This window comes from Pseudonaja textilis, chromosome 1, assembly GCF_049901715.1.
Source record: "Pseudonaja textilis isolate UNSWEBS1 chromosome 1, rPseTex1.2, whole genome shotgun sequence".
Taxonomy (NCBI): domain Eukaryota; kingdom Metazoa; phylum Chordata; class Lepidosauria; order Squamata; family Elapidae; genus Pseudonaja; species Pseudonaja textilis.
Genome location: NC_141990.1, coordinates 96,623,083 through 96,874,123, shown reverse-complemented (window position 1 = coordinate 96,874,123; position 251,041 = coordinate 96,623,083). Strand labels below are relative to the sequence as shown.

Here is a 251,041-nt window from a genome sequence, read left to right as displayed (position 1 = left end):
CCATCACACAGTCCACATCTCCCTCTTAATTCATTTTGCGGGGGTGGGGGAAAAGATACTGAAAAATAAGATCACTTATCTCTTGAATCTGTGTCGTGTTATCTCCACTCAACTCATCTTACATTTAAGCATTCTGGCAAGCTGAAGACTGCCAAATTAAATAACTATTTAGGATGATGTAATCAAACGAGGTTCCCCTTAATACATATATTTTCCTCCAAGACAGAAAACAGTTTGACAGCAAACATTCATAGTATATTTTCCTGGAACAATGAAACATTAGACCCAAATAAAATTGGAATTTGTAAGGGAAAACAAACAGGCAGTTCCTGGAATATTTTTCTGGTAAGGTGGCAGCACCCTAGAACACATCCAAATATAAGACAGGTTGAAACCTCATGGGAAATAGGCAAGATTGCACATGTATTTAATCTGTTCTTCCCTTTCAAAGCAACATGAAAAGGAGAGAAAAGTGAATTGAGCAAAAGAAAGATGAAGGATATTGAACTTTGCCTTGCATACACCTCAACATTATTCATTGCAGTATCTCCATATCTCTATCCTTGCAAACCATTCTTCGTTTTACCACATGTATACACTGATTCACCTATTGCCTTTTATATATTGGCTGTACTAGGAATTAAAAACTCTTGGAAGAAGGCAAAGGCAGATCACTACCATAATATTGTGAAATAAATTTCATGGACATGTTGAGCATTAAAGTAGAAGACAATGCTGATGTTGATTAAAAATATTCCCTTTTTTGAAATTAGGCTACACTGAAAATTCTGTTCTCTGGCAGATTTCTCTGCTATTGCTGGACAGCACAACATCAAACAATACTTTATTTTTCCAGGACAGAAAATCAGAACTATCAAATCATTTACAATGCACTTTTCTATTGTAAAATTTTTCTGATTTTCTAGTTTAGCTGGTACAAAAATAGTGTCTCTTGGGATGGTTTCTTCTATCATACCTACCAGGTAAACGTTAAACCCATTGGATTGCATACTGTGGTCAGTGACAAGATTATTCATCTGGGAAAAATTAAAATGTCTAAATTATATTTATGCAAAATGATGTAGTAAGTCTCTTTTTTCCATTTGTGGCTATCAGAATTTGCCTCTACTATTGGTCTGGTATGTGACTTACATGTATTCTTCAAGCCAGAATGAAAAACTAGAATCAAACTAGCTTTCAATATGGTTTGCACAGAAAAAACATTCTACAGATAGTCCTCAACTTATAGAGCCCAGTTTTTTGTTAAGTGAGACATGTTAAGAGAGTTTTGCATCACTTTATGACCTTCCTTGCCACAGTTCTTAAGTGAATCACCAAAGTTGATAAGTTAGTAACTTGGTTATTAAGTGAATTTGGCTTCCCCATTGACTGGGACAGAAAAATGGTCATAAGTATGAACCAGCTGCCAAGCATCTAAACTGATCACATGATCATGGGGATGCTACAAAGTTATAACTGAAAAGTGATCATAAGTCAGTTTTTTCAGTGCCATAACTTTGGTCACTAAATGAACTGTTGTAAGTCTATGACTACCTATATTATTGGAATGCAATGGCAAATTAATTAATTAGAAGCAAGGAAGTAATGAATTAAATGAAATAGAAATAAGAGTTGTATACAAATTCATGTTGAAATTATGCAGTGGCAAATCAGATTAACTTAGTTTGTTGAGATCAGGAACTGGATATATTAAAGTCAAACCTCCCTACAAAAGTCATAAAAGTGGGCAGAGTATGATTTGTGCAGGCCTGTAAAGTTAGAATAAAATAGAATAGAAAATTAGAATAGAATAGAATAGAATAGAATTCTTTATTGGCCAAGTGTGATTGGACATACAAGAAATTTATCTTGGTGCGAATGCTCTCAGTGTACATAAAAGAAATGATACATTCATCAAGAGTCATAAGGTACAACACTTAATGATAGTCATAGGGTACAATAAGCAATCAAATCATACTAGGAAACAGTCAGTATAAACCTTCGGATACAAGCAACAAAGTTACAGTCATACAGTCACAAGTGGGAGGGGATGGGTGATAAGGAGTGATGAGAGGAATGATGAGAAGATTATTAACAGTACAGACTTTGTAAATAGTTGGAGAGTGTTGAGGGAATTATTTGTTTAGCAGAATGATGGTGTTTGGGGGAAAAAACTGCCCTTGTGTTTAGTTGTTCTGGTGTGCAGTGCTCTACAACGTTGTTTTGAGGGTAGGAGTTGAAACAGTTAATGTTAGTTATGTTACTCTATGTTAGTTAACAGTTTATGTTAGTTATTATGGAATTCAAATTTAATAGCAACTTTACAATTCATTAATTATTTTGACTGAGAAAGTCCTTGTATACATTGTACATCTAAATCTATACAGTACCTGCACTGGAACAAAATTAAGAGTTCCTTTAAAGTATCCTATTTTTCAGCCTTGAGCTTGGTAAATGATTTTATTCTTATCCTTTGAGACTGCCAATTGATGTCTTAATGAATCTTTTTTTTCCATTAAAAATTAAGCTAAGACACCCTCTGAGTAAGGAACAGGAAAGTGAAAGCTTCTTTATAAAGCATCAAGTTTTTGAGGCTTATTTGCCAATGGAACACAAATGTTAGATTTAGCAATCAAAAGTAAAAAACACGTGGGACTCTAAATGCTTGGTTTGCATATATGTGACATTAAAAGGCGTTTCTTAATCATTAAAAAAGAGAACAGGAAGAGTGCAGTAAAAAAAATTGATGAGCTCCCAGAAAACGAAGCCTCTATCCTTGTGAAACAAATGTTTTGCAAATAACAATTTGAGTGTTTATTATTAATATTTACCAGCTTTTTTTTTTACAAGCAGTGCAAAAGATCCTGGTTCCAGCATGCCTAGAATAGATGGTGAAGTTATATGGACATCTACTTAGAATTATATGGATATTTCATTGGGTTAATTTGGTTTTTGACATATGCTTTAGTACAAACCACAGAGATTTTTTTTTTTTTTGAAGAACTGGTCAACAGATGTTATTCGTACAGACAAACTTCTGAAGTTTTTTCAGTGCTATAACAAAAGCATTTTCAATGGAATCGGGATAAATCCCTTCCTTTCCCTCATCTGAGTTCAAGCGTGGGTCTCCCAACCCAACAAGTGAATTTCACATATACTTGTCACTGGAAAGATGAAAACCAGACTAACCACTTCTAAACATTTTAATGTTTAAGTTGCTTGGCCAAATTAAAGACTAGAACACCCAAAATGGCCATTATGCAACAGGGATATAAAAGCCAGTGCCATTCATGATTCCAATCTGTGTTAAACCAGACAACCTTTGAGTTTGAATAGTCAATCCAAAGCACTTCTAACATTTAAACATTGTGATTTGGGAAAATAAGTCAAGATTGAATTTATCTATTTGGGCAGGGAAGTCATCTGTTTCAAAGACTTTTGCATTTGTATGCATATGTGTTTAATTAATCCATCTGTGCAGAGATAGACAAATAGAGGAACTTCATTTATAAAACAGATTTTAAAACTAATTTTAAGCAGGAAATTAAGTGATGTTACAGTTGGGTTGAAACATGTTAGTTTGATAGTTTTTGTTCCCTCACTTAATGTGAATGAACGTACCACTGGGACATCTCTATTAGAATGAAAATCAGAGTTTGACATAAAAAGCTTTTGTGAAGCCAAAATGGATTTGAAGAATTATTTTACAAAATTAACCTTGAATAACAAGCATATTAGAACCATGCTATTTTAATTAGTGCATAGTTTGAGTGCCATTAATATGCATACATCTGGTGTATAAACATGTTGACAATGTAAGTGTAGTATAATGGCTAAGATGCTGAACCAGGTTAAAGTCCACTCTTCGACAGGGAAACTATTTGAACTCAATGGGTAAATCACACACTCTCTCTGCTCTACCTAACTGACAAGGTCAGAGTTTTGGAGATAAAATAAAAGGTAGTCCCCATGCCTTGAGTTCTTAGATAGAGAGTGACAGGATAGAAGTCAAATAAATAGCTGGCATATAAGTGAATTATATTTGTCAGAAATTTACAAAGCCAAGAAGCCTCTTTGCATGACAGAGGTGCGTGCCTTCACTTTCTCCCATTATATATCTAAAGTGGCATGGGAGATGTATTATTTCCCCTTCAAAAAAGGACAAAAAAAACAAAAGTTTGCCAAAGTTACACAAATGCAGGAATGTATATAAATAGCAGTACAATAACAATAGCAGTATAGTAACATAGGCAGTAGTTCTTCTTTTGAGGAAATCGTAATTGACAAGCAAACAGTAAGTTAAAACGAGATGGCTTCCTTTCCACATATATAGATCTGGACTGAAGCCATGGTTGAAGTGAATAATTTTAATTAGTCTCTAAACAACAGGAAGCCTTTCAGTGCCAAATCTGACAGTATACTATTCTCAAATCTTTCAAGTTGAGTGGATCCTCACTCAGACTATCACAAATGCACAAGAGCAATAGCTATTTAGCAATTAGCCTCTAGAGTCTAGATAACCTTATGCAGAAGAAGAAAGGGGGGAAATGTGATACACTTAGACTACAACATATCCCTGTGTATTCAGCAGTCAGATCTGTAAAAGGTTTCTTAGAGTATTCAGATGGATATGCTAGCAGTGGAAATTCTAAGAAGACGTTAGCATAAAAAGTAATATTTCACGATAAATTCAGACTAACAAAACACATGCTATAAGGTGTTGTGTTAATATACACTGCTCAAAAACATAAAGGGAACACAAAAATAAGACATCCTAGATCTGAATGAATGAAATATTCTTATTAAATACTTTGTTCATTACATTGTTGAATGTGCTGACAACAAAATCACACAAAAATTATCAGTGGAAATCAAATTTAGCAACCCATGGAGGTCTGGATTTTGAGTTACACTCAAAATTAAAGTGGAAAAAAAACACTATAGGCTGATCCAACTTTGATGTAAAGTCCTTAAAGCAAGTCAAAATGAGGCTCAGTAGTGTGTGTAGCCTCCATGTGCCTGGATCTCCCTACAATGCCTGGGCATGCTCCTGATGAGGTGGCGGATGGTCTCCTGAGGGATCTCCTCCCACACCTGGACTAAAGCATCCCCCAACTCCTGGACAGCATCCCCCAACTCCTGTCTGTGGTGCAATGTGGCGTTGGTGGATGGAGCAAGACATGATGTCCCAGATATGCTCAATTGGATTCAGGTCTGGGGAATGGGCGGGCCGGCCCTAGCATCAATGCCTTCATGTTGCAGGAACTGCTGACACACTCCAGCCACATGAGGGCTAGCATTGTCGTGCATTAGGAGGGACCCAGGGCCAACCGCACCAGCACATGGTCTCACAAGGGGTCTGGGGATCTCATCTCGGTACCTAATGGCAGTCACGCTACCTCTAGCGAGCACATGGAAGGCTGTGCCTACAACAGCCTAAAGAAATGCCACCCCACACCATTACTGACCCACTGCCAAACCAGTCATGCTGGAGGATGTTGTAGGCAGCAGAACGTTCTCCATGGTGTCTCCAGACCCTGTCACATCTGCCATGTGCTCAGTGTGAACCTGCTTTCATCTGTGAAGAGCACAGGGTGCCAGTGGCGAATTTGCCAATCTTGGTGTTCTCTCGCAAATGCCAAATGTCCTGCACGGTGTTGGGCTGTAAGCACAATCCCCACCTGTGGATGTCAGGCCCTCACCACCCTCATGGAGTCTGTTTCTGACCGTTTGAGCAGCCACATGCACATTTGTGGCCCGCTGGAGGTCATTTTGCAGGACTCTGGCAGTGCTCCTCCTGTCCCTCCTTGCACAAAGGTGGAGGTAGCGGTCCTGATGCTGGGTTGTTGCCCTCCTACGGCCTCCTCCATGTCTTCTGATGTACTGGCCTGTCTCCTGGTAGCGCCTCCATGCTCTGGACACTACGCTGACAGACACAGCAAGCCTTCTTGCCACAGCTCACATTGATGTGCCATCCTGGATGAGCTGCACTACCTGACCACTTGTGTGGGTTGTAGACTCTGTCTCATGCTACCACTAGAGCGAAAGCACCACCAGCATTCAAAAGTGACCAAACCATCAGCCAGAAAGCATAGGAACTGAGAAGTGGTCTGTGGTCACCAACTGCAGAACCACTCCTTTATTGGGGATGTCTTGCTAACTGCCTATGCTTTCCACCTGTTGTCTATTCCATTTGCACAACAGCATGTGAAATTGATTGTCAATCAGTGTTGCTACCTAAGTGGACAGTTTGATTTCACAGAAGTATGAATGATTTGGAGTTATATTGTGTTGTTTAAGTGTTCCCTTTATTTTTTTGAGCAGTGTATCAAATGTAATATGCAATTTAATATAATACAATATAATATAGATTCTGAGCTTGTCAGCTACAAAGTTGACAGCCAGGGTTTGAGACCAAGCACTGTGCAATGGTGTAAGCTCCTATTACCCCAGCTCCTGCCCATCTAGCAATTTGAAAGCATGCAAATGAGAGTAGATAAATAGACACTTCAGCAAGAAGGTTACTGCATTCCACATTTTCATGCTGGCCACAGGATGATGGAAGCATCTCTCAGACAATGCGGGCTCCCCCAGCTGAAATTTAGAAAAGAGCACACACCCTTGAATCAGTCAAGACCAGATAGGGGAAAATCTTTAAACCTTTAGTAACATTTTATGTCCAGACCAATAAACCATACTGTGATTTAACATGATAGTAAGGGAGTGGATGGGTTCCTACACATATCAAATAACAGCCACTCATAAGGAGATAGCCAGGAGCTACTTACATTGCAACTGTGCACAACAAGAAAATATTGCATGCATAAAAATTCATCTGCCTACTTCAAAGACTTCTAGCAATTGTAGCAAAAGCACAATCTTCCTCCATTTCTCCATAAAAAAGGGGGAGAGATTGTTTCAAGTGTCGGTAATATGGGAAAAATGTGTGAAAACCCAACAACATTCTAGAGCATTCCTTTATCAAAGGCAATACAAAAGAACATATAAACAATTTATCAGTTTCAAAAATGTCCATGGGTAAGCTAAAGACTCATGTTTAATGTACTATATTCCATGGTAATAGTAACAGAAAAAACTGATTTAAAAATATTTAACATTTAATATTTATTTTAACTATATTATCTCTTTAATTCTGAAATCAAATGCTTTAAAACACTAAATAAACTTATTAGAGCTATGAAAAAATAAAGAACTATACTTTCAATAAATGCAACTTCAAAGGTTGAATGGTGAACAACAACTCTACCATCAACCTGAAAGTTTACAGCTCCAGATACATCAAAATTACAATCAGAAAATATTGTTGACAGAGGATGATACTGTTTAAAAGGTTCAAGCCAAATGTTTACTTACAGTCATGACTCATTCTTATATCACAAAGAGTTTGTTTTTAGTAGAGAACAAAATTCACTTCTATACACTCAATAAATGTACACTGCAATTTCCAAAAGCATTCATACATTGAGATTAAATAAGAAACCATAATTACACAGGGAATCTTTTCTTTCAGCATCTTTCCATCTTTTGGTCACCTAAAATTAAGAGACCAAAGTGGGTTATTTCAGAAAATTAAGTTTTCAAAATTTAAATTGATTACTGAATTTTATACTGACCATTTTGATGGTAAATTATTGCAAACTGTATTCTAGCCAGTTGCAGTAATAAACGTAGCTGTCTTATCAGCAGCTAAATACTGTTAGAGATAATTGGTGATTTTCCCTAAAGCCATGCAGCCTCTTTATCAGCAAAACCAAAAGTACTTTTAAAAGTTGCTTTAAAACTTCTAAACTTTGCCAAAGCTACAATTCTCAGAGCAAAAATGCCAAAAATGCAAGAATCCAGCTTGATTTTATTTCCCAACCTTTTAACTCTTTTAATCTCATTCTCTATTTCCTTGTTTAAAATGTTCTTCCTGTAGAATAATTAGTTTCTTCCCTGACCAAAGATTTGGGGAAATAAAATCCTGTTGGATCCCATTTATTTGTATAATTTGCCCCTGACAATTCCAAAACAGCAGCAGTAATAGCAGCTCTCCAGAGGCTACTTCTAATTCAAATACTTTTTAAGTAATATAATTAATGAATCTCCGGGAAATTTGCAAACTGTGGCCTGAATCACTTCAGATTGCAGGTGGGAATTCATTGGATAAATGAGATTCATTGCACTTCCATTTTAAAAAGGTTGGACACCACTATATTTACATTAAAGAAAAGTAAAGTTTTTTCCCCCAGTAATAACTTTAGAATTGGACATCACATGAAAACGTTTATATTCACTGGCAAAACTGAAGATAGGATTGAATGATATCCAATATGAATTTTATGATAACTAACCTTATAACAACAATTGAAATGTGAAATCTTTAAAACCAGGTTGGATATTGTTTTCCAGAGATAATTTTATCTTCCTTCCATTGTATTGATCTTGCTGATGTGGCACTGTATTCCTGCCTGCAAAAATGAGCTGAGATATTTTCCTTCATCTGACTGATTATTGGCCTCAAGCTTAACATTTGCTAAGGAAGCGGGGAAGTAGGAAAGAAAGAAAAGGGAAATGAAATCAGTTAAATTTCACAAGATGAAGCATTTTCTTTGCATTTTCCACTATTTCAGTTTTTTATCAGGAAAAAAATGAAGCCAGAGGCAATGATAAAAATATGAAGGATATCTGTGAAGATGTATGCAGGATTTTGGAATGCATTCATGGCACAGCTACAGGAATGTATAAGCACATAAACAGAAGCATAAAAGACTGATTTAATTCCATTTATAGTTCTATAAACCGAGATGGTGATTTTATGGACAAATAAATCAAAGGAAAATAGTTGGATATCAGACTGTGATAATTTCCAGGTGAAATTACAATGAGAAACTATAAAGCCTTTGTAAGATATAAAAGAGTTCAGAACATGGCATTGATATACAGTATCTGTGACAACCATCACGTATATCATGAACACTTTATATAAGTAATGGAAATATTACATTGGCCAACTCTTTGGCAATGGGTTGAATTCGAGATGCCAATCTGAGGTCCCATTCACACATATGTTTTATCATGTTCCTTTACAATTTCATCTGGAAATGTTACCTTCACAGCAGACCTTTTTTGCAACCCAAAATGTTTTCATGCTGTATTGCTGTCCATACTGTTTTAATGTATGACATTCTGAGGGTTGTGATCGGTAGTCAATATTCAAGCCTCAGCTAGTGTTGCCCATTGTTAATGGGTCTTCTCCAACTGGACAATAAACTAGTTACTTGTGAAATGCATTTTTTTAAATTTCCCACTATACTATCAAGGGATCTCCCTTTATTCTTTGTAACTATGGGCACAACTGTTCAATCCTAGATTTAATCACTAGATGGGATTTGTAACTCTTGACTGCCATCTAGAAGACATCTGGTTTTCTGCAGCCTTAATATAGCCGGTGAATAAATGCTCCTAAAGAGCTGGATTTAGCTATGAGAATCAGTGTGGGAGCTGTAAAATTACTCTTAGAAATTACTCTTCATTAGGAAGAGTAATCTTTCCTGAGAACTATAGCCATCAACATGCAAGCTGCAGATCAAGTTATTTCAAATACACTTTCTATTACATGTCTTAAGCCCCAGATGGGCTAGTCAATTTCAAGGCTTTGCATTCTCTCAATTGACAGCAGTGGTGATATTTGACCGGTTTGGCCCGGTTCTGCAGAGCCGGTAGGAGCGATGAGCAGCAGAGACCAAACCAGTTCTTCCCACTGCTCTGCTGTTGGGCCCACCACCTGCCAGGGCTCCCATACTCACCTTTATCTGCTGAATTTGAAGCGCAGCTGCTTTGCGCAGCACAGAATAGTGCAGCGCGGCAGCTGCTGAAGTCACCAGGATTGTGCAGGCTTGCAGGAGGCAAGTTAGAACGCCTCTGCACTTGCGCAAGTGCCTCTGCATCTGCGCAAAGTGTGCATTTGGCATGTGTGCACGCAAAGTGTGTGCACGCGCGTAAAGTGCACCCACTAAGCCATGCCCACCGAACCGGTGGCAACAATATTTGAATCCCACCACTGATTGACAGGTGAATTTTCAAGTACTTCACAACTACAAATTTATATTTATATATCTCTTCACTACTTGTTCAATCATCTATTAGGTTTACAGGCTGACTACATGAAGACAAAGTGGGGGAAAAACAAACCAAAAATCATGGTTTTTGTTACCCTTTCTGTAGTGTTTGAAACTGGGCCCTGCATAATAAGGGCATGTGCTCTCCATATGGACCAGATAACTTTTCAATCAAGCACTTTACAAAGAAAAAACATGTGTCAGGAATCTAGTGTCTATCAGAACCAAAGAAGGAGGAGAATAATGGCATGACAACTTGCTAGCTCTAGCTTGGGGAGGAACTGCAACAAAATGTTGATTTGTCTTTAGTCTTTAAAATCCCTAAAATAAGAGAGAATTAGAATACCTCCTTATATATAAATAAGTGTGCCAGTTAATAATTTGAATATAATATGATCTTTACATGCTTTCTAAAAGGAAGCAGGTTGCTCTGAATAGGGGGCCATTTCATGATCATTCCCAAATGTTTCTCTTCCTTCCTTTTGTAATATAGCCAGTGACTGCCTATATTACAAAAGGTATGTGGAGTGCTTGGTGATTTTCTTGCAAACATTTCTTCATCAAGCTAGGTAACATTGTTAGTGCTAGAAGGGAATGGGGTTCACTCTTTTTTTTTATATACTAGTGGTTTGTCCTGTCAGTGTTTGTGGGAGTGTTTTTGGTGGTTCCTTGATTAGACTATTGTTTACTGCTAGCTTATTTGTCTGCACTAGTTGTTCCTTCTTGATTGTTGTTGCTTGTTGATTGTTGGTCTAATGCATGGGTGTCAATTTCACAGCATCACATTGCCATCACGTGATGTTTTGTGATGTGTTTTCCCTTCATGGAGTTGAGGTGGGCATGGCCTATGCATGATACATCCGGACGGGCTGACAGTTTCACACCCCTGGTCTAGTGTTTTGACATTAATCTCATAGAGTGTTGATGCTGGTGAGGAGATGTTTTGATCAAATAATCACTAAGAACAGTCCCACCAACAATGACAGGGCAAGCCACTAATACATAAAAATAAGAGCAAACCTCACTCATTTCTAGCACTGATGATGTTATCTATTTGGTAATGAAACATCTGCAAGAAAATCACCATACTCAGAATGCACCAAAGGCTCCACAGTTCAGTCATGAGCTACAAATATTTCTTCTATCAGTACAAAAGGTATGTATGTACTTATGCACTTGATAGCACAGTTCTTTCTTAAATCCTTTTTACATTAAAGGGTTTTTAAAGTCTGTATTTAAATATTAAATGTTTCCTTCCTTCCTTCGTTCCTTCGTTCCTTCCTTCCTTCCTTCCTTCCTTCCTTCCTTCCTTCCTCCTTCCTTCCTCCTCCCTCCCTCCCTCCCTTCCTTCCTTCCTTCCTGACACTTTACTGCCTGTGATCATTTTTGTACATACTTTATTACTGTACTTTGAAATTTCTCAGAATGAGGCAGGATTTAGACCATTAATTTAAACAATGCATGCATATATAAGATATAAAGCAGCCAATCAGAAGTACACTCTAAATGTAAGCCCAGAGTGTATTATTCATTTATTTTACTGTACTCAACTCCCCTGCTTCCTCCATCAAAATTATTCCAAAATCATGCAGAGAATTGTCTGTCTGATCACATTACAATACTTATCCCTGCACTCCAGTTCAGTCTTTAGACTATTACATTACATTGGCATTAGAATACCTTTGCAGGCAAAGATCATTATGACTAAAAGCTAGACTTAGAATGGAGAACATACAGATAGGCATGCTGTGGAAAATATGGCTTCAATAGCTCCCCTTAAAAGCATTCCAAGGTTTTTATAAATAATTAACATTGGGTTTCTACAGTAATGCAAAACAAAAAGATGAGGCAGGAAATAGCAGCAGCTTGCCAAGTGGCAGTGGAGATTGGTTCTTGCAACCTGGCAAAAGACTGTTTCCTGCCCCATCTTTTGTTTTGCATTATAAATCCTGTTATTTATTAAAAGAATGTTGGTGTATATGCTTAATTACTACAAGATTTGGCAAACAGATCAAAACAAGTAGTGTGCAGTGACAATAATGAAGAGCAATCACATGAGCTCCCAACTTTAAAACAGCATAGAAAAAAAGAAATAACACATATAATAATACATATGTTTTCAAATGCAAAATATTCTACATTCTCAAAAAGTAGAAGCATTTTATCCATTCCAGTACAAACACATTTGCCCGTCTTCATTTTAAGTATAACTTTCATATGCTTCTCATCTATTTGATGATCTAAATCATCAAAAAGCATTGTTTATAAAGTCAAATTATAGTTAATATCCTTTTCTTATAAGAACTCATAGTAAATAAGAATTACAGAATTTCCATGCTTTTTAACATTTCCTAAAATTTTAGGAATATAATAATGGTAATGATGATTTTACCCACCACCACCAATATACATATATATGAAATATTCATGATATTCGGCAATATTTCTCCTTGAAAGCAGATGTTCTTGTATGAGTTCTAGCTATGTTGGTCAAAGCTATTGTGCAGTTATTTTCTCAATTAATTTTCTTTGTAATAAAAAATAACAAGTAATTCTTGGGGGGAAATGACAGTCATGATGACGATATGCAATCAAATTAGTGTGAACTCTTAGTGACCATGTAGATATATTTTCTCCAGATTATCTATCCCCCAAGCCTGGCCTTGCAGATCTTTCAACATGAAGATACTCTTGGCATAAATTCCTAGTGTTCACCCATTCCTCCCACAGCCAACTCCTCACCCACCCTGATGAGGCAGCATAGCAGAGCTTGGGAGAATGTGGAAAGATAGGAGGTTTATTTATTGAGTTATTTGGTTTATATCTCATGAAGGTGATTCTGGAAGACATATAAGGTTAAAACAACACTTAACCCTCTAACCATTATAAATTAAAGTGAAGTCTTAATTGGATGATAAAATGGATAATCAAAATGATCTAATGTGGATTAGAAAAGGGATAAGAAAGAGTTATAAATGGTCAGTAAAGTTCAACATATAGATCATATTGCAGTTCTTTGTGCTAATTGGATCTGCTGTTGTTCTTGGAGAGTTAAGCAGGAGTTGAAACATATTACCACTTATATCAGATGTGCTATTTTGATCACTTATAAATGAGAATGACGGAACTATCTCTGCTGAACTACTGTAGGCAGTGGTGGATGAAGGCTCACTGATGCCCTAAGCACTGACAATCTTGGTGCCCACCCTCCTTTGTACATACTGTACAAATGAAGCCAAGCTTAGGCTACATAAAAGTTTTTGTGTGCCCCCTTTGCGCCTGGTGCCCTAAGCACATGCTTAGTCTGCTTAATGGTTAATACACCACTAATTGTAGAGACCTACTTAGAGTGATATTCACTTATTTGTATCCCACCTTTATTATTGTTTTATAAACCCAAGATAAACCCAAGGCAATAAACATACCTAATACTCCTTTTTTTTTCCTCCTATTTTCCCCACAACAACCACCTTGAGAGGTGGTTTGGGATGAGAGAGAGTGAATGGCCAGCTGGCATTCATGGCTAAGGCAGAACTTGAACTCACAGTCTCATGTTTCCTTGTCTGGTGCCTTAACCCCTAGACCAAACTCGGTCTCATATACTAACAATCTGATTAATTTAAATAAAGTAAAAATATAGGATAAAATATTAGGAATAGATTTTTAAGAAAAGAAGCAGAGTTGCAAACAGCCGAGGTAAACCTCTTCCTCCTTCTGACAGACATCATCAAGGGACCAAGACATGGGGGAAACTGCTGATGGGACTTCACCACAGACTATGTGAATCTGATATTTTTATTTGCTGTTGCTCCAATTTGAACTCAATGTCCCCTTCCTCCGATCAGTCATTTATTCTGAAATGTAGAATCATCTGCTGAGGGAGGATATCTAAATAGGACATATCATTTCAGCTTCCGTGAAAAGCTCAGGATGTATCAAAGCTGGCCAATGTTAAAAGGAATCACCAATACTAAGAATATGTGACTTTTCTCATTTTGCTGCGTTGGTCCTTTTACTGTGTTTGCTCTTGGCCCATAAGTAAATGTTGAATGACTTGTTTCTCTATTCTCTTTCCAACCCCTTGTAAATGTATATCATATTATATTTAAACAGTAAACTAGAGACGATTTTTCTGCATTATCATCTGGGAGCCTTTCAGGCTGAGAGAAACCTGTACACTTTAAATAAAAAGAATCATTGTTTTGATGGGCTACTGAGCTTATAATGCCTCAATATAACCAGATTTATTTTCTAAGGGATGGAATTGGCTCAGTTATGGAATCTCTGCTAGTCTGGAGAACGCAGGGGTAGAAATGGGAAAATAAAGTGGCCATCCCCTCCGTCCTACAGCAGCCAAAGTTTGAGTGTCAACGAGCAAAATTCCCTCTCAGTGTAGTACCGGTAGTCCTCGACTTATGACTACAATTGAGGCCCAAATTTCTGTTGTTAAGTGAGACAGTTGCTAAGTGAGTTTTACCCCATTTTACAACCTTTGTCAGTTGTTAATTGAATCACTGCAGTTGTTAGTAACATGGTTATTAAGTGAATCTGGCTTCCCCATTGATTTTGTTTGTCAGAAGGTTGCAAAAGGGGATCATATGACCCCAGGACACAGCAATTGTCATACATGAGTTGGTTGCCAGGCATCTGAATCTTGATCAGGTGACCATGGGGATGTTGCAATGGTCATCAGTGTGAAAAATGGCTGTCACTTTTTTCAGTGCTATTGTAACTTTGAAAGGCCACTGTTGCAAATTTGACAACTACCTGTACTACTGACTTAAGTGTTGTACGTTATGATTCTTGATTCTTAATGAATGTATCTTTTCTTTATGTATACTGAGAGTATTTACACCAAGACAAATTCCTTGTGTGTCCAATCACACTTGGCCAATAAAGTATTCTGTTCTATTCTATTCCATTAACTCACTCTTGTAATACTGATTAACAACTCAGTGTACTGGTGGGAGAGAAAAAAAAAAGCATAGTGACCCAATTTTTTATTTCTCCTTTATCTGAAAGGCCAGGAAGTGTGATGGCTCACCTGATTTCCACCCGGGTTGGAGGAAAAATGGGATGTAGTTAAGCAGGGAAGTAAACCAGAAAAAAAAAAAACCTTTAAAACTTAAAAGACCCAGACAACATCTATTTTCACTTCTTGGTGGACTACTTACTGAAGGGGCTATTGGCGGTCACTAACATCGTTTGCCATTGGAAGGGCTCCAGGGAGCGAAAAGATGAGCAGCTGCGCCCTGAAGACACAGGGAATAAACTAGTGGAGGTTTGTTTCAACGCTTTAGGTAACTTCGCTTCTTTCGTCTCCACCCCCTCTCCTTTGGTAGCCAAAAGGGCGAGCAAATAAAGAAAAGTTAAGCGCAGCTCCGGCATTTTCATGCGAGATCTTCACTGACCAAGATCCAAAGAGACCGAGAGCTAAGGAAAATGAGACCGGGAAAGGAGGGGAGAAGGAGGAGACTCGGCTGAGGCCGGATAGAGTAGGGCCAGGAGAAAAAAGGGTTGCTTTCCACAGATGCGTCGCTTCTTCTTAGCCCCGCCACTGCTCCGGGAGCCTGGGAGGGGCGGCCAGCCTTGTTACAAGAGAAGCGAAATTATTGTAAAAGTCAAGTCTTTTTTCTCTGGAAAAAAAGTTGCGGGCGGGGGTTGGCCCTCTCCCATTGCCACTTTGGCGGGAAAAGAACTTCGCAGGCGTCTGAGATTTCGGCCAGCCTAAAGCGATATCCGCCAGAGGGGCCTTCGGATGAGAGGTGGGACTATAAGGGGCTCCTTCGCCCTCTTCTCGCCCCTTCTCCGGTGACGTTGCGGTCTCCTCCCTCTGGCGGAGTTCAGGCGCCTTCGAACGCTGCCCTGTGATCGGCGCGGCCCGAGCTTCTTCCATCCATCCGTCCGGGCTGCGCGTCCGGCCAAACTAGCCGGTCGAGCATCCGTCGCGGACCGGCCGCGACTTCGCCCGGCCGAGAAGTTTGCCCGCGCGAGGGGTAGCGTCGTCGTCGTCGTCTTTTACTCCGGTGGCTCCGCATTCCTGTTGCCGTGGATTGAGGAAAAGCTGCGCCAACAGCAGGCTGAGAAAGAGAGAGGTGAGAGGACGCGGCCGTGCCTTCCCCCGTCCAGTTACCAGAAGTCTTTTTCTCGGCCCACACTTCGAGGTCAGCAATGGGGAGGGGGGCAGGAGAGGTTGGCGGGAGAGAAAACTCTTGAGTTCTCAAAAAAAAAAAAAAAAAACACCCCAAAAGATGATAGGGACGGGGGAAAGAGGGTCTTGCAATTGCCTCGGACATTCCATCCATTACCAACTAGTGAGTAAGATTGAATCTCTTCGAAGTTAGAAATGGGTTATTATATCAGACCTCCAGAAACTGGAGTTGCAATCCTGTGCAGTCCAATTAGTAAAGTGTTCCAGAGACAGCCATCCTCGGGCTGATTCCTATCATGTGAGTTGGACTACAGTTCCCCTAATGCCCAAACTGGTATGGCCAAAAGCCAGTCTTGGTAAACATGCTTGAGACCTTCCAAGAAGCTTCCCTATATGACTGGTATGCATCTTTTTTTTCCCAAGGTAATAGAATTTAATCAACTCTTTGAGCCTTCTGGGTTTAGAAAGAATGTGTGGGGTTAGGCCAGCTGTGTGTGTATGTATACCCTCCACACACATACCCACACACAGCTGTCCCAACTCCACACATTACACACACACACACACACACACACACACACACACACACACACTGTACTTCGCTGGGGATCTGAATGAATAATCAAGTAAGCCATCAGAGGCATATAGGTACCTCTCATATATATAATACCTATACATATATATGAGATGCCTTTGATAGCTTTCTTGATTCTTCACTCAGATGCCCAGCAAAGTACAAAGCCAAAAGCAAGGCTAGTAATTTAGGGCAAAGTTTGGAAAAGTTGAAGTGGAAAGGTTAATGTTTTTAGAAGTGAAATTGTCCCAACTACTGTGTAAGTTTTGCAGACTTTCTGCCCTGCTGCAGACATTTAGGAACATTATTCTTTGAACACTGACTCAAGAAATAAATGTCACTGAGCAGCTATGACTCAGCCCTAGTAAATATATTTTAGATGGAAGCTAAACATATGTATAACCTTGCTTTATTTTTATTATGTGTAAAGGTTATTAAAATGGGATTGACCATAAAAATAGGCTGAAATTGTATAGAACCAGGACAGTGAAAAAAACTCCACTTAACTCACTTTTGATTAAGTACAGGTAAATGTGCCCTCTAAATTGTTTTATAAATTGTTCTGAATGTACTATAGTTTTAGACTGAATTCACACAGTCAGTTCCTACACATGGGTCCTTGCAAATGGCTATTGATAGGACAGTAATATTGAGTTACAGTATACCTGAACAGAGAACAGATTTGTTTAATCTGATATCAATATGATTATTGTAGTAAGCTGGTATGGAAATAGCCAACATATACAATGTATGTAGGACTTGTCCCCTTGTCCTGAATGGTATGCTATCCTGTTTTTGGAATTATCACATGCAAAATTAGAAATACTATAGCTTAAATAAAAAATGTAGCAATCCATTGCTATCATCCTTTATGAAACCTGATTTACCCACCAAAAGCAGATACATCTCCCTGGGTTAAACTGAAAAGAAAGTTAAGACTACAAACTATATAAATTTATTGGGGAATAAAGTACATTAAAATAAGGAGTTTCGCTGTTTCATTTTTTTAAAGAGGGGTGAGTGGGCAATATGTTGATGTCTAAACTCTGCTATTAATATTTTGTTCAATATGGTACCTAATTACCACAGTGATGTGTAAAGCTTCATAGAATATAAAGTTTGGAAATCATTTGGTCCAACCCCCTGTCCAATACTGGAATCTCATACTACAGCATCCTAAGAGGTGGCCTTCTAGCCTGTATTTAAACTCTAGTGAATAGATTCTATCACTGTGATGGTGAACCTTTTTGTCATTGCGTGCTGACTGCACGCATGAGCGTGCCTGCACCCATAATGCAATCTGCGCACGACCCCCTCCTGCTTGCCCCACCCCCTGTATATGGGCATGTGACCCCCTCTGTTCTCCCCCGCATACACATGTGACCTCTGCGCCCTCCTGCCCTCCCGCGCATACACACGCGACTCCCAATGCCCCATTTTGGGCCTAGTAGGCCTCCCTGCAGCCTCCTGGGAGCAAAGATGGGAAGCTTGTGGGGGGTGCTCCCTTCACCGCCACGCATGTGTGGCAGAAACCCAAAAATCAACTGGCTGGCGGGAGGCGCACGCACATGCACGGTGGAGCTTAGTTGGGGCAACAGCTTGCGTGCCCACAGAGAGGGCTTTATGTGCTGCCTGTGGCATGCGTGCCATAGGTTCGCCATCACGGGTCTATCACATCCAAGGCAGTCTCTTCCACTCTTGAATAGCTTTTACTGTTAGGGATCTTTTCATAATGTCCAACCAAAGTCAGTTTCCTTGTAATTTAATTTGATCAATTGTTGTCTTCTGGATCAATTTTGCCCTGACTTTCATATAACCAGCTAGTTTATTGAAGACAGCTATCATTTCCTTCCAAAGGCTTTTCTTCTATACGCCTTAACCTACACTGCTATTCCTAGTGCCTCTAACTATCATCTTAGCTAGTAAAGGAGGGTAGGGTTTTGAGGGTTAATGTTTTGGAAGGAGCTTTTTTTTAAAAAAAATGTTTTAATGTACTTTATTAAATATTGTAGTAATATTTCCTGTCTTAAAGCAGAGCAAGAAGGAACTGAGATGCACAAAGGAGCTTCCTACTGTGGAACAAAGTAATCAAGCTAGAGAGACAGAGATAGTCAGCCTCAAAATTTGCATCCAAAGTCTTTCCTCCCACTTTTTTCAAGTTAACAAACTCAAGTTTGTAATTTGACATAAGGAAAGCATTACATTTCTTTATTATCTCATAGTTTGTTTTAATCTATCTTTGTCAATGTCTCTTTCAATGTGAGAATGGGCCTATTTTATGTTTTAAAACTTAGAAACATGAGGTAGTTACTCTTTCAATGAATTTTGTCACAATAATTCAGGTTTGCAAAGCTTGTGGTAAGATGAAGAGAGAGAAAAATAGGAGAGAGACAAAGGAAAAAAAACTATAGTAGCAGGAGTTATAAGATTTGTCCAATGGGATTTGTAGAATTGTATTATATGAGAATTGTAGAATTGTATATTGAGAAGCATGTGTCATTGTACTCAATGAGACATACCCTCTAGCACTGTCCCATTTGGTTCTCTAGATGGTGTGTGGCTAAATGTCTATGGAGATTCTCAGTCATCCAAGTCATGGTTGTCCCAAAGGTGCTTTTTTTAAGAGGCAACTGGACTTTCTGGGTTTTCTTTGAAGACATTTTGCTTCTCATCCAAAAAGCTTCTTCAGCTTCTTGGATGAGAAGTTAAACTTCTTAAAAGAAAACACAGAAAGTCTAGTTGCCTCTTGAAAAAACACCTTTGGGACTATATGGTGTGGTTCTGCAGTTTCCAGAATTTTCTGTTATGCTTGGGCTTAGAATTTGGGGAAATAGGAGTCCCAGCTCTGAAGGGCACCGGTTTGGGGAAGACTAGAAGGTAAGATAGTATCCTGAAGTGCTCTTAAGTTGTACTGACTGCTGTTAGTATCTTCCAAAAACTGTGTGCTTGGGACAAAGGTAGTTATAAAATAAAGTACTGAAGCAGAAACATAAGAGTAGATAGTTCACTTTTATGTTCCATTCTTTATAAAAGAGAAGTTTATAACATAATGTTCTCCTTTTAGTGGCAACTCTATATAAAAGCAGAGGAAGTAAGATTCCTAGTTTAAGTAAAGAGTTCCCTAACAGCAAACTATTTTCCACAGTGATTTATATGCAAAAATATGGTCATTGGGTAGTACTGTGTTATGTTTGGAAAACACTTGTATGGCAAAACCTCTTTAGACGTCATTAACATGTATCCAACCAACCAATTTAGATCCTAATATCTGGAACTGCTTGCTCCAGGATGATACTGTATACTATAGAATTGTAGGACACAAAGAAGGAATCCAGTAAGAAATCTTCTAACAAATCCAGTAAGAAATCTTCTATTCCTTATTTGAAACTTATTCCTAACAATCTTGAGCCCTTGAGCTTGTATTTGATGGGTCTTTGCAGTTTGATTACTAAACACCTTTGCTTCACAGGAAGGTAAGTAGAATTCTTTTAAGACCCAAGTACCACTAGAAACCGGGATGGGATACAACCGGTTCTGTGGCCATGGCCTAATTTGTGGGTGTGACTCGGTAGTCATGTGACTGGGTGAGTGTGGCTTGCTGACTGAGGGGGGTGACTTGATGGTTGTATGACTGGCTGGGCGTGGCTTATATGTAAATATTGTAAATATTTATGTAAATATTGATATATATATATATATATATATATATATATATATATATATATTTATATATATATATATATATATATATATATATATATATATATGGATCTTTGGTTGTTCGGGTTTTCTCCGCGTAAGATTCAAGTATCTAGGCAACGTTTCGATGAAGTCTCATTCATCATCTTCAGGCTTCTGTCTCCGGCTCTGTGCTTTCAGAGTAATGTGAGATTGCAGCTGCTTCCTCCTTTTAACTGCCAGTGGGGGTGGGACTTGATTGGGTGGGGGCTTGGCTGTGTTCTGATTGGGTGGGGTGTGTTCTCATTGGTAGGGGTTTGGCTGTGTTCTGATTGGTTGGGGGTTAGCCGTGTTCTGATTGGTTGGAGGCGTGTTCTGTTCAGGTGGGGGCTTGGCTGTGCTCAGGTTAGTCTTAGTTGCTGGGGATTTGAGCTGGTGAGTTGTGATCTTGCTGTTTGGCTTCTAGTTCGTGGTCCTGTCTGCATCTTCATAGTGGGTGTCGGTTTGCTTCATGTATGGCTCGGAGGGTTTGAAGTGGGTAGTGATGCAGCTGTAGTGCAGCTTCTGGTCCATGGTCGTGTCTCATCTTCTGAGTGGGTGAGAGTCTGTTTTCTACATGGAAGTGTGGTGGTGGCATCTTGTGTGGCTCTCATGGGTGTGGGTCTGGTGTCCTTCTTCATGTTAGGTACTCGTCTGTTCATGAGGGCGGGTTTCAAATGGCTGGAAGGCGGGAGGTGTCATCTCGTTTGTTCATGCTGTGTGGGCGTTTTTCTATCTCTATGGCTTCTCTGATTATTCTGCTGTTGAAGTGTTCGGTTTTGGCGATAGTTCTGGTATTTTTAAAATCAATTTCATGTCCTGTGGCTTTGAGGTGTTGGACCAGGGAAGAGGTCGTTTCTTCTTTTTGATTGAGTTCTTATGTTCTTCATGCGTGCATTTATTCTTCTGTTAGTTTGTCCAATGTATGTGGTAGGCAGGCAGTGCAGGGATTCTATACTCCTTGGTTTTCTAATTGTTTTGTCTTTGGGGTTTCTTAGGATGGTGGATATTTTCTGTTTGTGCAGAGTTTCAAGAAACCCCACAGGACATGATAAATCCTGCACTCCTCTTGACAACTAGAAAAATGAACATAAGAACTCAATAAAAAGGACCAAAACCGAACACTTCAACAGCATGAATGTTCAGAGAAGCCCAGAGATAGAAAACGCTCCACACAGCATGAACAAACCACAGATGAACACGAGACACCTCCCGCCTTCCAGCCATTTGGAAACCCGCCCTCATGAACAGACGAGTACCTAACATGAAGAAGGACACCAGACCCACACCCATGAGAGCCACACAAGATGCCACCACCACACTTCCATGTAGAAAACAGACTCCCACCCACTCAGAAGATGAGACACGACCATGGACCAGAAGCTGCATGGCAGCTGCATCACTACCCACTTCAAACCCTCCGAGCCATACATGAAGCAAACCGACACCCACTATGAAGATGCAGACAGGACCACGAACTAGAAGCCAAACAGCAAGATCACAACTCACCAGCTCAAATCCCCAGCAACTAAGACTAACCTGAGCACAGCCAAGCCCCCACCTGAACAGAACACGCTCCAACCAATCAGAACACGGCTAACCCCCAACCAATCAGAACACAGCCAAACCCCTACCAATGAGAACACACCCCACCCAATCAGAACACAGCCAAGCCCCCACCCAATCAAGTCCCACCCCCACTGGCAGTTAAAAGGAGGAAGCAGCTGCAATCTCACATTACTCTGAGAAGCACAGAGCCGGAGACAGAAGCCTGAAGATGATGAATGAGACTTCATCGAAACGTTGCCTAGATACTTCGAATCTTCCACGCGAGAAAACCCGAAAACAAGATCCACATATAAAAAGACCTCAGAAAACAAATATATATATATATATATATATATATATATATATATATATATATATATATATATATATATATATATATATATATATTTGTTTTCTTAAGCTTTGTGGTACTACATGTATGGTATTCAGCTTTGTTCGGGTATTTTCCCACGTCATAGTTGTGCTTTTAAAGTTGTAGCAACGTTTCAGCAGAATCTCATCTGCCATCATCAGGCTTCTGTATTGTGTTCGTCTGTGAGTCAGACTTTCACAGCCGTTTCAGTTTTAAATTTGGGGCTAGCCTACTGCTGTGCCAGAATGGGTTTTTTCTTCATCCTGATTGGTTGAAAGTCTTGGTCTGTGTTTATTGGTCTTGGAATTTGCTGTGTTCTGCTTGATTGGTGTTTCTAATATCTTCTGTCTGTTTTGTGGCTGCAATCTGCTGCCTGAGTCTGCACTGAAAAATAGAAGCTTCAGTCCTAGGGAAGGTGCTGCTCTGCTCTCAGGCCACTTCTCCCCCAACTCCCTGAATACCACCCCTGACTGGGCCTCAGGGAAGCCTCCTGGGTTAAGGCAAAGCAGTACAACAGTGATTTAGATTAGCTAGAAAGCAGAAATCCAACAGGAGTGGAGGGGAGAGGCCAGCCAGTGGCACTATTTGCCGGTTCTCCGAACTGCACAGAATCATAACAATTGGTTCTATAGAACTGGTCCGAACTGGTAGAATCCCACCCCTGACATGAAGGGGTGAGCTCCCATTCCTGCCCCAGCTCCTCTCTACCTAGCAGTTCAAAAGCATGCAAATGCAAGTAGATAAATAGGTATCATTTCAGTGGGAAGGTAACGGAGTTCCATGCACCTTGGCATATAGTCATGCCGGCCTTATAACCATGAAAATGTCTTCAGACAACACTGACTCCCTCAGCTAAGCACCACCCCCTAAAACCAGACATGACCAGGCGAGAAATCTACTCTTTATATAGAGTTATAAATCTAAGTATATTATCTAAAAGAAATATATAGTGGATTTATTGGGAATTATTCTGGGTATATTACATAGACATGGGTTATAAATTACATTTAGAAGACATATACATTTTCTCTGAAAGAGGAAGGGTATTATATATGCTTTTGTGACCAACATGTAAATAATGCTCCATCCATTGACCTCAAACTAATATATGTGTGATAGTTCCATATGTATAGGTAGAAGTGTTGCCTTTTCAGAAAAAGTAATTAAAATGCAATAAAAAGAAGAGTTTTCTTTTATTTTTTTTAAACTGAGCCACTGTATAGAATGGGAAAAGCATGAAAGTTAAATAAAACTATTACAGTCTCATTGTAATTTTTATATTTCATTTATATTACATAAATATGAATGAAATATAAATATCTCAAAGATAAAGAAAAATAAACATCTTAACTGAAATAAATCCCCCTTGCCTCAGTGGAAATGTCTCTTGGATACATACATAGAATTGCATTATAAGGGCAACAGAATTGACAGAAGTCAGCTCCAACTAAGAATCACTTTTGCTATATTATATTTAATTCAGGGGAAACATGTCTTAAACATCTGCTTTGCCAGTAAAGGAGTATTTACATTCCAGAACCTTATCTTCACATACTGTAGTATTCCCACATTATCAGCTAAATCAAATTTCTCAGACTCTTAATACTTTTTTTACTTTTCCCAAGCTTATCTACTATAAAGGGGAACCCAATAATATTGTTGCTACTTTCACATTTTTTCTGCCTTTTCTCCCCCTCAATGGCAATGATGCAATTAATCCTGCTTAGAGTTCAAGACGTACTATCTTTAGTTCAAGCCCCTATCTTTATCTTAAACTTTTGTTCTCCCTTGTAATTTACAGTATGATACAAAAGAATTCCATGGTATTTTAAGTTCTGCATATAAAACTTGGCACCCTTTTACCTACTCCACTTTTTCCTCTGCCCATCAGTTAGTTGGTATCTAAATCCTTTGTGGTCTTGTGTGCATTTTTCTCCTTTTTAGCATTACTACCCTCCCAAAAGACCTTGACTTTGTATCAGAATGGTCAATCAAATGGCAACTTCAAATCTCAACAAATAAATGCTCTGTCTTACATATTGGCAAAAAAAATCAGAAAATAAAATACAAGCTTGTTGATGATCCAAACTCTGTCAAGGACCATCATCTCTAATGATCTAAGTGCTAGAGCCCACTGTAACTACATAACCAAAAAGGCATTAAGAGTTGTTAATCTAATCCTATGTAGCTTCTTCTCTGGTAATATCACACTACTAACTAGAGCATACAAAACATTTGCTAGACTTATACTTGAATACAGCTCATTAGTCTGGAACCCATATCATGTATCTGATATAAACACAATTGAAAAAGTCCAGAAATATTTTACAAGAAGAGTTCTCCACTCCTCTACTCATTGCAGAATACCTTATGCCACCAGACTTGAAACTCTAGACCTAGAAAACCTAGAACTATGCCGCCTCCGGTCCGATCTAAATATAATATATAAAATCATACATTGTAATGTCCTACCTGCAAATGTCCTACCTTCAGCTTCAATCATAACAATACAAGAGCACACAATAGATACAAACTCAAGGTTAACTGCACCAAACTTGACTGCAGAAAATACGACTTCAGCAACAGAGTGGTCAATGTTTGGAATACTCTATCTGATTCTGTGGTTTCTTCCCCAAACCACAAAAACTTTAACCTTAGACTGTCTACTATTGACCTCACCCCCTTCCTAAGAGGCCTGTAGGGGGCGTGCATAAGTGCGCCAATCGTGCCTACTGTCCCTGTCCTATTGTTTCTTTTTATTTTTCTTATAAGTATCTATCTCATGTATTCAAAATTATGTTTATTCTTATACCTGTATCTTGTAAGTGATTGACAAATCAAATCAAATCAAATCAATCAATAAATAAATAGTGAAATCTGCAGTGGATAGTGAAAGTAACCAAGTGTTTGAATGCTGAAATCTTGCACAGAAAATGCAGTGGGTAGTGAAAGTAACCAAATGCTTGCTTGCTGAGATTTGCACAGGAAATCACTGATTTGTATAAACATGAAATCCACCCTGTTCTCCTTTCTGCATTGGTGAAAGAAACCTATGGTTGCATCATGATAGCAGTCATTTTTGTAGCAAAAGCTATTCTGCTATAGTATTAGGCAATTTTGACAGTCATTATCTGGATGTAACAGCAATACAACACTCAACTTTTCAGAAAGTCCTCACTTATGGTCACTAATGTTGCTAAAATGTGTGGAATGAAGAGATGGTAGTTTGCCAAATATTAGATGAGATGCAGCCACTTAAAAAGATAATCATGGAAAAAAAAGTTTGCTTGTCGGTTTGAATGCTACCTCAATAACCAAATGGAATTGAGTCTAAATTCCTTCAATTCTAAATTGAAGGAATCATTTTAATGAATAAAATTGTCAGCATAACTTTTTAAGGCAGTACTAATTTATGAACTTCATAAATTAAAAGCCATAGCCATATATTCTAACACTGGCAAATCTTTTCCTGATTTTCATGTAGAAACACGAAAAGTTGTATAAACATTTGCTCTTATCTAAGCAACAGTCCAAAATTTTTATTTAAATTTATTGGTAACTGGACTGTGGAGATGACACTTTAGAATTATTTCTACAAGTATGCATGTATGTTTTGTTTTGTATTCCTAAATGAATGTAAAATATTCATTTATGATGCGAGTTATATTATGCAGCATTTCTCATAATTTAAAAAAATATAAATTTTACACCCAAATGTTTGTAAAAGAATATAAAGTATAAGGAGTAATAAATATGTAGCAAGTGTCAGCATAGCTATTGGTGCTGCTATGTCAATGGGCAGGATGTAAAGATTAAAGTCCGTGAAACAACTGTAATCATACTCATAACTAGTGATAGTAGGGCCAGCCCCATAAATGTTGTAGGAAAGAAAAAGTAACACAGGTAGTCCTCAATTTACAACCATTCAAAGTTAGCAACTCTGTGATTTACTTAACAACTGCAGTTATTCACTTAGCAATTGTGGCAAATGGTCATAAAATCAGGTTCAACTCATTTAACCGCCTTGCTTAGTAATGGAAATTCTGATTCCACTTACTGTTATAAGTTGACTACCTGTATAGCAATATTGCAGACATTCCTGTCTCATGGATCATAATATTTCCCTTAGTCATCTCTAACAGTATGGTATATCAATAATGCTTTAACGGTATTACCAGTCAGTAAAATGCAGTCGCTAATATCACTCAAATTATCACATTAATTCTCTTTGCACAAGTTGCCTCCATAGTGCCTTGAGTATAAGGCTTTTATTTGAAAGCCAGAGTGGTCTGGAAAATGGATGACAATCCTGTTCTGGAGATTATTCTTCCATGAAAAAAAAAGTCCATAAATCTGCAGACTGAAAGACTGAAGCTAAACAGCAATATTAAACTATCTAGTAGCTCAGTGAAAATGGAAACTCAAGAGGAAACAGGAAATGACTGTTCTAAGCCATCTGGGGGAAAAAGATGTGTGGCTTCCAGAAGGCAAAGCACAATTTGGGGAATGTTGATGCTAGTCAAGTTAAACAAAACAAAATATCCGATGGCTAATATGATTCACCACATACAAATAGGAGTTGGGATTCTACAAATATTCCAGGAATTGGGCCCATTACATGTCCTCTTTACCTCCTACCTTGCTTGCTACCATCCTATCTGCTCTCTCATAGGTAACATAGGTACTGAATAGAGAATTAGTTTACTAGTGAGATCTATAATCTGTTCTTTTCCCAAGAATTCAAAATGGCATTGATTAATTATATACCATAAAGTCATTTTTGACTCCTAGAGAATACATAGAATTTCTCCTTGACAATCTATCCCTAAACTGTCTCCCAATTGGCACTGTTACTGATCCCTCCACCTTATTGCTAATCTTTCTTTCTTTCTTTCTTTCTTTCTTTCTTTCTTTCTTTCTTTCTTTCTTTCTTTCTTTCTTTCTTTTTTTCTTTCCTTCCTTCCTTCCTTCCTTCCTTTCTTTCCTTCTTACTTTCTTTCCTTCTTCCTCCTTCCTTCCTTCCTTCCTTTCTTTTTTCTACCATTCCCAATCATTAGAGCTTTTACCAAACACCTGAGTCTTCTTATACCATATCCAAAATAGGAAAATTTGAGCCTGGTCAATTGTGCTTCAAGTGAGAACTCTGGGTTGATTTGTTGGATGGGCCATCAGTATGTTTTCTTCAAGATGGTATAGAGAGCAGTTTTTCTCCTTGACATTTACTATGTAAGGTAGGTTAGAGTTGGGGGAGGGAGGGAAGAGAGAGAGAGAGAGAGAGAGAGACTAAAGGTAGACAGCTCAGCAAAATGACATAGATCTGGGTTTTTATTTCTGGCTACAAAACTCTAAAAAGAAGCAGCTGACAAGATATATTGCCAAATTGGAAAACTACAATTTCCTGCTCCTTTTCACTGAAAAAAACATATGAATTTTAGACTGGTTTATAGGTCTAAACAAGTTGAATAAATCTGTCCCCTCTCCACACACACCAGATTGCACCTATTTTTGTTATTTCATAATACTATTATCCTGCCCTATCTCTACTCATTGTTTAAAAATGTGTTCTTTTTCAGTAAGAATAGCTGCATAAAAAGATGGTATGGAGTCAATGCAGTTATTCTGCTTTTCTTAAGTATATTTTATGATAGAAAAAGAAAGAAGAAAACCGGTATAAGAATTTAAGAAAGCAACATATAGGAGATAAAGATGTCTAGATTTCACAGTAGAATTAAAAAGTGTTTAAAACAGTGTGGACTTCAATTTTTTTTACTACCAGTTCTGTGGGCAAGGCAGGGGAAGGATACTGTAAAATCTCCAGTCAGAGGTGGTACTTGCCAGTTCTCCGAACTACTCAAAATTTCCGCTACCAGAACTCGTCAGAATTGGCTGCATACCACTTCTGGTTTAAAGCCTTCATTCCCTCCATTAAACATTACCACTTGTGGGACCTAAGAAGGGTGCCTTTTCTATCACAGCCCCCCACGTTCTGGAACAACATCCCTTCCCAAGATAAGGATGACACACTCTTTTCTAAGCTAACAGAAAACTTTGAAAATCTGGCTTTGGTCCCAGGCGAGGGTTAATGTTCATGATTTGTTCAATGGCCTCTATGATGTTGATTTTGTTGTTTATTATATCATGTTTATTTAGATTGCCTATTAGATTTAATGTTTCTAGCTGTTTATATGTTTTTATGTAGTTATTATGCCACCCAGAATCCAGTGGAGTTGGGCGGACAATAAATTTAAATACAATAAATAAGTCATAGCTGAGCAACAGTGACCAGAACAGCAATGTTCAAAATGACCTGAATCGTTTTTAGGGAAGTTAACTGGGATAAAATGGGAGGCAGGAGACAAAATTCACTATGGAGAGGCAAATGAAATTGTGTTCCATCTTGCTTGACTAAGCTCTCCATTACCTCCTGATAGTTTCCCCACAACCATGCGTGGGTACTAACTGTTGCCACTATAACTCTATTGCAGGGGTGTCATACTGGATTTCTTCAAGGGCAGGATCAGCATTGTAGTTTTTCTTCCATGGGCCGGCTTGTGGGGTGGGGAAATGAGACACACACCTCCTGCAGCACCCTCCTGTGCCTCTTTTTCAGCCTAGACAGTCTCCTGTAGCACTTTGCCAGCCAAAATGGGGCACGTGTGTGTGTGTGTGTGTGTGTGTGTGTGTGCAGTCCCTGTGCCCCATTCTCGCTAGTAGAGCACCACGGGCTAGTCCTTTGCTATTTCCAGGCTGGCCCTATGGGCCAGATCTGGCCGCGGGCCTTGAGTTTGACACTCTGCCCTGCTCTATTGCATCTAAAGAGAAGAGACTACATTGCAGTTTTATTGGTGGTACTTAGTTGTTCAGTTCCAAACAGTTGGAGCCTTTTATACAAACAAAAAAAGATATCATTTTTCTGATTGTCTTACTGATATGTGAAGGCATATTATCTGAATATGAGGATATTGTGTGGCAATATTACCCAGAGTCCCTCTCTGAGGGAAATTCATGATTCAAAAAATATGAAATATAAATAAATCACCACCACCTCTTGCAAAACATTTTCTAATCTTATTTCTGGAATGTACATAGATAATGCAACATGGGACAGTCAGATAATCATAGGATAATTGGAAATCATCTAGTCCAACCCTCTGCTCAAGCAGGAGACCCTCTCCCTTTCCAGACAAATGGCTCTCCAATCTCTGTTAAAAATCTCCAATGATAGACTGATACTATCCTCTATTGATGTAACCTAGGACTCCATTGTGCTTTTTTTTTTTTTTTGGCAGCTGCGGCACATTACTGGCTTATACTTAAGTAGTTGCCCACTTAATTATAGCGATAGCATTAGCACTGAGATTTATATACCGTCCATTGTCTCCAGAGCACTGAGTGGTTTACAGTGTCAGCATATTGCCCCCCCCAACAATCTGGGTCCTCATTTTACCAACCTTGGAATGATGGAAGGCTAGTCAACCATGAGGCCTGTCAGGCTCAAACTCCAGGCTGTAGTAGGCAGAGTTTACCTGCAGTACAGCCTTCTAACCACTGAGCCATTATTATATATCTCTGACATGCTTTTTTTGCATTTACATACTTATTACTATGGGAAGTGGAGCTGAGGAAGAACAAGTATCATAGGGCATCTGCCTCTAAATGAGTATTATATTCTTTCAATTTGGGCTCCAGCAGTAAAATTGAAGCTGCCAGAAAATATTAATGCCTGAAGGACTGATGCAAAGTAACTCTGAGATATTAGGGGAAGTATTATGAGCCATTTGTAATTGGTGAAGACAAAAAGCGGGAGAGAATAATTATCTGCCTTCTTTCATTGATTTTTTTCTGATTGGAATACAATTAACCCATAAGCCAGTATAGCATCCTAGCTAATTTAAGTTTGTTCCTGTTATGTCCCCAGTTCTGTGCTATTTCAACAACATATTGATTAAGAAAATGACAGATTTTGATAATATAAAAGATCTTGCTTGATCCCTTTATGGCTGTCAAAACTCTATTTGAGCAAGATAATTGGTTCTGGTGATTTTTATTCAATATTGGACTCTGGTAAGTTCTTTTAAAAAGCAGTAGAGTGTAATCTTTCTCACCTTGTGAACTAATAACATTTAGAGAATTTACACCTACTATAATTATTATAAATAGAGCATCTGCGAATTATGTGGCTAAAAGTGTCTGTTCAGTTGTTGAAAACAGTAAGCAAGTATCAAAGATGAATACTGAGGGAATATTAATGTATTCTTGATTGTTGTTTTCATATACCGATGTCAAAAGTATTGGTACTCCTGTTTCTCAAAGAATCCCAATTTGTTGTGAGATAAGTTGAAACTGAGACAATCAAATGGCATCCAGAGTTCTTTATTCCACAATCCACAGAGTGCATATCTTGCTTTTAATGCATGACTTAATATATCCTTGTGTCAACTGCAACTGACTTTATGGCAAATTAACATTCTTTTGGGGAAAAAAGTGATGTGGTACTAATATCTTTTGGCCTTCTGTATGGTCTGCTTGGACTGCAAGGTGATCAAACCGGTCGGTCCTAGAGGAGATCAAGCCTGACTGCCCTTTAGAAGGCCAGATCCTGAAGATGAAACCCAAATACTTTGGCCATCTAATGAGAAGGAAGGACTCACTGGAGAAGAGTCTGATTGAGGGCAAAAGAAGAGGATGCCAGAGAATGAAGTGGCTGGATGGAGTCACTGAAGCAGTTGGCGTGAGCTTAAATGGACTCCGGGGGATGGTGGAGGACAGGAAGGCCTGGATGAACGTTGTCTATGGGGTTGCGATAGGTCGGACACGACTTCGTGACTAACAACAACAATGGTTTGCTGAATAATCGACCTTTTATGGGAGGAAGTGGTTTTTTTTTCAAGTTGACATCAGCACTACAAAAAGCTGCTGACACGGTTTTTAATAATCATATTTCACATGTGAACACTATGCCGGTTGACATAATCTAACTGGGCAGACTACTTGGCTCCTGTCTGTCTCTCAGAACTAAAGTAACTGGAGATCCAGATACTTTTCCTACCAAAGTGCTAAGTACAGAAAATGCTTCTGTTTTTCTTTACAGAGATTCTTTAATTCATTTTTTCAGTCTAATACATGTAAAAATTGCTTCTGAAAAAGTAGAAATATCAAGAAACTATGTATATGTTTGAGAATATATGCATGCAAAGGAGGAGGATTATCTTTGCCTCTTACCTGCTTTTGATTTCCTGATTTTCCTTAGGGGAAATATTATAAGCCATTCATAAATTTTTCTTTATAAAATATACCATTATGAAGAAAGTGTTTTTACCTGATTCTAAAAACAATGTTTATTTTTAGTGCTCTTTTCAAGACTGTGGCAAACGTTCCGGCAGGATCTTATGTTCTGCCCTGTGAATGTATTATTCAGCAGGCTAATTCTTAGACTTCTTTTTTTAGACTGTTTCTCATTTCGTTGTAGTTCACTGGTCATTAATGTAATTGGTTCATGCTGTAAAAGAAGAGACTCAATAATTGCTGGAGTGATTTAAGGTTAAAAAGACTCATAAACAGTTTTTCTATTCGTTAAATACTGTAGATGGAAACTGACAGATATAATGCAATTAGCATTATACAGCAAAAGGAACATGTAGCAGAGAAACTCTAAAATTAAGAGTTTAAAAGATAAGCTTTATTCAGGAAATAACATGGTGATACCGAAGCCTAAGTTACTACTATCTACAGTAATGATGATCCTAAGATAGGGGTGGAAGAGGGAAGAGGGAAGTTCCTAAACTGCACAGATCAGAATCAAAATGAAAACTGAATTGAGGGAGGAAAGAAATGATGAAAGACTCAGAATAACAGAAATGCTGCTTAACAGACATGCAAAAGTAAGTCTTTTAAATAAGGAAAGGAGATAAAAATACAGAGTCCCTCTGCCTACTTTCTCTACAACCACTGCTCCTATTGCCAGTGCATGTAAAATGAATTGCAAGAGTGGCTAGTCAACATTGACTGAGGTGAAAAGTTAATCGGTGTCAAAACCTCTTAGTACTTGTTTGGGAAATCAGGATGTACCAAGTCAGTAATTTTGAATAATAAATTTTAAAAAAGGTCCCAGAAGACAGAGTGACAAATTATTTCTGTATTGCTGACAACCAAACTACATAGGCACTCCCATATAGCCACCAGGAATCAAGTAAAAGTACAGATAATCACCAAGAATCAAGCGTTCTAATTTAATTATTTGATATTAGACTGTTGAATATTCCCCCAAATGGCCTGGAATAGGGAAGAACATGCATTTCATAAAACCAAATCAAAATCAAATATAATTAAAATTATATTGTTGTTAATGTGATTGTTTCCTATGTATTAAATATTCCTCTCCCATTGTCACATAAGCTTTAATACAGTCCAGTGCCCTTCTTGGGAGAGTTGTGGTAGAGCCACATGGAAGTCTTTGGTGGAATTTACATAAGAACTTCAGGTTGTACCACCCACCACTGCCTGAAAAGCTTTAGCAGTGAGACTTTAAGGCGCCAGCCAGGCTCAGGGGTTGGTATGTGTCACCTCAAGTGACAAAATGACAAATTAAGAAGGGAATTCCCTTTGACAAGTAATTTAAAAAAATGAAGAAAATAATTAGACCTGATCCATCTCTGTTCACCCAGATCATTAATTTTCATGGGGGCTATGTACAACAATAATACCACCATAGTTTCACCAGGATCAAAATTCTTAAATTCTCTTCAGCGCTGTTTTCAGGCATGACTATCATATGAACAGTCATCAGTGTGTGATTCTGTATGCAAGGTTCCTATTTGCATCTTTATTTCTGCCCTCAAAACAATAATTTATTAGCCTAATATTGGCCCCTAGTTTGGAAAACTTGATCACTGTGTGTGGCTTCTGTTTGTTTTAGCTTTACGTAATTTTATGAAACAGCTTTTCCTCAGGAAAAATAAAATTGTGCAGTAAGTTTTCAATGTCACCCTTTCTCCCTTGGCCTATTTCTGGTTTTAATAATTGAAAACTACTGTTCATTATTTACGTAAATCTATCTTTCTTGGTTCTGTTTTCTCTAACCTTTTCCCTTTGGAGAATTTCAGGAATTCTCTGGCTTTCCTCTGGGAAATCCTAGATTGTTTCATCTAAGACCAAAGTTGAAATGATTCGTAATTTTGAAAAGGGAAGGCTGCATGGCTATGTTTAAAACACTCTTTTGTTTTACTTCCATGCAGAGTTTGCCATTTTCAAGCCTTTTAAAATGGGCACTTATTTGAGGAAATACATGCTTCTATTTAATGTTCAGTTTTTTTAGTAGCAAGCTATAAATCTCAGCAAATGGAGATTGGAATCTTTTTGTCTGAATGGGAAAAAACATGCATGCCCTAAAGGCCAGATAATTCAAATATACTTCCAGGATTCTATTCTGCTGTGTGTGTATGTTTTTCCTCCAATGTTTCTCTTAATGAAGACGTGTCACAACCAGAGTCTTTAAAAATGACCCTTGCTGACACCTCCCACATTCCAGATCCTTTACTCTGCAGCTGTGAACCTCAACCAATTGAACATTCACAGTCTTGGCAGAGGTTCACATAATCCCTGACTCTCTTCCTTTCTTCCTGCTTTCCTGCAAGCACAGTAAGAAACGTTTTACATTAGACATTCTTAATTATTTTTCATGGCTGAAATTTTTTTTTACAGCCTAGAATTTAGTTATGCCTAATTAGACTGTCACATATATTAGAACGTTCTTTGTTGTAAGTCCAAAAGTGCATCAGAGATTCTAAAGATCACAGGGCTATTCCTGCATTAAAACAAAAAAGCCCCAGATTATATTAATGCAAGAAGCTACCAGCCCTGTAATCATTCAGCAGGATTACACTGGTACAATTTGAAGAAATTAAACATAATCACTAGATTTAAAAAAGCAGATACAATTGATAATATTATAACATCAAGTTTGCAAATATTATGTATAACTTTTAAACAATCCAATAAGAAAGAAAGAAAGAAAGAAAGAAAGAAAGAAAGAAAGAAAGAAAGAAAGAAAGAAAGAAAGAAAGAAAGAAAGAAATACTCACTTTTTGACTCATAGTTTTATTTCCACTTATTGATAAACCAATCATTGGATGCCATTTAGGCCACTGAATTTACTCAGAAATAGTATTTGAAGACAAAGAGCGGCATAGGATTTTACTTAATTATACTGTGCACTCTATGTGTTGTAATACATCTGCTCCTAATTTTTGTGGAAGGAACTTGTATAGAGGTATTGTTTGTATTTAAAACCTAAACTTCCCCATATACCTTCCAGCGTCTTAGACAAAAATGTCAGCCATTATTCCATTGACCTCACTTTTCATTCTTCTTTTGCCATCTAGGCTCCTTCAAAAATGATTTGGCTGCCTTCAAGACCTGGAGCTCTAATGCCACAATGAGGACTCACACACGGGGAGCTCCCAGTGTGTTTTTCATACATGTGGTTTGCTTTGCACTAATCTGCAGCACTGACAACAACCCAAGTACCGCTGTTCCATTTGTCAGTGCCAACTACGACAACTACCCAATGCTCTACTTCTCTAGACGAGAGATACAGGATCTCCGATATAAGGCAGGCACTACACATCAACACATTGCAGCTCGGTTGGTTGAAGCTGTGCAAATCATGCTGTCAAACTCTTTGGAGTATCTTCCTCCCTGGAATCCCAAAGACTTCAGTGCTCGGTGGAATGAAATCTATGGCAACAATTTGGGTGCCCTGGCAATGTACTGCATACTTTATCCTGACAACGTGGAAGCCATCGACATGGCCAAAGATTACATGGAAAGAATGGCGGCTCAGCCTAGTTGGTAGATTTTTGTCTTGTTTTTATTGCAAAACATAGCTATACAGTGCGTATTTGATATATAAAGAGTATAGAATGCTTTGGTTTCTTTTCATAACTGTGTTTTTAGGAATACCTATTTTAAAGCTTATATCTAAAACAAGCATTATCATTTTTAGTGTATTCCAGTATACATGTCATATAAGCTAGCATTTGAATGTCCATTCTGAACCTAGAAACTTCAGTTTGGAGGTCCAAAACAGAATATCGGCTTTTCTCCAGTTTGGGAATATGCTTGTAAGTCCAGGTCAGCCCCCTACCCCAGTACCAGTTTTCTATTAAAAGTCAACACATTGGCCACTGTCTGATTGCTGGTAGATTATTTTCAGCCACAAATAGCAGCCAGATAGGCTGTTAAACTAATGCATATATAATTCAATATAGTTCTCAGCTTTATCTTAGAGAAGGGACACAACTGAGTTGAATGAATTTAGAAACTTGCTTGCATTTTAGAATATTATTTGGAAATCTGCATTTAAATTAAATAAACATGATCATTTCTTCATATTTTTAAAGGAAACTTTGTTTAATTGTAATGTAGGATATACTTCTTAAAAAAAGTTTAAATTCTGGCTTTAGTATGTGATTTGAACTTCAAACATAATCTTTGGCATTCATAAATCCCTCTAGGAATGTAATGAACATTGTTAATGCATAATGAAAAGGCCAGAAAATATGACCACCATTTATTTCAATTGTCAAAAATAGCATGGGGAAGCAACCACAATAATTACAGAACACAGAATAACAGAATTGGAAGGAATCTTGGAGGTCTTCTAGTCCAATCCCCTGCCCGGGAGACCTTATACCATTTGGGGCAGATGGCTGTGTCCAGTTGCCTTTTAAAAACCTCCAGTGATTTGAGCACCTGCAACTTTTGGAAGCAAGCTATTCCACTGGTTAATGTTTCTCACTGACAGGAAATTTATCCTTATTCTAGGTTGCATCTCTCTTTGTTAAGCTTCCATCCATTACTTCTTTTCTTGCCCTCAGATGCTTTGGAAAATGGGTTGACTCCTCCTCTCTGTGACAACCCTTCAAATATTGGAGTGCTACCATGTCACCCATGGCTCTTCCCTTTGTTAGATTAGTAGACATTCCCAATTCCTGCAAACGTTCATAATACAGTTTAGCCTCCAGTCCCCAGATATCTTTGTTGCTCTTCTCTGCATGATTTCTAGAGTCTCAACATCTTTTTTTTATGTTATTGCTATTCTGTATTCTGTAATTACTGTGGTTGCTCCCACACACACTATTTTTGACAATTGAAATGAAATGGTGGTCATTTTCTCTGACATTTCATTATGTAGCAATAATACTCATTATATTCATGCAAGTATTTATAAATGTTTAAGATTATGTTTGAAGTTTAAATCAAACACTTAAGTGTTTTTATCACGTCAGTGTTAGAATAGCGAAAGCTGCATAGTTTAGAAGCACTTATTGTTAAAATGGCAATAAAAGATGTGGAGTTCAAAAGAAAAAGGGTAATATATTAGAATGCTGAGTATTTAATCCAGAGTTTGCTCATTTTTAAAAATGATTGGCAGAAATAATATGCAATTTAAATTTGTCAATGAAGTTTGAGATTCCTTAAGGCATTTGTATATAAAAGCAATAATTCCCTAAGAGTAGTTTTGCAACAAATGAAAGAGTAGAGAGAAAGAAATTAGATCACTGTCTTTTTCAAGTGTAAAATTTACTGTGAGATTGAGATTTGTGGATATAAACTAAATAGTTGTCATTATGTGGGATTTCTACTTTTCCTCAAAAACATTCCTGTGATAGAATAATGACCTGTTTTATATTCAACCTTTAGGCAACTTGAACACTGCTACTGTATGGTTTGAAGGGCATTTGTGTTTTCCCTTACTTTATCAAAACTGAATAATCTTGATAAAGCATCTAAGTACTTTAAATGATGCTGCTTCTGGCTCTTGGAATACAGCTTGAAATCTTAGTTTGTGCTTAGATAACTTGTGTCTGAAATTTATCTTTTTTCCAGTTAACTGTATGGTCTATTTTTCCTCTAAATGCTTATCTGTAATCTCTTTTGAAACAGAGATACCACTATTAATTTAATTTTCACTGTAACTTTTATTGTTCTATATTGTCAGTTAAATTTATTTTTTCAGAGGTTTTTATTCCACCTTTATTAGCTTTATAAATAACCCTGATACTCCTTCCCCATCCTGTTTTCCCCACAACAACAAAGGGGAAGACGTGGGTTGAGAGTGACTGGTCCAAAGTCTCCCATTTGGCTTTCATACTGAAGGCAGTTATTTATCTACTCACATTTTCATACTTTTTGAACTGCTAGGTGACCAGGAGCTGGGGTGAGAATGGGAACTCACCTTATTGTGCAGTGCTTGGGTCTTGAATCTGAGATGTCGATTTTACAGCTGACAAGTCCAGCATCTTAACCACTGAGCCATTACGTCCTTCTCAAAATCAAAATATACCGCTGTAAATTTGATTGGTTCACTGTGTGGTGAAGATGAGGCTAAGTGGATCATTCAAAAGTGGATCATTCAAAAGCTACCAGTCCTTGCAGTGTTTGCTCTGCATCTCCATACAAGTTCAGTCCATGGGAGAAGCTCTCTAAGCAGCTTAAGCTTTGATAGGATTGTGTGCTGCAACATTACAACCATCAGTTTTGAAGAGGTGCTCCAGTTGCTTGGTAAAAATGCCTGTCCAAATAATTGCTGAACCCTATTTGAAGTCATCAGGAAATATTTTATTCCAAATATGAAGAGATCTATTATTTTTAATGTGCAAAAGATAATGTGATCCTACTTTGGGGCCATCAGTATTTCAATACTTTTTATTAAAATGCAAACTAGTTCATAATAATATTATCTACCACTTTTGAGATACTTTGTAGAGAAAAATCACATGACACAAATATCTGGAGGCTATGTGACAGCCAAATACAAATGTTGGATTATTTATTATAGCTTCTCCTTTTGCCAAAATTCCTCAGTAGAATAGTTAATAATGAAATACAGCTCATAATACCCCATTCCATTTCCAGTTAGCTTCCTTGAGAAGAGAATAAAAGAGCAAAATCATTTTCATATATTTGTATAGGTGGCTTCTCAGAGCAGCCTTCCACAATCTCAGTTTCAATGAGTAGAATTCAACTGCTATAATTTCTCCAGGCAAGTAACTATTACTTGGAATTGTAGGAGATGCCATTTTAAAACAATTTTTAAAAATAATTATTTTACATGTTTGAATTTATAAGGCACCCAACTCCTATAAACTCCAATTATGTCCATGCAGTTTAATTGTAATTATTATAGCTCCAGTAGTTTTTTTAGAGAGCACAACTGTAGTGACTGAGGAACAAAACATTCATTCATTCATTCATTCACTCACTCATTCATTCATTCATTCATTGGCAATAGCCACCCATATCAGTCAATGATATGTCTAGTGTCTTACAGTTAAGATAGTAAAACATTTTTAAAAGAATCTAGAACCAAACCTAGAAATCAATAATATTTTTATTACTTTTATGTAAGATTGATGGTGTGGAAACAAAGTAAGACCATAGGTCATAATATAAACTGAATAAAAAAGCAGAACTACAAAGATAATATTAGACACTAGAATATTAACTGAAATCTTGTTCTGCAAATAAGAAAGTGACCATGTAATCACTGTTTCAGTTGACATCATATTTAAACTCTGCAAAGATTGATGGCTAAACTTCCTTGGTTGCTTGGCCTCACATAATGGAGGAAATGTGATGTTGAATACCATCTCATGTGTTAAAGAAAGAACACATTGATTTTTAATACAAGCAAATCAAGAAATTTGTTTTCTTGAGTCTGGACTGAAAATAATAACAAGAACAACAATTTGATTCAAGTTGTTTTAGAGCAAATACGACTGATGAATTTTCAAACTGTAGTCTTTCATGAATTGAAAAGCATAATGAACTGCTATATGTTGTTTGAAATTTTTAATAAAGATTGAATTGAATAGACAAAGTGAATTGTTTGAAATTGCAACGTTGATCTCAAAGAAGAAACTAGGTTTATGAACTCCAGAATTCTTGGATTAAACCTAAATTCCAGGTTCTGTACAGACAGAAGAAACCCACAATTTTAATGATGTAGTTTGTTTATCTCAAATAATAACAATAACAATAATGTATTAGTATTAGTATTATTTAGGAATACTGAAAAAAGAAACTGAAGGCTTTATTTTGGCTGCTCAAGAACAAACCTTAGCCTCAAATTGCACGAAGGCAAAGATTCAACATGTCACCACCAACAGCAAATGCCACCTCTCTAATGAGAAAGATGAAACAGTTGACCATTTAATCAGTGGATGCAGCAAAATTTCACAAACTGACCACTTAGAATGCCATAACCGAGTTGCTAAAATCATCCACTGGAAACTATGCCAAAAGTTTGGATTTGAGTATAGTAACAACTACTGGGGACATCAAGTTGAGAAGGTTCTGAAGAATGAAAAAGTCAAGATCTTGTGGGACTTCAGAATTCAGACTGACGGACACTTGGCCCACAACACACCTGACATAATAATAGTTGAAAAGAAAAAGGTTTGGTTCATTGATATTGCAATACCCGATGATGCACGAATTGTAGACATGCAACAAGAAAAAAATATCAAAAAGTATTGGGACTTACAAATTGAAGTTGAGCGACTTTGGAAAAAGAAATTGTGTATCCCATTTGTAATTGGATCCCTTGGAGTAATAACTAAAGGGATATCTTGCTATTTGGAAATTCAGAATTTATCAGACTTGAATACCCTGATTCTACAAAAAACCACCCTACTTGGAACAGCTTATATACAACACTATCTTAACAGTTCCTAGGTCCTTGGTTAGGACTCGAGCTGTTGAACTATAACCAGCCCCAAACATCATCATCATCATCATCATCAACAACAACAACAATAATAATTTGTGTGATATCTGGGCATCTGGGAGGCTTACAAATGATACCCATCTCTTGGATAATGAACAGAGGACCATTAATATTAGCTTGAATATGAGCCAAGCATCTTTTCCATTGTGGGAGGCAGGGTTCAATTTATTTCCTGCACATTTCTAAATTATATTAATCTGTGTGTAATTTTTATATGCCATGGGTCTTCAGCCTCGAACAATGAAAAAGCTGAAGGTAGGGAAAGATTAATGTATAAGTGGAGATCTGCATGCTCAGTATCAGCTGTTTGATGCAATTTTCCAATTTCTGTTTTAAAGTCTATAAAGTTTATATAGTAATGTTTCTCTATTGTGCATCCATAAGATGTGTAGAAGTGACCCCTTTCTTCTTTTACAGGTTAGTGAAGGATGCTCCATGGGATGAGGTTCCCCTTGCTCACTCTTTGGTTGGATTTGCCACTGCTTATGACTTTTTATATAACTACCTTAGCAAGTCCCAGCAGGAAAAATTCCTGGAAGTAATTGCCAATGCCTCAGGATATATGTATGAAGCCTCATATAGGCGTGGATGGGGTTTCCAATACCTACATAACCATCAGCCTACCAACTGTTTGGCCTTGCTGGTAGGAAGCCTGGTTCTAATGAATCAAGGTAGGTCTTGATCAATGAGCAACTCTTTTTTTAAAGCTGTGAGTTCCTAAGACCAAAGGAAAGCTCTAGGTATGACCCCAGAATCCTTGCAAAAATTGCACATGAAATGTGATTTTTAGTGTATTAGAAGTGGAAAAATATGTTTAAAATATGGGATAGGCACATGTCTACTGTTTTAAATTTTAAAATAAAATTAATTTTAAAATCATATAAATTCAATTCAGGTTTTTATTGTGATCTTGCTCTTGTAGTAGTAGCCTTATTTAATATTTATAATGCGGCATCTTATATTCTTCTTAAAGATCTGATATGGCCCCTGGACTAAAAAAAAGGGTGTGATTAGATAAACATACACTTTTAATTCTCAAAATCATTAATTTCTGATTCTCAGAGTGTGTTTGCATTCCATCCATTTATAGTAGAGGTACTTATGTACATATATTCTGTCTTCTTTATACAGCGCCTTAAGAGAATGGGAATGATAGCACAAAGGATCCATCTAGCACAATACCTAGTCTCACAACCAGTCAGTTGCTTCTATAAAAGACACAGAAAGATCATGAAGACCCCAACCCTTCTCAGTTTGTCCCAAGGAATTGATACTCATTGAGCTACTGCGTCAAACATGGAGATTTCTTGTAGCCTACCATACAAATAAATATTGAGTAACTTATTCTCTAGTAGTTAAGATTATTTTCTCTTAAGGATATTCACCCAGTGACCATTATGTTATGAAGAGAGAAAATTTTATGAAAATGTTATGAAGAGAGAAAGGCTTTATTCATTCAGGAATTTACTGCCAAGATAGATGGATGGATGACAGAGTGTTAGAGTGCCCTAGAGGTGGAGCTCCCATCTCATGATCAGGAGGCTATGAGTTTGATCCTAGGTAGCGGCAGATATTTCTCTCTCTGGGTACAATGAGTAATTATCTCCTATGAACTCTGCATTGGCAACAGGAAGGACATCCAGCCAATAAACACTCAGTTCCATTCAGTTGTCCTGATTTCATCCCGATGTAAGGGATTACGGGGGCATTAAAAGACAAATAATAATGATAGATTAGATTAGATTAGATTAGATTAGATTAGATAGATAGATAGATAGATAGATAGATAGATAGATAGATAGATAGACAGATAGATAGACAGACAGACAGACAGACAGACAGACAGATAGACAGGCAGATATTTCACTCTGTCTCCAGATTTCAGGTATTTAAATGAAAGAGAATGGTTTTTTATGCCCTTTTCTACATGCTGTGCATAATTTTATAAATTTATATCATGTTTTCTTATTTTTTCTTTTTCTAAATAAATACTCAACTCCTTTAAGTTTGATTTCTTATCTACATGTGTCCTAGACTTTTTTAAATGAAATATTTAGAAATCAAACTTAGACATGGTCAATATTTTTATATTTTTTATATACTATAGATTTTAATTTCCTTCTCGAATATTTCCAAGCATTATTAAATCTGCTGTTTTCACTGCAACCCTCTTGATGTTTTTAATAAACTCTTCAACATGAGTAAAATATTGATAATTGATAAGACATAAATCCTTGATAACAGCAACACAAGTCTAGAATAGATCCAGTTTAATAGTGCCATACAAAAAACCATGTAGACAAGCTAACCCAAGTAACTTACAAATATTTCACACTTTAAAAGGTCATATTACAAATATAACATTGTTCGTCTTTTTCTTACAGGTTATCTTCAGGAATCATACCTTTGGACTAAGCAAGTCCTAACAATCATGGAGAAATCTATAGTTCTACTGCATGAAGTGACAGATGGGTCCTTGTATGAAGGTGTAGCTTATGGCAGCTATACCACCAGATCTCTTTTCCAGTACATATTCCTTGTCCAAAGACACTTTGACATTAACCACTTTAAACATCCCTGGCTTAAGCAACATTTTGCTTTTATGTATAGAACAGTTCTGCCAGGCAAGTAACCCAACTTAAACTAGATAGTATAATCAATTGTTATGATCAATTGTTAATTATTAGGTAAAAAGCCCAATGACAAGCAGTTATATATCACAACAGACTGTTTTACATATAGCAATAGCACTTAGACTTACATACTGCTTCACAGTACTTTACAGCTCTCTCTAAGCAGTTTACAGAGTCAGCATATAGCCCCCAACAATCTGGGTCCTCATTTTACCAACCTTGGAAGGATGGAAGGTCAACCTTGAGCCAATAAGGATTGAACTGCTGGCAGCCTGCAGAATTAGCCTGCAATAATGCATTCTAACCACTGTGCCACCATAGTTCTTATATTGGCATTAAACTTTAGTATTCTCCACACATGGAAATTGTAGCTAGATCAGACTCAAACTAATAACCTTTGGTTAACATACACCATGCCAACCTATGAAAAATGTGTTTATTCTCTAATCATAATGATATAGACACTAGATTGAATAAACAATGCATTTTTCTCATACAGAAGATGCTGCTATTCAGGGAATAGCTGCTTACTTCCACACATAGATTTGTGAAAGAGTTTGTACAGTTGTGAGATCCTATAGAACCCTTCTGTTGAAATTCGTTTTTGTATAAATTCTTGTACAATTCTTGAACTATAGAGACAGACTGTCAGATACACACTCTTATACAAAGTTACCTTACATTTATAAAGCAAGTCATGTAAAGAATATTCTGAGATGTGTATATGGGGCCCAGATATACACTGAGCCAAAGTGATCCCAGTGGTGGTAGAAGCATTTGAAGCTCTGACTCCTAAGCTGGGAGATTGGCTCCAAGAGATCCCAGGAACAATACCAGAGCTCTCTGTCTTGAAAGGTGCAGTGCTAGGAACCTCAAATTCCCAGGCCTCTTGTATAGGACCCAAGATTATATTCCCTGTTCACTCCAATGGATGGTATGGGTCATTCTCAATCTTAGGTCCTATATAAGAGGCCTGGAAATTTGAATGAATGAATTTATCTTTGTATAAAAAGATTCATTGATTTGATGTCTTAGTCATCACATCTGTCAAACCGGAAGTCTGAGTTGTTAAATTCACTAGCAGAATCCCAATCTTATCTATATAAACTAATAGGTGGTTGAATTTGATGCCGATTCCTTAAAATTTCAGCATAATACAGTAGTTTACTCTACTTATCATATGGAAGATATGAAACCTGATGCATTTCCTCAAAGTCATACATTGTTATTGAGTGCTCTAAGTAATGCATTCTCCAGTCCACAAAAGTTCTCAAACACAAAAGCCTTGCTATTTTCAAGTTTAGATTACCTCATAATGTTAATTTAGGATGGTTATAAGAATCAAACTAGAATTGACAGCTGTTGAATTCTAACCCACTCTCAGTGCCTAATACTAGGGAAAAATTCATATTTTTGAAGACAGATGAACTGTAAAACCTTCCAAATTATATATAAGGCATATCAAATATGTCAATTTCAAATTGCCTTATGACTATTTTTGAGTAGACAAAACATGTCATTCATTATCATGGGGGAAAAGATAATGTACCTTTTAAATTAAAGCATCATTAATTAATAAATGAAACTATTCTAAACTGAAAAATGAGGTACATAATTTTTCCAGAATGAATTTAGAGAAATGTAGAGAAAATATTTAATATGATATAACTTGGCTGTATTCAATATTGATTTTAAATAATACCATTTAAATAAGATAATCAATTTAAATGAGGCATTAGATAGATTTTAATATGCTACAAAGAATTCTCTGTAGACATTCTGTATGTCAATCTGAGCACATTAATGTTTCATAGTCTGACAATCTGATATTTTAGAGGAAAAATGCTATTAAAACTTTTATTACAACTATATAAATAGATATTATATTGCCAACATTATACGTAATATTGTAACTCATTGGGAGCTCTTTCTACTTTCTATCACTTATATATGCAGTATTAAGTAAGGTCTTTACTTTCAAATATATTTGTTTTCATTTTTCCTCCTAGGATTCCAAAGAACTGTTGCTATTGCAGATTCCAATTACAATTGGTTTTATGGTCCAGAAAGCCAGTTGGTTTTTCTAGATAAATTTGTTATGCGCAATGGCAGTGGCAACTGGTTGGCTGATCAGATTCGAAGGAACAGAGTACTTGAAGGCCCAGGGACACCTTCCAAAGGACAGCGTTGGTGCACACTTCACACAGAGTTTCTCTGGTATGAAATAAGTAAATCTTTAATCAACATAGAGGTTACATAAAGGGTGGACAAGAGAAAATAGCAGTAGCACTTACATTTATATATATTACTTTACAGTGCTTTACAGCCCTCTCTAAGCGGTTTACAGAGTCAGCATATGACCCCCCAATAAACTGGGTCCTCATTTTAGGGTCCTCGGAAGGATGGAAGGCTGAGTCAACCTTGAGCTTGGTGAGATTTGATCTGCCAAATTGCAGTCAGCTAACAATGTGCCACCATGGCTCAGCTAATACTAGAAAAGGCAGGCAGAGAAGTGAGTTTAGATATGCTTGTCAGGAATTTATAGAATTTGTATCATTGTTTCTCAGCTGCACATTCCCAAGAAAATACCAGGTTAAATAAGTATTTTTACTGAAGAAAAACAGTACATGTTCTGTGCATGTATTCTGTGCATGAGTCTGGAAGAATTACCAACAGCATGGGTGATAAGTGCGTATAACTGAAATAGTTTTATCTGAGTAGAAAAGGAACTGAATTGGCCTTAGTGAACTAAGCTGTCTTGCTAGAAGTTAGCCCAACAGCTCTAGTGTGGCATAATCATTTGATTATGGAAAGTAGGCAAAGGTCAAATGGACTTTTTTATGCAGTAGATGAGATAGAGCTTTCCAAATATGTGCCATGAATATTCTCTATCAGAAATGAGAAGATTTGTCTAACTATAGTTCCAGAAAATTTGTCAAAAACAGATAAGTCATCTTGGAGGTGGATGAGCAGGGAATGAAATGAGCAGTCTTATAGAATTACATGTGTCTTATAGAAACAGTCAGAGGCAACTTTCAGAGGCATACAGCCTCTTGAAACAAAATGGGCTAGTAATAACATTCAAATGTTATTACCAATGTCCCTAAGAGGAGAGTATGTAATAGTCCAGCTAACCTGTTGAAGATATGCTTGGTGTGGGAACAAGTTAGATAAAGCAATAAAACAGTTGACATTTGTTTTAACATGGTGTTACCAAACATTGTGGAGAAACACATAGATAGTTTCAAATATGTTTTATAGTTAGAGTTATCTAAACTTACTTTTAGGCTTGTTGACTTTTTATATTCCACTATGAAAGATCAGCAGTGTTGGAGTTTTGGAGAACCAAGGGTTATTGGTTAGCATAGGTTATGTATTCTTCAATTTTGCTTGCTTTGCATGTGTTGGATGGGATGATGTTTCCGAATGATTAATGCCTTGTTGGTAGATTGTTTATTTGGCCAATAACATGTTAGCTCTATTTTATGTCTGTGTTGGTTGCTTTTTGTTTGGTGGTGTTGATCACTGCTTGATGGCATTCCTTGGTGGTGATTGTTTCTCTTGTAATTGTTGAAATATAGTTTGACTTTTGTTATTTGGTTGGAAAGCAGATGGCTGTAGTGTTTCTAGGTCTGGGTTGATTTCTGTGTGATTTGTGGCATGTTGTTGTAGGTTGGGCTGATGTGCTCATGATTTTAATAGAATTAACTCAAAAATTCTCTTGATCACTATCTAGTCAGAGTACTAGGCTTCTAAGAACTCCCTCTTTTGTGAGAATATTTCACTATTTTCTTATTGAGATTAGGAAGCCATATTGAATCTTTTTACAGCTAGCTGATACTCAAGGAAATATCTGGCTAATCTTTTGTCTGTTTTGGTCTATGCGGCAACACTTGCATTTTATTTTGTAGTTTACTCCTGTTTTGTCTTCCTTTGGTACGGCGGCCTTGAATATGCTTAGAATTTGCTTTGTAGGGACTTTGTTTATTTCAGAAGTTTTCAAATAGCTGGAACAACCTTTTAACATATTCCAAAGTGCCTTTGATGTAGGGAGCATTATTCTTTTTATGATGCTTGGGCTTTTATCTAGCAGTGTAGCGAATTACAGAAAGTAGAAATCGTAACATTTTTTTAATACAATGGAGACACATGCAGTTTGAAATATCCATTCTGTTCTTTCAAGATGTCCTTCAATGAAGGCTGGTACATATCCTTTACGTAGCCACCAGGCAAGTCCCTGTGACTAAAAATTGTCCAATTGAGATTGAAAAGCACTCTGAGCAATTGAGGATCACAGATAATATTTCAATATTTTGCATAAAGTAAGAAACATAACTATTCCTGCTTTGCTATTAAATAGATAAAACTGCAAAATCCCTTTCAGTCAATATGGATTGTTTTAATAGTTTTTTAATTATTATTCGGAGTATGACAATTAAAAAGTAAATCCAATTGTATTCAATAGGATTTACGGCTTGGCAGGAGGTTTAGAGTAGCAGCTTTAGTGTGCAATCCTCTTGCAAATATACTTAGAAGTAAGTCCAACTAAGCTCAGATGAAGCTTATTTGAAAGCAAATATGCATATGACTGAAGTGTTGGCTATTTTAATAGGGGGGTTGCCATGTGTCCACTTAAGCCCTGATTTAAGCAAGCCCTGATTAGTTCAGAGGATTGGTGTCAGGTTTAAAGGACTCATTATGTTCTATTTGCATGCCACCTGGACAACTTTTGGGCCCAACATTCTGCACAGTCAGCAGGGTTTTTTTTCCACAGCATAGATTCAGGCTGAAGGTTTGGTGGATGTGTGCGTGTATGTGTCTATCTCTATCTATCTATCTATCTATCTATCTATCTATCTATCTATCTTTCTATCTATCTATCTATCTATCTATCTTCTGCTTTTGGCTGCATGCAAGGAAAGTAGCAAGTCTTTCTTTCTCTCCTCCTAACTCTGCCAGAAATGAGTTTTGGGGACCCTGCAAGGCATCCTGCTCCAAGAGGCTGCACCGTTGTGACAAGTTTCACAAAGGCTCATTTCTGGCAGAGTTTGGGGGAGAGAATGAAAGACTTTTGCTGCTTTCCTTGCATGAAGACAAAAGTCTCTCTCTCTCTCTTCCCCCCCCCCCCCGAGAATGGAGCTGGAGATGTATCCTGTGATCCCAAATAAAGAACAATTGATCGGTAGGAAAAAGGGTGGGGAAATTTTCCTGCAGATTTGGGGGGGGGATTTTCCCAGGGTCTCTGGGCCCCAGGATTTAAAATTATGAGTTTGGTGGTCCCTGAGGTCCAAAAGGTTGGTGACCTCTGCTCTAAGTATATGGGATTCCCATTATTTTCATCCCGGATCAGGTAAAGGAAAGCTGCTTGATACAATATACAAATCCTGGAAATGTGCATATTTTTTTCTTGCCAAACAAGAAAATGATTTTTTTTAATACAAAACTCACAACTTCTTAAACCTACTTGCTATTCTACTTAACTTTTCCTTTATCTGCAGAGCCTTCTTCACTTTGGATGATCTCTTTCCATTTCAGATATAAAGATTTTATACTTGGGAAGGCAGAAGGATTGCTAATGGACAAGTTGCAAACCTCATTTAAACCAGACAGATATTTGAAAGCCTGGAATGGAGCATATTTTTTCTAAATAAGTTTTCATTCTGAATTCTCCAAATTCATCTTACTCTTTTTCAGATGTGCTTTTTCCAGAAATTCTGAACCGTGTTAAAGCCCAAATTCCTAAAACGCAAGCTATTATACTGTTTATACAAATCAAAAAAAAAAAAAAATTACCATAATCATCTTCATTAAAGACTATTGCAGAGTGGAATATTATTCCATGTTAAGAATTGCCAAATGTTTTTACATAGTAAAGAAATTTGATAGTAGTAATGTGGCTTCTTTTAATGTTTCTATTATTTCTATCCTGTCTTGAAATTCACTGATCAACAACTCCTTCTCTTTATGTTTTTGAAAGGTATGATTCAAGCCTGGGATTTGTCCCTCCACCAGATTATGGTATTCCCAAACTTCATTATTTCGAGGACTGGGGAGTTGTAACATATGGAAGTGCTCTGCCTGCTGAAATCAACAGCCCCTTTCTCTCCTTCAAGTCAGGAAAGCTGGGAGGACGTGCAATCTATGACATTGTTCACCAGAACAAGTACAAAGAATGGATCAAAGGTTGGAGGAACTTCAATGCTGGACATGAGCATCCAGATCAAAACTCATTTACGTTTGCCCCCAATGGTGTACCTTTCATAACAGAAGCTCTGTATGGACCAAAATATACATTTTTAAATAACGTGCTTATGTTTTCTCCAGCTGTATCAAAGAGTTGTTTTTATCCATGGGAAGGACAGATTACTGAAGATTGCTCATCAAAGTGGTTGAAATACAAACACGATCTGGCTGCCGATTGCCAAGGGAAAGTAATTGCTGCTATAGAAAAAAATGAGATCATCTTTATCAGAGGAGAAGGAGTAGGTGCATATCATCCTAAACTAAAGTTGAAAAGTGTACAAAGAAACCTATTACTTCTTCATCCCCAGCTTCTCTTGCTAGTGGACCAAATATATCTTCAAGAGGATAGTCCTGCCAAAGTAGCAACTAGCTTCTTCCACAATGTTGATGTGCCTTTTGAAGACACAGTTATTGATAATGTCCATGGAGCCTTCATTCGGCAACAAGATGGGAACTATAAGATGTACTGGATGGATGATACTGGACATAGTCAAAAAGCTATCATTGCCTCAAGAATGTATCCCAGAGGCTACCCTTACAATGGGACCAACTACGTGAATGTTACTACTCATCTGCGAAGTCCAGTCACTAGGGCTGTATACCTCTTCATTGGACCTTCTATAGACGTCCAGAGTTTCAGCGTCCATGGGAATTCTCAGCAGCTGGATATTTTTGTCACCACCAGTGAGCATGCTTATGCCATCTATCTGTGGACCGATGAGAATAAAAGCCACTCTGTCTTTGCACAAGTTATTGCAGACCATCAAAAAATTGTGTTTGAGCGAGCTTCTGCAGTTAGGAACCCCGCAGTTTCAGGAGTAAAAGGCAATATTGAGATAGTAGAGAAAAACCTTCAGCATTTCAAGCCTGTGTTCCAGCAGTTAGAGAAGCAGATCCTTTCACATGTGCGGAACACCGATAGCTTCAGAAAGACAGCTGAACGCCTACTCCGGTTTTCAGATAAAAGACAGACAGAAGAAGTCATTGACAGAATATTTGCAATTTCTCAGCAGCAGCAAGGAAGGGCAAAAAAGAACAAAAAGGTGGCTAAGGGCTACAAATTTGTGGATGCTGGCCCGGATATATTTGCACAAATCGAAGTCAATGAAAGAAAAATTCGGCAAAAAGCACAAAGCTTGGCCCAAAAAGAAATGCCTGTGGATGAAGAAGAAGAAATGAAAGATCTTCTGGATTTTGCAGATATTGCCTATGTGAAAGAGAGAAACAGTGTGCCAATCAAAGTTCAACCTGGTCTGTCCCAAATATTTTCCACTGCTCGAAGCAGTGCTCCTTTGGTGTCAGCATCTTACACGCGTCTTTTCCTCATTCTGAATATTGTCATTTTCTTTGTTATGCTAGCAATGCAACTCACCTGGTTCCAGAAAGCCAAGAGCTTACATGGGCAAAGATGCCTTTATGCAGTCTTGCTAATCGATAGTTGTATATTACTGTGGCTATATTCTTCTTGCTCCCAATCACAATGCTAGCCAAAGACCGTGGATGCTATTTGACCATTCTATGGTTCGGTTTGTTTATGCAAAGGTACAGAATATATTTTCTTTTCTGAACAGGAAATATCTCTGGCATAATTGTTCTCTTTTAATCAAAGAAGATGAAATTAATGGGCATTGAGACATTTGACACATTTCTCAGATTACCACCTACATACGGGTCAAGTCTGTTCTATAAATGAATGTCATGTGCTTTTATTCTGAATTTAATATGTGCATTTAATTTTCTTCTCCAAAAGCAATTTTCCTTTCACTGAGTTGATTTATTATTTTTTGAACATATGCAACTGGAATGGTTTAATCAAAATCTACTGGTTGTTATCATATGGATAATCCTCAGATAGTAGTCTTTGGTGGTATATATTCCTTTTCACTGTTTTGCCTGTTTTAAAGTACCAATGCTATTACAACTGGCATTTTCTTTTAAGTGTGGATACCATTTCTTCCCAGTTAGCCAATTTGTTTTGTTTCCACCCTAGTTAATTGTGAGGGTCCTCTTTCGAATGTGAGCTGTCATGAGATAGAAAAACCATCTGGTTAAGAGGTGTATCTAACTTTAAATTAATCCTTGTAAGCTTCCATAGATATTCTCCTTGTATTCAGCCTCTTTTCCAATTAATCTAAGGAAACAATTATGACTAAAGCATAACATATTATCATTTTTTGAATCCAGAAACCAAATGGTATGGGTATACATGTTATACAGTTACAAAGTATAAATAATCTAATGTCACAGACAGAAATTGTATTTTTATGAAACATTCAAACAAATCAGGTCCTCATAATTTTCTATAACTCATCAAATGCTCAGTGATCAATGTATGTTAATGTGTCATTAATAGAAACTATGCAGAATATAAAGTTGTTAAGGTTCTAGAAAGTAGAAGACTACTGAGAATGGAAGAACTTGCATCTGGTAGTCATTGATATTCATATATTAGAAGGTTGCATTTAATGTGTAAGATGATATTTGTTGCAATGTTTCTCTATAAAAATCGCAGCCTTTCCTTGGGAAGCATATTGGAAGTAATTGATAAATGAAGCCTTTGACCCTGCTAGGTTTGAGTATCAGGCCCATTGGTACTAGACATTGTCCAAACAAGGAATGCTTTTGACAACCAAGAACTTCATTTTAAAAGAAAATAATATTTGTCTCAAATGTCTTTTGCTAAATAAATAATGTCAGTTATGCATATACTTGGTTATTGATTATTATTTTTCAGTAAATTATATACAAATTCCTCTTTATTTATATATGAACCTCCCAGAATTTGTTGCTCAGGAGTAACTTTGCAGTCTTAACGTTTCTTAAATGTCTCATGTAAAAGTATGTAAAAGTATTCTGGCCTATTCCCAATCACAAAAAGCAAATGAAATATCAAGCCCCAAGAACCAAGAATGAGACATGCAGTTATTTCTTTTTAGTTGTTCATCTATAGACAGAATCTTGCCTGACTAAAGTAACTACCTACATAACTGTAGATCTACTCCGTGAACTATCTATCCTCTTCCTTGATATTATTCTATCAACACACTTCAATCTCTGCCTTCCATAACCTAGCAGTTGTAACATAATAGTTCTAGAAAGTATGTTTCAGTGGCTGATTTCAGATGATACATAACATATAACTATAAATATGCAAGTTAGAGAAAGTAGCTCATAAATGAGTACATATGGGGGTCATTTCCTGCAGAAATTGATATAGTATGTGAAATTGCACCCAAAATAAAAATTAGAAATGCAGTTTAAATACAAATTTTCATGCACATTAAAAAAATCCAAACTTATATGAAAATAAGACAAAAGAAACTTGATTTTTTAAAAGAGAAAACCATAGCACAATAGATACCATGGTCTTCATCTCTATTTTAATGAAATGCCTAGTTCACACAGTACAAGTAATAGTGGTTGGGGGTGGGACATGTGGCATTTAGTGGGCTCACACACTGCATTGCAGGTTTTGCATTTACAATTAGGCATGAGGAAATAAATACATCAACATTCCCACCGTTGGTCCTATAAAATGCAAGTGCCAAACAGTATCCTCATCCCTTCTCTGGACTTAGAATATCTTGCCGGATAAAATTAAATTCAAAATAGAATAGATTCTCTAGATCCTTAATTAAGCAAAGAAAAAAAAATCCTGTTCCATTTGCCTAAAAGAGATTTATTCTTTAAAAAAGCAATGAAGGTCAGTCAAAGTTTAAGGATTTCAGTGTAGTATACTCTCTGAATATTAGATGTTCCACTGTTTTTTAAAGAACAAATTAATTTGCTGGGCTACAGACTTCAAAACTGCAGCTGTGTTTGGGTAACATTTATCTACAGTGCATATTGGCTCAGAAGTTTTATTCCAAGTTGGGCTAATTGTCTTCCTTTTTTTAAAATGACTGAAGTCTTTACAAATTTTTAAACTGGTTCTTCTATTTGAACAGAAGCTGACTTATATTTCTTTCTGAAAATTGCATGGATTATGTAGGAGCCTGTAACATAAGTTGAGTAACCCACATCTTGCTTGACATTTAATATTTACAACAAAAATATCACCTGTATTTTCTATTCCTTTCCAAATTTTTAAAATTCCATTGTTGTCTATCACATTTTCTCCCCACGGCTATTATAATTATAAAACTTTACTGATTAACCATTAAGATATATTAGAATATAAGATGTATTTTTTCTTCCGTTCAATCGTGTCTGATTCTTGGAGATTGCCTGGACAAGTCCCTGAAGTGTTCTTGGCAAGGTTTTTCAGAAGTGGTTTGCTATTGTCTCCTTCCTAGAGCTGAAAGAAAGAAATCTGTCCAAAGCCACCCAGCTGACTTTGCAGCTCTGGCAGGATGAGAACTCATCATCTCCTGGTTTCTAGCTTGATGCTTTAAACTACCTCACTAATACAAAGGATTTTGAAGATTAAAATATCATTGAGACCAGATGTCTTTCTTTTGGTATTGATACATTAAAAATATTCAAAGTCATGGAACTTTGTATGTGATAACTGCAGCAAGATCGTACGTACTATAGTACATACGAAGATGGAAAGATTCTGTATTATTTACAATGAAGGAAGGGTTGGTGAAATTGACAGAACTTACTTAGATGGTCCACTTGACAGGAAAAAAAAATCAGGATCTATGTTTACTGCTGATTGGAAAACCTTTATGGTCTTTCTAACAAAACAGAAAAAGATAAAACATGATTTATGGATTTATGGTTTATGATTATTTTGTAACCATACAGTGTTTGGTAAATTTATAATTGTACTTACTGCTCTAAAGAAGATCAGAAATGTATTTGTATCTTCTTTCTTTTCTCTTTTCTTTCTTTCTTGTACTTTAACCCTCTCTTTAATTCCTTTTTTTTCTTTCTTATATTAGTTTGTATTATTGTGCATGAGTGCTTGTGTGTATATATAAAATGCAGACTGGCATTAATAAAATAAAAATGGAGAAATCCAGAACTTTATGGCACAAAAGAGCCATCTAGTGGATATAATTGTAAAAGTAATTTGCTTTTTTAAAAATAACTTTTATATGCAGAAAATACGGATACAGATTAACAGAGTTGGAAGGGACCTTGTCGATCATCTAGTCCAACCCCGCTGCCCAAGAAGACCCTACAACTTTTTTGACAGATGGCAATCCAATCTCTTCTTGAAAGCTTCCAGTGATGAAGCTGCCATAACTTCTGAAAGAAAGCTGTTCCATTGGTTGCTCGTTCTCACAGTCAGAAAATTTATCGTTATTTCTAAGTTGAATCTCTCCTTGTTCAGTTTCCATCCATTCTTCCTTGTCTGGCCTTCAGGTGCTTTGGAAAATAGCTTAACCCCCTCCTCTCTTTGGCAGCATCTCTTCTTCCAATCAAGTTAATGAAGAATAATGTTAATTTAGCTTTTTTCTTAACAACTATCACACATATTAGAACAGGACGGGGTTCTCAATTTTAAGACCTGGTGACATATATGTGTGTGTGTGTGTTTTCTTAAGTTTTCGTGGGTACTTACATGTATGGCATTCAGTTTTGTTCGAGTATTTTCCCACGTCATTGTAGTTGTGCTTTTAAAGTTGTAGCAACGTTTCAGCAGAATCTCATCTGCCATCATCAGGCTTCTGTATTGTGTTTGTCTGTGAGTCAGACTTTTACAGTTGTTTTAGTTTTAAATTTGGGGCTAGCTTACTGCTATGCCAGAATGGTTTTTTCTTCATCCTGATTGGTTGGGAGTCTTGGTCTGTGTTTATTGGGAGTTTGCTGTATTCTGCTTGATTGGTGTTTCTAATATCTTCTGTCTGTTTTGTGGCTTTTTTGTGTGTCTTGATTGGCTGGCAACATTGTGTTCCTGTATTGGAGGCTTTTAGTGCAGCTTGGCTCCGACGGCTATCATTTGTTAGGAAGCTAGGTTTCATCTGGGTGCCTGGTTGGGGTGTGTTTGAGCTGGAGGTATCGGGGGGGAATCTGTTTGTGCCCAGGTGTTTGCCTGGCTAGTGGTGTGGAGATTTTTTTGTTTGTGAGTGCAGGCTTCCAAATAATTGACAGTCTGGTGGAATCATCTCTTCTATTCATGCGTTCAGATCTTTTTTCAATCTCTATGGCTTCTCTGATAATTCTGATAACACAGATGAACACAATACAGAAGCCTGATGATGGTAGATGAGATTCTGCCGAAATGTTGCTGCAACTTTAAAAGTACAACTATAATGACGTGGAAAAATACCCGAACAAAGCTGAATACCATACATGTAAGTACCCGCGAAAACTTAAGAATGAATGAAAATAAACACACACACACACACACACACACACACACACACACACATAATATACATATACATCAGTGGTGGGATTCAAACAATTTTACTACCGGTTCTGTGGGTGTGGCGTGGCTTGGTGGGCATGGCAGGGGAAGGATACTGTAAAATCTCTATTCCCACCGCAGTCCAGAGGAAGGTTACTGCAAAATCTCCATTCCCTCCACACCCCACTAACCTGCTTTCCAGCTCCGTTCTCTTGTGCAGGGCAACAAAAGAAGACCTAGCCAATGAGTTGGGACTTGGGAGGCAGAGAATAGATGGGGGCAGGGCTAGTCAGAGGTGGTATTTGCCAGTCCTCCGAACTACTCAAAATTTCCACTGCTGGTTGTTCAGAACTGGTCAGAACCTGCTGAATACCACCTCTGATATACATATACATATACATATACGTTGCTGTATCAGTGAGATCAGTTGCATAGAAATTTAATAAATAAATAATAAAATATATAAATTATGAGAATCAATCAATCAATCCATGTTTTGTCACTTATCTTCCTCCTACAGATGCCCATTACTGCTTGCAAATGATAATTTGCACGTCAAAGAGCCTTTAAAACAAACTCTGGTCCCTAAATTGCTATGCTGCAAACCAGGATAGTGTCAGCTGAGTAAAACATAATCAAACCTTGATGCTTTCAGTCTTTTAGTGCCTCCTATTCAGTTTTGTCTGGTGTTTTACTAATATGACTCAGCTCTTACTAATTCTCATTCTAGCACATGCCCAAGTGTTAAGGAGCCTTACTGAACCTTGCTATCTCTTCTCCCACTGTAATGTGATGAATCTTTGGCAGTAAACACATAAAAGAGAAATGTAAGCAGTTTATTTAAAACATTCTGCAAGCAGTTAAACACTAGCTGCATAGCCTGAAACTACAATACATGATCAGAAACATGACAAAAGGCAACCCTAAAGAAAGTACAATGAAGATACAGGAGGTGTTTAGGTCTGAAGACTATATTCAGGTGATATGCCCAATAATTGGTAGGGTGTTGCCTATCAAGAGTTGATGTAGCTGGGAGGGAAAGAAGCAAAAAAGCTTGGAGGATTGAATGTGGGATGGATCACACAGGAATAATGTAAACCTGGTTCCTCTCAAAGTCTGAGTTGCGGCTCCTATTTTCTCCTGGCTCATAAACTTATTCATTCATTCATTCATTCATTCATTCATTCATTCATTTAATGTATTTTAGTTTGTCAAACATGTATGAGAAAACAAGTATAAGTATGAACATAACATTTAAACATGTAAGTATAGACTGGTGTAAGTATATACATAATAAATGAGTACGAATACATGGGAACAGTAGGACAGGGACGGTAGGCACGCTGGTGCACTTATGCACGCCCCCTTACAGACCTCTTAGGAATGGAGTGAGGTCTGCGAAAGACAGTTTACGGTTAAAGTTTTGGGGGTTGATGATGTACAACAGAGTCAGGTAGTGAGTCTGAGGCATTGACCATTCTGATCAAACTTGGTTGATCTTTCCTTGCTTGCCTTTTTATATTTGTGATTATTATCCACAGTAGCATCTAACTGCTTTATGTCAGGATTGGTAGAACTGATTCAACACATGTTGTCCACCTTTACATAGTTGGGGTTTCAGAAACTGAGTGGGAGGTCAAACCAGTCTCCTTCCAACTTCTGTCTCAATCTGCACAGCCCATCTCTTCCGCTGTTTAGCTCTTCCTGCAAATGAATGCTTACGTTCTACATTTCACTTCCCATTTTTTTTGAAACAGTTTACAGTTTCAGAAATAGGACAGAGGAAGTTCATGCAGAAAAAACCGAAACAACTCTTCTTGTTTTGCAGAGGGAGACTGAAACTCAAATCTCCCATTGCTAAATCATGATTTTAGGTCACTCACACACTTTTGGAACCCAATCTACCTCACGGGGATATTGTAGGGAAATATTTAAAGTATCTCATAATGTTAGCAGCCTTGAGTTTTGGGAGGAAAAGAAGGATAAAAACTTTCAAGCAAAGAAACAAAATACGGCAAAAAACCTGTAAAATTATCAAGATGAATCAAGAGAAAACTGATAAGTGGTGGAATTTCTGGTGAGTATTTCAAATAGATGAAAATAATATTACAGCACTGTGATGCAAGATCCATTTTTCTACAAGTGGTACAATGTCACACGTATACCCAGGTGTGGGCTGCTAGGGGTTCGCAGGGGTTCGGGAGAGCCCTTAGCTAAGATTCTGTGCAGTTTGGAGAACCCTCAAATCCCACTCCTGGCTGACTGACTACACCCATCCCACCCAGTGGTGGGATTCAATTTTTTTTACTACTGGTTCTGTGGGCGTGGCTTGGTGGGTATGGCAAGGGAAAGATACTGTAAAATCTCCAGTCAGAGGTGGGATTTGCTGGTCCTCCTAACTACTCAAAATTTCTGCTACCAGTTCTCCAGAACTGGTCAGAACCTGCTGAATGCCACCTCTGACCCCACCCCTCCTCACCCAGGAGTTCCCACATGGCCCGTTTTGGATGCAGATATATGCAGGATGTGCATGGAATCTCAGGGAGGGTGAAAAATAGGCCTCCTGGAAGTTTGGGGAAGCCAGAAATGGGCCTGTTTTCAGCTTCCAGAGAGCCTTCGGAGCCTGGGGAGGCCATTTTCAAAGAAACCCTCCGGAGCCCAGGGAGGACAAAATCACATATACCCTGCTGTTGTGGCTCCGATTCCCGAGCCTGTGCTGTTAGAGGAAGAGGACTTGGAAGATGAGGAGGAGGAACTGGGAATTCCTTCCTCCCCAGGACCTTCCTCTCTGGCAATACCTTCCTCCCTGATAATGCCTCAGGTTTCATCAGACAACTGAGAGGAAGAGCCTGAGATTAATCAGGAGGAAAGCATATTGGAGCAGCCCCTGACAGGGATTCAAGAAGAAAATTGTTGGCTTGATCCTAAGCAGCATCGTAGGAAGAAACGTGAGCAGCAACGTAGGAGGCATGGGAGGGTCAGAGAGTGAGCTGAGTCACTGAGCCACACCCCACAGGGGATAAAAGTGGGTGTGTTGTTGGCTGGAAATTTGTAGTTTAATCTTGCTTCAGGTTTTCTTTGTGAATGATTTTATGGTCTGCCTTGTAATTTTCTGGAAGTAGCTTTTTACTTGTTATCAGTTCGGACTTTGCAGGCAGAGCGCCAAGGACATTATCAATTCCAAAGAATTAACTCTGTGAAGTCCGAGCCAGCTTGCCTGCCTGTGTTTGTGTGAGTTTGTACTCTTTCAATTTTTGGAAAGAAGAAAGGTGAGACAGAACACCCTGCCGTGGTGCAGAAGGCCACCAACCATGGCCACGCCCATCCAGCAACTGGGCAGAAAACTCTTTGGTGAAAATTTTGAAGCCCACCCCAAAGCGGTAGAGCTTGCAGCAAGACACTGTTTTTAGCATTTTGACTGCAACAATGGGATAATGCAGATGCACCACTTACAATCATTCATTCAGCAACTTTTGTAAGTTACAATGGCCTTATTAAAAAAGTAACTTAGATGGAACCTTGCACTTGCTGCTATCACATCATCCCCAGATTACATGATCAAAAACCAGCTGCTTGGCAATTGACATTTATTTACAACCATTGCAGGGTTTCAGGGTCATATGCTCACCATTTGTGATCTTTCCTGCCTTCCACCAAACAATGGCTGAATGATTCACTTAACAGCTACAATCATTCGTTTAACAACCATGGCAAAAGGGATCATAAAATTTGAGACAATTCACTTAACAACTACCTTGTTTACAATGGAGATTCTGGTTCTAATTGTGGTTGTCAGTTGCCAACCAGCTATAGCTCTGTGTCTAACTTAAGATGAGTAATGGAAACAACAAGAAACCTTAAGAAGGAAGTTTACTTTATACTAAATAAAGATCATGCTGCAGTTTCAAGAACACCTGTTTGCTCATTTGAGGAAAACTTACAGTGAAGGAGAAGTTGCTATAAGAATAAAGTTTGAAAAAAACAGAATGGTTCAGGAATAGAAAGGGGTGAGACAAGGATTATTCTGTCCTGCTTAACTTTTATTAAAATATTTAAGAAAATAAATGATAATAGCAGGACTGGAACAGGTAGTAGGTGGAATCAAAAGTGGAGAATGAAATCCAAAAATATAAATATATAAAATGTACTACCATCAATAATAGCAGAAGGGGGTCAAGAGAAGCAAATTTTATCTAATAAAATGAAATTCAATGTAGAGAAAAGTAAAGTCCTACACTTAGGCAAGAAAAACCAAAAGTACACATATAGATTGGGTAAAACCAGACTCAATAGCAGTAACTGTGAGAGGGATCTTGAAGTCTTAGGGGACAACACGCTAAATATGAGCCAGCAGTGTGCAGCAGCCGCCAAATAAGCTAATGCAACCCTAAATTGTATTAACAGAGGGATACAGTCAAGATCAAGGGAAGTACTAATACCACTCTATAAAGCCTTAGTAAGACCACACCCAGAGTACTGCATCCAGTTTTGTTCACCACATAATAATAAAGATGTTGAGACTCTAGAAAAAGTACAGAGAAGAGCAACCCGGATGATTAGGGGACTGGAGACTAAAACATACAACAAACGGTTGTAGGAACTGGGCTTGGCTAGTCTAGTAAAAAGAAGGACCTAACTGAGAAGGATTTTCAGAGGGTGGGAAAATGGGCAGAAATCAGCAAGATGAATTTTAACAGGGACAAAATCCCATATTTGGGTAAGAAAAAAAAAAAATCAAAGTCACAAGTATAGGAAGGAGGTGGAAATTCTATTGGAAGCAATATATATGAAAAGGATTTGCATTTCTTGGCAGATCACAAGCTGAACGGGGCCAAAAGAGATATAGTCACGCATACAGTTCTAACCCAGACAGGGTAGAATTGTTCAGCATTATTTCAGAACAAGAAGCAATGGTTTTTGTTTTTTGCAAAGAAGCAGGTCTAGCTGGACATAAGAAAAAAAAAAGATTCCTAATGGTAAGAAATGGAATTTCTTGGGAGATGGTGGACTCTCCCTTGCTTGAGGTGATTGAATAGAGGTGAGGTTGGATGGCGTCTGTCATGGATGTGAAAATGGATTTCTGCACTGGGAAGGTTTTGAATTAGATGAATTCTTTAAGAGCTCTCCAACCCAACATTCCATGATCCTATAATTCTTATTTAGTTGGAAAGAAACTAAGCGGCCTACAGCTTTAACAGATTAATGCTGTATCTCCCTTTTGTACTTGATAGATATTTGCTTAACCTAAAACAGCATGAACTTTTTTTCCCCTTGCCCCAGAAAATGAAAATGAAACTGTGTTCTCCTGAGCAGATATTTTAAAGCTACAAATCTCTTCCTTTTTTCTTAACAGGCTTTTAGAAGTTTCTGATTCTTGAATCGTGAACACAAACCACAGAGCTGAACTGGACCATTACAGCATCGAATCAGAGGATGGAAAAGTTTCGCCCAGTACTGGATTTCATTGTCAATCACCAGAAGGTCTTGAGCTATGGGGTAGTGTCTCTGCTGACTGCAGGTAGTGAGCGTATCTTTTCTGTGGTGGTGTTCAAATGCCCGTGCAACTCCTGGAATACGCTTTATGGTGGTATATTTCTGCTGATGCCAGCCTTTATTCTGTTTCTGCTGGGCTTGCTCCTGAGTGTACGTTCTTGGAAGGTGCTCACTGGATGTTGCTCCAAAGGCAGGCCATGTAGATGTCCTCGTGGGAATCGCCTCCAGCGCCACTTACAAGTGATGGGACTTGCAGTACTCAGTGCTGCCGTGGCTCCTCTCACATGGATTTCTGTAGCCTTACTGGGAGGAAGTTTCTATGAATGTACTGCTACTGGGAGCCCCATCCTACAGAAATATGTGTGCAAAGGCAGAAGGGAAGAAGAATGCTTGAAAATTCTGGTTACAGTGCCTTGTCTCAGCCCTATCTCTCCTTCTTCTGAACTGGAGATACTCGCAACCCTTCGAGCCCAATCACAGGTTAGTATATGGCTTTTTCCAAGTTGTATAACAGCCGGATTTCTCAACTTAGAATTCCAGGGGTGCTAACTGGAGTATTGAAACAGCACCAGGAACTTTTCTACCAGTTGTTCTGGTAATAGTGGTCAAGTATCTCCATTCTTAAAGACATAGCATTGCCTTCCTAGCAGCCTGTTTCATGGGTTTTAGGTACCAGTTTAGGAGCTTTATGTTTGTTTCAGTTCAAATGTTTGTTTTGTCCCGTCAGCCAACTAATTAATAGTAAACTAAAGATAACATGATTTTGTCAGTTGCTTCCAGCTAGGGAAGCTTTTTATGTGAGAAAATGAGAAAAGTTGTATCTTTTCCTACCTGCAGAGAAATTGATTGCAATTAGGAGGGGAATTCCTCATTACCATCAGAGGGAATTTCCCCCCATTGTGAATTAGAGGGATTTTCCTCTGGCATGCAACTATTAGGGCTATGTGGCAATTTGGATTTGAAGGAGAAAAGGTGATTTGGAGTTCATTCAGGCACATAGGTACCCTCTGTCCTTATACTAAACATCTACTTTCTTGGGGTCTTCTGGTAGATCCAGATGGTGGCTGTGTAAGCTTTGGAAAGAATGCAGCTGTTTTAAGGATATGCTAATAGCTGCTGTTGAGAATTCCCTGATTCATTCTGAAATCATTTTTCCCCTTCAAATCCAGATCACCCTATAAAGCCTTAACAATACATGAAAAGCTATATTATATTTCCATACCTGCTCAGATCCCCTAATAATTCATCTTATCCCTCGAGTTGTATTGAGAGGCCTCATCTTTACTTTACACCTTTACTTTAAATACCAACTGGGGTTTTGCTATAGCTATCATATAACTAGGGCTCAAAAATCTAGAGAAATGAGTGTTGATGTTTTGCTTCAGCAGCTCCTGGGTTGAACAGGAAGAGATAAGTATCAGCAGTGAAGAAAAAATGCTTTAATCTTTCTCCCTACATGTGAGGGCTTTGAATTCTAGATTGCAAATACCAATGCAGATCAGCTACAATATACACCCAGAATGTAAGATGGCATTTAATCTTGAGGTGCCTTGGTTGCAAGCAAGGTTATTATTTTTAATGCTTCTTCTAAAGGTGTTCGGATGGATTTTGATTGCCAGCGTCTTCACAGTGGCCCTTCTTACCACCTGCATTGCTCGCTGCCGTTCTCCAGTCAGCGTTCTTCAGCTTGCATTCTGGAAAATCTACCTGCAGAAGGAGCAAGAACTTTTTGAAACCATGGCCAAAGAACACGCGTCAAAGTTAGCAGAGAGGAATCTTAAAAGTTTCTTTGATTCCACGGAGCTGGGACCATTTCATACCCCAAGTGCCAAAGCCTGGGATAACATTTCCTCCTTGTTTGCCTTTAATCCTAAAGACAATTGCTACAGTATGATACATAAATATGTCAGTCAAAAATCTCAAAGTGGCAGCATTAAGTCTGCTGAAGGAGATATATACCCCACTTGTTTGCAATTTGTAGATGGTGCAAATGTTGAAGTCCAAGTTTTGTAACCTGAGAAAATGCCTCAAACAAGAGCCTTCCTAGCCTCATGAAGGGGGAAGGGGGAAATCTATTTGCTTGTAAGATTTTGTTATTCGAACCTTCTAATAAAAGTAGCATTAGCTTCTAACAAAAGTAGTATTTAGCTTTCATAATTTTGGTTTCCCAGTCTGGTCTACCTTGAAGGGCTGACAAGTATCAAGGCTTGTTAATAGCTACATTATGCATTATTTCATTACTTTGTTATATGGAGCGTTCATGATTCTTGTGCCCCCACCCCCCCATGTGCTGTTCATGATTCCTGTTGTCAAGTTTTCATTTAATAAGTAAAATGTCTGCTCTCTCCTGAATTTTGTCCCATGTCTTTTCTTCTCCAAATATAATTTTTATTAAGAATATTAATTACAATAGTAAAAAGTGAATACAAAGTAAACTTAGAGAAAGAGAAGACAATGGAAAGAAGAAAAACATGCAGGAAAAAGAGAAGAAAGGAAAAAGAAGTATACAATATTGAAAAAGAAAAGAAGTGTATGAAGTGACTTTCAGCCTTCATTGCAAGTGTAAACAAATACAATGAATTTTTACCCTCCATGAAAGAGAGACGGAGGGGGGAAGGAGGAAGGGAGGGAGGGAGAGGGAGAGGGAGAGAGAGAGGGAGAGAGAGAGAGAGAGAGAGAGAGAGAGACTTATTTACTTCTTAATCTTTAATCCAATCAAATACTGTGATAGGATTTGATTTCTCTTCAATTCTTCTATACTCAATGGCATAGATTTCTTCAAGCCTCTTTTGTGTATTCAATAAGAAAACATTTTCCAAGTCATAGGTCAAGAGGAAAGGAAATCCCCAAGTGCATTAGGCAGGGATCAAGATCTCAGCCAGTGCCATGCTTCAGGTTTTCCAAAATCTTGCTGGTCAGGCAGAATAGGAAAAAAATTGAGTTGGCATCTTAATGTGGATTATGTAGAAAATATTAGGAGTTAAGTATCTAATAAAGCAAATGATTTTACTGATTTTTAATTGAACTTGATGTGCATAATTGTGGTTTAAGAAGAATATTTCTCCCACATTTTTATAGTAGGATTCTCGACATGAAGTATGTATCAAGCCAGTTAAAAGAGTAGTGTAGCAAATGAGTTTAGAATTGCAGTTGATACTTCTTAACAAGTAAGGCCTTTAAAATTGCTGTGTAACTTATCAGTAATATTAAAAGTGGGGATAGTTAAATACAGTAGGGGAAAAAAATTCTCTCTTTTACTTTCACTTATACTTTCATCACCATGCTCAAGAGAATATTGAATGAGTTCTCTTAATGTCTTAATTCTCTAAGTAAAGCAAGGATTTTCTCATCTTTTCTTATTAAAACATGCCATCTAGCTCAAAAGGAATTCTTTATTTCAGATATTTTTGTTCCTAGGATACTTCCACTCCCGAACCACTGCATTTCTCAAGGATGATGATTTAGCTTTATTAATGTTTAGTGCAGATTCCTGAATTTGTGGAAATGAAATGATGAAAAAGGTGAATCTGATCTGAAGTTCTGGGTTCATCGCACCATAAAGCTTGAGAGCTTCCCTGTCTTATTAGTGTTACTGCAATTTCTTGTGGTTTTTTTTTCTAATCTTTGTTGAAATATGCCAGCTTTTTGAAGAGATGTTCAGATGTTCTGATTATTAATGACATTGATGTTTATAATTTCAAAGGGCTGACATCATGTTTGTTACAGCCATTTGTTGCTTGATTTAGCCAACACAACGGGAACTTGATGCCATTGTATATTCCCTGATTTCCCAAGTCTGAAGACTTCCAGAATCAAAACATATACAAACATTAAAGTTTTAGGAAAGGTCTGAATCAGTGGTGGGATCCAAATTGTTTTACTTCTGGTTCTGTGGATATGGCTTGGTGGGCGTGGTGTGGCTTGGTGGGCGTGGCAGGGGAAGGATACTGTAAGAGTGGGAAGAGTCTTTTATTCACATGGATAAAGAAAAACAAAAACAAATGGTTGTCTGTGACAACTGGCCACTCCCAAGCCCCTACTATTTATTTCCCAGCCAGGGAGGTGCTGGCTAGCATGCATGCTTGCTTTTCCTTGAGAGCCGGGTTATTGCTTTTCTTTGCTCTCCTCTCCTTTCCTCTCTGCGCATACACACATCTGGGATGGGCCACATCTCTTCCCCCCCCTCACTCAGCTCAGGCCCTGAAGACAGCTGCCTCTCCACCTGGGGGAGGACAGAAGGCCCCAGCCCTGCCTCTGCTGCTGTTTCCTTACCAGAGCTTTCCAAAGGCTCTGAAGCTGGCCCAGGATCTCCCTCCACCTCCTCGTCTGACTCTGCAGCTAGCTCTGTTGGCAACTGATGGGCTACAACAATTCTTTGCTTCAGACAAAAGCCCAGATACCTGTAGAATTGCAGAAAACCAGGCTGTTTTATTATCCCATCCACTTCATTGTTATAGGGGTATAGGTTAATTGAAAGGTCACTTTGCTTCCTTTTTATTATAATGGAATCAAAACAACCCAAACCATCAGGGGATAATTTTGGTAGTTGCATTTTATAAATCTGCTTGTGCTGCTGCTGTTGAAATAAGGCAACAAGGAGAGTACCAGCCTAACTAAAATCTCTCAGCCACCCTTTCTTTCCCACCTTTTCTATTTTCCAGTCTAAAATAACCCCCCCCCCCCAGTTATCAATGTGTGCATATTTCACTTATCAGTATTCTTTTAAATAAACCTTTGGTTCAAGAGGCATTTTGGTATGACAACTTGCATATTTAAATATACCTTTCAGTAAACTATGCATTTAGAACTTAGACAACATTAACAATTAACAATTTAGACAATAAATATTAATAAAAATTATTAAGAAGCTGCAAATTGGACTGGTTTGCACTAAAATGTAAATTAAATGCCTTTTTCCCAACCCTACTTTTATCTGATGAATATCTCAAGAATATAGAAAGCATAGATGCAAGAATTGAAATTTTTCTTAAGCATATTTTAGGTGTCAAGCTAAAAATGCTAGAAAAAGGTCCACACTACTTGTGAAATTCATAGGTGGACCAGCAACAGAACTTCTAAGGAACAGTCCCCATTTTGTGCAATATTTTACCTGTGGAAATTTAGGTAGGTCCAACTATGTTCCAGCAACTCTTTTGCCTGTAGTGCTATTTAAGTGACCATAATATCTTGAATATCATCAATTGTTGCATTTATTTTGTTGTACTTTTACATTTGTAAACTGCTCAGAACTCATATGGATTAAAAAGGCTTTATAAATTTTGTTAAATAAATGAATAAAGAAGGCAATTGTATCCATCCATCCATATATTGCAAATCAGGATTCTTGGAAATTGAACTTTCCAAGGTTTTTTTTAAAAAAATAATACCTAGTTTTCAAAAACCTAGAATTTTTGCTCTGGAAGTCTTTTGATGGATTACTTCTCAGAAGCCATGTTTCTGTTAAAGTTGCAAAATGAAAGCTACATTTCTTAGCCAAGTCTTGATCCTCCTTTTGCTCACTAAATGCTATGCCAGAAGACGACTTTGGTAAACCTCTATCATAAATGAAGGCAAAAATATATTTTACATTCTGATATAATTTCATGCACAATTTGGTTCAGATAATATATTTATATATCTCATTCACCCTTTTCATTGCAGGGAGCTGTAACAAACATGGAAAGGTTTGGTGGTTGCATTACTATATTTCATGGAATTATCTGGCCTGAGAAAGTTCCCTCAGGCAATTCCTCAGGAGAATTATCACTCTTAAGAGTCCTAAGAAAACCTTGTTCTTCACAGCACTGAAATTTACCTCACTGAAACAGATGTAGCACAGCTCCAATATGAAGCAGCATGCAAGGATATTTTTCAGGGAGCAGAGATTTTACGGATATTCACCATCTAGTTCCTGGCAATAAATACATTTTGGAGCATTACACATTTCCTTGCGGGGATTGTATGCTAATTTCTTGTTCCTCCAACAAGCTTGTGGGCATGCATGGCCTGGACTAGAAAAACTGTTTATTTTTAGTCATGTTCTGGGTGTATTGGAAGGTTACCCTTTGTAGGCAGCTACAAAGGCTTGGTTGACCCTATAATTATTTCACACAACAGTTTCATTTATTTCTCTTGCATTTTTTGGTTTCAGTCTTCTTCAAGAATGTGATTTGGATTTCTGTCACATCATCTCCTTTCAGTGTGTCTTGTAGGAAAATCACTTCAGCTGCTAGGTGTATCTGAAAATAAGAAGTTAAATGGATGTTACAGGGACAAAGGTCGCCAATGGTAGGAAAACCATACAATAATGGGGTGTTTTATTCATTTCTTAAATATACATTCTGAGAATCCATCAAATAAGGCTTGGAAAAATAATAAAGACTTTACCTGGTCCTAAAAACATGGCAGCAGGTCAAAATGTGAGATACACACACAGACACACACACACACACACCCATATACTATACTTACTGGTTTTACCTTCACCTTCCCATTTTTTAGGGCACCATTTCTACACCACCTATATGAGATCCAGTTGCAGATAAGGTACATATATAGAAATCGAAGGTCAATGACACTATGAGATAGATTCATTCATTCATTCATTCATTCATTCATTCATCATATTTATATAGCCACCTATCCAGTGGTGGGCTGCAACCAGTTTAACAACCGGTTCGGTGAGCTTTGTGCAGGTGCGCAGCATTAAAAAACCACCTTATTTTAGCCTCTAAAGCTTACCTTCTCAGGCACCGACGGTGAGTAAAACAGCTGAGGTGTGGCAATCCACTGTGCCGCACGAATCAGCTGAGATGAAAAACATGGAAATATAGGACAGGATAGGGCGGAGGCGAGTGGGCAGGGTCAGCTGATAGCTGGAACCACCAGTTTGCTAGAACCAGTCCTAACTGACAGCAGTCCACTATTGCACCTGTCTCACAATCAAGTGACTCTGAGAACACAAATATAGTGGCTGGGGTAAATCAAAAGGTGTTTTTTGTTCGTTTGTTTTGTGCCTTCAAGTCAGTGTTGACTCCAGGCAATTGCCTAGACAAGTCCCTGCAGTTTTCTTGGCAAGATTTCAGAAGAAGTTTGTTGCTGCCTTCTTCATAAGATAGAAAGAGTAACTGGCTGTTGAGAGTAAAACTCCCCTAACACTAAACTGACTCTCCAAAGGTAGAATACCAGACACAAAGCCCACACGCAGAAAAGATTTGTATAGAAGGTCTTTGAAAAGCATGATATAAGCCTAGAAGGACAATCAGCCTCATCTCGTCTGTTTCCTCAATGTCAAATTTACAAAAGGCTAATAGCATCTGTAGGAAAATTTGATTGGATTTGCACAGGACACCATGACACTTATGCATTTTATTTGTTTGAGTTTTATGGTTTCAGTGAACCTTGACAAGTTTTGATTTATCTAATAAATCATGAATAACAACTCATGGCTAAAGACATTTAAGTACCACAGTGGTTAAGGCATAAGGTCAGAAGCTGGAAGACTCTGAGTCTTAGAAGCAAAATCAGACAGTCACTCACGCTCAGCTCTAGGAGGAAAGCGATGACAAACCACTTCTGAAAATCTTGCCAAGAAAACTATAAGGTCTAATCCAAATCAACAGTGACTTAAAAGCACACACACACACACACACACACACACACAAATGTGCACCGGCTAAGGATTATGTGGCCAGGTTTGTACTATATACTAAACAACAAGCCATGGTTACAAACCATAAGAAGTGAATTTATACAATAGCATGATCCAAAATTACTGTTCAGTATAATCACACAATCAAGGCAGATCACGTGCCCTCAGAAGGAACGGGGGAGGGGGCGTGACAACAAAAGCCTTGCAATGTCACAATGCACACTACACCCTTTTATATAGCTGTTACAATGCAAGTACCAAATACTGGAGGTTGTGTCATGATGTCATGCATATTATATTGTCACTAGGGCAGCATCATGGTTAGGAACAAACAAGTATGAGGCTGTTCTGTATATTGGGGGAGGGGGCAGAAAAGGGCAGAGTGGGAAGAGCCAGTATCCATTTTCTTACCATTTCCAGAGCACCTCGGATGGTCCCAGACAACAGGCTGCAATAGCAAAGAGATGATCGACTTGCGGGTAGCTCCTCCACAAAGTCCACTAAGGGATTTTTGGCCAGAATGAGAGAAAACTCATTTCCCATTGCATTGTTGCAAGTCACCGTAGGGGTGACACCCAGATACATCTTAAAAGCAACCTGACAATGGAATGAAACATGTCATCACTGGGTTAAACCATAAATTATCTTAAATAAATTTGGACATTTCGTCTATTTATTACAGGTATGAGCCATGATTTTCAATCAAATACTGGGATTGGGAACTACTGAATGCCAAGAGGGTTAATGTTTGCAGCCTCCTCGGCATGAAGTTGACAACACTTTGCAATAATTTTAGGGATGAGGCTGAGGAGTGAGAATTCACACTGATGCCAATGGGGGCTCTTCTTCTCCGAAGCTCACTGTAGAGTAGCATGTGTATGTGATTATGAGGATTTCCGCTGGAAAGAAACTAATTCACAATCTGAATGAAAACAACTCCCCTGGTTATTGCGTAAAAAGAAAGAAAGAAACCCAGGCACACTTATTGGCTAAGTCTGTTTAAAGTCATGCTTCTTTCCGGAGTTCTGCAGAAAATAGAAAATATGTTTTGTTTTAGTTCTCAAACCCAAACATCCCATTTGGACAGTTCCTTGGAAACAGTTTGAGTTTGTTGCACTTTGACACGAAAAAACCTAAACCAGTTTAAACCTCCTGGAGATCTTAATTGTATTAGATGGTCTCAAAGTATTAATTTCTAAAACAATGATCTCTCTTAAGACAGCAGAAGATTGTGCAAGAAAATAAATTCTTGTCAGTTCATTAGCACAAAGGGAGTTTCTTTCATAAATGTTTTAATGTAATGTCTTGAGTGCCCAAGAAAGTGTAACAGGAGTGATGCATTAAGTTTTATATGATTATTATATGACCTATCCTTTTTCAGGTTGATTAAAAATGGTCAGCAGTATAGATTAATCTTAATCTCAAATTCCTATTTAACCAATACTTGATCATGGAAAGTACCATTCTTTTTTCAATCCTTATTAACCATCTTTTCAGCCAAAAATTAGATGCCTATCTTAATACATTGGTCAGGACCTCACTGAATTCTACTAAGAAATGGACCTTATTTTGACTGTGAATACCCTAAAGATCATTGAAAGAATCTTGCTTCCTCTCTCATTGAAAAATCTTAGGACAACAGTTTTAGTTCTCTGGGCAATCAAGTTTGCTTGTGAGTCAGCCACTTTTTCCTCCAAAGTATGAAAAGCCTTACTTAGATACTTCAAAATCACTTAACCATCAATTGTCCATGCGTATCTTTTAGTCCTTTAGTAAAGACCATAATCTTGGTTGTAAGGTAAGATTACAAACTAAACTCATCATTTATGAGCCATGGTGGCACAGCGGTTAGAATGCAGTATTGCAGGCTAATTCTGCAGTTTGGCAGTTCGAGACTCACCAGTTCAAGGCTGACTCAGCCTTCCATCCTTCCGAGATTGGATAAAATGAAGATCCACATTGTTGGGGGCAATGTACTGACTCTGTAAACTGCTTAGAGAAGGATGTAAAGTACTATGAAGCAGTATATAAGTCCAAGTACTATTGCTATCAAGGCAATACTTTAGGGACTTTCCATTGTTGAGAAGGATTTTAAAGCAGGGGTCCCCAACCCCAGTCCGTGGCATGTCGTAACCAGATGTGCAAACACCAAATTAAACCCCCTCCAGCTCATGGAAAAAAATTTCTTCATGGAAATGGTCCCTGGTGCCTGAAAGGTTGGGAGCCACTGCTTTAAATTATCCAGCCTTGCAATTTCCCTTCGCTCTAATTGAAGCAATTTTTTATAATAATTGGTCAAATTAGATTCTACATTTGGTCCTTATTGAAGGAGGCCCTTCTATTGATTCTTTTGTTCTTTAATGTAGTGTTACCTACATTACCTTTCCCCCCCAAAAAAAAAGATTCAGGGGCATTAATCTCAACTTATCAGAGTACAGGTAGTCCTCAGATTCATTTAGTGACCATTCAAAGTTACAGTGGCACTGAAAAAAAGTGACATATAACTGTCTTTCACACTTATGACGGTTGCAGCATCCTCATGATCATGGGATTCATATTGAGGTGCTTGACAACTGGTTTGTAGTTATGACAGTTGCGTAACTATGATCCCCTTTTGCAATCTTCTGACAAGCAGTCAATGGGGAATCCAGATTCACTTAACAACCATGTTACTAACTAAACAAGTCCAGTGACTCTCCTGACAAATGAAGCAAGAAAAGCCATAAAGGGACAAAACTCATGTTATCACTTAGCAACATAAATTTTGGGCTCAATTGTGGTCATATGCTGAGGACTACCTAAGTCCTGAGGTCAACTTTTGCAGTTAGCATATTGGGGGTTATGGAGCTTACCTTCTATACTGGAAATCTCTACTGAATGTTTGGTTAAAGAGGGAGTGAATTTTATAATATTGGAATTATATAATATGCTGAAGTCTCTACAATAGTTAGATCAGTTCTTTGTTCCTTAACATCATCTAATTCTAGATCTTACTTAGGATGCTCAACACCTAAAAAACCAAAAGTTGAGATGCATCACTTTAATTAGGTCCTTGATTGTTTCTAGAGTTAAAAATTCTTTCCAGTTATGTTAATGCAATCATTCAGTATTATTCCTGCCACACGCTTGGTTGAAATAATAGAGTTGTTTATACAGCTGCACTTGTGTAATATTCTATTCCTTCTTAAGGTCTGAGAAGTGATTTGTCTTCTTTATTAATGTTACTTCCCCATGCTCCACACAGCCCCAGAGAAGGCAATGGAGCTGTATGTAGTTATTAATCAGCTCTGTGACATGGCTTAGTTATCTTCAGGAACAGTGGTTTGGACTTCAGTGGAATATAATTAAACCACCCTGGATCAATGGACATAGCCACAGATCTCTAAATACAACAATATTCACAGGTTAAGACAGATCAGGTTTATTCTGTACAATGTCCGGAGATTTAGTTGCTGTTGAAAACTCCGTAGGATCCTGTGCTATTAAAAGGCACCAAAAAACCATTCTACTGATTTTAAGTCATGGGAGGTGGCACTAACTAGACAATCTACAATAATGTTCAGGGCATGAATTATGCATGAGCTACTTGGGTTGATAGACTTTATGTCTGTATTGTTGAATAATTTCTAGGTTTCAACTGAGGCTATTATACTCTTTGAAGATTTTCTTGCTGTCTGCCAAGTTTCTTCAAAATATTTAGGCTCCTCTAAGAATAGAAAACATAGTATGTTGTTTTTATTAATGGCTCAATGATGTTGATGTTAATGGCACTTTGATGTTCTATCCTAGAAGACAATTTTACTTGCTGCTTCTTAGTCTTCTCTTTTGTTTTATTGGAATTGGAATGCAGTGGCTTCTTCTGGTTCATTATTTCGGCCACTGTCAAGTTTTCAACATCCATTGAACTCCAATCACCACAACAGGGAAAATTACAACCCCACCCCCAATAAATCAAAATAAATAACTAAGCTTTGTTTAATGCTGGAAAGAACAAAGCTTAGAAGAATCATAATAGATTTTCTCATCATGAGCTTAGACATTCTTCTCTTGCTCAACAAAACCCCTTTTATTAAAAGGTATGTGCTAAAAAGAAGGAAAAACTCCAGCAAACACAGTGAATTAAAAAAAAATTGCAGCAAAATATACCATTTGCTATATCAGCAAGTGTATATACAGATTGCATGCATACCCAAGGTAAGAAAGCCAACCAGAATACAGTGGTTTGCATTTTATAATACTCTCCAAGGTGTCCGCAAATAAACAAACAAAAAATAAGAGAATGTGGACTCCAAAATATTCAGTGTATGACAAAACCAACACATCAACATAGAACGTTTGAGGAAAGTTTGGTTATTTTTATGTACTCTGTGCATGTTGTTCATACACACCAACAAAGCTCAACAGGCCACTCAAACTAATACTGGACTAAGCAACAACTACAGGAGGATTTAAAAAAAAAAACAAGTATGTCTATATAAATTCATGTAGTTTTTTTGAACCACAAAAAGTGCTGAATATGATTGCATGTTTTGCTTTTACACCCCACCTATGAGTCTTTTGAATGCCATGCACACAGGCTTAAACTCACCCACACAATGTTCACCTTGCCCATAGTTATCGCTACAAAAATCTGGCTTTCCCATTGACTTTGCTTTTCAGAAGGTCGCAAAAGCTGATCACATGACTTCAGGACACTGCAGCCGTCATAAACACAAACCAGTTGCAAAGCATCCAAATTATGGTCATGTGACCAATGGGATGTTGCAACAGTTGTAAGTGTGAAAAATGGTCATAAGTCACTTTTTAAAGTGACATTGTAACTTTGAATGTTCACTAAATGAACTGTTGTAAGTTGAAGACTACCTGTACACCATGTTTCTTGAAATGTCTACACCAGCCCAGTTTGCTGAAACTCTGTACCCATTTTCAGTTATGCAGAAGTTGAGGATTGAGAAAAATAATTACAGGGTAGTTTTAGGCTTCTATGACTTGGGATGAATGTTGAAAGAATCCAAAAGAAGCATTAACTCAGGAAGGAAGAGAAACGTTAACACTCAAGGTTGAATACTGGGGCCTCAACTTCATTTTTAAAAAAAATGCAAATAACATTAATAATATTAAAAGAAGAAAAAGAAATTGGGGAAAAAGAATTTCAATATTTCAAGCTATCCAGCTGCCGAGCACCAAACCCTTAAAAAGCTAAATCAAGAAGTGAATCTTGAGGTATATTACAAGGTGTGTGAATTACAGTGTGTCGGTGATGATATAACTACATTTATTTTCCTTCCAGCTTTCTGCTTAGGACTCAGAAAAGGGCTATATTAAAAAATAAAAGTTTCTTTCACAAAGAAAAGGACAAGCCCACATTTAAAGAGAAAAAGCATCAAGTGAGTAGAAATAAGTTTATTAGGTTGGCGTTGATTTATTTATTTATTTTTTTGGATGTGCTGTTCTAAGTGTTCTTTAGAACATGCTTTTGTCTCAACTACGCACTAGGTCTCTTTTTTTAAAAAAAAGTTTCTGATATATTTGTGCCATAACAGTTTAAAAATTGGAATACAAATACTCCAAAATCAGCTCAAGGCAAATACATAAAGCTGTAAAAACTCTACTAATGTGATTCTTAGGCGTGTATTTGGAAACTGGGCTTGGAAATTGCCTGAAGGCAAATAGTGCAATCCCAAGGCTAAGATAGCTCTTCCCAATTAAAGCTCTTTCAGATACCTTGGATTATAACTTCCAAATTTCCAACCACTGGTTCTATTAGCTGGGAATCACACAATTTGGAGTCTAACATATATAAGAATGGGAGCGTAAGAGAGATCTCTGGGTCTGAGAAAGAAATAGGGATATCTGAAAATATTACTAAAGATGAGCAGATGGATGTTTTAATGTCAATCTTATTTGGGAAAAGGGTGGATAGCCTATTCTGGAAAAAGAAGTGCAAACAGTTCTCGGAGATCTTTGATTCACTAATGAGTACTGAAGTTTTGGGCTTATTCAGTTTCTCTGATTCTCTACAGCAGGACTATCTAATGAACCAGTTGCGTCACACGCTGGCCACGCCCAGGCCTGGTTTAGAGAAGGGGGGGGGAAATTGTGATATGTCATGTGACACTGCCATTATGCCACAACTTTGACACCCCTGCTTTATAGTAACCTTTACCTTCTTCACATTAAAGCTAACCTTGTGAATCTTTCTTTCTGGGTTATAGTCTGCTGTTAGGGGGGCAGACTGGAGATAAAGTGGTAAGAATTTGGCTCAGCCTTGCCAAACGAAGGCGAATCAGCATCCTTGGGTACCTGTGCAATTATGTCTGCAGTTTCGGAATAACTGCGGCATTTCTTCACAGCAGAGCGAGCCAAGAAATCCTCAACCAATCTGATGCCGATGCTGTATCCCCTGACCAAGGAAAAAAGAGAGAAAAAAGGTGAAGAGGTGTCAGCAGGGATGGGATTCTACCAGATGTTAAGTTTCCATCTGGTTCGCCGAACCAGTATTTCAACCGGAAGTTGCAAAATGGGCCTGGTTCCAGCTTCCAGTTGGCCTCCAGAGCCCGGGGAGGCTGTTTTCGACCTCCCAGAGACCCAGGGGAGGCCTCCGGACCCTTGGGAAGGCGAAAAATGGCCTCCCTTGGGCTCTGGAGGCCCACCAGAAGCCAGAAACAGATCCGTTTCCATACTTCTGGGAATTCCGGTAGGCCACGCCCATCATGGCCACGCCCACCCAGCAACTGGGAAGTGAACCAGTTGCTGGGATTTTCGAATCCCAGCCCGGGTGTCAGGTGAACTTGAATGTGAATATAAATGGACACGTGACACACACTGTTTCAAGCATAAAGGTAGGATAAAATTCATAGATAAGATGCCATGGCAAATTTTCTACAAGAGGATTATAACAACAATTTGTTAACAGAGCATTTTGAAACTTTAACCTCGGCTTTATTATTATTATAATATTGTTCTTCCTGCTAACCATTTTGTCATGAATATAGTATAGTCATAGAAGACAAGTCAATAATTTGCAAATAGATTTAGTTGTTTAAACATTTTGGAGGGAGGCTGTTTTGCAAGGGATGGGGACCAAGATTGTAGTAATGTATTAATCAGTATTCAGTTAGGGGGATAACGTGTGTGTATGTGTTGAAGTTTTTTTTCTTTTTAATGCACTCTAGTTTTTAGTCTATTTTTGTTTTTTTTTTGAATTTTGTATTTTAACATTCTTTTGAATAACATTTAAAAAATAGTAAAAAAAAGGGCAGGATAAAATTCATAATGTAAATAAAACAATGGATGCCATACTCTGGAGAAGAGGTGCATTTCGAAACAAAGAAAGAGTATGGTTCCAATTTGAAGAAAGCAGTATTTTCTGGGAGTTGGGGCATTTACTGTTCTTTAAAGGGAAGAAGAAAGAGAAATTCTTATATCTAAAAACAAATATTCATTTCCTTTACTCTACCCACAAAAACCACGATTGAAGGTACTGAGAGAAACATCAGGCAAAGCAAGTTCATTATTGCTTTTCGTTTTATTTTTGCAAAACAAGTCCCTTTCTATAACTTTCCAACCACAACATTATGGAGGCAGAGAAAGAACATTAGCACTTTAAATGTTTACTTGTTTGAAGGGCAGAGAAATTTTAATTAGTCAGATCCTTCACTACTTTAGGGGGCACAGCCTGAAGATTATTGCATACTTCTATTGGCCAGCTGAAAGTAACACCGATTGGCTTATAGTGATTTCTGAATTGTTGCAGCATTCCAAGCTCAGTAAAATAGAAAGGATTGGATGGTCAGCTTCAAAACAGCTTGGAGAGTAGAAATAGAATCCTACCGCCATTTCCCAAGCTGATATCTACACCCAAATAAACAGACTGAAGAACAGGGACAAGAAAACCAGCCATTTTCTCTCAAATTTGCCGTGCTGCTTCTTGCCATCTTATACTTACATGCTGTCCAAATATTTGTTTACATCTTCATCCTTTTCATAATCCTTACACAGCTGGGCGACCAAAGCACCGTAGGTGAGCACAAAAAGCTCTCTACTCTGTCAATAACAGGAAATACTGAATGAGAATTGAAGAAAAACATACAATCTTCTACTCCAAGAGCAAGAAGGCTATATAAATATCTTTGAAAAAAAACAAGAGAACCCAGACAGAAGCTAGGTTCACATATAATGCAAATCCAAAAAGTGGTTTTGCTTTATCGCACTGAATGACCCCCATGATTGTGGCTTGTTAATCAGGGTTTATTATCACTCAGTCTAAATGTGACTCCAGCCACAGCGGCCTTATTAATGCAATATGTCGATCCAGGGAGTGTCCATTGCACAACTGCATTTGTGCTGAAAAATAATACAACCATGTCTGCCAGTATGAATCCCCCAAATATCCCAGGATCCACTGACAAAAATTAGGATAGATGAATTAGTCAGTCTACATACCATGTGATGAGCTGATGCAGAGGATGAAATGGTAGGCAAATGCCAGTCCTATAAACATAAAAAGAAGTAAAAGAAGAGGGAGAACAAAAGATCTTGATTTTTTTAAAAAAAATATTTTACTTTTTAAAGAACAATTTATGATGAATTGGAAAGACAATTCACTAATCAAAAGAAAAAAATAGCAATAAACGACTTAATGAGAAATAATACCAAAAAGAAACACAATAGAATTTAGCTCTTAACTGGAGTTAGGAACTAGGCATGCACCAGAATCAATTGTGTGTTAAGGCACTAGGCTAGAAACCAGGTGACAGTGAGTTCTAGTCCCACCTTAGGCATGAAAGTTGGCCTGGTAACTTGGGCCAGTCACTCTCTATCAATCCAACTCATCTCACAGACTTGTTGTTATGGGGAAAATAGGAGGAGAATGGAGTGTTAGCTATGTTAGTCTCTTTGAGTTATTTATTAAAATGATAAAAATGGGATGTGTAAATTAATACATAAAATGTTTCTGTATACAATATTGCTTCAAATGCATATTTTCTTTTGGGCAATACAATATAGTGCCATGTTTTTCAATCTTAGCAACTTTAAGATGGATGGACTTTAAGACCGAGAATTCCCTTAAGATTATGAAATAGTGTTATAATATGAGTTTGCATGGGTGATATTTGCTTCTTTTTGAGAGAAAAATATGACTAAAAATGTAAAAATACTGCCACTCCTGGTGCTGCCACCTGGTGGCCTAGAAGAAGAAAAATATGAAGGCCTGTCCAAAATATCAGGAGATGAAATTATTGGAGAGGCAAAATGACAGTATCTTCAATAAAATTTCTGCTTGGACCATTCAAATATACATGCAGAACATCTATATTGGGGTGGGGCAGTTGCTTCATTGAAAATTGCCTCAGCTGAAAACCAGCTCCTTACAAAACATCTTACCATCTTAAAGACAATTCAGTGTCAAACTGATTCAAAGAACTAGAAAAGTTTAAACATAAAAACAGGTACAAGTCAGAAAAGTCAAAACAAAATGTAGACCAACAACATCTCTTTCTTTCCCAGATTCTACTTGCACTGGGTATGGCTGAGAGATTAAATCTTACTGTTTGCACTGTTAAATACATTTTAATGAAATCATATAACTTGTCATGCATTCATCAAAATATACTGTACTTCTAAGATCTGGATTCATAGCCTTATGTAACCAGAAGGAAAATTTCCTGGGGATCCTTGGAAAAAGGAAGGAAGGGATGATAAGTAGAGAAGAGGACAAATTATTTCAGGCATCTATGACCATCTATTGCCTCAGACTTTACTAAAAGAGTAGCATGCCATCAAAATCCATGAATGCCAGTTATTGTTACCATTAGCATCTGATGAGAACATGATGGAAGTGAAGTAAACATATACACACAACTCACATAATTTTATACAAAACTTCTACGGGGCACGGCAGTGGCCTCATAACTGATGAATGCCAGTGTTTTGTGGGTTTCCTATAGATTCAATTTTGTGGAAAATCATCCTTGCCATAACCGCAAGCACTGAAACTGGAAGTATGGTAAAAAGAGTTCTTTCTTCCCACTCACCTCATTTAAAAAGTAAACAGTGAAGACTTCACTAGTATACTGAATTCACAAAATACATTCAATAGGGATAATGAAGAATACCCCTTAAAGTAGCAAACATAATAAAGTTTGGTAGGTGCTAGTAGATATACAAACAAGTCTTACGATTTTGGAGTTCTCTGGTCTTCTATTTGTTGGGTGTGCCATTCTTCTTGGACATTAGGAAGATACCAGCAGTTATTATATTCCTTCTGACTTAGATAGCATTTTTCCTCTGCTCCTTTGGTTGCTTGTTACTCTGTTTCTTCCTCAACCCTGGTCCTATTGCCCTTGCTACACCCTGGTTGTAATGAACTCCGATGCTACAGATCCTGCTTTTTCCGATGCTCCTCCTCTTCTCGGTAAGCCTGAAGTCTTCCAACAGAAATGTGTTTGGCAAGGAATCCGGCTTACTTCAGTAAACAATCTGACTCAGATCGTTAACTGATCCATTAAACAAAACAGCCTGCAAATTACATGTAAAATGGCTATCTCTCTGCTTGAAGCTGCCACTGAGGAGATACTTTCAGAGAAGCTTTTAACAAGGCCCTGCCTTGTTCGTAATATTTTATGGTGGGGGCAAAGGACATTTTCCACTCTCCATCTTTCTTTGCCATTTTCTGAGGTGCTTTTAGGGCAAGCTTTTATAGCACATTTGCCCTAACTTAGTACGCAATTTAATAAGAATGTCAGATGAAAGCGCCTTCCATTTGTAAAACTTTGCTTCTTATTGTATCGCTTTTTCCATAATCTCTTTCTTTCCTAGGTGTCCATCAGAGACAAAAGGGCTCAGTAGAGCTTTAGACCAAAAGAGCAAACACTCTTCCCTTTCAATTTCCACTAGACAATTCATGACACCCCCCCCCTTCAGTTATTTCAGAGATATTTCCTTATCAGATTTCTCAATGCCTTCAACAATGGCAGAACTTCAACAATGGCAAACGTTCTTTTAAATTCAGGAAGATATTCAAAGGTACATCTGAATGTAGCCCACGTTGAACTGTATAGCACAATCAACTCCATCAGTTGACCACAGGGAAAAAAAATATATTTTATGTTATGTCACAAAATGCTTTACGATCATTTTTATGTCATAAAGTATTGTATGAACGTTGCCAAACTTCAACTGCATAGGAATCCAGAGTCCTGGATTTTGGAAGCATTCTGTATGTTTGTTCATTTGACATATTTTGGTTCAAAATGTTTTGCTCCACGGTGCACCGTTTTGCCCAGTTAAAGATTATAGGAAAGAAAGTTTTAGTAGGATATGGATAAAGAAAAGCCAGTAAGGAGGGAAAGAGAGGATGGTTTTTGACCGGTAACATCAAGGAATTCTCCCTTTGGAATTGCCCTAAGATATGGGAGCATAAACTGAGACATTAGAACACTGACGGTTTAGCCTGAAGGTTCAGTCTAGAGAGCCAACTCACAGATTCCTCTAAATATTCTGCCAAAATATAATTTTTAACATGGCAGAGCATGATTCAATACATAGCAAGTGATTAGTTATTTAAACAATACACTAAACAACTGATTAGCTACTTAACTCGTGGACTGCAAAATTTACAACACCCCCTAAAATATTAAATTTATTCAGCCCCCTGGTAATGAAGAAACCCAGTTAGGTTTCTTCATTACACAAGGTGACACAAGGTAAGAAATTGGGAGGTTGTGAGTTCAGTCCCCTAGCCCCGTCCCCAATAAAAGAAAGGTGCCCTCTTCCAGGATGGCACAAGATGACCTCTGTAGGTGCATCAGCTGGGCTTTCTTTTGGAAAGGGAATCTTTGGAAGCCATAAGTGGAACAATGTGTGATGAAGCGAGGAGGAAGCCCAGGGCTATGGGACCTGGCAGGGCAGGAAGCAGGCCAGTGGTGGGATTCTAAATTTTTTTACTACTGGTTCTGAGGGTGTAGTGTGGCTTGGTGGCCATGACAGGGAAAGGATACTGCAAAATCTCCATTCCCTCCCCACCCTACTAACCTGCTTTCCAGCTCCGTTCTCCAATGCAGGGCAACAAAAGAAAACCCAGCCAATCTGCTTGGACTCGGGAGGAAGAGAATACATGGGGGTGGGGCCAGTCAGAGGTGGTATTTTCTGGTTGTCTGAAGTACTCAAAATTTCCACTACCGGTTCTCTAAAACTGGTCAGAACCTGCTGAATACCACCTCTGAAACAGGCTCAAGGCTTTGGGCCCAAAGCTGTGGGCCACATGGGAGGGTTGCTATGCAAGGTATGCCTCAGGGTAGGGGAGGCCCTGGGGGACCCAGCACAAGTGACATGTGAGTTGGGGGAGCAGTGCAGTGTGCACGGTTGCTGCAGTGTGCACAGTGAGCCTGAAATAAGAGTGTGGGTTTCCCACATCCCGAAGCACCCCATGCTCCTTTTGGATCCACATGTGGTTGCTTAACATTTGCAATGGGGAGACCTGGGATTGCAGTCATGTTAGTATCTCTATTAAAGATAGCAATGACTTGTGATCATAATTCCCAGCTCAACTGTGGTTATAAGTCAAGGCCCTACTTGTAACTCAACCCTGAGCTAGAGACATTCTCGTCTAATAACAATAATATGAAGGCTGGGCAGAGAACCAATAGTAGGACCCCAAAGACATCATATTGCTTGTTCTTGTTCATTGAACTAGGGTGGACAAAATGTATGGCAAAGCAAGCAGAGTTTCAACAGAAGTCTGCAAAATAAAGATGGTTATTGTTGGGTATATGGATACTCCAACTGGTTTGGGTTGAATAAATATGTAAACCTAGGATTAAGTGCTATGTAGCTTTAAGCACAAGAAACTGCAATGTCATTGTGGGTGCGGTTGCAGGCAGCCATAAAGGTAGGAGGGGAAACTAATAGCCCCGGCTTCTGGATGCAACTGTCTGAGTCCGGCTTCTGGATGCAACTGTATGAGTCCGGCTTCTGGATGCACCTGGTTACTGTTCCTAGTCTGCTGCCTACTGTGTTGGTCTATCTGCTTACCTTGGAGGCTACTGTGCCAGATACCATTTCACCTGAACACAAGGACTGTTTGCCTAGTGAGCTGAGGATTCAGCATTGTCTTGGTGAGAAAGGTATCATAGAGAGAAGATTACAAGCAGATAAGGACATTGTATTTACTGTAAATGGACTTGATAACTGGATTGATAATACTGGATAATGATATATGGACTGAATGACTATTCTTAATCTCTGTATGAATTAAATACCTATTTAAACCACAAACAGTGTATTTGTCTCAAGTGTGTGTATACTCTAGGGCCCAGCCTCACTCTCATTTGGCTGCCTGGCTTGACTGCTGCTGTGCACTCAGCTAAGGGGTTCATCCCCAAACACTAACAGTTATGCCACATTGTACCTTTGGAGAACCACTTTTAGAGGGAGTGAAAATTCATGAGGTTGCTGTCACCTATTTTGACTTTATCTCCTCTGTGCATGCCCCTTTTCCCTTATGATCAAGATCAACCAATGGAACACCTTGCCCTCGGAAGCTGTGGGAGCACCATCACTTGAGACTTTTCAAGAAGAGATTGGACTGCCATCTGTCAGAAATGGTGTAGGGTCTCCCGCTTGGGCGGGGGGTTGGCCTAGATGACCTATAAGGTCCTTACCAACTCTGATTATCTGTTATCCCAGCAGAACAGTGAGGGGTGGTTCAACATTGGCTTCTTAGCCACAATCCTGCAAATAATTGCCCTGTTTAATCTAAGGCCAATGGCTACAAAGGCAGGATTTTTGAAAAGCTTTCATTAAAAACACCTTTCTATTCTATGAATCCCTACCTCTGTGCTTTAAAAAAATGATAATTTTCTTCATGAGTTTTCATGAAGTCATATCCAATTTTTACTCAATGAATGTTTACTGATTTTTAGAAGTATACTGAATCTGCTTTTAAGGGGGTAGTACAATGTTAGAAAACAATGGACCACATCGAGACTACCCTCTCGTCAGCTGAATCATACCTTTTAACGTTATCCAATATTGTCATCTGGCTGCTTTGAAGTACTGCTGTGATTTATTCCTCTTCAATCTGAAAAAGATCTGAAAGACAGAGAATTGGATACATGTCATATAGAGTTTTAAATGGATTATGCCTGATTGTAGAATCTTCTGAATGTTTTCATTACTGAGGGAATAAGGTAGTGTGCCTATGGGAAAAGTTAAGTCTGTCTGTCATTTAAATCTCATTGATTTCAACAAAATTGAGACATGACTTAGTTCAGATTCAATACATTAGCTTCCACTAACTAACACGCCATGATGTTCCCGGGTGTCTGCAGATTTTCTCAGATATTTTATCTCCCAACTAGCTGAAACACACTATTAGAGTTGGGAGGAGAGAATACATTGGTGATTAGAAGAATATCTATACCATTACTATCTATTATTTAATTTCATTGTTATTATAATGTTCCTTGTATTGATTTTTAATTTCTATACCATCCCGATTTTCTGGCGTGTCAGAGTTTATAAATCTTACCAATAAATAATAAGTGCACTGAATTGCTTACTTTTCTTTTTGTTGACAGCTAATTGTGACAATTTCAGTGAACAATAGAGCCTTAACCTATTGTTCTTTCATCCTGTATTCATGAATTATTGTATTTTTAAGCAAAATTGCAAATCAATGCTTCCATAAGCATAACCTAAAACTATTACTTTGGCTTTGGAGCTAGCCCAAATTGTGATCAGATGCATAAATCAGTTCTTCCAAGTGGAGTCCTGAGGACAAAACAGCATTGGCTATGCATAACAGGAGAAATATCAGCAGATTCAGGGAAGTTTGCAGAAGTTTGCAAATAGTATCAAAATGCTTAGAAACAAGATGCAAGAGAAAAAAGACACAAAATAAGCACAGATAGAATTGAAATGCTGAATTGCATGTGATGTTGTGATTTTCTGGAAACTGTTGAACTAATTTGTATAAAGTAATGTGCCTCAGAAAGAAAGCTACATTTTCTTGTTCATTTGGGTTGTATTTATTGAAACTGACCAGTGAATTCCTTGTAGCAATATAAAAGGCAATTGATCTGCATCATTTGTTCAAAAAAACAAACAAACTAGGGTGCACTTAAGTGAGGTTCAGGCAATGTTATTTTATGCTAAAAATGTTATTGTTATTTAAAGACAATAACAACATGCTTACCATTAAATAAAAAACAAAACAAAAAGTACTAAAATCTGATATAATAATAAACTCTAGGAACCCAACCATACACGTTGGAAAATATTACAAAGAAAAAGGAAGTCCTAGACAAATATTGTGAAAAGAAATTTTTTTCCATATTACTGTTGATGCTGCATGTTGATTTGATGGAGGGAAGGAAAATCAACTGAAATGGAAATTATAATGAAGTTTTGTGAAAGAGAGTGTGGTTGACTGAGAGTGAACAAAATCACACTGCAAGAGGGAACTTAATTTATAAACTCAGGAACAACATCTTCCACCACTGTTACCACATGTCTTTGATCACACATTCATGCAGATACTTATGTCTATGACTAGCCCATGGTTTTTATTTGTTTAAACTTAGAAGGCTGCCCAACTCCCAAATGACTCTGGGCATCTGTAAATTTAAAAGCAAGGCAAATAATTACAAAAAATATGCATCCAGACAAAACACATATTCATTTATTTCATTAAATGAGTGATCATAGGATTGAATGCATGTCTATTAAAAAATAACTTGGTTGAGATAAAATGTGTATAGAATTACAATGTTAGTTTCTTCGTCACACATAATTGCTCCAATGATCTCTGCATAATATTTTGCATAGATTTTACTTTTGTCCTTTTCTCTGCAAAATTGTATTTGATAATGCATTACATCACAATTGTGAATGGCCAATGTGGACTATTAAGTCATATATTACAGTAAACAAACAAATAAACAAGTCTACTACAACATAATGGCTATGCTAATATGGTGAGACATGATGGAGTTTGTTTTCATGTGTGTGTCTGAGGGTGCTTAACAGGGGTGGGATCCGACAGGGTTAATTACTGGTTCGGTGATTTACAAGGTTTGGTGATTTACGATGTGCTTCCCTGCACTCGCAAGCCTATAAATTGTCATCAGCACACTGAATGCAGAGAAGCAGCCTTTGAAAAAATACTTTTTTCCTGCTTTTTAAACTGCAGCTGTGCCTCACATGGCAGCTGAAGTTGAAAAATCAGGAAATAAAGGTCAGGTAAGAGCCCGGACAGGCGGGTGGGAAAAACATCACCGGTTCTATGTCTGCTGCTCTTCAGAGCTACCGGTTCTACAGAGGTGGACAGAACCGGTAGAAACCCACCCCTGGTACTTAATACAATGGGCAACCCAGAAATTATAGCTTAGTCCTATATATGCAAACCAGAGTATAGTGACTTTTTCATACATTAAGTGTATACATTTGTGGTTACATCTGCTTAACCAAAATCCTACACAGGTGGTCCTCAACTTACAACAGTTTCAACAGTTACAACAGTTTTTTAGTGACTGTTCGAAGTTACAAGGGCACTGAAAAAAAGTGATTTCACAGGACCATTGCAACATCCTCATGGTCATAATATAGAACAGAATAGAACAGCACAGAATAGTCACTTTGAATGTACACTAATCGGCATACATTAAAATGAAATTTTGCACACAGCTCTCAAAGGGTCACTACCTCCAATAAACACTACATTAACATGACAAATACATACATACATACATACAAAATTATGCAATACCCACATACATTATATGACACAGAAAACACAATGTAGTTCAGGTACATGGCAAAAAAACAAATCTTGCAAGTTTACCAGACGGATGGCATAGGGGTGTGATGGCGAACCTATGGCACGCATGCCAGAAGTGGCATGCAGAGCCATTTCTGCTGGCATGCAAGCTGTCACCCGGAACAGACCTGCGCATGTATGCGCGCTTCCCGCCAACCAGCTGATTGTTGGGTATATGCTGCCCATGCACAGGGGAGATGAGCGGGGAGATGCGAGCACATGCGTAGGACTGCAGGGTGCATGGGGGGTGCCGCACTCACATGCGCAGGGGCATGGGGGGGGGTCAAGCACATTGCATTATGGGTATTGCATTGCATTTTTGGCATGCTAAGACAAAAAGGTTAGCTGTCACCGGCAAAGGAAACAAAGCTGTTACAGAATCTGTTAATCCTGCTAGAAATGTTTCAAACCCTCATCCAGAGGGGAGCAATAGAAACAGACTGGAAAGTGTGTGTGTGTGTGTGTGTGTGGTCTCTAACAATGTTTCGATCTCTAAGCACATAGTGCTTATAAGCAATACCCTGAATAAGGGGAAGTGAACTTCCTATAATCTTCTCAGCTGTCCTTACCACTCTCTGTATGGATTTTCTATCTGAGGCACTGCTGCCACTAAACCAAACAGTTATGTAGTTAAATGTAGTTTACATTCTGATGCTTGATGCTTAACAAAACTGGTTCATATTTATGACAGTTGCAGTGGTTCCCAGGGTCATGAAATCACCTTTTATGACCTTCTGACAAGCAAAGTCAATGGGAAAGCCAGATTCACTTAACAACGGTGCTACTAATTTAACAACTGCAGTGATTCACTTAACAAAATGTGGCAAGTAAAGTTATAAAATGGGGCAAAACTCACTTAACAAATTTCTCACTTAGCCACATAAATTTGGTCATAATTTGAGGGCTACTTCTATACAATGCTACAGAGTTAAAGATATTTCAGAAATATAACAAGACTTTAACACTTGCCTTTTAAAGAAGTAGCTTAAGGTTTGCACAACACCTGGTTTAGAAGTTACACATGACTTGGCACTATTAGTTTTGTGGCCCAGAGTTTCTTCCTTCCTTTTTTTTCTTTTTGAATTTGGGGTAAGTTAAATTAGCATCCATTTCATCCCTTAAAATCCCCAAAACGTTTTGCCTCCCCATGTTGCTCAAAACCAGGATTGCTGTCAAGCAGCAAAAAAAAATCTGCCTCTCTGGCATTTACCAAGGAATCCATTTTTAGACATGGGACAAGGTCTCACTGCTCGCCTACTGACATTATATATTCAAGCTTCCCAGCAAAGGTGGCCCAACAAAGACTTAGTATCTGTCAGGATGAGAAAGTTGCAATTAGAAGTTGCTGAGCTGTAAATGCTAAGACTTGCAGAAGGACAAACTCAGAACAGTGAATGGATGGGTGGATGGGCAGCTGGGACTGTTTCGTGTGAATTCGGCTATTCCAGTACTTATTCTCAAGGCGAAGATCCTCGAAGCAGGATTTGCTTACGGAGTTCTTGTTGCATACAAGTTAGAGATCGTCTTCTGGGGGCTAAAGGGGGAACTGAGGGCGGCAGAAAGTTAGAAGAGGTTCGAAACTGAGTTGCATAACGAGCGGCACCGGCACAGCATCCAAACTGCTCCTTCGCCTTAGGGTTGCAAGAACTTTCTATCGCTATAACGACCAAGAAAATCAAAACCGCGCATAGATAATAACGATTCCGAAACAACACTGGGAAGTGTGATCGGGCAGCCAACGGAACCCCTCGGCCGCGGTTTAAAAGCCCCCGGCTACACAAACCGGACGAGGATCTCTCTCTCTCTCTCTCTCTGGGAGCAGATCAGCACTTGTCCCCGGGAACGCAGCCCTAATCAATCGACAGAAGAGCAACGGATCGCCTTCCAGGCCAAGGAGTTGCGACGGGTAGGGCAGGCGGTGTATTGCGCTTGCGTAGAGTGGCCTGGCTCTCGCTCGCTCTCGCTCTCTCGCTCTCTCTCTCTTTTCCAGCCCCCGCCCCACCGGCTTCGCATCTTCTGCGCGGGCTCCCCCTGCCGGCGGAGGCAATTAGCGGGGTCGGCGCGTTCCATGGCCGGCGGCGGGGGATCATGACCGACTACGGGGAGGAACAGCGCAATGAGTTGGAGGCCTTGGAGGCCATCTATCCGGACTCCTTCACAGGTAGGGCAGCAAGTGGAAGCCGGCGCTGGGCGGCGCGTGGGTTCGCGGGATGACGGTGGCAGCGGCGGCTTGCAAGTTTCCAGCATGCGGTGAGGATTCTTTTGCCTCGCTTCTTCCTGTTACAAAGACTTTTCCCCCCTTTCTTTCTGGACTAATCCGTCCAGAACTCGATCCAAGCAACCACTGGCCGCGTCGCAAACCTGGTGTGCTGTGAGAAGCCCGAGCGGGTTTCACTGGATCGTGTGACTCCAGAAAATCGGATAAAGAATCCAGCTATTTGAAGCTCACTTTGGGTTTCCAGCTTTCCAAAGGATACGCGAGGCGGGCTCTGGTTCTCCTTTGGTACTGCAAGGAGAGGTTTTCTTTTTGTCTAATCTCACTTCTTTCTTCGGCAATTTATTGGGGAGCGGGGGTTTGCAAGAATAGGTTTAAGCTTCTCCGATGACTTGGCTTAGAGGAGCCTGCAACTCCTGTCCTCGGAAGTAGCCGCCTTAAAAAGTCATTCCTGCTTAGGTCCCGATGCCGTCATTCATTCATACTTGATTTGCTACACGCTTTGAATGTAAAAGCTGTTTATTAAAACATTTGTGATATAACCATCCTTTGGAATGTTAAAAAAAGAGTTTGGAATGAAGTTTACAGGAAAGGCATAGCCCAAAGTGCTTTAAAACCCGTAGAATGTAAGTTATCAGGTAGTGTTTTCTACCCAAGTCATGGTGGCTATGTAAGTGGTTAAGGCACTGGCCAAACTTTGATCCACTCAGCCACAGAAACTCCCTGGATGATTTTGAACCAGTTTCTTTTTTTCTCAGTCCAGCCTAATGTCCCAGGATGGTGTTGTGGGGACTCTATGGGCCACCTTGAATTCCTAAAGGAAAAGCAGTAGTGTATGTAAGATTCCTATCCTTTCACTCATCAGAAGCCTTCACCATTTTAATGGTCCTCCAATATTACTCCAATGTTACTCCAATTTGCCACTGTCCATTTTGAATGGTGGTATCCAGGACTGGATGCAACACTCTAAATTATTTTTGAGCAGAGTAAAATAGAGAGGAAGAGTAATTTCTTATTTGAACTCTGTGCTTAATGAATCCTGAGGTGGCATTTGCTGTTTTAGCAGCTGCATCACCCCCATGGCTTGTGTTGAACTTGTGGTTGACAAGAATCTCCACATTCTTTTCATATGCACCAAATCAGCTGTCTTCAATCTTAGGCTTGTGTTATATATACATTTTTTTCCTATCCAGACATAGCACTGTATATTTTATACCTTGTTTCTTTCTATCCTGTTCATTTCAGCCCATTATCTGGCTAGACCTTTAAAAAATCTTTTTCTCTTCTAAAATATAAGCTACCCCCCCTCCAGCGCTATGTCATCTGCAGATTTGATGAAGTGTCTCTTCAACTCCCTCATTCAATTAATTGATAAATATGAAGAACAGCACAGGACCCAGGACAGAATCCTATGGCACTCCCATTTGACACTCCCCTCTAAGCTAAAATGGCACCCTTAATGCTTTATGATGTCATTTAACCAATTCTGATCCCATCTAACAGTATTATCTAGCTCATATTTTCTCATTTTATTTGGAACGTATTGGGAGAGACATTGGCAGAGGTTTTGCTTAGCTCCAGGTGCATTATGACTACAGGTAGTTCTCATCTTACAACCATTCGTTCAGCAACAATTTGAAGTTCCAGTAGCACTGAAAACAAAGTGACTTACAACCTGTCCTCACATGTACAATCATCACCGCATCCCCATGGCCACATGATCAACATTTGATTCCTTAACACCCAGCATATATTTATAATGGTTGCAACATCCCCGAGTCATGTAATTGCCATTTGCAACTTTCCCAGGGAACTTCCGACAAGCAAAGTCAATGCGCGAAGTTCAGTATGTTTTATTTATTTATTTTAGAAAATTTATATTGCCGCCTGCTTGCACCTGGTGACTCAAGGCAGCTTACATGGATATAAACATTTTGCTTAACAACTGCAATGATTTGCTTAACAATTGTGGCAAAAAAAGGTTGTAAAGTCAGGTGCCTCTCACTTAGCCATACCTTGCTTAGCGGTGGAGATTCTGGTTCCAATTGTCATTGATTAAGTTGATGTCTACCTGTATTGGATTTGCCTTATCTACTAAGTTAGTAATAGTAACTCTGTCAAAGAAGGAAATAAGTTTGGCATGAACTCTGCCATAAACCCCTGGTTGTTCTTGCTGATTGTAGAATGCCAATCCAATATTTATAAAAACACTGTTTAATCATCTGTTTACAGTATAGATGTGACGTTGACAGGTCCATACGTTTTGTATCCTTCTCATCCACTTAATATTGGAACAATATTTGCTCTCCTCCAATCTTCTGAGACCACACCTTCCTCTGAGAGTTTTCAAACATGACTAAAGAACAACCCTAGATATAATGGATTCATCTATTTCATGCTCTGTGTTCCAATAGCTTCCTGCTTGACCAAACTAATTAAAAGGAGTTCTGTGGTGCGATCATGACACAAAACAAATCCAGCAGACTCTGGATTCAGAATTCAGCCTCTGTGGAGAATGAATCTAATATCCATTTTTCTCTATGGCTTACCGATCCAGTGGCATCAAACTATACACATGCCCTCCCATCTAGAAGGTCCGGGGTTCTTCATAATCCAATGTGGATTTCTCAGACTCTTAGTTCATTCAGTGAGTGCTAATAGCTCAGTGGTTTTTTTGCTTCTAAAGCATTTGGTCTAGCACTTTATTCCTCAGAGGGTACAGACTGTATAGATTTGACTTCAGGCTGCACTGATTGAAGGCATAAATTATCTTTTTTAAAAAATCATGTAAAAACAATCAGATTTACATATTAAATTGTTTTAAAGTGAAAAACAGAATTTCAGCAGTTTTTTTAACTGTTAGGATTAAACAATTTTACATGCCAAATTTGCAGCAGTATTGTTTAAAAAAAGCCATATAAAAAATAATTTTTCTTGTCGGTTCTTTTCTTCCACAGTGTTATCAGAAAACCCTACAAGTTTCACTATCACTGTGACATCTGAAGCGGGAGAAAATGATGAAAGTAAGTTGAATGCTTCTCAATGTTTATGTGGGAGGAGAAAAAAATCTCTCAGAGATAACAGTTTTGTACAAATAATTGAAAGTAAGAGCAGATTATTTCAGTATGGAGTAGTAACTGGCTTGGAAATCTGCAATGCTAATATTGGAGTATGTCCGCAGAAAATCCAAGTTTAAATCCTTATTTGGAAATAAGCCACAGGATTGCTTTGGGCAAGTTGCTGCCCTGAAGAGGTTTCATTGGAGTTTTCCAATAAAGTGAAGGTGATGGTTTGACCAGGTTCCATGTTGCCTTCACCCTTTAGTCAATTGATCAAGGAACCTGAGATTCATGGTACAAGACAAGAAAAATGTTACTTGAATATAGTGAAGATAATTTCATTGTATTTTCAAATCCCAGATTATAAAGTTCAAAGCATACTTATAAGTAGAAAACAAACCACTTGTTTGAATGTAAATGAGTTGTTTATAAATTGAAGCGTATGCATATATTTGGATACCAAAGGATATGTTAGATCTTGTCCTTCTAGCATAGAAAGAAAAATGGCCTCCAAAGGAGAGATCCAGTGTGAAACTCCTCTAATAGGTGGCACCAGGAAATCAGAGTTGGGGAAAGAGGAGGCATTCCTAGGAGTAGATTGAGAATTTCTTCCTCTTCTGTTTTATCACACATTTCTATGAATGTTAAAAGTTCAATAAATTAATTTTAAAAACCTTGAAAGGTGATTTAAAAAAGAAGTTAGAAACTGCTACTTCCTCTCATCTGCTGTCTGGCAGCAGAAATCCAACAGTGTTTTGAATGAAATGGATTGTTTTTCTTCTGATCTTCTCACAAGCAATAATGATATTCCTAACTAAAAGGTTAATATTAATAATTTCAGTTGGGCTGCTTTTTTTCTGTTCCACTACAGCTGTTCAGACGACTCTCAAATTCACCTATTCAGAAAAGTATCCAGATGAAGTTCCATTATATGAATTGCTTGCACATGAAAATCTTGAAAATAATGACATTGCAGACTTATTAAAACTATTGCAGGAACAGGTAAGAAATATTCAGAGCAAATTGTTTTTTCTTGATATCAGTAGTTCTTTAGCTTTTATTCAGTGAGTAAAAATACATGTGGCTTGAAAACCACAAGGTTATGACAAAACTATCAGGATTAGATTTTTCAAGTTAAAGATTAATAGGCATTGCAGCTAACACAAATGAATGTAAGTACTTCATAATTTATTTTATAAAACTTGAACTCACTGGGTATTAGGTGGGAGAGAAGTTAGAATACCTTCTTATAGAAGATATAAGTGTTTATGTAATTTTGTAATAGCTACCAATTGTTGATGTTCATAAACTTTGAAGTGCATTCGTAGGGCTGAAAAAAAAATTCAGTGGCAATCCACCACATTTTTAAAAATTCCTTTTGCAAAATTTTTTGCTGCTATGAAAAGCATATGAATTAAAACTGAAAAGTTTTGTTGGTGATATGGTTTGTTATATATTTCTCCCTACTTTGTATTGTGTTTTAAAGCCATTCTTACCACACTTCCTACATTTTTGTGTAACAGAAATTATGATTTTAACTCCAAGTTCTTTGCAAGTAAAGTTATTTTCTTTTTGTATTTCAGGCAGAAGAGAATCTAGGCATGGTAATGATCTTCACACTGGTATCAGCTGTGCAAGAAAGACTGAATGAAATAGTAGATTTAATAAAAACAAGAAGAGAAGCAGAAAAAAAACAGAAGGAGAAAGAAGCAGAGGAGGCAGAAAAGGTGATAAAATTCATCAACACATTGGTTATAAGAAAGAAAAAGTAGCATTTGCAGTGTCTGAGTCTGTAACCTGATTTTTTTTACAGTGTTTCTAATCTGATACAGGGGTCACTGAAGAACAAGGGTGATATTGATGGATGGATAGAGATAGATAGATAAATGGATGGATAGGCCCACTCATCCAAAATCATGCAAGATTATACAATATAAACCCATGGATTGTGTTTCTTGTTCCATTCTAAGAATCCAGTAACTTAATTGGTCTTTTTATGAACCAATATTCTGTTTAATGGAAGTATATATTTACATACATGTATGGGTGTGTGTACTGTGTGTGTACTGTGTGTTTGAACACACACACACACACAGACTTGATGGTCTCTTTGCAGAAAGCAGGTGGGAAACATGAAGTAATTCAGTATGACTATAAATGTTGACATCATAAACTAAATCACCTGAACTCAAGTTGGGTAATATTATGGTGGTTAGAGAAATGTTGGGATGTTGTTTTAGCCTGACCTATAATTAGGTAGGTCCAGTTTTAGGATACTTGCCAGCTATATAAATTTAGTATTTGCTAAAGTGTAGTGATTTAAGGTAGTACGCTACGATCCTGGATACCATACATTCTAGTCCTGCCTTAAGCATGAAGTCATCTGGGTGACCTTAGCCAGTCACTTTCTGTCAATCCTAAGAGGAAACCAATGGAAAACCACTCCCTGAAAATCTTGCCAAAAAAACCCTGCAAACAATATGTCAGAGTGTTTGCAGTGTGACTGCTATTGTGAAATAACCAAGGAGCAAAACACAGCACACAGAGGCTTAGACATTAGCTGTGGTTTATATACAAGACATATACAGAAATATACATGGTAGGCAAATACCTGACAAGCAATCAATCTTCTTAACTCTATACAGAAAACTCTGCAATGAAGAGAGAGGAGAGAGAAATACACACTCTAATGGCTGCCTTATATAAACACCTCTTAAAGTGGTAAAACTTCTGTGGATCCATACATAGAGTTAAAACAATATCTTTGCTGATTCATCCTTCTTGAATCAGTCTTACATTTCATCAGCCTTACATTGATTGCATCATTGCAGCAGCTGGTCAGCTCTTAAATCTCAATACCTTAACACAATACCCAGCAGTCAAAATGAATTCCAAGGTGTACATGCACACATATATATGTAAATGAAAGGCCACAATCAATTAGTTGCCCTTAGCAGAGGACAGGGAGTATTTGTTATTCTGTTGGTTTATGGTTGCTGAATGACAGTCTTTTTAAATAAGTGTGACAAATAAGGCTAATACAATCCCATGATCTGTATGTGAAATCTTGGTTAGATAGGTAAACTACTTACAAAACCACCAAAATGTTTATATGTGTATCTAATGACTATGAATATATTTTCATAGGATTACGTAATTACATACAGATTATTCTCAATTTAGGACTGTTATTTAGCCTAGAATTATGGTTGTAAGGTGTGCCAATTGTTAAGTGGACCATCATGTGACTGAGTTGATTTTACAACTTTTTTTTGCAGCTGTTGCAAATAACCAGGGTTGATAAGCAAATCCCTGGTTGTTAAATGAACATCACACTCGTTAAATAAACCTATTGTTTGCAATGAGCATTTTTTGCCAAAAATGGAAAGTAAACACCAGTTTCCAAGCAACCCCCCCCTTCATTGTAAATCGCTATTATCTGACAACTGCAAATGGCCATAAATGTTGCTGAACGCCCAAAATATGGTCACATGACTCTAGAGTGCATCTACAGTTACATTTGGCTGTGGATTTTCTTTAGTTGTGTTTGTTTGCTCCTTTGTTGTGCTATTTATTTATTTTATTTTTATTTATATAGCCATGATGGTAGTGATGATTACAACAACAACAATGGCTTTAAATCTGTGTATGCCACTTCTCACTTCCCAATGAAGAATCTCACAGTAATTGTTGTCAGTACTGTCCACAGAACTGTTTCAGGACAGTTCCGGCTGGGATTGTAGTTGCTTCTGTTTCCTAGCTGTTTATGTGAAAGTAGCTTTCCTTTGTTATGTTTTTTGGAACTTTATCTTATTCTTCTCCATTTGCCTAGCAATGCTTTCATGGCACCCCTGTCACTATTGAAAACTTTCTACGCTGGAAGGCAACATTTGATTTGGAACTTTTAGAAATTAAGAGAAAAAAAATGAAAGAAGAAGAACAGTGCGGCAAAAATAAATTAACAGGTGGGATATAATTGTCTTATATAAGCCATGTGCCTGATCTTGGATTGCTGGAGGATTTTTTTTTTTTTTTCATTTGATATATGAAATCCACACAAGCCATATCAAATTGGTTAGTCAGGAAACACAGAGCGGTGAAAAATATCAGTGTTCAAGAAAGCTGTCCAAATTATCCACAGAAATACAGAAGTTAAAAGTTGACACTGATAAATGTTTGAATAGATATTTTTACTGTACATGTGAAGAAATACAATGGTACCTCAGTACGCATGGTTAATTGATTCTGGGAGCACAATGAGTTATGAAAAGTGATGAGTCCCAAACAATTTTTTCCTGTAAGGAATAATGTAGTGAGTCACAATGTAGCTGACCGATAAGTTCTATCTTGTACATTGAGTATCAAACAAATGAGGATGGAGACAAAATTTTAATGTCAAAATGTGTTTACCAAATTCTTTGAGTTTCAGAGTAGTTGAGTATCAAAGTACCACAATATACAAAACTCCATACTTGAGTTGTACATGTTGCTAATACCATATACCCTAGATCTATAAGAGATAAAGGTTATCAAACTCAGTAGGGGTCTTCTGTAGGTGCAATTCTTCCAAATTATAACTTTCAAGTAAGCTTGGATTTTTGTCTTAGTTAACCATTGTATTAAACACAGAAAACCTAATTTTCTCTCATATAGTATACAGTAAAATATATTAGGGGTAAGGAAGTGGAGAAAGCCTATGCACATAACCGTTTTATTTGCATGTACACATCTAGACCAGACCCAAATTGTATCTAAGGGTCAGCCCCTAGGTGTAATGTATTACGTTTGTTTTAAGATAATTCAATTTAATGGCACCCCATATTATCTGATAGTGGAAATTATCTGGTCATCACTCTTCAGATTTCAAAGTCAAAAGTATTTTAGTTCCTGATTTTTGAACTGCATTTTCATTCTTCTGCGCCATCATAGCTTTATTTCCAGAGTTGCAATCTGAAGTGTGTGTGTGTGTGTGTATTCGTTATACCACTATCCAAATCAATTTACTTCTTTTATTCCTTAATAGGAAAGCAGCTGTTTGAAACAGATCATAATCTTGATACGTCTGATATTCAGTTCTTAGAAGATGGTAACCTTCTATTATTTTTACTTTAATTATTATAATAGTAGCTAACCTTTTTGGGCTCCCATGCCGAATGCACGTGCCCCCCCCCCCAGTGCGGTGCGCGTCTCTACACATGCACGCGAGCCCCCCCATGCATGCACGCACATCTCCCCCCGCTCCCTGCATGCATGCCAGATACCTGACAATCAGCTGGTGAGCAAGCGGCGCGCATGCATGTGCAGTGGGGCTCTTCCGGGCGACCTCTTGTGTTCCAGCAGAAATGGCTCTGCATGCCACTTCCAGTACGCATGCCATAGGCTTGCCCTCACGGCTATAGGATATAATTTTAATGGTAAAAGCTATTTACTATTAAATATACTGGCATTTACCACTAACTGTACTGGTATTTTCATATCAATTGGCTAAATTTTGCCTCCAATGCTACAGTAATAAAGTGGAATAAGCTACTTATATGCTTTTGGAAACAGACAGTTACTTCTGGTTCAGGGTAATGTGAAATCTGAGAGATATCCCTTTAACCAAAATATATTCTTACATCTGTATCTGCCCTTTTGTGATAATGAGCCTCTAGCACAGGGGTGTCAAACTCACATCACAGTGGCGTCACGTGACATATTGAGACCTTTCCCCCTTTGCTAAACCGCGAGTGGGGGTGGCTAGCACTGATATATCTGACCCACAGGTTGGGACTTTTAACAGCCTTGCCAGAAAAGAAAAAGCTAACTGAGCAAGCATGTCTGCTTATGTGGATGTAATATGCTAAGTTTTAGCTGAAATCAAATAACATTGGATCTGGCTTAAACTTAGAATATGTCTGAAAAACTCCAATTTTAATACCTGAAATATCTTTACTTAAAATTAATTGTGTCCAGACAACACGCTGTTCAGATAGACATGGAATTGTTTTATGTTCTTTAAAAGGAAAATGTACCAATAAAACATATATTCAAAAAAAGCTCCCAAACACCTGAAATATTCCCGATCCTTTATAGGATTCCATTTTGCTGATATCACATACAATTTTTATTTTTTTTAAAAATGTTTTGCTTCAACCATGAAGGCAAATAACTTACAAAAATCTGCCCAAGAAAACTGCAGGAACTAGTTCAAGCAGTTGCCAGGAGTTAAGACTGACTCAAAGGCATACACACACAAACACCTTTGGCATTATGCCAATATCGCCTACATGCCTAGCTGTAGATATTTTTCTTCCAACATAGCCTTTAAGCTTGATAATATAAGGGACAAAATTAACTCAGCAGATATCATAGGAGACAGAAGGTGTCACTATTGCTCCACTGTTATCTTTTTCTTCATTGTACAGAGATGTATATCATTGATTCTGCATGGTTAACTCAAATTCAAACTATACCCTGGAAATATATCCACTCCTTTACCCCAAATGCTTTTTTTTAGCTGCAGGCGACTTCTCAGAGGATCCCTAGCATAAGCAGTTGGAAAAGCAATTTGAGGAAAGCAGTGGAATTTTTCTCTTCCTCTGCTGCTTTAACTATTTTTGGCTTGCAGAAAATTATACTCCTTTTAAAAAAAGAAAAGTAACAACTTTTAATTTTTATGTTACTAATTCAAAATGATGAAATGGCAAGTATCAAGATATTTCCTGAACTTCAGAGCCATGCTATATGATCCCTGTATAGCAGGGATGTCAAACTTGATTTCATTAAGAGCTGCATCAGAGTTGTGTTTGACCTCCGGAGGCCACAGGGCTGTGGCTATGAAGGGCCTGGCCGGAGGGTTTGGCCAACTCAGCGTCACTCAAGCTCTGTTTTTGGCTGGCAACACTCTGCCAGCGAAAATGGAACTCAGGGAGGCCATATGTGACCCTCCCAGGCTCTGCTTTTGTTCCAAGGGCTCCTGAACCCCTCTGCCAGTGAAAATGGAACTCAGGGAGGCCGTTGCGGCCAAACACAGACCCTGGGAGGACCTCTCATGGCCCTCCCAAGCTCTGTTTTCACTGGCAGAGGCATGGCAGTCAGTCCTTTGCTGTTTCCAGGGCGGCCCTGTGGGCCAGATGTAAACCCCCCATGGGCCAGATCTGGATCCCGATCCTTGAGTTTGACACCCTTGCTGTATATGCCTTCTAAATTTATTACATGTCACATGAAAGAACACAATGTAAGCTCAACCCATTTGCTTGAGTTGATTATGTAGGTACAGACCGCCCACTGTGCAGTTTCTGTCTTCTTTGGAAATTATGGGTCCTTTGCATGCTGGGTCAGGTTTTTTTAACTGAGACTGCTAAATGGTCATTACAAGCATCACTTTTGTCTCTATAAAATGTCAACTTTATTTTCCTTTTCTCTCCCCCCCCCCCCCCAAGCTGGAAACAATGTGGAAGTAGATGAATCGTTGTTCCAGGAAATGGATGACTTGGAGTTGGAAGATGATGAGGACGATCCAGACTATAACCCTGTTCATCTAGATAGTGACTAGATCTGAAATTCCTCTATTAGCTATTTTGATCCGTAGGTCTGGTTGGACACTTATAGCCCGAAAGATGCACATGTGATTTGGATATCTTTTTCTTCAAAGAGAAGGACGAAGTATTTTAAGATCAAGTGACTTCTTTTCTGGTGGCTTTCATCCCTGGTAATAAACAGACTTTAACATTTGAGATTTGTGTCTCTTGTGTATTCCTGCAGAAAATGGCCTTTCTGGAAAAGCAGAAAATGCTCTCCTGAAATTAACTGCATTGTTGTACTAAAGGTTTGGATAAAGATAGTTGTTTTGAAGGTGATGCTTCCCCCCCCTCCCCCCTTCAATTATAAAACACAGTAGTTGATTATAGGAGGAGACTTCTGAAGAGAAATTGGCTTTCTTTTGTTTTGTTTGGAGCACAGGCCCCGCACACCCCACAGGCCACCAGGTTGAAGATAAGCGCCCTGCCTGTACCAGTGTTTCCGGCCTTTCAGGTGTGGGTGGGTGGGTGTGCGCATGCGCGGGGGAGGTGTCCAGCAGCAGGGGTTCTGTAGCTGGCCCTCCAAAAAGCAGGTGTGGCCGTGACACCAGCAGCAGGCAGAGACAGGTGGAGGCACGTGATGCGGACCAGAAACACCTGCTCGATCCCATGTGGCTGGGACTGGGTAGACGGTTGCCTGGCTCATCCAGTATGCCAATCTGCATGCCTCTCCCCTATGCCTCTGCCTCTGGCTACTGCCGCCACCACAGGCCAAGACAAGGTGAGGCAGGGGGTGAGGCAGGGGGTGAGGCAGCTGCTCCCAGACACCATTGGCCCGCCTACCCCATCCCTTCCCATCTGTTTTTGCTTCTGGTTGGAGAGCAGATTGTTGCTCGTCATCTTGGCTCTTGCCCTTGGCCTGTGCAACCAACGCAGCTCGGCACTGCTGTGGATTGCTGCCATCTACACCAGGCCCACCCAGCATGAAGTGGTAGAGCATGCCCAGGCCCAGCAGGGAAAAGGCCACCGTGAGCAGGAAAAGCTAGATCCCTATCAGTGCCAGCCACCTAGGCCCAGCCAGGAGCTTGTGCCTCCCCCACAACTTTGATGGGCCTGGGCAGCCATGGCATTGATGGGGATCTGGCTTTCCCTGCTCGCGGTGGCCTTTTGCCTGCAGGGCCTGAATGTGCTCCACCACCTTTCTAGCTGGCTGCTTTGCCTCCTTTGGGCTGGGCAGGTTAGTTGAGTGGTGGCGGCAGCCTACAATGGGGCTGACGTGCATCGTCAGCTGAGGGGCTGGCAGGCTATGGCTACAGCAGGAAAACATCCCCCTCCCCTGCATACAAAGGGCGGTGAGAGCACGCTGGCTGATGGTATTCAACTGTAGCTTTGCCACCCTCATCCTGCGGATCTGAAGACATGATTTTGTCAGTGAGCCTAGGGACTCCCTAACTGAGAAGGAGCCAATCACAGGGTAACTGTGGTCTCTCTTGCTGGGGTGGGTGGAAGAAGTTTTTTTACACTGTTTTAATGTTGGAAGCCATCTGGAGGCAACATATATGAACTTTTAAAAATGATAAATAATATATAATCTAATGAGACCTAGGTTATATGCCTTTTTTGTTTCAATCTCTTCCCCACCTCATCCACGGGGTACCAAGATTAGTAGTACCTTGAGTATGTTAGCCATCCAAAAAAAAAAAATCTTTCCCTCCAGGAGTTGGGCTAAGATGATATAGCAAGCAATATAAACCTTCAGGGAGGCAGAAAATATAAGTGCTATGTTGTCTTTGTAAGGCTCTATTTCATTTATAACACCCAGGGTCAGGCAGCTATGGAAATCTAACTCAATAAATGTCGTACAATATTTAATTACATGCCGTACAATATTTAATTACACAGAATTTAATGTTGATCTGTTCTATGATCTCTGTAGAGTTGAGAATTAGACTTTACAATGTGATATGACTCTTGAAAGGACATTTCTGATTCAAACCATTTGAAGGTGTGTATCACACATTGTTTTCCTCCGCTGAGCTGGAAATAGGCTGAGGATCCTCCTGAATATCCCAGCAGAATTTTAAGGGCAGCTTTTCCATCCTCTCCTTAAAGACACGGTCAAACCTTTCATTCTGGGCAACAGTCATGAAGTTCTTCCAGTCCCCAATAGTGCCTGGGAAACAATGGTTAAAAATATGTGAACCTTTTTTGTATTCACTTAAACTAGAGGCTCTTTATGTCATCCTGTCACCAAAATGTTCATTCCTACACATTTTTCTGTGACTAGGTTTGTGTGTTTATACAGTCATGTAAATAGGAAGAATACCCTGTTTGAGTTCTTCAGTTTTATGTATGAGAACATAGTAAAAATCTAGTCTTAGCAGTTCTTAAAAGTATGTAAATACAACCTCAAATGAACAACATGACATTACACCATGTCATGATTTATTTTATAAAAAGAACGCCAAAATGGAGGAGCTGTGTGTGTAAAACTTACAATTCAATAGTTTTGAAAGAATTTTGATTCCATTTTGGAAGAATTTTGGCCCACTGTTCTTCACAACATTGTTTCCGTTAATTGAAATTTGTGAGCATTTGTTTATGTACAGTTCACTTGAGGTCCCACCACAGCGTTTCAATCGGGTTGAGGTGTGGACTTTGGGCCATTGCAACACCTTGGTTTTTTTCCCTTTTCAGCGATTCTGTTGTAGTTCTGCTGGTGTGCTTGGGGTCATTGTCCTGTTGCATGACCCAATGTTGCTCAATCCTTAACTGTCCAACAGGTGGCTTCACATGTAATTCTACAATACTTTGGTATACAGAGGAGTTAATGGTCAACTCAGTGACTGCAAGGTGTCCAGATCCTGTGACTGCAAAGCAAGTCCAAATCATCCCCCCCCTCCACCACCATGCTTAATGGTTGGTATGAGATGTTTGTGCTGATATCCAGTATTTGATGTTCATCAAACATGGCACTGTGTATTGTGGCCAAACATCTCCAACATCTGTCCAAAGGACAGTGATTCCAAAAGTCTTTTGTTTTGTTCAGATACAACTTTAGAAACCAAAGCTGTGCTGCAATGCTCTTTTTAGAGAGAAGAGACTTTCTCCTGGCAACTTTTTCCAAACAAACCATACTTGTTCAGTCTTTTTCCAACTGTAGTGTCATAAACTTTGACATTTAACATGCTAACTGAGGTCTGTAGGGTGTGAGATGTAACTCTGGGATTTTTTTTGCAATTTCTCTGAGGATTGCATGTCTGACCTTGGGGTGAATTTGCTGGAATGTCCACTCAGGAAGATTGGCAACTGACTTGAAAGTTTTCCACTTGTGAATAATCTTCCTCACTGTAGAGGATGTACTTTAAATTGTTTGGAAATGACCTTAAAATCCATCCCAGACTGATAGTCAGCAACAATTGGTTCTCTAAGATTATTACTGATGTCCTTCCTCTTTGGCATTGTGTTAAGACACATTCAATGATGGAGACAATCAAACTCCTAAAACTTTGGGGTTTATAGAGGTAGTTACACTTGCTGGTGATCAATTGATTAAGGGCACTTGATTAGCAGCAATTGGCAGTTACTGAGCCTCTTCACACCTCTGGAAGAATTAAGAAGGTTCTTAATTTTTCACACATGGTTTCCCCATTTTGGCTTTCTTTTTATAAATAAATGATGGCATGGTGTGATACATAATGTGTTGTTCATCTGAGGATGCATTTACCTGCTTTTAAGAACTGCTAAGGATCAGACGATTTTTACTATGTCTTGATACGTAAACGATAGAACTCAGAGTGTACTTTCTTTTTAACGTTACTGTATATAAAATATTTCAGGGCGTCAGGCGGGGACCATAGAGATGAAGAACCAAATTCTTCAGTTTTGGATTTTACTCTCCAATTACCTTGCCTACTACAGGCTTCTCTGAGACTGAGAAAGAGGGTAATAGTTTGCAAAAGCTGACTAATTTGGAACATTGCACATTCCTCAGTTATCACAGGGATGCTTAGCCCCTTCCCTGCCCATCAAACAGTTCTTAGAAATCTGTGTTGATAGTTTTTGTGTGGGAAACTCTTTCTTACTATTTTAAGTTGATCTGGATTACAGAAGGAAGACTTGGTAGAAGGCAAAGATCTTTCTATCTAGGAGGTGTTGTGTGATTCCCCTGCCAGAAGTATCTCTTACTGGAAAGTCATGGAACCAATGGAACCCCAATGAGGTTCTAAACAATCTTGAGTTCACCCAGTTGGGCCAATGCTTAAGAGAAATGATTGATGGCTTTTTGATCATTGTATATGTCTCTGCAGGTTTAGAGGAGATAGTTGTAAGGCTGGAGGACAATGCCATCCTATGTCGGAGACACCTGTTTTTTTTTCAGTTTGAAAAAGGTTGATTAACCTTTCCAAGTTGAAAGGATTAGCTAGTGACATCATTGTTTCCGAGGAGATGTCCCAGGAGTTGTGCTCCTTTCATGTTCCAGACAAGGTGCTACAGAGAATGAAAGGAACTCAACCCACCCTGCAGCACCACTCAGATTTCAAACATGGGCTTGCTAGCTTTCAACCCAGCATCCTAACCATATGACCTACCCCATCCTGGTGGAGGAGAATACCCAAGGTAGAGAAAAGAAGTTGTGTCTCCACCATCCTAAAGTGGTCAGTAGGGGCTAAAACAATCCCACACCCAAAGGATCATTAGACTGTGCACCAAAAGAATGATAATTGAAACAGGTCAGATTATATCCATGCCTGAAATTTGTTGTGAAAAAGAGAACACTACTTTAAGATTGGCACAACTAAGGAAGGCTTAGTTACGGCAGCCTCAAACATAGGCTGCTGATGAGGCAAACACAACATCATGGAGAGACAGCAGAAAGAGAGCCTGTTGGGATAGGTCCATATCACTTTAGAAGGTGCCTTTCAGATGAAGGTGGGAATGTGGTTTCAGATGAAGCTGGCACATTCCAAAAGCATAACTCCAGAGTATGAATTATTCCTGATCTACCTTTGCGAAGAAAGTTTCCTTTGCTGAAATCTAGCATATTGGGAGGCATGAATGTGTAGTTTGCTCTAGAATCCACTTTCATGTTATCAAATGTAGCTTTATCCACCACATCATCCACCTCCTTTTCAGTTAGTTTTTTCCCTAGGTAGTTGCATATTTTCAGTACAGAACTTCTCAGATCCTGCAATTTGATAAAGCTTTATATTAGTTCATCCATAACAATGGAGAAAAGATGGAACATATTGTTGATATATTTCAGGAATCCTCAAGTTTTCTTTGTAATACGCACCTTGCATATTAAACTTTAATTCTTTTCCTACTGAAAAAAATTACTTTGAGATAAACATTTTTACTTCACAATATATTTATGTGCAACAGATTCAGACTCATATTCTTAGCAATCTTGGCTGCATCAGAGGCTGGTCAGTTCCCAAGCTCGGCTAAAAGAATGCCTTGCCAAGATTGGCTCTGTGGTCACCTCTGCTACTCCCTATTGGAATAGGTGATTTAGATATCCCATCATTTCTAAAGCTTTCTGTGTTGATGGTTGTATGTATCGCACTACACAACAGAAACACATCTTACCTTTTTCATTTCTTCATAAGACAGGAAGAGAATATTGAAATCACTCTTATGAGAGTACCAGCCTTCTACATGGTCTAGCCACGAACTATAAGGCACTGATGGGAGAGAAATGAGTTTAGCTTAAACATGAGGATTAATGCTTGAATTTCCTCCACTTATCTGTATGATTCTGGTGGGCCTAAAGATCAAAGGATGATAGCTCAACTGGTGGTTTCCCAAATATCTGTACAGTCTAGCAATGAACTACAAAACATGAAGTACAAAACATTGATAGGAGAGAAATCTTAGTATTTCTCATCTCTCTCCCTTAATAAGCTGCCTTCTCTTTCCTCCCACTCACTTTTACATCATAGTTTTCCTGGGAGGCCTGCATTCCTTTCCACCCATCCATATATAATATTTGTGTAGACTTTGCACACATCACTGCAGGAGTATAGAGAATCATTATTCATTTCTTATGTTAGGAGAGAAGGTGGATTGTTTTCTCTTTGTGGGAAGCGGATTGAAATATATCCATAATCTCTTATCCATAAGAAAAACTGACAAAAAAATTGTCATGAACAAATTCTTCTTACCTTTGCCAGCCAAAAACATCTCCAAGAATGTATCAAAGTCTTTTGCAGTCTTTATTCTGGTTGACATTTTGCGAAAATGGTAACTAGCAACCAAGACATCCTTTGGATTTCTAAGCACATAAATAATCTGAAAGAGAAAGATGATAACACCTAGTCAAAAAAAACTAAAGCATACAGAGAGGGCACCAAGTTACTCCCACACCTTCATCTAATGGGCTCTATTATATCATGGGATCTCAAAGCTCATTAGCAAAACCATGTTTGAGAACCTTCCAGCAGACCAACAGGATTGGGGCCAACCTCTAGTTGGGAGAATGATTTTCCATCTGTCAGAGACCACAGAAGAAAAGGCTTTCTTCCTAAATCCTGCCTGACAAATCTCCCTAGCTGATGGGACCCCAACATTACTTTCCGGAGGGATTTGATGTGATGCATGGTTGCAACTGGGGAGGAGAGGTCCTTCAAATAACATGTTCTCTATTTATGAAGGGGTTTAAAGGCCAAAACCAGCACCATGAACTGGATCTAGAACAGAGGTGATATTCAGCAGGTTCTGACAAATTCTGGAGAACCGGTAACAGAAATTTTGAGTAATCAGAAGAACCGGCAAACACCACCTCTGACTGGAGATTTTACAGTATCCTTCCTCTACCATGCCCACCAAGCCACACCCACAGAACTGATAGTAAAAAAAAAAAAATGAATCCCACCACTGATCTAGAAGCAAACTAGTAGTCAATGCAGTTTCCAAAGCAAAGGTGTAATGTATGCTGTTCTAGAGAAACACAAATGCCCATTGCTGCTGCGTTTTGCACCAGTGAAGCTTCCAGTGACTAGGGCATGAGTAACTGAGAGTAGAAATCGTGGGAAGGGATTTTGAGGGCTAAAGATAGCATCCCTCAATTTGATATTCTCCAGAAATGTTAACATAGCAACTGACAATGGAATACAAAGTGTTCCGATCCACCTAGAAGTGTCACCTAGAGAAAAATAAGCTTAAGGGGTTTGATATTCAGTTTGGTTCTTAGCTATTTCTGATGGGCCTGACCTTCTGATTTTAACACTGTTTTTTTACCCTCACACTTCAATACTTGCTATTGTCTACCAAACATATTGGAACAATGTAATATTTATTTGTGTACCCTTGCCTATTAGTTAATACAAAATTCAGATACAGAGTTAAAAGGGAAAAAAAGGCAGACAGTACCCCACTCCACCTAACAAGTTAAAAAAAGATGTCCTACTTTTGCTCTTTTATTTTGTAATCCTTTGGGTACCATATAGTAGGGCAGATGGGAAGAAATGACACGAGGTGATGGGCGACTGGGTAAGTCTACATGGAAAACATTATACTCCAGCCATGGTGCCCTGTCAATGAGGGCAATATTTTCAGTTCCATTTCGATGGCCTTCATAAAGAATCAAGCTGATGATATTCTGAGTCCATATTGTTCCTGCAATTAAGGAAAAATTAAATCGATTCACCCATTATTATTTGGAGAACGTTGAACTTATGCAAAGCCAACCTTCCTATCCGGGAGAATAGCAAATATTTCAGAGATGCATAAAGATAATTAACTCTACTAAACTTGATAGATTAAGCTGATAGGTGGATGAGAAAAGAATAGCTATTTGTTTCTATCCTGCCTTTATTAGTTTTAGAATGAACTCAAGGTGGCAAACATACCTGATACTTCTTCCTCCTCCTATTTTCCTCACAACAACCCTGTGAGGTAGATTGGGCTGAGGGAGAGTAACTAGCCAAGGTCACCCATCCAGCAATGTTGAGTAAAATATAAATAACGAAAGTAGAGATTTAGCAGCTTAATTTTTCCTACATTTCCAGCTTCTTATAAAATGCTAAATGTTAATATTTGTCGATAGCACAACAGACTCACAGCAACCAAAATACTGAGGAACTGTATAACAGCATTAGACACAAGATTAACTCTTTCTTGAAAGGTATCTTTGAACTTACCAGATTTAGGGTATGTGATTATGAATGTATCATCATCTCGGATTTCAAAATTCTCCAGTGAATCTAAATTTTCAGGTGAGGAGATTCCAGTTATGAAATAGAGACCTTTGTATTTATACAGGGATTCATCCTCTGGTTCCATTTCTTCAACTGTTGATGTATTAATAGAGCAATTATCAATACTTCCTCCATGTATGGTCAATATTGTATTAATTCAGTTCTTTAAAATAAATGAATCCTGCTAACATAAAGAAAAACAATGTACATGTTATTATTTCCCTAATTAATTCATTAGTTCAATGAACTCTATTTTCATCCACAAAAGTTTCCATTGCAAAGAGTAAATTTGCTGTTCTTTTTGGAATCTAAAAATTCTGGGTAAAGGAAAAAGTTTTAATTGCAATGTTATGAACATACTCATTGCAATTCTTTTCTTACCTTATCGTATCTATATAGTCTTGGACAGTCATTCATGTCATGTCCTTAAATCAGCTTATTTACTATGGTTTGTCAATGTACTTATACTCCTGTAGAGGGCTCAAATATTTAAGAAGGCTGATCTTTAGTCAATCATTGTGTCAGTAGTACTTCTGTATTCCAAAAATAAGTAAGAGAGGAGCAATAACCTAACTTGGAAATGTAAAATGGTTCAAGGGGAACTTTCTTAGCTGACATAGACTTTTATTGCACTTGTCTTACTGTATCCATACATTTATTGAAGAAGAAACATAAGACCAGGTCTTATTTGGGGGGAAACATGGTATATAAAACTTAATTTTCAGTGATTTGTGTGGTTGATGGGTAAAACCTCTAAAAACCTGAATCGACAATAGATTAATCCATTGTCGTTGAAAAATATTTAGGGGGTGAACTGTCTCACAACCAAAATGCTGATCTAGCCCTCAGTGAAATAGAGTTTGATACCCCTGTTTTAGAAAATGTCTGAGATGTATAACTTCTGACATGTATAACATAAGAATGCTAGCTTTTGTCTTGTGTTCTACTCTTTAATTTTATCAAGATGTCTCTGATAGTCACTGTTGATACCATTAAACCCAGTTTTCTATATCTCTGAAACCTTCTAGGTTTACTGTCAAGAATGTAAAAAGGTAACCTATATAGTGGATTTTATATTTCCAGGAGCTGGAAGTAACTTCTCATCTTTTGTTTTGGATTATATTCTATCTCAGAACAAATGGGGAGGCCACACCAGAGCATCTCAATAACACACTTTATTCAGGGGAATAAAGGGGGCTGTCGCGTCTGTAAGCTAACAACAGACCTTCCAGCGAACAGCGGCTGGCCCGACCTAGCAGCCGGCTTTTATAGCCGGCTGTTGAAGGGAGCCAGCCAATGGGGGCTACAAATGCCCCCGCAGTATGAACAGACCTGAGGGGGAACTTGTGTCCGTCCCGAGGACATAACACCCCTTCCCCCTAGATACGAACATGAATAGTCTTTTAAGTAAGCTGGTGGTTTGTGTGAGCGCCCCGACCGGCGCAGTTCTGGCGATGCACAAGGTGGCATAGAGTTCTGGAAGTCAGGAACTGGCCTTGCCGGGCAACAGGGTCACTCTGGAGTCCGGACTGGAGTCTGGGAGTGGTCACAGTCCTCGGGTTGGATTGTTAAATTGTCATTGTCACACAACCCGGTGGTGTCGTCGTCTGGTATGGCTGATGACTCCGTAGGACGGTCCCGGTCTACCGTCTGCTCCCTTGATTCGGCTGGTGGCGACTGGTCACTCTGAAGGTCCCAGCTAGGATTCGGGTGCGGCGATTGGAGGGTCACTGAAGTCCCTGGGTCAGCGTTGGCATGTTCGCCCTGGCGACTTCTTATCTGGTCCAGATGCCTCCGCCAGATACGCCCGTCCTCCAGCTGGATACGGTATGACCTTAGCCCGGTGATGGCCACGATCTTCCCAGGTACCCACAGGGGATCGCCTGCGTAGTTCCTGATGAAAACTTGGTCCTGTAATACAAAACTCCTAACCCTAGTGTTAGAACCCAATGGGGTGTCTGGGCAATAGTGGGGATGCAGTCTATCTAGCACTGTCCTTAGACGCCTGCCCATCAGTAATTCGGCTGGAGACTTGTTTGTGACAGTACATGGGGTCGAATGTTGGCTTAAGAGAAAACGAGAGAGTCTGGAGTGCCAGTCGTCTTGAGTGAATCTTGCCAACGCCTCTTTTGCTGATCTAACGGCTCTTTCCGCCAACCCATTGCTGGCGGGATGAAAAGGGGCCGTTAGGATATGCCGGATGCCCAGGTTGGTGGCATACCGGCTGAATTCTGTACACGTAAATTGGGGCCCATTGTCTGAGACTATGGTGTCAGGTAGACTGTGTGTAACAAATAAACGGGTCAGGGCCTGGGCAATTGCTCGGGTGGTGGTTGTGGGTAGGAGAGCCACATCGATCCATTTGGAGAACGAATCCACGACCACCAGGAAGGTCTTGCCGTGGAAGGGCCCGGCCAAGTCAATGTGCAACCGTGACCACGGTGCGTTGGTATTTTCCCATTTGGTTGGGGTGGTGATCGGTGGCGCTGGCCTGGATTCCTGACAGGGGCGGTAGGAGCTTACCCATTTCGTGATCTCGTCGTCCATGCCCGGCCACCAGATGTAACTCCGAGCCAACGCTTTCATCTGGACGATGCCAGGGTGCCCCTCGTGTAACGCCCTCAGGACGGGTGTGCGCAGCGGTTTTGGGATGACAACTCTGGTCCCCCATAGTAGGCAGCCCTGTAAACTGGAAAGTTCTTGCTGGCGGGTTTTGAACGGTGAGAATTCAGTTGAGAGGTTACCGCCCGGTCACCCCCTCCGTACCCAGTCCAGAACCTGGGCGATAAGTTTATCTTTTTTGGAGTGGAGGGCGATGTCGCCAGCGGTGACTGGGATGTCGAACTCATTGGCATCGAAAATGGCATGGACCGGGGCCGGATCCTCCACGGGTGCTGGCAACGGGCAACGGCTGAGGGCATCGGCGTGGCTGAGGTTTTTTCCTGGGCGGTGAACCAGTTTGTACGAGTAGGCCGCCAGGAATAGGGTCCACCTAGTCATTCTGGGGGATAAGACTTGCGGAGTTTGTTTTTCTCCAGAGAGGAGCCCCAAGAGTGGTTTGTGATCTGTGACAAGTTCGAAGTTGTGGCCAAAAAGAAATTCATGGAATTTTTTGACGCTGCAACGGCGGCTAGGGCCTCTTTGTCAATTTGGCTATAATTACGCTCGGTTGTGGACAAGGTTCTAGAAAAGAATGCGATTGGCGCTTCGGAGCCATTGGGAAGTCTGTGGCTTAATACAGCCCCAATCCCGAAAGGTGAGGCATCTGCAGCTAAGACTAGAGGAAGGTGCTGGTCAAATTGTATTAGGACAGCGTCCGAAGTGAGAAGCGATTTGACTGCCTTAAAGGCGTATTCCTCTTTGGGACCCCAATGCCACGGAGTGTTTTTGTCTAGAAGTCTATGCAACGGTTCAGCTACTGACGCTTTGTGGGGTAGGAATGACGCATAGAAGTTTAGCAAACCCAGGAAAGCTTGTAATTCTGACTTGGAAGACGGAGTGGGTGCCTCGTGAATGGCTTTGACTTTAGACTCCACGGGGTGGATGCCAGAGGCATCTATTTTATACCCAAGAAAGTCCACCTGCCTAGTGGCGATGGCACACTTCTCCCTTTTTAGTTTGAGGCCATGCTGCCTGAACCTATCCAGTACTGCTCTGACTCTGAGAAAAAGTTGGGGCCTGTCCCTGGCTGAAATCAATATGTCATCAAAGTACGGAACTACGCCAGGGAGGCCTTGCAGTATCCGTTCCATTAATGACTGGAAGATTCCTGGGGCGATGCTAACGCCAAATTGGAGGCGCTTGCATCAAAATGCCCCTCTGTGGGTGACAATAGTCTGCAATTCGGCCGTTTGGTTATCCACAGGAAATTGCTGATAGGCCTGTGACATATCCAATTTGGCGAATATCGTCCCCGGTTCAAATGTGTGTAGTAAGTGTTGGATTACTGGGACTGGGTATGCGCTAGTCTGTAGATAGCGGTTTATTGTGGTCTTATAGTCAGAACACATTCTTATAGAACCATCTTTTTTTAGGGGTGTGACAATTGGAGTCTCCCATTTAGCAAAATCCGTGGGCTCAATCACCCCTTGTTTTAGCAATTTGTCCAGTTCCGCGTCCAGCTTAGCGCGCAGGGCAAATGGTACTCTGCGCGGTTTTAAATGGATGGGAACTGCTTGGGGGTCCACCGAAAAGGAGATGGGCGTACCATTATAGCAACCTAATTCATTGCTGAACACATCAGCATAGTCTGAAAATAGTGAGTTGATATCGGAAGGCGAGACAGCATGTACTCCCGTTAAGCTAAGGCCGAGATAGGGGAACCAATCCAACCCCAAAAGGCTAGGGAGGTTACCATCTACCACCACCAAAGGCAGATGGCCTTTAAAGGATTTGAACCTAACAAGGAACTTGCCTGTTCCGAGTACTGGGATATTCTTCCCCTGGTAATCCCTCAAGGTGAGACGACTCATCTGGAGTTGCTTCCTGGACAGGCTGGGTCGAATTTTCTTAAGTGTGCTCCACGAGATGATCGATAGTGCCGATCCGGTATCGACTTCCATAAGACAGGGTTTACCTTCTAAATGAATAGAGAGGGTAATTTTATTAGGTGTCAAAAAAGTGTGGTTAGCTTGGTAGCACGTATAACAATTTTCTACTTGCCTGGGTGGCCCCGGAGGAGAGTAAGGGGATGATGCCTTTTGTGGAGCCGCGTGTGTTGCCTGGCAGGCCCTGGCGATGTGGCCTTTCTTGCCGCAATTGTTGCAGGTGGCGATCCTGAACCTGCAAGTCGTTCTGGCATGGGACCCCCCCGCAGGAGAGGCACATCAGGATGTGTTTGGACACGTTGCCGTCTTTTGGCCTAGCTCCTACCTGTGACTGTTTGAAAGGTTTGAGGCGATGTACCTGTAAGTGTTCGGTGGGGTCTTCTTCACTCACTGCTTCCTCGGAATGAACAGTGACCGGACTGGGTTTGGTTGCGCTTCCTTGTATTTCAGCGGCCGACTGTGTCGCTAGTTCAGCGGCCAGAGCTTCCTCAATTGCCTGGGTGAGGTTGAGATCTTTTCTGGCCAGCAACCGCCTCTGTAACCTTACATCTCTGACTCCACAGACGAGCTGATCCAGAAGCATGTCGTCTAGGTAATTTTTAAACTCGCAGTGGAGAGCTGCAGTTCTCAGGGCGGCCATATACTGATTGATAGATTCTCCATCTGTTTGTTTCCTCATACGAAAGGCAAAACGTCTCCTTATCTGCGATGGCTTTGGGGAATAATGGTTAGAGAGTGTCTCCAACAACTCGGACCACGGAACGTTCTTTAATTCCCTTGGGGCGAGTAGCGCTGTGGCGGTATCGAATACTGTGGCCCCGCAGTAACTCAGGAAATACGATTTCTTCCTGTTTTCTGTAGCGTCGGCCAGACCGATGGCATCAAGGTAGTGATTGAAGCGGTTTCTGTAAGAGTCCCACTTATCTTCATCTGGCTTAAATGGCGGAAACGCCGGATTTGAATTCATATTGGGTGTTCAGTCTGTTGGTAGACTGACCAATCTCTCTCTGGGAATACAAAAGACCCTGATAAGAGTGGCAGCTGCGGCTCGCAGCGCTGCTTCAGCTCTAGAGGATCTCTCTGGGTTACACGCTCTATGTGACTATGGCGGCTATTGCTGTAGCACCGTAACTGACTTCCGTTTGAATTTCGCGCCCTTACAAGGGCGTAGGCGGCTATAGCTGTAGCGTCGTGCTGACAGCTATTCGAATCGCGCGCCTATGTGTTCTGGCGGCTGTGAGCGCGCGCCGAAAACTTCGCTAACAAGCAGAATCCAAACAGCAGCGGTTGGATTCTGTGCTCAATGCTGGGCGGCTGAGGTTCTCAGTGCCCCACTTTTCTCACGTAGCTTTTTTTTGACTTGAGCGGCTACACGATCCACTTTCACTTCCGCAATCAACGGCTGACCGAGCTCTCAACGTCGCGGCTACGGTTCAGCGTTTAGGTGTGTACTTCAGCTCTTTCGTATTGCTGCTGGTTGGCCAGATCCCATCCTCGTCGCCAATATTCTATCTCAGAACAAATGGGGAGGCCACACCAGAGCATCTCAATAACACACTTTATTCAGGGGAATAAAGGGGGCTGTCGCGTCTGTAAGCTAACAACAGACCTTCCAGCGAACAGCGGCTGGCCCGACCTAGCAGCCGGCTTTTATAGCCGGCTGTCGAAGGGAGCCAGCCAATGGGGGCTACAAACGCCCCCCGCAGTATGAACGGACCTGAGGGGGAACTTGTGTCCGTCCCGAGGACATAACAGATTATATTTCATCTTCCCAAAGTTTCAGCAACCAAATTCTGTTGTGCTCTATAATTGAAACATTAAAGTTCAAATTCAATCAGAGATTCAAAAAAACCCCCAGCTGTCCATGTTCTATATAAAAATTAATTTTGGGTGATTTGTAGGGCTGATTAGTAAAACCTCTAAAACCTGATCTGACAATAGATTAATGCATTGTCACTGAAAAATATTTTGGGGTTTACTATCTCACTTGCTAAAATGCAATTCACGGGAAGCATTCTCAGAATCACCACATCCCAGTTTACCTTTCCGTTCCTTTTTCCAAATTTATGACCAATATGTGTTGATAGGAAATTAATATATGGACTTGAAAAATAAGAGTTACTGATGTAGCTTCAGAATTGCTGACTCTAAGAATATCCATAAGGCTTTTTCCAATGAGCTTCTTAAGTGCATCCCAGTAAGCCAGCTACTGTGAAATAATGATGCTCAGGGCACCCAAATCAGAGGTAAAAAATGAATAAACATGTCCACCATTTGGCAGTCAATGCTCCTCCCCATGACACACCTAAAAAAGGAGTGGCAGCTTCAAACATAACAGTATGTCAAAAAAGGGGAGGATGGAGATGTCAGGTGAGAGAGGCAAGAAATTTAGTCTACGTTAGCAGATTGCTTCTGGAGGCAGTTCAAGATGTTGATTATCATCTTTTATTTTTCTGGAAGGTTCTGAAGACATGATTTTGTCAGTGAGCCTTGGGACTCCCTAACTGATAAGGAGTGGATCATAGTGTAACTGTGTTGTCACTGTTGCTGGGGTGGGTGGAGGAAATAAGGGCTTTTTTAGACTGTTTTAATGTTGGAAGCCACCTGGAGGCAACATATATCAGCTGGGGGGCTATATGAACTTTTAAAAATAATAAATAATATAATCTGATGAGACCTCGGTTATATGCCTTTCTTTTATTTCAATCTCTTCCCCACCCCACCCATGAGGTGCGAAGATTAGTAGTACCCTGAGTATGTTAGTCTTCCCCCCATTTTTTAAAAAAAAACTTGATTTCCCGTCAAGAGTTGGGCTAATATGATACAGCAAGCAATATATATATCTTCAAGGAGTCAGAAAATATAAGTGTAATTTTGTCTTTGTGGGTCTCTATTTCATTTAGAGTCAGGCAGCTATGGAAATCTAACTCAATAAACAATATTTAATAATAACAGAATTTAATGTTGCTCTCTTCTATGATATTTGTGAGTTGCGATTAAACTTAACAACATGATATGACTCGTGGAAAGATATATTTGATTCTTGCCATTTGAAGGTGTATATCACACATTATTTTCCTCTGCTGAGCTGGAAATACGCTGAGGATCCTCCTGAATATCCCAGCAAAATTTGAAGGGCAGCTTTTCCATCCTCTCCTTAAAGACACGGTCAAAACTTTCACTCTGGGCAACAGTTATGAAGTTCTTCCAGTCCCCAATAGTGCCTGGGGAAAAAATGGTTAAAAATATGTCAACCTTTTTTGTATTCAATTAAACTAGAGACTCTTTATGTCATCCTGTCACCAAAATGTTCATTCTTACACATTTTTCTGTGACTAGGTTTGTGTGTTTATACAGTCATGCAAATAGGAAGAATACCCTGTTTGAGTTCTTCAGTTTTATGTATGAGAACATAATAAAAATCTAGTCTTAGCAGGTCTTAAAACTTTGTAAATACAACTTCAGATGAACAACGTGACATTACACCATGTCATGATTTATTTTATAAAAAGAAAGCCAAAATGGAGGAGCTGTGTGTGTAAAACTTACGATTCAATAGTTTTGAAAGAATTTTGATTTCAATTTGGAAGAATTTTGGCCCACTGTTCTTCACAATATTGTTTCCCTTAATTGAAATTGGTGAGCATTTTTTTTATGTACAGTTCACTTGTGGTTCCACCACAGCATTTCAATCGGGTTGAGGTCTGGACTTTGGGCCATTGCAACACCTTGGTTTTTTCCCTTTTCAGCCATTCTGTTGTAGTTCTGCTGGTGTGCTTGGGGTCATTGTCCTGTTCCATGACCCAATGTTGCTCAATACTTAGCTGTCAGACAGGAGGCTTCAGATGTGATTCTACGATACTTTGGTATACAGAGGAGTTAATGGTCAACTCAGTGACTGAGGTGTCCAGATCCTGTGACTGCAAAGTAAGTACAAATGAGCCCCTCCCTCCACCACCTTGCTTAATGATTGGTATGAAATATTTGTGCTGATATCCAGTATTTGATGTTCATCAAACATGGCACTGTGTATTGTGGCCAAACATCTCCACTGTGGTCTCATCTGTCCAAAGGACAGTGATTCCAAAAGTCTTTTGTTTTGTTCAGATGCAACTTTGGAAACCAAAGCTGTGCTGCAATGCTCTTTTTAGAGAGAAGAGACTTTCTCCTGGTAACTTTTTCAAAAAAAACCACACTTGTTCAGCACTTTTCCAAATGTAGTATCATGAACTTTGACATTTAACATGCTAACTGAGGCCTGTAGGGTCTGAGATGTAACTGGGATTTTTTTTTGCAATTTCTCTGAGCACTGCATGTCTGACCTTGGGGTATATTTGCTGGAATGTCCACTCAGGAAAATTGGCAACTGACTTGAAAGTTTTTCACTTGTGAATAATCTTCCTCACTGTAGAGGATGTACTTTAAATTGTTTGGAAATGACCTTAAAATCCTTCCCAGACTGATAGTCAGCAACACTTGGTTCTCTAAGATTATTACTGATGTCCTTCCTCTTTGGCATTGTGTTAAAACACACTCAATGATGGAGACAAGCAAACTCCTAAAACTTTGGGGTTTATAGAGGTAGTTACACTTGCTGGTGATCAATTGATTAAGGACACTTGATTAGCAGCAATTGGCAGTTACTGAGCCTCTTCATAAATATGGAAGAATTAAGAAGGTTCTTAATTTTTCACACATGGCTTCTTCATTTTGGCTTTCTTTTTATAAATAAATGATGGCATGGTGTGATATGTCATGTGTTGTTCATCTGAGGATACATTTACCTGCTTTTAAGAACTGCTAAGGATCAGATGATTTTTACTATGTCTTGATACGTAAACGATAGAACTCAGAGTGTACTTTCTTTTTCACATTACTGTATATAAAATATTTCAGGGCATCAGGTGGGGACCATAGAGATGAAGAACCAAATTCTTCAGTTTTGGATTTTACTCCCCAATTACCTTGCCTACTATAGGCTTCTCTGAGACTGAGAAAGAGGGTAATAGTTTGCAAAAGCTGACTAACTTGGAACATTGCACGTTCCTCAGTTATCAAAGGAATGCTTAGTCACTTCCCTGCCCATCAAACAGTTCTTAGAAATCTGTGTTGATAGTTTTTGTGTGGGAAACTCTTTCTTACTATTTTAACTTGATCTGGATTACAGAAGGAAGACTTGGTAGAAGGCAAAGATCTCTCTATCTAGGAGGTGTTGAGTGAGTCCCCTGCCAGAAGTATCTCTTAGTGGGAAGTCATGGAACCAATGGTCTCCCAGTGACGTTCTAAACGATCTTGAGTTCACCCAGTTGGGCCAATGCTTAAGAGAAATGATTGATGGCTTTTTGATCATTGTATATGTCCCTGCAGGTTTAGAGGAGATAGTTGTAAGGCTGGAGGACAATGCCCTCCTATGTCGGAGACACCTTTTTTTTTCAGTTTGAAAAAAGTTGACTAACTTTTCCAAGTTGAAAGGATTAGCTAGTGACATCATTTTTTCCAGGGAGATGTCCTGGGAGTTGTGGTCCTTTCATGTTCCCAACAAGGTGCTATAGAGAATGACAGGACCTCAACCCACCATACAGCAGCACTCGGATTTCAAACATGGGCTTGCTAGCTTTCAACCCAGCATCCTAACCATATGACCTACCCCATCCTGGTGGAGCAGAGTACCCAAGATAGAGAAAGAAGAAGTTGTGTCTCCACCATCTTAAAGTGGTCACTATGAGCTAAAACAATCCCGCACCCAAAGGATCATTAGACTGTACAACCAACAGAATGATAATTGAAACAGGTCAGATTATATCCGTGCCTGAGATTTGTTGTGAAAAAGAGAACACCACTTTAAGATTGGCACAACTAAGGAAGGCTTAGTTACGGCGGCCTCAAACGTTGGCTGCTGATGAGGCAAACACAACATCATGGAGAGACAGCAGAAAGAGAGCCTGTTGGGACAGGTCCATATCACTTTAGAAGGTGCCTTCCAGATGAAGGTGGGAACCTGGTTTCAGATGAAGCCTGGCACATTCCAAAAGCATAACTCCAGAGTATGAATTATTCCTGATCTACCTTTGCGAAGAAAATTTCCTTTGCTGAAATCTAGTATATCGGGAGACATAAATGTGTAGTTTGCTCTAGAATCCGCTTTCATGTTATCAAATGTAGCTTTATCCACCACATCATCCACCTCCTTTTCAGTTAGTTTTTTCCCTAGGAAGTTGCATATTTTCAGTACAGAACTTCTCAGATCCTGCAATTTGAGAAAGCTTTATATTAGTTAATCCATAACAATGGAGAAAAGATGGAAAATATTATTGATATATTTCAGGAATTCTCAAGATTATTTCTTTGTAATACATATCTTGCATATTAAACTTTAATTCTTTTCCTACTGAAAAATTACCTTGAGATAAAAAAAATTTTAAAATGAAAACTGTACATAGAAGCAATATCAATGAATTAAATAAATAAATGCTGCTTCAGGACTTCTTGTAAAAGTTTCCATGAGGCAAATTGCTGAGAAACATTTTTAGTTTATAATATATTTATGTGCCACAGAGTCATATTCCTAGCAATCTTGGCTGCATCAGAGGCTGGCCAGTTCCCAAGCCAGGCTAAAAAATATACTTTCCCAAGATTGCCTCTACGGTGATCTCTGCTACTCCCTATTGGAATAAGTTATTTACATATCCCATCATTTCTAAAGTTTTCTGTGCTTGATGGTTGTACATATTGCACTACACAACACAACATATCTTACCTTTTTCATTTCTTCATAAGACAGAAAGAGTATATTGAAATCACTCTTATGAGAGTACCAGCCTTCTACGTGGTCTAGCCACGAATTACAAAACACTGATAGAAGAGAAATGAGTTTAGCATGAACGTGAGGATTAATGCATGAATTTCCTCCACTTAACTTTATGATTCTGGTTGGACTAAAGATCAAAGCATGATAGCTCACCTGGTGGTTACCCAAATATCTATATGGTCTAGCCACAAACTACAATGGGTTTAGCATAAAAATGAGAGCAGTCTTATCTACATGGTCTTTACAGCCCTCTCCAAGCAGTTTACAGCCTATTTCCCCCAACAATCTGTGTTCTCATATTACCAATCTCAGAAAGGTGGAAGGCTTGAGCCTGGTGAGATTTGAACTGCCAAATTGCAGGCAGCCATCAGTCAACAGAAGTGGCCTGCAGTACTGCATTCTAATCACTGCGCCACCACGGCACTTTCTACATTGTTAATGCTTGAGTTTTCTCCATTATGATCCTGATGAGTTTCCTCCATTATGGGCCTGGTGGGCCTAAAGTTCAAAGCATGAAAACACAACTGAGGAGCTGGCCTAACATCACTGAATGTGTAGAGAAGGAATGAGCATAGCAACTAATGTGGTTGTATACTCCAACTTGTTAAGAGGGGTGGGCGGGTTCTCAAGATGCTGCTATATAACTTCATTTCTTTGCTTTATCTTATTTGGGACTTTGGGGGAATCTGATTTAATTTTTTTATACTTCTTTAAATATCAGACTGACTCTGGTTAGCTCTTTCCTCTTTCCAACCTTTAAAACACTTCCCTTGTGATTTCATTTGAGTATTTGGTTCATTAACTAATATTGATTTTTTAAAAATATTTGATTCTAGCCATCCACTCCAACTCATTCACATCCCGATTTTGAATTGCTAAACAATTTCTCTCCATTTTCTCCTCCATATTAAATATATCTTAGTATTTCTCATCTCCCTCCCTTAATAAGCTGCCTTCTCTTTCCTCCCACTCACTTTTACATCATAGTTGTCCTAGGAGGCCTGCATTCCTTTCCACCCATCCATATATAATATTTGTGTAGACTTTGAACACATTACTGCACGAGTATAGAGACTCATTATTCGTTTCTTATGTTAGGGGAGAAGGTGGATTGTTTGCTCTTTGTGGGAAGCGGATCGAAATATATTCATAATCTCTTATCCATAATTGTCATGATCAAATTCTTCTTACCTTTGCCAGCCAAAAACCTCTCCAAGAATGTATCAAAGTCTTTTGGAGTCTTTATTTTGACTGACATTATGTGAAAATGGTAACTAGAAACCAAGACATCCTTTGGATTTCTAAGCACATAAATAATCTGTAAGAGAAAGATGATAACACCTAGTCAAAAAAACCTAAAGCATACAGAGAGGGCACCAAGTTACTCTCACACCTTCATCTAATGGGCTCTATTATATCATGGGATCTCAAAGCTCATTAGCAAAACCATGTTTGAGAACCTTCCAGCAGACCAAGAGGATTGGAGCCAACCTCTGGTTGGGAGAATGATTTTCCATCTGGCAGAGACCACAGAAGAAAAGGCTTTCCTCCTAAGTCCAGCCTGACAAATCTCCCTAGCTGATGGGACCCCAACATTACTTTCCTGAGGGACTTGATGTGATGCATGGTTGCAACTGGGAAGGAGAGGTCTTTCAAATAACATGTTCCCTAATTATGAAGAGGTTTAAAGGTCAAAACCAGCACCATGAATTGGATCTAGAAGGAAACTTTGCTGGGCCCGACCTTCTGATTTTAACACTGTTTATTTACCCTCACACTTCAAAACTTGCTATTGTCTACCAAACATATTGGAACAATGTAATATTTATTTGTGTAGTCTTGCCTATTAGTTAATAAAAAAATCAGATACAGAGTTAAAAGGAAAAAAAAGGCAGACAGTACCCCACTCCACCTAACAAGTTAAAAAAAGATGTCCTACTTTTGCTCTTTTATTTTGTAATCCTTTGGGTACCATATAGTAGGGCAGATGGGAAGAAATGACACGAGGTGATGGGCGACTGGGTAAGTCTACATGGAAAATATTATACTCCAGCCATGGTGCCCGGTCAATGAGGGTAATATTTTCAGTTCCATTTCGATGGCCTTCATAAAGAATCAAGCTGACAATATTCTGAGTCCATATTGTTCCTGCAATTAAGGAAAGATTAAATTGATTCACCCATTATTATTTGGAGAACGTTGAACTTATGCAAAGCCAACCTTCCTATCAGAGAGAATAGCAAACATTTCAGAGATGCATAAAGATAATTAACTCTACTAAATTTGATAGATTAAGCTGATGGGTGGATGAGAAAAGAATAGCTATTTGTTTCTATCCTGCCTTTATTAGTTTTAGAACTAACTCAAGGTGGCAAACATACCTGATACTTCTTCCTCCTCCTATTTCCCTCACAACAACCCTGTGAGGTAGATTGGGCTGAGGGAGAGTAACTAGCCAAGGTCACCCATCCAGCAATGTTGAGTAAAATATAAATAATGAAAGTAGAGATTTAGCAGCTTAATTTTTCCTACATTTCCAGCTTCTTATAAAATGCTAAATGTTAATATTTGTTGATAGCACAACATACTCACAGCAACCAAAATACTGAGGAACTGTATAACAGCATTAGACACAAGATTAACTCTTTCTTGAAAGGTATCTTTGAACTTACCAGATTTAGGATATGTGATTATGAATGTATCATCATCTCGGATTTCAAAACTCTCCAGTGAATCTAAATTTTCAGGTGAGGAGATTCCAGTTATGAAATAGAGACCTTTGTATTTAAACAGGGATTCATCCTCTGGTTCCATTTCTTCAACTGTTGATGTAAAAATAGAGCAATTATCAATACTTCCTCCATGTATGGTCAATATTGTATTAATTCGGTTCTTTAAAATAAATGAATCCTGCTAACATAAAGAAAAACAATGTACATGTTATTATTTCCCTAATTAATTCATTAGTTCAATGAACTCTATTTTCATCCATAAATTTTTCCATTGCAAAGAGTAAATTTGCTGTTCTTTTTGGAATCTAAAAATTCTGGGTAAAGGAGAAAGTTTTAATTACAATGTTATGAACATACTCATTGCAATTCTTTTTTTACCTTACCTTATCTATATAGTCTCTGACAGTCACTCATGTCATGTCCTTAAATCAGCTTATTTGCTATGGCTTGTCAATGTACTTATACTCCTGTAGAGTGCTCAAATATTTAAGAAGGCTGATCTTTAGTCAATCATTGTGTCAGTAGTACTTCTGTATTCCAAAAATAAGCAGGAGAGGAGCAATAACCTAACTTGGAAATGTAAAATGGTTCATGGGGAATTTTCCTAGCTGACATAGACTTTTATTGCACTTGTCTTACTGTATTACATTTATTAAAGTGTGGCTATAAAAATCAGTATGTTTTAAAAATACAAAGGCACTTTTGATTTACATGCCAAGTATTTGGAATCTATCATTATATGAAGAATTATGGATTTACCAATAGGAGATGCGGCCAGAACAATGTTATTGTATTTTCAAACCTGAATCCCAATCCCAATTTCTCTATATAATTTTATATAAGAGTTGTTATATTATTGTCCCCCTCCAAAGGCAACAGTACTTCATTGGGGTTGGGGGTGGGGGTGGGGAACGCCCTATCTAAGAGCCATGCTGAATAGGTGCAATCATACCAGAAAAGTCTTAGCTGAAAGTCACCTAAATCTGTTCCATGAAAATCCATTCAATATGGTGAGAATACAAAATTAGAATTTCATACTGGAATGACTGTCGGCCGTATTAACAAGAGTTGCATTGGGTGCTGTGGCTTCTGAGCATTCACTGAAAAATGTGCTATAGAGCTCAGCTCCCATGGAGCTACTGGAAGGCAAGTGAAGTGAAAGAATTTGGCCAGAGGAGTAAAGGAGAATTTGATATATGCATAGAAAATGAAAGCTGTAGAGTGTCAAGGGGCCTAGTATGTGTATCTGTTTAAAATTTCTGTGTTTACCTAGTGCAATCTGTACAGAAAAATATGTGTTAGTCTATGCAAGGAATAAGTTCATTGCATCATGAAATGTAATTGCACAGTTACATTATGCAATTATGTAATGAAAATGTAATTGCATAATTACATTGTATTGCAGACTTTAATTGAATTACATGGTCTTAGTTTGTGTGGACACTGATGACAGCATGTTTTCTCCAAATGCAGCCAAGTTCAATACATTGGGTTAATATTTGTAAGAATGTTGTGCATCCTAATTTTTTGCCCATTTATTCAGATAGATGCTGGCAAACATTTTGCTGACACTTTAAATGTTATCAGTTCAGATAAAATAAAATAAAATCAGTTCAGATAAAATCAGTTCAGATAAAAGAATCTGACTAACATAAGGGATGTTGTATAAGGGACCAGAAGGTCATGACAAATCACTTCTACATTATTGTCTGCTTCATGGATGGAAAAACTTCCATGGAGAAACTTGATAGGGGTGTGTAGGGTGTGAGTGGTTTGCTATATGTGTTTTCAGTATTAGAGGTTTTATCAATAGCTCTCATATAATCTAGGGAATGTCTTATGCTTTTCCAAAAGCATTTTACAGCATTAAGAGTAAGGTTGGCACAGTGATTAGAATGCAGTATTGCAGGCTAATTCTGCCAACTGCCAAAGATTGTCACTAGCTCAAAGTTGACTCAGACTTCCATTCTTCCAAGGTCCATAAAATGAGAACCACTCTCCTCTCTCATAGCATACTGATATGCTTGAAGCCCCCGCCTTTTTAGGTGTGTCATGGGGAGGAGCATTGACTACCAAATGGTGGACATATAGTTATGGATGCTGGTTCAGTTTTTTAGCTAAGACTACTAAGTGGTCATTACGAACACTCAACTTGGAATTCATCTCTTTTGTCTCTATAAAATGTCACCTTTATTTTCCTTTTCTTCCCCCCTCCCAGCTGGAAACAATGTGGAAGTAGATGAATTGTTGTTTCAGGAAATGGATGACCTGGAGTTGAAAGAGGATGAGGACAATCCAGACTATAACCCTGTTCATCTAGATACTGACTAGATCTGAAATTCCAATACAAGCTACAAGCAGTGACAAGCGGCTGCAGAAGAAGTTGGCAGAAGAAGTTGGCCGGAAGTGGGCTCCTGCTAGGTTGAGCTATTAATGTTGTCCCTTCGAGGTGAGTCAGTGGCAGACATCCCCCTAGGATAAGTCCTGGTTCCTTTTTTGGTGGCCGAAGAAACATAAGACCAGGTCTTATTTTGGGGAAACGTGGTATATAAAACTTAATTTTCAGTGATTTGTGTGGTTGATAGGTAAAACCACCAAAAACCTGAATCGACGATAGATTAATCCATTGTCGCTGAAAAATATTTAGGGGTCTACTGTCTCACAACCAAAATGCTGATCTAGCCCTCAATGAAATAGAGTTTGATACCCCTGTTTTAGAAGATGTCTGAAGTGTATAGCTTCCCCAAAGAATGCTAGCTTTTGTCTTGTGTTCTACTCTTAAATTTTATCAAGATGTCTCTGATAGTCACTGTTGATACCATTAAACCCAGTTTTCTATATCTCTGAAACCTTCTAGGTTTACTGTCAAGAATGTAAAAAGGTGACCTATATAGTGGATTTTATATTTCCAGGAACTGGAAGTAATTTCTCATCTTTTGTTTTGGATTATATTTCATCTTCCCAAAGTTTCAGCAACCAAATTCTGTTGTGCTCTATAATTGAAACATTAAAGTTCAAATTCAATCAGAGATTAAAAAAAAATCAGCTGTCCGTATGCTATGTAAAAATTAATTTTGGGTGATTTATAGGGCTGATTCTAAAAGCTGATCTGACAATAGATTAATGCATTGTCACTGAAAAATATTTTGGGGTCTACTATCTCACTTGCTAAAATGCAATTCACGGGAAGCATTCTCAGAATCACCACATCCCAGTTTACCTTTCCATTCCTTTTTCCAAATTTATGACCAATATGTGTTGATAGCAAATTAAAATATGGATTTGAAAAATAAGAGTTACTGATGTAGCTTCAGAATTGCTGACTCTCAGAATATCCATAAGGCTTTTTCCAATGAGCTTCTTAAGTGCATCCCAGTAAGCCAGCTACTGTGATATAATGATGCTCAGGGCACCCAAATCAGAGGTAAAAAATAAATAAACATGTCCACCATTTGGCAGTCAAAGCTCCTCCCCATGACACACCTAAAAAAAAGGACTGGGGGCTTCAAACATATCAGTATGTTAAGAGGGGGGAGGATGGAGATGTCAGGTGAGAGAGGCAAGAAATTTAGTCTACGTTAGCAGATTTCAGTAAGCTCCAATATTTTTTTTGGCATCAGTCAAGGACAGGAGTTTGCCAACTCTATTTAATATGATGACATTCCCAAATTAAAGAACCTTAATAGCATAATGCCACGACACCATTAACTTTTTGGGATTTTTATACTATCTTTACAGAGTTTCAACATCATATATTAAAATAGAAATTAATATAAAGGAGAAAAGGAAGGATTTTCAAACCATGAAATCATCACAAAGAACATGTAGCATGTTCTGGCAATTTCTTTATTCTTCAGTGTTCCTTCATCTTAATCCTTTGCTTTCCAATCTTAACATTTTCCTTTAACATGGGTTTGGGATTCCTTGATTCTCAGAGAATTGCCATTTTTGGTCATGGATGGCTTGCACTATGCCAGACAGACTCAGTGTGTGATCTGTGAGTTCTTTGGGATTAGCAACTCCTGTTCAAGGATATGACTCGTGGAAAGATATATTTGATTCTTGCCATTTCAAGGTGTGTATCACACATTATTTTCCTCCGCTGAGCTGGAAATACACTGAGGATCCTCCTGAATATCCCAGCAGAATTTGAAGGGCAGCGTTTCCATCCTCTTCTTAAAGACACAGTCAAACCTTTCACTCTGGGCAACGGTCATGAGGTTCTTCCAATCCCCAATAGTGCCTGGGAAACAATGGTTAAAAATATGTCAACCGTTTTTGTATTCAATTAAACTAGAGGCTTTTTATGTCATCCTGTCACCAAAATGTTCATTCTTACACATTTTTCTGTGACTAGGTTTGTGTGTTTATACAGTTATGTAAATAGGAAGAATACACTGTTTGAGTTCTTCAGTTTTATGTATGAGAACATAGTAAAAATCTAGTCTTAGCAGGTCTTAAAAGTATGTAAATACAACCTCAGATGAACAATGTGACATTACACCATGTCATGATTTATTTTATAAAAAGAAAGCCAAAATGGAGGAGCTGTGTGTGCAAAACTTACGATTCAATAGTTTTGAAAGAATTTTGATTCCATTTTGGAAGAATTTTGGCCCACTGTTCCTCACAACATTGTTTCCGTTAATTGAAATTTGTGAGCATTTGTTTATGTACAGTTCACTTGAGGTCTCACCACAGCATTTCAATCGGGTTGAGGTGTGGACTTTGGGCCATTGCAACACCTTGGTTTTTTCCCTTTTCAGCCATTCTGTTGTAGTTCTGCTGGTGTGTTTGGGGTCATTGTCCTGTTGCATGACCCAATATTGGACAATACTTACCTGTCAGATGGGTGTCTTAACATGTGATTCTACAATACTTTGGTATACAGAGGAGTTCATGCTCAACTCAGTGACTGCAAAGTGTCCAGATCCTGTGACTGCAAAGCAAGTCCAAATCATCCCCCACACCTCCACCACCATGCTTAATGGTTGGTATGAGATGTTTGTGCTGATATCCAGTATTTGATGTTCATCAAACATGGCACTGTGTATTGTGGCCAAACATCTCCACTGTGGTCTCATCTGTCCAAAGGACAGTGTTCCAAATGTCTTATGATTTGTTCAGATGCAACTTTGGAAACCAAAGCTGTGCTGCAATGCTCTTTTTAGAGAGAAGAGACTTTCTCCTGGCAACTTTTCCAAAGAAACCATACTTGTTCAGCCTTTTTCCAACTGTAGTGTTACGAAGTTTAACATTTAACATGCTAACTGAGGTCTGTAGGGTGTGAGATGTAACTCTGGGATTTTTTTTGCAATTTCTCTGAGGATTGCATGTCTGACCTTGGGTGAATTTGCTGGAATGTCCACTCAGGAAGATTGGCAACTGACTTGAAAGTTTTCCACTTGTGAATAATCTTCAGTCAGCAACAATTGGTTCTCTAAGATTATTACTGATGTCCTTCCTCTTTGGCATTGTGTTAAGACACACTCAATGACGGAGACAAGCAAACTCATAAAACTTTGGGGTTTATAGAGGTAGTTACACTTGCTGATGATCAATTGATTAAGGGCATTTGATTAGCAGCAATTGGCAGTTACTGAGCCTCTTCACACCTATGGAAGAATTAAGAAGGTTCTTAATTTTTCACACATGGCTTCCCCGTTTTGGCTTTCTTTTTATAAATAAATGATGGCATGGTGTGATACGTCATGTGTTGTTCATCTGAGGATGCATTTACCTGCTTTTAAGAACTGCTAAGGATCAGACGATTTTTACTATGTCTTGATACGTAAACGATAGAACTCAGAGTGTACTTTCTTTTTCACATTACTGTATATAAAATATTTCAGGGCGTCAGGTGGGGACCATAGAGATGCAGAACCAAATTCTTCAGTTTTAGTTTTTACTCTCCAATTACCTTGCCTACTACAGGCTTCTCTGAGACTGAAAAAGAGGGTAATAGTTTGCAAAAGCTGACTAACTTGGAACATTGCACATTCCTCAGTTATCACAGGAATGCTTAGCCCCTTCCCTGCCCATCAAACAGTTCTTAGAAATCTGTGTTGATAGTTTTTGTGTGGGAAACTCTTTCTTACTATTTTAACTTGAGCTGGATTACAGAAGGAAGACTTGGTAGAAGGCAAAGATCTCTCTATCTAGGAGGTGTTGAGTGAGTCCCCTGCCACAAGTATCTCTTAGTGGGAAGTCATGGAACCAATGGTCTCCCAGTGAGGTTCTAAACGATCTTGAGTTCACCCAGTTGGGCCAATGCTTAAGAGAAATGATAGATGGCTTTTTGATCATTGTATATCTCCCTGCAGGTTTAGAGGAGATAGTTGTAAGGCTTGAGGACAATGCCCTCCTATGTCGGAGACACCATTTTTCAAGGTTGAAAAAATGTTGACTAGCCTTTCCAGGTTGAAAGGATTACCTAGTGACATTATTTTTTCCACGGAGATGTCCCGGGAGTGGTGCTCCTTTCATGTTCCCAACAAGGTGCTACAGAGAATGACAGGAGCTCAACCCACCATGCAGCAGCACTCGGATTTCAAACATGGGCTTGCTAGCTTTCAACCCAGCATCCTAACCATATGACCTACCCCATCCTGGTGGAGGAGAGTACCCAAGGTAGAGAAAGAAGAAGTTGTGTCTCCACCATCCTAAAGTGGTCACTATGAGCTAAAACAATCCCGCACCCAAAGGATCATTAAACTGTACAACCAACAAAATGATAATTGAAACAGGTCAGATTATATCCGTGCCTGAGATTTGTTGTGAAAAAGAGAACACCACTTTAAGATTGGCACAACTAAGAAAGGCTTAGTTACGGCGGCCTCAAACGTTGGCTGCTGATGAGGCAAACACAACATCATGGAGAGACAGTAGAAAGAGAGCCTGTTGGGACAGGTCCATATCACTTTAGAAGGTGCCTTTCAGATGAAGGTGGGAACCTGGTTTCAGATGAAGCCTGGCACATTCCAAAAGCATAACTCCAGAGCAGGGGTCAGGGAACTTTTTTACCTCTTATCCCCCAAAAAATTTATAAACGCAGACGTTACCCCCTTGATTTGAAAGTAAGGAAATCATACATCCAATAACATTTTGAATTCAAATACACCAGTCCCTCACCCCTTTCCTAAGAAGTCTGTAGGGGGTGTGCATAAGTGCACCAACGCCTACCTTCCCTGTCCTATTGTTTCCTTTTATTTTCTTATATGTATCCATTTCATGTATTCATAATTATGTTTATACTTATACCTATTATCTTGTAAGCAATTGACAAATCAAATAAATAAATAAATTTGTTGTGGCTATTGCCAATTTCTATTCAAAACAAAGGCAGTAGAGACTGTCTTCAAATTGGCAATAGGCACAACAAACTTCCATGTCAAAACACTTCAGCTCAGCAATTCAGAAAGTTTCATAAAAATATTGACAGTAAAAAAAAAAAAGCGATTTAGGCCACAGAAGTCAACTTTTATGTTCTGTCAGGAATGCAAAGGAATGCAAGTGACTGCCTCCAGCCTGTGCTTGAACCCAGCCAGTAAAGGGGATCCCACCGCTTCTCTGGCTAATTGATCGTTCAGCGGAGGAAACTTAGCATTAGGAATCGTCTCCTAACGTGCAGCTCGAGGGGCTTCTGTAATGCGAATCTCTTTGGATGACAGAGCAGGCTTCTTCTGTACTGCACTCTCTGTGGCTGCACCTGCTGACTTCGCGCCACCTTCCAACTTTTATAGACGCGTCTGCGGAGAGAGCGCGGAAAATTGGCAATCCGAGTAAGGCAAACTACTCCAGGTGGCTCCAGAGATGGGTGGGGAGCGGGAAGAAAACAACCTTTTATCTCAGCCGCCTTAATTGCGCAAATGGCCATCGCCTCGGACACTTGAGCTGCTGCCAGCCAAACCGACCTTTTCCCGTTTGGCACAAAAAGCCGCCAGGGAGGGAAGAGGGAGGGAGGGAACCTGCTCGCTCGGCCTCTCAGCGCCCCCGACTTGTTTTCGCGGGCTCCAGAGACACGAACCGCGACAGCGCCAGAAGCCCTCCCCTGTCCTCCCCGTCTCCCCCCCCCCCCCGCGCCCTCCCGGTTTCAGTCCAGCTCGCGAGTTTTGGCTGGCTGAAGCAAACGCGACCTCCGGCGTGCAGCGGCAGGAGCTGCGAGCTCGCGGCAGGCAGCGCTGGGGCTACGTCAGTCGGGGCGCGCGGTTTAGACTTCGGCTCTTTAAAAACGGCGTGTAAACTGAGATGCTCCCATAAGTGAGCCGAGCGCGGCAGCAGTCGTTTGGGTTAACGGCAGCAGGCGGCCTTCCAGCGCCCTCGCCCACAGCTGCGCTGGCACGTGCGCGCTCCGCCACCCCTCGCCTTCAAGTTAGGCTTGTCCCGGAAAGCTTCAGACCGACCTCCTTCGCCCCCTGCCCCCACCCTTCCCTCTCCGGCACGCGCTCCGTCTGGTTAGAGTAGTCAGTAGCCAGATGACCCCCCAGTACCCGCTCTCTCTACAGTGCTTGCGCCATACACGTAAACGCTGGAGCAGTCCACTGAGAGAGCGGGGGGGGGAGCAGAGCAGAGAAGGAGGATGCGGTGACACTGACACACACTGACACTGGCCGTCCGTGCTATAATGGACCGTAATAACTGCTGCTATGCCGATAGTTCCGCCATTGGCCAGCGCAACCTCCTCATTACCCCCAGATTTTCACTTTTACCCCATTTGGGGTAATTTACCCCTGTTCCCCGACCACTGCTCCAGAGTATGAATTATTCCTGATCTACCTTTGCGAAGAAAATTTCCTTTGCTGAAATCTAGTATATCGGGAGGTATGAATGTGTAGTTTGCTCTAGAATCCACTTTCATGTTATCAAATGTAGCTTTATCCACCACATCATCCACCTCCTTTTCAGTTAGTTTTTTCCCTAGGAAGTTGCATATTTTCAGTACAGAACTTTTCAGATCCTGCAATTTGATAAAGCTTTATATTAGTTCATCCATAACAATGGAGAAAAGATGGAAAATATAGTTGATATACTTTGGGAATCCTCAAGTTTTCTTTGTAATACGTATCTTGTATATTAAACTTTAATTCTTTTCCTACTGAAAAAATTACTTTGAGATAAACATTTTTACTTCACAATATATTTATATGCAACAGATTCAGACTCATATTCTTAGCAATCTTGGCTGCATCAGAGGCTGGTCAATTCCCAAGCTCGGCTAAAATAATGCCTTGACAAGATTGGCTCTGTGGTCACCTCTGCTACTCCCTATTGGAATAGGTGATTTAGATATCCCATCATTTCTAAAGCTTTCTGTGTTGATGGTTGTACGTATCGCACTACACAACAGAAACACATCTTACCTTTTTCATTTCTTCATAAGACAGGAAGAGAATATTGAAATCACTCTTATGAGAGTACCAGCCTTCTACATGTTCTAGCCATGAATTATAAGGCACTGATAGGAGAGAAATGAGTTTAGCTTAAACATGAGGGTTAATGCTTGAATTTCCTTATCTGTATGATTCTGGTGGGCCTAAAGATCAAAGGCCCACTTATCTGTATGATTCTGGTGGGCCTAAAGATCAAAGGATGATAGCTCAACTGGTGGTTTCCCAAATATCTGCACAGTCTAGCCATGAACTACAAAACATGAACTACAAAACACTGATAGGAGAGAAATCTTAGTATTTCTCATCTCTCTCCCTTAATCAGCTGCCTTCTCTTTTCTCCCCACTCACTTTTACATCATAGTTTTCCTAGGAGGCCTGCATTCCTTTCCACCCATCCATATATAATATTTGTGTAGAGTTTACACACATTACTGCACGAGTATAGAGAATCATTATTTGTTTCTTATGTTAGGAGAGAAGGTGGATTGTCTGCTCTTTGTGGGAAGTGGATCAAAATATATTCATAATCTCTTATCCATAATTGTCAGGATCAAATTCTTCTTACCTTTGCCAGCCAAAAACATCTCCAAGAATGTATCAAAGTCTTTTGGAGTCTTTATTTTGACTGACATTTTGCGAAAATGGTAACTAGCAACCAAGACATCCTTTGGATTTCTAAGCACATAAATAATCTGTAAGAGAAAGATGATAACACCTAGTCAAAAAAACCTAAAGCATACAGAGAGGGCACCAAGTAACTCTCACACCTTCATCTAATGGGCTCTATTATATCATGGGATCTCAAAGCTCATTAGCAAAACCATGTTTGAGAACCTTCCAGCAGACCAAGAGGATTGGGGCCAACCTCTGGTTGGGAGAATGATTTTCCATCTGGCAGAGACCACAGAAGAAAAGGCTTTCCTCCTAAGTCCTGCCTGACAAATCTCCCTAGCTGATGGGACCCCAACATGACTTTGCTGAGGGACTTGATGTGATGCATGGTTGCAACTGGGGAGGAGAGGTCCTTCAAATAACATGCTCTCTATTTATGAAGGGGTTTAAAGGCCAAAACCAGCACCATGAATTGGATCTAGAACAGTGGTGATATTCAGCAGGTTCTGACAAGTTCTGGAGAACCGGTAGCGGAAATTTTGAGTAGTCAGAAGAACCGGCAAACACCACCTCTGACTGGAGATTTTACAGTATCCTTCCTCTGCCATGCCTGTTAGATCTGGGAGGATGGTTCAGGAATGGAGGCAAGACTCAGATAGCAACAACAGCTCTTTATTAGTGACTTCAGATCTGAGCAACTAATCCCAACCGCAGCAGCCCCTTATATAGGGTTGGCTGCGGCTAGGCAGCCAATGAAGGCGATTTGAGTTTGCTGCTCTTGGCAGAGCCAATCGCGGCAGCCCGTTTACTGGCCAATCGCATCAGTCTATGGCGACCAATCACGATCGGCTATCAGCGGGCCAATCAGATTTTCAGGCTTCAAGCCTGCTAATCCGGAACACCCCTCCCCTCTCGGTTCCGTTTAAGGGGTGGAGTAATATAGTCTCACAGGTAGGCAGGTCTTTGCACCTGTCTACCTGACTTATGCAATTCCAATTGTCCCTGTTCAAATCCGGGTTCAGATGGACTGCTTGCTGGATCAAACAGGAACGGTGAACCGGTGCCATGGTCAGGGCTCTCCTCTGGTGCCCCCGGGGTGATAGGGTCCTCAGCTTCATTGTTACTGCCATGGCTCCCCGGGCTCGCTGAACCTGCCTGGCTGCTGCTACTTGGCGAAGCGTTCGTCTGTCCAGGCTCAGCTGCAGCTGGTGAGTGTTGCAAACTATGGTGCGGTGATCTCGGTGTTAGTTCAGGATAAACAGGTGTTGGTTCTAATTCTGAGTTCACGGCTTCCCCTCCCCCCCCTGGTGTCAAAGTTAGGGTCAGGGTTGGAAGACGTGGTTAGTCTGGAGCGCAGCTAGTCAATATGGCGTTTCCATGCTCTGCCATCAGTGGTGAGTAGACGGTAGGAGCGGGGACCCGTAACTTGAGTTACTTGGGCAGGAATCCAGAGGGGATCCCCAGAAAATTTTTTTGCAAATACAAGGTCTCCTACCTTGAAGGCACGGTGCTTGCTGCTGGAACCCAGGGGCTTCTCCGGGGTGTAGGCAGGGTGCAAATGGTCTAGAGGCGATCTGAGTTTCCTGCTCATTAGGAGTTCAGCTGGGCTCTTGTTGGTCATGCTGTTTGGTGTGATGTGTGATGCTGCAGGAGCAGCATTCTAGTAACTTTGTCATGGATGTTACCTTGTTCCATTTTCTGCAGGGTTTTCTTTGTAAACTGAACTATTCATTCAGCCCTACCATTCGCTGCAGGATGAGCCGGCGATGTGAGTGTGTGTTGGATGCCCCATTCCGCTAAATACTGTTCAAAGGCTAAGGCAGTAAATTGGGGACCATTGTCAGAGACCAGGACATCTGGTAACCCGTGTGTGGCGAAGAGTCTGTTCAGTTTTTTGATGACTGCCTCAGTAGTGGTTGCTTTCATTTTATTGACCTCAAGCCAGTTAGAATACGCATCTATGGTTATTAAGAAAGTGTGGCCTCTCGTAGGTCCCGCAAAGTCAATATGAATGCGAGACCAGGGACCCCTGGGTGTTTTCCATTCTGCTGGTGGAGCTTTTGGTGGGGCTGAGTGGTTTTCCTGGCATCTGTTACAAGAGGCGACTCAGGTTTCGATTTGTTTGTCCATACCTGGCCACCAGGCGTAACTTCTTGCCAGCGCTTTCATATGCACGATGCCCGGGTGTCCATCGTGTAGCATTTGCAAGACCCTTTTTTGTAACTTAGTTGGTACAACAACTCGGTCTCCCCACAAGATGCAACCTCTTTGTGAAAAAAGTTCTGTTTGTCTGTTTTTAAATGGCTTAAATATTTCCTTAGGGTCATAATCTGTCCATCCCCTCTCCACCCAGCCAAGAACTTGTGCTGAACAAGAGTCTCTTTTGGTTTCAAAGGCGATGTCTTGGGCCGTTAGTGGAGGTGAGGGCATTGTCTCTATTTGCAGTACCGGGAGCATGGGAGCTGGTTCTTTCTGTGGCTCGGGTAGTGGTGAGCGGCTCAAGGCATCTGCGTGAGGAATAGATTTCTAATTGATAGTCGTAGGCAGCAAGAAATTCCAACCATCGCATCATTCTGGGGGAGAGAATGTGTGGAGTAGGTTTGTCGCCCGCCAGAATTCCAAGTAGTGGCTTATGATCCGTTATAATAGAAAATGGTCTCCCATAAACATATTCATGAAATCTTTTAATTGCAGAGACAATAGCAAGGGCTTCCTTATCTAAATGGCCATAGTTTTTTCTGTTTTTGATAGAGTTCTTGAAAAAAATGCAATTGGTGCCTCTGAGCCGTTTGGTAGGACGTGGCTCAGGATGGCCCCCACCCCAAATGGTGAGGCATCACAAGTGACAGTCAAAGGTAGTCTCTCGTTATACTGAATTAGTACTGCATTGGAGGTAAGGAGGTCTTTTACTTGCTGGAAGGCGTGTTCCTCCCGATATCCCCAAGTCCAGGATGCCCTTTTATTGAGTAGTCTATGAAGGGGCTCAGCAACAGTTGCCTTCTGGGGTAGGAAGATGTTATAAAAGTTAATAAGTCCCAGGAAGGCTTGGATGTCAGTTTTGTTTTTGGGTCTTGGGGCATTTTTGATAGCTGCCAATTTCTTTTCTGTGGGGTGGATTCCTTGCTTGTCAAGGAGGTAGCCAAGAAACTCCACCCTTTCTGTGCAAAGCTGCCACTTTTCCTTCTTAACCTTGAGGCCAGCATCTTTGAACCTCTGTAGGACTGTTCTGAGGCATTTATCTAATTGGTTTTTTGTGGGTGCTGCTATTAATACATCATCAAAATAGGGCACGACCCCTTTTATACCTTGTAATAGTCTCTCCATCAGGCTTTGAAAGATGCCTGGGGCTACGCTTACACCAAACTGGAGCCTGTTGCATTTGAATGCACCACGATGTGTGACTATAGTTTGGGCTTCTGCAGTCTCAGGATCAACTGGCAGCTGTTGATACGCTTGGGCCAGATCTAATTTAGTGAATATTTTGCCACCCCCAAGTGAATGCAGGAGATGTTGAACAACTGGTACTGGGTAGGCGCTCTGCTGTAGCGCGTGATTGAGGGTGGCCTTGTAGTCACTGCAGATTCTTATGGACCCGTCAGGCTTTATGGGGGTGACAATTGGTGTCTCCCATCAGGCGTGGTCAATAGGTTCTAACATGCCTTGTGCAATTAATTTGTCCAGTTGCTCGTCAATTTTGGATTTGAGAGCAAAGGGAACTCGGCGTGGCTTTAGGCGAATGGGTGCAATTTCGGGGCAAAGATTAAATGAAATAGGGGGCCCCTTGTACTTGCCTAGGCTTTCGTTGAACACTTCTCGGAAGTCATGGATGAGAGCTGCCTCCCAGTCATCGTCTTCAGTATGATGGATGCCAGCCACTCCGATTCCTAATGACATGAACCACTGAAGGCCCAATAGACTTGGCCGGTCTCTGTCTACGATGGTGAGTGGTAGAATTGCACCATGTCCCTTGAAAGAGACCTGGACATGGCGGGTACCTGTGACTGGAATCCGGTTGCCTTGATAGTCTTTCAGTATGAGTCTGTGACTGCTGAGGTCTTGGCGTCAGATGTTGGGAATTAGCTGCTTGAGTGTTCTCCAGGATACCATGGATAGTGATGACCCAGAGTCGACTTCCATGATGCACGGTTTGTTTTCAATGGTGACCTTTACTCGGATTTTTTTAGCATCAAGTGATGAAGCGTGGCCGATGGTGATGGTTTGATGAGCCTCCTCACGTCTGGGTGTGTCTTTAAACCTTCGGGGTCTTCTGTACTGGTTCCACTGGTTGCTAGGGCAGTCCCTCTGTGTGGTGGAGTTGCCATCTTGGGCTGCTCCCTCTCCGTCTGGGGCTGGAATTTCTCTTGTTTCTGCATTTCTTCGTGATGTGCCCTCGTTTCTCGCAAAAACGACACATGGCGTCTAAGAATCTGCATTCGGATCGGGGATGGTTTCCCCCGCATCCAGCGCATTGGTAGTTGGGTTTACGACCCCACTGGTCCCGTTGCTCACGTTCCGACCGGAGCCTGTGGACTTCTTCCTCGCTGTCTGAGGATGACTCGACATCTTCATGATGGGTGGTCGATGTGTACTTGTCTGAAGGTTTCCCAGCATCATTGGTGGGTTGGCGCTTGGTTCCGCTGGTTCGATGCATTTGTGCTGCTGATTTATGAGTGGCTTCAGCTGCGGTGGCGTCTGCTATGGCATCTGCAAGCGAGATGTCTCCCTTGGCCATGATCTTGCTCTGGACGGTTGGGTCTCTGAGGCCAAGGACGATGCGGTCTCTCATGGCTTCTTCGAGGTTGGCGAAGCCACATAAACCATCCAGGTTCCTCAGGTCTGCCACAAAATCCCCAACGTTCTCACCTTCATGCTGGTCCCTCTGGTAGAACTCATGTCTGCGAATGAGAGTTGGCACGGCTGGGGTGTAATGGTTGCGCAGGATGGGAGCAAGGGTATCCCAATCCATGGTTTTAACCTCAGCTGGCTTCGCTAAGGCCTTAGCCATCTTAAAAATGGCTGGCCCACAATGGGTTAGAAAAACGGCTCGTTTCTTGCTAGGCGTGGCATCTTTGAGGTTGTTGGACTCCAGGAACATTTGAAATCTGTCCATATATGAGTCCCAGTCTTCGCTAGCTGGATCGAATGGTGCGGGTAGTATAGCGCTGCTGGGCATTGTCGCCGTCGTTGTGCTCTGTCAGCCACATGCTCCTTCAGCTAGCTCAAATCAATAGACTTTGTTGCCTCCACATCTCATCCTCGTCGCCAGTGTTAGATCTGGGAGGATGGTTCAAGAACGGAGGCAAGACTCAGATAGCAACAACAGCTCTTTATTAGTGACTTCAGATCTGAGCAACTAATCCCAGCCGCAGCAGCCACTTATATAGGGCTGGCTGCGGCTAGGCAGCCAATGAAGGTGATTTGAGTTTGCCGCTCTTGGCAGGGCCAATCGCGGCAGCCCGTTTACTGGCCAATCGCATCAGTCTATGGCAACCAATCACGATCGGCTATCAGCGGGCCAATCAGGTTTTCAGGCTTCGAGCCTGCTAGTCCGGAACAATGCCCACCAAGCCACACCCACAGAACTGATAGTAAAAAAAAATGAATCCCACCACTGATCTAGAAGCAAACTAGTAGTCAATGCAGTTTCCAAAGCAGAGGTGTAATGTATGCTGTTCTAGAGAAACACAAATTCCCATTGCTGCTGCGTTTTGCACCAGTGAAGCTTCCAGTGACTAGGGCATGAGTAAGTGAGAGTAGAAATCGTGGGAAGGGATTTTGAGGGCTAAAGATAGCATCCCTCAATTTGACATTCTCCAGAAATGTTAACATAAGAACTGACAATGGAATACAAAGTGTTCCGATCCACCTAGAAGTGTCACCTAGGGAAAAATAAGCTTAAGGGGTTTGATATTCAGTTTGATTCTTAGCTATTCCTGATGGGCCTGACCTCCTGATTTTAACACTGCTTTTATATCCTCACACTTCAATACTTGCTATTGTCTACCAAACTTATTGGAACAATGTAATATTTATTTGTGTACCCTTGCTTATTAGTTAATAAAAAATTCAGATACAGAGTTAAAAGGGAAAAAAAGGCAGCCAGTACCCCACTCCACCTAACAAGTTAAAAAAAGATGTCCTACTTTTGCTCTTTTATTTTGTAATCCTTTGGGTACCATATAGTAGGGCAGATGGGAAGAAATGACACGAGGTGACGGGCGATTGGGTAAATCTACGTGGAAAACATTATACTCCAGCCATGGTGCCCGGTCAATGAGGGTAATATTTTCAGTTCCATTTCGATGGCCTTCATAAAGAATCAAGCTGACAATATTCTGAGTCCATATTGTTCCTGCAATTAAGGAAAAATTAAATCGATTCACCCAGTATTATTTGGAGAACGTTGAACTTATGCAAAGCCAACCTTCCTATCCGGGAGAATAGCAAATATTTCAGAGATGCATAAAGATAATTAACTCTACTAAGCTTGATAGATTAAGCTGATGGGTGGATGAGAAAAGAATAGCTATTTGTTTCTATCCTGCCTTTATTAGTTTTAGAACTAACTCAAGGTGGCAAACATACCTGATACTTCTTCCTCCGCCTATTTTCCTCACAACAACCCTGTGAGGTAGATTGGGCTGAGGGAGAGTAACTAGCCAAGGTCACCCATCCAGCAATGTTGAGTAAAATATAAATAACGAAAGTAGAGATTTAGCAGCTTAATTTTTCCTACATTTCCAGCTTCTTATAAAATGCTAAATGTTAATATTTGTTGATAACACAACAGACTCACAGCAACCAAAATACTGAGGAACTGTATAACAGCATTAGACACAAGATTAACTCTTTCTTGAAAGGTATCTTTGAACTTACCAGATTTAGGGTATGTGATTATGAATGTATCATCATCTCGGATTTCAAAACTCTCCAGTGAATCTAAATTTTCAGGTGAGGAGATTCCAGTTATGAAATAGAGACCTTTGTATTTATACAGGGATTCATCCTCTGGTTCCATTTCTTCAACTGTTGATGTAATAATAGAGCAATTATCAATACTTCCTCCATGTATGGTCAATATTGTATTAATTCGGTTCTTTAAAATCAATGAATCCTGCTAACATAAAGAAAAACAATGTACATGTTATTTGTGGTGGTCTCTCATGGAAAAGATGAGACACAAGCGAGTGTTCTCAGAATGAGAGCCCAGAGCAAATTCCAGTGCTCCCTTTTATTGAGATTTTAGTACATGGTAAGCATAGCAAGTATAGTCACATTGTGGATTACAATAATTAGATATAGTACAGACTTGTTTACAGTTGTCTGAGCTGCTTGATGGTTTCTAGTGTTTGTTTTTAATTTCCTTGCACTATCTCAGTGACCTTTAAGCAAGCATGTATGTGTAAGGTCTTAGATTAATCATTACCCAATACCCAAGTCAAAGTTTTATTCCCACATCTCCCCTGTTTAAGTTTTTATATGAAGGAGTGCTTGTTTGAGTGTCTGATTAGCTCGATCCACAATGGCCTGACCAGGGGAATTATAGGGAATGCCAAATGTATGTATAATTGACCATCGATGACAAAATTCCGCAAAGGCGGTGCTGACGTAAGCAGGGTCATTATCGGTCTTTATGTCCATTGGTGGCCCCACATGTGTGAAGGTACGGAGACAATGGTTGACTACATGTTTTGTAGCCTCTCCTCGTTGAGGTGTTGCCATAATGAATCCTGAATAGGTATCAACGGTGACATGCAGATGGTGCCATAGTTTGAAAGGAGGGTGTTGTGTGACATCCAACTGCCATAGTTGACAAGTAGCTGTTCCCCGAGGATTTACTCGTTGAGGAAGAGCACTGGATTGTGCAGTGCAACTAGGACATTGCTGAATAATAGCTGCAGCTTCTGCAGCAATGAGACCAAATTGTTTACAAAGAACTTTGGCATTCTGATGAAAATAGCTATGTGAGTCCCACGGAGTAACAGGGGAAAGCGAGAGGCAGAACATGGCAGAGGCAGCCACGTTGGCCACGTCATTCCCTTCCTGCAGCTCCCCGGGAAGTGGCTGGTGGCTGCGAATATGTGCGATATGCAAAGAATGTGTGTGAGAATGAAGACAGCTTTGCAGGGCTAAAAACAAACTCATAAGATTAGCATCAACAGATGGGGAGAAATAAGAAAATTCAGTGTTAAGTATCAATTGATAAACGTAAAGAGAATCCGCAATTAGATTTAGCGGTTCTTGCACAAATTCCTGTAAGGCCAAAATAGCAGCAGCTAATTCAGTCCTTTGTGCTGATTGCTGAGGAGGGGTAATCTTTGTTTTCCATACCCCTTCCTGTCTCCATGCACAAGCGCCGTAGGTCTTACCACCGTCCACATAAACGGTCACACCCTCAAAAGGCTGCTTAGCAATAACTGAATTAAAATTTACAGATACGTTTTGAAGCAAAACGGGGGTCACTGGGGTAAGGTAAGAAATCTTCCCTGGCCAATTTTCAAGAGCAATCTGCAATTCAATGGATTGACTATACCAAGTTTCCCACAAAGTGAGGGAGATAGGTAAAAATAACTGAACTAGATCTATGCCATATAAATGCATACTGCGATTCCGGCCTTTGATGATTAATTCACTATAAAGCATAGCCATAGTAGAAACTGTTCTTCTGGGAGTGTTCTGCAAATGCAACCCTTCAATGATATAAACCTGTGTTTTATGTAATTGAAATAAATGCCTTTGTAACAGTCTTGGGAGCGGGGCTAGCTGCACGTCCCAAATTTAGTTTCCCAAATTTTGGTTCTGATCAGAGCGATATTGATTTGCCCAATGAAACCCTTTTTTTGCATTTCGGACAGACCGACTTCAGGCAGACGTCCTTATTTTTGTTTTTGTTAAACGCCATTCCCCCCCCAGGGACTCGGCACTGGGCTTTAAAATGGCCAGGCTTCCCACGATTAAAACAGTTCCCCATAGGTTTCATCCCTCTTTGTAATGCCATAGCCAAAGTCTCCATGTTGTAAGCCTGAGAACCCACCACTGCACATGCCTTTAACAGATCAGCCAGAGTAACCTCACCTCTAGCCACCAAAGGCTGTAAGATACACTTGCAGTCAGCGTTTGCATTTTCGACTGCCAATCTCAGCAAAAGTTCCTTTGCCACTTCCTCATTGGAGATTTGCTGGGAAATAGCCAATTGTAATCTTTCCACAAAATCGTTATAAGACTCAGATGCTGTTTGCTTAATTTGAGAAAAAGACCGTGCCGGGGTTCCCACATCCTGGATGCGGGACAACACCCCAAGGACAGCCGCCATAACCATGGGAAATACATGATCAGGCAAATTAGTAGCTTGATCAGCAGTGGATTCAAACAAGCCTGCCCCATAGATTTAGTCTGGTGTATACACCCCCCCGAATTCCGTCCCCTAGTGATAGCTTCCCTTTGGTACTCTGAATCAAAAACCACATACTGAGTAGAGCTCAATATCATTCTCATTAAATCTTTCCAGTCATTAGGAATCATGCGTGAGGTAGCCAAACTTGTCAGGAGACCCCTTGTAAAAGGACTTTGAATACCGTAATCTTTAACGGCTTTCTTGATTTCCCTAAGTACTGCCAACGGAATCGGAACCCATTCCGCCTGCATGTTGCCTTGAGCATCCACTTGCCTATTAACTGGAAACAAATTCATCTGATTTCCCCTCATTCAAAGCTTGATGCATCATTGCTTGAACTTTTCCCATTTGTGGCTGGGGTTTCTCCTCCACAGGTGTAGGCGCTGTTGGGGGTGAGAAAACATACTCCAGTTTTGGAGTCGGAGGGTACAACACAACTCCTTTATAAGGAGGACATTCAACTAAAGGTTTTAAAAGAGGTTGTTGCTGGGTCTCTAAAGCAGTCATAACAACCTTCCAATATGTCAAAATTTCAGCTGTTGCCCGTGGTTCCTCATGAAGGATAGTTCCAATTCTCCTCCACATATTTAACTTTAAAGAGCCTCTCTCTGAGTACCAGGGGCATTGCCACCAGATCTCTTGCAGCAGCTTTTTCACATTACCTTTTGAAAGAACTATATGCTCCCCTCCGGATGATTTAAAGATAAAGAAATTTGTCCTGACTAACTTCAGCAGCTCACTAACATGACATTCCTGTGGCTGAGAAAGTTTCCCCCCCATGTTTCCTGAAAAATCCTATTTTCCAGCAATAATTAAGTACGTACTTTACCTATTCCAGGCGAGGAAACACGGAGGTCCGGACACGTACCACCTGCAGTGGATCACGTCGGGGTTACCACTCTTGGTGGTCTCTCATGGAAAAGATGAGACACAAGCGAGTGTTCTCGGGATGAGAGCCCAGAGCAAATTCCAGTGCTCCCTTTTATTGAGATTTTAGCACATGGTAAGCATAGCAAGTATAGTCACATTGTGGATTACAATAATTAGATATAGTACAGACTTGTTTACAGTTGTCTGAGCTGCTTGATTGTTTCTAGTGTTTGTTTTTAATTTCTTTGCACTATCTCAGTGACCATTAAGCAAGCATGTATGTATAAGGTCTTAGATTAATCATTACCCAATCATTACCCAATACCCAAGTCAAAGTTTTATTCCCACAGTTATTATTTCCCTAATTAATTCATTAGTTCAATGAACTCTATTTTCATCCATAAAAGTTTCCATTGCAAAGAGTAAATTTGCTGTTCTTTTTGGAATCTAAAAATTCTGGGTAAAGGAGAAAGTTTTAATTACAATGTTATGAACATACTCATTGCAATTCTTTTCTTACCTTACCTTAAAAATACAAAGGCATTTTTGATTTACATGCCAAGTATTTGGAATGTATCATTATATGAAGAATTATGGATTTACCAATAGGAGATGCTGCCAGAACAATGTTATTGTATTTTCAAACCTGAACCCCAATCCCAATTTCTATATATAATTTTATATAAGAGTTGTTATATTATTGTCCCCCTCCAAAGGCAACAGTACTTCATTGGGGGTGGGGGTGGGAGGAACGCCTGCATGCTCTATCTAAGAGCCATGCTGAATAGGTGCAATCATACCAGAAAAGTCTTAGCTGTGTTGAAAGGCTTTTAAAATGCCTTTCTTCTGAGGATTCGATTTTCCTGCTGGGAGAGCTCCGGTGCAAGGATACAGACAACTGCTTGAAAGCTGGATCTTTTTATTTTCAGGAAGGCAAGAGATAGCAAGAAGTCTGCATTCCCAGGCCTAGGTAGCTTTGTATGATAAGCCCCTGATTTTTATACTTTTTTTCTCCTTTTGTGTGTGAGTGCTTGTGTTTCTTAATATTTTAAATCCTGTCAGGGGTTGTCTTCGTTTCCACTGGAGTATAAACTCCACGGGGTGGTTTGATTGGATTATCAGTTTCGTCCTAATGTTTTCTTATATTTGTTTTGTGGCAATCTCCTGTCTTTCTCCTTTGCAATATATTTTGTGTCTTTTGTCTGTTTGTTTTGCTGATTTGGCATGTCTTGTGTTTGTAAGGGTTTTCTTTTCTTGTTTCCCTAGTTTTCTTAATTATTTGGGCTTTTGTCTAAGGGGCTTCTTTAATACCTTTTATTTGATTTCTTTTCCTATGCAAGTTTGTTTTATGGCTGGCTTGATGTTCCCTTTGGGCTTTTCCTGCTTGGCTGATGCCACTGTCCTAGTGAAGTTTCCTTTCCACATCTGAAAGTCACCTAAATTTGTTCCATGAAAATCGATTCAATATGGTGAGAATACATAATTAGAATTTCACACTGGAATGACTGTCAGCCGTATTAACAAGAGTTGCATTGGGTGCTGTGGCTTCTGAGCATTCACTGAAAAATGTGCTATAGAGCTCAGCTCCCATGGAGCTACTGGAAGGCAAGTGAAGTGAAAGAATTTGGCCAGAGGAATAAAGGAGAATTTGATATATGCATAGAAAATGAAAGCTGTAGAGTTTCAAGGGGCCTAGTATGTGTATCTGTTTAAAATTTCTGTGTTTACCTAGTGCAATCTGTACAGAAAAATATGTGTTAGTCTATGCAAGGAATAAGTTCATTGCATCATGAAATGTAATTGCACAGTTACATTATGCAATTATGTAATGAAAATGTAATTGCATAATTACATTGTATTGCAGACTTTAATTGAATTACATGGTCTTAGTTTGTGTGGACACTGATGACAGCATGTTTTCTCCAAATGCAGCCAAGTTCAATACATTGGGTTAATATTTGTAAGAATGTTGTGCATCCTAATTTTTTGCTCATTTATTCAGATAGATGCTGGCAAACATTTTGCTGACACTTTAAATGCTATCAGTTCAGATAAAATAAAATAAAATCAGTTCAGATAAAAGAATCTGACTAACATAAGGGATGTTGTATAAGGGACCAGAAGGTCATGACAAATCACTTCTACATTATTGTCTGCTTCATGGATGGAAAAACTTCCATGGAGAAACTTGATAGGGGTGTGTAGGGTGTGAGTGGTTTGCTATATGTGTTTTCAGTATTAGAGGTTTTATCAATAGCTCTCATATAATCTAGGGAATGTCTTATGCTTTTCCAAAAGCATTTTACAGCATTAAGAGTAAGGTTGGCACAGTGATTAGAATGCAGTATTGCAGGCTAATTCTGCCAACTGCCAAAGATTGTCACTAGCTCAAAGTTGACTCAGACTTCCATTCTTCCAAGGTCCATAAAATGAGAACCACTCTCCTCTCTCATAGCATACTGATATGCTTGAAGCCCCCGCCTTTTAGGTGTGTCATGGGGAGGAGCATTGACTACCAAATGGTGGACATATAGTTATGGATGCTGGTTCAGTTTTTTAGCTAAGACTACTAAGTGGTCATTACGAACACTCAACTTGGAATTCATCTCTTTTGTCTCTATAAAATGTCACCTTTATTTTCCTTTTCTTTCCCCCTCCCAGCTGGAAACAGTGTGGAAGTAGGTGAATTGTTGTTTCAGGAAATGGATGACCTGGAGTTGAAAGAGGATGAGGACAATCCAGACTATAACCCTGTTCATCTAGATACTGACTAGATCTGAAATTCCAATACAAGCTACAAGCAGTGACAAGCGGCTGCAGAAGAAGTTGGCAGAAGAAGTTGGCCGGAAGTGGGCTCCTGCTAGGTTGAGCTATCAATGTTGTCCCTTCAAGGTGAGTCAGTGGCAGACATCCCCCTAGGATAAGTCCTGGTTCCTTTTTTGGTGGCCGAAGAAACATAAGACCAGGTCTTATTTTGGGGAAACGTGGTATATAAAACTTAATTTTCAGTGATTTGTGTGGTTGATAGGTAAAACCACCAAAAACCTGAATCGACGATAGATTAATCCATTGTCGCTGAAAAATATTTAGGGGTCTACTGTCTTACAACCAAAATGCTGATCTAGCCCTCAATGAAATAGAGTTTGATACCCCTGTTTTAGAAGATGTCTGAGGTGTATAGCTTCCCCAAAGAATGCTAGCTTTTGTCTTGTGTTCTACTCTTAAATTTTATCAAGATGTCTCTGATAGTCACTGTTGATACCATTAAACCCAGTTTTCTATATCTCTGAAACCTTCTAGGTTTACTGTCAAGAATGTAAAAAGGTGACCTATATAGTGGATTTTATATTTCCAGGAACTGGAAGTAATTTCTCATCTTTTGTTTTGGATTATATTTCATCTTCCCAAAGTTTCAGCAACCAAATTCTGTTGTGCTCTATAATTGAAACATTAAAGTTCAAATTCAATCAGAGATTCAAAAAAAATCAGCTGTCCGTATGCTATGTAAAAATTAATTTTGGGTGATTTATAGGGCTGATTGGTAAAACCTCTAAAAGCTGATCTGACAATAGATTAATGCATTGTCACTGAAAAATATTTTGGGGTCTACTATCTCACTTGCTAAAATGCAGTTCACGGGAAGCATTCTCAGAATCACCACATCCCAGTTTACCTTTCGATTCCTTTTTCCAAATTTATGACCAATATGTGTTGATAGGAAATTAAAATATGGATTTGAAAAATAAGAGTTACTGGTGTAGCTTCAGAATTGCTGACTCTCAGAATATCCATAAGGCTTTTTCCAATGAGCTTCTTAAGTGCATCCCAGTAAGCCAGCTACTGTGATATAATGATGCTCAGGGCACCCAAATCAGAGGTAAAAAATAAATAAACATGTCCACCATTTGGCAGTCAAAGCTCCTCCCCATGACACACCTAAAAAAAAGGACTGGGGGCTTCAAACATATCAGTATGTTAAGAGAGGGGAGGATGGAGATGTCAGGTGAGAGAGGCAAGAAATTTAGTCTACGTTAGCAGATTTCAGTAAGCTCCAATATTTTTTTTGGCATCAGTCAAGGACAGGAGTTTGCCAACTCTATTTAATATGATGACATTCCCAAATTAAAGAACCTTAATAGCATAATGCCACGACACCATTAACTTTTTGGGATTTTTATACTATCTTTACAGAGTTTCAACATCATATATTAAAATAGAAATTAATATAAAGGAGAAAAGGAAGGATTTTCAAACCATGAAATCATCACAAAGAACATGTAGCATGTTCTGGCAATTTCTTTATTCTTCAGTGTTCCTTCATCTTAATCCTTTGCTTTCCAATCTTAACATTTTCCTTTAACATGGGTTTGGGATTCCTTGATTCTCAGAGAATTGCCATTTTTGGTCATGGATGGGCTTGCACTGTGCCAGACAGACTCAGTGTGTGATCTGTGAGTTCTTTGGGATTAGCAACTCCTGTTCAAGGATATGACTCGTGGAAAGATATATTTGATTCTTGCCATTTCAAGGTGTGTATCACACATTATTTTCCTCCGCTGAGCTGGAAATACACTGAGGATCCTCCTGAATATCCCAGCAGAATTTGAAGGGCAGCGTTTCCATCCTCTCCTTAAAGACACGGTCAAACCTTTCACTCTGGGCAACGGTCATGAGGTTCTTCCAATCCCCAATAGTGCCTGGGAAACAATGGTTAAAAATATGTCAACCGTTTTTGTATTCAATTAAACTAGAGGCTCTTTATGTCATCCAGTCACCAAAATGTTCATTCTTACACATTTTTCTGTGACTAGGTTTGTGTGTTTATACAGTTATGTAAATAGGAAGAATACCCTGTTTGAGTTCTTCAGTTTTATGTATGAGAACATAGTAAAAATCTAGTCTTAGCAGGTCTTAAAAGTATGTAAATACAACCTCAGATGAACAACGTGACATTACACCATGTCATGATTTATTTTATAAAAAGAAAGCCAAAATGAAGGATCTGTGTGTGCAAAACTTACGATTCAATAGTTTTGAAAGAATTTTGATTCCATTTTGGAAGAATTTTGGCCCACTGTTCCTCACAACATTGTTTCCGTTAATTGAAATTTGTGAGCATTTGTTTATGTACAGTTCACTTGAGGTCTCACCACAGCATTTCAATCGGGTTGAGGTGTGGACTTTGGGCCATTGCAACACCTTGGTTTTTTCCCTTTTCAGCCATTCTGTTGTAGTTCTGCTGGTGTGTTTGGGGTCATTGTCCTGTTGCATGACCCAATATTGAACAATACTTAGCTGTCAGATGGGTGTCTTAACATGTGATTCTACAATACTTTGGTATACAGAGGAGTTAATGGTCAACACAGTGACTGAGGTGTCCAGATCCTGTGACTGCAAAGCAAGTCCAAATGAGCCCCTCCCTCCACCACCATGCTTAATGGTTGGTATGAGATATTTGTGCTGATATCCAGTATTTGATGTTCATCAAACATGGCACTGTATATTGTGGCCAAACATCTCCACTGTGGTCTCATCTGTCCAAAGGACAGTGTTCCAAAAGTATTTTGTTTTGTTCAGATGCAACTTTGGAAACCAAAGCTGTGCTGCAATGTTCTTTTTAGAGAGAAGAGACTTTCTCCTGGCAACTTTTCCAAACAAACCATACTTGTTCAGTCTTTTTCCAACTGTAATGTTGCGAACTTTAACATTTAACATGCTAACTGTAGGCTCTGAGATGTAATTCTGGGATTTTTTTTGCAATTTCTCTGTGGATTGCATGTCTGACCTTGGGTGAATTTGCTGGAATGTCCACTCAGGAAGATTGGCAACTGACTTGAAAGTTTTCCACTTGTGAATTAACTTCCTCACTGTAGAGGATGTTGTTGGGTATAACATTGATACACCAACTAAGTTTGGGTGAATAAATATATAAACCAAGGTTTGGGAGTTTGTAACTTGTAGCTTTAAGCACAAAACTGCTTGTAATTAACTAATTAAGGGTGCGGTTACAAACGGCAATAAAAGGCAGTAAGAGAAACGTAACCTCTCTCTGCTTGTTTTTTCTGCTTGCTACTGTTTGTTTGCTACTGTTTGCTACAACTGTTTGAATACCTGAACGAAAGGACTATTTCATTGATGTGCTGATCTCCTGTGAATACTCAGCGTTGTCTTCAAAAGGAAAGGTATCAGAGGAGAAGATATCTTTACAAGCAGATAAGGATATAGAACTGACTACTAAATGGACTAAGTTACTGAATGGATATATTTGTGAATGACATATGGACTGATTGACAATGTTTAAACTCTAATTGGATTAAACAACTATTTAAACTATAAACAGTGTTTGTCATCAGTGTGTGTAAACTCTAGGGCCCTTCCTCTCTCATTTGGCTGCCTGGCTTGACTGCTGCTGCACATTCTGTTTGGGGGTTTGTCCCCAAACACTAACATTGGTTATGGGCCCAGTGAGCACAGTCTAACTAACCAGGATATAGCAGTGAGAGTTGGTGTGAGTTGCACATTACTGTAAAAACAAACTGTTTTTTCATTAGTTTTTAAATAGTTACATATCTGAAGAGCAATGGCACAAGTAAATTTGCCAAATCTGTCCATAATATCCAGACTAGATGGAACAAACTATGTTTCATGGTCAATGAAATGTAGTTTACTTCTACGAAGAGAAGGTTTGTGGGACATAATAACAAACCCACCAGATGTGACTAACTTAGATCCTAATGTTGAAGAGGATGACAAAAAGATACAAGACTATAAACGAAAGAATGAGCAGGCTTTATGCATCATAGGACTGACTCTCTCTGACCAGCAACTTATCCATATCCGTGGAGAGGAAAATGCTGCAAACTGCTGGGAGAACCTCAGGAAGATATATGTTCGGGACAGTGTAGGAGCTCATATATATCTAACACGCAAACTATTTCGAACACATCTTCAGAAGAATGGAGACATGTTAACTCATTTAAATTGTATGAAGAGCATTTTTCAGGAATTACAAGAAAAAGAGCTTATATTTAATGAGTTGCAACAAGTATACATCATACTGTCTTCATTAGATCAAAGCTATGATGATTATGTGACTGCTTTAGAAGTATTGCCAAAAGATAGTTTATCATTAACCGAGATTACCGGCAGGCTATTAGAAGAAGCCAGAAGAAGGTGTGAATGTGACCAGCTGAGAGAAGATAAACCTAATAAAGAAGAGAAATTATCTTCAAAGCTTGAAAGAAACCAACTAAGTAAATTAAAGCACCCGGAAGAAGAGAATTTATCTTCGACGGCATACACAATTAAAAAGTGTTTTAATTGTGGAGGCAGAGGACATTTGGCAATATTCTGCAGAAAAGAAAAAAGCCAGAATGTAAAAAAGCCAAAGAAATCCTTTTGAACTAGCCACGTTTAGCAACTGTGATGTGAAGAATGATTTATGGGTGGTGGACAGTGGTGCATCCCACTGCATCACGAGAGATAAGACAAAATTTATAAAAATGTCTACAAGCTCTCAACATATATCACTTGCTAATGGCTGGAACCTCAAGGCCAAGGGAGAAGGTATTGCATACTGTCCATGCTTAAACCAGGATATAAAAATGTTGTATGTACCACAGTTAAAAGTGAACTTGCTTTCTGTAAGGGTATTAGACAAACTAGGTTATGTAATTACATTTAAGGATAATAATTGCATAATTGAAAAGGATAACAAAAGGGTAACTGCAACTTTAAATGGAACATTGTATGTATTACATGATAGTAAGAAAGGGGAGGCACAGACTGTATTTAACAATATAAAGCCTCATAATGAATGTATCCATTTATTGCATAGGCGTTTGGGGCATGTAAATTTTAAAATGCTAAAACGTGACAGTAGAGTTATCTGATGGAATAAGGTTAAAACCTTGTGATAAATATTTGCGTTGTAATGTCTGCTGTGAAGATAAGAGTAAAATATTGCCTGCAAATAGGCTAAATGGTTTCAAAACTAAAGAACCTTTAGAAGTAGTATTTGCAGACATTATAGGTCCAAAGAAACCCAGTATGGGGGTGCTCGATATATATTGAGCATTATGGACCATTATTCTAGATATGGGTTTTGCTACCTAATGAAAAGAAAAACTGAAACATATCAACATTTTTCAACTGGTTAAAATTTGCAGAAAGAAAGACTAAATGGCAACTGATAACCCTGGTGACAGATAATGGTACGGAATTTGTTAACAGCAAATTCCAGAATAGATTAAAGGTAGCTGGAATAGAGCACAAGAAATCTGCACCATACAGACCACAACACAACGCATTTATTGAGAGAAGAGGCCAAACACTACAGGCAATGGTTAGAACTATGTTAACTGATTCTGGATTACCTGATTCTTTGTGGGGGAGGCCACAATGTGTGCTAATAACATATTGAACAACGTTGTTAACACAACTACTGGTGAAATACCATTCACCATGTGGCATGGCAGGAAGCCTGATCTGAGTTACCTGCACACATTTGGTGCACCAGTATGGGTGCATATCCCTACACAACTCAGGCGAAAAGGGCAACACAGAGCTAAACAATTATTCTTCGTTGGTTACCAAGCAAACCATAGGGCATATAGATTTTGGGAGAAAGGCACATCTAAGGTGTTATGTAGTGCCAATGCCCAATTTCTAGAGCACGTAGGATGGGATAAGTTAGAACAGGATAACAATAAAGAAGTAATTATTGAATCCTATAGAAATCCCATTAATTATCCCTGTAACTTTAAGAATAAAGTAAAGAGAGAAATACAGGCAGAGATAGAGCCCATAAAGGAAGAAATAGTACCAATAGCTGAGCAAGCTGAGGAACATGAACAGGTAGTAATTCAAAAAGTCCTCATACTAGCCCTGCAATTCCCAGAAGAACTACACGAATATCTAGACCGCCTGATAGATACCAGGCTAACACAGTGTGCCAGATTAATAAAGTTCCATATACTGTAGATGAAATAAAAATGTATCCTACTAAAGATAAGGAAAGTTGGTATGCAGCAATGAATAAGGAATTGAAATCCTTAAAGGATATGAAAGTATATGAAAATGCGAGATTACCTGTTGATATAAAACCCATTGGCTGCAAATGGATTTTTAAGATAAAAACTGGAAAAGATGGTAATATAATCTATAAGGCACGATTAGTAGCCCAAGGTTTTAGACAAAATGCCAATGACTATGATGAGGTATTTGCACCTAGCCTTAAAGCAGCAACATTAAGGGCAGCTTTAGTGTGGGCAGCAAGCAAGAAAATATATAGTCAACCATCTAGATATAGAAACTGCTTACTTGCACGCTCCACTAAGACATACTGTATACATGAAAAACCTATTGGATTTAAAGGTGAAAATAATAATGATTATTGGTTGTTAAAAAGAGCCTCTATGGTCTTAAACAATCAGGCTATGAATGGAACCAGTATATTGTAAAGGAACTAAACAATATAGGGTTTAAAGCTGGTTTAGCCGATCCATGTCTATTTAAAAGGGAGACAAATGGGAAAATATCATTATTACTATTATTTACAGATGATATTGCTTTGATTACAGAAACTAATGATGAAGCTAATAAAATAATAGCATCATTAGCTAAGAAAATAAAAATCAAGCAATTAGGGGAGATAAAGAAATATCTAGGTTTGAATATACTGAAAACACAGAAAGGTTTTAAGATATCTCAGGAGGATAAGATATCTAAATTGCTAATAGATTATAAGATGGAACTTTGTAAGACTGCAAAGACTCCAATGAGTCAGGATATTTGCAAAATGGATGCTCAAAGTCCCAAATTTGATAAGGTAATATATCAATCTTTGATTGGTAGCTTATCATACATTAGCAATTGGTCAAGGCCAGATATAGCTTATTGTGTTAATCAACTGGCACGACATAATAATGATCCACTACAATGTCATTGGAAAGCATTAAAGAGAATTTTGAGATATCTTAAAGGAACATTACACCATGCACTGTATCTAGAACCAAAAGGTGATCTAATACTGAGTGCTTATGCAGATGCTAGTTTTGCATCAGAAAGAGACACAAGAAAGTCGACTTCGGGAACAGCCATAATGCTGGGTAAGACATTAATAGGTTGGAAGTCAATAAGACAACAGCATATAAGTTTGTCCACTATGGAAGCAGAATTCTCGTTATTATGTACTGAATTAATCATGTATAAGCAGATGATGAGTGACATGGGATTAACTGTAAATTATCCTATAATTGTACATGAAGATAATCAGGCAGCAATTCAAATGGCCACAAATATTGCAGTAAAAACTAGGAGCAAGCATACAGATTTAAGGTACTTAAACGTTAGACAATCTGTAAAGAGTAAAATGATACAGCTGGAGTACTGCATGTCGGAGGACAATATAGCTGATAACTTTACTAAAGCCCAAGGTGCCATTAAGCACCAAGAGAGTTGTGTAAAGTATGGTTTTAGATTGTAAGGGTATTGTATATTTATATCACCCAAAAGGGGAGAATGTTGGGTATCACATTGATACACCAACTAAGTTTGGGTGAATAAATATATAAAACCAAGGTTTGGGTGTTTGTAACTTGTAGCTTTAAGCACCAAACTGCTTGTAATTAACTAATTAAGGGTGCGGTTACAAACGGCAATAAAAGGCAGTAAGAGAAACGTAATCTCTCTCTGCTTGTTATCTGCTTGCTACTGTTTTGTTTGCTACTGTTTGCTACAACTGTTTGAATACCTGAACGAAAGGACTATTTCATTGATGTGCTGATATCCTGTGAATACTCAGCGTTGTCTTCAAAAGGAAAGGTATCAGAGGAGAAGATATCTTTACAAGCAGATAAGGATATAGAACTGACTAGTAAATGGACTAAGTTACTGAATGGATATATTTGTGAATGACATATGGACTGATTGACAATGTTTAAACTCTAATTGGATTAAACAACTATTTAAACTACAAAAACAGTGTTTGTCATCAGTGTGTGTAAACTCTAGGGCCCTTCCTCTCTCATTTGGCTGCCTGGCTTGACTGCTGCTGCACATTCTGTTTGGGGGTTTGTCCCCAATCACTAACATTTAGGATTTAGGATATGTGATTATGAATGTATCATCATCTTGAATTTCAAAACTCTCCAGTGAATCTAAATTTTCAGGTGAGGAGATTCCAGTTATGAAATAGAGACCTTTGTATTTATACAGGGTTTCATCCTCTGGTTCCATTTCTTCAACTGTTGATGTTGAGCAATTATCAATACTTCCTCCATGTATGGTCAATATTGTATTAATTCGGTTCTTTAAAATAAATGAATCCTGCTAACATAAAGAAAAACAATGTACATGTTATTATTTCCCTAATTAATTCATTAGTTCAACGAACTCTATTTTCATCCATAAAAGTTTCCATTGCAAGAGTAAATTTGCTGTTCTTTTTGGAATCTAAAAATTCTGGGTAAAGGAGAAAGTTTTAATTACAATGTTATGAACATACTCATTGCAATTCTTTTCTTACCTTACCTTACCTGTATAGTCTCTGACAGTCACTCATGTCATGTCCTTAAATCAGCTTATTTGCTTTGGCTTGTCAATGTACTTATACCCCTATAGAGTGCTCAAATATTTAAGAAGGCTGATCTTTAGTAAATCATTGCGTCAGTACTACTTCTGTATTCCAAAAATGAACAAGAGAGGACATCGAACATGACTGAGCAATAACTTAATTTAGAAATGTGAAATGGGTCAAGGGAAACTTTTTCAGCTGACAGAGACTTTTATCACAGTTGTCTTACTGTATCCATACATTTATTGAAGTATAACTATAAAAATCAGTATGTTTTAAAAATACAAAGGCACTTTTGATTTACATGCCAAGTATTTAAAATGTATCTGTCAGCTTTAAAATTCAGCTGCCACATTTTGTTAAGAGAATTGGTGGAGTTGAAAGATTAAGGTTATTCTGTATGTCGTATTAAGAAATTCCAGTGGCAGTTAATTGGTTCTCATGATTTATGAAGTGTATAAGTGGGAGGAGAGAAGGTAGGAGAGAAGGTGCATTCTGTGTAACGCATGAAAATAATTTCACTTGGGAAATTGCCTTTGACATGCCAGCTCTGTTTCTAAATAAATCTATTGGAGAGAAATTTCTCAGAGTGGTTGCTATCATGGATGCCTTACATTTATTTATTTTATTTTTTGAAGGGGCTTGGCTGATACCCTGGACTTCTTTTTCCTGAGATGGAGAATTATCAACAATCAGCCGAAGTTGGAAATATGCAAATGGGAGAGTAAGGGGGCCCTCCCTCCGGAACATTAATTGAATCTGCAAGCCTTTGTTTGGAGGAGATGATGGATGCTTTCAGAATGACAGTAGAGGAAAGAAGTTTGGGAGCTATACCAAAGCATATCAACTCAAGAAGTTGTTATAACCCAGAGGTAACCCAGCTGGTTGAAGAGAAATCTTTCTCAAGCCCCAGGCAGATTGCTATTCTGTCTGATTGGAGGGAGGAGACTATACAGATGCCAGCGGAGGAAGCCAGAAAGATGCATCAACTGACAGAGGTATGTTTCAGCTTCTGAGGCAATCCCCTCATTTTCCAGAGGGAATTTTGCCTCCTGCAGAGAGTATCCCTCCAGGGTGTCGATTTTATCCAGGCCAGGGGTAGATTCAATGCCAATGGCAGCCAGCACTAACCCAGCCCTGATCTGAAGGTGGGTTTCCCAGACAACAGACAGCAGCCACTTCCCCTCCACCCAACCAGGGAACCAGGCCACACCTATCTTCCTCCTGGCCAACACAAATGCAGCCCCAACCAGTAGCGAGGCCACAGGGACCCCTATTCCAGAGAGGCACTACCCAGCCAGGACACAGGGGGCCTACCCAGCCTATGTACACCACCAGGCTGGTTCCTTTCATTACAGTACAGCCTGAAGGGGCCTGGCCTGTGCCACTTCTGCAACCACAACCCAGGCTGGACCCTTTAAGGCCATATTCGATGGCTGCCATGAACAGTTCAATTACTTCCTTACTTGAATCTGATCCCATATAGAACAATTTGGAGATGAATATGCCACAGAGCATGATTTAGTTACAGCCATAACAAATGGGATGAATGAAGGGGATGCTTCAGACTGGGTGGCTCAACTACACAATGAACAAGCCCCCAAATTACACAATGTAAATTGATTTATTCAATTATTAAGACTCAGATTTGAAAATCCAGACAGGATAGCAGAGAATGAAGAGAAGTTAATGGAAATGAGGCAAGGCAAGTGACCCTTGTCAGACATTAGAAGGGTCACAAGCCACCTCATGGATTGGCCTGAAAAAATGACTTTACACTATTTTAAAAATGCCATTGATCCAGAACTAAAGAAGGCCTGTGAACTTAGGGGAATCCCAGAGACCTTACAATCGTGGTATGTTGCATCCCTCAGCTTAGATCGCAGTGTCAACCCACACAGGAAACCCCTTCCAGCAGCCCTGCCTAAGAGAATTGTGCGTAGGAGACCACCAACCAGATCAGCCAAACCTTCTGGTACCCAACCTACCAGGGTGCTGAAATATTACCGATGTGGCCAAGCTGGCCATAGAGCAGCAGACTGTCTGGTCCCTGTTCCTGTACCACAAGCTCCGCAGTCAAAGTCTAATCCAACTGTTAGAGGTCGGAAGAATCAAGAAAGGCCCCCAGCCAGGGGAGGGTTCACCAAACACAGCTGGGAAAGCCCTCTCTACGCAGATGGGAGCAATGGACCACCAGACCTCCACCATGTCCCCGTGAACCCGACCTGTGAAGACAACCCAATAGTGAGTGATCCCATCATACTTTTACAGTCAAGATCAAGTTAGTGGTACCAAACAGGGGGGAGGCCAGGGAGTTAGAAGCTGTCATTGATACTGGGTATTCTAGATGTTTTATTGGACTCCCCATCATTGAACAATTGGGCATAAAGACTAACTTGCTAAAACGCCCAATCAGATTTCAGCAAGTGGATGGAACCTTATTTGAGGGGGGCAGCCACTCAGATGACTGAATTGATCAAGGTGGAATTAGGGCCACATTGTGAACTCATACGCTTCATAGTGGCCCCCAAGATGTCAGAATCAATCATACTGGGACTTGCTTGGCTAGATAAATGGGCCCCGACAATCAAATGGGAGGATGGATTCAGAAAAATCCTCATTGGACCAAGCCCATTGCCCCCTCTTCCACCCACTACAAAGCCAATCTAACTATTGATTGGATTAAAGTATACAAGAACCTGAAGAAATTTTGTCCTCCCTTTTTTTTCTTTTTATTATTATTATTATTATTATTATTATTATTATTGGGCTTCTTTTTTCTACTATTTTTATTTTGAACTATAATTGGTTACTTCACAATTGGATTAAGGTTTAGAAGAACCTGAAGATTTTGAATTGCTTAAAATGAGTAGGAAATTTATAGCTCCTGGTTCTTCAACTTCTACTTCTTCCTCTCCACCATCTGGGGGACAACGTTCAATACAGACAATGTTAAAGCAAGAAAAAGAACAAGAAAAAGTGACTCTGCAGATGATTATGCAAGGAATTCAAAATATTCAAGCAAGATCAGAGAATATTGAAAAGAGAATAGAGAACATTGAACAAAGAACAGAGAACATTGAAAAAAGAACAGAGAACATTGAACAAAGAACAGGGAAAACCAATGAAAAAGTGGAGAACATCCAACAAATGATGTTGAAGTATGATGAGAGATTCCAAAAAATTGAAGAAGAAGATAAACAAAGAGACAAGAAGATTGGAGATATTGATAATAGATTAATGGTGGTTGAACAAGATAAAAGTGGTATGTTGAGATGGGAGATGGATAGATCAGAATTCTATCTTAGATTCCAAAATGAAGAGGAAGAAAAAGGACAAAACCTACCTGAGAAAATGATAGAAATACTGGCTGAAGCTTTGGAAATAACTCAAGAGAAGATGATGAATAGATGAGGTTTATCGAGTTTTCACAAGATACGCGATGAGAAATAGTTTACCAAGAGAAGTTCACATTAGATTTACAAAGAAAGCCATTAAAACACAAATATTGCAAGTGGCAAAAGAGAAAATATTGAAATACAAAGACAAGGAGATTGTGGTCTTGAAACAAATACCCAGAAGAGTGAGAGAGATGAGAAGAGAATACCGATTCCTGACTAAAATGCTACTTTAAAAAGAGGTGAATTATAGATGGCTGATTCCAGAAGGTTTAATTTTCACATGGCAAGAACAGAGACATAGAATTGACTCAATTGAGAAAGCGGTATTATTTTATACAGAATTTTTTGGAAGGAAAGAGGAAGAGGCAGAAAAAGAGATCTCACTAATTGAATTCCAAGAGGACTGCCAAATGGCAACTGAAAAAGAAGAAGGCACAGTAGGTGGAAAGGTGGAAGCCAAAGAACAACGTGAACTATGAGAGCTGCTAAATTTAACTATAAAATATAACCATGGAAGAGAAAAAATTGATTACAATTAATATAAATGGACTTAACTCAGCCAATAAAAGAAGGAAAACCTTCCATAAATTAGAGAAATTAAAATTTGATATAATTTGTTTACAAGAAGTACATATTAAAAAACAATATGAACAATTGTTGGTACAGCCAAAATTAGGGAAAATATTTACTTCCCCGACCCAATGTAAGAAAAGAGGAGTGGTTTTATATATTAAAGAGACCACCCCAGCAAAATTGATCTGTACCAATGATGATGGAAGAATACTAATGGTGGAAATAATGGACATTAATATGAAAACACTCCTGATTGCAATTTATGCTCCAAATGACAAACAAGAAGAATTCTACAAAAAATTACATATGAAAATAATTGAACTGGACTATGCTAATATAGTTATGATGGGAGATTTTAACGGAATTGTAGACAATAAATTGGACTATACAGCACAGAAAACAATAAAGCAAAACAGAAAGACTCTCCCTAAATCTTTTTTTAAAATGGTTGGCGAAATGGGAAAACTTACAACTGTCACTAATAGGGAGAATTTCAACAATCAAGATGAATATATTACCCAGAATTTTATATTTGTTTCAAACAATTTCAATTAGGCTTGGAAAAGACTACTTTGAAGATTTAAATAAAATTGTGTTGAAATATATATGGAAAGGTAAGAAAGGGAGAATAAAGTTGAAACATTTGCAAGATGCTAGAATTAGAGAAGGATTTGGTTTGCCTAATTGGGAGTTGTAGTACCAAGCTACAAATTTGATGTGGGTTAAGGAATGGATAACACAAAAAATACTAGATTGTTGACATTAGAAGGACATGATTTGTTATTGGGGTGGCATGCTTTTTTATGGTACAAAGGAACTAAAACACAGTGGTATTTTAGAAGACATTACATACGGGAGTCTCTGTGGTTAAACTGGGAGAAGATTAAAAGACAATGTTATTTGAAAATTTCAGTCTGGTTATCGACTATTGAAGCATTTTCGTATCCTATAATGTACAAAAAGGAACAAACAGTTAGATATGGTGAAATATTGAATGAAAAGGGTGAACTTAAATCTATGCAAAAACTAGAGGAACAAGGTATAAAGATGAATTTGTTCTCATATGCACAAATACATTCAAGGTATGATAAAGATTCTAAAACAGAAGGTTTCTTTGATAAACTGACTGACTTAGATAAGATTTTGACAGGTACTGATGAAAAGGTGATTAAAAAATTGTATGATATTTATTAGAAATTAAACTAGAAGAAGAACAAGTTAAAGAAACTATGATTGCTTGGGGGAAGAATTTTGGATATGGGATTGATCTAGAGAAATGGCAAAAATTGTGGTCTCAAAATTATAAAATGACAATGTCAACAGCATATAAAGAAATTTTGTATAAGACGTTTTACAGGTGGCATTTCCCCCGACAAGAATAGCAAGAATGTTCAAGAATAAATCTGAAAAATGTTGGAAATGTCATCAGACACCTGGCTCATATTACCATATGTGGTGGACTTGTGTGGATGCTAAAAAATACTGGACTAAAATCCACATGTGGTTGGAAAAAATGACAAAAAAGCATATAGACTTGAAACCAGAGATATTTTTATTGGGAATTTTACCTGAAATATATAGTAAAGACTTGAAATACCTGATTGTAAATGTACTAACAGCGGCTAGGATTGCATTTGCTAAAAACTGGAAAAATGAGAAAATACCATCACAGGAGGAAATCATTAAGAAAATATTGGAATGTGCTGAAATGAGTAGATTGACATTTGAAATTAGAGAACAAAATGATAAACAATTTTATAAAATTTGGGATCTTTTCTATCAATGGTTAGACAATAAAGTACAGTAATGAAATATGTAGACTTTTAGAAAATAATAAATATATAAAGATGTACTTCTTTCTTATTATATCTACAAAATGATTTTAGGATAGATTTGGGATGGTAATATGAACTGTTATGAAATAAACTAAGTAAATTATGGTTATCTTGTAAAACATGAATGAATAAAAGTATAGTCAAATGATTGATTAATAGTGATACTAAAGTATTTAATTTTTGATTGACAATATGAAATTATATGTAATATAATTGAAGACTACGAAATGGAAGCACAAAACAATTTGTAAACCAACCGGCACACTCTGTGTACATCTATGGAAGATAGCTTGATGTTTTTATGTTTTGTTTCTTTATGTTTGTTTTTAAAAACCAATAAAATATATATATAAAAAAGAAGAGTGTAATGTTTTACCTCCCCATCAAGCCAATGATTGCACCATAGAATTAGAACCCGGGCAAAATTACCAGAACCAAAGATGCATTCCATGACGCCTGCTGAAATGACTGAATTAAGGAAATACATCGACATTAATTTGGAACAAGGTTTTATTGAGCCTGCCAAATCAAGACTAGCTGCCCCCATGTTGTTCAAGGAGAAGAAAGATGGCGGGTTGTGTTGTGTGTTGACTTTAGAGGCATGAACGCCGTATACATCAAAAACATGTACCCTCTCCTCCTTATGAAGGACTTATTGAACCACCTGTCGAAGGGCAAGATATTCACCAAGCTAGATGTCAGGGAAGCTTACTACCGGGTCCACATCAAAGAAGGAGATGAGTGGAAAACTGCTTTTAACTGCCCTCTGGGTGGCTTTCAATTCAAAGTCATGCCTTTCGGACTTCAGGGGGCTCCTGCAGTATTTAGGCAGCTCATTTATCGGGGGGTCCTTGTGTACGTGGGTGACATCCTTATCTTCAGCGAAACCATGGAAGAACATGTTCAATTGGTCCAACAAGATCTAGAAAAACTTCTAGCTGCCAAATTATATGTGAAACTCTCAAAATACGAATTCCACAAAGAGTCATTGGACTACTTAGGCTACCAAATATCCAACCTGGGGATTGAAATGGACCCCAGAAAGGTGAAAGCGGTGCTGGACTGGCAACCCCCCAAAACCTGAAAACAACTTCAAAGTTTCTTGGGGTTTGCTGACTTCTATAGACAATTCATTCCGTACTTTGCTGAAGTTGCCCTCCCGTTGACAGAGTTATTAAAGACGGGCCCATCGCCCACCAAACCAAAGCCAAGTCAAACCCTGGCTTGGACTATGGATTGTCAGAAAACTTCCGAGGCTTTAAAATGCCTCTTTGCAGCTGAGCCCATCCTCCAGCACCCAGACGCTACCAATCCTTTTATTGTCCAAATGGATGCAAGTGATGTAGCAGTGGCAGCTGTTTTGCTGCAAAAGGACTCTCAAGGCCAACTGATGCCTTGCTCTTATGTGTCTAAAAAGCTGACAGACACAGAGCGAAAGTGGGCGGTCTGGGAGAAAGAAGCATTCACTGTACAATGGGCTTTGGTGACTTGGAGGCATTTTCTAGAAGGGGCGCCAACGGCCTTTGAGGTATGGACTGATCATAAGAACCTCAAGGCTCTAAAGACCCCTAGGGGAATGTGCTGAAATGAGTAGATTGACATTTGAAATCAGAGAACAAGAAGGTAGTCCTCAACTTACAACCCACAATTGAGCCCAAATTTTCTATTGTTAAGTGAGACATTTGTTAAGAGTTTTTGCCCCATTTATGACCTTTTCTACTACAGTTGTTATGTGAATCATTTCGATTGATAATTTAGTAATATGGTTTAGTGAATCTGGCTCCTCCATTGACTTTGCTTGTCTGCTTCTGTTTGTGTTTTCCTGTAACCTTTCCACATTGGAATAAATTAGTGGTATTGTACATTTACTTATTTTATTTAAAAGAAAGTTAATGAATCCTGCTAAGTCAATCATCTGTGTATTTTCTGGACTTGAATTTATGCTGCAAACGAAGTCAAAAGAGATAAATGGAGCAACGTCTACAGCATCACTTTCAGACCATATAACATTGAGGCATGTGACAGGAGTAAGCAACCTTTCATTTCTCCCACCCCCTCTTGAGAGCAAGAGCAATCCCACAAAAGACAATGAAGTAAAATTCTATTTTAAAGAAAGAAAGAAAAAAATCTTTAAATATTAACCTGCAAATCATTTCGTCGTTTAAAATAGAAGAAGGGGCATTTTCTCATCTGATGTAGACTTACATCACTCTTGTTTTATTTTGGACTAGTACCTATATATTTATTAAAGTGTTTTTAAATATCAATATTTTTTAAATATACTTAATATATACTTCTATTTGCCAAGGATTTGGAATGTATCATTATATGAAGAATTATGGATTTACCAAGTGTGGAATGCAGATCGTATTGTCCATACCCAGGGGTGGGATTCAAATTTTTTAATAACCGGTTCTGTGGGCATGGCTTAGTTGATGGGCGTGGCTTGGTGGTCATGTGACTGGGTGGGCATGCCAACTCGACATCACTCACATCAAGGGGTGCTTTTCCTCACCTGGATCCTCATGACAGTGGGGATCCTGCAACAGGCATAAGTGTGAAAAATGGACATAAGTCACTTTTTTCAGTGCCATTGTAACTTTGAATGGTCACCAAATGAACTGTTGTAAGTCAATGATTACCTGTACAAAAATACAAAAAGCTTCTTTGCTTGCAAAAAGCTGCCCTAAATACCAATCATTAGATTAAAAATACCTGCAAGCCAGAGTTACAAATCAGGCAGGATGCCAGAGCACCTTGAGGAATTAAAATAGTTAAAATGCAATGATAACTATCAGCAGCCAACTCTTGCTCATAAAGTGAAACCCTTTAGCAGAGAGGTCATTGAAGTTCTCCAGAAAGAGCACATCCAGGAAAAGCAATCATTAGATCCATTTGCACCACTTAAAGATACCAGCTGGTCTCACTCACCTCACAAGTTATCCTATAGAAATCATCCAGATTTAAGGAAATGTCATGTGCCCCCCAGAAAGGCAGTAAAAAAATCAATGCCAAGCTTGCATCCTGCCTCTTGGAAGTACATCCCAAAAGGACAGTGCCAGATACCACTAAAGCAGTGAAGAAAGACCCTCTCCTCAAATAGAACAAGAAACCATGAGGCAGGAAAAAAAATCAAACATGGGAACTAGCCAGATTTCTCAACCCAGTTTCTTTTCAGGAACAGAGATTAATCTTTTTACTTCCAAACAAAGCTGAATAGGGAAAATTATCCCATCAATAAACACAGGATTAAACATCACCAAGCACAGAATTAAACTTCATGAAAAACCAGTGTTAGACCAAAACTCAGAAAGGGTATGTAAACTCACGTTTGAATGTCAATCTTTCTAGCTAGCCAAGAAGCCTTGCTGAATGTTACTCATCTTGGTTCCTTGTCATTAAAAAGCTTCTTTCCATAGCTCTGCTTCCTTATTTAATTATTTCTTCAAAGTGCTGATCATAGCATGAAGCTGGAAGTATTTCCAGGGGAGTATTTCCTCCCAACAGCAGTGTAAAAAGCTTAAAACAACCCTTCCCTTTTAAGAAAATATCAAGAAAGAAAGAAAACCTCCTTCAGAGAGAGTAAGTCTAGGCATGCTGCCAAGAATGTAATAAGGATGGGGAAAAAAAACAAAAGGAGATTTCTTCTAACTCTCGGTTCTCTGAACTGCTTAGAAAGTTAACAAGGGGTGTGGGAATAAAACTTTGACTTGGGTATTGGGTAATGATTAATCTAAGACCTTATACATACATGCTTGCTTAAAGGTCACTGAGATAGTGCAAGGAAATTAAAAACAAACACTAGAAACAATCAAGCAGCTCAGACAACTGTAAACAAGTCTGTACTATATCTAATTATTGTAATCCACAATGTGACTATACTTGCTATGCTAAAAATCTCAATAAAAGGGAGCACTGGAATTTACTCTGGGCTCTCATCCCGAGAACACTCGCTTGTGTCTCATCTTTTCCATGAGAGACCACCACAAGTGGTGACCCCGATGTGATCCACTGCAGGTGGTACGTGTCTGGACCTCCGTGTTTCCTCACCTGGAATAGGTAAAGTACATACTTAACTATTGCTGGACAATAGGATTTTTCAGGAAACATGGGGGGAAAACTTTCTCAGCCACAGGAACATCATGTTAGTGAGCTGCTGAAGTTAGTCAGGACAAATTTCTTTATCTTTAAATCATCCGGAGGGGAGCATATAGTTCTTTCAAAAGGTAATGTGAAAAAGCTGCTGCAAGAGATCTGGTGGCAATGCCCCTGGTACTCAGAGAGGGGCTGTTTAAAGTTAGACACGTGGAGGAGAATTGGAACTATCCTTCATGAGGAACCACAGGCAACAGCTGAAATTTTGACATATTGGAAGGTTGTTATGACTGCTTTAGAGACCCAGCAACAACTTCTTTTAAAACCTTTAGTAGAACCTCCTCCTTATAAAGGAGTTGTGTTATACCCTCCGACTCCAAAACTGGAGTATGTTTTCTCACCCCCAACAGCGCCTACGCCTGTGGAGGAGAAACCCCAGCCACAAATGGGAAAAGTTCAAGCAATGATGCATCAGGCTTTCAATGAGGGGAAATTAGAGCCTGATGAGATTCCCCAGATGAACTTGTTTCCAGTTAATAGGCAAGTGGATGCTCAAAGCAACATGCAGGTGGAATGGGTTCCAATTCCGTTGGCAGTACTTAGGGAAATCAAGAAAGCCGTTAAAGATTACGGTATTCAAAGTCCTTTTACAAAGGGTCTCCTGACAAGTTTGGCTACCTCATGCATGATTCCTAATGACTGGAAAGATTTAATGAGAATGATATTGAGCTCTACTCAGTATGTGGTTTTTGATTCAGAGTACCAAAGGGAAGCTATCACTAGGGGACGGAATTCGGGGGGGTGTATACACCAGACTCAATCTATGGGGCAGGCTTGTGTGAATTCACTGCTGATCAAGCTACTAATTTGCCTGATCACATATTTCCCGTGGTTATGGCGGCTGTCCTTGGGGCGTTGTCCCACATCCAGGATGTGGGAACCCCGGCATGGTCTTTTTCTCAAATTAAGCAAACAGCATCTGAGTCTTATAACAATTTTGTGGAAAGCCTACAATTGGCTATTACCCGGCAAATCTCCAATGAGGAAGCGGCAAAGGAACTTTTGCTGAGATTGGCAGTCGAAAATGCAAGCACTGATTGCAAGCATATCTTACAGCCTTTGGTGGCTAGAGGTGAGGTTACTCTGGCTGATCTATTAAAGGCATGGGCAGTGGTGGGTTCTCAGGCTTACAACATGGAGACTTTGGCTATGGCATTACAAAGAGGGATGAAACCTATGGGGAACTGTTTTAATTGTGGGAAGCCTGTCCATTTTAAAGCCCAGTGTCGAGCCCCTGGGGGGGAATGGCATTTAACAAAAACAAAAATAAGGACGTCCGCCTGAAGTTGGTCTGTCCGAAATGCAGAAAAGGGTTTCATTGGGCAAATCAATGTCTCTCTGATCAGAACCAAAATTCGGGAAACTAAATTTGGGGTGTGCAGCTAGCCCTGCTCCCAAGGCTGTTACAAAGGCATCGCCTGCAACTACTGAGAGTGCAGGTTTGGGTTTAAAAATGTTGCACTCGATTGATGTGACTTTTCCTAATCAAGTGTACATTGAGGACACTCATTTGCATGGGGCACTCCCAGAAAAACAGTTTCTACTATGGCTATGCTTCATAGTGATAATCATCAAAGGCTGGAATCACAGTATGCATTTATATGGCATAGATCTAGGTCAAGATTTCCTGCCATACCCCCAGTGACCCCCATTTCCAGTTCCTTCGAAATGTATCTGTAAATTTTAATTCAGTTATTGCTAAGCAGCCAATTGAGGGCATGACCGTTTATGCGGATGGTGGTAAGACCTACGGCGCTTGTGCATGGAGACAGGAAGGGGTATGGAAAACAAAGATTACCCCTCCTCAGTAATCAGCACAAAGGGCTGAATTAGCTGCTGCTATTTTGGCCTTACAGGAATTTGCGCAAGAACCGCTAAATCTAATTGTGGATTCTCTTTACGTTTATCAATTGATACTTAACATTGAATTTGCTTATCTTTCCCCATCTGTTGATGTTAATCTTATGAGTTTGTTTTTAGCCCTGCAAAGCTGTCTTCATTCTCACACACATTCTTTGCATATCGCACATATTCGCAGCCACCAGCCACTTTCCGGGGAGCTGCAGGAAGGGAATGACATGGCCGATGCAGCCGCCTCGGCCATGTCCTGCCTCTCGCTTTCCCCTGTTACTCCGTGGGACTCACATAGCTATTTTCATCAGAATGCCAAAGCTCTTAGTAAACAATTTGGTCTCACTGCTGCAGAAGCTGCAGCTATTATTCAGCAATGTCCTAGTTGCAGTGCCCAATCCAGTGCTCTTCCTCAAGGAGTAAATCCTCGGGGAACAGCTGCTTGTCAACTATGGCAGATGGATGTCACACAACACCCTCCTTTCAAACCATGAAACCATCTGCATGTCACCGTTGATACCTATTCAGGATTCATTATGGCAATACCTCAATGAGGAGCAGCTACAAAACATGTAGTCAACCATTGTCTCCGTACATTCACACATGTGGGGCCACCAATGGAAATAAAAACCGATAATGGCCCTGCTTACATCAGCACCGCCTTTGCAGAATTTTGTCATCGATGGTCAATTATACATAAATTTGGCATTCCCTACAACTCCACTGGTCAGGCCATTGTGGAATGAGCTAATCAGTCACTCAAACAAGCACTCCTTCATATAAAAACAAAAACGGGGGAAGTGGATGGATATGGTTTGCCTTACATACAAAACATTCTTAATATTACCTTATACACTTTAAATTTTTTAAACATGACAGGATCCCCTGCTGCTACAGCAGCCAGTAGGCATTTTGCTTCCTCCCCTTCTGCAAGTACGCCAAGACCAAAAGTTCGGTATAGGAGACTGCCCGATCCAACGTGGAGAGGACCTGTCCCGCTGATAACTTGGGGCCGAGGATACACTGCCATTGAAGATGAGGGGACAGTTGTTTGGGTTCCTGCTTGCTATGTGCGTCCTTATCATCAGCCAAAGGGGCAAGGGGGTGGATTTGGGGGAATGGAAAAGAAACACATTGATCCAGGACATGGAGAAGGTAGCAAACCTTCATAATAAAACTAATTGTTGGGTATGTATGTACATGCCAACTCACAAAACATCAGGGCTTCCAATGGTTGCGGTACCTCTGGCCGAAGGCGACTTGTATAAGGGACAATGCTATGGTTGTTCGGGGACGTGGTCTAGCAGTTGGACTACAAGTAACATAAATACCTTACACCTTGGAAGCCGGATCCAAGAGGTGACGGGTATCTGCTGGACCCACAATGAGACGGTAGAGAATATGACTTACTTGGGAACATATCCATTTTGTAACAAAACAATTGTTATTGGCAATGGAAGTCGGGTTTATCCAGATGACATGAAAACTAAAAATCTTACTTACTTTGTACATAACATTTCTAAATTTGATATCACATCTTTGATCAATGAAAATGGGTGTCTATATATTCCTGCCACATGTTGTCCCACCACGACAGAAAACCAGTTGTTTAAATGTGCGAATGGGACTAACGCACCATCATCAACTTATTTGGCTATGTTAATGGAGTCCTTTGCAAAACTAATCTATGCTGAGCCAAATAAGGTTGGTCATCTCCTGGGAGCAAATCTATGGTTGCTGTGTGGATGGATGGCCTATGATCGCATGCCAGCACGATGGAAAGGGGTCTGCACCTTTGGGAAAGTAATCCCATCTCATGTCATTTTAAAATCTTTGGGGACTGCTCATATCCGCAATGCACGTTCTGCAACGGAAGTAAACTCTGTTTGACCCATGACTACTGGACACAAGTATCAAGGGGAGTTATTCCCCCTTTAGGAGTCATGATGAACTATAGAGATTTACATCGTTTAAACAATTGGACAGTTACTATGTTTAAAAAGACACCATTAAAACGCTAAAGCTGCTTGAATAAGAGCAAGGCAAAATTCTTGACTTTGTCCTGCAAACCAGATATGCGGTGGACACTATTTTGGCTGTGCAAGGGGGAGTTTGCGCTGTGGTTCATACGCATGTATATCTCTGATTATTCTCCAAACATTACAGCTACTATACAGCATATGGAACAAACCTTGAAGGAGAATCCATTACAATCGGAAGGTGAGGGACTGGACATGTGGTCTGCACTTTGGTCCTGGTTGCCAGATGGTTCATGGATTCGTCACCTAATTGTTGGAGTGATATTGCTTATTATATTTTCTCTTTGTGTATGCTGTTGTATCCAATGTCTCCCTGGACTTTTAGGAATATGTCGGATGAAGCCTACGGAAGGAGAACTGCTGTTGCAGATGGCGAAAAGCTACTGAGGCATCCGCGGTCATCAAAAAACTAAAACAGGGGAGATGTGGGAATAAAACTTTGACTTGGGTATTGGGTAATGATTAATCTAAGACCTTATACATACATGCTTGTTTAAAGGTCACCGAGATAGTGCAAGGAAATTAAAAACAAACACTAGAAACAAGCAAGCAGCTCAGACAACTGTAAACAAGTCTGTACTATATCTAATTATTGTAATCCACAATGTGACTATACTTGCTATGCTTACCATGTACTAAAATCTCAATAAAAGGGAGCACTGGAATTTGCTCTGGGCTCTCATCCCGAGAACACTCGCTTGTGTCTCATCTTTTCCATGAGAGACCACCACAAAGGGGTTCTATAGAACTGGTCAGAACTGGTAGAATCCCACCCCTGTGCATACCTGGATTAAATCTTATATTAATTATATATGTTTCCTTTCCATGTTAATTATATATGTTTCCTTTCCATATATAAATGGGCACATGGTATCATTAAAAAGTTGAACAATATTATTTTGTGTGGTCAAACATGTGATCAGCACATTTTAAAATTGGCTTGAATAATTTTTCAAAATTTAAAATAGGCTGCTATTGCTATCTTTTTTCTGATGATTTTTGGAAGGTTTTTTTTAGTTTAGTTATTGGTCCTTTCTTTCCCCCTAGAAAGTGTTGGCTCGGCGATGATGGGCTGCAACCGGTTTAACAACTGGTTCTGTGCCACGCGAATAAGCTGAGCTGAAAAAGACAGAAATATAGGACAGGGGGCAGCTGATCGTCAGAACTACCAGTTCTCTGGAACTGGTCTGAACCGGCATCTGCCCACTACTGTAGCCAGTCCATCATTGGGTTTATTTTATCTGGCACAATTGGATGATAATATCATGCTGAGTAGAGGAAACTAGGTGTCAGCTATAAAATCATGATTCATTGCTGCCACATAGCTGGAGAAAGTGGGAGGGGGTGATGTTACTTGAGTAGCTCTTGGAAGACAAAATATAATTCTTTTGATAGTTCAAGGTTAAAGAGTGTGGCTCAGAAAGAATTGGAACTTACTTTGAGATTGGTTCATGTGATGTGATAATGAGTAAAAAGGGGGTGGTTTGTAGGTTGGGACATTGTGGGAAAGCTGGGAGACTTTGGTTTCGGAATTCCACAGATGTGCCAGGTGCTATTCTAATAAAAGTAATTTTGAGATTATGCTTGTCTTGGAGTTACTGACAGGAATGGATGTCCCTGGAAAGCTGACACTAGGATCTCATAATTTATTTCTGCACAGAAGTAAAAATACACATTTGGGATCCAAGTGTGCCAGCAGATATGAAACAAACTATTTTTATACCAGAAAACCACAAATATACATCAGAATTTCCTTATATTTAATCATGTGATCCTGATTTATTGAAGACATGTAACATCCCATAATAAGCATAGAGTCCTTAATTAACCCAAGTTCTTCACCTCTAATGTGTTTTTAACATATCAATGATTAACTTTCTACCTCTGGACTTTGCCTGGACAATCTTGACAGCACTTAAGCTAAATGCCATGTTATCTTTCCCTGTTCTAGCAAGGGGCCCACTTGCACAATTCTTCAGCCACAACCTGCCAGCTAGACTGACATTTTTTATATAATGAAGCATTTGTGGTCAGCCTCATTAACTCTTTGCTAACAGATACCAAACCTAGTAATAAATTAGACTGCTAATTTCAGCAATAGAGTGATTAACATGGCACACTTGCACTTAATAGTTTGACAATAAGTTAATAGGCCAGACCCTCAGATCCTCAATGTATTGATGGACAAAGCTGGCCCTAGGTTTTGTCTCAGCTTACCTCTTCTAATAAGCAAATGAATTGGAAGATCATTTAAAAGCAATTTATTAGATTGTTTTGATAAAGTGGGGTCTCCCTATGAAAAGGCAGAACCTGCTCTGTTTGTCTAGTGATAACCCCCATTTGAAAATCCATGTGGACAATGTCTCTAGGGAGAAGGAGGAAAAGGAGCCATCTCCTAAAGTCCTAAAACTATATAAATCCTGCTCACAGTGACACATAGACCAATGTAAGAAAATCGTAGAACTATGAAAAGAATGGCCAGTAGTAAGTGTGTATACAGATAGTTCTTGACTTACAGCTATAACTGTGCCTGGAATTATGGTCATAACTCAAAGCGATCATAAGTTGAGTTACCACTTGACCTAACTCAACTACACCTGGCTTTCTCAGGTGGAGCCATTAAGTAACCATGTAGGTTGATAAACGGAGCACAAAAGCTGGAGGAAGTCCACCACCCAGCTGTGTCCAAAAAGGAGGCAGATACAGCAAAAAGCTTTGCGAAGCCAAAAACTGCCAAGCAGGAGGGAAGAGCTTGGTTAAATTAGGACATGAGCATCCCCTTCCAATGCAAAATCCAATTCTCGAATACAGCTCATCTGCCTGAAATCCACACAGACATTAATACAACTGAATGAGTCCAGAGGTATTTCATAAGAAGAATACTCCACTCCTCCGCTTGCAATAGAATACCTTATGCCACCAGGCTTGAAATTTTGGACCTAGACAACTTAGAACTACGCCGCCTTCAGTCTGGCTAAGCTTAGTACACAAAATGGTCTGCTATAACATCCTACCTGTCAATGACTACTTCAGTTTCAACCACAATTGTAGGATCTATGATTCTTTGTTCTGTGTGTAAGTGCTAGGACAACAGAGCCTTCTGGTGGTTGGCTGGAACACGGAGCAAGGAGCAAGGACAAATTGTTGCCATTTCTAACCAGAACTGTAGCAAACTTAAACTTTGCAGCCTTGTATGCTTTATGCGAATGATCAGTGCATGTTGTGTGATGTAATGCGTTTGTGATAGGACGTTAACAAAAATTGCTACGTTAACAAAGATTGCTTCTAATAAAAGAGGGTTTCAGAGTTCGCTCTGGGCTCTCATCCCGGGACAACCTTGCGTTGTGTCTTCTTTCCATGAGAGACCACCACAAGTGGTGACCCCGATGTGATCTGCTGTGAGCAGATACAGGTTTTGCTCTCCTGTACTTATCGCCTGGAAGAGGCAAAGCTGCGCACCATAATCGATAACTGTCACAGGCGATGATTATCTTCGTAAGTATGGGAGGAAAACTGTCACAACATCAGGAGAAGCATATTGTTGAAGTTAGTCAGAACCAATTTCTTTATCTTTAGTTCTTCTTTAGCTCTAGGAGAAAAAATTTGTCATGATCCAATGTGAAATTGTTAATGCATACTGTATGGACGCAGTGTCCATGGTATCCTGAACGATGGTCCTTAAAATTGGAAACGTGGAGACAGATTGGCAATGTTCTCCACGATGAGCCTCGGGCTGATTTGGAAGTTTTAACTTATTGGAAGGTGGTTATTACTGCTTTAGAAGCCCAGCAACAGCCATTATTGAAACCATTATTGGATCCACCTCCGTATCAAAATAAGGTAGTCTTGCGTCCACCAATCTTGAGATTGGAAGATGTGGTATCTCCCCCGACAGCTCCTCAAAATCCGTCAGGAGATGTTAAGGTGGGAACTCCTAAATTAAATACACCCCATACTGGGAGAGTTCAAGTGGCTATGCAAGCGGCTTTTCAAGCAGGACAGCTGGAGGGGGAGGAGATTGACTCCATGCAATTGTTTCCCGTTCAGAGGCAAATCGATAATGCAGGAAATTTGCAGGCTGTCTGGAATCTACTGCCTTTATCTCTTTTACGGGAAGTAAAGAAATCTGTGAGGGAGTTTGGCATACAAGTCCATATGTCCAGGGTTTGCTTCACAGTCTGGGGCAAGCTCAAAAGATGATTCTGCAAGATTGGAAAGACTTAATGAGAATGATTCTGAACGGGACACAATACATGGTATTTGATGCAAATATCAGAGAGAAGCAATTAACAGAGGAAATAATTCAGGGGGTTTGTATATACCTGATCAAATCTATGGAGCAGGGCAATTTGCAACCGTGGAGCAACAGGCAACAAATCTGCCGGATCATTGCTTCCCCATTGTTATGGTCACTGTTATGGGAGCGCTAAGGCGAGTGGAGGAGGCAGGAGTGCCTACTAAATCCTTTTCACAAATCAAACAAGCAGCTACAGAACCATATGCAGATTTCCTTGAGAAGCTCCAAAATGCCATTCAGCAACAAATTTCTAATCCGGAAGCTGCAAAGGAACTTTTGATGAAATTGGCAGTGGAAAATGCAAATACAGATTGTAAGCGGGTTTTGCAGCCTTTGGTCGCGTGGGGGGAGGCAACCTTGGCAGATCTGATTAAAGCTTGTGCTGTAGTAGGTTTGCAATCTTCTAACATGGAGACCTTGGCTGTAGCTTTGCAAAAGGATCTTAAACCTACTGGGAATTGTTTCAACTGCGGGAAGCCTGGGCATTTCAAAGCCCAATGCCGGGCCCCAGGGGGAGGTGCTGCTCTTTTTCAGAAGAAATTTCCACAGCAGAACTCAAATCCTGGGGCACGTCCAAAAACAGTATGTCCCAGGTGTAAAAAGGGTTTCCACTGGGCACATCAGTGCTGCTCTCAGGCTGTGCCTTCGGGAAACTGATAAGGGGGTACGCAGCTAACCCTGCTCCAAAGGTTGCACCTGTGCTCAATGCATCACCAGCGACTACAGGAAGTGCTGGTCTGGACTTACGATTGTTAAAAGATATCATTATAACTTTTCCAAATCAAGTTTATATTGAGGGCACCCATTTAAAGGGCCCACTTCCTCCGCAAATGGTAGGATTGGTCTTGCCTCGTTCCTCAGCTTCTAAGAAAGGGTTTTTTGTGATTCCAGGGGTTATTGATCAGGATTATACAGATATTATAAAAATTCAATTTTATTCAGATGTACCTGCTAATCTTGCAGCTGGAGACTCCATTACACTTGATAGTGTTACCCTATACTCCAATTAATCCATTGATAGGGAAGCCTCGGATAGGGGGTTTTGGCTCTACAGAATGTTATTCAGAGCTATTGGTCTCAGTGAAAAACATTAAGCCATCTCAGTCCAAGTTGAATTTTCTTATAGAAGGGAAATTGTTTTCCGGTGTTGTAGTTTCCGGAGCAGACGTTTCAGTAATTCAGCAACAAGAATGGCCCAAAGGGTGGCCTACGGAAGATTCTCCAGCTGTAAGTGGGGTAGGAGGTATGCAATTTGGTAAAAGTAGTGTTAAATGGCTTGTGGTTACCCATGAATACAGGAGGCCAGGGGCAATTCAGGCTGTAATTCAGCCACTGGTAATGCCTTTGCATGTCAATTTATGGGGCCATGATTTGCTTTCTCAATTTGGAGCTACCATAACTTTGCAGGATTGAGATGCTAAAATTAACTTTATTGTCTGAGGTTCCTGTGTGGGTGGACCAATGGCCTTTAACCACTAAGAAATTGTCTGCTTTGCATGAATTAGTACAGGAGCAGCTGGGTCTGGGTCATATCGAGCCTACCACTAGCCCGTACAACACTCCTGTTTTTGTGATCAAAAAACAAAAAAGGGGCGAAGCCACAAAGCATGTTATTAATCACTGTTTGCGTACCTTTACTATTTTGGGCTCCCCTCAGGAGCTGAAGACTGATAATGGGTCTGCATACACTAGTTCGGCTTTTGCCACCTTTTGTTCCACCTGGAACATAGTGCATAAATTTGGCATTCCTTACAATTCCACAGGTCAAGCTATTGTGGAGCGCACTAATCAGACTCTCAAGTGTGCATTGGACAATCAATAAACAAAAATAGGGGACATGGGGCATGGGTTGCCAGGGTTACAAAATACCTTAAATATTGCATTATATACTTTAAATTTTCTCAACTTGACTGGTACACCAGTCACTACGGCGGCCAGCAGGCATTTTTCCTCTTTCCCTTCTGCAGGAGGCGCAAGGCTGCTGGTGTTATATAGAAAACTACCTGACCCCATTTGGAGGGGGCCAGCTTCCTTGATAATGTGGGGTCGTGGCTATGCAGCAGTTGAAGAAGTCGTTTGGGTTCCTGGTCATCATGTCCTCCCTTTTCACAAGCCAGAGGTGTAAAGGGAAGAACCATGGGATGTGGGAAAAAAACTCTTATATTAAGGATGTGTCTCGAATTACTCAATTGGAGAACAAAACTGATTGCTGGGTATGTATGCATATGCCTACACATAAAACCACAGGATTGCCATTGATAGCTGTTCCTTTGAATGAGTCGCAATGGAAGAACATTGATTTTTCTAGTTATCAAGTGTTACAAGCTGCGGATGAGAACATGGCCATGATTCCATTGGGCAGCCGTATACAAGAAACTGCTGGGGTATGTTGGACTCATAACATCAGCCATGGAAATTTAACAGATCTTGGTCGATATCCCCATTGTAATTACACATTGACAATACAGAATACAAAGCACAATAACACATTTTTAAATATCACTTTTAATGTATTTGCACACAACTTTACTGGATATGACTGTGCTGTGCTAGTCACTGGGAATTGCCCTCGGATACAGAATGACTGTCCGACAAGTGTAACCACGGGAGGCAAACTGTTTCTTTGCAACATGATTTCGGGACTTGCTCAGCTTATTTTCTTCCAGGACAAGACTGTAAATATCATCGGTCAGGATTTGTGGCTGTTGTGCAGGAGGAGGGCATATAATAGGCTTCCACCGCGATGGAAGGGGGTATGTACGTTTGGATATGTAATTCCTTCTCACGTCACCACAACATCTCTCAGAAAAGCTCGCATACGGAATGCTAGAGCTGCTGACCCGGTAATTTCACCATTAAATCATAACTATTGGACTATGATTTCTCGGGGAATAATTCCTCCCTTGGGAATTATGATGAACTATAGAGAGCTACATAACCTAAATAATTGGACAATTTCAATGTTTAATAATACAATAGAAGCCTTGAAACTTTTGGAAGCTGAACAGGCCAATATCAGGGAATTTGTGTTACAAACCCGGTATGCGGTGGATGTGGTTCTGGCCGCGCAAGGAGGGGTTTGTGCTGTGATACATGCACACTGCTGCATGTATATTACTGATTCATCCCCTAACATCACGGCCACTATACAACACATGGAGGAATCCATTAGAGAGAATCCTTTGCTGAATTATGGGGCCCCTTCTGATTTTTGGTCATTCTTTTGGTCCTGGCTTCCTAACTCTGCTTGGCTTCGATCTATGATTATAGGCATTATAATTGTTGCTGTATGTTTCATTTTCCTTTGTTGCTGTATTCAATGTCTCCCTGGACTGCTAACGACATGTAGAGATGTGACAAAGCCCTCAAGGGATCAGTTTCTATTGCCTGCAAAAACCTACCGAGGACTGTGTCGGCATGAAAAAACAAAAACAGGGGAGATGTGGGATCTATGATTCTTTGTTCTTTGTGTACATGCTAGAACAACGGAGCCTTCTGGTGGTTGGCTGAAACACAGAGCAAGGAGCAAGGACAAATTGTTGCCATTTCTAAACCAGAACTGTAACAAGCTTGAACTTTGCAGCCTTGTATGCTTTATGCGAATGATCAGTGCATGTTGTGTGATGTAATGCGTTTGTGATAGGACGTTAACAAAAATTGCTACGTTAACAAAGATTGCTTCTAATAAAAGAGGGTTTCAGAGTTTGCTCTGGGCTCTCATCCCGGGACAACCTTGCGTTGTGTTTTTTTTCCATGAGAGACCACCACACACAATAACACACGGGCAAACAGTAGATACAAACTCAAAGTAAACCGCTCCAAACTCGATTGCAGAAAATACGACTTCAGCAACAGAGTGATCAATGCCTGGAACTCACTACCTGACTCTGTTGTTACAGCCTCAAACCCCCAAAAGTTTAACCTTAAACCATCTACTGTGGATCCCACTCCATTCCTAAGAGGTCTGTAAGGGCACAAGTGCACCAGTGTGCCTACCTTCCCTGTCTTACTGTGCCCATTTATTTGTACTCATTTATTATGTATATAGTTATACCTGTTTATACTTACATGTTTATATGCTTATACTTGCTTTCTCATACATGCTTGACAAACTAAACTAAATAAACTCAATAAATAAAAATGAATAAATAAAGAGCAGGAGTGTCAAACTTGCGGCTCGCTGCCCAGATGCGTCACGTGCTGGTCCCGTCTGGTTTAGCGAAGGGGGAAATTCCAATACATCACATGATGCTGCCGTGATGATGCGAGTTTGACACCCCTGCCAAAGGGGCTCCCAAACAAGCTTATGTGCTTGGTGCAAATGAGACGCCCTGATCTTTCGAAACTAGATTGTGGGCTAGGTCTCTGTCAGGACCAGCTGGCATTAAGGAGACTACAGGCCTCCCCTAGCTTTTGGTTTGGGTAAGTAAGCTCCATGCATTGAGGGTGGCAGCTCCCAGACGAGCTGTCCAAAAACCTTTCTCTTGCTTTAGCTCCTCCCTCCACAAACCCACCTTTTTTTAATGAACAAAACAAAACAAACCAAAAACATTGGAAGGAAAAAAAACTTGATATTTCTCCCTTCCTCCTCCCGCAATTTAGTGCTGAAGTTAAACTCTCTGCCTCTGCCCTCCAATCTCCCTCCCCTTTAATAACTTAATTTGCTAAATTTACTATGAACGTAAAAAGAATGTCAAAATGTGTGACTTACCTTGATGAATGACAGGCAGGTTGAAGAGCAGAGAAAAAGAATCGCCTAGGAGTTTTTTTGTTCTGTTGAAAGGCTGGAAAATGCCTTTCTTCTGAGAGCTCAATTTTCCTGCTGGGAGAACTCTGGTTTAAAGACAGAGACAACTGCTTGGAAGCGGGTTCCTTTTATTTTTCAGGAAGGCAAGAGATAGCAAGAAGTCTGCGTTCCTGGGGCTAGCCATCTTTGTATAATAAACCCCTGATTTTTATACCTTTTCTCCTTTTGTGTGTGTGTGCTTGCGTTTGTATTTCTTAATGTTTTAAATCCTGTCAGGGGTTGTCTTCATTTCCGCCGGAGGGTAAATTCCATGGGGTGGTTTGATTGGATTATCAGTTTCATCCTAATGTTTTCTTATATTTGTTTTGTGGCAATCTCCTGTCTGCTATGGAATTTATTTCGTGTCTTTTGTTTATTTGTTTTGCTGATTTGGCATGACCTGTTGTTTGTAAGGGATTTCTTTTTCTTGTTTCCCTAGCTTTCTTAATTACTTGGCTTTTGTCTAGGGGGCTTCTTTCAATACCTTTTATTAAAACTCTTTTCCTATGCAAGTTTGTTTTATCGCTGGCCTGATGTTCCCTTTGGGCTTTTCCTGCTTGGGTGTCACCACTGTCCTCATGAAGTTCCCTTTCCACAGTTCGTTCGTTTGTTTGAGGGGGAAGCTGAATGGATTTCTTTTGAAAGTTTTTTACTGCTTAGCTGACTTCCTTTATGACCCAACTTCTCTCCTGGCAGTGTGTTATATGTGCCAAGCCTTAACTAGTTTTTCATTTCAGTTTTACATACAAACAACTTCCTCCTTCATGTCCCCTCCCCCTGTATAAAATTTCACTCCACCCCTTTCAGTCTTCTTATGGATAAATGCAAAGCTGTGATTCTGCACAGGCATGTTTATGACAGTCATGCCCAGGGCACGTGAGCCATGTCAGAATTCATGTTTGGGTTTACTTAAAGTAATTCTGCACACATGCTGAGTTCTAGATGTGTCAGCTACATTGTGAAGTCCAACAGTTTAAACTTCTGTGTGCATTTGAAAATAATATAGCAGCCTCTGATTCCAAAGTGTTTAATAACAGTTCTGCAAATCACATAGTTAGACACCATCAACATATGAGGCAACTCAAGACCTCTGCTAACAGAATGCAACAAAGCCTGTTGGGGTTTTGGTAAAGAAAATGATTTCTTCAGACTTATCCTTGTGGTAAACCACATTGTAATTTTAATGATTAGAGCAGTGCAAAACACAGAATGCATCCTGCAATTCCCACTAGGCAGACTGTGGAATTGTGAATGGTCCATCTTTAATTCCCAGGGAAGGACACAGAGAGAATAACTGGTTTTATTTATTGTTATGTAAATGCCAGTGGTGCAGGGAGCACACTAACAGGATACATTTTATACTTTGCAGTCTCTGAATTAACACTCAACAACAATCAGTTCAAAGCATCTTATTTTATATTCTTATGGAAATTGCAATAGTCACAGATGTACTATTAACTATTTTCTGCAGTTCCTATTATATTTAATAATAGCATAGAGCAGTGATGGTGAACCTTTTTGGCACTGAGTGCCCAAACTGGAATGCACATGCATGCGTGCGTGCTGGAAAACCGAAGACCAGCTGGCTGGTGCATGCCTGACTAGTTTTTAGCCATTTTGGGGGCTGTTTTGGGGGGCATTTTTGGCCATTTTCTGGGTCATTTGCAAGAAACAGGCTGTTTTGGGGGCAGTTTTCAGGCCATTTTCCAGGTTGTTTCCAGACCGTTTTTAGGCCTTTTTGGGGCCATTTTCATGCCATTATTTAGGAAATTTTCAGGATGTTTTTTGGCTATTTTAGGGGCATTTGGGGCTTTGTTGGCCCAAAAATGGCATGAAAAAAGCCTGAAAATGGCTCAAAAACAGCCTGAAAAGGGGCAGAAAAAGGACAGAAAAATGGCCAAAAAATGGCCCAGAAAAAGGCCTGGAAAAGAGTTTTCAGGCCGCTTTCTGGCACTCCAGGATCTGCAAAGACCAGTTGACCATAAACCAGAAAAGCAGCTGGCGAAGGCATGCAGGCCCACTGAGAGCGATACGTGTTATAGGTTCACCATCACGGGCATAGAATTTAGTATTGCTTTGTTCTATGATCTCTGCAAAGTTGAGAATTAAACATCTACATAAAGACTATTCTTGGAAGGTCATCTCTGTGAGATTGTGGCTAAAGAAAAACCACCAGGATTCAAAGTTGATCCAAGGAAAAAGGCTTTATTGGATATACATCTGCAGATGGGTTCCACCCTAGGCAGCTGGGAGGAACGAAAAACATAGCTTTTGCTCTTACTCTTATACCCTAAAACTACACCCCCCATATGCAAATGGCTTGATTTACAATCTATCTTTCAGGATACAAGTTACAATTTATTATCTTTTTGGTACCTAGCACATAACAGACACTTCCTTACCCGTTGTCTGGCATTTCAAAGTCATTTCGGAAATTCCAGTTGCAAGGCTTTGGCGGTGGCAGGAATCCACTTCTCTGTGGGTCCCTGCTGTGCTCGCCGCCGAGGTACCCCTGATCCAACTGGATTTGGGGGTTGTCGCTGCCCTGAAGGGGCAGTGGAAGACAGAGGAGATCTGGGCAGGGGTCTGGGGATATCGCACCCCCTTTCCCCAGCTGGCTAGACTCCTTTTCCCTGAGGCAGTGGAGTGGCTGTCAGTAATGGCAGCCACAAAGAAATCTTCAACCGGATAAGATTGTGCAGGAGGAAGAGCCAGAAGGAGAAGTTTTCTTGGCTGAACCGGGACATTAAGTTATTTTTAAAACACCCTGGAAACCTGACTTTGGATTGATACATTTGTTTCCAAAAGAATTTGTTACATTGGCAAAAGTGCTGAAGGAAAGTTCACTCCCCTTCCTTACGGAGAAAGCAAAGGAGCACAGAAAAACCTGCTTTTTAAAGGTAAAAATAAGCTCTTTGTTACAAGTGGGAAGGAGAGGACTAAAATTTTTTTTAAAAAACTTTGTTGGAGGAGATGCCTTGAAGATTATAAGACCATCAATTAATTGTAATACGGCTTTTAAAATACATTTGGGATTTTGCCCCTAGAGGAAAAACTGTAAAGAGAAGACGAGGAAATAATTTTTGTTTGTTTGGATTGTTTGATAACTTTGACACTTGGAAATTACTTTAAGATTGAAAGCATCTGGGTTGCTTTTAAAAAATCTATAATGGCACCATCTGTCGATGAACTAAAAATGGAATATGAAAAATTAAAAGAAAGACAGCAAAATGGCAAGGATTCCTTGGGAGCTGCCTTCCATTTTTTAGAAATGGCGGTTTCTATGTACCAGCAAATACTTGAGGAAGGAGAAGAAGAAGAAGAAGAAGAAGAAGAAGAAGAAGAAGAAGAAGAAGAAGAAGAAGAAGAAGAAGAAGAAGAAGAAGAAGAAGAAGAAGAAGAAGAAGAAGAAGAAGAAGAAGAAGAAGAAGAAGAAGAAGCAGCCATCTTTAATGGACTAAAAAGTTCAATTAAGAAAGAAAATGGGAAGAGAGGAAGGAAAAATGTGAATTTAAGATTTAATAAAACAACCAAGAAAAAGAAAAATAGGGTGAAAAGAAGGTACAATTTAGAAAGCAATTGAAAAGAGAATTACAACAGAGAGGGGAAGTTAAAAAGGGGGAGGCTGGGGGGGCAAAAAGACCAGATTGGAGAAGAAAGGAAGGGAAAAAGGAAAAAAAGACATGGGCTAGAACAAGATTTCAAAAAGAAATTTTTTTTTAGAGATGAAGGATAATAGATAGTGCATAATTAAAGAAGATTCTGCAAGAGTGCACAAGATAGCATTGTTGTATTTGTATTTGAAATAGCTTATTGGAATATTTAATAAAATATTAATGTTTAATAATGATAGATGTCAATATTTAATAAAATATTAAGGAGAATGTATAAAATGATTAATGCTTAGTTATAGTTTAATTCGTTATTGTCTTAATGTTATTATAACCTTAGTATTTTATTTTCTTATTCTAAAATAATGCACTTATCCAAATTAGAATTAGAATGGAAATTATACATTTAACTATACTATAAGTTTACTATTCTTTTATTTTAAGATTTAATATGTAGAATGTACTAAGCAGAATCAGGATGGAAATTATGTATTATTTTAAGTTTTACTTTAGGGGAAGGTGTCATACTTTAAAAGTGATTCTAGGGGAAATTTTTTGTAAAAGAGAAGAGATAAATAGATGATTGGAAAAGAACGGACAAAAGATATAAGCATAATGATTTTGAAATAAGATGAAATAAATAAAACATAATTAAGAGAGTGAAAAGATGGGAAAAGTTATATAGAAAATATAAAATGGTTAATAAGATATGAAGGGTATATAAGGTGAGCATGAATTTGATTTAGGTCTGTCAAAAAAGATGTAACCCAGGGCTAGCCACTTTTCCAAAGAAGTTTTATGTTTTGTGTGTTGATTAGTTATGTTTGATTGTAAACTAATAAAACCTTGGAGGAATGAAACCAAAGGGAGAGAAATTGGGAAAAGACATGTATAAATGACAACTAAGGAGGTTTTTTTTTAATGTTTTGCTTTAGGTTATGTATTTTGTGTGCTTATGACTGATTGAGAATTACTAAAACTTTGATAGAAAGAAATATAATTGAACAAAAGTGAAGGGAGAAATATATGAGAAATTTGGAAAAGATATATATGTGTAAATGGAAATGTGATAATGTGGAACTATGTTTTAAAAAATAATGCTTTATTTGCCTTGTTAAAATTTATAAGTAATTCTTAGAAAGGAGGTTTTATACTTTTATGTTTTATGTTTTGTTTGTCTTCAAAAATCAATAAAACTTGTTCTTAAAAAAAAAACACATTCCAAAAGGATGTGATAATTCCCAGCGCTTCAAAGGCATTCCAAAATCAGTCAACATTTTAACTGGTGTCTGGTACTGCACTCCCTTACTTCAAAGACATCCCTTTCAACATGAGATTTGAGTCATAAAATGGATACTTTATTAACACTTCTCACAATCCCCCCTGTTCTTGTTCCATCCTTGACTCAAACTCAGTTAGTAACAAGTCTGCTCTCTTCCATCCTTCTTCAGGAGATTCCTCCAGCTGCTCCAATGGGTCATATTGTTGTCTTAACACCATCATTTGTTCAACAACCTGCCTTTTAGCTATCAGGGAGAGAGTGCTAGTTATCGTGCGGATGAATATAGGAAGAACACATGGTAGTATTACACATCCCGCTGCAATGATACCAATGAGTGCTACTATGGCTGGTAACCCTGGGAGCTTAGGAAACCAGGATCCAAATCAGCAAATCAGCTGCATGTTACTGCTTCAGAGTTAACTTCAATGGCTGACTGTCCACTGGAATGGCCTTCCAAGGTTTCTCAGGTTCCGGTGCCTTCTTGACTCTGCTGTAATGCATCCAGCCTCCTTCTCGAGTGCGAACTGCAGATTCAGTTGTCAACAGCACCTGGTACGGGCCTTCCCAGCTGGGCTGCAGCTTCTCCCTCTTCCAAGTTTTTATCAGGATCCAGTCTCCAACTTCATGGGGATGTTGGCTGCCAGCTAAAGGTGGTCATTGCGCCAACAATCCCTGTTTATGAAGAGAAAGCAAAGACCTGGACAGTGTCTGCAAATATTTTCTCAAGAACAAATCTTTGAACTCAGGAATTGGATTCCCTATTTTTGCCAAGTAGGGTCGCCCCATTAGCATCTCAAATGGAGACACCCCAGTGTCTTTCCTTGGACATGTTCTGATTCTGAGTAGTGCCAAGGATAAGTTCTTTGTCCATGGTAACCCATTTTCCAATTGTAATTTGGTCAAATGTTTCTTCAATTCTGCATTCCCCCTCTCCACTTTAGAACTGGATTCTGGGTGCCAAGGGGTGTGTAAATCCCATTTTCACCCCTAAAGCTCCCATCACAGACTGCAACACTTTTTGTGTAAAATGTGTCCCCCTGTCAGAATCAATAGCTTCCATCATTCCATAATGAGGAATGATCTGTTCTAACAGGATCTTGGTTATTGTGGGGGCAGTGGCCCTCCTGGTCGGATAGGCCTCCACCCACCCTGTCAGATGATCTTAAATCACAAGTAAATATTTCCAACCCCCCTTCTCTGGTAATTCGGTGAAATCAATCTGTGCTCTCTGGAAAGGCCAGCCCACTAGGGGTCGCCCTCCCATTTCTTTCTTCCTTGCTGCTTTCTTGTTTACTTTCAAACATATCAAGCATTTCCAACAGATGCTCTGGGCTAGTGTCCACATCTTTGGACTCCAGAAATGTGGCTTCACAGCTGTTATCAGTGCCTCTGTTCCCAATGTCCTCCCTCATGTACCTTTTCCAGAATTCCTCTCATTACATTCACGGGAACCATCTTCAGCCCTTCCGAAGTCATCCATCCTTTCTCAGTTTGCACACACCCTTCTTTTTCCAATTCATCCTTCTCTTTTCCCTCTGGTTTCCAATCCTCATCCTCTTCCATTTCTAGCAAGGGAATTGATGCCATTACCAGCTCTATTTCCCCTGCAGCTTCTTTCACCCACTTGTCTGCCCACCTGTTCCCAACTACCTCTGGGGTGTTCCCTTTCTGATGAGCATTCACATGCACTATTGCCACTTGATCTGGCAATTGCAGGGCCTCCAAGGCCTGTTCCACAAGCTGTAACTGTTCAGCTAGTTTCCCATCAGCCTTGATAAAACCCCTTTCCTGCCAGATCTTACCAAAGGTATGGACCACACCCCAGGCGTATTTGGAATCAGTCCAGATTGTCACATCAATCCGTTCAGCCAACTCTAAGGCCCTTTTCAGAGCAAACAACTCGCACTTCTGTGCAGACCATGAAGAAGGAAGGGAGCCCTTTTCTATGACCTCCCCTTCTCCTGTCATGACTGCAAATCCTGACTTCCTTTTTCCTTCCTCAACCCTGCTTGATCCATCCACAAACCACCTTTCCCCATCTTTCAAAGGAGTCTCTTCCAGATCCTCCCTCACTTTTGTCATCAAATCTACTTGCAACAAGCAATCATGGTCCTCAGCTTCCCACTCTTGCCTTCTCCCTTCTAGGAATTCTGCTGGATTCAAATTCCTGTCTGTCCCAATCACTACATCAGGGCTGGTTCTCGAATGGTCTCATATTTGAGAATCCGCCCCTCTGTCATCCAAGTTGTTCCCAACTGACTTAGCACAGAAGTGACCTGATGAGGAGAATGCACCACAAGCCCCCCCCCCCCCAAAGGTTAACTTCTTGCTCTCTACCACCAACATAGCTGTAGCAGCCACAGCCTGCACACACACTGGCCATTCTCTCACCACCGGCACCAGAGTTTTGCTCAGAAAGGCGATGGGCTGGTATTGCCCCCTCCTCTTCTGCGCCAACACTCCTAGTGCCGTTCCCTGGGCTGCTGACACATACAGATGAAATGGGAGCTTTAAATTGGGCAAAGCCAAAACTGGTGCAGATGACAGTGCCTTTTTTAAACCTTCCCATTTTTCATCATCTCCCTCTAACCATTCTATACTCTCTCCTTTTCCTACCAGCTTCCTGTGCAGGAGTTGAGCTAACACAGTGTACTGGTCCACCCAGACTCTGCAATACCCCAACAATCCAAGGGTTTTCCTGACTTCTGTCTTATTTCTGGGGGGAGCCAGGCTCATGATCCCTTTAACCCACTCAGGATCCAAGGACCTCACCCCCTGCTGAATATAATGCCCCAAATATTTCACCTTCCTTTATACAAACTGGATCTTTTCCCTTGAAACTGTCAATCCTTGCTCTTTCAGCCAATTTAGCAAAGCCACAGATGCTGCTCTAACTTCTTTCTCTTTCTCTCCAGTCAATAACAAGTCATCCACATACTGAATCAACACGATCCCTTTCCCTTTCTCAAAAGACACTAACTTTTCTTCCAAAGCCTGTCCAAACAACAAAGGGCTCTCAGTATAGCCCTGGGGAAGTACTGTCCACCTTAATTGCTGTTTTCTCCCAGTCTCAGGATCATTCCATTCAAATGCAAACAGGTCTCTACTTCCCTCCTCAAGGGGGCATGCCCAGAAGGCATCCTTCAGATCTATCACAGTAAACCATTTGTCTTTGGGAGGGATTCGTCCCAAGATAGTATAGGGATAGGTTTCAACCCTTCCTACCTCTCTTACTCAGGGAATATTGTGGAGTCCACAGTTTAGTTATCCCTGGTTGTATCTTGATTTGAATGGGCTGTATGTTCATTCGCCCTGCCTTCTCTCCTCCTGCCCATACCTCATCTGAAATTGCCCTTTCATCCTCCACAGTCATCTTACACATCCTTATTCCCTTCCCAGTATCCCACAGCTGGATACCGAACACAGGCAACAAATCTCTCCCCAGCAAATTCACTCCAGAATCAGGAATATACAACACTTCAGCTTCAGTCACCACTTCATTCATCTCCAGTCTAATTTGTTCAAACACACTCACATCCTGCGATTTTCCACTCACCCCAACTACTTCTATCACTTTCCTTGATCTATGTGCACCCTCTACTGGGTCACACACAGAAGTCCGGCTTGCGCCGGTGTCTATCAGGAACAGCCGCTCCTGACGGTTAGGACCCACTAAAATGTTTACCAATGGCTCCCCGTGGGTCCTCTTAAAGGAGCCGGAACAGCCCTAATCATCATACGATGCATAACTCCGCTCTTCTCGGTTGGTCGGACACTCGTGCGCAAAATGACCTTCCTTCCCACACTTGAAGCAGCTCCTATCCATTCCAGGCTGTCTCATTCCCATACCTCTTCCTCTGGAACCTCTTCCTCTACCTCGAAAACCTCCCTGATTGAATCACCCAAAATTCTCTCTTCTTTCTCCAATTGGACCCTTCCCAAAGTTCCCACTTTTCTTTACTTCGCTCTTTGTTGCAGCCTGTACAGCTGCAACCATCATCTGGGACTTCTGTCTGGTTTTTACAGTGTCTCTGTTCACAAAAACTTGTTGGGCTGCTTTCAGGAGATCAACCATTCCCACAGCTCCCCAATTATCCATTTTCTGAATTTTCTTTTGGATAACTGGCCAGGCTCCAGTCACAAACTACATTTTCAGCATGGCTTCAAAAGCAGGTGTGCTAGGGTCTACTCCTGAGTATTTAACTAGACTTTCCCAGAGTCTGGTACAATAATCTCTAAGGGATTCATCTTTGCCTTGGTTTACTTCAAAGGCTTTAGTTAAATTTTTCCCTTGTGGGACTGCCAATTTTATCCCCTCCATAATCATTGCTCTCATATCCCTCATACTTGCTCTGCCACCCGCAGTGTTTGGATCCCAATTTGGAACTGCTATGGGGAATTTTTGATCTCCTGCCACCACCCCTTGTTGCCCATTCACTCTTTCATCCCACGCTCTCCAGGCTGAGGTCCGGATGAGATTCTGCTCCTCAGGAGTAAATAGATGTCCCAAAATGTACATCAACTCCTGATAAGTGTAATCATTCGGACCCAACCATAGCTCTAACTGTTCGGCCACCTCATGAGCATTTTCATGAAGTTTTGGAAGAGTCTTCTTCAATTCTCGCAACTCGGCTGGTTTTATGGGGACAGCCACAAAGACTGTCACCGGATTGCCTGCAGCATTGATCCCATTAGGGACTTCCCTAAGAGGAAATGCATCCACTTCAGGTTTGTCTCTGAATGGAAGATTCTCAATATCTTTCTCCAATTGTTTTAGTTCCTTTTTCAGTCGCTGATAAGGAGACAACTGAGGAGGGGGTTGTACCACCAGCAATGACGGCGGTGCCATAGGAACATTGGGTGCATTATTCAAATTTGGAGTTAAAGGCGGCGGATTCTGAAGCCAATCATCTGTCTCGCTTTCATTACTCTTGAGACATGTATTGACCCTCAATTGGAGGGACGAGACCTTCAAATTTCACATGAAACCATACATCTATGTATGCAATTTGGGTGGTCATTTTGTGTTGGAGAATATAGTCTCGCAATTTGGTCATCCAATAGGTACTGGTTTCACCCTCAGGACTCCAGTGATATGGAAATTTAGGATCAATCAGAGGATATTTTGGCCATCTGTCTCAACAAAGATAAATCATGTTTTTCTTTTCAAGATGTTTGGTGAATTCCTTTAGATTCGGGGAGAACCACTGCTGAAGTAGTTGTCCCAGGGGCGAATCTACTGGAATAGGTTTTCTGCCATTGTCAAACCTTCCCTGTCCCAGACAGGCTTCTTCCTAGTCTCCAAGACCCTTGCTTTGTCCCTTTCCCATCTCTATTCTTTCAGACTCCCAGAGTCTTGACTCACCAGTCCCAGTCCTCCAGCAAGCGCTGGATTCTCCCAGAGAGTTTAAGGACCTCCTTTTTCCAGACTCCTAGTCCCAGTCCTCCAGCAGATGCTGGATTCCCCCAGGGAGTTTAAGGATCTCTCTCTTTTGGCTACAAATGAAAGGAACAAAGTTTACCTGATCTGATCACTCCTGGACTCTCCGCAGTCAAAGGATGTGTGGGCGTCCCCAACTCAGATCGATTTCACAAACTCTCAGCGGGCATTTTGTCTAACTTCTTTTTCCAAGGACTGTTTGGATTCCCAGTCACCTCGGGAGTCTGACTGAATTCGGAGAGAGGTGCCTCTCAATGGGAGGTTGTGGCCACTCTCTTACCTGGTCCCCGCTTTCCAGTTGACCACCGTTGAGGATCCCGGATGAGCCCCCAAATTGTGAAATTGTGGCTAAAGAAAAACCACCAGGATTCAAAGTTGATCCAAGGAAAAAGGCTTTATTGTATATACATCTGCAGATGGGTTCCACCCTAGGCAGCTGGGAGGAACGAAAAACATAGCTTTTGCTCTTACTCTTATACCCTAAAACTACCCCCCCCCCAGTATACAAATGGCTTGATTTACAATCTATCTTTCAGGATACAAGTTACAATTTATTATCTTTTTGATACCTAGCACATAACAGACACTTCCTTACCCGTTATCTGGCATTTCAAAGACATTCCAAAAGGGTGTGATAATTCCCAGAGCTTCAAAGGCATTCCAAAATCAGGCAAACATTTTAACTGGTGTCTGGTACTGCACTCCCTTACTTCAAAGACATCCCTTTCAACATGAGATTTGAGTCATAAAATGGATACTTTATTAACACTTCTCACATCTCCGATTCAAGCCAATTGAAGGCACATATCACACATCATTTTCCTCCACTGTGCTGGAAATAGGCTGAGGATCCTCCTGAATATCCCAGCAGAATTTGAAGGGCAGCTTTTCCATCCTCTCCTTAAAGACACGGTCAAACTTTTCACTCTGGGCAACAGTCATGTGATTCTTCCAATCCCCAACAATGCCTGGAAAGTAGTGGTTAAAAAACATCAACAGTTTTTGTAGTCAATTAAACTAGAGGCTATTTGGGTCATCTTATCACCAAAATGAATGTGTGTGTGTATAGGAATGTACAATATGTTTGTGTGTATGTATAGACACACACACACACACACACACACACACACACACACACACACTGTATACATCTATATATTTAGAGCTTCACAAGGGGACTATAGGAATGAAGGTCAAAAGTCATCCGGATATGGTTTCTAATCTCCAATTACCATGCTTCCTATGAGTTTCTTGGAGTCTGAGAAAGAGGATAATAGTTTGCAAAACCTGGAACATTGCACATTCCTCCATTAGCAGAGGAATGTTTAATACCTCCCTGTCCATCAAACAGTATATACAAATCTGTATTTCTAATTGTTGGGCAGGAAGCTGGTTCCTTACTATTTTAACTAGGGCTGGATTACAGAGTGAAGACTTGAAAGAAGGGCAAAGATTTCTCTAACTAGAAGGGGTCAAGTGATTTCTCTGGCATGAGTATCTTGTACCAGGAAGTCATGGAACCAATGGTCTGCCAGTGAAGTTCTAAATTATCTGAAGTTCACCCTATTGGAACCGGCCCCATGATTAATTTAAATGATTGATGCTGCTATGTCCCTGCAGCTTAAAGGAGGCAGCTCTGAGACCCAGGGTAGAGAGTAAAGAACAGAGGTGGTATTCAGCAGGTTCTGACCAGTTCGGGAGAACTGGTAGTGGAAATTTTGAGTAGTTCGGAGAACTGGCAAATGCCACCTCTGACTGGAGATTTTACAGTGCCCTTCCCCTGCCACACCCACCAAGCCATGCCCACAGAATGGGTAGTAAAAAAATTTGAATCCCACCACTGGTAAAGAAGATGTGTCTCCAACAGGCTAAAGTGACAGTATGAACTAGAACAATCGCATTCCTAAAGGATCATTAGACTGTTCAAGCAACAGACTGGTCATTGAAATAGTCAGATTATATCTATGGCAAAAAACCTATCAGGATTTAAAGGAGTACACCAATTTAACACTGGTACAGCTAAGAAAGTCTTATGGCTGCCTCAGTGCAACATCATGAAGAGACAGCAGAAAGAGAAGTTGTTAGAAAATGTACATACTACTCTACAAAAAGTGACAATGTTGGCATATTCCATAAGCATACACCTAGAGTATAAATTTCTATGAATTTACCTTTACGAAGAAAGACCCCTTTGCTAGAATCTACTATGGTAGGAACCATTAATTTGTAGTTTGCTCTAGGATCCATTTTCATGTTATCAAATGTAGCTTTATCCACCACATCATCCACCTCCTTTTCAGTTAGTTCTCTTCCTAGGAAGTTGCATATTTTCAGTACAGAACTTCTCAGATCCTGCAATTTGATACAGCTTTATATTAGTTAATTCATAACAATGGAGAAAAGATGGAAAATGTTGCTGATATATTTGGGGAATTCTAAAGATTATCACTATCTTATAGATATCTCGCATATCAATGCTGTCTCTGACTTCCCTGCCTTTAATTCTTTCTTTTCTTACTGAAAACAATTATTCTAATATTAAATCATTTGTATATTTTTATTTTTTTTAAAAAGAGCAATATTTATTAAACATACAAATCCATTCTTAGAACTGCTGCTAAGGGTTTCCAAGAGACAAGTTGTTGAGAAACAGTTTTGGTTCTCAATATATTTATGATTCAGACTCTTATATTCTTAGCAATCTTGGTTGCAACAGAAGCTGATCAGTTTTCCAACCAAGCTAAATAAATGCTTTGGTCTCTCTTGAAAATGCACTTGAGTTGAATCAACCTTCTTTAAGCCAAAATAGGAGAACATTATTTATTTTGCTTTATTTTACCTCATTTTATTGATTAAAATCATATCCTGCTCATCTCATCAAATGCTTACAAAAATGACCTTTATTAATCTTTTTGATACCAAGATGATCATATTCCGGTTTCATGGATCCTCCTCCTTTCTGTTGAAGAGGGGGCTTTTATGTTTCTTCAGAGACCTTACCAGTTCTCCAGGAGTTCACAGAAATAACCAAGAGTGGTTCAGTGGTCACCTCTATTACTTCTTGATGGAATAAGTTATTCTATACATCCCATCATTTCTAAATCTTTCTGTGCTTGATGGTTGTTCATATTGCACAATGCAAAATGGTCATATCTTACCTTTTTCATTTCTTCATAAGAAAGGAAGAGAATATTGAAATCATTCTTATGAGCATACCAGCCTTCTATATGGTCTATCCACAAACTACTGGGCACTGATAGAAGAGAAATAAATTTGGCATAAATATGATCTTCAAAGTCACTTGATTTAATTGTTTAGTTGGGCACTGCAATGTTCCAGCTAACAATCTGTCTTAGGGATACTTTCTGAATACTTGAATTTCTTCCATTTATCATGACCTGATGGGCCTACAGATCAAAGCTCAACTGAGAGGCCACCTTAATAACACTAAATGCAGAGAAGAGAGAGAAGGAATGGGAGCCATAACTAATGTGGTTGCATAATCTCACTTGTCAAGAGGAGAGTTTTGTCAAAATGTTGCTATATTGTTTTCTTTCTTTTGCTTTTCTTTATTTGGATCCTTGTATTTCTTTCATACTCCCTTAAGAAGCAGCCTCTCCCACCCCCTTTTGCATCACGAAATATTCTAGGAATCCCCACTCTTCTCCATTCATCCATCCCATTATAAACTATTTGCATATAGTTTACACAAATTATTGAATGAGCATTGAAAATAATTATTCTTATTTTACTTTAAGGAGGAGGGTGGATTGTTTTCTGCTTGCAGAAAGCGGATTGCATTCATATCTCTTGTCCAAAACAAAAACTAACCTGATGGTGATTAAGTTCTTACCTTTGCCAGCCAAAAACCTCTCGAAGTAAGCATCAAACTGTTTGGATGTTTCCATTATGATTAGCATTTTGTAAAAATGATAGCTGGAAACCAAGACATCCTTTGGATTTCTAAACACATAAATAATCTGTAGGAAGAAGAAAGTATCTACTAAAAAATGATCCTCCAGTTAGAGAGAATGCAGCAGGAAAAAAGTGGGATGGTTGAAAAGTCTTCCCTGAGGCTTGGTGGACCTTAGGGGAGTTTCTGGAGGGCTGATCTCCATTTGTATTTTATTTCACAATATGTTAACTTCCCATGAAAAAATATATCTACAATCTCTCTCTCTCTCTCTCTCTTTCACACACACACACACACACACACACACATCTCTATCTCTATCAACTCTTTATCACTCTATCTCTATCTCTATTTCTATATCTATCTATCTATTTATCTATCTATCTATCTATCTATCTATCTATCTATCTATCTATCTATCTATCTATCTATCATCTATCACTATCATCTATTTATCTACCTACCTATTAATCACATTTATGTAGCTGTACATCTTACATGGTGCATATCTTACAGCTGCATATCTTACATGGTGACTTTGTGTGACTTTTAATTATTTATTAATTAAATAAAATTCATAAAAACCATTAAGAACCTCTAAATTAAAAATTTTAAAAAAGACAAAAACAAAAATAACCCCAGAATGGCAGCAAAGCATACAGAGGGTCTATCAATTTTCATACAATCCCTTAGAAGCTACAATTTATCATGAAACCTCAAAGCTCATTAGCAAAACCATTGGAGGACCTTCCCAAAGGTCAGCAAGGTTGGAACCAGCCTCAAATTGGAGGGAATAGGCTATGGAAAAAAAGGTCTGCCTAGGATGGAGGTCAGTAACGTGTGGCTCCAGAGCCATATGCAGCTCTTTGAGCCCTCTCCTGCAGCTCCCTGTCAGATGATCCTACCACTGGCTGTCCCTGCCCCTCACCCTCCCCTTGCAGTCATTCCTCACCTGTCCTGAGAAGAGAAAGGCAACAGTGGCGGATGGAGACTCACTCCATATTCCAGAGTGGGAGTGAAGCGCCCCTCTACTTCCTCTTCTTTGGCGACGAGAGGAATATGAGGAGATGTGCATCTTTCTCTCTGCCTCGAAACACTGATGCCGCTGCTCTCGCCACCTCCATGGCCTGCTCGCTGCTCTTGCAACACCTTGTGCAACACACTTAAATTTAGCATGCTTCACAATGGAGGAGACAGTATCCCCTCCTCCTCCTAGAGTCCATTACCACTTGGAGCATTGGCTGCAGCCAGTGTCTCAGAGTTGAGAGAAAGTCACATGTCTTCCCGAGCAACCGAGGTGCATACAGCACCAACAAAGGCCAGAAGAAGAGGCAAGTAGAAAGGCACTTTGCTCCTGCTGTGGAATTTGGAGCAAGTCTCTATCCACCACTGTCACCCTTCTCTTCTCAGAGGAGGCAAGGAGTGAGTGGAAGGGATGGCAAGGGGTGGGGCTAGCCACTGGTGGTTGCAGCTGACAGGGAGCCATAGCAGAGGGATGAAAGAGCTTCATTTGTCTGGGAACCTGAAATGACTCTTGATTTAAATCATACGGTAAAAAGCAACTAAAGAAGAAGAAAGAACAGCATCAGCAAAACAAACCCCCCACCCCACCCCTCACCTGTTTTGGGAGAGTGAGAAGGAAGTAGGGAGAAAGAGAGAGAGAGAAAGAGAGAGATGAGAGAGAGAGAGAAAGGGAAAAAGAGAGATGAGAGAGAGAGAGAGAAAGGGAAAAGAGAGAGAGAGGTGAGAAAGAGAGAGGAAGAAAGAGAGAAATGAGAGACAGAGAAAGAGAGAGAGGGATGAGAGAAAGACAAAGAGAGGGAGAAAGAGAGAGATGAGAGAGGGAGAAAGAGAGGAAAAAGAGATGAGAGAGAGAGGAAGAGAGAAAAAGTGGGGGGGAGAAAGAGTGAGAGATGAGAGAAAGAGAGAAAGAGAGAGAGAGATGGGAGAGAGGAAGAAAGAGAGAGAGATGAGAGAGAATGAGAAAAAGAAAGACAGAAAGAAAGAGAGAGGGGGAGAGAAAGAGAGAGATGAGAGAGGGAGAAAGAGAGAAAAAGAGATGAGAGGAAAAGAGAGAGGGGAGAAGAAAGAGTGAGAGATGAGAGAAAGAGAGAGAGATGGGAGAGAGGAAGAAAGAGAGAGAGAGAGATGAGAGAAAGAGAGAAAGACAAAGACAGAGAGAAAGAGAGAAAGAGAGAGAGAGAAAGGAGAGAGAGACACACACACAGAGATAGTGAGAGACATACACAGAGAGATACCTGTTTCCCAGAGAAAAGAAAATACCAGGAGCCACAAAACCTGGGTAAGCGTGGCTGGGGGGGTGTCATGTGACTGGGTGGGAGTGAGTGACATTGAGTTGGCTATGCTTGGTGGCTCCCACTGTTTTCTTTTCTGTGGGAAATAGTCCTAATGGCTCTTTGAGTGTTTAAGGTTGCAGACCCCTGGCCTAGGACTAAGTCATGCCTAAAACTCCTTAGCTGACAGGTTTCCTGACCTGCCTTTCCTTCTGGACTTGATGGAATGGGTAGATATACTGTATTGGAGGACAGAGTTCCCTCAAATGATCTGTTCCCAATTCCTGAAGGGCTTTAAAGGTCATAGCTAGGACATTTGAATCCGGATCCAGAATCACATTAAAGCTATTATGATCCTCCATCCAGAAGGTCATCAATGCTTGAGAGTAGCATTGATGTAAAATCCCTTGTAAAAGGGATTCTTTTAAAATAGCATTCCTCAAATTGGCATCCTCCAGATATGTTAAGTTAGAAACTGACTATGCAGCACAAAAAGTTCCAATCCATCTGGAAGTGTCATTTTGGAAAAAGTAACATTAAGGATTAAATATCTCTGTATGGATCTTTCAATTCAGTTCTTAACCTACTTCGGCTAAGCATGAGTTTCTGGGTTCCCCTTTTTATTTGAGTTATTTTTTCTCAGCCTGAAAATCACCAAACATATTGGAACAATATAACATCTGTTCATTTGCACTTATTTGTCAATAAAGCATTCTGATGCAGATCTAAAAAAGAAGAAGAGGAAGAAGACAGACAGCTCCCCACTCCATTCCACAAGTTACCAAAATATGTCCTACTTTTGCTCTTTTATTTCGTAATCCTTTGGGTATCAAATAGTAGGGCAGGTGGGAACAAATGACACGAGGTGATGGGCGATTGGGTAAATCTGCACGGAAAATATTATACTCCAGCCATGGTGCTCTTTCAATCAGGGTAATATTTTCAGTACCATCTCGATGACCTTCATAAAGAATCAAGCTCACAATGTTCTGAGTCCACACTGTGCCTGTAAATAAGAACTAATTAAATTAATTCATCCAAGGCCATTATTATTATTTGGAGAATGTTCAACATACAAAAAACAAGAAAAAAGTCAAATGACCAGTCCACTAATGGGAGAAGATGGCAAAGAAGTAATGGGAAGTAGAAAGAAAATAGAACTGCTTAACTCATACTTCAATCAGAGGTGGTATTCAGCTGGTTCTGATCAGTTCTGCAGAACCGGAGTGGAAATTTTGAGTAGTTCGGAGAATCAGTAGTGGAAATTTTGAGTAGTTCAGAGAACTGGCCAATGCCCCCTCTGACTGGCCCCACCCCCATCTATTCTCTGCCTCCCATTGAGTCCCAGCTGATCAGCTGGGTCTTCTTTGGTTGCCCTGCACAGCAGAATGGAGCTGGAAAGCAGGTTAGTGAGGTGGGGAGGGAATGGGGATTTTACAGTAACCTTCCCCTGCCACACCCACCAAGCCACACCATGCCCACCAAGCCATGCCATGCCCACCAAGCCACATCCACAGAACCGGTTGTAAAAAAAATTGAATCCCACCACTGCTTCACATCTATCTTCATACAAAAAAAGAAAAACACTACTCAACTTACCCCAAAAAGAACCCTAAATGACATGTTCAGAATGTAAATTAAAATATGCAAAAATAAAGTAAGAGAACATCTGCCAGTTCTAGACGGATTCAAATCACTAGGTCCTGACAGACTACACACCAGACTTTTGAAGGAACTGGCAAACGTAATTTCAGAGTCATTGAAACATATATTTCAATGTTCTTGGATCACCGGCGAAATACCTGAGGACTGGAAAAAGCTGGTGTGGTCCCTGTCTTCCAAAAAGGAAAAAAGAAAAACAGATTCAGGAAATTACAGATCAATCAGCCTGACATCAATACTTGGGAAGACCTTGGAAAAGATAATCAAGCAACAAATCTGTGAACAACCTAGAAGCAAACAGGGTTTTAATCAGAAGCCAACATGGGTACATTGAAAACAGATCATGCCAAACAAATCTTATTTCATTCTTCACCAAAGTGACCAAATTAGTAGATGAGCGAAATGCTATGAACATAGTACACTTAGACTTCAGTAAACCATTTGATAAACTCGATCACACCCTACTTCTTGGCAAGCTAGCAAAATGTGGGATAGATAGCATTACCACTAGGTGGGTTTGTAACTGGATGACAAACTGTACTCAACATGTAGTGCTCAACATAACTACATCCACATGGAGGGAAGTAACCAGTGGGGTATCCCAAGGTCCCAGTACTCTTCAATAACTTCATAAATGATATAGATGAGGGAATTGAAGAGGAACTCATCAAATTTGCAGACAATATTAAGCTGACAGGAATAGTCAACACCCCAGAAGACAAGCTCAGGATCCAAAAAGATCTTGACAGATTTAAATACTGCAATTTATCTTACAAAATGAAATTCAACATAGATAAAAGTAGGGTATTTCACTTAGGCAAGAAAAACCAACTGTATAAGTACAGACTAGGTGAAATTTGGCTTATTCCCAGTAACTATGAGAGGGATCTTGGAGTCCTAGTGGATAATCACTTAAATATGAGTCAACAATGTGTGGCAGCAGCAAAATATCAATGCAATCCTAGGCTGCATTAATAGAAGGATAGAATCAAGATCAAGTTAAGTTCTAGTACTGCTTTACATAGCCTTAGTAAAACCACACTTGGAATACTGCATCCAGTTCTGGTCACCACAATATAAAAAAGATGTTGAGACTCTGCAAAGTGTGTCGAGAAGATCAACAAAAATTATTAGGGGGCTGTACACTAAAACATACAAAGAACAGCAACAGGAATTGTGTATGTCTAGTCTAATGAAAAGAAGGACTGGGGATGATATGATAGCACTATTCCAATATTTGAGAGACTTCTACAAAAATGAGAAGGTCAAACCAGTGGTGGGATTCAAATTCTTTTGGTACGGGTTCTGTGGGCATGGCTATGTGGTCATGTGATGGGGGAGGTCAAGTCTTTTTTTTCTTTCAAGAAATAGTTCACAAAGATCCCAAAGTCACAAAGCAAACCAAATCAAAGCAAACAGTTTCATTTAGCACTTTCTTATTTCTATATTTTCTCTTCCTAGGGTAGAATTCAAATACACAGTTCCAAAGTAATCTTCTAGAAGTCATAATACCTTTTTATTTCTGATCTTATAAACTCAAAGCAGTCTCCTTCAGTATGATCTTAAAATAAATCTTTACCTCTTCCCTTCCACTTATAGCAAATAAAAAGAATTTTAAGTTTTTAATTCCAATGTCCAGAAATCCTTTATCTCCTTGGCTTTAAATTTCAAGTTTACCTTCTATGCCCAAGCAGGTTTTCCAGATTTCCAACTGCTGTTTCTGTGGGAAGGGAGAGTGAAAGAAAGTAACTTTCCCTTTCAGCTTTTTCCTACCGCTTTTACGATCTTCCTTGGGAGACAATGTATCCTTCAAACGATTTAGTTTCCAGGGTATTTAGAGATTGCTTGTAGTCCCGGTTCAGCCAAAACTTTCACCTTCACCTACTTCCTCCTGCACAAATCTTACCCAGCTGCAGGCTTCTTTGTGGCAGCCATTGCTGACTGCCGCCCCACCACCTTGGGAAAAAGGGGTTTTGCCGGCTGAGGAGGGAGTTTGCGATACCCCCAAACCCAAATCCGGATCCCCTCTCTCTTCGGCTGCCTATACGGGGCAGCCCTATCCTCCGGATCCATCTGGATCAGAGGAACCTCGGCAGCGAGCACAGCAGGAATCGTGGAGGATCGTGAATTCCTGCCGCTGCCGAAGCCTTGCAAAACCGGAAACCTTTCTTGAAAGATTAAAGATATTTGGGTTGTTTTTAAAAAGGGGGGGAAATGGCATTATCTTTTGAAGAATTACAAATGGAATTTCAAAAATTGAAAGAAGAGGAACAGGAAGGCATGGGCTCTTGTGGATCTATTTTCCACTTTTTAGAAATGGTGATTGCTACCTATCAAGAAATACAACAGCAACAGGCAGGCTGGGATCAAGAAGAAAAAGCCATCTTTAATGGACAAATACTCTTAGTGGAGGAAGAAAAGCGTAAGGGGGGCAAAGAAATGGTGAATTCAGGACTTAAAAAAGCAACCAAGAAAAAGGAAAATAAGATGAAAAATCGATATGATGTCAGAAAGCAACAGAAAAGAGAAATACAACAGAGAGGGAAGATAAAGAGAGTGAAACTTGAGAGATTGAGTGGATCAAAAAGCTAGAATTGACAAGGAAGGAAGGGAAAAAGCAAAAAGAAGTCATAAAAGCTTTAAACAAGATGTTAAAAAACAGTTTTTTTTTCAGAGATAAGGGGTAAGATATAATTTTATAAAAATGATCCTGCAAAAGTACATAAGATTGTATGGTAGATATTAGTATTTGAAATTGAATTAGAAAATTAAAATATTATATGAATTAATAATGCATTAAAGGGAAGCTATGAAAATGTTTAAGATTTGATAATAGAGTCTAATTTACTATGAAATATTGCTCTTATTATATTATAAACTCAATATTCCTTTTTTCTTGGTTTTATTATTACTTATTAAATTTAATATTATTTGCTTGTTTTATTATTTTGAAATGTAGTACTTAGAATGTACGAAGCAGAATCAGTATGGAAAGTATGTATTATCTTAAGTGTAAAATTTAGGGGAAAGATAAAAAGTTGTCATACTTCAACCAGTGTTTACAGGAGAAATATTGTATTAGAAAGAAAGGAAAAATAGATGATTGAAAGAGAACGGACAAAAGATGCAAGTATAATTATTTAAATTGAGATGAAATAAATAAAATTAAATTAAAAGAATGAATAGGAGAGAGAAAATATATAGAAAATATAGAATGTTACATAAGATATGAAATAGTATACTATGTGAGCACGAATTTGATTTATGTCTGTACAAAAAGATTTAACCCGGGGTAAGCCGCTTTCCAAAAAGAAGTTTTATGTATTTATGTTTTGTGTAATGTTTGTTTATGTTTGAAAGGATGTTGGAAGAGAATTAATGAAACTATATATAATGAATATATATAATTTAAGGCAAAAGAAATACAATTAAACAGAAGGAAAGGGAGCAGTAAAGAGAGGTTGGGAAAGGATATGAAGTTGAACAGATAAGATAATATATATATATATATATATATATATATATATATATATATATATATATATATATATATATATATATATATAATATCAATTGTGTTTGTATAGAAATGTGATAATTTGGAATTATCTTGTTTTTAAATAAGATATTCTATGTGTTTTTAGAAAAAGATATTTTATGTTACTACATCCTATGTTTTGTTTGTTTGTGTATGTTTTTTAAAAAAATTAATAAAATTTGTTCAAAAAAAAAAGTCTTTTTTTTTTCTCAGCACCCCTCCATGCCCCATTTTTGGCCTACTGGGCCTCAGAGAAGCCTCCTAGGTGCTGAAAAAAGAAGCATTTTGAAGCTTTCCGGGGTAAGTACAACAGCGAGGGTGGGGGAATCAGCTGTGCTGCGTGATTTAGATTGGTTAGAAAGCAAGAAATCTGTTGATTTCCTGCTTTCTAGCTAATCTAAATCCCCCAGCACAGCAGATCGTCGCCTAGCTGATTGTTGGAAATACCAGTTCAGCTGAATTGGTAGCATTTTTTACTACTGGTTCGGGTGAACTGCGACAAACCAGCAGTATTTCACCTCTGGGTCAAACCATTTTCCAAAACACGCAAAAGCAAGACAAGAAACAATGGATAGAAACTAATCAAGGAGAGAAGCAACCTAGAATTAAGGAGAAAGTTCCTAAAAGTGAAAGCAATCAGCCAATGGAATAGCTTGCCTTGAGAAATTATGGTGCTCCGTTACTGTAGGCTTTTAAGAAGTAACTAGAGACAGCCACTTCTCTGAAATGGTATAGGGCAGGGGTGGGATCTGACTGGTGTTACTACCGGTTCAGTGATTTACGATTTGCGTGCGTATGTGCACTTCTTATGCACACGCGCCTGACATGCTTTGTGTGCGCGTGTATATTGTCGTCAGCTTTCTGCCTGGACAGCTGAGCAGCGCTGTGCGCAGGTACACAGTGGTTGAAAAAGCACTTTTTTCCTGATTTTTTAACCACAGCTGTGCTGCACAAAGCAGCTGCGGTTGAAAATCCAGGAAATAAAGGTCAGGTAAGAGCCCTGGCGGGCGGGTGAGCCAAAACAGCAGCAGACATATAACTGGTTCTATGTCTGCTTCTCTTCAGAGCTACCTGTTCTACAGAGCCAGACAGAACCGGTAGAATCCCACTCCTGGTATAGAGTCTCCTGCTCAAGCAGGAAGTGGAAGTCCTTTGAGGTCCCTTCAAATCTATTATTCTATGTTCTAACTTAGTCAACCTTCCTATAGTAAACATTTCAGAGATGCATGAAGACAACTGCTTCTTCTAAAATATTTGATGATTGTATGAGAGAAAGTCAGCTTTGTAAAGTAAAATTAAAAATGGTCAAAATACAGATTTACAGCTTTATTTTACCTGCAGTTCATCTTCTAATAAAATGCCAAGTGTTAAATCTATTTACAGCATGATACAGTTGCTGCAGGCAAAGTACTGAAAAACTGAATAAAAGCACTGGATACAAAACCAACTCTTCCTTGGAAGACATCTTTGAATTTACCTGATTTAGGATATGTGATTATAAATGTATCGTCATCATGGATTTCAAAACTTTCCAGTGAATCTATCTTTTCGGGTGAGGACAACACTGGTAAAAAATAACATCGTTTGTGTAGATATAGGTCCTTCTCTGATGGCTCCATTGTCTGACCTGTTGATCTAATAGAGAAATTGAAAATAATTGAGAATCAATTCAACATTGACCATATTAATAGTCAGTGTTAAGTGAATTCAATTCTTTCAAAATCATGATTCTTGGCAACATGAAGAAAAACAACATATATCATAAGATTTTTTTAAATTTGTCAATTGCTTACAAGATAATAGATATAAGTAAAAACATAGTTATGAATACATGGATACATATAAGAAAAATAAAAAAAATATAAAAGAAATAATAGGACAGGGACAGTAGGCACGTTGGTGCGCTTATGTACGCCCCATACAGACCTCTTAGGAAAGGGGTTTTACCTAATTATTTAGTTAGTTTCATGAACTCAATTTTCACCCACGCAGGTTTCCATTGCAAAGAGCAAAATTTGCTATTCTTCTAACAGTTCTATGTAGAAGAGAAAGTTTGAATTAAAGTACTAAGAATATATTAGTGGCAATTCTTTTCCTACTTTACTTTGTCTTATATAATCTCTGACAGTCAGTTACGTCATGTCTAAAAGCCAACTTTATTTACAATACTTTTTTCAATATTTTTGTATTCCTGTTCCTCAAATATTGAAAGAAGGATGATCTTTAGTCAAACATTGTGTCAGCACTGTATCTGCATTAAAAAAAGAGGTAAATGTCATCAGATACCTGGCTCATACTACCATATGTAGTGGACTTGTGAGGATGCTAGAAAATATTGGACTAAGATTCGCATATGGTTGGAAAAATGACAAAGACACATATAGACTTGAAACCAGAGATTTTTTTATTGAGAATCTTACCTGATATATATAATAAAAATTTGAAGTATTTGATTGTAAATATATTAACAGCACCTAGGATTGTATTTGCTAAAAACTGGAAGAGTGAGAAAACTCCATTAGAGGAAGAAATTATTAAGAAAATATTGGATTGTGCTGAAATGAGTAAATTGACATTTGAAATTAGAGAACAAGAAGATAAACAATTTTATGAAGTTTGGGATCTTTTTTATCAATGGTTAGATAATAAAACATAATATTAGAATATTCAGATTTAGCATAAAAAATTTTTTTCCTTTTTTTTCTTGATATTATCTTTATAAAACATTATCAAGATAGATTTGGTATGATCTTATGATTTATTGCAAAATAAACTAAGTAAACTATAGTTATCTCGTTAAAATATGAATTAACAAAATTATAGATAAATGATTTTTTTAGTGATGATATTAGGTTATACAATTATTGATTGATAATATGAGCTATTATGTAATATAACTATATTAGTGACTAGGAAATGGATGCACAAAAAAAAAGTGGTAAACCAATCGATGCACTGTTTGTAAATTTATGAAGAAGGATGATATTTTTATGTTTTATGTGGTATGTCTATGTTGTTTTGTTGTTAAAATAAAATTTTTTTTAAAAAAGAGGTAAAGAACATGGTAGAACATGATTAAGTAATAACCTAAGTAACAAGAATGGCAGAGACGGAAGTAACATTTATTTTACTAAGAAAAGAATTACTTGAAAACCATGATAGATGATAGAGGTCTATATCTTAGAGGCCTATCTAGGGATGACCATGGGATATAGGAAATTCTTTAAAAGCATGAATAAAATGTGTGCCTGGATGTGAGAACTGTGGAAAAGAATGCTTAGTGGGAAAAGATAAGGAAGAAGCCGTGGAAGAGAACAAACCCATGTAAGAGAACTATTGCTGCCAGAAATGAGGATGGGAGGTTTGTGAATGATATGCAGAAACATTCCTTCATGATAGTCCACACAAGAAGCAAGAACCACTTGTTGTGGAGCGAAGGGACAAATGAGGCCAAAGACCAGAGCATACAAGTGTAGACTTTATTCAAGGGAATAAAGGGTTGCTGCGTCTGCCAGCTAACAGGCAGACTGCTAGAGAACAACAACGGCTGGCTCCGTCCGGCAGCCGGCTTTTATAGCCGACTGTCAAACGGAGCCAACCAATGGGAGCTGCTGACGCTCCCGCCTAAAGTGCGGACCTGGTTGGGAACTCCAACCAGTTCCAAAGACATAACACCCCTCCCCTCTGGCTGGGTGCATGCATAGTCTTTGAGGTATGATGGAGGGCTTCGCTGGCGACCCGAACGTCGTAGCTCAGGGGAACCACCGGTTGGTATCGAGTCCAAGGAGCGTGGTTCCGAGACCGCCATGGAGCCCTCTGGGATTGGCACTGGATCCGGGGAACGAGAAGTCTCCCCTCGTTCGGGTTGGCTAGGTAGAACGTCTTGGCCTGGACGGTCGGAGCTCCCGCGGGGTGGACGTGCAGGAGCTTCTGGCCGGCCATCCAGGTCCGCTCTTGGCTCACTTTGTTCGAGTTGGGATGTCTGGCCCCTCAGGGAATTCCCCTCTGGAACCTGGGCGAGGATTCGAGGGTTGGCTGCTGGATCTGGCTCACCGCTGTTCCGGTCACTCCGCCGCCTGCGTAGCTGGTCCAGGTGTCTCCGCCATACTCGGCTGTCTTCTAGTTGGACCCGGTAGGACCTTGGACCGGTGATGGCCACGATCTGCCCTGGCACCCACAATGGATCTCCTGCATAGTTCCTTGCAAAAACTGGGTCCTGCAAGGCAAAGTCTCGCACCTGGCTGTCAGAACCCAAAGGGGTATCAGGACAGTAGTGGGGATGCAGTCTGTCAAGAGTGGTCCTCAAACGTCTCCCCATTAACAGTTCAGCCGGGGATTTGTTGGTGCTAGTGCATGCGGTTGTATGCTGGCTGAGGAGGAAACGGGATAACTTGGAATGCCAGTCTTCCTGACCGAATCTGGCTAGTGCCTCCTTAGCCGATCTGACGGCTCTCTCCGCCATCCCATTACTAGCATGGTGAAAGGGGGCCGTGAGGACGTGTCAGATACCCAGGTTCGTGACATACCTGCTAAATTCGCAGGACGAGAACTGCGGCCCGTTGTCGGAGACTATCGTGTCCGGGAGCCCATGAGTCACAAAAAGTCTGGTCAGGGCTTTGACAACTGCCTGCGTGGTGGTTGTGGGTAGCAAGGCAAGGTCTATCCATTTAGAATACGAATCCACGACCACCAAGAAAGTCTTGCCATGGACCGGACCGGCCAGGTCGATGTGTAACCGTGACCAGGGGGCATTGGCACTTTCCCACTTTGTGGGTGAGGCTGCTGGTGGGGCTGCTCTGGATTCCTGGCAGGGTTTACAGGAGCTTACCCACTCTGCGATCTGATCGTCCATTCCGGGCCACCATACGTAACTGCGAGCCAATGCCTTCATTAAATACGATACCGGATGGCCCTCGTGCAGCACCTTCAATATGGGCACGCGAAGGGTGGATGGGACAACAACTCTGGTACCCCACAGCAGGCATCCCTGGAGTTTTGATAGTTCCTGTTGACGTGTTTTAAATGGGACAAAATCAACTGAACACTTCGTTTCCGGCCACCCCCTTCCCACCCAGTCCAGAACCTGGACGATTAGTCTATCTTTCTTGGAGTGTGCCGCGATGTCATCAGCAGTTACAGGTAGCTTAAGTTCGTTGACTTCGAAGATTGCGTGCACGGGAGCTGGGTCTTCAACTGGGGTCGGTAAAGGGCAGCGGCTGAGAGCATCTGCGTGGCTTAAGGTCTTACCGTGGCGATGGATCAACTTGAATGAATAGGCTGCCAGAAACAATGTCCATCTGGTCATCCTGGGGGACAGAACTTGTGGAGTTTGCCTGTCCCCCGATAAAAGTCCCAAGAGTGGCTTGTGGTCTGTAATGAGTTCGAAATGGTGGCCAAAAAGGAATTCGTGAAATTTTTTGACTGCCGCTACTGCAGCCAGAGCCTCCTTATCAATCTGGCTGTAGTTTCTTTCAGTCATGGAAAGTGTCCTGGAAAAGAAGGCAATTGGTGCCTCTGTGCCATTGGGGAGTCTGTGACTAAGGACAGCTCCTATCCCGAAGGGGGATGCATCAGCGGCCAAAACCAAGGGTAGGTGTTGGTTGAATTGAATTAAAACGGCGTTGGAGGTGAGTAGAGATTTGATCGCTTTGAATGCAAAGGATTCCTTGGGGCCCCAGTGCCACGGAGCGTCTTTATCTAACAACCTGTGTAAAGGTTCAGCGACTGAAGCTTTGTGTGGTAAGAATGAGGCGTAGAAATTTAATAAACCCAGGAAGGCTTGCAGTTCCGCTTTATTATTTGGCGTGGGTGCCTCGTGGATGGCTTTTACTTTTGATTCCACTGGGTGGATGCCTGAGGCATCTAGTCTATATCCTAAAAAGTCCACCTGTTTAGTGGCGATGGTGCACTTCTCCCGTTTGAGTTTGAGACCATGCTGTCTAAACTTCTCCAATACTGCTCTCACCCTCTGGAGGAGCTGGGGCCTGTCCTTAGCTGAGACCAAAATATCATCAAAATAGGGGACTACTCCTGGAAGACCCTGGAGGATTCTCTCCATTAGTGACTGAAAAATCCACGGGGCCACGCTAACGCCAAATTGGAGGCGCTTGCACCTAAATGCCCCTCTGTGTGTTACGATTGTTTGTAAGTCTGCTGTGTGGCTGTTGACAGGGAACTGTTGATATGCCTGCGACATGTCAAGCTTGGCAAAAATTGTGCCGGGTTCAAAAGTGTGCAATAGGTGCTGGATAACTGGAACGGGGTATGCGCTAACCTGGAGATAATGGTTAAGTGTCGTCTTGTAATCAGCACAAATTCTCAAACTACCGTCCTTTTTAAGTGGTGTGACTATGGGGGTCTCCCACTTGGCGAAATCTGTGGGCTCAATTACCCCTTGCTTGAGAAGTTTGTCTAGTTCCGCATCCAATTTGGGGCGGATGGCGAAAGGTACTCTACGGAATTTCAGGCGGACAGAAACTGCCTGGGGGTCTACAGAGAAAGAGATGGGTGTGCCATTGTAGCAACCCAGCTCGCTACTGAAAACATCGGAATAGTCAGAGAACAATGTGTCTACATCGGAAGTTGAGATAGCATGAATCCCTGTGACATTAAGGCCAAGAGAGGGGAACCAATCTAACCCCAAAAGACTAGGGAGGGTACCATTAACCACCACTAAAGGCAAATGGCCTTTGAAGGTTTGGAATTTAACAAGGAACTTGCCTTTCCCGAGGACAGGGATGTTCTTGCCTTGATAGTCTCTCAGCGTGAGGTGGCACTTTTGTAGCTGCTTCCGGGTCAGCCTGGGTTGAATCCTTTTCAGCGTCTCCCAGGAGATGATTGAGAGCGCTGAACCGGTGTCCACCTCCATGGTACAAGGTTTACCTTCTAGGGAGAGAGAGAGTTTAATCTTATTAAGAGTTTGGGAAGTGTGGTTGGCGTGGTAACACGTGCAACAGTCTTCTACTTGCCTTTGGAGGCTAGGAGATGAGGGAAACTTCTGGGATGGAGCGCGTGCTGCCTGGCAGACTCTTGCAAGGTGACCTTTCTTGTGGCAGTTAAGGCAGCTGGCGTTTCTAAATCTGCAAGATGCCCGGGGATGGGCACCCCCGCAGGTTAGGCACAAAGGGATCTGTTGCGGGCCACTGCTGTTTCTCTGTCTCGCTCCTACCTGTGGCTGTCTCAGTAGTCTTAGGCGATGGACGTCTGCGGTTTCAGAGGGGTCAGCTTCGCTCATCACTTCCTCTGAGTGGACGGTGGAAATGCCTGGCTTTGGTGCGGTGCCTTGAATCTCGGCCGCTGACTGCACGGATAGCTCAGCAGCTAGGGCTTCCTCCACCGCCTGGGAAAGATTTAGATCTTTCCTAGCTAGTAGACGTCGTTGGAGTGTCTGATCTCTTACCCCACAAATGAGTTGGTCAAGAAGCATGTCGTCTAAGTAGTTCTTGAACTCACATTGAAGCGCGGCTGTCCTCAGGGCTGCCATGTACTGGTTGATGGATTCCCCTTCGGCTTGCTTCCTCATCCGGAATGCGAAACGCCTTGCAATCTGGGAAGGTTTGGGAGAATAATGGTTAGAGAGTGTTTCCTGTATTTCGGTCCACGGGACATTTCTGATCTCACGTGGTGCGAAGAGTGCGGTGGCGGTGTCGAAAACCTCAGCTCCACAGTAGCTTAGGAAGTACGACTTCTTTCTGTGTTCCGCAGCATCAGCCAGGCCAATGGCGTCCAGGAAATGATTGAAACAGTTCTTGTAGGAATCCCATTTTTCCTCACTGGGTTTGAATGGTGGGAATGCCTGATTGGCATTCATTTTGGGACTCTCCAGCCTCTAGGAAGAATAGGCTATCTCTCTGGGACTCTCCAGCCTCTAGGTAGAATAGGCTATCTCTCTGGGTGGTCGTGGCCCTTGGAATCTTTTGCGCTTGTTACGAGCGCTGGCGGCTGCGGGTGCAGCGCCCGAGACTCACTCTGTGAGTTTCAGCCTCGTGGAGGCAGTTTAAATTTCGCGCCTTCCGAGTGCAATGGCAGCGGTGGCTAACAGCGCCGCAAACTAGCTTCAATGACTTCAGCTCAGTACTTCACTAGCGTGATTTGAATTCAAATGGCAGCGGTTTGAATTCCGCGCTCTTTTGCGAGCGGGGTGGCTGAGGCTTTCAGTGCCGTGACTTTCAGCTCCGAACGCAGCGGTTTGAGCTCGAGCTCTCTGTGAGCGAGGTAGCTACGATCCAGACGCCGTGGCTTCAGCTCTTTTGCCTTAGGTGCTTCTGGTTAGCCTGTAGTATCCCATCCTCGTCGCCAGTGTTGTGTAGCGAAGGGACAAACGAGGCCAAAGACCAGAGCATACAAGTGTAGACTTTATTCAAGGGAATAAAGGGTTGCTGCGTCTGCCAGCTAACAGGCAGACTGCTAGAGAACAACAACGGCTGGCTCCGTCCGGCAGCCAGCTTTTATAGCCAACTGTCAAATGGAGCCAACCAATGAGAGCTGCTGACGCTCCTGCCTAAAGTGCGGACCTGGTTGGGAACTCCAACCAGTTCCAAAGACATAACACCACTAGTACTAACATTATCTTTATGGGAAGGTTGTAGTCACAGACTCTGGCAAGTCTGAAAGCATCTCTCCTTTTCACTCTTACTTTTATTCTCCCTAAAACAATGGAAAGTCCTCCTGAGATGCTTTCTCTATAGGATAGAGGTAGAACTGAAGATTCTTCATCCTGAAAAACATTGGTGAAGTCTGCTCGGCAGGCTAGGAATCTCTTTCAGTAATGCTGGTGAGGGGATTTGGTCTGCATTTCATTATGATTGAGGAAAGCTGGGTCCAGTGTTGGAATTCAAAATATTTTACTACTGGCTCTGTGGGTGTGCACGGAGCGTTCGAAAACAGACAATTTTAAGCATGAAAACTTACCTTACTGATGAGTAAAACTACAATCCGCTCTGCTGGGCCTATCAGCTGAGATACAAACAAAGGAAAGGATAATTATTTATCAAAACTGATAAGCTTAGATCAGGGGTGGGATTCTACCAGTTCACACCTATTTGCTAGAACCGGTTGTTAACATTCTAAGCAGTTCGGAGAACTGGTTGTTAGAAGAAATTACTGGCCTAATCCTGTAAGGAAGGCAGGAAGGAAACATTCTGGTGTTGCTTACAGAGACTGCCTCTCCATTAACCTTTATTACATTCTTGGCAGGACTAGACTTCCTGTCTCAGGAACTTCTCTGGAGTTTTTCCCCCTCCTTTGCTGGTATTTTGCTTGTGTGGAGTGACCATTCAAAGTTACAATGGCACTGGAACAAGTGATTTATGACCATTTTTCACACTTACGACTGTTGCAACATCCCCACAGTCTGAGAGGCCAGGCAAGGAGATGCGTGCTTCAATGTGAGTGATATTGAGTTGGCCACACCCAGCCAATAACATGACCACCTAAGCCGTGTCCACCCAGTCACATGACCACCAAGCCATGCCCACCACCTAAGCCACACCCACAGAACCGGTTGTTAAAATTTTTGAATCCCACCCCTGGTTTAGATTATTTTAAACCTACGTTATTTTTCTACAGATAATTAATGTCTGTTATACAACTAACATTAGTTAGCTGCATGGACTTTGGAGTGAAGAATTGAAATTCCTATACTCTGCTGGGACCACGGAGTAAAAGGGTAAAGAGCTCAAGGCTCAAAAAGACTTTCTGTGTCTTCTCACAATGGCCTCACCTCCTGGTTTGAGAGAGTATCTTGGTGGTGAGAGACCCTTCTATCTTGCAAGAGACCCCTTGCCTCTCCTCCTTCCCCTAGTGAATGTATTCACCCCTATTGCTTCCCTGGATGTAAGGTCAAAAAGGAAAAAGTGAAATAAACTTCTATAACACCATGTTCTGATTGTGGCAACATGAGGCAAATGATAAGAGGAATCAATCTTTATTTTCTACGACCTCATCTTGGTAATCTCACAAGAGATAACAAAGCAAAACAGTGATGAAAGAAATAAATACATCGGAGATTTTTTTTTAAAGCATTCTCAGCAGCTTGGTTAATTAATTGCTGGGTTTACCCTTGCCTCAAAACTTAAAAGGTTCTAGGTCATCTACAGATCTAAAAAATTAATGAATAATAAAGTAAAACTTAAAAAAGCAAAATAAAAGAATAATAAATAATATCAAATCACCAGACTATTAAATCTGACTTTAATGAGAATGACACTATTCAGTCCCCAAAGGGTAGAGACACAGAGAGGATTTGATTTAGCCCCAGCTCCCTCCTGTTCATTTTATGTTTGAACCTGTCTGGCAACCTGGGAAGCTATAATCACAGCTGTGTTTTCAATTCAGAATAACAGAGGTGGAGGGGACTTTGGGGGCAGGGGGTTCTTCTAGTCTAATCCCCCGCTCAACCAGAAGACCCTATATCATTTGGTTGTCCAACCCCTTCTTAAAAATCTCCAGTTCTGGAGGCAAACTAATGAATTGTTCTAACTGTCAGGAAATTTCTCCTTAGTTGCTTCTCTGCTTGATTAGTTTCCATCCATTGCTTCTTGTCCTGTCTTCAGGGGCTTTGGAGAGGAGGTTGATTCCCTCTTCTTTCTAGAAGCCCCTTAGATATTGAAACACTGCACCCCAGTCCTTCTTTTCATTAAACTAGACATACCCAATTCCTGCAACCATTCTTCATATGTTTATCTTCCAATCCCCCAATCATCCTTTTTGCTTTTCTTTGCGCTTTTTCTAGAGTCTCAACCTATTTTTATATAATGGTGACCCAAACTGAATGCAATATTGCAAGGGATTACAAAGTGTTATTAATACTTCAAGTGAACTTCATTCTATCCCTTTAGTTGGTTTTTTTGGAAGCTGCAGCCGCCTTCCTCCTCCTCCTCCTCCTCCTCCTCCTCCTCCTCCTCCTCCTCCTCCTCCTCCTCCTCCTCCTCTTCTTCTTCTTCTTCTTCTTCTTCTTCTTCTTCTTCTTCTTCTTCTTCTTCTTCTTCTTCTTCTTCTTCTTCTTCTTCTTCCTCCTCCTCCTCCTCCTCCTCCTCCTCCTCCTCCACCTCCTCCCCTCCCTCCCCCCTCCTCCTTCTCCTTGGCTATTTTGATTGTTTCCCATGTGAGCAGCAGAACTTTTTCAGGGCAGGCACAGATTTTAGTCTGCAGCACACTGCTGGTTCATATTTAAGCGAATGCTCACTAGACTCCAAGATCTCTCTCAGAGTTATTACTGTTGAGCCAGGTACCATTTTATTCTATACCAGTGTGTTTGATTTTTCTTGCCTAGATGTAAAACCTTACTTTTCTCTGTGTTAAATTTCATTTTGTGAGAAAGGACCCAGTGTTCAAGTCTGTCAATATCCTTTTGTATCTTGAGTCTGTATCTTCTGGAATATTGGGTATTCCTGCCAGCTTGGTGTCATTTGCAAATTTCCCTGCTATCCCCTTGTCTAAATCATTGTTGAAGATGTTAAAGACTACTGGGTCTAAGACAGAGTCTTGGGGTCCCCACTGCATACTTCCCTCCATGTAGATGGAGTTCCATTAAGGTCTTATTTTCTTTTGGGCCCCAAAATAAGCAGTAGGGCTTATTTTTGGGAAGTGTCTTATATTTCCCTCCATGTACAGCCCACACAGTGCACCAGTGCAATTACCACAAAATGGGAGATTGGAGTTGCACCATTACCTCTGGACCAGCTTATCTTAGGGACCCTGTAGCCAGGCCACTTTGTGGCAATGACTATGGCAGCCCTGTCCAGCAGGACCCCAAGTGGCTGCCGGCCAACTTCTTTTGCTTGCTTGCACCCGCAACAGAGAAAGAGGCCACACAATGCACTGGTGACGTGGCCATGAGGTGAGATGGGGGAATGGACCTGCCCCCACGCATTCCACACTTACCTCAGGGCCCCAGCAACCAATCCATCCATGCCCCAACACTTGCGTTGCCCCATGGCCACAGCACCAGGACACCACTCAGCCTCCTCTGCAAGCAAACAGAAGTGGGCCGGTGGCCACATGGGCTCCTGCCGCACATGGCTGCTGGTACTGCTGCTATGAGGCAGGTGTTGGGGCCTGGCTGTGGGGGCCCTGAGGTAAGGTGGTGTGGGGCACATGGGGCAGCTCCATCCTCCTCCTGCCTCACCTCATGGTCACGGCACCAGGAGCAACCAGATGGAACAGGTGGCTGGATGATTGTGCAAGCTCTTAAATAGGGCTGATTTGGGGGATAGGATTTATATTAGGCATATTGTCCCCAACAATCTAGGTCCTCTTCTTATCAATCTCAGAAAGATGGAAGGCTGAGTCATCCTTGAGCCGGTCAGAAACAAACTCCTGGCAGTAAGCAGAGTCAGCCTGAAATATTGCATTCTAACCATTGCGCCCTCAGGCTTCCTGCCACCGTCTTTGATTGCATTGCATTACTTAATTTGCATTACTTAATAGATAGTGATAAGTGTTTGGATATCACCAAGATCTATAATAGTTTTCTGAAGAGACAACCAAATTCTAAATATTGGGTTAGTAATTGTAAAGCTTTAGAAATGTTATAAATTCTATTTATGCAGGGGTTCAGTTAGTCAATTGCTAACTTATTCAGATAGATGCTGGCAAATATTTAACTGTAACCCCAAAGTTCATTATTTCAGATAAAAATGATTGCACAAACATTTTGAGGACCCTATTCAATAAGAGATTGGGTGGTTATGGCAAACCATTTATATGTTGTTGCCAGCTTCATGGATGTAACTTGATGCAGTTTTGACCAGTGTTTATCTGTGTGTGTGTGTTCAATATCAGATATTTTTATCAGTAGCTCTTATCCTAGTCAGGGGGTGTCTTGTTTTGCTTTTTCAAGCATTTTTCAAGCTTGTTCAAGTTTTACAGCATTACCATCTGGAAAAGGAAACGAGAACACCCCTAGCAAGTACTTGAGAAGTATTCTATTACACATGCATCCTCCTTGAGCAAGATATTGAAAGTGTTGTATGTGGATTTTTCTTATGATTTTGCCAAATGCCTTCTTGGATTTGAGTCCTGATGTGCCAAGGGATGGGAGGAAGGGAGGGGATAATCAGATATTTTTCATATTCAGGCATTTTTACATGTAATAAATTGTTCCAGATGTTATACCCTACCCACTTTATTGTATGGCAACGGGTTGTGTTTATCCACCTGCACCGAGCCACCCACCAAGTTGTCCCGTACCAGTCATCTCTAGGCTTATGATTGAGGAAAGCTGGGTCCAGTTGTGGAATTCAAAATATTTTACTACTGGCTCTGTGGGTGTGCACGGAGCGTTCGAAAACGGGCAATTTTAAGCATGAAAACTTACCTTACTGATGAGTAAAACTACAATCCGCTCTGCCGGGCCTATCAGCTGAGATACAAACAAAGGAAAGGATAATTATTTATCAAAACTGATACGCTTAGATCAGGGGTGGGATTCTACCAGTTCACACCTATTTGCTAGAACCGGTTGTTAACATTCTAAGCAGTTCGGAGAACTGGTTGTTAGAAGAAATTACTGGCCTAATCCTGTAAGGAAGGCAGGAAGGAAACATTCTGGTGTTGCTTACAGAGACTGCCTCTCCATTTACCCTTATTACATTCTTGGCAGGACTAGACTTCCTGTCTCAGGAACTTCTCTGGAGTTTTTTCCCCCTCCTTTGCTGGTATTTTGCTTGTGTAGAGTGACCATTCAAAGTTACAATGGCACTGGAACAAGTGACTTATGACCATTTTTCAGACTTACGACTGTTGCAGCATCCCCACAGTCTGAGAGGCCAGGCAAGGAGATGCGTGCTTCAATGTGAGTGATATTGAGTTGGCCACACCCAGCCAATAACATGACCACCTAAGCCGTGTCCACCCAGTCACATGACCACCAAGCCATGCCCACCACCTAAGCCACACCCACAGAACTGGTTGTTAAAATTTTTGAATCCCACCCCTGGTTTAGATTATTTTAAACCTACGTTATTTTTCTACAGATAATTAATGTCTGTTATACAACTAACATTAGTTAGCTGCGTGGACTTTGGAGTGAAGAATTGAAATTCTTATACTCTGCTGGGACCATGGAATAAAAGGGTAAAGAGCTCAAGGCTCAAAAAGACTTTCTGTGTCTTCTCACAATGGCCTCACCTCCTGGTTTGAGAGAGTATCTTGGTGGTGAGAGACCCTTCTATCTTGCAAGAGACCCCTTGCCTCTCCTCCTTCCCCTAATGAATGTATTCACCCCTATTGCTTCCCTGGATGTAAGGTCAAAAAGGAAAAAGTGAAATAAACTTCTATAACACCATGTTCTGATTGTGGCAACATGAGGCAAATGATAAGAGGAATCAATCTTTATTTTCTACGACCTCATCTTGGTAATCTCACAAGAGATAACAAAGCAAAACAGTGATGAAAGAAATAAATACATCGGAGATTTTTTTTTAAAGCATTCTCAGCAGCTTGGTTAATTAATTGCTGGGTTTACCCTTGCCTCAAAACTTAAAAGGTTCTAGGTCATTTACAGATCTAAAAAATTAATGAATAATAAAGTAAAACTTAAAAAAGCAAAATAAAAGAATAATAAATAATATCAAATCACCAGACTATTAAATCTGACTTTAATGAGAATGACACTATTCAGTCCCCAGAGGGTAGAGACACAGAGAGGATTTGATTTAGCCCCAGCTCCCTCCTGTTCATTTTATGTTTGAACCTGTCTGGCAACCTGGGAAGCTAAAATCACAGCTGTGTTTTCAATTCAGAATAACAGAGGTGGAGGGGACTTTGGGGGCAGGGGGTTCTTCTAGACTAATCCCCCGCTCAACCAGAAGACCCTATATCATTTGGTTGTCCAACCCCTTCTTAAAAATCTCCAGTTCTGGAGGCAAACTAATGAATTGTTCTAACTGTCAGGAAATTTCTCCTTAGTTGCTTCTCTGCTTGATTAGTTTCCATCCATTGCTTCTTGTCCTGTCTTCAGGGGCTTTGGAGAGGAGGTTGATTCCCTCTTCTTTCTAGAAGCCCCTTAGATATTGAAACACTGCACCCCAGTCCTTCTTTTCATTAAACTAGACATACCCAATTCCTGCAACCATTCTTCATACGTTTATCTTCCAGTCCCCTAATCATCCTTGTTGCTTTTCTCTGCACTTTTTCTAGAGTCTCAACCTATTTTTATATAATGGTGACCCAAACTGAATGCAATATTGCAAGGGATTACAAAGTGTTATTAATACTTCAAGTGAACTTCATTCTATCCCTTTAGTTGGGTTTAGTTGCTTTTCTTTGCACTTTTTCTAGAGTCTCAACCTGTTAGATCTGGGAGGATGGTCCAAGAATGGAGGCAAGACTCAGATAACAACAACAGCTTTTTATTAGTGACTTCAGATCTGAGCGAACTATCCCGGCCACAGCAGCTCCTTATGTTATGTCTCCTCTTGGAAATTCAAACGAACAAACTCAAAGCAGCCGTTTCACAAACAAATCAAACTGTAGGAAATAACAAGATAACCGGCTGCCAGAAACTGTTAGGACTCCTCTTCAAAATTCAAACAAACAGAGATCTCTTTGCAGTAACGTCCTCATTCAAAATGGTCATTTTGTTTCTGGCGAAAGGCACCAGCTCAGCTGTGTCCTTTTATACCCATTAAGGCAACGTGCTAATTAACTGGCTTGCCCTTCAGATTAACGTTCCCTGGTTCTGACGTCAATCCACGATCTAACAGTCATCAGATTCAAAGTTTCTTAAAAGGACCGATCCTTCCAATCACAACATCCTTATATAGGGCTGGCTGCGGCTAGGCAGCCAATGAAGGCGATTTGAGTTTGCCGCTCTTGGCTGGTCCAATCGCAGCAGCCCGTCAGATCAGTCAATCAGATCAGTCTGCGGTGACCAATCATGACCTGCTATTCATGGCCAATCAGAGTTGCAGGCTTTTGAGCCTGCTAGTCCGGAACACCCCTCCCCTCTTGGTTCCGTTTAAGGGGTGGAGTTATATAGTCTCACAGGTAGGCAGGTCTTCGTACCTGTCTACCCGACTTACGTAATTCCAGTTGTCCATGTTCAAATTTGGGTTCAGATGGACTGCTTGCTGGATCTAGCTGGAACGGTGAACCGGTGCCATAGTTGGGACTCTCCTCTGATGCCCTCGGGGTGATTGAGTCATCAGCTTCATTGCTACTGCTATGGTTCCCCGGGCTCGCTGAACCTACTTGGCTGCTGCTTCTTGGTGAAGTGTTCATCTGCCCAGGTTCAACTACAGCTGGTGAGTATTGCAAGCTATGGTGTGGTGATCTCGGGGTTAGTTCTGAAGGAACAGGTGTTGGTTCTATTTCCGGGCTCATGGCTTCCCCTCCCCCCCTGGTGTTGGGGCTCAGGTCAGGGATGGAAGTTGTGGTCAGTCTGGAGTGTAGCTGGTCAATGTGGCATTTCCACGCTCTGCCATCAGTGGTCAATAGACGGTAGGAGCGGGGGCTCGTGACTTGAGTTATTTGAGCAGGAATCCAGAGGGGACCCCCTGAAATTTTTTTTGCAAATACAAGGTCTCCTACCTTAAAGGTGCGATGCTTGCTGCTGGAACCCAGGGGCTTTTCTGGGGTGTAGGCAGGGTGTAACCGGTCTAGAGGCGATCTGAGTTTCCTGACCATGAGGAGTTCAGCTGGGCTCTTGTTAGTCATGCTGTTAGGTGTGATGTGCTGGAGAAGGAGCATCCTAGTAACTTTATTGTGGATGTTACCTTGTTCCATTTTTTGTAGGGTTTTCTTTGTGAAATGAACCATTTGTTCAGCCCTACCATTCACCGCTGGATGAGCCGGCGATGTGAGTGCGTGTCGGATGCCCCGTTCAGCTAGGTATTGTTCGAAGGCTAAGGCAGTAAATTGGGGCCCATTGTCAGATACCAGGACATCGGGTAGGCTGCGTGTGGCAAAGAGTCTGTTTAATTTCTTGATGACTGCATCTGTAGTGGTTGTTTTCATTTTATTAACCTCGAGCCAGTTAGAATATGCATCTGCAGTTATTAGGAAAGTGTGTCCTTTAGTAGGTACCACAAAGTCAATATGAATACACGACCAGGGACCTCTGGGTGTTTCCCATTCTGCTGATGGAGCTTTTGGTGGGGTTGAGTGGTTTTCCTGGCATCTGTTACAGGAGGAGACCCAGGTTTCAATTTGTTTGTCCATACCTGGCCACCAGGCGTAACTTCTTGCCAGCGCTTTCATACGCACGATGCCCAGGTGTCCATCATGTAACGTTTGAAGGACTTTTTTTTGTAGTTTAGTTGGTAAGACAACTCGGTCTCCCCATAATACGCACCCTCTTTGTGAGAAAAGTTCTGTCCGTCTATTTTTGAATGGTTTAAAGGTTTCCTTGGCCATTCCCTCTCCACCCAGCCAAGAACTCATTTTTCTGGCCATTCCCTCTCCACCCAGCCAAGAACTCATGCCAAACATGAGTCTTTTTTGGTTTCAAAGGCGATGTCTTGGGCCGTTAGTGGAGGTGAGGGAATTGTCTTGATTTGTAGTATTGGTAGTGTGGGAGCTGGGTCATCTTGCAGTTCGGGTAGTGGAGAGTGGCTCAAGGCATCAGCGTGAGGAATAGATTTTCCAGGGCAATGTCTTAGTTGATAGTCGTAGGCAGCTAGGAATTCCGACCACCGCGTCATTCTGGGGGATAGAATGTGTGGGGTAGGTTTGTCGCCCGCCAGAATGCCAAGTAATGGCTTATGATCTCCCATATACATAATCATGAAAACTTTTGATCGCAGAAACAATTGCAAGGGCTTCCTTATCTAGGTGGCTATAGTTTCTTTCTGTCTTTGACAAAGTTCTTGAAAAAAATGCAATTAGTGCTTCAGAACCATTTGGTAGGACGTGGCTCAGAATGGCCCCCACCCCAAAAGGTGAGGCGTCACAAGTAACAGTCAATGGGAGTGTCTCGTTATATTGTATTAGCACTGCATCAGAAGTGAGAAGGTCCTTCACTTGCTGGAAAGCATGTTCCTCCCGTCGTCCCCAAATCCAGGAGGCCCTTTTATCGAGGAGTCTATGAAGGGGTTCAGCAAAAGTCGCCTTCTGGGGTAGGAAAATGTTATAAAAGTTAATGAGTCCCAGGAAGGCTTGAAGGTCAGTTTTGTTTTGGGGTCTTGGAGCATTTTTGATGGCTGCCAATTTCTTTTCTGTAGGGTGGATTCCTTATTTGTCAAGAAGGTAGCCAAGAAATTCTACCCTTTCTGTACATAACTGGCACTTTTCCTTTTTAACCTTGAGGCCAGCATCTTTGAACCTTTGTAGGACTGTTCTGAGGCGTTTCTCTAATTGACTTTTCGTTGGGGCTGCTATTAGTATGTCATCAAAATAGGGCATGACCCCTTTTATGCCTTGAAATAGTCTCTCCATCAGGCTTTGAAAAATGCCTGGTGCTACGCTTACTCCAAATTGGAGCCTGTTACATTTGAATGCGCCACTTTGTGTAACTATAGTTTGGGCTTCTGCAGTTTCGGTATCAACTGGCAGCTGTTGATACGCTTGGGCCAGATCTAGTTTTGCGAATATTCTGCCACCCCCAAGTGAATGTAGGAGATGCTGAATGACTGGTACCGGATAGGCGCTCTGTTGCAATACGTGATTGAGTGTGGCCTTGTAGTCTCCACAGATTCTCAAGGACCCCTCAGGCTTTATGGGGGTGACAATTGGTGTCTCCCATCGGGCATGGTCAATGGGCTCTAACACACCTTGAGCAATTAATTTGTCCAGTTGTTCATCAATTTTGGGTTTGAGAGCAAAAGGAACTCGGCGTGGTTTTAGCCGAATGAGCGCAATGTCAGGGTGAAGATTAAACGAAATAGGGGACCCTTTGTACTTGCCTAACTTTTCGCTGAAAACTTCTCGGAAATCGTGGACGAGGGCTGCTTCCCAGTCATCGTCTTTGGTATGATGGATGCCAGCCATTCCGATTCCTAATGGCGCGAACCACTGTAGGTCCAGTAGACTTAGCCGGTCTCTATCGACAATGGTGAGTGGTAGTATTGCATTATGTCCTTTAAAGGAGACCTGGAAATGGCTGGTACCTGTGACTGGAATCCGGTTGCCTTGATAATCTCTTAGTATGAGTCTCTGACTGTTGAGGTCTTGGCGTCGGATGTTGGGAATCAGCTGCTTGAGGGTTTTCCAGAATACCATGGATAGGGATGACCCAGAGTCAACTTCCATGATGCACGGTTTATTTTTGATGGTGACTTCTACACGAATTTTCTTTGTATCAAGCGATGAAGCGTGGCTGATGGTGATGGTTTAATGAGCCTCTTCTCATCTGGGCATACCATTAATCCTTCGGGGTCTGTTGTACTGGTTCCACTGGTTGCTGGGGCAGTCCCTCTATGTGGTGGGGTTGCCATTGGTTCTTTTCAGACTGCTCCCTCTCCGTCTGGGGCTGGAACTTCTTTTGTTTCTGCATACTTTAGCAATATGCCCACGTTTTTTGCAAAAATGACACATGGAGTCTAGGAATCTGCATTCGGATTGTGGATGGTTCCCACTGCATCCGGTGCATTGGTAGTTCAATTTACAACCCCGCTGGTCCCGTCGTTCACGTTCTGACCGGAGTCTGTGGACTTCTTCCTCCTCGCTGTGTGAGGATGACTCGATATCTTCATGATGGATGGCCGATGTGTACTTGTCTGAAGGTTTCCCAGCATCGTTGGTGGGTTGGAGGTTGGTCCCGCTGGTTCGGTGCATTCATGCTGCTGATTTATGAGTGGCTTCAGCTGCAGCAGCGTCTGCTATGGAATCTGCAAGTGAGATGTCTCCTTTGGCCATGATCTTGCTTTGGACAGTTGGATCTCTAAGGCCAAGGACAATTCTGTCTCTCATGGCTTCTTCGAGATTAGCGAAGCCACATAAACTGCCCAGGTTTTTCAGGTCTGCCACGAAATCCCCGATGCTCTCACCTTCACGCTGGACCTCTGATAGAACTCATGCCTGTGAATGAGAGTCGGTACTGCTGGGGTGTACTTGTTGCGAAGGATGGGAGCAAGGGTATCCCAGTCCATCGTTTTAATTTCAGCTGGTTTCGCTAGTGCTTTAGCCATTTTAAAAATGGCAGGTCTGCAATGAGTTAGAAAAACGGCTCGTTTCTTGCTGGGCGTGGCATCCTTGAGGTTGTTGGACTCTAGGAACATTTGAAACCTGTCCATATATGAGTCCCAGTCTTCGCTAGCTGGATTGAAGGGGGCGGGTGGTATAGCGCTGCTGGCCATGTCGCCAATGTTGCGCTCTGTCAGCCACGTGCTCCTTCAGCTAGCTTGTGTTCAATAGACTTCGTTGCCTCCGCATCCCATCCTCGTTGCCAATGTTAGATCTGGGAGGATGGTCCAAGAACGGAGGCAAGACTCAGATAACAACAACAGCTCTTTATTAGTGACTTCAGATCTGAGCGAACTATCCCGGCCACAGCAGCCCCTTATATAGGGCTGCTAGGCAGCCAATGAAGGCGATTTGAGTTTGCTGCTCTTGGCTGGGCCAATCGCAGCAGCCCATTTATGGCCAATCAGATCAGTCTGCAGTGACCAATCACGATCTGCTATTCGCAGCCAATCAGAGTTGCAGGCTTTCGAGCCTGCTAGTCTGGAACACAACCTATTTTTATATTATGGTGACCCAAACTGGATGCAATATTGCAAGGGATTACAAAGTGTTATTAATACTTCAAGTGAACTTCATTCTATCCCTTTAGTTGGGTTTTTTGGAAGCTGCAGCCTTCTTCCTCTTCCTCCTCCCCCTCCTCCTCCTCCTCCACCTCCTCCCCTCCCTCCCCGCTCCTCCTTCTCCTTGGCTATTTTGATTGTTTCCCATGTGAGCAGCAGAACTTTTTCAGGGCAGGCACAGATTTTAGTCTGCAGCACACTGCTGGTTCATATTTAAGCGAATGCCCACTAGACTCCAAGATCTCTCTCAGAGTTATTACTGTTGAGCCAGGTACCATTTTATTCTATACCAGTGTGTTTGATTTTTCTTGCCTAGATATAAAACCTTACTTTTCTCTATGTTAAATTTCATTTTGTGAGAAATGACCCAGTGTTCAAGTCTGTCAATATCCTTTTGTATCTTGAGTCTGTATCTTCTGGAATATTGGGTATTCCTGCCAGCTTGGTGTCATTTGCAAATTTCCCTGCTATCCCCTTGTCTAAATCATTGTTGAAGATGTTAAAGACTACTGGGTCTAAGACATAGTCTTGGGGTCCCCACTGCATACTTCCCTCCATGTAGATGGAGTTCCATTAAGGTCTTATTTTCTTTTGGGCCCCAAAATAAGCAGTAGGGCTTATTTTTGGGAAGTGTCTTATATTTCCCTCCATGTACAGCCCACACAGTGCACCAGTGCAATTACCACAAAATGGGAGATTGGAGTTTCACCATTACCTCTGGACCAGCTTATCTTAGGGACCCTGTAGCCAGGCCACTTTGTGGCAATGACTATGGCAGCCCTGTCCAGCAGGACCCCAAGTGGCTGCTGGCCGACTTCTTATGCTTGTTTGCACCCGCAACAGAGCAAGAGGCCACACAATGCACTGGTGACGTGGCCATGAGGTGAGATGGGGGAATGGACCTGCCCCCATGCATTCCACACTTACCTCAGGGCCCCAGCAGCCAGGCCATCCATGCCCCAACACCTGCCTTGCCTCATGGCCACAGCACCAGCACACCACTCAGCTTCCTCTGCAAGCAAACAGAAGTGGACCGGCAGCCACATGGGCTCCTGCTGCACATGGATGCTGCTGCTGCTGCTACTGCTGCTGCTGCTGCTGCTATGAGGCAGGTGTTGGGGCCTGGCTGTGGGGGCCCTGAGGTAAGCTGGTGTGGGGCACATGGGGCAGCTCCATCCTCCTCCTGCCTCACCTCATGGTCACGGCACCAGGAGCAACCAGATGGAATGGGTGGCTGGATGATTGTGCAAGCTCTTAAATAGGGCTGATTTGGGGGATAGGGTTTATATTAGGCATATTGTCCCCAACAATCTAGGTCCTCTTCTTATCAATCTCAGAAAGATGGAAGGCTGAGTCAACCTTGAGCCGGTCAGAAACAAACTCCTGGCAGTAAGCTGAGTTAGCCTGAAATATTGCATTCTAACCATTGCACACTCAGGCTTCCTGCCACCGTCTTTGATTGCACTGCATTACTTAATTTGCATTACTTAATAGATAGTGATAAGTGTTTGGATATCACCAAGATCTATAATAGTTTTCTGAAGAGACAACCAAAATTCTAAATATTGGGTTAGTAATTGTAAAGCTTTAAAAATGTTATAAATTCTATTTATGCAGGGGTTCAGTTAGTCAATTGCTAACTTATTCAGATAGATGCTGACAAATATTTAACTGTAATCCCAAAGTTCATTATTTCACATAAAAAGGATTGCACAAACATTTTGAGGACCCTAGTCAATAAGAGATTGGGTGGTTATGGCAAACCATTTCTATGTTGTTGCCAGCTTCATGGATGTAACTTGATGCAGTTTTGACCAGTGTTTATCTGTGTGTGTGTGTGTTCAATATCAGATATTTTTATCAGTAGCTCTTATCCTAGTCAGGGGGTGTCTTGTTTTGCTTTTTCAAGCATTTTTCAAGCTTGTTCAAGTTTTACAGCATTACCATCTGGAAAAGGAAATGAGAACACCCCTAGCAAGTACTTGAGAAGTATTCTATTACACATGCATCCTCCTTGAGCAAGATATTGAAAGTGTTGTATGTGGATTTTTCTTATGATTTTGCCAAATGCCTTCTTGGATTTGAGTCCTGATGTGCCAAGGGATGGGAGGAAGGGAGGGGATAATCAGATATTTTTCATATTCAGGCATTTTATATGTAATAAATTGTTCCAGATGTTATACCCTACCCACTTTGTTGTATGGCAACGGGTTGTGGTTATCCACCTGCACCGAGCCACCCACCAAGTTGTCCCGTTCCAGTCATCTCTAGGCTTGGCCCTGACATTGTGGCAATCAGCTTCATAGAGCTTGTCAAAATCAAAAAATGAAGGTTCAACCCACAGATCTAGAAACTGAATTGATTTTGGGTCTGGATAGAATTCCCACACCCTTGGTGGAGACAATGGTCTAGATCAGTGCTTTGTAGGTCAAAATCTAGCCCCACTTTTGTCACTTCCTGTTTTTCCGAAAAAAATGGAAGTGATGAAATGGGGCTAGATTTCTGCCTACAAAGTTGTAGAAGCCTGCAAATGCCTTCCTCAAGCCTTTGGGATTCTGAAAAGGCCTCAAACTGGCCAAAAATCAGCTGTGAGATGCGCACATGGACAGTGAGATAAGTTTGCCTGCAGCTTGGCTGTGCATGCCACCTGTGGCACGCATGCCATAGGTTCGCCAACATGAGTCTAAATTAATCTCTGGCCCCAAATGACTTTAGTGACTGGGATTTCTAGTTGGATGTGGTCTGATAGTTGTGACTCCATCTTCTATAACCTCTCAACCTTAAATATGGTTTCTCATAAATTGTCTGGAGGATCCCAGTTCTAATCTTTACCCTTGTATGCAGGTTTAATAGTGCTGAAAGCCAAATCTTCAGGGGATAACCCAATGTGCATTAAAGCATTAAAGCATGGGAAGACTACCTTGTAAGTATCTTGCAAACTGAATTTAGCCCTGACGCTTGGATTGAATTCACATAGAGCATGTTTGGTTTGTTGGTTTGTTTAACTATGAAATTGGCACTTTAGCCCACTTTATCTGCAAGCTGTAGTTTATAGTTTAAACATGACGTGTGAATCAAGCCAGATGTGTTTTATTCTGTTAACAGAACTTAAATCTGATTTATATCATTAGTGGTAAGTGCACAGTTTGATAATCAGGTCAAAGGGCTCACTTGGAGGATTCCTCTGACTCTTTCTTGGAGATCTGCTCGAGGGAGAAGGAGCACATTGGAAACGGGGTTAATTATTGATCCTGAACTGCCAGCAGAAAGAGAATTACAGGGTTCTGCTGGGGACAGCTTGCAGGTCAGTGAAGAGGATGGGGAAGAGCTGCATTCCACGGTGGATCTCAGAGCACACATGGTAGAGAAATGGAGGTCTTTCAGATTACTTGGGAGAAGGCCCCTGTTGTGGATCGAGGAAATGAGAGGCTTAGACCAGAGCATAAGTGGAACAGGCTTTATTCAGGGAATAAAGGGTCGTCGCGTCTGCTTACTAACAGGCAGACCTGGCTAGCGAACGACGACTGGCTCAGCCCAACAGCCGGCTTTTATAGCCGACTGTCAAACGGAGCCAGCCAATGGGAGCTGCTCGTGCTCCCGCTTAAAGAACGGACCTGGTTGGAAACCCCAACCGGTCCCCAAGACATAACACCCCTTCCCCCTAGATGGGAACACGTATAGTCTTTGAGATACGCCGGTGGTCTGTGTTGGCGACCGGAGCGACGTAACTCGGGAAAGTCACTGGGTGATGACAAGTTTGTGGAGTCCTGGTCAGAGTACATAGGGGGGCGAGCTTGGCTCGGTGCAGGATCTGGAGCCCGGGGAAAGTCTCTGCCTTCGGGCTGGGTTGGAGAATAGTCTTTGCCCGAATGGCAGATGCCTTCGCTGGGGAGAAATGGTGGCGTCTCCGGCTGGCAGTCCCAGTCTACTGCCTGCTCCCTCTGCTCCGTTGGAGACAGCTGGTCTGCCTGGGAATTCTCGACTGGACCCTGGTGCTAAACCTGAGTGCTGTCCGGTGGAGACGGATCTGGGGTGGTCAGGCTGCTCCGTCGTCTCCGCAGCTGGTCCAGGTGCCTCCGCCATACACGACCGTCTTCTAGCTGGACCCGATAAGATCTCGGACCTGTGGCAGCCACGACCCTCCCGCGCACCCACAGTGGATCCCCCGCGTAGTTCCTGGCAAACACTAGGTCCTGTAATGCAAAATCCCTGGCCAGACTGTCAGACCCCAAAGGGGTGCCCGGGCAGTAGTGGGGGTGTAGCCTGTCTAAAGTAGTCCTCAGGCGTCTCCCCATTAGCAGTTTGGCCGGGGATTTGTTCATAACTGTGCACAGTGTGGTATGCTGGCTCAGGAGGAAACGAGACAGTTTAGAGTGCCAGTCCTCTTGGCCGAACCGGGCCAGAGCCTCCTTGGCCGATCTGACTGCCCTCTCCGCCAGCCCGTTGCTAGAAGGGTGAAAGGGGGCCGTGAGGACGTGTCTGATGCCCAGATTGGTGACATACCTGCTAAATTCACTCGAAGTGAACTGGGGGCCATTGTCGGAGACCAGGGTGTCAGGAAGCCCATGAGTCACAAAGAAACGAGTCAATGCTTTGGCAACTGCTTGAGTGGTGGTCGTCGGGGGTAATGCCACATCGATCCACTTAGAGTACGAGTCTACAACCACTAAGAAGGTCTTGCCATGCATTGGTCCAGCTAGGTCGATGTGAAGCCTTGACCATGGGGCATTGGCACTTTCCCACCTGGTGGGCATGGCGGCTGGTGGGGCTGCCCTGGATTCCTGACAGGGACGGCACGAGCTTACCCACTTGGCGATCTGGTCGTCCATCCCTGGCCACCAGACGTAACTGCGAGCCAACGCCTTCATCCGCACGATGCCTGGGTGGCCCTCGTGCAGCACCTTCAGGATGGGAGTGTGAAGGGTGGTTGGGATGACGACTCTGGTACCCCACAACAGGCATCCCTGCAGCTTGGAAAGCTCCTGCTGGCGAGTTTTAAATGGGGTGAAATCAACTGAATAGTTAGTTTCCGGCCACCCCCTCCCCACCCAGTCCAGAACCTGGGCGATTGTTTTGTCCGCTTTTGAATGGGCCACGATGTCATCGGCAGTCACTGGCAGTTTGAGCTCGTTGATCTCGAAAATAGCATGCACGGGGGCTGGGTCCTCGACTGGTGCTGGCAAGGGGCATCGGCTGAGGGCATCTGCATGGCTCAGGTTTTTTCCAGGACGATAGACCAGTTTGTATGAGTAAGCCGCCAGGAACAAGGTCCATCTGGTCATCCTGGGGGACAATACCTGGGGGGGTTTGCTTGTCCCTGGATAACAGGCCTAGAAGAGGCTTGTGGTCTGTTACTAGTTCGAAATGGTGTCCGAATAGAAATTCGTGGAATTTTTTGACTGCTGCTACTGCAGCCAGGGCCTCCTTATCAATTTGGCCGTAATTACGCTCAGTCGCCGAGAGGGTTCGTGAAAAGAAGGCAATTGGTGCTTCGGAGCCATTGGGAAGTCTGTGGCTTAAGACAGCTCCTATCCCAAAAGGGGATGCGTCTGCAGCGAGGACCAGGGGGAGGCGCTGGTCAAATTGAATTAATACAGCCTCAGAGGTGAGTAGGGATTTGACTGCTTCAAATGCATGATTTTCCTTGTGTCCCCAATGCCATGGTGAGTTTTTATCTAAAAGCCTGTGCAGTGGTTCCGTGACTGAGGCTTTGTGTGGGAGGAATGAAGCATAGAAGTTCAATAAACCCAGAAAAGCTTGCAACTCGGCTTTGTTGGTGGGTGTGGGCGCCTCATGGATTGCCTTGACTTTAGATTCCACCGGGTGGATGCCTGAGGCGTCTAGCCTGTAACCTAGAAAGTCCACCTGCCTAGTGGCGATGGCACACTTCTCCCGTTTTAGTTTGAGGCCATGCTGCCTGAACTTCTCTAACACTGCTCTGACTCTCTGGATGAGCTGGGGTCTGTCTTTGGCTGAGACCAGAATGTCATCGAAGTATGGCACTACACCAGGGAGGCCTTGGAGAATTCGCTCCATCAGCGATTGAAAGATACCTGGGGCTACACTTACGCCAAACTGGAGACATTTACATCTGAATGCGCCTCTGTGTGTTACTATAGTCTGTAAGTCAGCTGTTTGATCGTCAACAGGGAACTGTTGGTACGCTTGTGACATGTCCAGTTTGGCGAAAATATTGCCAGGTTCGAATGTATGCAATAGGTGCTGAATAACTGGAACAGGATATGCGCTAACCTGTAAGTAACGGTTTATTGATGTCTTGTAATCAGCACAAATTCTCAAATTACCGTCTTTTTTAAGTGGGGTGACTATGGGGTCTCCCATTTGGCGAAATCAGTGGGTTCAATCACCCCCTGTTCGAGGAGTTTGTCCAGTTCCGCGTCCAATTTTGGGCGGATAGCGAATGGTACCCTACGTGGTTTTAGGCGGATGGGAGTTGCCTGGGGGTCTACTGAGAAGGAAATGGGCGTGCCATTATAACAGCCTAACTCGCTACTAAAAACGTCAGCGTAGTCTGAGAATAAAGAGTCAGTATCGGAAGTTGAAACAGCATGGACCCCCGTTACACTAAGGCCAAGAGAGGGGAACCAATCCAACCCCAAAAGACTAGGGAGGGCACCATTAACAACCACCAAGAGCAGATGGCCTTTAAAGGTTTTGAATTGGACTAGGAACTTGCCTTTCCCGAGGACAGGGATGTTCTTTCCTTGGTAGTCTCTCAGGGTGAGGCTGCACCTTTGTAGCTGCTTCCTAGCCAGCCTGGGCTGGATCTTCTTAAGCGTGTCCCAGGAGATGATTGAGAGCGCTGACCCCGTGTCCACCTCCATGCGGCAGGGTTTACCTTCTAAGGAGACAGAAAGTGTAATTTTATTGGGGGTATGAAACGTGTGATTCGCGTGGTAGCAAGTATAGCAGCTCTCTACTTGCCTTTGGGAACCAGGAGAAGAAGGAGATTTTTGTGGAAGAACGCGCGCAGCTTGGCAGACTCTTGCGAGGTGACCTTTCTTGTGACAGTTGTGGCAGCTGGCGTTTTTGAACCTGCAAGATGCCCGGGCATGGGAACCTCCACAGGTCAGGCACAGAAGAGTTTGTTTCGGGCCGCTGTTGTTTCTCTGCCTGGTTCCTACCTGCGACTGTCTCACCGGCTTGAGGCGATGAATGTCAGAGTATTCAGTAGGGCCATCTTCACTCACCACTTCTTCAGAGTGTATGGAGGAAGTGCTGGGCTTGGGTGCGGTGCCCTGGATCTCGGCTGCTGACTGGGCTGAGAGTTCAGCAGCCAAAGCTTCCTCAACGGCCTGGGGAAGGTTTAAATCTTTCCTGGCCAACAGGCGTCTTTGGAGCCTTAGATTTCTTACCCCACAGATGAGTTGATCGAGCAGCATGTCGTCCAGATAGTTCTTAAACTCACAGTGAAGAGCTGCTGTTCTCAGGGCGGCCATGTATTGGTTGATGGATTCCCCCTCGGCTTGCTTCCTCATTCTGAATGCGAAACGTCTAGCGATCTGGGACGGTTTCGGTGAATAGTGGTTGGAAAGTGTTTCCAGCAGCTCAGACCATGGAACATTCTTGATCTCTCGTGGTGCCAATAGTGCTATGGCGGTATCATAGACTGCAGCCCCGCAGTAGCTGAGGAAGTATGATTTCTTCCTCTGCTCCGTAGCATCAGCCAATCCGATGGCATCGATAAAATGGTTAAAGTGATTCTTGTACGAATCCCAATTTTCTTCATCAGGTTTGAACGGTGGGAATGCCGAATTGACATTCATTCTGGCTCACTCAGTCTCTTGGCAGACTGGTTTGTCTCACTGGGTGTTCGTGGCCCTGTTCTCTTTGCTAACCGTGAGCGTTGGCGGCTGTGGCTGCAGCGCCCTTGACTTGCTCAGTGACTCCAGCCTCGAGGAGGCAGTTTGTATTTTGCGCTCTCTGCGAGCGTTTGGCGGCTGTGGCTACAGCGCCGTAACTGACAGCAGTTCAAATTTTGCACCCTCTGGAGAGCGGCGGCGGCTATGACTGCAGAAGCCGTAACTGACAGTAGCTTGAATATCGCGCTCCCCAGAGAGCGTTGGCGACTGTAGGCTACAGTGCCGAGCTTTGCTTGAGTGGCTGAATTCAAACGACAGCGGTTTGAATTTGGCGCTCTTTTGCGAGTGCGGGCGGCTGCGGCTTCAGCGCCCGACTTTCACTAACTGTAGCGTTCTAACTCGAGCGGCTACAACGCTCGTGACTGAATTTGGCGCTCCTTTGCGAGCGCGGGCGGCTGCGGCTTCAGCGCCCGACTTTCACTTGCTGTAGCGTTCTAATTCGAGCGGCTACAACGCTCATGACTTTCACTCTGGTGCAGCAGCGATCTGAGCCTGAGCTCCTTGCGAGCGATACGGCTGCGGTACAGCGCTTGTGATTCCGTGACTTCAGCTCTCTTGAGTGCTTCTGGCTAGCCTTCCGATCCCATCCTCGTCACCAGTGTTGTGGATCGAGGAAATGAGAGGCTTAGACCAGAGCATAAGTGGAACAGGCTTTATTCAGGGAATAAAGGGTCGTCGCGTCTGCTTACTAACAGGCAGACCTGGCTAGCGAACGACGACTGGCTCAGCCCGACAGCCGGCTTTTATAGCCGACTGTCAAACAGAGCCAGCCAATGGGAGCTGCTCGTGCTCCCGCTTAAAGAACGGACCTGGTTGGAAACCCCAACCGGTCCCCAAGACATAACAGCCCCACTCCTGCCAAGAGATCCACACCGATCTGTTGGTGCTGACCCACCCAGACCAAGCAAATTAATTTTTAAACTTATTAATAAACTAGAGATATAAAGAAATTGATCAGCTGTACCCTCTGACTTGGCCTCTACATCATGATCTACATCAGTAAGTATTATTTAATTTGTTGGATGTAGCATGTAAGTAACTAAATTGTAAGTATTTTTTCCCTAACATCATCTTTTTTATAAAATCAGCCAATACAAAATTCATATATTCAAGAACCTGTTCCAAAAGCGTTTTTCCATTATTGAAGCTACCATTATGTTGACCCCTCCAAAAAATAGATTAGCAGATCTTTGTTCTCTACTCATTACAAAAGACATTTCTCCCAGTTCCCAAAGCATTTGTTTATATCATTTAATCATTCTGGTATATCTTGACACATTGGTGGTGATAAATTATAGGATGTTTTCAAGATTTTGAAAAAGATGGTGTTTTTTTTAAGGTTGCTCCCTAAGCAGGAAACAACTTTGAGCAGAAAGCAGTTATGCACACAATACACATAAGTACATACAGAAAATACATAGCTGTATTGAAGCAGCTTAAATCGCACATACATATTACATTTGCGTTGAACATTTCTGCTCTTTGTTCTCCTGGAGAGGTTCCTGCAGCTTCTCATGCTGAGTAGATTGTATTTCTTTTAAATCCCAAATGAATTTGAGATCTATATCCTTCATTTGTGCTTGGAAAATTTTGTCAAACCTTTCGCTTTGCGATACTGTCATGATATTCTTCCAGTCTCCAACAGTTCCTGATGAAAAAGGAGCAGGTTGACGAGTCAATTATTGATCCTAGCCTGTAGTGTGTAGTGTGAAAAGAGCCCCAGCATTGATGCTGAATCCCCACGGACCTGCCCACCATGAAGGTCCCGCTACTGCGAGTGTTGATCATCTTTTTGGCTCTACGTAGCTGGTACAGTTTTGGAACCACTGTTCTGTCTTCCCACAAGATCCAACTGCTGCTACCTTTACCCTCTCATAGCACGTTTATTCATCAGGCAGTAAGTCAAAGAGTGAGATTTTGGACTCAGCCATACTCACAACTTTTATAGTAATCCATTACTTTGGACAATTTTTCAGCAGAAAGAGGATATACAGGTAGTCCTTGAGTTACAACCACGACTGAACCCAAACTTCGTTGCGAAGTGAAACATTTGTTAAGTGAGTTTGCCCCATTTTACAACATTTCTTGGCACAGCCATTAAGCTGAATCATTGCAATAGTTAAGTTAGTAAAACGGTTGTTAAGTGAATCTGGATTGCCCATTGAGTTTGCTTGTCAGAAGGTTGCAAAGGGGATCCCGTAATTCTGGGACACTGCAACCATCATCAATGTGAGTCAGTTGCCAAGCGCCTGAATTTTGATTATGTGACCCTGGGGATGCTGCAACAGTCGTAAGTCTGAAAACCTGTCATAAGTCACTTTTTTCAATGCCGTTGTAACTTTGAACGGTCACGAAATGAACTGTTGTAAGTCAAGGACTACCTGTATAACATAAGCATGGCTAAAAAAATAAATGGTTCTTTGCTTCACAGAAACAATCAGTTCTTGCACAAGGGACCACAAAACGGATTCTTACTGCCTGGAAGTAATAATTGTGGGATCAAAACCTAAGAAATAAAAAGCTGCACTTCTGAGGGAGCAAGAAATCTCCTCAAAGGGGATCGTGGCGCACAGCAGTGAAGACCCAGCTATTGCTCAAGCTGCAGGGGCATCATCTCTCTCTCCCTCTCTCCCATTTCTCTCCCTCTTTCTTTCTCTCCTCTAACACAACCTCTCAGCCTGGTTCAGCCCCCTTCCAAAGCGACATCTCACAGTCTGGAAGATCCGGGGAAAAGCCTCATCAGAAAGAACTGGATTCTTCACTGTCCAAGCCAGAATGGCCCTGCAAGGCCTGGAGAATTGAGGCCATGTCCTTTCTTGTGATCAATGGGAACTGCACTGATCCTACCCCCAGGAATAATGTGAGTGCAGAATTCACCTCTCCTCACTGTAAACTAACATAGATGTTGCCTGCTGAAGGACTGGAAATGTTCATTGAACACTGGAATAGCTGAGGATGACATAAAGCTACCTCAGATATACTCTGGGGACAAGAAGAAGAAGTCAATGTCTTGAGGACACATGAGAAAAACAAGGGGTTTCTGAAGCATTTTTGTCCCATGGTTAGATACAAAAATTCCAAAGTTTGATTTTGTTCTGTCAATATTACCTTTCCGTAAATGCGTTATGTTTTTTAGTCCAAAACACTCTTCATATGTTTTCATAGTATTTGCCCTCGGATCAGCTTTCATGTTCTTGAATGTAGCCATCTCCACCACTTTGTCCACTTCCTGGCTGCTCAGCTCTTTTCCAATAAATTTGCATATTTTAAGTACTGTGCCTCTAAGATCCTGGAAGAAGAATTATTTGCTTTTGGAATATTTCTTTTTTTTTTTTAGAACAAGTTTTATTGATTTTTGAAGACAAACAAAACATAAAACATAAAAATATAAAACCTCCTTTCTAAGAATTACTTATAAATTTTAACAAGGCAAATAAAGCATAATTTTTTAAAACATAGTTCCACATTATCACATTTCCATTTACACATATGTATCTTTTCCAAATTTCTCATTATTTCTCCCTTCACTTTTGTTCAATTATATTTCTTTCTATCAAAGTTTTAGTAATTCTCAATCAGTCATAAGCACACAAAATACATAACATAAAACAAAACATTAAAAAAAACCTCTTAAGTTGTCATTTATACATGTCTTTTCCCAATTTCTCTCTCTTTGGTTTCATTCCTCCAAGGTTTTATTAGTTTACAATCAAACATGACTAATCAAAACACAAAACATAAAACTTCTTTTGAAAAGTGGCTTAGCCCCGGGTTACATCTTTTTTAACAGACCGAAATCAAATTCATGTTCACCTTATATACCATTCATATCTTATTAACCATTTCATATTTTCTATATAACTTCTCCCATCTTTTCACTCTCTTAATTGTGTTTTATTTATTTCATCTTGTTTCAAAATCATTATGCTTATATCTTTTGTCCGTTCTTTTCCAATCATCTATTTATCTCTTCTCTTTAACAAAAAATTTCCCCTGTAATCACTTTTAAAGTATGACACCTTCCCCTAACGTAAAACTTAAAATAATACATAATTTCCATCCTGATTCTGCATAGTACATTCTACATATTAAATCTTAAAATAAAAAAATAGTAAACTTATAGTATAGTTAAATGTATAATTTCCATTCTAATTCTAATTCTGATAAGTGCATTATTTTAGAATAAGAAAATAAAATACTAAGGTTAGAATAACATTAAGACAATAACGAATTAAACTATAACTAAGCATTAATCATTTTACACATTCTCCTTAATATTTTATTAAATATTGACATCTATCATTATTAAATATTAATATTTTATTAAATATTCCAATAAGCTATTTCAAATACAAATACAACAATGCTATCTTATGTACTCTTGCAGAATCTTCTTTAATTATGCACTATCCATTATCCTTCATCTCTAAAAAGAAATTGCTTTTTGAAATCTTGTTCTAGCCCATGGCTCTTTTTTTCTTTTTCCCTCCCTTTCTTCTCCAATCTGGTCTTTTTGCCCCCCCCCCAGCCTCCCCCTTTTTAACTTCCCCTCTCTGTTGTAATTCTCTTTTCAATTGCTTTCTAACATTGTACCTTTTTTTCACCCTATTTTTCTTTTTCTTGGTTGTTTTATTAAATCTTAAATTCACATTTTTCCTTCCTCTCTTCCCATTTTCTTTCTTAATCAAACTTTTTAGTCCATTAAAGATGGCTTCTTCCTTTTCTTTTTTTCTTCTTCTTCTTCTTCTTCTTCTTCTTCTTCTTCTTCTTCTTCTTCTTCTTCTTCTTCTTCTTCTTCTTCTTCTTCTTCTTCTTCTTCTTCTTCTTCTTCTTCTTCTCCCTCTCCCTCTCCTTCTCCTTCTCCTTCTCCTTCCTTGAGTATTTGCTGGTACGTAGAAACCGCCATTTCTAAAAAGTGGAAGGCAGCTCCCAAGGAATCCTTGCCATTTTGCTGTCGTTCTTTTAATTTTTCATATTCCATTTTTAGTTCATCAACAGATGGTGCCATTGTAAATTTTTAAAAAACAACCCAGATGCTTTCAATCTTAAAGTAATTTCCAAATATCAAAGTTATCAAACAATCCAAACAAACAAAAATTGTTTCCTCTTCTCTTTACAGTTTTTCCTCCAGGGGCAAAATCCCAAATGTATTTTAAAAGCCGTATTACAATTAATTGATGGTCTTATAATCTCCTCCAACAAAGTTTTAAAGATTTTTTTTTAGTCCTTTCCTTCCCACTTGTAACAAAGAGCTTATTTTTACCTTTAAAAAGCAGGTTTTTCTGTGTTCCTTTGCTTTCTCTGTAAGGAAGGGGAGTGAACTTTCGTTCAGCACTTTCGTCAATGTAACAAATTCTTTTGGAAACGAATGTATCAATCCAAAAGTCAGGTTTCCAGGGTGTTTTGAAAGTAACTTAATGTCCCGGTTCAGCCAAGAAAACTTCTCCTTCTGGCTCTTCCTCCTGCACAATCTTATCCGGTTGAAGATTTCTTTGTGGCTGCCATTGCTGACAGCCGCTCCACCGCCTCAGGAAAAAGGAGTCTAGCCGGCTGGGGAAAGGGGGTGCAATATCCCCAGGCCCCTGCCCGGATCTCCTCTGTCTTCCGCTGCCCCTTCAGGGCAGAGACAACCCCCAAATCCGATTGGATCGGGGGTACCTCGGTGGCGAGCACAGCAGGGACCCGCAGAGAAGTGGATTTCTGCCACCGCCAAAGCCTTGCAACCAGAAGTTTGCTTTTGGAATATTTCTACAGTATACCCTTGTATAGTCTTAATTTGGAGTAGGATCCACTGAACAGAATGGAATTGATTTCCGAGTGAAAGCATTATATAAAATAGCATTAAAGCTTTAAAAAGTGTCATTTATTTCTTTATGCAGATAAAACACTGGTGGAAATGAACTGGATGGAGATCTTGGACAATAGGCACTTCCCGCTACATTTACATTAATTTCAGATGAAACAAGTTATGTGTGTATGTATGTGTTGTAAATAAATACATGCAGATACATACATAGGTGTAAACACATACAGACACTTCTGTATTGATGTAGGAGGGTATGATACCCTACTGCTTTTTCTCTGTCCTAATGGGGTCAGTATAATCCTAATGCTTTCTTTATAGTTTTCTAATAGATGAATATAAATATATTTTTTTCTTCAGATCAACAATTATAGATCTTATTAATGTATTTTTGGCTCTATATTGTGCTTTATAGCTTATGTTATTCATCTAGAAATGTTATAGTGAGCTGGACATCATATATAAACCAAGTAATCAACCAATTAGTATACTTCCATTCCCATTATGCTTTTCATCTGAGAACAAGCAATGTTATGCAAAGCACACAAAAGGAATAAGGCAAGCAGGAGAGAAATAAATGGAACTAGGGTTAAATCTAAGCTAAATACTGTGCACTATACCATTCCAACCCTATCAGCTTCATCTAACTATTGTTTTCTCTGACTTCTTCTGCATCCATTAATTGTTCCTTCAAATATGTGTTACGTTATTCATTCTGATTAATATGACTAAATCATTTCAACAAATGTGCTTCTCTTATACAGGTATTTAATCCACATTCATTCAGCACTTATTAAATCTTAATGCTAACTCTTCTTGTTTCATCACCTATTTACAGTTCCCCTCAACTTAAGTTTATATTTCTCTTGACCAAATCTCAATTTCTTTTAACAAAGTGAGCAAAGCATACTCTTATATGTAGTCATTTTCACTCTATTTTTTTCCCAAATATTCCTTCTTGTCAGTGCACCATTTTATCTCCTACCTTTATACCTATCTATCAGCATTCATACATTTTAAACTTTTTCTGCTCTTTAATTCAGTTCTGCTAATTACATGGATTTAAATATTTCAAAGAGTTCAATGATTCAATCCATATTTATATTAATTTTCAAATCAATATCTCTCATTCTACATTTCTTCTAACAATCAATGAGAATCATTTATCATCCAATAACATGGCATTGTCTACATATATAAGTATAGGAATGTTCATATACCCATGAATGTCATCAGAAAAGTAGTTATTATGTATACTAACTTATAATGGGTATCAATCAGTGAAGTATCATCAAAGTAAACCATCAAAATCCATGTGCTAAAAAGGTTACTGGCAGGGGTGTGATTCTATCAGTTCGCACCTATTCGCTAGAACCGGTTGTTAACATTCTAAGCAGTTTGGAGAACCGGTTGTTAGAAGAAATTACTGGCTTAATCCTGTAAGGATGACAGGAAGGAAACATTCTGGTGTTCCTTACAGAAACTGACTCTCCGTTAACCCTTATTACATTCTTGGCAGGACTAGACTTCTAGTCTCTGGAACTTCTCTGGAATATTCCCCCCCTCCTTTGCTGGTAATTTGCTTGTGTGGAGTGACCATTCAAAGTTACAATGGCACTGAAAAAAGTGACTTATGACCATTTTTCACACTTACGACTGTTTCAGCATCCCCACAGTCATGAGAGGCCAGGCAAGGAGATGCATGCCTCGATGTGAGTGATATAGAGTTGGCTACGCCCAGCCAATAACATGACCCACCAACTAAGCCACGCTACCAACTAAGCTACGCTCACAGAACTGGTTGTTAAAAAATTTGAATCCCATCCCTGGTTACTGAGCCTCTCATCACTCATGCTTTGGTCACCTTGTGGGTTGCTATATACTCTACATGGGGCTACAGTTGTACAAGCAGAGTGATGAACAGGCCTTGTTATAACCATGTAACACCACTCTTTCATCAGCTGCATTGGTTACTAGTAAGTTCCAGAGCATAATTCAGGCTACAGGCATTACCTACAAAACCCTAAATGGCCCAGGTATTGGAGAGGCCCAAGGTCTTTTGTAGTTGCTGTGCTGTGTGATCAGACAGAGCTAGCTCTTTAAGACTTGGTGATCATCTCTAGCAGGACTAGGGAAGCTGGCGTTCTTTATCATAGTATTTTTTCCCTAAACCACCATCCTCTTAGAAATGCAGCTCTTCTTCACATCTTCTGCCTTGAAGTGAACTCTAAAATCTTGGCTCTTTTCCCAGGCTTGGGCTAAGCACCTTCCTTTATGTGGGGAATGGTGTGGAAAAGTGTTGTGGAAAACTGCTGCATAACTTGTAGAAGGGAAGAGAGCACAGGGATCAATCAATTCAAAATCATTGTTGAGTGCAAAGGAATAGTGATCAACTGTTTATCAGCTAGCAGAGCATTGGAGACAGCCAACAGTGTGTCTCTTGGGGCAGCAGTAAATTTATTGACTTTTTTTTTTAAATGCCAGCAGGAAGCAAAAATGGTTTGGTAGGTTCTATATTGCGCACACCTGCCTTAAGGTACATCTATTCTTTTCTTGTATACAACCATTTTGTTTTATTTGTTTATTGCATTTTAATGTTGTGAATCTACTGTAAGTTTTCCCTCCCTTTAAACATATGTGTTTAAGGACCTGATTTTAAACTCAACACATAGAAAAAATTATATTAGATTTTTATTTATTTCAAAGCCCCAAACCCACCCCCACCCCCCCCCCCCCCCAAACCCCCCCCCCCAACAAAACTCCCCCCCCCAAAGCCCCAACAAGCTATTAGCAGTCAAATTCAGGTTCAATGATGTCTACTGATTAAACTGCTGATAAACTTCCACTATACAATATAAATCTTCACAAAATTCCTTAAATATATCTTACAAATATATTAAACAGCCCCGAGGGATGTTGCTTTGTCTTACTCCTTGCTCAATCTTGCACCATTCCCTTAGCACTCTTAAGATAAAGTAACTTTTTCAGCTCCTCACTTTGGTAAAATTTCCAAAGTTCTATGTTATACCTTTTATTTATGTATGTACTAAATCATCAAATGCACCAATTTACTTCTATGCCTCTAATAGCAATGTCCCAGTCAATCACAGCTTCACATACAAGAAAATTATTGCACTTCTGTGGAATTTGAAAAGTTATGTGCTGCCTTTGATGGATAGTTCCCTTGTCAAACCCTTAAAGAAGGATGAAAAGAGAATAGGGATAAAAGAGTGGTATGTTCTTGCTGTATCTTCTCTTCAGAACTTGATCTATCTAAAAGCATTGAAACAAACCCATTTTCCCCCTTGTCCCCACACCTCTTTCAGGGGAAAAAAAGCCCTGTCTGAATCAGCTTTACAAACTCTGCTTATTGCATAAGCAAAGAGTTAGCAGGACTTTGATTTTCAAGTTCTTGGCTAACCTGCTGGAATAGTCTGAGTGCAAAAGAAAAACAGGCATGAACTCTTCTGTCCTTGAAAATGAAGGGACATAACAGTAGAATAGGTAGAATAAAGGGACATAATGATCTAATTCCTGTTATCTTGTTGTTGTTGTTTTTTGCATAACTCAGTGCCTGGAAAGGAATATGTCATAGTTTGACTGCATTACACGAGGCAAATACTGTGTTGCTAAGCACCCAGCCTCACCACCCTGTTCCTTGCTGCACAGCCACTGCAGGGCTACAAGGATGGCATGGGCCAGGGGGCCAGATTTGGGTACTAAGCTGATGTCTCTGAAGGTATAAAAGGACGCCATACCTTCCCCAAGGTGTGGCCTTCCTTACATGGATCTTGTCTGTATATTCATGAAACAGTCTTTTGGCCTATTGTTGACTTAAGCGCATTGCCAAACCCTACAAAATTGTTAAAGTTAGGTTGTCCAGAACATTCACAAATGTTCAACCACAGATAAAAACGAACTGTACCTGCAGCTGCCATCCCTATTTGTCTAGCCCTGTCCCCTGAATCCTACCGACCTTGGCGAAAGAATAAGCGGGGGAAAGAAGTGAAGAGTCTCACCTGGATCATTTCTTCAAAGCACAGGAAAAGAATATTGAATTCATTCTGATGTGTATACCAGCCTTTCACATGATCGAAGACCAAACTGCCAACAACTGTTGGTTCAAGCAGAGAATGGAAATAAGAGTGGTCGTGCTTAAGTTAATTCAGATTCCTCCCATGAATTAAATGGAAAATATTTTTCTATGAAACATAATATACACAAACACAATGTCAGTAATTCATAATGATTTTGATGATAACTTCTTTCTAAGCAGCATGTATTATAAAATTAGAGTAAGAACACTTTGGAAATGGAAAAAAGTTCCTAAGGATACCAACAATCTTTTTTTGCATTTTAAGGTGTGCAGGCGGCCATCAACTGTTTGTACATGCACTGTTTGAAATTTTGAGAGTACTGAATGAAGGGGCTTATGACTCTTGCCTGAATTTATGACTGCTGCCATACTCCCATGATTGTGTGAACAATTTTTGGGTTTTGGCAATCCGCCTGCCTTTACAAGGGATGCTGTAGTGGTCTCCACTCCTATATTCTTGCTATATGGTCCCACTGGGTCCCTTTGGCCTCTTTCCTACCTCCATCACTGATGAGTCAGTTGCCATTTTGGTGCTGTAGATCTCCTTCTGGGAGCAGCTAGTCCACCATGTGGCCTTCCTACATAGTGAAAACCATATGGCTGCGTCCAGGAAGTCGACGTCATTTTGGAGCAGCCCCCAATTCATTGTGGCCACTCCCAAAATGGTCTCTGCTTCCAAGGCAGACCCAAATGGCCCCCACAAGGCTGAGTGGCTGAGTGGCTGAGTGGCCTGCTCTCCTTCCCCAGTGTGATCTCTGGAGTTCCAGAGATTGTGTTGGAGAAGAAGAATAGGTTGTTCTGCCCCTCGACCTGTTCCTCTACAGTGGAGGTTGCCTAGCTCCATTCCGTAAATGGCTGCAATTTTGGGAGCAGCTACCATGCATTGTGGGACCTACAGGATGCTGAAGGCTAGGAAGCAGAGCGTGGGCTGCCTCAGACAGTGAGGCAGGCCTTGGGACGCCCGGGGCAGGCCACGAGTGGGCTGTAAAAGTGTTGAAGCACATGCCTGGGCTTCCAAGGGTCTCCCCCACCCAACGAACACACCATGCTCTGCTTAATTGCCAGTCTGCTTGCTTAACATTCAGGCAGAGCAGGGATGGGGATTGTTAAGCAAGGTGATTAGGTGTGTACCTTGCTTACTGATCATCATGACTTGTGGTCATAATAGGCAGGTTCCATCACTTGTTTTCACTCATCCAAGCCAACCATTGGCCAGGTTCATACCATTACGGTTAATGCATTTCCTCTAGTAAACCCTGTTAGATCCTTATTGCTATGTTGGCTGACATGAATATTATTTTAATAGAGAGAGGTGGTGGTTCATGAGCGTTTAATTTTTTTTATCCACACAAACCAATGGGAAGCAACTGCAAAATGAGATTTAGCCTGGAGTTTCATTGGAGGGACACTTTGGATTCATTAGGTCTAAAGTTCTCTCTTGTTGCTAAAATGCTTCAAACTGAGTGTTGTTGTTGTCAATAATTCCAAGGGGACACACAAACAAACCAGCCCTTTTTGACAGTGTTGTGATAATTAAAGATTTTATTTCCATCTTACCGTTTCCAGATAAAAATGTTTGCATGTGCTCCTCCAAATTACATGAGTTTTCCGTTCCACGCAATGAGTTGACAAAATGAAAATAGGACACTAAAATGTCTTTTGGATTTCGGTACACATAAATAACCTGCAAGAATGAATATATATATTTATGTAGTCTGTAATAAATACATTCATTTTAATTTAACTGAGAATACCTTCTAAAGTACATTGAAAAATTGTCTTATAAAATTATATAATTTTCCCCCTTTCCCCCCACACCCACAGAACCAGTTGTTAAAAATTTGAATCCCACCCCTGGGCAAAGTCCACTCCTTTCTAGCACTCAGGTTGTTACCTAGTTGGGTAATGAAATGTCTGCAAGAAAACAACCAAGTTTAGCGAACACCAAGGACCCACAATTGACTCAAAGTTGTCTTGTGTTTTGAATGGTTGAATCTATTTTTCATTTCAGTAGGAAACTCTATACTATTTCAGGCAAATGGCTGTCCAAACTCTTCTTTAAAAACTCTTCAGGGATGGAGCACCAACAATGTCTGGAAGCAAGCCATTCCATTAGTTAATTGTTCTAATCTGTCAGGAAATGTCTCCTCAGTTCTAGGTTACTTCTTTCATGATCAATTTCTATCCATTGCTTCTTGTCCTGCCTTCAGGTGCTTTGGAGGATAGGACCCTTTGTGGCAGCCCCTCAAATATTGGAACAATGCTAACTGTTCTAACAGTGCTAACTGCTGATACAGTTCTACAGAGGAATTACTGAGTCTGTCATCTGCACCTCTATAACTTCTGGTTTGGTTCTGCAACCCAGCAGGACAGACACAGACTTCAGAGGATAATTAGGACTGCAGAAAAAACAATTACTACCCACCTGCCTTCAATTGTGGACCTGTATACTGCACGAGTCAAAAAGAGGGCTGTGAAAATATTTACAGATCCCTCACATCTTGGACATAAACTCTTTCAACTCCTTCCCTCAAAATGACGCTATAGAGTACTGAACACCAGAACAACTAGACACAAGAACAGTTTTCCCCCGAATACCATCACTCTCCTAAACAAATAATTCCCTCGACACTGTTCAACTATTTACAAAGTCTGCATTACTATTACTATTATCTTCTCCTCACTCCTTATCACTCATCCCCTCCTACTTTTGACTGTATGACGGTAACTTTGTCGCTTATATCCTTAGGATTTATATTGACTGTTTCCTAGTATGATTTGATTGCTTATTGTATCCTATGACTATTATTAAGTGTTGTACCTTATGGTTCTTGACTCTTGATGAATGTATCTTTTCTTTTATGTACACTGAGAGCATTTGCACCAAAACCAATTCCTTGTGTGTCCAATCACACTTGGCCAATAAAGAATTCTATTCTATTCTATTCTATCATGTCACCCTTAGTCCTTCTCTTCACTAGATTAGATAATGTCCAGCCCACTAATCATTTTTATTACTCTTATCTGCACTCTTTTTATATCTCAATAGCTTTTTGATATTATGGGATCCAAAACTGGATGAAATATTACACATGTGGTCTTTCCAGATCTTGGATTTCAGTACTGTAAACTCACAGTTTGATCAAGAAACCCCATTTGAGAGCAACACAGGGGACTCTATGAAGGCTCCAGCCTGATCGCTTCTGAAAAGCCCTCTGAAAGCGTTGATGCCTTCCACTTGCCTTTCCTTGAACTCTGACTTTTTCTCAGCATCTCTTGGACCCAATGACAGGGATATTTCTTCCTTAGGCTTCTCACTGGGTAGCCATAATTCCAGTTCGTGAGAGCTATTGCCTTGCTTCTGTTTTCATTCCTACTTCCGTTTATGACAGGGATTTCTCTTGCATTCAGTGTTCCTTTAGTAGGGTTGTGGACTCTGGTCCTATATAGTCAAGGACCTTGGAGTACTCATATCAAATGATCTAAGCAGCAGAGCTCACTACAACAGCATTGCCAAAAAGGCATTAAGAGTTGTAAATCTAATCTTATGAAGCTTTACCTCTGGTATTATTGAATTGCTAACTGGGGCATACTAAATCTTTGCTAGACCAATACTTGAGTACAGCTCATCTGTCGGGAATCCGCATTGTATATCAGATATTAATACAATAGACCATGTCCAGAAGTATTTCATGAGAAGAGTACTACACTCCTCTGCTGGTAACAGAATATCCTACATCACCAGACATGAAATTTTGGGCTTGGACAACCTAGAACTACACCGCCTATGGTTGGACTAAAGCATAGTATGTAAATTATGTGCTACAATGATCTACCAGTCAATGACTACTTCAGCTTCAACCACACAAGAGTACACAACAGATACAAACTCAATGTAAATGCTCCAAACTCGATTGCAGAAAGTACGACTTCAGCAACAGAGTGGTCAATGCCTGGAATGCGCTACCTGACCCTGTTGTTACATCCTCAAACCCCCACTCCTTTAAACTTAAACAACCTACTATTGACTTCACCCCATTCTTAAGAGGTCTGTAAGGGGCATGCATAAGTGCACAATCATGGCTACTGTCCCTGTCCTATTGTCTCCATTTATTCATACCTATTTCTTATATTCATACTCATGTCTATTCTTATACCTATTATCTTGAAAGTGGTTGACAAATCAGATAGATAAATAAATAAATATATCACCTATATCTGTATTTCTTCCTACTTGATTTTGGTTTATCATTTGGTTTACAGCAAAATGGACTTTTTTTCTGTTCTAGTTGTAGATTGGGCCATGTCCTATGTAGGTCATCATTAAAAACAAGGATGCAAAATCACTTGTGAAATTTCATTTCCAAATAGTTCAGGCAGGGCCAACATTTCAAATAATTACATCTTTAATGAGTCAGTACCTTGAGAAAAAATGGCATCAATTTGTGCTTCACTCTAAAATGTAAAAGTTTTGACTTTTAAAAATTTTTGTGCACTCCTGGCTGTTTTTCTCATATAGATAAAGGTTAATACAGTTGCACTACAGTGCCCTTTTGTCCTATAATCTGTGCTCCAATGATCATTCCTAGTTTTCTCCTGCATGAATATAAACACACACACACACATATATATATTCCTTGTATTTTTCAGTTAATTCATTATTAAAGTTAGAATAAGTAACAAGGTTGGCCTACTTTTCCCTTTTTGGCCCTCAGTGTCTTGGGGACTAGGTAATATGGCAGATGTGACAAGATGATACGAGGTGATGGCAGTTGGGTGATATCCACATTGTGTACGTTAAATTCTATGGATACACCCCGACGTGATGTGAGGATATTTTCTGTTCCATTCCGATGGCCTTCATACAAAATCAAGCATACAATATTCTGGGTCCAGATAGTTCCTAAAAATGAAAATCAACTTGTTTTAAATTTCAGGAAATTATCTAGGTTTCACATTACTTATATCACCAAGTTGTATCACTAAAAGAAGGAATAACATGAATTTGATCTGATTTCAAGTGTAGAAATCAATTAAGACCAAGAGTAGAATAATTCATATAGTACCTGTGAGCAGAATAAACTTACTATAATTTTAAGCATATTCTATGCTGTCACACTTATTTTCCAGTGAATTCTGGGATTCTCCTCATCCTTGAAACAGAACGTAACTGTATCACGTACTTCATTCATCACCTAGAGCAGGGGGGTCAAACTTGCGTTGTCACGGTGGCATGTGACATATCGGGACTTCCCCCCCTTTGCTAAACCAGGCAGGGGCGGGGTCACCACATGACGCCTCTGGCCCATGGGTCACAAATATGACACCCCGACCTAGAGAGAAACTTCACTGAAATCTAGAAATCTTCTATTTGACATTCAGATACGTTTTAAAGCCAGCAAGAATTGTGTTTGATTATATAGTAAGTTGTATGAGGTAATCTATGATTCTGAAGTTCTGGTTTGAAGATGTCAAACCTATGTCTCCATCTGCACTAAACTCTGGACCTTATGGAAGGAAGGAAGTTGGCATTACCAAAGCGTAACCTCATGGTCTTACATAAGTACATTCTTTCCTTCTTCCTAGCTCTGGAGGTCTTGAGAAAGAAAGGAGCTTGGAAATTGTTCTTTCAAAGCCACAGCATAGAAAATACTCCAAAAGTTTAAAAAAACAAAAAAGAACAATGGGGAGGTAGCACCTTGCAGTCAATAAGGCTTGTTCTGTGAGCAAGGCTTTAATAAGACATGCCTGATTTCAATGATATAGACCAAGTTCCAAAATAAAGACATTTATTTGTGAAGAGGGGAACTAAAAAAGGCCACAATCACATGTACAGAATTCCAAACTAAATCAACATAATCTGGGCAATGTATCTATTCACAAGTTAGAACTGTGGCATAAGAAAGGTCCATCTCTTGCTTTGATGGAATCCAGCATTTTCCCCACCTCTTCTTTCAAAAAACCCAAACCAGAGGAAATAGTTTTCAGAAATTCTTCTGTCTAAATAGCTCTTGACTATAAGAGATCAAAGCAGATATTAGTGACATATTTTTTTTCTGGCTGATAGAGGTGAATCAGAATATGGAGGAAGTGATAGGATGAATAGTAAAGAGCACCAAGCTATAGAATAGAAAATGTTGCTTCTCTTTCTTGGGTCAAAGAAAGGGAAGAGTTAAATCTTTTCTTTCTGGGTAAGGTTTTTCACATTCTTGAATCAGGAGCCTTACTTGGCTGTAATACTTCCAAAATATCCCTTAAGCAAAAACATAATCATGCATAATTCCCTTTGTCAGTAAAGGATACCAACATAGAGGATTTCTTAAATTCTCTTAGCTCCAGTAATGCCAGATTTAAAAAATAAATTATGCCCTTTTGGTAGACCTATTAAGTTTTATTAAATGCAGAATGTTTTCCAACTAGAAAGGTAGCTTCTAGTACATACAGAGGGACAGAATGAAACTTCACAAAGAGAAAGTTTAATTAGAGTATGAAATTTAAATATACATTGCTGGTGTCATATTACAGAATTCTTACCAGACTTTGGATAAGTTTCTATGAATATATCACTATCCCTGGTTTCAAAATCTTCTGCTGCTTCAATGAGATCAAGTTTCATTAAATTTTTTGGTAAATTATGCCCTTTATAGTTGAATAATTCTTCAGAGTCTATTTTTTCCATAATAACAGAGCTACAATAAAAGAGAAATTAGAGGGGAGGCTTCCTTCCTTAATGTTAGCGGCATAAACAGAAGCGCAAGATCTCTCAATTTATAATCATTGAAACTATTGTTTCAATAATTCACATTTGGCAGCCTTCTTCAACGATGATCCCCAAGAGAAAACAACCTGGAAAAAGTCTATTTTTTTTTCTACAACTGTTAAAACTGGAACTCAACAAGTTACATCTAAGGTCTTCAGTGTTAGAAAGAGGAAAACAAGGAAGTTGGAATTTTTATAGCTGTTACATATACCCAGGACATGGAGAAACTTTTTGAACTTAATTTGAGAAAAACTAATAAAACTATAGGTTGCTATAACCACACTTTGATGGAAAGGAAAGAGGAATTTTAAAATATACCGCAGAATTAGTTAGAGACTGATGTTAAGAGTGTTTTAGGAGAACATGCAATTTAGAAAACCTAATGTTTATTTTCTTATTGTAATATCCATGGAATTTCTAAATCATCCAGATCATGGTTGTCCCAAAGGCGCTGTTCAAAAGGCAAATGGATGTTTTTAGTTTTTTCCTTGAAAATATTTTGCTTCTCACTCTTGGATGAGAAGCAAAATGTTTTCAAGAAAACAACAAAGAAAATTCTTATTGTAATTATGATTTTTAAAAACAAAAAACCAAATCCTATTTATGCTGTGAGTTTCTAGAACATTTGGGATTTCATTTTCAGCCCTTCAGTTCTAGCTTCTCTTCATTAAGTTATTATATTTTTCAGTCTGTAAGGTATGTTGTGAAGACTATGGAGTTAAAAGATAACAGATAATCAGAGTTGGAAAGGACCTTGTAGGTCATCTAGTCCAACCCCCTGCCCAAGCGGGAGACTCTACACCATTTCTGACAAATGGCAGTCCAATCTCTCCTTAAAAGTCTCAAGTGATCACGCTTCCACAACTTCTGAGGGCAAGCTGTTCCATTGGTTGATTGTTCTCACTGTCAGAAAGTTTCTCCTTATTTCCAGGTTAAATCTCTCTTGTTCAGTTTCCATCCATTATTCCCTGTCTGGCCTTCGGGTGCTTTAGAAAATAGTTTGTCCCCTTCTTCTCTGTGGCAGCCCCTCAAATATTGGAAGACTGCTATCATGTCTCCCCTGGTCCTTCTCTTCACTAGACTAGCCATGCCCAGTTCCCGTAACTCTTCTTTGTATTCCTTAGTTTCCAGTCCCCCAGTGATTGTGGCAGGCAATACATGTATGTGAATTATATAGTGATACTTATAAAGTGAGCAGCTAATTATATAGTGAACAGAGTAATTGGCTATTTTAGCAATCAAACAATAAATAATGGCCTAATCAAGGAACTACCAATGTGGACACAGTAAACAACAGCCTAATAGAGAAATTACCAAGAACACTCCTACCCACACTGGCAGGACAAGCCACTTCTATATAAAATGGACAAATTCCACTCTTTTCTAGCACTGAGGATGTTACCTAGTTGGGTAATGAAATGGCTGCAACCAAGTTTCAGAGCACCTTGGACCCTACAACTGACTCCAGGTTGTCTTGTGTGTTTAATAGGTCAGTCTATGCAGAGATTTACATAAATTTACATTTTTGAAAAGGAAAATTGCTAGATTCAGTTTCATCATCTTGTTCAGTTTAAGATCTGCACTGTATCTTGCTTCCTGCAGAGAATAAGGGAAAAAGTCTTAAGAGAATAACAGAGTTGGAAGGGACCTTGGAGATCTTCTAGTCCAATTCCCTGCTCAAGCCATTTCAGATTCATGGTTGTCCAATCTCTTCTTAAAAACCTGCAGTGTTGGAGCATTCCCAACTTCTGGAGGCAAGTTGTTCTACTGATTAATTGTTGTAACTGTCAGGAAATTTCTCCTTAGTTCTATGTTGCTTCTCTCCTTGATTAGTTTCCATCCAAAGCTTCTTGTCCTGCCCTCAGGTGCTTTGGAGAATAGATTGACTCCCTCTTCTTTGTGGCAGTGATATTTGTGGCAGAGATATCCTGAGATATTGGAACAATAGCATCATATCACCCCTAGTCCTTCTTTTTATTAAACTAGACCTACCCAATTCCTGCAACCATTCTTCATATGTTTAGCCTGCAGTCCCCTAATCATCTTCATCTTTGTTTGGCAACTATCTCAGTTAGCAACTATTTGCAAATAAAATGGCCGTTACAAAATCATTTTCCAATCAATGCATGCACTTATGGCCAAATTTTGTGTGCTCAAAACAAAGCACACCACAATGAAAGCAATCTTAGCCTCCATCCTGTGGTATATTCTTCCCCCAGAGATGAGGTGGGCCCCCACTCTCCTTTCTGAAAAGGGGTTAGAACCTGGCTCTGTGGGTTTGCATGGGGAGCCCAATGGAGCATACAGTCATGGGGTGGGGTGGTGCCACCAGGGCCCTCCCTTTGCCTTTGTCAGATAAGTTTAACAGGGTGTATTATTCTTGAAAAATGTTATAATTGTTAAAAAATTTAATTCTGCAATTTAACTTTAACAGTTTTATTTTTCTATACTGTTTTATATTTTCATGCTTTATTGTACGTCAACCAGAATCCCACTCGGAGGGAGATGTGAAATGTGAAATATAACACAAACAATAAAGCCTTGGTATAACTGGAAAAGAAAAAAACATTTCTCTCTCTCTTTCTATCATGTGTTCACTGAGTATCCATTCTGCTTCAGACCTGGTTGTTGGAGAAGAACTCTGTTACTAAATGAGTAGTCAGTAAATATTCCTTGTATACATTGTATGAGAACTGAGTTAGTCTGGGATAGGAAAAAGTCAGGGGTCTGATAGCATCTTTCAGATTAACACTTTTTATTAAAAGGCATAAGTTTTGGTGAAATGCCACTTGGCTCCTTCTGATTCCTAGTTTATAGTAATCACAAATATCGTTATACATTACTAATTGATATTCTATGATTTTATGACCATATTCATGCCTTTAATCATACATTTTAATAGCACTGATCAGTTTAATATTTTGATTAATATATGAAGTCAAACTGATTTAATCCGAAACAAATGTATGAAATTTTTGATCCTTTCATCCTCATGCCTGTTTTTTAAAACTGAAATAATGTATGTGCTCTACCTGTTAATAGTAAAATGTCACAGAACTACTTTGTTTTTTTATTTTTATTTTTTTAGATTTTATTCATAAACATTTTTTGAATAGAGTGTTTTGTCCGGGTATGTTATTTACAAACAAAAAACAAAAAACATAGCTAATACTGTAAAAAATATTGTCCCATTTACTAATAATACTAATAATTATAATAACACATAAATTAACAGCTCTAATAATACTATGATGATTCCCATACAGTACATTTCCCATTCTTTGTGTTTAATTCATTCCTATTTTTAGTACTTATAGCAATTATAGTTATATACCATCCCTATTTTAATAAGATTGTTCATCATTTTTCTTCCTCTAACTTCTACCTCTTGTTTTTAACCACTCATAAAATCTATTCCATGTCAAATAGTTTTCCAAGTCTTCTTTTTCTTTTATTTTTAAAGTTAATCTGTCCATTTTAGCACATTCTAGGATCTTCCTAATTACCTCATCATTTGGTGGGGTATTCTCATTTTTTCAAAATTTTGCATCTTTGCTGCTGTCAGTATATGTTATAATATATATGCAGTTCCTTTATCACAACCCTCTGGGATTATGCCCAGCAAATATACTTCTGATTTCCAATCTATCTTCTGTTTGATTATTTTTTCCCAGGCAATTCTTTATTTTCTCTCAATATTGTTTTGCTTTGGTGCAAGTCCACCACATATAACAGTAAGTCCCTAGATTATGATTGCATTTCCAACATTTTGCAGACAAATTACTGAACATTTTTGCCAATCTTGCTGATGGTAAGTGCCACCTATAAAACATTTTATATAAATTTTCTTTATATGCAAAGGCCATCGTCAATTTATAGTTCTTGTCTCATATTTTTTGCCACTTCTCTAATTCTATACTATAACCAAAAATTTTTGCCCAAACAATCATTATTTCATTGACTTGCTCCTCCTCCTTTTGTCCATCAATAGATAATTATATGCTTTTTTATCAGTTTTTCATCTGTCCCCATTAGTATCTTATCTAGTGCTGTTGGTTCATTATTTAGACCCCATGTTTTAACATCCTTCTCGTATCTTGTTTGTATCTGGAGATATGGCCACTAATTTAGATCCACCCCCTGACTCTGTAATTGTTGTCTACGTTTTAATTCACAGTCCTTATTTAAAATATCTTTATAGAACACAATTTTTTCAAAGTTGATAAGATGTGGATAGATTACTTACCTGGCAGGGGAGATATCTTGGTCACGGAACTACTTTAAAATGTAGCTATTAATAATCCAAAAGATTTTCGATTGCGCGAAATGGACAAACTTACATTAGAACTAAAACAGAAGAAACACTTAGATTATTATACAGTTTGGGAAAATTGGTATCATTAGATAAATATTAGAAACAAGCAATTAAATAAATAAGGAATGTATAGGTTATTTTGGGGGGGGAATAAAGCTATTAATTTAACATCTTAATCAAACATTTTCTAATAAACTACTATAATCTGTCTTAATGCTAGGAATAAATATTTAGGAACTACCCTTAAGCTTCTTTCCTGCTGATTATTGAATACCTCTTTCAGAAATAAAGCACTGGACGGAGCAGAAGGAAAATGACACTTCTGTAATTTAGAAGCAGACTTTTTATCTGTTGACTATGAAAGGATGCCCAGGGACTAGCTTTTTTTTTCTTTAAAGGGCTTGAAATCTAGACTGTTGACATCAGAAAGCAAACTTATATTGCACAGTCACTTCACAAACAACTGTTTTGCAATTCAGAATTAACTTGATAAAGCCACATCTAAATCAAACACAATCTGGATCAATATCACACATGAGATGAATAGTAGAAGACATTGCATAAACCATTTGGTGGGGGGGGAAAAAGAATTGCAGAAATTGCCTTTTGTTTTCTTCTTTCTCATCCAATAGGATGGGAAGTGGTACCTGTTTCATACTTCACCTTCACTCAAAACCATCAAGCTTTGTGGTTTTGTTAATGGCGACCAGACTGACATCAATTTGGTCTTATTTGGCATGTATTGCAGTGATTCTTTCCTTAGAAATGTGTTTATAAACCAGGCAGTTCAGTTAAGAACCTATTAGATCCATGATGGCGAACCTATGGCACGTGTGTCGGAAGTGGCACAAGAGCCATTATTGCCAGCATGCAAGACCTCACCCAGAGCAGGTCTACTGTGCTTGCGCATGCGCCACCTGCCCGACAGCTGATTGTCAAGTATCAGGCACGCATGTGTGGGAGGTGGGGGTGAGTGGGAGACACACGCGCATGCGCAGAGATGCATGGTGCACCAGGGTCTCATGCGCATGCATGCCAGATATGCGTGGGAGGTTAGGGTTGCCTTGTGGGTGCTGCGCAGGCAATTTTCAGCACAGGAGCCCAAAAAGATTAGCCACCACTGTATTAGTTCAAAGAGATCAGTGTATCACATCAAGGCAATGTAAAGGCAATGTAATTATTTGAATCTTGATTCTTTATATTTAATGCCTGAGTATTTTATTTTTGTATTTCTTTTTCCTGGAGGTAGACTCTATATTTCACTTTTATTTTATTTTATTTATTTATTTTATTATTTTATTTTATATGGTTGTAAGGCCAATCAATAAAAATACTTTTACTACTTTTACTATTACACAACATACCCGACGTAGCCAAAACACTAAGATTGAAATACACTGAATCATGGACCTCCTCAATCTCTTTCCCAGTAGCTATTTTCAGTGATGTACAAATCAGTGGTGGGATTCAAAATGTTTTACTACCAGTTCTGTGGCCGTGGCTTGGTGGGCATGGCAAGGGAAGGATACTGTAAAATCTTCATTCTGCAAAATCCCATTGCCTCCCCACCCTACTAACCTGCTTTCTACGTTGAATAGCACTGATAATGCTAGTTGGGTAATCAAACATCTGCAAGCAAACAGTCAAATTCAGAGAGCACCAAGGACACCACAGTTCAACCCTGAGCTACAAATAATTCAAACTTCTTTTCTATTGGAAGTTTGAATCTCCCTTAAAATGAGGTTGTGTCTAAAAAACACCACATCACACTACTTTAGTGGAAACAAAATTAAGGTCTTAATAATGTAAGGTAAAGTTTTAACATCTGTAAGACTCCTTGCCCTTTTTAGGATTCCATTCTGTTTCTATAATGTGCTTTTTTTTAAAAAAAGTTTTGCTTTAACCATGCAGGCAAACAACTTCCAATTTCCACTGTTAGGACCTACCTTATCACAGTAAGGGTGACAAATCTCAACTATCTCTCCTGTCTTATCTCATCTGCCAATGGTTGCCCAACAACTATGTTTCTAGTAGCTTGGTCTCTCCTTGGGGGGAGTAATACCAATATGCACCTAAATGACCACTGTGAGGAATTATGCTGCACATCTGGCAGATAAAATCGCTCATATTCACTCTACATTGAACTCCAACTTTAAAGAGAAATCTGTGATGGTGGTGGGAGTTGTGTCTTCCAAGATGATCTGAGAAGAGTGTGAGCCTGTGGAACCTGACGAGGTGGACAGGACCCTGTCTGCTGCTACTTCAGTCACTTGTCGGTTAGATCCATGTCCCTCCTTGCTGTGTGGAAAGGAATGCAGGATTGGGTGTGGGTGGTAATGAACTCCTCCATAAAAGAAGGAATGACCCCACTGGTTCTGAAAGAGGCAATGGTGAAACCCTCTTGAAGGACTGTCACTCAACTCAACCATACTAGTGGCTTCCAAACTTCCCTATTTAGTGAAGGTTGTAGAGTGGTCGCATAACAGCTTCAGAGGACTCTGTATGAAACAGATTGCCTAGACCCAGTGATGGTATGCTACCGGTTCAGACCCGTTTGGTAGAACCAAAGCCTCCGACAATCAGCTGAGAGGACAATCAGCTGAGAGGAGAAAGAACAGAAAAGCACAGGATCAGCCCTCCCACCTGCCCTTGCGCTTTTCTCTTCTTTAACCTCTCAGCTGATTGGTGCTGGAAGTCTCAGTGTGGAAAGCTGCGCATGCACGATCATCAAACCTGTAGTGGAACAGGTAGGATCCCACTGCTGCCTAGACCCCTTTCAGTTAGGGTTCAGGCCAGGGTTTGCTATTGAGACAGCACTAATCACATTCATGGATCATGAATGTGATTAGTGGAGGTAGTGCATCCAACCTGGTTCTTCTTGACCTCTCAGTGATGTTATTTTTTTATTTTTTATTTTATTTATTTATCTTTGTCAAGCGATTATAAGATGACAGGTATAAGTATAAACATAGTTATGAATACATGAAATGGATACATATAAGAAAAATAAAAAGAAACAATAGGACAGGGATGGTAGGCACATTGGTGTGCTTATGCACGCCCCCTACAGACCTCTTAGGAAAGACGTGAGGTCAATAGTAGACAGTCCAAGGTTAAAGTTTTGGGGGTTTGGGGAAGAAACCATAGAGTCAGGTAGAGTATTTCACACATTGACCACCCTGTTGCTGAAGTCATATTTCCTGCAGTCAAGTTTGGTGCAATTAATCTTGAGTTTGTATCTATTGTTTGCTCTTGTGTAGTTATGGTTGAAGCTGAAGTATTCATTAACAGGTAGGACATTGCAATATATAATTTTATGTACTATACTTAGATTGGACTGAAGGCGGCGTAGTTCTAGTTTTTCTAGGTCTAAAATTTCAAGTCTGGTGGCATAAGGTATTCTGCAACGAATAGGAGTGGAGAACTCTTCTTGTGAAATATTTCTGAACTTTCTCAACTGTATAAATATCAGATACGTAATGTGGGTTCCAGACTGATGAGCTGTATTTAATGGCAGATGAATTTCAAAGCTGATATCATGGATACATTCTGGATGCCTTATATTCAAGTATTGGTCTAGCAAATGTTTTTAATGCTCTAGTTAGTAGTGTGATATTACCAGAGGAAATATGTAGTTACAGTGGGCTCTAGCACTTAGATCATTAGAGATGAGTATTCCAAGGTCCTTTACAGAGTTTGGATCATCAACAAGGTCTTGACTATTCAGCCTGTATTTTATTTACTGATTTTTTTGCATATATATATATATATATATATATATATATATATATATATATATATATATATATATATATATATATATATATATAATATAAAAATATTTTTCTGTCTGTAAAACACTAATTGCCAGAACCAAATGTCAGGCAGACAAGGCACATATAAAGACTGAACTATGCACCCTGACCAAAGTACTGACAGCCAACGTCTTCCACAAAAGCAAAATCACGGGCCTGATGCACAAAAACACACTGAGACACAATTAAGACCTAGAAGATGAACAGACCTATGGAATAGCTGTCCTGCCCTACATAAGAGGTACAACAGACACAATCAGTAAGATACTACACAGGTATCTGTAGAGTTGTAATTGCAGGAATGTTCCAATATCCTGGCAGACTCGCAGCATATCTGCCAGAGTGTAATGAGCAGTAGAGACAGAGGCGTCCTTTTTACAATTTTCAACCATTTTCTGAAAAGAAGACTGAATAGAGTCAGGAGGCTTTTGCCCTGTATCTGCAGGAGCTGAGGGATTGAAGACATATATTCAGGTGAAGAAGGGGGACAAATGACAGCATTAGTATAATGTGAAGGTGGAGGTGTTAAAAGAAAAAGTTCATTGTGACCAAATTTTTCAATTGCACGCCTACATAAATGCCACACATGCAAAACTTCTATTTTTGCTCGAGGTACAGTATACAATGTTTTCCCTATATGTTCCCAATCAGTTAATTTTAAAGACCCCTTTTTCTGGGTACCA

The 251,041-nt window shown here is 40.2% G+C and overlaps 11 protein-coding genes and 1 long non-coding RNA gene across 31 annotated transcripts; 5 read left to right on the top strand and 7 right to left on the bottom strand.

Annotated features, from left to right (window-relative positions):
• Nucleotides 1-15,353: 15,353 nt before the first annotated feature.
• DSE (dermatan sulfate epimerase) lies at nucleotides 15,354-51,855 on the top strand. Of its 3 annotated transcripts, none has more exons than XM_026726581.2 (6): nucleotides 15,354-16,216; nucleotides 34,865-35,333; nucleotides 40,693-40,946; nucleotides 42,660-42,899; nucleotides 44,918-45,125; nucleotides 48,886-51,855. In XM_026726581.2, the coding sequence occupies exons 2-6, from the start codon at nucleotides 34,918-34,920 to the stop codon at nucleotides 50,636-50,638; spliced, it is 2,871 nt and encodes a 956-aa protein (XP_026582366.1). In that variant the 5' UTR covers nucleotides 15,354-16,216; nucleotides 34,865-34,917; the 3' UTR covers nucleotides 50,639-51,855. The 3 variants fall into 3 exon arrangements, with proteins under 3 accessions (XP_026582366.1, XP_087768860.1, XP_087768853.1); XM_087912734.1 differs by having other exon boundaries at nucleotides 15,950-16,285; XM_087912727.1 differs by lacking the exon at nucleotides 15,354-16,216 and adding an exon at nucleotides 34,053-34,121.
• Nucleotides 51,856-57,259: 5,404 nt separating this feature from the next.
• Nucleotides 57,260-63,300, top strand: LOC113455306 (calcium homeostasis modulator protein 6). 2 transcript variants are annotated; one of them, XM_026726575.2, is made up of 3 exons: nucleotides 57,260-57,532; nucleotides 60,809-61,428; nucleotides 62,542-63,300. In XM_026726575.2, the coding sequence occupies exons 2-3, from the start codon at nucleotides 60,889-60,891 to the stop codon at nucleotides 62,959-62,961; spliced, it is 960 nt and encodes a 319-aa protein (XP_026582360.2). In that variant the 5' UTR covers nucleotides 57,260-57,532; nucleotides 60,809-60,888; the 3' UTR covers nucleotides 62,962-63,300. The 2 variants fall into 2 exon arrangements, with proteins under 2 accessions (XP_026582360.2, XP_087768837.1); XM_087912711.1 differs by lacking the exon at nucleotides 57,260-57,532 and adding an exon at nucleotides 58,912-58,930.
• Nucleotides 63,301-66,255: 2,955 nt separating this feature from the next.
• On the bottom strand, nucleotides 66,256-78,995 carry TRAPPC3L (trafficking protein particle complex subunit 3L). Its single transcript, XM_026726578.2, has 6 exons — nucleotides 78,781-78,995; nucleotides 77,045-77,092; nucleotides 76,548-76,645; nucleotides 74,903-75,002; nucleotides 69,011-69,196; nucleotides 66,256-67,187 (listed from the first exon to the last, which is right to left on the bottom strand). Exons 1-6 carry the CDS (start codon nucleotides 78,820-78,822, stop codon nucleotides 67,068-67,070), a joined length of 594 nt encoding a protein of 197 aa, XP_026582363.2. The 5' UTR covers nucleotides 78,823-78,995; the 3' UTR covers nucleotides 66,256-67,067.
• Nucleotides 78,996-87,343: 8,348 nt separating this feature from the next.
• RWDD1 (RWD domain containing 1) lies at nucleotides 87,344-98,413 on the top strand. Its single transcript, XM_026726576.2, has 7 exons — nucleotides 87,344-87,582; nucleotides 90,594-90,659; nucleotides 91,567-91,697; nucleotides 92,279-92,422; nucleotides 94,528-94,660; nucleotides 95,719-95,781; nucleotides 98,120-98,413. Exons 1-7 carry the CDS (start codon nucleotides 87,510-87,512, stop codon nucleotides 98,230-98,232), a joined length of 723 nt encoding a protein of 240 aa, XP_026582361.1. The 5' UTR covers nucleotides 87,344-87,509; the 3' UTR covers nucleotides 98,233-98,413.
• Nucleotides 98,414-100,086: 1,673 nt separating this feature from the next.
• Nucleotides 100,087-120,920, bottom strand: LOC148127733 (amine sulfotransferase-like). 3 transcript variants are annotated; one of them, XM_087912676.1, is made up of 7 exons: nucleotides 120,864-120,920; nucleotides 106,342-106,491; nucleotides 105,609-105,817; nucleotides 104,365-104,491; nucleotides 103,790-103,884; nucleotides 103,205-103,385; nucleotides 100,087-100,370 (listed from the first exon to the last, which is right to left on the bottom strand). In XM_087912676.1, exons 2-7 carry the CDS (start codon nucleotides 106,481-106,483, stop codon nucleotides 100,210-100,212), a joined length of 915 nt encoding a protein of 304 aa, XP_087768802.1. In that variant the 5' UTR covers nucleotides 106,484-106,491; nucleotides 120,864-120,920; the 3' UTR covers nucleotides 100,087-100,209. The 3 variants fall into 3 exon arrangements, with proteins under 3 accessions (XP_087768802.1, XP_087768798.1, XP_087768807.1); XM_087912672.1 differs by having other exon boundaries at nucleotides 120,869-120,920; XM_087912681.1 differs by lacking the exon at nucleotides 120,864-120,920 and adding an exon at nucleotides 106,780-107,055.
• On the bottom strand, nucleotides 113,887-140,847 carry LOC113453677 (amine sulfotransferase-like). 3 transcript variants are annotated; one of them, XM_087912661.1, is made up of 7 exons: nucleotides 140,710-140,847; nucleotides 120,426-120,666; nucleotides 119,693-119,901; nucleotides 118,945-119,071; nucleotides 117,703-117,797; nucleotides 117,012-117,192; nucleotides 113,887-114,169 (listed from the first exon to the last, which is right to left on the bottom strand). In XM_087912661.1, exons 2-7 carry the CDS (start codon nucleotides 120,565-120,567, stop codon nucleotides 114,009-114,011), a joined length of 915 nt encoding a protein of 304 aa, XP_087768787.1. In that variant the 5' UTR covers nucleotides 120,568-120,666; nucleotides 140,710-140,847; the 3' UTR covers nucleotides 113,887-114,008. The 3 variants fall into 3 exon arrangements, with proteins under 3 accessions (XP_087768787.1, XP_087768790.1, XP_087768784.1); XM_087912664.1 differs by lacking the exon at nucleotides 140,710-140,847 and adding an exon at nucleotides 120,864-120,920 and having other exon boundaries at nucleotides 120,426-120,575; XM_087912658.1 differs by lacking the exon at nucleotides 140,710-140,847 and adding an exon at nucleotides 120,869-120,920 and having other exon boundaries at nucleotides 120,426-120,575.
• Nucleotides 124,190-152,426, bottom strand: LOC148127732 (amine sulfotransferase-like). 7 transcript variants are annotated; one of them, XM_087912596.1, is made up of 7 exons: nucleotides 152,283-152,426; nucleotides 137,363-137,512; nucleotides 136,630-136,838; nucleotides 130,440-130,566; nucleotides 129,845-129,939; nucleotides 129,261-129,441; nucleotides 124,190-124,728 (listed from the first exon to the last, which is right to left on the bottom strand). In XM_087912596.1, the coding sequence occupies exons 2-7, from the start codon at nucleotides 137,502-137,504 to the stop codon at nucleotides 124,568-124,570; spliced, it is 915 nt and encodes a 304-aa protein (XP_087768722.1). In that variant the 5' UTR covers nucleotides 137,505-137,512; nucleotides 152,283-152,426; the 3' UTR covers nucleotides 124,190-124,567. The 7 variants fall into 7 exon arrangements, with proteins under 7 accessions (XP_087768722.1, XP_087768695.1, XP_087768706.1 ...); XM_087912569.1 differs by lacking the exon at nucleotides 152,283-152,426 and adding an exon at nucleotides 140,710-140,849 and having other exon boundaries at nucleotides 137,363-137,603; XM_087912580.1 differs by lacking the exon at nucleotides 152,283-152,426 and adding an exon at nucleotides 140,710-140,848.
• On the bottom strand, nucleotides 144,908-199,084 carry LOC113452249 (amine sulfotransferase-like). 3 transcript variants are annotated; one of them, XM_087912639.1, is made up of 7 exons: nucleotides 198,950-199,084; nucleotides 198,480-198,637; nucleotides 192,585-192,808; nucleotides 189,449-189,575; nucleotides 188,754-188,848; nucleotides 187,767-187,947; nucleotides 144,908-145,447 (listed from the first exon to the last, which is right to left on the bottom strand). In XM_087912639.1, exons 2-7 carry the CDS (start codon nucleotides 198,619-198,621, stop codon nucleotides 145,287-145,289), a joined length of 930 nt encoding a protein of 309 aa, XP_087768765.1. In that variant the 5' UTR covers nucleotides 198,622-198,637; nucleotides 198,950-199,084; the 3' UTR covers nucleotides 144,908-145,286. The 3 variants fall into 3 exon arrangements, with proteins under 3 accessions (XP_087768765.1, XP_087768763.1, XP_026579483.1); XM_087912637.1 differs by lacking the exon at nucleotides 144,908-145,447 and adding an exon at nucleotides 185,971-186,563; XM_026723698.2 differs by lacking the exon at nucleotides 144,908-145,447 and adding an exon at nucleotides 185,971-186,563 and having other exon boundaries at nucleotides 192,600-192,808.
• Nucleotides 152,866-174,207, top strand: LOC148127731 (endogenous retrovirus group PABLB member 1 Env polyprotein-like). Of its 2 annotated transcripts, none has more exons than XM_087912482.1 (2): nucleotides 152,866-153,323; nucleotides 172,444-174,207. In XM_087912482.1, exon 2 carries the CDS (start codon nucleotides 172,531-172,533, stop codon nucleotides 173,929-173,931), a length of 1,401 nt encoding a protein of 466 aa, XP_087768608.1. In that variant the 5' UTR covers nucleotides 152,866-153,323; nucleotides 172,444-172,530; the 3' UTR covers nucleotides 173,932-174,207. The 2 variants fall into 2 exon arrangements, with proteins under 2 accessions (XP_087768608.1, XP_087768614.1); XM_087912488.1 differs by lacking the exon at nucleotides 152,866-153,323 and adding an exon at nucleotides 169,248-169,674.
• On the top strand, nucleotides 180,551-185,996 carry LOC148127730 (uncharacterized). The gene is made up of 2 exons (XR_015739551.1): nucleotides 180,551-185,528; nucleotides 185,598-185,996. It is a non-coding gene; the product is annotated as an uncharacterized LOC148127730 (long non-coding RNA).
• A 22,045-nt stretch (nucleotides 199,085-221,129) lies between the features above and the next one.
• Nucleotides 221,130-226,066, bottom strand: LOC148127729 (uncharacterized). Its single transcript, XM_087912453.1, has 2 exons — nucleotides 224,385-226,066; nucleotides 221,130-222,941 (listed from the first exon to the last, which is right to left on the bottom strand). The coding sequence occupies exons 1-2, from the start codon at nucleotides 225,471-225,473 to the stop codon at nucleotides 221,682-221,684; spliced, it is 2,349 nt and encodes a 782-aa protein (XP_087768579.1). The 5' UTR covers nucleotides 225,474-226,066; the 3' UTR covers nucleotides 221,130-221,681.
• Nucleotides 226,067-226,806: 740 nt separating this feature from the next.
• Nucleotides 226,807-246,914, bottom strand: LOC148127728 (amine sulfotransferase-like). 4 transcript variants are annotated; one of them, XM_087912631.1, is made up of 8 exons: nucleotides 246,785-246,914; nucleotides 246,475-246,575; nucleotides 242,003-244,156; nucleotides 240,163-240,371; nucleotides 237,026-237,152; nucleotides 235,392-235,486; nucleotides 228,678-228,858; nucleotides 226,807-227,217 (listed from the first exon to the last, which is right to left on the bottom strand). In XM_087912631.1, exons 3-8 carry the CDS (start codon nucleotides 242,145-242,147, stop codon nucleotides 227,024-227,026), a joined length of 951 nt encoding a protein of 316 aa, XP_087768757.1. In that variant the 5' UTR covers nucleotides 242,148-244,156; nucleotides 246,475-246,575; nucleotides 246,785-246,914; the 3' UTR covers nucleotides 226,807-227,023. The 4 variants fall into 4 exon arrangements, with proteins under 4 accessions (XP_087768757.1, XP_087768748.1, XP_087768753.1 ...); XM_087912622.1 differs by having other exon boundaries at nucleotides 242,003-242,157; XM_087912627.1 differs by having other exon boundaries at nucleotides 246,818-246,914.
• Between the last annotated feature and the right edge of the window lie 4,127 nt (nucleotides 246,915-251,041).

Bases quoted from the DNA above. Each gene is read 5' to 3' on its own strand.
- TRAPPC3L (XM_026726578.2), bottom strand. From the start codon at position 78,822: ATGGCACACCCAACAAATAGAAGACCAGAGAACTCCAAAATC. The intron at 75,003-76,547 runs GTAAGTATAAGA...TTCCTTGGTCAG, and splicing joins AACAAATATTTGGACAGCAT to GGGATACAGCATCGGCATCA. The intron at 69,197-74,902 runs GTACCCAAGGAT...TTCCATTGTCAG, and splicing joins CTGCAGACATAATTGCACAG to GTTGCTTTTAAGATGTATCT.
- LOC148127729 (XM_087912453.1), bottom strand. From the start codon at position 225,473: ATGAATGTCAATTCGGCATTCCCACCGTTCAAACCTGATGAAGAAAAT. The intron at 222,942-224,384 runs GGCAAGTTCCTA...TTGTTCCTGGCG, and splicing joins ACATCCCTGTCCTCGGGAAA to GCTTACTCATACAAACTGGT.
- LOC113455306 (XM_026726575.2), top strand. From the start codon at position 60,889: ATGGAAAAGTTTCGCCCAGTACTGGATTTCATTGTCAATCACCAGAAG. The intron at 61,429-62,541 runs GTTAGTATATGG...CTTCTTCTAAAG, and splicing joins CCCTTCGAGCCCAATCACAG to GTGTTCGGATGGATTTTGAT.
- LOC113452249 (XM_087912639.1), bottom strand. From the start codon at position 198,621: ATGGAGCCATCAGAGAAGGACCTATATCTACACAAACGATGTTATTTT. The intron at 189,576-192,584 runs GTAACTTGTGGA...TTCTTCCTACAG, and splicing joins CAAAAGTAGGACATATTTTG to ATTATTTATGTGTTTAGAAA. The intron at 188,849-189,448 runs GTAAGAACTTAA...CTCTTCTATCAG, and splicing joins GAGGTTTTTGGCTGGCAAAG to TGCCCAGTAGTTTGTGGATA.
- LOC148127732 (XM_087912596.1), bottom strand. From the start codon at position 137,504: ATGGAACCAGAGGATGAATCCCTGTATAAATACAAAGGTCTCTATTTC. The intron at 130,567-136,629 runs GTAGGACATCTT...TTTCTCTTACAG, and splicing joins TACAAAATAAAAGAGCAAAA to ATTATTTATGTGCTTAGAAA. The intron at 129,940-130,439 runs GTAAGAAGAATT...CTCTCCTATCAG, and splicing joins GATGTTTTTGGCTGGCAAAG to TGCCTTATAATTCATGGCTA.
- RWDD1 (XM_026726576.2), top strand. From the start codon at position 87,510: ATGACCGACTACGGGGAGGAACAGCGCAATGAGTTGGAGGCCTTGGAG. The intron at 87,583-90,593 runs GTAGGGCAGCAA...TTTCTTCCACAG, and splicing joins CTATCCGGACTCCTTCACAG to TGTTATCAGAAAACCCTACA. The intron at 90,660-91,566 runs GTAAGTTGAATG...GTTCCACTACAG, and splicing joins AGCGGGAGAAAATGATGAAA to CTGTTCAGACGACTCTCAAA.
- LOC113453677 (XM_087912661.1), bottom strand. From the start codon at position 120,567: ATGGAACCAGAGGATGAATCCCTGTTTAAATACAAAGGTCTCTATTTC. The intron at 119,072-119,692 runs GTAGGACATCTT...TTTCTCTTACAG, and splicing joins TACAAAATAAAAGAGCAAAA to ATTATTTATGTGCTTAGAAA. The intron at 117,798-118,944 runs GTAAGAAGAATT...CTCTTCTATCAG, and splicing joins GAGGTTTTTGGCTGGCAAAG to TGTTTTGTAATTCGTGGCTA.
- DSE (XM_026726581.2), top strand. From the start codon at position 34,918: ATGAGGACTCACACACGGGGAGCTCCCAGTGTGTTTTTCATACATGTG. The intron at 40,947-42,659 runs GTAGGTCTTGAT...TTTTTCTTACAG, and splicing joins CCTGGTTCTAATGAATCAAG to GTTATCTTCAGGAATCATAC. The intron at 42,900-44,917 runs GCAAGTAACCCA...TTTTCCTCCTAG, and splicing joins GTATAGAACAGTTCTGCCAG to GATTCCAAAGAACTGTTGCT.
- LOC148127731 (XM_087912482.1), top strand. From the start codon at position 172,531: ATGCAGCAGTTGAAGAAGTCGTTTGGGTTCCTGGTCATCATGTCCTCC.
- LOC148127733 (XM_087912676.1), bottom strand. From the start codon at position 106,483: ATGGAACCAGAGGATGAATCCCTGTATAAATACAAAGGTCTCTATTTC. The intron at 104,492-105,608 runs GTAGGACATCTT...TTTCTCTTTCAG, and splicing joins TACAAAATAAAAGAGCAAAA to ATTATTTATGTGCTTAGAAA. The intron at 103,386-103,789 runs GTAAGATGTGTT...ATCAAATTGCAG, and splicing joins CTTATGAAGAAATGAAAAAG to GATCTGAGAAGTTCTGTACT.
- LOC148127728 (XM_087912631.1), bottom strand. From the start codon at position 242,147: ATGGAAAAAATAGACTCTGAAGAATTATTCAACTATAAAGGGCATAAT. The intron at 235,487-237,025 runs GTAAGATGGAAA...TTGAACCAACAG, and splicing joins AACATTTTTATCTGGAAACG to TTGTTGGCAGTTTGGTCTTC. The intron at 228,859-235,391 runs GTGAGACTCTTC...TTCTTCTTCCAG, and splicing joins GCTTTGAAGAAATGATCCAG to GATCTTAGAGGCACAGTACT.